A 288358-nucleotide genomic window follows, 5' to 3' on the forward strand; every position below is an offset into this window, starting at 1 on the left:
ATGCAAATAGATAAGAAATGGGTGAAAAAAATCGACACTCAGACATGTAATTATTGTTTTTTTTTTATCAAGCTGTTGCTATCAAATGATGTATGAACAAACATTACTGTGCCCTTTAACAGCTTTCCAAAATGGCTTTTCGAACATGACAGTCTATGGAAAATCTTAAGTGTGGCTTATGAGTATGACTCTTGCAGATTTTCACCCTGTTTTGAAACATTAAGCTATCATTCTTAAAAAATATTCTTTATTCATCATTTATTCATACACAATTCCAGAAACACAGGCAGCGTGTAAGACCTTGCAGCTCAGATATTTGAAGCTTGCAACATAGATAAACCATGCCCTTTAAATACAGTGAATAAAATCAAGCAGATTAGAATCAGTTTCAATACAATTGGACATTAAACAAAAAAAGTTTAGGAATCTTAAAATCCCCACTAGGGAGTTGTGAGGCAATTTAAACATTATTACCTCAGCTTGGTAAACATAGATGTAAATGTGACCCATATCAGTGTTTAGTGAAAATGTACAGTTTTGGTATTCATGTTTTTGTTGAACATGCTTGAATTGTACTCTACATATGAAAGTCTTCTTGACCATGAAGGGAGGTGTATATGTAGAAGTTATTTGTTTGCATTATTAGAAGTGCCCAAATGTTCTTTTCACAATCATATTGCAATATTTGTTTCAGAAAAGGAGTGTGTATTTTTTTCTTAAATGTTGAACTTTTGATGCAAGAAGAACTAAGAGGAAAATGAGGCAAGATTTCGAGGGACCCTGTCATTTCTCATTTTCAATCATCGGGAATATTATTTTGCATGCTATTTTGATACAAAATGCCTTCGTGGGATGAAATTTCGTCGAAATCAGGGAGAGCTTCTCAACAAAAAGGTGAAAAAAAAAAGATTGAAGGGCACTTGTTTGATAGCATCTTGTCTGAGGATATCACAGTTGCCCGCTGGCTACAATTGATTCTCAATATGATGTCTGAGATTGATTGATTACCCAATTTTTTACTCTCCCTTTTTTCTCTCTGTCTGCCTGTCTGTCTATCTGTTTGTTTGTTTTTTTTCTTCTGTTTTTTTTCCTTCTTCCGTTGTCTCTACTTGCCTCTTCTTCCACTCAGCCCTCAGCGAGTGCGTCGCTTCCTGGTGATCGCGATCCATCAACTCATCCTGGTCGAGCCTGACAGCAAGAAATTGGGCTGGGGTGTTGCCAAGTTTGTTGGCCCACTGCAGGTAAGACAGGAAGTGCTAAGGGAATGAGAAAATAATGATGGAACTTTTGGAGTTAGCATTATCGATATGATTACATCCAATTATTGTCATTATCATTATTGATTTATGATAATAATGATGATAATAATAATGATGATAATACTAATGATAATGATACAGATAATGATAATGATTATGATAATAATAACATTGATGGTTAATATTATTATAATTATTATTATTATTATTATCATTATGATTATTATTGATATTGTAATCATTATTATTATCATCATCATCATCATAAACGATTTGTAATCATGATCATGATGTCATTATTTTCATATGCAAGAGCTTCTCTTTGTGTCTTGGAAGCAAAATCATGCTGTTGGTATCAGACTGGTGAAGGTTTTCCATGAGCATGGTCTTAGAGTGGGTGTTCTGTTGTCAGATGAGCAAGAGTGTGCGACTCTCCCACAAGACAGGAGCACAAACAACCCTTTGTACAGTAGGTCTGCTGTAGTGGCCCATCAGTGTCCTGGTCAATGGTCAAGTTTTTTTTGGGGGGGGAGTTGGAAATGAAGTTGTTTGTCCGAGGCAGTGTTTAGAACTGCTGCACTCTTCATGAATATTCACGGTGTGTCAATCCTCGCCCGCGGTGGGTGGCTGTCGGTGACGTGAGCGCCACGTCTCGTATTTGCTCCGCGGTGAACCGATGGCACATGCTCAGAAAAAGTAGGTCGTGTCAGTTTCATGAATATTCATGTGAACATTATCGTGCATGTGTGGGCTAAAGGCATCCCAGATGTGGGAAGAAAGCAAATAAACACCACTGTACGAAACCCTTTAGCTTTCTAGAGATAATAATTCTCCGGTTGTCATATCTGATGTGAAACCACTTTTGTTTTTGTTTTTTCCCTCGACCCTCGGGGGTTTTCCAGAAAACCCCAGGGTTGTCGGCGTCAAGTCGGAAAGTGGCTGCGAATGATAAAGCACGACTCTTGTTGCTTAAAGTGTCAAGTATTTGTATAATGAAATCTACTGGTATGTAAAGATGCTGTAGGGATTATATTTGATCTTCTGCTACAGATGAATATTGTACAAGCAGATGAGAACATTCTTCTTGGAAATATTGCAACTAACTTGTACCACAGTCAAAAAAAAAAAAAAAGATTGAATACTGCCTGGATGGCAGGGAAAAATTTACAGGCAGGAATGTAGCTTTCACCATTTCAGCTTGAAGTGATCATTTGGTTCATCAAATTTCTCATAGACCTAATTTGCAGGTAGGAATGTAGCTTCAGCCATTTTGGCTTAAAGCAATAGTTTGGTTTGTCAAAATTCTAGTAGACTTGTTCGAACAAATGCTTCACCATTCTGTCTGTCCGGTCAGAATAGATTTCTGATGTTTCCATTCAGCTTCCCTTGCTGCTTATGTTAACCAGCTTTAGAGATTGTGAATTTGCCAGTACATTGTCTCTTTGTGAGTGAAAGGGCAAGGAAGGATATGTGCTTACATGTAGTTTGAGAACGCTACAAAGTGCAGTGGCCAGGGTTTGAATTCTAGGCCTGTCTTTTTGAGGCATACAACAGCATTGTCTCGTCGCCACTTATGTGGAGTGAGTTGCTGTGGTTGTACAAGTTGCTGCAATGAATTGCAATGAATGGATATGGAGTGCAGTAGAACAAAATAATTGTGTATTTTGATTCTGTTTGTTTTTGTTTGTTTGTTTGGGTGTTTTTTGTTCTGTTTTGTTTTGTTTTTGTTGCCTGTAAAGACTAACACGTTGGGACTTGTGGCCTCATGAAGATAAATGTTTGCAAAAGAAGAATTCTGTGATTATTTAGCTGGCAGGGCTATATGGAAGGTGCAGATAAAAAGGGAAGTATAATATGTTTAAAATCTTATACTTATAGATAAATTAAACTGAAGACTTTGTTGTGTACAGGACAGTGCACATCAACCAAAGTTTTTTTGAATTTTGTAGCATTACAAGGTATATATGTAATGGCTAGAGAACCAATGTCCATGTGAATGAATATACCATTCTTTCCTTGACTTTCTCTCTCTCTCTCTCTCTCTCTCTCTCTCTCTCCTGCCTGTATAAATCTAACTGGCTTTGAACGTAAAGCAATATGTTTTTATGATTGCGCATATTGTACTTTGCAGATATGTGCATTAATGCATGAGTTTTTGTTCACTTGTTTGCTTCAGTATTCTTTCAGTGCACTCCCCTCTCCCAATTGCACTCCCCTCCCCACCCCCAGTGTTCATGATATAAATTTAGAAGAGACAGCTACTAAAACTTAACTTTTCCTCCTCTTCCTCCCCCCCCCCCCCACACACACACCGTCATAACTGCTGCCACATCCCTGATCGCAATTTCTCAGAATGTGCGTGACTGTCATTTTGAAAAGGTCACCTCCATATCAGCTTTCTTTGTATTTTGTATTGATATTCTTCTTCTTTTTTTATTGAAAAGGGGGCGTGTGGGATGGATGTTGTGGATTATTGTTATCATTATTATTTTAACCTTTTCAATCTCCCAATGGGAGGACTGTTCATCATTTCAAGCTAGTTTGGGCCCATGTGACAGTGGGTGAGCTTTGATGAGCTTTTGCAGTCAAATTGTATGCCCCTCTGATGGAATATGTTCTCTTATGGAATGATTTTACAGCTACACTTTTTCTTTGGTCATAGACACAACTCAAAACATTAGCTGCATATAGTTAATTTTGTTTTTCCTTCTCTTGTTGTCTAACCAGTCCATATGTTTTCTAGAAAATATGTTTTTTTGATGGACGTAAAATGTTGCATTAAATAGCATGAAACCACAATAAAGATGATATCTACTGTTTGTTTTGCCATACTTCTAAGATAAAGTTGCTCTTTAAAGAGCTTCAGTGCAATTACTCTTACTGTTAAATGGGATACTCTGTAGGACTGTATTCATCGCTGGCCATTATTCTACCAATAGAGCAAATTTAAAAGTGACTCAAAGATACTTAGGTCATGATGTCTGGGCTTGAGGTGATAATACACTTTTCTGCTGTTTGTTGCCATCACACTCTACCCCTCTCTCATTTGTTTAATGAACTTACAATGTACCTCCCGTCACTCATGCCCATTACCACCACTACACACATTTCATTTTCTAATTGCAGACAGAAAAAGCTGAAAACCTTACTATCATTCTTCAGTGCCTAGACACAGTGAACTCAATTTTCATATCACACCAGCCTCTATATTCACGCAGGTTTATCAGCAGTGCCAACTTGTTTTGTGTTATGTATAGCAACATCATTTATGTTTTGTATTTATATTGTGCAATCTAGTATCACATCATTGTGGCATAAGAAAATAAGATTTCACCATTAAACTAAAGCATTTTGATAATGTTACATTGTAAATGGCTCTTGCCCAAACAAAGTACAATGGAAAGTCGTGGTTGATTTCTATCGGTTGTTTTAATTCTAGGTTTCTATGACTCTTCTCAAGTGAAAATGGCGCAGCCCAACGATGGGACATTTCGCAATTCATCATCATCACTATTCATGTTTACGTGGTTTTGCACAAAAGGTCAGGGTGGTAATATGTGCGAAACAAGAGAGGAGTTGCGAAGAGTGGTTAACATCATCCATTTCTCGTTGTGACAGTCCGCTCTCGTCTGCAGGGAAGTGAAACAAAAGTTTGCAAGGCCTGAGATAATCATCCGTTTCTGAGAATCCAGGGCACCCCTGGTAGGGAAAGGTCATCGTCTCCTGTTAGTCATGCCTCAGAGAGACGAGCCTTCCTCAATTCAAACGTGCCGCAAATCATTCCCAAATTTCCCATAATTTCAGCTGGAAAAGTGGACGAAATTAGCAGAGTGTGTAATTGTGTTGTCGAGCTGCAGAAGTTACCCATATTGTTTGCATTTTCTTCCCCTCATAATTTCTGCTGGAAGTGATACATTCCACAGAATATTGTACTACTGTTTTTGGTAACTGCGGGAGTAACATGCATTGTGTCAGTACTGGGTACCAGCATCGTGAGGGTTACAGAGTTTAGACTCTGATGCCTTGTGTTGAGAAGAGACAGTTTTGTTCTTTTGGTTTTAATAAAGCGTGTGATCAAAACCTGAGAAATCATACGTAAAATGTCCTACCTGTTACCTTTTTGAAAACTGATTTACCCCTAGTTCCTTATCAAAGCAATAACTATTGTGGAGCTCTTCTTTTGGTACAGGCAATAGCATTTCACCTCTCTTGAAGCCTAGAATCTTGTGGAATGTGAGATAAATAATAATACAGGGAAATGTTGATTGTTGCTTGTTATCAATGACTGAAATCTGAGGCATAAGAAATGAAAGAAGGAGCTGTTCTGTAGGTGAAAAAATTGGGAGCCCTGATGACTGTAAAATCTCCTTTTAAAATAGAAGACCATTTTACCAAAAAAAAAAAAAAAGGAAGAAAGAAAAACACTGCCTGAATCAAAGTGCATTTTAGTCATATTTGCAAGAGCCAGAAGTGCAGAAATGAAATGGTGCCAGCCAGGAAATGTGATAACATTAGTCCATATGCCCAGTCACTGTGACATGAGAATTATTCAGGAACTGTTCCTTTTGGTGTAAAGATGTTCATCATGCTTTTTTCCACTTTGATGTCATTCTACATAGAGAGAGCTTGTAGTCTGTCTTCTACCTTTATTGAATCTACTTGCCACTACTCGGGATACATTCTGAAAGGCATTAACTTGCTAAAGAGTATCGATCATGCATATGACAGTTTTGTTTGATATTTATTATCAGTGAACGCAATATGTGCTGATATCTCTTTGTTCACACTCCTTGTGTAAATGCACTTGCTGTAATCCATCAATTAACCACCCAAGTGAATCATCTCACATCAGGGACATTCACACTGCTAGTGAAAAAAAAAAAATCATGACATTTGAAGAAGTGTAGTTGGAAATCATCAGGCAAATGTACTAGATACACACACACACACACACACACACACACACACACAATACCACCGAAAAATCACAGAAGGGATTATGTCGAAGGGATTTTACTCCTCTTTCGTGACTTTCAGTTTCTTCTGAAACCAATAAACCATGCTTGTGCCATCTCATTATTCTCATTAGTTTCGAGATAATATATCTCTTGTTCTTCAATATGAGCAGTTTTTCCAGTCTCTGTTTCTGTCAAAAAGAAAAGAAAAATACATTTTTGCTTCTAGGGGACACTTCAACAGTGTGGTCTCTGGAAACATCTGTTTGTATGCCTGCTAGTATTAGGTAACAACAATTTTCCTTTTTCTTTTTCGTTTTGGTGATTTGTCTTGTTTTCAAAGGGTGGCAAGATTTAATTTCTCACTCATGCACAGAGGCAATGTGTAGGAAGGAAAGCTTAATTTTAGCTGTCCCCTGGGTGCATTATCATGCTGAAATTCCAAGAATCACACTCGTAACAGCCTTTGGGAGGGACATTTGTAGTTTGTTTTTTTTACCTAATAGAACAAATGTTGTCTGTTACAGGGGATTTTCTCTCTCTTTTACCTACTGGTACATCATGGAGCACTATGTCGAAGCTACATATGTATTAGCTGTGGGCCAGACATCATTTCCTCAATGGCGCGATGAGTTGATAACGGTTTGTTACGACACACTTCAGACCAGACGGATTTGCACAAAATGACTAACGATCTAAATTAACGCAATTCATTATGTAGGGTACTTTCCCTTTTTATGGGTGCTTTGAAAACAGAAGAGACAAGATTTCAGTGATTACAAGATATATAGACGATGATTGAATCGTATACAAAATACAGTATTCATCGCATAATCGGGCATCTGATAATCGGGATCCTCGCTTAAATGATATACGCTTCCCAGAAACATTTCCACCGCACGTTATTTTCACTGGATAATCGGGCGGGGACCTCTGATAAACGGGACAATTTTTCTTCAAGCGATCTTTGATTTTGTTAATATTTTACACAAAAAAATCTACCAAAATACCACAACAATATTTCAAAGATTCCGTATCAGTTGTCGTTTACAACAAACTTACAAAGCAAGCTTCGGATTGGTGTGTTTTGACCTCCGTCCATCCAGTACATGTACATGCATAGCCACGAAAGCGCCGTGTATAAGTATCCATGCCATTGCAAAGCACATGCCTTCGCGAACATTCTTCTCCCCTACATAAGCAAAGCCATGTGCTCGCTTGCAATTCCTACTCGACTCAAATCCAATAAAAAACATGCCTCGCTCATACAGCCCAGGCTGTGTGCGTTGTTTAATCTCAGTCATACACTCTGAGGGCAAAGTCCATTGTTATCGCGCGCCTTCGTATCTTGTTATCTACTGTCTTTGGTTTCAACTTTCAATACAGCTGTACACTGTGATCTGTGTGTACGTCACAATCTTCCTCAGTTGTGACTGGGCAAAAGTTACGTGATTGAAATCATGAGGGCTATGAACAGTTACGTATTCAGTGAAATGGGGGAGAGAGTGGGAGGGAGAGCGTGAAAGATGAGAAGGGTTCAATGTATGTGCGAATACGTAACGTTTTATGAATCTAGACTATGAGCTGACATTGATTACGTGTACACGCGTGTTTGACAGAAGAATCGAACCCAGTTGCGATTACTCTACATCATTGCGAGAATGCAGGGAGAGCTGGAGGGTCGCGCCGAGGGATAGCGTGTTGTGTATTCATGTACATGTACAGTACGTCAGTATGCATGTGTGTGTGTGTGTGTGTGTGTGTGTGCACTACATGTACATGTCGTATGCCGTTAGTGTATGGTGAGTACTCATCGCGAAATCGGGCACCTCGCTTAAAGGGGCCGTGTTTGCTACTCCCAACCTGTCCCGATTATGCGATGAATACTGTACTCTAGAGTGTTCTATACCAGTCTAGCATAGTCTGTTTTGTGAATAAAAGCTTCTAGCGTGTTCTCCACCAGCCTGGAATGTCAAAAATGCAATGTTCTCTACATCATTATGTCATCACAGATTGATTCAGTTGCATGAAAATCAAAACTTGGTTACATACAGTTGTACTTCTAGACAAATCTTTGACAAAGAGTAAGTCGATACAATCTAAATAATTTAATACAATGTCAGTGTATTTTAGGACTTATCTCGTCTCACCATATTGCCGCCTTTGTCACAAGAGTATAATAACACATGGTCAATAATGTTTACTTAATGAGGTCTGCGATTGGATTTTAGAGAAAAAAAATGGAAAAACGAATTTGTGCAGGCTTTTCATATCTTATTTGTTTGCCAAACTAACATAATGTGGAAAGATATGATATCATGTGTTTGCACACAACAGTCAGGGGTATGGCAGATGGTATTGGAAAACCTTGTGATGTGATATTGGTGCCATGTGTGTGTGCTGTGTTATTAATAATGCCTCTGCCAAACCGTATTTGAAGTATTGGAGTTATTGTGTGGTCAGTCAGTCGCTCTGGCGGTCAAGGGGTTGATTGGCTGGTCAGTCAGTTTCTTGTAAAAGCTCAAGTAGAGGGAATGGCCTTTCCCAATTTTCGAGGAATTCACGTGACGTCTTGTTTGTGCAATCGCCTCAAGAGTACAGATATGCCTGGCATGACGGCATATTCATCATTGCCATGGTAGCAGCATTTAACGAGAAACCTTCTGGGGCAAATTACGTTCTATACTTTTTTAGCGGCTCTTACGGAACGTGACACATGTAATGACCTTAGGGATGTTTGTTTGCAAAAAGTGGTTTTTTTCTTCTTCATCTTTTGATGAGTTTTTGCCACAACAGCTATATGTCTGTTTTCAAGTAGATTGATTTTTTTCCCCTACTGCTTTTAGGAATAGATGCGGCAGGGATTTCTATGACATGTAGTGATATTTCTTTTAAGGAGCAAATTACCACTACAAAGGCAATAAGCATTGCTAAGCTCTGCGTTATCTCTGACATCTTTGCTTATGTTATTGCAGGTTAGTGTGAATTGAATTCTTTTTTTTTTAGCAGTTGGCACCATCTTAATGTTGAGCATGAAACATACCGCTGTGTTACAACAGTGAATATTTTGAGGTGTGAAAAGTGGTTGCCAAATTTGATCTGCACTTGAATTAATTTGATTGGACATGTTAACATACATTGTAAGTACAAATATCTTCAGTCTGCACAATTATGAAAATAGAATTTCACTGACCATTATTCCAGTGTGAAAAAATTAAGCTTGCAAAAGTTAAGTTGCCCAGTTTCAATGCATTGGATGCCCCAAAATTTGTTAAGTACTTTTTAAAAAAGGAATTGGTTCTTGACTTTGAATGTGTAAATACTGCTATGATTATTTAACTCTTTATGTGCCATGGTGGAAAACCCCTGTGTGCCAGTTATTCTGAGACACGAAGGTAGTCATGCTTTGAGAAAGAATTCGGTTTTTCCAATTTGTATAACTTCTACAAATTTCTTTTATGGTTGACATAATAGTGAGCAAAGTTAAAGAGGAATGCCTAACTTTGCCTCGATATAAATTGTATGACAAATCTAATTTCAATTTTTCTTTTGAATGACCAGTTGCTACATTACTGTAAAGGCATGACTTTTGCACATAAAACCGTGGCAGAAACTTAGAATGTACACGCAAATCTAGTTCAGAACACCGCTTGATAGTCAATCACCACACAGAATGCAAGCCGTATGTGACAGGAATAAAAGCGCGAGAAACACTTTCATCGTACCGCGGGATTAGCGATTTATGGATCGGTTTAAGCGGCTTTGTGTGTTGAGCAGAATATGCGAAGTTGGCACGCCGTCGACTGAGTCGGATGTTCGAACGTGGCACATAGAGAGTTAATTGAATGTTATAATGTCACACAACTCAATAATCCTTGGTTTTCAGTGTAAGTTTAGCTCTAAGGATGGTTGAAGTAACATCGTAATTTCAGTGCATATGGTATTTACAAATGACCTGTAGGGAGTGGTTTAGAATGTTTCAAAATCAGAGGTTTGCAATTCGTAGTGGGTGTGGTTTAGCCCTTAAATGCTTGTACACACACACACACACACTAAAGTGAATGCCTCCTTACGCATACATGCACAGACGTTGGTTTTAAGGAAGTCTTTACAAGTATTCAATTCGTCATGGTGTAGGGTTGCTTTTTTCCAGTCCAATAGACTGTCTGTACAGAAAATATGAGAAGATGTGGGGGCTTGTTGTTTTGCATTTATCTTTTTCAATTATTGCTTTGTTCACAGAAATCATGCTCTTTGTGTTTTCACATATCGTGATTTGGCAACTTGCCAAACTATACTCTTCCAGGAAATGTTCATTAACATTGCATCCGTATGAAGCGCTAATTTGTACTTTGTTTGTAACGAGAAAAAACAATATTTCCAGCAATCGCCAGCCATGCAAGGAGGAAGTTATCAGTAACTACTTCAAGCATTACTTTCATTTTACAGAGGCCAGGAAATGTGAAACTTGTTTTTTATTATTATTTCCCATTGTTGGTATGTCCTGTAAATTCTTTTCCAAGCAATGATCTGCCATACCCTGAAGTAACCTGAAAGTCATGTGCGTCGTTGCTCTAAATTCAGTGCATTTTAGTGGAATGATAGTACACTAACTCACTGTGATCTCGCTTTGATGAGCACAAAGACAGCATATAGGCTGCATGTGTTTGGTTAGTGATTGTTGTGGCAGATTTCCAACATATGATGCACCGTGCCATGCCTCGGGGTGTCGTCATACCCCAGGTTGCAGCGTTGTGTAGTGCCATCTTGTGTTTGTAAGATGTACAATTACACACTGCCGTCATGGCAGCCAAATTTGTATATAGCAGTCAGCAGTAATGTTCCCAGTGCCAATTCAGCAATGCTGTTATTTTCCTTTTACTATAATTACTGTAATGTGACATTAATATTTTGTGTTATTTTTGTAATCCAGAATGAGATCATTATAATCCACAAACTTGTCCCATGATAACTCATTTTACGTCTTCAGTAGACTGGTGATGCATAGTGCAGTGCAGCTGTCTGTGTGTGACATTGAGATCACTGGTGTAGTGTATGAGAGTGCTGATGCTGATGCTGCTGTACTGCTGAGCTTATTGTTGCAACAACATTTTCTTCCATAAAGCACTAAATGTTACTTTCATCCATTTTTTTTTTTATAACCCAGGAAAAAGCGCTGGGAAAACAGGTAAATGAAATGGCAGCTTTCTACTATTTGGTACCCCAAGGTACCGAATAGTGTGGAGAATCATGTGGAAAACTGTGAGAGGGCCAGTACTCTGTGATTCAAGTTGAATGCTTGTTCTTTTTTTTTTTGGGGGGGGGGGGGTGAGTGGGATGAGTTTTGAAGTTTTTTTGAGAAAAGAAATCCCATTGATTGTGCTTCAGGTTGTCCATCAATCCATCCAGGATTTCCTTCTAATTTTCTAATCTTAGCTTTAATCAAAATGTCATCAAACTTGGTGGTGGGTACAAGAACAAAAAATAATGAATTCAGAATTCTTTTCCTACACTGTACATTGTAACTCAGATATGGGAAAGTTATTTCATAAGCTTTGCATATGACCATGATATCACAGCCCAGTACAGTAATTAGATTTTGGGGAGCATTAGTTGAACTCAGTGGTCAAATGTGACAAGAAATGAAATAGATTTGGATGTGAAATTATACAACTAACAGCGTTGTACAGTGTATGTTACGCTGAAAGAATATGTACAGACCAAATTCTTAAGTTTGGCTGTGAAACTATAATGAATGCTTTATATCTTCGTCTTCTTGGGGTTTACTGCCATTTTGCGCATGGTTGATTTTATATGAAGAAATGCAAATAGGCATTCGCAGACATTGCTAAGTAGAACAAACAAAGCAAAACAGACAGATGTATGCCATTTATATCTCTTGTCTCCAACATCATTTGAAAGACAAAAGCCAAATATCTGAGACCCACACACTAGGAAATTACAGTTCTAACTAATTTGCAACCCGTATGGGAGAGACAAAAGAAAATATGTTTAAAGAGAGCATGCCCAGTTTACAATGACTGGAAAAGAAGTGGTCTGCTTCCACTAATGAAGGCATTTAACCGTAATTACGTTTAATGTGTTTACAATCCCCTGTGGACTCTTTCAATCATGTATGAAGGAACACGTGAAATTTCCTGGTATGGAAATGCATTCTATTATTATCATTTAGAAACATGTGCCCAGCCAAATATTTTCCTTTCTTGGAAAGGTAGTTTGACTGCCATTAGCATGATTAGATAAAAATGGAATCATGCATTGATGTTCATGTCTTTCTGTTTGATAGCAAAATTGCATTTCTCAGAAATTGCTTTCAGTCAAAGCTTCAAGGATAGAAGACAATTTTGCTGCAGTAATTGGAGTCACGGGGAAAGTTGTTGGTTGTTTTGTTTGCTGCTTTAAGTGCAGGAAGAGGGCAATTGATAGCCCCAAGCATTTATGTCTCTTCATAGCTTTTAGAAACTAGTGTGAAAGATCTGCCAAGTTTCTCTTCTGTTTCATGACCGTCCGTCAAAAAGGTCATCGTGTGATATTATCATGAAACAAGGTGTAGATGGAGTCATTATCTTAGCAGCAATGATGATCAAGGAACTAGGATAGTGTATTTGTGAAGTGTAAGCAATAAGATTGCAATCTATAGCAGAATACACAGTCTCCTATGCCAATACATGCACTGTTTGCTCTCTAGGAAGACCAGTCTATGGTCTTTAAATAAACAATTTCCAGACTGGACCAATAATGTATCACACTCAGTGTGTACTTGAATTGTTTTCTTCTTTTTGATTTAAAAAAAAAAAGGATAAAGAGATGAATAAGAAATAGAGAAAGAGGAAGGAAGAAGTGGGAAAGAAAGAGGGAAAAAAAAGAATAGGCACAAAAATTGAAACGCTGATTTGAAAGGCAAAAGTAGTCATGTGAACAAACTACAGTGTACATCTCACTCTGGATTATCATCTTAATAGTCTTGGACAGAAATGCAAGGAGCAGATGTCTGTCTGTTATTTCCCACATACCCTGGCATTCTCAAATGTGTATATGGTTGTTAATAGTATATACACCTGATATATGTCTGTGTGTATGTGTGTTTGTATGTGTGTGTATGTGTATTTGTATTAAATTGTGAATACATCTACTTGAAGACTACAGGCATTTTGAATAGCATTTACAGAAGCATCTAGTGGTGCATTTGCATTCTACTTTTCTTAGATGATCTTTGTTGTACTGTGGGACTTCTGTCTCAGTATGTCTTTATCAAAAGGATTGTCTGTTAAGGTCAGTCAGTGAAGTGTTGATGGCTTGCTTGTAAGGTGAGATGATGTTAGCGCCAGCCTTGCCATAACTTAATGGTGGATTCGATTCGAAGGAATTCCTGGAAAGGATGAGCTCATCAAGCCAAGAAGTGAGTGTGTTGCCATGGTAACTGCATGGGAGACACACTTCCTCCAAGTTCTCTGGTAGCATTAGTGTGTCCTTCAAAGATGTGCATTCAAACCAACCAGAGCAACTGGGAGATCTCAGTGCTGTACATCAACCCTCCCCCACATACCCACACATACACACAAGGAAGATAAGCCTGGGTGTACTGGAATTTTGTGCAATGTCCTTCAAAAACACTTCATTATATTTAACATCCTGTATTTTTTCTTTTTTTCTTTTTTTTTTTGGGGGGGGGAATATAATTAGGCAAGTTACATTTGATCTGTAATGACAACTTGAAATTGCTGTTTTGAGCCTTGTGGCTGACTATTGATGATTTTATTCTGTTAGTAGTAAATCTTTTAGTAGCACCACTGTTTGATTGTATTTAGCAATAGAGGTTGCCCTTGTTATGCCTTGTAACAAATTTTTCTCTCATGTTGTTGAAAAAACTTCCAAAATAAATGACAAGATATTTATTAGAATCCACTTGCTATAAATACATGGTGTCACACTGGTGATTGGTTTGTTCAAAAGGAGTAATTTGCTGATGAAGTATCTCTCAAAATTCACACCTCAGATCTAGTTGCAAAGGCAGGTAAGCATTGGCCAGTACTGTCTGCTGAATTTGAATATGCGTCACATTCAAATGTCCATATCTGACTCTAGGAAGAAATGTTGACATTTATGGCTTGTTTTTAGTATTTCTAGAATGATTACTTACGCATTGTAATTTCCTTGAAAACTGTACTGAGTGAAAGGTCAGCTAAATATATAATATCAACTATTCCATTTGTTATTTTTCCGAAAAATATCAAGCTTGCATGAACAATGAACAGAATATCAGCAATACCAGGAAAACCATGGTTTGGATCATTCAGTGCTGTCAGTTCATCAAACCTTTTATTCGTGTAGAAATCCTGGCGCAGCTGTTGCTTTCATTTCTCAGAATTTCATCCCTCGTTAGCTCGTATGCAAATTTAGGAAATCGGGCTCAAAGCTCTAACCATCTGCTCAACAGGACTTTATTAACCCAATGCATGCAGAACTAGATGCATCATGTATTTAATCCAGGGGAAAATGCTAGAATCATTGTATGTAATGTGGTTGATGTGGATATATATATATTTCTGCTTGTTCCTATTCAGAATCATTATTTTTATGATTATTGCTGTCATTCTTCCAAGGAGCTTATGTTTTTGTTTGTGTTGGTTTGTTTGTCTGTCTCTTTGCAAAATGATTCAAAAAATTGTGAATGAATTCAGATGACACTTACAGAAAAAGTTGATAATGACACAAGAAAGAGATGACTAAATTTTGGTAAGTGATCCAGATACCTGTCTGGGTCCAAGATACTTTTTTTGATATTTTTTGAAGGATTATTATTGGCAAATAGGGCCAACAAACAAGGGAGTTTAAGCTGCGCATATTTGAGGGGTGCATATACACTGTATATGCACATTGAGCATGCGCTTGAGGTGCAGCATGCAGTAAGCTGCTGATAAGATAGACTATGAGACACAACTTTTTACATGCAGAAATGTATCTTTATCGTAAAAGTGATTTTCAGCATGCATGTATGGGTGGATATGAGTTGCTTGGTGGAGGTCTGCTCCCTCCGAGTGCTCTTCAAGTTCCCATTGTTATCTTTATCAATATCCATATCAATATCATTGTCATTATCATCGTGCTCATTATCCCAATTTCTGGTGTTTACATTGATATGATAATTTCCTTTTCAGTGCCAACATTCAAGACGTATTCCTCACCAAAGTCGAGGTTTCCATCACAATGAATGACACACACCCTCAGTAGATGGTTTGAGTGTCAAGATGACAGTGAGACTGATGGTTAATGTCTGACTGTCGTAGTTTAAACTAGCATTAGAAATAAGAATTGGGGCTCCTCAAACTGCAATTTTCAGAAGATTAAGTCTTGTAGTATTTTTCTGTTGTGGCTTGTTGTTTAAAACCACATACAGTTCGACCTCGATTATCCGGCCTCCTTTTATCCGGAAATCTCTATTATCCCGATGCGTTCAAGCAGGGAAGGACTTTTTTTTTCATCCAAAAATTGAAAAAAAAACAGTGACTTTAACATCTTGTCATGGATCTATTTCACGAATTTCATAAGATGATAGGTTTATCAATATCTAATGAGGTAAAACATGTATGATTTTCACATAAAGATGTACTTTATTTTTGTGAAGAAGGGACTACAATTTTGCGCAGGCTAGCATAGATTACACCACTGTTGCGGGGTACGCTACCTGCCTAGCTGCCAGTGCACTGGCACGGCAGCTTGGACGGCAGCTATATACATTAACATTGTGTCTCCCATATCCGGCCAATTCGCTTATCCGGATGAGCGCTGGTCCCGACATGGCCGGATCATCGAGGTCGAACTGTACTTTTAATCATAAGGTTCCTGGTTCAAGTCCCCTGGCTGCAGTGGTTTTGCCCCTAGGCGAGGCACTTTATCCTTGTTGCCTAGTCCTTCTGAGGGGGGTAACGACCTGACAGCATTGGGATTCATGGGTGGCATGATTCATTCGCTGCCTACCGGAATACATTCAAAAACCATGAATATCGCAGGTCAGCGAATATGAATATTGAAGCCTACGCTCATCGGTAACGGTTGACTCCAGCCAAGAATTTTCGGCTGTGTGTGTACCTGCATCTGGACATCAGTAGTGATAAAGCTATGCACAATTCATTACAAGGATTCTCGAATATATCTGAGCCAGACCAGCCTTCCCACACCATGCTGCCGAGTCTCTAAAGCTGTGAGTCTCATTGTTGCTTACTTATAAGCATTTCTTTCCTCTTACACATTATGCAGCAGCCACATAAGTCTGGTCATCATTCAAAACATAGTTCATCCGTTCTTTCCTGTGGTTTTGGTTTTATGTATGCACATGTGACAACTCCTACTGGCACTCTTATCCATGACGTTGCAGTTTGTCTACAATGCTAGAAAATTGTTTCATCTCAAGAATGTCCTATTTCTGTGGGGTTAATGAGGGGATTGAAATTCACATTACAGGACAAGTATACTTTGAAACTGGTGTCAGAAATGCCATTGTCTTACTCTCTATGTGATATACACTTTAGAAATATTGTATACTGATGTTATGGTGGTGAGTTTAGTCACTTACTTTTTCTTTTCTTTTCTTTTTAGCCTTGGTGTGTCATTATTCAGCAATGAAGGGAAGCTTTCATAATGTAGCTGATGATAAAGAATAGAATCGTTGATTTTGTGGTGTATATGTACTTTAGTCGCTGAGAAAGTTCATAGTGGAAGATTTACAGAGTCTGCTTATACATGGATATTGTGACAATGAATTGAGTCCACCGTTATCATTAGCTATACTGTCATTGTATCATCAAAGTCAAGAAAACTAAACAAAGTTTTTACTTGATGTGGAAGCCTACCTTATTGGGAGGAATCTTGCCAGGGATTAGGCTTGCCAGATTGTAGATATGAAATTCTTGGCAAACTAAATAAAGTCAGACTTTTCTGCTCATCACAAGGACGCACCCATGCTGCCTGCATCATCACAGCCTGGCGAGAAAAAGTGCAAGTTTGGGCCATGATGCTTTGGAGAGTGTCTCTTAGGAGCCAAATGTGTGGCAAGCACATCGCTAGCGGAACAGTTCAATGTGGGTTAATGCCCTAAATGGGGTGACCAACCTAGTTTTTAACTGGCTCTTCTGTGAATGTCCCCACCACTGTCTTATCTTGTATGGAAAGCATTGGGTTCTGCCTGAGTAGCTGCCCTGCCCTGCCCTGCCCTGCCCTGATTCTTCCAATCTTTCTTTCTTTCTTTTTCCTAGAAGCCTTTGCAGTCAATTTACAGGACAATCCTATCTGTCACCAGCGGATGAATAACTGTAGGAAGTGCCTTGAGAGGAGGCTAAGTCACATCCCAGCAGACGTGGGGAGCCATTCAGTGCTTTCCCCCCTTATTTATCTCTTTTCCGACATTTGCATCCCGACAAAGAAACAGGAACAGAATTAAGAAGGGGGTTGTTCTCTCTTGAGCATCGTAACAGATTAGCCAGATTAGTCACACTTCTGCTGCAGCTCTGCCCCTTTCCGCCAGCTCTCTGGGTTTCGCAGAAAGAAACCACCACCTCAGAATAAGCGACAGAAAACGTAAGCACTCTTTAAATGCATCTCCTCAGCATGGAAAGGATTGCTCACTGGCTTATTTTAGAGAAACCCGATCCTCAAAATAATTCCCTCCATGAAAACATGGGTGGATGTTACTCCTAATAAGCACCGATCGTCAGAAACCAGGATAGCGTGATCATTCAGGAAAGCAAAAATTGAAATAGACTTTAGAGGCAGAAGGTCACTTAAGTGCATCAGTCACAGAGATACTTGCATTACCTTGTGGCATGCATGACTAATGCTTTTTAGTGATGATTAAAGTGCAGTGTAGTACCTGCATATTATAATAAGCAAAGTCAAATAGTACCCCTGGATTGATGTAATAATCCGAATACTGATAACTGTTTGCTATTTACAATAGATTACTGTGTAGTGATTTGAGTTTGAAAGGCTGCTCAAACTGGATTAAATTTATGATATGGCAACAAATAGCTCAAAAGTGTGTAGCTATTGCAGCATTTGCTGCTTTTGGCCTAGCAGCTTTGTATTGCATCACCGTGGAGACTCCTGGGTAAAAAACCTTTGAAGGCAAAGTCCCAACATCAAATTGTCTTGTCTTACGAAGAGATGGCTTTATATCAAGTAAAGATAAAGCTCATTTGATTGAGGAACAAACAAACAAATAAACAATGAATGATACATTTAATTCATGGACGTAACTGAAGTATATATCATGAGACACATGAACAAATATGTGTCAGGAGAATGAACTCCACAGAAGAAGTTTGAGTAAAAGTTCTGAAGTAAAAGGAACAGGTCAAATTATATTTGTTATCCCTGCCAAGAAGGTTATGTTTTTGCTGGTGTTTGTTTACTTGTTTGTTTGTTTGTTAATGTTATCTGATAATGATTTCACTGAAAAGGTTATTGCAAAATCTTTATGAAACTTTCAGGTCCACTGTGATGAGAGAAACAAATATTTATTGATTTTTTTTATTTATCTTCTTTTTTTTTTTGGTGGTGATCTGGATCATAGTCCAGGTCCAGAATTGTCTAAAGGGCTTTTTACACTTGTAATTTTTTGCTTAGTCCCATACCAACGATGGGGCTAAGGGGGGGGGGGGGGGGGGGGGCCTTAGCCCCACCGTTGGTACGGGACTATCCTTAGCCCACTTTCTGTTTACACTCGTTTTTGCCAAAGTGGGCTAGCCCCACTGATAGTCCAGTACTATCTGGCCCTGCAAAATAGCAGGGTTAGCACCGCAATTGCGGTGCCAAGCAAGTGAGTGTAAACAGAACGAAAAAATAATCCTGGGCTAAGCGAAGGAGACGAAGTCCGACCCCCACTGACCAATCAGAAACGAGGTAACCAAGTGCTGCCGGTGCGTGCGTGTACGTGTACAGTGCACAGCGTAATCATGAATATTCATGTGGTTTGGAAAGTACTGGACTAAGAAATACGAGTGTAAAAAGGTCAATTTTCTCCTTAGCCCCGGACTACAGCTTAGTACGGGACTAATTGGCGAGTGTAAAAAGCTGAAAAAATTGGTACGGGACTAACGATAGTCCTGGGTCATAGAAAGTCTGGGGTTAAGAAACACAAGTGTAAAAAGGGCTTAAAAGGATGCTTGCTCAGTTTTATGGTGTCTAGTGACCCTGTAACCTTGGCGAGACTTGTTCTCTGTGCATGCTTCTAGTTTGAAATCAGACAAATACTGTCGGCAGTTGTGGCCGTGTAATCATGAGAGTTATCATCAAACGTGGTGGGATATCATGTGAGAAAATGTCCAAATACTGTTTTGGTCACGTGACCATTATGCTGTTTGCAGATGACTCTTCATTTGATTTATGCACAGAATGTTACTAATTCTGTAGAAATGGAAACTCTTGTGGGTTACATTTCCACAACCAGGCCAATTTCAGTGCTCTATGTTTTTTTAAATGATTTTGTGGATGCGAGTACTTCTCAAAGAGGTTATATAAACATGAATAGGCACTGGAGTTCTACACGTGTAACTCGCCATAGGCCCTGTACAATTGTTCTGTGATGGAGTGAGTCGCTGGTGTAGGCTTGCCCAGTATGGCAGACAACGTTCCTTTGCCAGCATTCTGGTAGCCAAGGAGAAGCCAAAGCAAGGAGTGTGGACTCGCATAAAAGTTCAAAAGTTCATGTACACCCTGTATAAATTTTCTGTTAGCAAAGTGGGGCACTTCTACGTCTCCTTGTGATCACAGAAATGTTATAAAGCTCGCCCTCTATAGACAGTGAGTATTATAAAACTTCTGTGGCACTTCTGCACTTGTTTTGATATTTCCCAAAGTACTTCACACGTTCTTAGATTCTTGCTAGTTCAGTGAAACACAAAATTCACAAAAACATTCCACATTCACAGCACAAATTTAAGTACTACAATACCCCTTGCACTATGAAATCAAGAATGATACTTTAAGTCTACACATATTCTTCTCAGAAATCCTTGTAATTCAAGCATGCTATTCAAAAGAAAACAGAGTTTAAAGAGAAAGTGACCTTTTTTAGAGGTAAATTTTCTGCCTCGCAGAGCAAAACATGAGTAGTTGATTTTGACACGAGCTAGTCTGCTGGTAAATGTACTTTCATGTCATTTTCAGATTAAATTTCTTGGAAACTGTGAAGGTTTTGTCAACAGTGGCTGCTTCCATTTAATAACTCTAATCATCACCCAACCCATGTTGAGCTGGGGAAGACCAACGCACAGTGTTCAATGAAAATGGTGGTGCATTTCGTGATGAAATTGCTTGTCACTGACTATACATGTTTTTTGCAGCAATGATAATGATACTACTACTACTACTACTACTACTACTACTACTACTAATGATAATAATAATAATTTATAATGAGTACAGCATCTGTAATGTGCCATCGATCTAGTGGCCTATTCTGAGGCGCAGAGGGACATATAAAGAGAATAACATACATTGTATAGTTGTACTTATGAAAGATGAAGAACAAGGAAGAGATAGAAATATATACATATCCGGTAAACAATTCAACAAATGTATTCAACCAAAACAAGATGCGAACATATATCACTTCAGATGCTTTTTAATTGTTTCAGTGGTTTCTGCTGATTGGATCCTCAGTGGAGGAGCATTCCAGAGAGATGGGGCTGCAGAAATAAAAAGCTTTTTTCTCCTCGAGTCAAGATTGTTCTTTTAACTGTTCATTATTTATGATTACATGAGCGGAGACTTCTGCCAGGGACATATTCTGAAACAAGGTTTTGCAAATATTTTGGAGCTGAAGAATGTACTACTTTTCATGTATGAAGCAGAATTTTAAACTCTATCCTTTTGGATACTGGTAACCAGTGAAGATTTTTAAGAACTGGGGTAATGCTGGAGAAGCGAGACGTTCCACTGAGGGCCCAAGCAGCAGAGTTCTGAGCACGCTGTAGTTTGGCCAGTTGCAGTTCCATGTGCCAAATCTATAGGATTTGCCTGATACTAATACTGTGTGCCCATCATTGTGTCCCCCATCTTTGTCGCATTATTAATGAAACATAGCTCCATAACCTATTACTGTGTTTGTGATGATATTCATAGCAGCTGATAACAGTAGTATTTGAAAAAAAAACCTTGTTGCTTCAAGCAATTGAGTTCAACAATTATTACAAACAACCTTGGTAAAATTCTTAAATAGAGTACAATGTTTATGATTGGAGTGATGGAGATAGTACTCCTGCTGCTACTACTACTAAGACGAAGATGACGACAACCGTTACTCCTACAATTTTCCCCCTAGTATTTATTCAACTCAGATTTCATTCAGTGGTATGGAACTCATACTACCATGCCCTACCTACTTCCATACGAGTATTTTTTTCTTTCTCTCACTGGTAATTTACCTGAGAAACTCTATGAGAAAGTTGTATGAAGTGATAGTGGGGGAAGACTTGCAGGGAGGATCAGCAAAATTTCTGAAGATGAGTGAAATTTCAGGTTTATTTGATCGCATACATACTTATCAGTGTAGATGTCACTGAGTTACTAGTGGACATCCTACGTGAATAGACCTATCCCCCTCCCCCCATATTTTTCTGGAGGATTTTTTTTTTTCAGGAAAAGCTTGATAAAGGTCATATTCCAGATAAATCTTGAGCTCAGAAATGAAGAATACTGTATACCCTTTTAGAAAATCTTAAATTGAGTACATATTATTAAGCTCAAGATGATTAGAGGAAAAGGATGCTGACAATATCACAGTAGTGTGATTGAAATGACTCATGTCAGGATCAGATTTCCAGCGGATGCCACTGTGGATGTTGAATTGGCATTCAAACAGTTATAACTGATTTCACATTTGTCCAGAGGAGCTCACATTTTCCCTTGATCTGTTGCCCATTTCACATGGTATAAATCATTAAACAATTGATGCATTTCGCATCAGGATGACCTTCCTTACTTAACCTATTACTCAGGGAACCTGGTATCTACCAGGTTCTTGTGGTGTCATCTCATATTCGGGAACAGGAGCAGTCAAGCCTGAGCTCACTAGATTTTGACTTTCGCTGACCCTATTCTAGAGCCGTCGTAGCGTATATCAAATTGGAGCCTAGTACACGCTCTATTCATATCTCACTTCCGACCGATATTTTGCATTGTTTGATGACACATGCAGTTGACGGTGGAAAGGTGATACTTTCTGCTTGACTGCTTTCACACAGCTAGGTGGATTACCAACCTGTCTGTTCTTTGTTGAGGGACAAAAAGAATCTCGTTTGGGGATGTCGATGGCTCTCGGAGAATTTGCGGGAGGAATGGGTTAAGGTATCTTCCCTTTGCTTTCACACATACCCCGAGTGCTTAATTTGAATGCTGAATTACAAACACGATTGCAATTACGATTCAAATCATTGTTCATTCACATGACCGAGGAAGGCTTCATCCGTTCTGAATGGAATTTCAGAGCGAAGAGGGGAGGTTTGGCTTCCCATCAAACTCTTGAGCCATAAGTAGCATGCAATTTGACTGCAGTGCGGGCATTTGAGGAGCGCGGCCTTTCTGTGGAAGTGGTTGAATGGTCACCATAAGCTCCACCCCAAAAAACATGATTGGAGGTCAGTTACATTCACATGGTGATTTCGCTGCTGAAATCTGGCGAAATTTGATTGGAAAACACCTCCGGACCGTCATTTAAAACACAATTGGAATTAAGATTCAAATTGTCCTCTACGGTTCCAATTTGCATTCACATGGGAAAAAAACTTTATTTGAAACATGATTGTAGTGATGCATCATTATAATCGCATTTCAAATTGAACACTCTTGTTCATGTAAAAGCTAGGTTCTTCTTGTTTTTTAAGGGCATCGAGTTAAAGGGACTGTACAGTACTGGTTGAGGTGGGGATTCATGTTTTGAACATTCCTAAGTGAGATAATGAAAAGCTTCTTATAAAATATGAAAGAGCATGTAATTTTAAGAAGGATTCAACATTTATAGGATAAAAATTGGTTTTCAAATGGCTGAGATATCCAAAAAAGTGCTAATAATAAAAGGCGACATGCCACAACTTTATTTAGATCCCTTTGTTTCACCTTGTTTTTGGATATCTCAGTCATTTCAAAACCGATTTTCATCGAATAAACTTTTGATACCCCTTAGAACTGAATGCTCTTTGACATCTCATAGAGTGGTTTCTGAATATCTCGCAAAATGTTAAAAGCTAAATCCTCACCTCGACCAGAACTGTACACACCCTTTAATTTGGTCATAAGAGAGAGTCTGCCCCCAAACAATTAGAAGAGGTCTTCGGCTTTAGGCCCAGTTGTTCCACGCTAAACCAATGTTGTGTGATAATGTCGTATCCCCTGTCTCCCGAGGTCATAGTAGTCTGTCCCTCAGGTAGGACATGAAATGGACGACCACGTATCAGAGTCACACTTGGCTACTCCGCCTCCCACACCCCCACTCCTCCCCCCAGCAGGATGCTATCCTGATGAATTCTGGCTAATTAAGAAATAATACTGGCCCCATATGGTTTTCCCCGTGACCAGCAACACTGTGTATAGATGATACTACTGTAAAATGAGGAATGTTCGTGCGCATTTCAATTTCGCGAATTTCGCGTTCGCGAGCGGCAACATTCACGAAATAAAAATGCACGCGACAGTTCTTGCCTACACAATATGCATTGGATGCCTGTGGCAAGTCACGAAAATTTCATGCTGCAAGAAAGGCTGTCGGCTTCAATTCGCAAAATTTTCATGCTGCGAATATATCGTGTTTTACAGTATCCCGCTATTAATTTTTCACGCTGGGCAAACATCAGTAACCAGTGCTGGTAAATGGTTTAGCAGATGATGATATTTTATATATATATATAAAAAATTCCTTCTACAATAAAAATTATGTTCAGTCAAATGCACAATTCAGGAAAATTTACCCACTTCAAATAACTGAATTCATGTTTACAGTAGTCACAGAGTGGTATCAACCACACACATAGAGCCATAAAAAATAAAACTTGCTTTAAGCTCATAATTTCACTTGCAAAGGGCTTTGTTATAGACCCCAGAATTACATAAACAAGAGCTGTTACTTGTGAGGGGAATTCTACTCCCTGTTTAAGTTTTCAATGCACTTTTGAAAACTATCAAAGAATAGCACAGATAGTTGTTGCACTTGTTACTTAGCCCTTCTTTAAATGAAAAATGTCATCATCAGTCAAAGGTTGGGAGTTTTTTTTTTATTGCAAGAAGTAACCTTTTGTTGTTTTTGTTTTGTCTTCTGGATGCTTGGAGGTGGTCTGTAAGTTGCGTATGAATGATCTGTAGCAGCGTTGTCCCTTAAATAACTGCCCCTCTCCCAGCATGTCCCATCAATTGACCTACTTAAGTGATGGGCGCACCACTTCTGTGCCTCTCTGCGGGCATTCTAGGCGGACGAGATCTGTTCGGTGATCCCACGCCTTTGCAGGCGGCGGCGCTTTACACGGAGTGACAGCGACTCGCTTGAATCATGCATCACATTCAACAGGAGGCGATTACCCCCAGTGGTTTCTGAGCCGAAATTAATTGAGCGGTGGGGGACTCGGTTTGTTTCGATGGCTCTTTCAAATTAAGCAGCTTTCTTTTGGGCTAAAGGATTTTCTTGTGCACCCCCCCCCCTTTCCCAAATGAAACTTGAATTTCTGTCAAGATGTATCCAGGCCCTCAGAGCTTACGTGTTATCAGTGTAATGGGGACAGGTCTCTCAGGGATGATTTCTTTATGAGTACCGTGCACTACCGCTTCATGCCACTAAAATCCAGGGGCGGCAACAGCTATTAAAAAGAGATGAAGGCAGGATCTTAAAGAGGACCATAAGTGGAAGTACAAACACTGTGAAGCTTAACATTGCAGGATGGAGAAAACATGGATTTTTACATTCTTGTAGTTTTATTGAAGGCTTCCCTCTCCCGTACGCTGTATACCCCTTTTGTAAGTGTCACACAATTTTGCATGGTTGAAGAATGGTGTCTCCCAATATCGAGTACAAAAATTTGATAGTAATACTCCTCAGAGTTTAAAAAAAAGAGGATAAAACTACATGTAGCCCTACATCATTTGAGAATACACTCTCCTTTTGTGCCAAGAATAACAGTTGGAATTTTCAGGAACTGAATAAATTCACTTGAAATGTACAGTTTGGCTTCCCCCTCCATCGTAAGGAAGATTCCATTTTTATTATTCTGAATAAAAGTCTGAATCACCTACCTCTGCAAATACATCGGCATATGAAAGGAATCTTATTTCAACAGCTACAAAAGGGACACACAAACTTTAATCTACTGTCCAGGAGATGTTTTTGCAGGAAGAATTGTACAGCATCTTCTACCACATTGAATTGTGCATCATTTCCACTTCCTGCCCAGCCTCAAGGATGTGGCAAAGATGTGGTAAAAGGATGTAAGTCCCACCAAAGCCATCAATTATCAATAAAAACAGCATGTATACATTTTCTAAGGAACAAGGATGTGTGTTTGTGTGTGTGTGTGTTTTGTGCGTACCCACTTCCACATTTGTAAAAGAGATTTAGGGCAACACACATTGCCTGTTGGTAATGAGCTCTAATCACAGTACCCTTCATAGCTAGTGAGGGACTTTTAATATCACACCTTCCATGTTGCCTGGAAATGTACGTTGTTGCCACCTACAATGTATCTTGTTTCATGGGAATATGTAACACATTACATTCCTTTTATTCTCTTTGAGTAAGTTTGATTGTGTTTAAACGTCTACCGATCACTTTGTACTGTTTAGGCTGTTATTTTCGCAAGGGTTTCATTTTCATGAATTTTGCGAATCACGGTCGGATCGCGAATTTAAAAACTTATACAGTACGATGTCACTGTGTTTATGTGATACAAGTCAACTTGAACGTGATGTGGCATGGGAGAATGAACCTCCGCTACGTAAAGTCTGTTATGTTCATTAGCACATTTACAATCTTAATTTGATGTACAGCTCATAGAAAATGGTTACCTCTAGGTCCTTGTAATAGCCGCAACATCAGCTCAACAGGAAAGCTTTGCAGGCAACAAGGGAGCTGTCATTCATTTGCCTCCCTCGTAGGCCTGATGAGATTGTGATGTCAGCAGCTGAAAAAAATAACAGCTCTATAGGCATCCAGTGAGCATGACTTGAGCTGCGTGGTATTCGTGTTAAATGAGGGTAATCGCCACGTGTATGGGTGCAGAAATATCGAATCCTAGCGGCAGAGGTTTGTTTTATATGATGCTAGACCCGAGAAAAGACAAGAGATATGTGTGAATTGGCTCGCACTGTTGAAATTCACAAAGTTTTGTTTGATACATTCAGATGTCCCAATTCATGTGTAGATGTTTCTTAAAAGTGCAGAGCACATTGCTGAATGGATTTTGGTGTTAGTGTAGTTGCTGTCAGACCCAGATCTCATCAAATGTAGTAAACACATGTGGAGGGACTGTTTAGATTGTCATGCCAGTTGTTACTGTTATTCATACATTTCTACATGAAAGGCCTATCTTCTTAGTTCTTTTACTCATTTATTTGTTACCTGTGGTCAAATACATCACACTGCCATGCGGTGCATATAATGTCATAGCAAAGTCCTTAGTGAGTGAAAGCAATGGCTGAATCACTGTGGAAAGCTGAGATTGGTGGCTTTAATATCATAAATCCTTCTGAAACTTTGCTTTAATCTTTCCAGTACTTATGAGATTACTGGGCTCATTAGATCTCACTGTATTTTGGGGCAAGTTTTCCTTCAAGTCGTACATGTCCATTTATTGCTATCATTTAGCCACTGCGTACATCCATGCAACTTAAATTTTGTCATACCTCAATAAAATTGCTTCAAACTTGTGGCAGTGTGGATAGCATCCGGGTCACCTCTTGTAATATGTTTCATAAAATGAGCTATAGAATCTCTGCAGTCTGATTGGTCAATTATCATGGATTGATTTTTACTGATCCACTCTGAGCCATGCGTCCGGTAAAATCTGAATGCATGGCCATGCGTCCAGTAACATTCAAACGTATGGTTCAAGCCTTGCATAGTGTTGTAGGTGTACCAGATGCATGAAGGGGAAAAAAAGTTGAATTTCATGAATTTATGGGCCCATTTTGTAAAAACAAATGATGCACAGGGCTATTTCGTGGATCGATGAGAATCGGATGCTCTCATTTGACTTTGGAAATAGTCTAAAACCCGTGAGCACAGCGAGGTGGTTTAAACAGTTCCAAAGTTAAACTTGTGCATCCAATTCTCACTGATCCACTCTGTCCTGTGCATCTTTTGTATATTGAGTCCCTTGTTGAGAAGTGCTTTCCTTGCTGAATGGTTTAACCTTTAGCCGGAAGTGCTGGCCTTGGCACTTTGGGTGATAGTATCACAGTGGGAGGTCTATTCTGGCAATCATAGGTGTATCAAGAAATTAACGATGATCAGGCTAATATGCAAACATCCGGCGACTATTGAAAGAAATGATAGTGTGGAAATTTAAGTGGACTTGGCTGTCCACACCCGCTGCTCGGATAGGTGAGGAAAGCTGGCATGTTCGTACTGGTTAAACTCGTTATGACCTAATCAGATGCATACTAATGTGACTAAGAGCGAAACCTGGCATCAGCTGCGTTACGTATTTCAAGGGGTGCGATATCTTGGGCAGATTTCCCCGAAAGGGATGTTTTACGTGCATGGTGGGGGCTCTCGCTCTCTATATTTAGCAGGTCGCGATGCAGAACCGTTGCAAAATTAGGTTGAGGTTTAGCAAGGAGCGCATACAGACTGAGAGTAAATATCTTGTGGTGCTTGCTATGACTTATAGGCTAATCTTGGGATAACCCCATCTTTTCCACTTCCTCACAATCCAAGCATACCCCCCTACTTTCCGCTTTCCCTTTAGTACCCCCCTTACCACCCCTTACCTCCCTTGTACTCCCTTGTACTCCCTTAACCTCCCCTTTTCCTCCCCGAGGAAGATATGATCAATTTGGACATTTTCCAGCTCTTGGATCGGCAAGGCGGCTGACAGGGGGACATCTTGATTCTGGGAACAGCACTGAGGGGATCTCCAGGGTCGAGTTGAGTTTGGTTTCCTGAATTATTCAGTGACTACCCCCCTTTTTGATGTATTCCCTCTTTCTCTTCCCCTTTAGTTCATTGTATTTGGGGCATTCTTGTTGCTTCTTGTGCTGAGAGATCCACAATGTTCGTTATTCTTGCTGTTGTTGTCTTTCTTTCCCAAATACAAAAGAGATTGAGGAGGAGGTGAAGAAAGACGGAGGAAACATTTGCTTGCCTGACAGGAATATCAATATTCCCTAGAAACTAAACTTTGAGTGTAAACTCTTTCAAAGAGATGCTAGAATAGATAATTGTTTTTTTTTTTTGTGTGTGTGTGTGTGTGTCTGGAAAAAAAAAGGGGGAGGGAGGGGACAAGGGGAAGTGGAAAGGGAGGTGTGATGTAGCACAATCACAACCTAGTGAGCATTTCTTGTAAAGTGTTTTCGTCTGATATTTTTCAGACAAACCGTTACAAGCTGCTGAAATCCTTGCATCTGGGATGCATTTCATGAAGCGTTTTGTCAGACATTTCGTCTGACAAACTGTTATAAGCTATCGAAATCCTTGCATCTGATTGGGTGACAGCAAATTTGTCCGACAAAGTTGTCAGACAAAATGCTTCATGAAATGCCCCCCAGATCGGCTGAGAGCAAATATGTCCGACAACTTAGTCGGACAAAATGCTTGATGAAGTGCCCCCCTCAGGACTCTGTCTGCTCACCTGCTGTCACACTCTTTTTGGGAAAACTTTGACTGCAGACGGGAAAAGAAAATGAGACATTATACAACTGTAGCTCCCCGCTTTGCATTCTAGTGTTTTAAACTCATTCTGCTGTTCTGCTTTTCTGGTCCAAGAGGGCAAAATCCCAGATCTCTTCTACTCGATATCTTGGGAACAAGAAGTAAAATAGACAAGATCTTATAGTCATATCTTGCTGTCTCACCTCCGACCGGAGAAGTTGAGATCTCATAACTTGCCTTCTTGCCTTCTTGAGGTTGAGAAGGTGATGAGGAATTACATTGTCTCCTCAGTGGCACTCCTATGCTTTCATAGCTGAGAAAACATGTCTGTGTGGACCTGAGATCGAGATATGGCAGTGCCTGCGCAATCAAACGTGTTGAGTATAATGTTGTGTAAGCAGTGTAATCACATGGTGATTCAGCTCAGATTGCCAATGCAACAATGATCAGGTGATCAGGAAAAAAAAAAAGAAAGAGCTCATGAGCAGAGGGTATGATATCAATTAGCATTGTTGTTGACTGTTTGTTTGTATGTTTTCACATGAGAGTTTACCCACCATGCCTTTCATGCTACAGCATCAACTGGGAATTTGCAGGGACACCTGCGAATTTACCAGTAATACCATTTGAGGGTAAGATTTCTAAAAAGTACCCCAGAATTTTACCCAAGGGTTACCTGCGATCCCTTTCATGCTGCTAAGGGTTACCTGCGATCCCTTTCATGCTGCAGCACCACCTGCAAGTTCCCAGTTTCCCCAGGAAATCTCAGATGAAATTTGCTTGGCATGACAGGGAGTATAAGTGAGAGATAGAGAGGGAGAAAGGAGAGAAAGTAAGAAAGAAAGAATGAGAAGAATGGAGGTAAAAAGATATGGAGAAAGAGAGCTACAACAAAGAAGCAAAAACTGCAGCAAGTGTAATTGTGACATCCAGGAAGATAGTAAGGACAGATGCAACAAATTCTTGAGGACCCACAAGGCTCAGCAGAAGCAATAAATGTTTGCAAAATCAATTGTTGATTGAGACTTAGAGCGTGTTTCTACTGAGCGACGAAAATTCGAGGTGATACCAGCCGATGTGTGGTGATACCGGCCGATGCGTGGTGACACCTCGAATTTTTCCTCAGTAGAAACAGATCGGGTAGTGGCCGATGCTGGCTGATGCGAGGTGCTCCGTCGTCCATCTATTGAGGTGGTCGATGCGTGGTGACGCGAAGGACGATTCTCAGTAGAAACACACCGGGTAGCGAAATTCGTGGTGTATCGGACGTCTAGAATTTCTCCCCGCGCTTTTCAATCGATTTATCACACACACTCCTTCGACACGTGTACAAAATACATGTGTACACACAGCGACCGTGTTCGCATCATGCTTTGTTTGTACCAACTCGCTTGTGTACGTGTTATAGGCCCTATACGTTACGTTACATGTGAATTGTGACATTCATGGTCTATTGTTCGCGTGATTAACAGCCTAACTTATTGCATTACTAAGCCCTCATCACTTACTTTGATTTGCTTTGATTTAACACCGCGTTATTTCGTTTTATATTGTCTTGAATCGCGAGAGTACCACATTAGTATGTCGCAGCCTTGAGAAAATCTCAACAGCCCCCTCGATCGCGCGTGACCCAGTCTGTGACTTAAAAATACCTGACTTCCGGAATCGCCGCATTTGCACGTCACCTTTGCATCACCTGGTATGTTGTCGCTCAGTAGAAACAGCTCGAGTGGTCGTAAAATACAAGGTGCTGCGATGGACAAATTTGTGGCGATGCCAGGGATGTGAGATGCTCTCAGTAGAAACACGCTCTTAAAGTGCTGCTTTCTGTCCACTCAAACATTGAGGCCACAAGTTTAAATCCTACATTAAAGGGACTGTTTTATGGGGAAGCTATGTATTGCAAAAACTCAGAATATATTTGGGAATCCCTGTAATGCTTTGGAAAATACTTACACGACAGGCTCTTTGGAGTGGCCCAATTTGGGAGAAAATATCAAGTGGTCACAGACTTCTTTTGGGCAACCTCTGGGTCTCCATGTAGGATTCGTACCATAATTTGCTCTGGTGCACATATTTGTTGACAGACAATTCTATTTCTGCAGGCCTGCATTTCTTAGAGTACCACAGGCTGGGCAACAAGTGAAGATAGAGTAAATTGAAGAACCATAATATCTGCAGATTGGTTCCCTTGAACTGAGTTTTTTTAACCAGAATTGCCCCAACAATGTCCGCACAATCTTTTTTTTTTTACCCTGTCTGTGATGACGCTCCGTGCCGAGCATTGTCCAGACATTGTCAGGGTAATTTTTGCCAAATTCTACGCTATTCTGCGTATGAGTAATTGCTGCAACAATGCTGGACAACATCTGGACAACCCTTCTTTTGAAGAGCTTGAGGAAGATTTGGCCGATAACATAACACATTGTGCAATTGTCCAGGCACAATGACAACACTGCACACTGAACACAATGCAGGGATCACAATCTCATCTTATTTATGAATGCTGTTGCCTGTGTGAATGTTCACATTTTAAATCACTGTTTGTTCTGGGCATCTAAAGATAATTTCTACTGTGATGACCCTGTGTTCGATACATTTGAATTAATATCATTCTGTTTCTCAAGTTAATTCTGTATCACAGAAAACAGAATGAGCAAAATTAGCCACTGCACATCCGTGTTGAACACTCTGGGCTGTCAGTGCAGTGCGCTTGGAATAACTACATTCTAATTCAACCTCAACATTACTTTGCTCAGAAAAAGGTGCAGCTGGGCTCTGCTCTTTGCCGATCACTTCCCGCACTTGGGTTCAATTGCACATGAATGGCTAGATTGCTATGGAAACCTACCAGGAGAAGGCTTTTTGGCATGTATCTGTTATCTAAAGATGGTACCTCTTGCTCTCTCATACCTTTTAGTGCCCAAGATGAGGACCGTCACCCCATGTTTATTCTCTGGACATTGTCGTGACTATGTCCAGAGAAGGGTCCGTTCAAAAATTGCTGTACTCTCTCTGGATTTCTCTTTGCTGGTGATCTCTATCCCTCTTCACTCTTCCTTTCTTTTCTCTTTTTATTCTACACATATGACACTTCATCCTGAGTCAAGCACAACTGTCTCTGACTCAAACTCATTTCTCTCTAATCTTTCCTCTCCTTTACCACAAGGTGCATGTCATTCTCTCATTGAACCTTACATTCACGTAATCTTCAACCTCTTTTGTCTGTCTTTCCTTTTGCTCATCGATTAAAAATAGCTCATAGTCTCAAAACTCTGTGCAAACAGCGCAAGTGGCTCGTTTATTTATGAAAGTTGACAGCAAGTAAACACAAACTTTGTGTAGTTAATTCCAAGGTTATTTTGCAAGAATTGCAAAAGGAAAGCTTTACATGTTTTTTTTTTCCCCTCACAATTATGATTGATAGCTGTCTTGTATATCGTGAAGAAGTGAAAGGAAGATGATCGCTGTTTTCATTTCAAACAGCCCAACCCAGCGCGGTTGTTTCAGCTGCAGATTTTTCTCATATTTTTTGGTTGATTTCCTCATTGAAGGTGACATTTTACACCAATTTGTACCACAAGTTGGGGGCAACCCATCGCATTATCACGAGTCAAGCTGTACCAGGTATAGATTTGAATAACATGTTTTGTTGCAGAAACAATGTGTGAACTTTATCCAGCTTGAGTGATAGAATATGATGGAGAAAGAGAGAAGCACAGAATTGGTGTTTTGATTCTTGCATCAATAGTGGCATTGTGTCAAAATATGAAGTGATGCTTCACTCTCAACAGTCATTTCATAAATTGCTTTTATGTAAATCAAAAGTACATACATACACACACACACACACACACATTATATATATATATATATATATATATATATATATATATATATAGATAGATAGATAGATAAGGTGACAAAGTAGGGTGGTAATGCATTGCAGTCCAACAGTGCTATTCATTCAGACCAAATTTTCGACGAATACATACGTCTTCCTCAGGGTCGATAATGACAATTGTAACAGGGCTAATTGTCATTGTTGACCCTGAGGAAGACGTATGTATTCGTCAAAAATTTGGTCTGAATAGATAGCACTGTTGGACTGAAATGCATTACCACTCTACTTCGTCATCTTTTCTATACTGGTACCAACACGCGGACTACAAGTATCATCACATATAGAGAGATAGATAGACATAGATACACACACACACAAATGCAACAAGACAACACTGTATCATTGAATTTTCCAATGACTGCTACCCTTATACTGTCACAGTGAACTTGAGTGAATATCCGTGATAATTTCCATTGTAGTGTTCTGCATGGCTTGTGATTGCCAGGAGTGAATCCCACAGGAGAAAGTAACAGGGCTGATGTGGTAACTGAATTTCTCTGTCTCTTAACCTGTTGAGGACAAGTCCTGAGTATACTCGGGCAAGTGTCTATGGGAAATGTGTGTTTCAGCCCGTCAGCAAAATCAGCCCGTCCTTAACAGGTTAAATCTTGAGCATATACTGCTCTGATGCCCTAATATCACTTTGGAAACCAACGTTTCTTTTGAGAGAAATTGTTGTCCCTGATATTCAAATGCACATGTTCGTTTACATGCCTTGATCATGTGACCACCCAGATTGCCATATTTTATTTCGTGAGTTTACGCAAGAACTCACAGTGAGAGCCCGCTCAACGCGCGCGCAGTCATATCGCTTCTTCGCACGTTTTGCACGAGGGGCTAAGTTCCCTCATCGCAGTCTAAATCCAGTTTTATTCGTCCTTTTAACTGTGCATCTTCGCAATATCTTATCATATTGTGGATTGTTATTATTTATAGCTCAGTTAGAGCTGACTTTGCTTCGGAAGTGGATTTTTATTCACGAGATATCGCGGGATGGAAATTCCGCTTTCCGCTCCCCCACAGCATACAGCTAAGCCTGTCGTGGGTGGCACCACTAGTACGAGCGCCCTGCATACAGCTAAGTCTGTCGTGGCGATGGTGACTACAGCCGTGCATCATGAACCCAAGTGTTCGCCGGCTAGTATTAAGGCTCCAACAAAGAAAGAAGGGAATGGGAAAACCCTTAAAAAACCCACCAAACCGGGCCTAAGTAAGAAGGCAGCTCCCCCTAAAGAGAAGACGGACGCGGAGGTGCTTTCCCGCCTTTCTAAACTCGAATCCATGTTTGAAAAGGTCATGGAAATACTGCCGTCTCAGCCTACTCGTATCCAACAACAGCAACTACGTGCCGGCCATGTTGGCACGGCTTGTACCGCAGAAAACCACGGTGGTGTGCCGTTTGGGGGCATGGATGTGTGTGCTACAGACGATAGTACGCAAGCACGCGGTACGCTGCACGACGACCACGGCGGCAGCAGCTACAGTGGGGATGAATGCGATTTCCCTGCGGCGGCAGCGGGTTACGCACCCGCAGAGCTCACGGGGCGGCCAGTACAAGTGCCATCCTTTGCTGCAAAATTTGCGGTCTCCGCCTGTGTGGGCGACCCTATCAATGACGAATTGGCAAATTCTACGAATTATCTCATCTCCCATTGTCTGGAGGAAAAATCTATGGAAGAGTCAGCGGCAAACTACCCAGCACCGAGCAATTGCCCCAACTTACTAGTCCCTAAAGTCAATCCAGTGATTTGGGATAATGTGACACAGACTACGCGCAGCAGAGACGTTAAGCTGCAGAGAGTACAGAAATCTCTTACCCGCGGGCTGTGTGCGTTCCTACAAACTCTTCCTACTGACTTGAACGAGGCGCAACAGGACGCACTCGCTTTACTCTGTAATGCCAATTACGAGATGAATTGCCTGAGAAAGGAGCTGATCAAGCCCGATATGAACGCTGCTTACGCACATCTGTGCAAGCCTACTACGCCCGTGACCGCGTTTCTATTCGGTGATGACTTGGGACAACGTGTAAAAGATCTCAAGGAGGAGAATAGGGCTGCCTTTAGTGTGGTTAAAGGCCAGGCTAAGAGATCTACTCATCAGCCGTACCACCCATACAAGCGCACGGCCAGCGGTGGATTCAGCCGGAAGCAATATCGGAACGCAGGCTGGCTCGCAGCTGGCGATACATCCAGGCCTTTTTTAGGCCAGCAGCAGCGGGGATACAGACATTCAGCCCCGCACACGCAGACTCGCCCACCTCCAGCTCATGCGCACAACCGGGGGCAGAGCTACTCGACAGCAACCCCAGCCAAGCCAAACACTGTGTCACGGAGAAAGTAACTGCACTACCCAAGGAGGTAAGTTGCAGGCCTAGCTCTTGTTGTGGAAATACACAATCTACTCACACTGTACAGTCAGTTTTTGACATTGAACATGTAGATGTTCCATTAGACCTGCCCGTTGGGGGTCGATTGAGGCATTTTAGCAAACAGTGGAATCGTATTACCACTGATCCTTTCATACTTGATGCAATTAGCGGTTACAAACTTGAATTTCAAGAGGCGTATAGCCCACCTCACAGAGGTAAACCGCCTTACCACTACAGAGTGGGTAATGCTGAGGAGAGCAAGATTGACATTGAAATTCGAAAACTGGCCGAGAAAGGCGTAATCGAAGAATGCCAGCATGTGGCTGGAGAATTTGTGTCCAATATCTTTACACGCCCAAAGAAAAATGGGGACATACGCCTAATTTTAGATTTATCGGACCTCAATGACAGTCTGAATGTACAGCATTTCAAAATGGATAACATCCATACGGCTACAACCCTAATTTCCCCTGGTTGTTACCTTGCCTCAATCGACCTTCGAGATGCCTACTACTCTGTCCCTGTTCACCCCTCATATCGCAAGTATTTGAGATTTGTCTGGCATGAGAAATGTTGGCAATTTAAGGTACTCCCCAATGGCCTTAGTACAGCGCCTAGGCTCTTCACAAAGCTTATGAAGCCGGTGTTCGCAAAGCTGCGACAGGCAGGCCACCTGGTTGTGGGGTATTTAGATGACACTCTCATAATCGGTGAAACTGAATCACAAGCACTAGAAGCGGTGCAAGCAACCACAAAACTGCTCTCTGACCTTGGTTTTGTCATTCATTCAGAGAAATCTATCCTAGAGCCTCAGCAACGGCTCCAATTTTTGGGGTTTATCTTGGATTCGGAAAGCATGACTATAACGCTCCCGCATGAGAAATGTCAAAATATCAGGGCAGTATGTGCGGAATTGCTAGGGAAACAAAACCCTACTATCAGGCAGGTGGCGCAGGTCATTGGGAAACTGATTGCTACTTTCCCTGCTATTCAATATGGCCCCCTCTTCTATCGTAACCTAGAAAGAGACAAAATTCTTGCACTAAAATCAAGCAAAGGGCATTTTGATCGACCTATGAATTTGTCTGAAGCTTCTAAACAGGAGTTAATGTGGTGGTTCAATAACATTCACTGCCAGTCGGCACCAATTAGTCGAGATCGGCCAGCTTTAGAGCTACGTACTGACGCCAGTGGGCAAGGATGGGGTGCCACTGATTTAAGCAGTGAAACTGGCGGTAGATGGGATGATCAGGAGATAGTGCATGCTCTAAACAATGAAATCAACTATCTTGAAATCTTAGCTGCAGGGTTTGGTTTGAAGTCATTTTGCGGCCACCTGCATGATACACATGTGCTCATTAGAACTGACAACACAACAGCTGTAGCCTACCTGAACAATATGGGAGGCATTAAATCTCGAGCCTGCGACAGGGCAGCACGAGACATTTGGGTTTGGTGTAAGGAAAGGAATATCTGGATCACAGCAGCCTATTTACCAGGTCGTGACAATACAGAAGCAGACAGGAGATCTCGTCATTTTAATGACAGAACAGAATGGATGCTGAATAAGAAAGTTTTTACTGATATCACTAAGAAATGTGGTACTCCCCAAATTGATCTTTTCGCGTCCAGACTCAATAAGCAGCTGCCTGCGTACGTTACGTGGCTGCCTGACCCAGATGCGGTTTCTGTGGATGCATTCACTCTGAATTGGGGTGATCTGTATTTCTACGCATTCCCTCCTTTCTGCCTCATCCCCAAATGTCTCCAAAAAATAGAAAACGACAAGGCACATGGTCTCTTGATTGTCCCAAACTGGCCTACGCAAGCGTGGTTTCCTCGCATGAGGAGAATGCTTAAAGATGAACCACTCTTAATTCCTAGACACAGGAATTTGATTACGCAACCAGTATCTGGGGAACCGCACCCTTTACACGCTTGCCTTGATCTGTTATGTTGCAGGTTTTGAAGCTGCCGTTCGAGAACTCTGGCATGAGCAGCAGAACGGTGGACATCTTGGCAGCATCTTGGAGGGCATCAACCCAAAGACAATATTGTACATATATAAGGAAATGGAGAAAGTTTTGTACACTTAAGAAGGAAAGTCACCTTCATGCCAAGATTAATTTTGTTTTGGAGTTTTTTACACACATGTTTTATGAAGAGAACTTGAGCTATTCAGCTATTAACTCAGCACGGAGTGCACTTGCTACCTTTCTAGTGTTAGAGGATGAACAATTTACTGTCAGCACTCATCCGCTTCTCTCTCGTTTTATGAGAGGTGTGTTCCAGCTCAGGCCCCCAAGGCCGCGGTATTCGGAAATTTGGGACGTGAATATTGTTTTTAGATATTTGAGAAGTCTAGCTCCCGCTAACTCGCTTAGCTTGAAGCAATTAACGATGAAGCTGTGCATGTTACTGGCCTTGATATCCACCCAGAGGGTACAGACTTTGCATTGCCTGAATCTAGACAGCATGATTCTCAAACAATCTATGGTGTCATTCAAAGTTAATGAACATCTTAAGCAGTCTAGACCTGGGAATTTTGGATTGGACGTACTTTTGAAAGCGTACCCCCCAGACAGACGTTTGTGTGTAGTTACATACATTAAGGCCTACCTTCGGAGAACCAAAGAGATCCGAGGAGAGGAAAGTCATCTCTTCATTAGTTTTCGCAAGCCTTTCAAGAGAGTAACGGCACAGACAATTTCTCGATGGATCAAAGAAATCATGACTGGCGCTGGCATTGACACCACAATGTTCAGTGCACATTCAACCCGAGCAGCATCTAGCTCAGCAGCAAACAGGGCGGATGCACCTATTCCTCTGATCCTCGCAAAAGCAGGCTGGTCAAAAGAACGAACATTCCGTAAATTCTACGACAAACCTCTACAAGAAGAGGGACAGTGCCTGTCACAACTCATTGTGAGGGAATAATGACCTCAGACCAAGGTAATTTGAGCTTACATTTTGCTTGCCATTGTGCATGCTTGAGTTTGTTCAGTTGGAACAAATGTGACTTCTGTGCTACAAAATCTCACTGTGAGTTCTTGCGTAAACTCACGAAATAAAATAGAAAGATTAAACGAGAACTTACCTGTTTGAAGTTTGATCTTTATTTTATGAGGGAGTTGGAGAAAGAATTCACAGTCCCTCCTCTCCCTTCCCATGGCATGAATACTATTACAAAATGTATAGATCAACTTCAAGTAAGTTCTCAATCTTTCCACTCTGACAGAAGTCACATCTTGTTGCTACGAAGTATGACTGCGCGCGCGTTGAGCGGGCTCTCACTGTGAATTCTTTCTCCAACTCCCTCATAAAATAAAGATCAAACTTCAAACAGGTAAGTTCTCGTTTAATCTTTCTATTATCACACATGGTTATGGAAGGCAAGGCGCTGTCCAAACAAATAGAGACTTGGATGAAGGTGTAATGGACGAATGCAGTATTCTGTGGTTATGATTTAATACTTGGTGAACAATTTAATCGTCAAAACAATAATTTTTTGCCAAACCCCACTTACCTTGTAGTGTTTCTTATCACCTGTAATGTAATACAAAAAGTAAAACCAGATGTTAGTTATTTTTCTGATGGCTTCCTAAACTCATGCACAGTCTTTAAATCATCTTTCCAGAGATGGAACCTAGGATTTTGGTCAAACTTGCTTAGGAGTCATCTCCAACAATGGTGTTAGTAAGTTGTTCAGGTGACCGTGTCAATGCGAGTTGGAATGGTGGTATCCCCAACAGCACTGTGATAATGAGCAGTTGTGCCAGATATGGGCTCCTTTATTGGCAAGGCTTCTTCGAAAAAGATGCGAAGACAAGTTTAAAGCGGGGATGTGAACGTTTATAACATCTCATCCAATTTCATTTTGGGTGATGAGGTGGTCGAGTGGCGCATCACGGAAAGGGATGAAAATAGATTTCAGTACATTGTGTCACTTCACAAGGCCTTTCCTCTCGTTCCTGCGCCACTGTCTCGTAAAACGACCATGTATAATCGTTAGACCCGTGTGGGAGATGATAATAGCAGTTACACACTGAATTTGTCTTGACTATACGGTAGATTATGTAGAGTACGTTGTTTATGCCTCTGTGGTTCTCAGGTGAGGATAAGGAAGGAAAAAGACTGTGTATTCTTGTGTTTACAAGTCTCTTTAGACGTGCATGTACAACTGCAGCATGTAGATAGATTTTTGAATCATCAGTGTACTTTTACTATGTGTTTCAATTTATTGATTCATTAGTTTAATCATTGTTGGGGGTGGGGTGGGGTTGGGTTGCTGGGGATGAGGGAGGAAATGGTGGATTCAGGCAAGGATTTAAACAAGCATTACCCCCTCTAGTGGCCAGATATCGACAGTCTGCAAGCCCCTGACTAAGGCCAATGTGTGTCTACTGGGAGAGAACTTGCTGGACAAAGGGAAGAGGGGACTTCAGCTCACTTTATCTTATTACTGGTAGCCAGTAAACAAGAATTAACGGTCTTGACCTAATACTGAGTTTCGTGGGAAAATGAATAAAAGTGCATATTTCAGATGTCAAATGAATTTGTGCCAAATTTTGATTTATAGAGGTCACTGTTTTAGAGCAGATATTTCTCATAGTTTTTAACCATTTCCAATCAAACTTGGCATAGATAATGATTCTTGATGTTTTATCTGCAAGGTATGCATTTCAAGTGTGTCACAGAGCCAAACATAACATATGTGATGGCCAACTGCTTGGAAGCTTTCCAATACGTATCCACACATTCATATTTACTCTGATAACTGGAATAGTGTATTTCTCACCTCATTAACTCCTCCAGGAAAGGGGAAGGGTAGAGGTATTAATCACATGTAGTGGTAATTCAGTTCTAAATTTACCAGGAATGTCTCTTCCTTGTTTTGAAACATAGCCCTGCAATTTGTTCTGCTTCCTTCATGGGCCACACTCAAGCTACAAGACTTTTGAAAGTGTCTGGAAATAACACAGGGACAGCTTCCTTAAATCTAGTGTGGTTTAATAACATGTGCATGCATTGTATTGATTGTATTTTCAAGAAGTTGCCGTTGCTAGGATGCATGGAATTCATGAAAATTGATGTTGAGGGTGATCTTTGCTGTGTGGCTGTGTTGATCATCATCAGAGGGACACACGCACGTACCCCTATTGCCTCTTTTATGGGGTTTCTTCCAAAATGCACCAGGCAGCGCATTTATACCTGCCCATCTAGCATTCTCTCTTCATTTCGTAGTGAGCACTTTGAAACTTTGTTTGACATGAATCCCTTTTCTGCTTTTCTTGCAAATATGTCATCTGACATAGCAGCCTTGTTGTTGTTTTTCTGACATGGTCGCCAACGCTGGCTGATCAAAACTTTCGATCAGCGCAGTGAGAGAGATGCGTATCTGCTTCAGAGAAATGCCGGGTTGAAATAACAAGTGTCACGTGGTATAAGTGCATGAGTGGAATCGAGATCTTCTGATAGTGCTGCACTTTTCTCTTTACCTCCTTTTGTCAATTCCTTGACTCTCCATTGCTGCGGAGAGAGAAACCAACGAGGCAAACACAAATCTACTTTAGAGAAAGATTTCCTGGAATCCTTGCTTGTGAAAGCATCGCACTTTATGACTGCTTGCTTCAAATTGTACTTCGTGCAACATGCGCATTATGATCGGAGTGGTTTTTGCTACAGTAGTTGAGAAAAGCCTCTTTTTTGTCTCATTTTTTGTCTCTTTCTTTTGTATTACTGCCTCTCTGCCCCCCCCCCCCCCAATGAAAATGGTATGGGGGTTGGGTATCTCTTCTGACACTTCATGTTGACAGCACTAAGTATCATAACTTGACAGTTTAGCTAATTCAATATAAAGCTGGTTTAAAGTTACACTCTGTGCATGAGCAGGTACCGGTCAGCAGAGAAAAACAATGAAATGAGACATAGAGTTATAATGAGACATAGAGTTATAATGAGCAATGCCACAGACGGCACCTGAACAGTTTCTTTATGTTGCACTAAAAGGAAGTTCTCTTAACATTAGAGGGAGCTTGTTAACATCAAAGCAAGTTGGATGATGCAAGTGACTGATATCTACAATGTAGCTTTACACTTGTTTTGTTTTGGGGGTCATTTAAACCACTGCCAAATGCAAACTGGTCTATTCTCAAGTTCAGATGCATTTGCTTCCATCATTGTTTTTCAATGGTTTGACCATTGTGATGTGAAATGAGGCTATATCTCGCTGAAGAAGTACTCTTTATTTTTCAAGATTCCAAACTTTGTCATGTCATGTTTTGCTGCCTGACCAGTTAAACAGGAATGGAACCCAAATATATACACATGTGGATAGAGTGATTGCAAGTGTATAGTAGAATGCATCAGTGAAAGTTTGGGGAAAATTGAACAATCCTTTGAATGCATGAATCTATCATCAATTTTTAAGATTTCAGAGCTGCCATTTCTGGATGAGAAGACTCCAACATTTTGAGACAACACGTATGGAAAATTAAATAAGGAAATTATAAAGAAAATGTAACATATTTTCACTTTTCTAGCATAATAAAAGAGCACTCAAACTCACCTCTTTCGGAAAGCAGGGATGATATTACCATTAACATATGTCAGAATACAATGTGTGTAATCTTTATAACCAGCTTCAAATAAACATGACATTCAAGAAATAGAAACATTTCTGGATTTTCTAACTACCTCCACCAAGGGAGGAGGTTATGTTTTCATTATCATTGGTTTGTCCGTGTGCAAAATAACTCAAAAAGTCGTGAATGGATTTGCATGAAACATGCAGGAAAGGTTGAGAATGACACAAGAAACAGATGATTAAATTTTGGTAGTGATCTGGAAATTTTTATGGATTTTATGGAGGATTTTCGATATTTTGGCAAGGTAGGCCCAGGCCAATGAACTTTGGAGTTCAAGCTGGGCATTTTTTAGGTTTTCATACGCGCACTAAAGTGCCTACTCTAGTTTCTGCCAGCGAGGTGCGCCGCGCGCGGCTAAGGGTTGATGACATAACAAGAGGCTTCTGTATCAGGAAATCGGGTGATTTTCAGCATGCATACGTCAGTATGTATGGGTGGAAATCACTGATGTCACTGGAAGAATAAAATCATCAGTGGAAATTAGCTGCTTGGCAGAGGTCTGCACTCTCAGAGTGCTTCTCTAGTTACTCTCTGGTATAGCTAGCCTCTGGAAGTAATTCTCTGGATTTTGCTTTCGCAGATTTACTAATGTATTCAAATTTGTAGATATTCTTCCTCTCAGGACCTCATATCAAGCTATTTCATCCATTTGTATTCGTTCGATGTACACTATGTCAATACTTTGAATCCACTTTGCAGGCATTGGTTGTTTCAATGTACAGCTAGCCATCGAGCAAGCTTTCTAGTTGTCAAGAACAAACTTTTTCAGAGAGATATTTGATGCAATATTTGGTACCCTGGGGACCAAATGAAAATTCGCCATTTTGTTGAATTAATTTTTTTTTTTCAGCGCTGTACCCTGGCTTACCAAAAAATGTGTCAAAATATTTTTAGTATTATTTTAGTATTATTATGCACAAAAATGTTCTCTTATTTGTGATTATGCAACAATTAATGTATGCAACTGATAATTATTTTCTGCTCTGAACCTTTTTCTTTCGCATTTCATCTCTTATTATCGACCATTCGCGCACGCGTAGAAGATTATAAAGATGGCAGCCCCCATGATCAAATTTTGAAGAAATACAGTTGATTTTGGGGTGAATTTTCTGGGCTTTCGGTGATTATTATTTTTTTTCTGAAAATAAAAGTTACGGTAGATGATGTTTACAAAACGGTGTGGTGCTAGAAATTACTTCGAAAAACACCTATGGTGCTAGTTCATTGCGACGACTTTGCCGTATCCGAATTCGGAATCGGCGTATCTGAATTTGGATACGCATGATAAAGAATGGGCATGAGATGGCGCTATACAACGCGGTACTCTGGGTTACAACGGTACCCCGGTGTACGGCGTGCGGAATCATTTATAGAATTTGAATAAATTAGTACCGTGTAAGCAAGCGTGTTGGCTTGAAACTGCTTATTGTCATCAGAGCAGTCACAAGTCAGATGCTCATATTTTTTACATAAGTGTTCTATTCCAAACTCTTGACACTTTCACCTTCAGTGGAACTGATGGTTGATGCAATTTCTGTCCCGTATCATATATTTGATGGTAGTTCCACCTCACCTCGACTCACAAGACAATGAGGTGCAATATTTCATTGCCTACATTACTAAGTAATCTGTAATTAGTGTGTAACGTTCCATATGCAATGAGAAGATGGCCTTGACTTTCTGTGAACAGCAGACACACACACACACATGCACTTTAATACACTCATCCTCTCACTCTACCTACAATGTACTGCTATTCATACCTTCCTAACTTTCCTTTTCACGTTTCCATCTACCAGTTCGTGAGACCATCTGCCTATCTTACTGGTCCATTTTTCATCATTCTTTTATTTGTTGGCTGTCAGCAGAAGGTCACATTTTCCTTTTAATATTGTACCTCTGCATGGAGTGCTTTCAAGGTAGCTCTCCTCATTTACAAATTGCATAAGCCATCTACTTCTTAGAAATATATGTGAAACATACATAATACAGCATAAATTGCTGAAATGGAAGGTGTCAAATCAATCTTTTATATTTTTATGACACCTCCCATCAAACAAAAAGGGGGGAAAGGACCATTAAGCCCTTTTTACACTTGTGTTTCTTAACCCCGTACTTTCTCTGACCCAGGACTATCGTTAGTCCAGTACCAATTTTTTCAGCTTTTTACACTCGCCAGTTAGTCCCGTACTAAACTCTTGTCCGGGGCTAAGGAGAAAATTGACCTTTTTACACTCGTATTTCTTAGTCCGGTACTTTCCAAACCACATGAATATTCATGATTACGCTCTGTACTGTACACGTACACGCACGCACCGGCAGCACTTGATTATCTCGTTTCTGATTGGTCAGTGGGGGTCGGACTTCGTCTCCGTCGCTTAGCCCCAGATTTTTTTTCCGTTCTGTTTACACTCGCTTGCTTGGCACCGCAATTGCGCAGTGCTGACCCTGCTATTTTGCAGGGCCAGATAGTACGGGACTATCGGTGGGCTAGCTAGCCCACTTTGGCAAAAACAAGTGTAAACAGAAAGTGGGCTAAGGAAAGTCCGGTACCAACGGTGCGGCTAAGGCCCCCCCCCCCCCCCCCCCCCCCCCCTTAGCCCCACCGTTGGTATGGGACTAAGCAAAAATGTGCAAGTGTAAAAAGCCCTTTAGATTTTACAGTATTTGATCATACTTCCTACAAACCCTTGTATTTTTACATCATCCTAAGCCTCCAAACCAAGGATGTCTGAGGCATTCTATCTTTAATTTCCCCATTTTATCATTGTTTTGTAATGGGGGTACATATGGATACGAGTCCTGTGATTGGCTGTAAATCCAGTCATGTGATTTGCTGAGACTCGGGTCGTGGTGACGCACATCTTTGTGGCACATCTCTGTGGCGAGCAAGCCTTCATGACTTAGGAGAGGTCATCAGTGTACTAATGACGACTGGAAACTAAAACTCACTGGCAGTTGGCTATAGAGATATAATGCATGACATAGCAGAGTGGACCTTGACTTGATATGGCAGCATTTCAACAGGATACAGATTGTTGTGCGATATGGCTGCATATTGCTTTATTTATGATTTAGGAAAAAGGCTCAGTCAAACACAAGGATGATCATTTCATACATGTATTTTAATCACAGTGCAAAAATTGATTGGAGGCCCCCTCATTTGCTGCAGATCACACATTGCCAAAACAGTCACTTTGCTTAGTTGCATGTGAAATCCCTGAACTGTGCATGCCTAAACATTGACCTGAGCATGACCAAAGGTACCTTGACCCCAGGCCTAGTGTGGCCAGTTGAAATATGGGTCATTAAAAAAAAGCAGAAAACATATGTATATACACTCAACCAAAAAAGTAAGTTCCCCCCTAGCATTTTTTAATATATCTTAAAAAGTATTTTACCGATTTTCATAATTCAAACTGGAATGGATAGGGAATTTTATTACTCTTAGCATGAATGGCATATCATTGCATTGACTTGTACATAAATAATCAAACAATCACTCATGATTCTGAACTTTTAAGCATGGTTTATTGCATATTTCTCTATCTCTTTCTTGTCATGAGCATACAGTGAAGTATTTAATAATTGATATGTCCACCATCCGCTTCAATGACCAGCCGGCATCTCTTCCTCATACTGTTAAATAAAGTTTGTACTTGGCGCTGCTCAATGTTGGCCCATGCTCTCTGCAAGATGTGCTAAATTTCTTGCAGTGAAGTGTCATCTTTCACCTTCTTGCTGGCTTTCCGCTTAATGATATCCCAAAGATTCTCTATTGGATTACAGTCATTGAGCGAAACCGCTAGTCTCCCACCTCCTTAACCAGAACTCCAGCTTCAAGGAAAGCTGTAGCTCTCCCTCTTTCAAAAATTTGCAGACGCGGCGTGATGCAAAATGGCCATAGGCACATTACTGTGATCAACCCAAATTGGAATTAAAAAGCACATGGCTTCGACCAACATTTTCATATTTAAAAGGCCTATTGTTTAAAAAGTATGCATAACATCTGTTTAATAGGGAAGCACATTGTACCTGAAGAAATTCCTGAGAATTACATAACAATTCAAAAAGGTCATTTGCTAACTTGCATAGGAAATGTATACAATGTGCTTCATATAACCTTAAGTGCAACTTTTTCCCCCATGCATTTTGACATAAAATGCATTTTTTTCACACCAATAATGATATCTGGTGGCAATGATATGCCATTCATGTTATGAGTAATAAAATTCCCTATCCATTCCCGTTTGAATTATGAAAATCGGTAAAATACTTTTTGAGATAGATCCAAAAATGCTAGGGGGGAACTTACTTTTTGGGTCGAGTGTATATATATATATGGTTTTTTGTTGTTGTTTTTTTAGATGTATGCCGTTCACTAGCACGCACAGTGCAAAGCAATTTATAACGAGCCTTTCAAAAAGAAAATCAGATACACCAATTTTTGCATCGCATTTAACGAATCTGGGATTGTCTTTTAACTTCTAGAATTCTAATATGCAATGAATTGTGAAACACTGAAAAGTGTGTGGTGGCATATAAATCAAAGTTTCAAGGCAATGAACTCACCATAGTGTTAAGCCTCTTTGCACCCACTCTGAGATAATATGGGCATTCATTCCTAAGAAAAGCAACAATAACAACAAAAAAAACCACTATAATGAGCATTCTGTTTGCCAAAACAAATGGTATTAGAGAATTATTGGGGAAAATCCCTTTTTAGGGCTTTTTACACTTGTATTTCTTAACCCCGGACTTTCTCTGACCCAGGATTATCGTTAGTCCCGTACCAATTTTTCAGCTTTTTACACTGGCCAATTAGTCCCGTACTATCTCTTGTCCGGGGCTAAGGAGAAAACTGACCTTTTTACACTCATATTCTTAGCCCCGGACTTTCCAAACCACATGAATATTCATGATTACGCTGTGTACTGTACACGTACACGCGCGCACCGGCACCACTTGATTACCTCGCTTCTGATTGGTCAGTGAGGGTCGGACTTCGTCTCCGTCGCTTAGCCCAGGATTATTTTTTCGTTCTGTTTACACTCAGTTGCTTGGCACCGCAATTGCGGTGCTAGCACCGCAATTGCGGTGCTAACCCCTGCTATTTTGCAGGGCCAGATAGTACCGTACTATCGGTGGGGCTAGCCCACTTTGGCAAAAACGAGTGTAAACAGAAAGTGGGCTAAGGATAGTCCCGTACCAACGGTGGGGCTAAGGCCCCCCCTTAGCCCCACCGTTGGTCCGGGGCTAAGCAAAAATTTACAAGTGTAAAAAGCCCTTAAGTGTCACAGATGCATGCATGTTATCAACCATCAGTCACCTTTAGATGCTACCATGAGAAGTATCAAAATTTTGTGGTTTTAGTCGTTAAAATCAGATAGTATCTGTCTTTCCTGGCATCTGAGAATAAAACAAGCCTCCCAAACTGTCAATCTAACCAATGCATTGGAATAATGATATCAGGATAATTCAAATTACATCTTGCATCATATTTATTTGATACAAAAAAATAACAAATATAAAAAAACATGACACACAATTTTGATTTTTATATGTTCTTCTTGTTTAAGAATAAACCATGTAGAATGAGAAACAATCCTAAGAATGCCTCTGATAGCAGTACAATGTACATATCCTTGATATCAAATATACTATGGCATACTAGTAGCACAAGAACTTTTGACCCTTCTCAAGTTTTATCACTGTATGCAAGTGAACTTATATCCACCAAATACGCGATTAAGATATAGGCCTACCCAGTCACAGCCACACACCTATTCATAGTACACGGTCACACTGATACACACACACACACACACACACACACACACACACACACATACACACACATACACACACACACATACACACACATGCATGCATTTGATGTATTTAGCATAAATCTAATAGAAATATAATGGCATAAAAGAGACAAGATGTCAAATTTTTCAGGACATGTTAGACTCGCCCAGGAAATCAGAGCTGTCTTTATGTGTATGAGTGTATCCTTGCAATCAGTCTGCCAATCAGATAGCAATTTTGCAATCGACTCTCATCAACTCCTTTGTGGCACAGATATATCTGTATGCCAGGTTGCACCAAGGCCCAGGGAAGAACGGTTATGAAAGCTGCCATTCAATGCGGAATCCTATGTCTGAATGTCTGGCCGGCGGGAAATTCTGGGAAAAATTAATTTGTGACATTTGACGAGGCAATATGTTTGAAATGTCAGGACTGATTGACCTTTACCCACGCGTGTTGAATTGTGTGTGCGTGAATTTGTCGTGAAATATTATGTGGATGTACATTATATGCCTCATTCCCTTTCCGCAGTTCAGTGCTCCGTAACCAGTGCAGGGACAGGATTGAAAACCATCCTTTATTAATAACCCTTTCTAGCCAGCAGCTTGAATTTGGAAAAAATTGTCATTGAGCACAGATGTCAATAGAGATTTTGTTGTTGCTGTTGGTGTTCTTAATCTTTTTCCACAGCAGAGATTCTTAAAGTTCTGCGTCTTACAAGTCTTAAAGCTATATTTTTACACTGCCAGATAACTGGAGAGCTAGAATTATAATATGGAGAAGGCTATGGGTAATATATTAATTTTTTTCATGTGACTTAAAATTACTTTCTACAGAAGTATGATGAGCTGGTTGTGATCCCCACGGCTCTTGATGAAAAGAGGAGGTTGGTTCTTAGTGAGCATCATGTGTTCTTCTGGAGTATCAAGATTGTCTGGGCCATTATTGCTCGTTATTGTTAGACCCGACCAGACAGCTAGAGGTTGATATCCTAGTGGTAGCTCATGGTAGACCTACAAAGCAAGCATTTCTCCTGAGAGTCCCTTACCTGGAGTCCCTGTTGATTTCTACCAGCAACTTGATACATCGCTATAAACACATTCAATATAATATCTATGCATCTATCTATACATATATTTAGATGCAGGTTGTATAAATCTATATTTAATCATATACATACATACATAGATACATACATACACACATACACGCTCATATATCTTCTCTTGTCTGTCTTAAACCCTTTGTACCAGTAAAGGTTTGTGAGTTCATATGGCCATTCAGTTGATAACATATCATGTACAATTGCACTTATGAATAGATTTCTTAAAAGCTATACAGATCATTATATTTGAGTGTAGGCCTGCATGAAAGTCCAACAATGATGTTGCTTTTTGTAAGATACAGAAATGAGTAGGGACATATTTCCTGTTTGCAGACAGGGTTGAAGGTCAATTGTCAGGGTTGGTGGTAATGCTCAATGAACTTCAAATTTGGAATAAAGGTTCATGTACTTATGGCAGAATTGTGAATACATGAGGAAACAAGAGGTATCCCAGTTGACTTAAGGCTGCAGTCTGTTCGCCCCAGTTATGAGGGGAAGTTCATTCCAGTGTATCCACTTTGTATGTTAACTAATGCCAGCAAAGCTATGCTAAGCAACCACATGAAACATAAGTATGTTTTATATACAAATATTTGTGCACCCCTGGACATGTGTTTTCCCAGTCAGCCCTAAGTGATGTTTAGCTGATGTTTGTACAAATATTCTATTCCAGTGTTGTAATGGAGAGCCACCCTTTCTGTCTTAATGTGGTGTGTGTGTGTGTGGGAAGGGGAGAGGGGAGGGGAGTGGAGGAAGAGGGCTAGGAAAACAGCACTCTTGTCTTACAAGGTGCAGCAAATAAAATTGTTCTCCATATGAAGGAACACAATGACACAATGATGGTTGAAAAAGAGTTTGATTTTGAATGCATATGTGCTGTCTTGTGGAGGCATTTTCATGCATTTTAAAGATTTACTTCCAGAGCGATCTCAGTTCAATTTATTTGTTGCATGAGCTAATGTGCAAAAGAAAAGTTGATGCAGTCAGAGATTAGAGACAGACCGAATAGTTTGCCGAGATGGAATGAAGTAAATTGAGGTTGTGAGGTCAAGCATGATCATGGTCTTAGTTCATGTCATAGTGGGGTTTATAACTCACACGCACCTTCATAGCAGATGGAAAATGATTCCTATTAAGTGATTATTGCTGGGATGAAACAGAGCAGCCATCTCTTTTTCTTTCTTTTTTTTTGTTGTCATTTCAGTAATATAGATAGCTGTATTCTATTATTTTTGTCCTATTGTGGGTTTTTGTTGTTGTTTTTTTCCCAGCAGCTGTAACTAAAGTTGCGGTGCTTCATCATTTGAAATCAATAAGAGTTTATGAAATGACGTTATCCTGAAATAAATCATGTTTACATTCGCCCAAACAGATGTATGCTTGATATTGTCTTGGCAATCATTTCAAAGCATTCATTGGTTGATATATTTAGGAGCATAATTCCCCCCCCCCCCCCCCCCCCACCCGGCCTGATACAAGTATAGAATTACACTTTCAGTTGTTTTTCATTGTGAGAATAACCATATCTTGCAGAAAACAATATAAGTCAACCTCAAAGTAAAGCTGTTTATGCTGACCGGTATCATGGTAACAACATGAAATGTTTTTTGTTGTAGCATAGACATGTCTTGATGCTATTCATAGATTTTATGCTTCCTTGTGGGAAGACGTAAATGCTCAGTTGCTGTGAGTGTAGGTGCCAGTATATATTTGTTTATAAATTCAGTAAATAGATAGTAAATAGATAGATATAGATAGATAGATAGATAGAAAGATAGATAGGTAGATAGATAGATAGATAGATAGATAGATAGATAGATAGATAGAGATAGACACAGTAGATACAGTCGTGGATGGATAGATAATAGGGGGGTTGAGAGAGAAGGAGAGATACATAGATAATAGGGGGGTTGAGAGAGAAGGAGAGATACATATTGTAAAGCAAGAAATATTCATGGCATGAAATTTTTGCTTAAATGCCACTGGCATTTAATGCATATAGTGTAAACAAGAACTTTCGCATTCATTTAAATTTTGCGAATCTTGGCTCATGCGAAATTTGCGAAGTTAAAATGCACGTGGACATTTTGGGTTTTACAGTATACTGACTTATTCTGAACTATTGACATCCCACAAGCTGTAATGAACTCTGAATACCTTCAAACATGTCTCACTCTTGTAACGTGGATCTGTGATTCTCCTGCCGCTTTCACATTTGTTTTTTCACACTAAAAATTTGTGCCAGTGTTTCAACAAGACAATGCCTGGCTGTAACTCCTGAACAGTCCTGGAAGAAATGCATTCACACTGCTTTCATTCTTTTCGAACAACTCCGATGCAGTCTCGTGATAGCGCAGTCATACTGAAGAACATTGAGCCGGCACTAAAGCTCATGTTCTGTTTACGCTTATTCATTGCCTCTAGTCGCTTGGGGGCATTGTGTGCAGGAATAGAAATAATTGCCTGCACAATTAAAATATAATATTCTAATCGATTTTTAGCTCACCTGAGCCGAAGGCTCAAGTGAGCTATTGCGATCGCTCTTCGTCCGGCGTCCGTCGTGTGTCGTGCGTAAACTTTTACATTTTCATCTTCTTCTTGAGAACCCCATGACCGATTTTCACCAAACTTGGCAGGTAGCATCCCTAGGGGGGTAGGATCTCAATTTGTTCAAGTGGGCTCTATGCCCCACCTGGGGGGCCCCCAGAGGGGCCCCAAATCCCCCAAAATTAAGGAATCTTCAAAAATCTTCTTCTCTAGAACCAGAAGTGATAGAGCTAAGTTGATACTATGAATTAGTGCAATGATGACTGCAGTTTCAAGTTTGTTCATGGCGGAATCAGGGGTGCCCCCCTTGGGACCCAGGGGAGGGTTCCTAATGGGGCCCAAATTGTACATTTTCATCTTTTTCTTGAAAATGCCATTATGAATTTTCACTAAAGTTGGCAGGTAGCATCCCTAGGGGGAAAGAATCTCATTCCCATCAAATGGGCACCATGCCCCACCTAGGGGGCCTCATGGGGCCTAAATTTGGACTGAAATTGTAAATTTTCACCTTTTTCTTGAAAACCTTATCACTAATTTTCACCAAACTTGACAGGTAGCATCCCTAGGGGGAATAGAATCTCAATTCCATCAAATGGGCACCATGCCCCTGTAAGGAATCTTTACAGATTTTCTCTAGAACTGGAAGTGATTGAGCTAAGTTAATACAATGAGTCAGTATATTGATGACTGTTGTTTCAAGTTTGTTTTTGGGAGAATCAGGGGTCAAATCATGAAATTGTATCCGTTTACGCGAGATAGCTCAAGACTGGATCAAGCAAATTTCACCAAACTTGGTCCAAGGATGAAGTATGATGGGGCAATTAGTTGAGTAGTTTTTTAGTGAAATTGACAAGAGGTCAAAGGTCAAAAGGTCAAGGTCAAATGCTAAAAATGTTGCTATTTCCCCCATATCTATGCAATGCCCAAAGGTATTTTCTTGAAACTTAGTGTAGACATGTACCCATGCGTAAAGATTCTCCAGAGAGTTTCATGTCATATGGTCAAAGGTCGAAAGGTCAAAGGTCAGGTGACTTAGTGTTACAATTTCACTTTTCTTGCAAATGGTTCAATGTACAATGTATCTTCATGGAACTTGGTACACACGCATGCACTGACTGGTAGGGATTATCTAGGGAATTTAGGGGTCATGGGTCAATAGCCAGGGGGCCAAAGGTCAAGGTCAATTCCTCAAAATTCACTATTTATTTTATACTGTAATTACACTTTCTCTTCATACCTTGAAAATTACTCAGTGCATAAATTTTATGTAAGGGTCAGTCAAAAGTCGAGTAAAAATCCTCAATTCCCCAAATACATGTACCTGCACTCTTATACAAATATAGCAAACCACAGTTCAAGGATAGTGAACATTCAAGACATTTCTGACAAACCTGTCATTTCGATATTTTGCCAGCTATGTGAAACTATCACCACACATTGTGAAGACATTGTGCTATACACTTATTGGGAGAATCATGCATTATGGCGGAAGCATACCAGTCGCCATAACGACATTTCTAGTTCTGTCTGCATTTTCTTTCATGATACAAAACGCTGAAAATGAAATGTTTCCAGTTAGGGGTCACTATGGGTGTGGTGCAGTGAGATTGTTGATGATTCCAAACACCAGTTGCTTGAGAAAGACTCCTCGGCGAAATAGGGCGAGATGCAGCCATGAATAAGTTTTCATCAGGTTTTGTCTACAGGTGTATCCACATGTTACATCAATGCTACTGCTCTCTTTGTGTCCCTTCCTCTTCATCATTATGTGCTACAAGATTATCAGACTGTCAGGAAATAAGCCCTTGCCTAATTGAATCATTCTCGCAGAAGCGCCAGTCGCTAATTGTATTACTGACACTTTGCACCCTTACCCAAGTCTTGAATGTGCTATCTCTCTATTGATTGACAGATGAGATGTGTTCATCAATTAATTTGTGTAATAATGGCAGGCACTTCTGATGGGTGATGTTGTAATAATTATATGCACAAATTAGCCATATTCAATGGCTGCAGCGTAAGGAAGGATCCAAGCTTTGTTTGCTTATGGTCATGTGGTTGTAATAACAAGTAGAAAAGCCTTTCGTTCCAATTGGACAGTGTGTCGTAAGATTGATTTCCAACTTCAGTTAAATATTCACTTCTGAATGAGGCTGCCTCCATAGCCCTAGGTATATGTAGCTAAAGTTTGGCTATTAAGTGCCACTACTGCTTCTATTCACATTAAAAAGAAATGTGGCAAGGATGGTAGTAATGATAGTAAAAAGAACGAGAGAGAAAAAAGAAGAGTAGAAGGAAGAGAAGAAGGAGCAAAGAGGACTCAGACTTGTAGTCCCACCGTCCATGTTTGCTCTTCATGACCAAGTCCTTTTCTTCCATCAGTGTCTTCAATTTCCTACTTTTTTTTTTTTTCAGTTCTCCATACTCCTAGTTTCCAGTGATACATGATTGGTTTCACTTATGATTGCAAAACCAGCCATGCAACAATAACACAAAAAGGGGGAAAAGGAGAAAGCTGGTTTCTGGACAATCACCAAGCTTGCATGTAGGAATTTAAATGCAATTTATTGATTTCAGAACACCTTTGTTATAATGCCTCATGAAAATTCATGTCTAAGCAGTTTGTAACTTGAACTGATGTGAAGTAGTGGAAATATGACATTTTCTGTTTTCGAACAAATACCAACTATCTTTATATCTTTAGGTAGTGTATCACGCAGTGATTATGATGCAAAGTCATGCAATACATTATTTTTTCAAGATTAATGGAAAGTATGTGGCCATGGTAACAGCACATCATATCCCCCAATTCTGAAGAAAAAAAAATCTGAGATAATCTATCCAGTTTTGAAGTGATTTAAAAGAAATCTGGCACACAGATGATGTCAGTTTAGCAATGTTGTACTCATCATTTACAATATATACAAAGTTACTGTTGGCACTAAATCACCTTCAGTAATGTTTCTTCAAGTTGTCGCTGGATTCCCATACAGTATGAGGTTATTCCTTGCAGCCGAACAAAAAATTTGCAAATAGCCACGAAAAGCTACAGTGCTGTATCAGTTAAGTCACAGCCATATGCGTGTAGCAGGCTGCTGAGCTGATTGTGCATACTCATGATGTTGGTATATAAACTCACAATTCTGTCAAGTGCAGTACATGGTTTTAGTTGGGGTTTTTTTGTTGGTGTTGGAATGGTTAAATATTGGCAATTTGATGTAGCGATATTTCAGGATGAGAGTGTGCCCTGGGACTGATTGAGCACCTGTCTCCCATCCAAGGGCAGTCCCGTGGGCCTCTCACTCGCTTCGTGGCCCAGATACCAAGATGAGCTCAGTTCCCTGATGAACCTAGGGCAGAGACTGGAATATTCAGTGTCTAGGCAGGTATCAACTGGATGCAGTTTTGGGTGCCATTATCTGTGGGTACTAAAGAATGTGAGCAAATTGTGAAAGGAAAAAAAAAGAAATGAAAGGGAAAGAAGGGAACAGTACAAAATATTAAAAGAAAATAAATCACAAGCAAAAAGGCACAGAGACACAAACAAGAAACAAACAACAAAATAAGAAAAATAACAAAGTTTTTTATGACAGATGAAAGGGTTTTTGTCCATGTATAATCTCTCAGTGCCTACCTCTGTCATTCTTCCATCTTGTTCTGTAGGACCTGGAGGTAACTGGTGATAAAGATGACAGCCGCTCTCTGCAGGTCACCGTCCACAAGCGCTCGACGGCATCACCCCACGCCAAGCCCGTGCCCCTCCTGGCCGCCCGCTTCCAGTTCGATGACCACATCAGGTGCATGGCAGCCAAGCAGCGGCTGACCAAAGGTGAGGATTTGTGATGACGTCCAATGAGAATCCACCTAGTATGACATGTGCTTCTATCAGTCACGTGACCTCCCTGTCATGCACATCCTTGTTAATTTTCATATCACATGCCTTTGATGGCTGGGCTGTATGTTATAAGGCGAGATGTCTGGGTATTTTGTCTGTCCATGTGTATTTCATCCTGTTAATTTTTTTTTCTTGAGTGCCAGATGTTACCTGGAAACTGCCCAATGAAACAATCATAGTATGTTGTTGGTAGTATTATGAAGAACTTGTCTAGGTGAAGAGATTCACTAGGTGAATAGTGTTTTCATGCTTTGAATTCTAATTTATTCCCGAAACTCATAAAAGTATGATATCAATTCAAGAACACAATGATACCAAATGGTAGGGAGGCATGGAAAGCTCAGAGATATATGAAATATGAATTTCAAATATTGTAGCCCACCTTGTCCAAACTTAAGGACTCTTCCACAATCCCCTATCTCCAACAATGCTTATTGAAAGGTTAAAACATTGAATGTTATGACACAAAATGTTGCGTGTTAATTTGTAAAAGACTTAATTTTCATCCTCCCTCCCACCCTTTCTTCCTTCGTGTATCTTTACTCCTCCGCCATCTCCCACCATCCTGGCATGGCCATTGCTGTGGGCAGCCCAGTGGCAAGAGCGGGGCAAGTAGCCCCAGTCCTGCAAGGTAGGAAACATACAACACAATATGATGATAATAATTTTTAAAAAAAGTGATTACAGTGTAGTGGTCATAGTGAAGATGATGATAATAGCAATACATTGCAGTAGCAATAGCATTAGTTGTGAATAATGCAGCCTGTAGAAGCAGCAGCCGTAGAAGCTAAAGCAGTACAAACAATTAAGATGATATTTTAGAAAAATAGATATGTGATGCCATGTTGTGAGTATCCCCACTCCAATTCTCAGCACTCTCGCTTGTTTAATTGAATTTAAGATGATAGTAATTGGATCGTTCGCGGACACGTTCTTGAAGATGCACGTGCACAAAGTCTAAGAAGGCAAATTAGAGTCTGCCATTTGGCGAGAGGATAGTGTTTGCATTATTTCTGGGAAGGCAAATGAGAGTACATTTAGTTTAGAATCGTGTAAGCTTTAGATTTCATAGCCGTCCAAGCATTCCAAGAATTTTTTTTTTTTTCCAATTTGTGTTTGGTCCTAAGCTTTTCATAGAAAGCCAGAGAGAAATCTTATCCATGGAAGCGAAGACGAAAGAAAACACAGAGGAATAAGAGAGAGGGAGTGAGAAGAAATATATGCTTGTTTTTTTTTTTTGTGGTTGATATGAGATAGGAAGAAAAAAAAGCAAAACAAGAGGGAAATAGAGAGAGAGAGAGTAAATGTGAAAGTTTTTGTTTAGATACGCTCTAAGGAGAAAGGATAGGGAAAGAGCAGAAGACATATTTACTCAATAGTATGATTTCAGTGCTATTCCCAGAATAGTGCCATGCCAGATTCCAAGTATGGCAATTATTGCAAACAACCCTGCTGCTCATTTAGGGCGCAGCGTCTGTTAATATATTATACCGGTATAATATGAGAAAGGCGACAGTGAAAGCGATAAATGCATGAGAAGAAAAAAGGGGGGAAAAAACAGTGAGAGAGATTTGCAGAACTGAGAAAGGAAGAGTGAGCATATTTGCTTGGATATATACTAATGAAACAGAAGATTTGTGTAGAGAGTTGGGAGAGAGAAGATGAATTGTATACAGAACTGATGGGGCACAAGGTATGCTTAATTTTGTCTCTGCAAGATTCCAGGTTGCTCAGATCAGGCAATTAGCAAGAGGCTAATACAATACCACCCCCCTCCTTTTCCCCATATCTTAGATATGAGGAATGGAGGTGATCATCAAAGCTTGGGGGGGGGGGGGATAGAAGAGATAAAGTGAAACAGAGACAGACAAATTAGATACAGAAAGATGAGCTACTCAAACAAAGGATATTTTACCTTTGATCCAGCTCTGTCGTCTTTCCTATCTCTACCATAGTATCTCCATCTCAACCTCCCCCTGCATTTCCCTCTCTCCTTTCCCCTCACTCTCCCTCTCTCTCTCTACTTTTATTCTCCTGCCATGTATTCTGTCATCCCCACCACCCCTCCCCCCCCCCCTTGCTGGGGCCTCTGAGAGATGGTTTCCAAGAATCGGCTTCCCCTAAAGCTCCCAGGCCGTAGCCGCTCGTCTGCAATCAGGCAGGTGTGCCGAGGAGACTGACAGTCCACCTCCGCTCAGGCAGGTGATGCTCGTAGCTAGTCTCCTCCCGAAGCCGTCGCTCCACTGTCCTCAATACTCTACCACGCCCCTTTTTTCTCTCTGACTTTACTGATTACTGATTCAGGAGGCATGGGAGGTGTGCATTGCTATTGGCAAGTTAAACACACACTCACACACATACAGACATTTGTATTACCTATCCTGATCTCTCCATGAATGTTCCATTCTAGTGCTACCTCTCACTGTGTCACTTCCTCCCCCCCCCCCCCTTTGTGCCTTTGTATAATCTTTAATGTGACTGAAGAGCAGGTTGATTGAACTTTGGAGTTCAGGCAACATCTTGCTAATTGATGATGCAAAGATGTATGGGAGTTGAATCTTGAGAAAGAAGGGAATGCAGAACCTGAATCCCATCGCCATAAAAAAAGGCTGCAGTTAGCAAACAAGTTGTGCAGACGTGATGCATACCAGATCACGCGGGATGCTGAGGGAAAAAAAAAATCATTAAAAAAAGAGCTCCAGACTTGCTCCTTATTGGTTGAGAAACTTCTGACATCACACCTACAGCTCTTTGCTTGGCCAATCAGTTGATTGCAGTGCTCCCCGCCTCATCACCTGAAGAGAAAGAGAGGGAGAGAGAGACTAGATGCTGCATAGAGCTCTACATTTCTCACTATGTGCTGAGATGGACACATCTTAGTTGCCTGCATGTTTGTCTGTTTGGTTTTTTTTAAACTCTACTGGGTGTACAGACAAGAACAAGTGCAGACGAAACACGTTTAGCAGAGAATAATAAGCAGAGAAACAAAGTGACAATGTTAGTGTGAAAGAAAATATATGCTGTTAATTGTGATTGAGTGAAGATGACTGCAATGAAAACTTAAATCATATGCATCATTTACAAAATATGTGACATTTGTATGCTGGCTCTGTGCGCACTAAATATCGATTTGCTGCACAAATCCAGTTGTGTACATGACTAATTTCTACTGCCTTCTGATGCAGATGTGCTTCATCAAGTGGTTGTAATGTTCACCTCTTGTTGCCAAGGGAAGTAGTGAACTTCATACCAATGTTGGAGATAACATTGCAAAGTTTCATTATTCAGGGACAATATGAATTAGGTATTAAATGATGACACTTTTTCTCCCATGCACACTCACACTCACATACACAAACACAAATATGTAAATATTTCTGCAGACGACTCAGGGATGTTTTTGTTGCTGTAGATATTGGTTTTTTATTGTTTGTTTTTGTTTTTTGCTGGAATCTAGAGGTAATATCCAAGAAATATAAAGGCTGACAGAGCATGTAGTTTTAGTCTGTAGAAAATCACATATAAAAAGTATGGTAGACAAAGAGTCCTAGTGCTGAAATAGAGGGCACCAATAGAGAGTACAAGTCTCACTTGTTGTAGTTTTTACTGTGCAGTAAGCCAAAATCTTAATTTTCAAGGCCTTTGAAGACATCATGAAATAGATTGATTTGTTGGTAGCTACCAGGTGAAGGAATTGATTGGTAGTAGCTGGTTTGAGCAGCATACTGTATGCGAGGATTCAAGCCCCTCTTAGTGTGGGGAATCATATGCGGCCAATAATGTTGAGGATGATGGTGGTGCGTGTTAGCGACAAGCCGACACTCAGGGGGTTGAGGGAGCAATTGCGTCAGCGTAAGTTGAACATGACATTCACACATCGAGTGAGCATGCCTCGGCGTGTTGTACATACCCCCCAAGGTCAGTGTGTGACCTTCGCATGGAAAGGGAACACTTTTTTCCCCCTGCTTTGTTTGATTAATGTCGTAAATGCCTGCAAGATGCCGCCAGCATCCAGAAGTACCTGGAAGAAATGTTTGTTGAGGGTTCTCATTGCCACGGTACTCATTTTTCAGTGAATAAGGAAGAGTATCATTGTTTGTATCTGAAGAAGCATCAGGCATTTTTGTAGGAAAATTGCAGCATTAGTGGCATAAAGACGTGTGACATAGTCTGAAGACGGTAATCTTTTCACATGCACAAATGATTGTGTACTCCCCCACCCCCGTAGACCTAACTGCTAAATTAGCAATCTTCTCACTATGTGTGTGCATGAATGTTCTCCACAAAGGAAGGTCTCTAATGGAAGCCTGTACAGCTTCAGGTAAATTTCAATTGAAGATGACATTTGACGTCTGAAAATTCTGTATCACATTACAGTTTACTCTGCTCAAAGGTATTTAATGGCTTTGAGAATTGAGTATGGCCCTGTGAGTTTATTCATTTTCTCTGAGTGCTTGAGGCATTTTCCAGGTTCCACAACACACAGAAATAAACATTCGTGAGAAAACTAACATTTTGACGGCAGAATCAATGTTGTGTGCAATGTCGATATGAGTCATCATATTAGGCCCCAGGGTGTACTGCCTACTTTGGTTCACATTTGCTGATTTGTGAGTGGGGGCTTCTTATGCCTGGCTGTAGATTTTATGTTTTCTCAGTCTGTTCAGTACTCACCTTGAAAATGCACCCAAAGTTGTAATATTAAAATGCTGAACTGTGTCTGTGCTTGGTCCTGGTAACCTTTGAAGCACTTACCATGCCTTTCTTGGATGTGTGATTCATTTGGAAAATTGCCAGGTAGGACTGTTACAATCCCCATGATAGCTGTAAGACAATGTCAGATGCAGGAAAAATGCAAATTTTTACCCAAGTTTAATGTGTGAAATGCAGTGGGGGGTAGGCAGGGATTTGTCTCAGAATATTTGCTTTATATTCCCCAGGCTGGTTAATATGTCTAGTGCTTTCCCCCTGTGATGATCGAGGCATATCGCATCATTTGAACGTGTGAGCAAGGGCATGTAAAGTGTCATGTTAGCAATGCATTTTAAAAGATTGATTTGCTTGGTCTCGTTATGTAGCTCTCAAGCTAGATGATGTAGGGAAAGTCTTTTGTTATTTGATTGTGCCGCATTATGTAATTTATATATGGATGCCTATACCATCTTTTTGTTATGACACATGTATGCAAATGAAATTGTGTGAAAATGTGGCAGGCTTACCACATGCACATCATTTCAGAACACTGTTTTTCAAAGAGGCCCTTTATTTTGTTTGGCTCTTTTCTTTTAATAGAAGAAGGCCATGCATGTAGTAAACGAGGGGAACAAACTCCAGCCAAATAAAAGTAATCAGTGAATTCACAACTGCAAGCTGATAATTTTTCTTGCTTTTCTGTTTTTTCATTAAATTTGTGTATGTGGTAAAATGTGCATGAGTCAGCCAGCATGCAGAGTTTGCTGTCCTATTATTAATGACAAACAAAGAAAAGCCCCAAGAGTTTCTTCTGTTATTTTTTGTCAGCACATTATGCATTCATCCTCAAGGACTTTCCAGGTAACTCGTGCCCAATGCGGGGAGCTGGAGGAGCTCCTTGAGGGTGTCCGTGCCAATTCAGTCAGAGCCTTTCAGCCGAGCGAGGTCACGTGACTTCTCTCGCTGCTTCTTTGCAGAGAAATGTCGTGGCACACGGCCGCATACATTATTCACACCCACAGAAAGAGGGTGCTACATTTTACCGCAAATGCATTCAATTCTATTTAGGAGCCGTCTCTTCTACAAACACAGAAGTAAAACAAAAACAAAGTGAATCACTAATCTTGCACAGTGTGGTGGTGCTGTACTCCGCTGCACAGGAGAAGCATCCTTTCCTGCTCAGATTCTATTTTTATGCCTCGGCCACATAGTGGTGCTAGACATTGCAGTTTTTAATTAATTCATTTTCTTTTTGTCGTTGTCAAGCAGTATATCTAGCCAGCCATTTCTCAAGATTATTCATCCCTACCTTGAGAGTTCCCTTGACAGAGTATGGCATTGTCCTTAAACTTCTGGCATGTATACGTGATCATAACCTCAGGCATCATGGTGAACTGATTGGGTCAAAGGTCAAAGCTCATGGACCATAAGTCCAAGACCTTGTTCACTCTTTCAGCAATAATTCAGTAAGCTTTCAACTATATCATTACACTTGGTACATATGGAAAATACCATTTTTAAAATAAAGCTATTCACCTGTGTGATTTGGGGATAGAATAGCTGAAGGTCAAAGGTAAGGATGGTTAGATACAATAATATCTATTTGGACAAAAATCTGCTGAACTGAAGTCAAACATGGTAGAATTTATAAACTATGGGAGGGACACTTTACTGCCATGATTTGAGGCTACAGCTGTGAGGTGAGGGTCAAATACTGAGGTCGGCTTCCGAAGCATCATGGTTTCTGTTACAGGTTAGGAATCATTGTGCATTATTTCATTAAACTGCATTCATATAATTATAGCTGTATTGTTTTGTGAGTGACAGGCCATGCTCCTTCTGACATTTTTTACAGTTACTGGCTCATGTATGCCTTTAAAAAAAGAGCATACTGTGGTAGGTTAGGTGCATCTTATGACTAATCTAAGTGCCTTCTGCTATGTGGAGCTACATGTGACAAAATCATGCATTTGACTTTGCTGAGAACTTTGTCAGAGTTTCGGAATCATAGATAAACCAGCAGCTACCATATGCCCTCCATGCCTCGTAACAGTTGATAAGATTGTTGCTCTCATAACACTGCAAACCAGAAAGTAATGGGCTCGTAGAAAGGCCTGGAAAATTGGGAAAATCGTAGATCTCTCTCTAACTTTGGTTTGTTGTGTGGTACTCGTCTTTGACTTGGAAAGGAAAACCACTGAAGCAAGAAAACTTTGCGTGCTTTCTCAGCGATACACCCCACAGTATGCACTCTGCAGACTAAATTACTTTCCCTCGGAGGTATAAGGCATTTCCAGGAAACTGACATACGTCAAGCATGCCAAGCACAATTTGATTTCGCATTCTAATCGAGTACCCGGAGCCCCGAGCTTGTCTGCAACTCGGCTTCGTAATCGCAGAGGGGGAGAGAGAGTGAGAGCCTCGCTAAAAGAAGTATTCCCACCCTGGTGCAGGAAAAATTCTATTAACCCTCGGCTAAACATGAACTTTTTCCCCCTCCACCTTCCCTTCTTTGCTCATTCTTGTTTCAGTGAGGGCATGTTTGTAGCTCCGTGGCGAGGGCAAAGCTGCCTGTAAAAGTACAATGCTTTTTTTTTTTTTCTCTGGCAAGGGATTTCAGAGAAGTCCAGATGGCATTTTTGTCATTAGGTGGAGGAGTATGACAGATCTGTTGTGTTCGTTTTCAGGTTGTAATGTGCACGAGCACTGCACTCTCAAATGTATGTAGAAGTTGGTTCCCCCCCCCCCCCCCCAGTCCCACCTAGTTGTCTGATTGCCCTGACATTAGGACTTCAGGGACACTTTGCAAGTGAATGAAATTGGAGCTGAAGACATGACAAGGGTCCCTTGTAAGATCTGTAGATGTCGGTACACTCTAATACCGAGCGAATGCACTGGTGTGCTCAAATTTTAAAGAGTTTGTGTAATCTCTGCACTTTGCCATACATTTTACCTTTCCGTTTCCCTGTTTACCCCCTCTCTCACCTCCCTTCTTGTTTGTTGTTGATGTTGTTGCTTTTTCTATCCTTTATGTATGTGTGTGTGTGTGTGTGTAAATTTGTGTTCTCATACTTTCTTTTCTCTTTATCGTCTTCTTTCTACCTTCACCAAGTGGTCAGGAACAGCAAGTGTGTGTTATTTGTAGTTGGCACTTCTTTTCATCTCTTACAATATTACTCATGTGCTCTCTAGTGTTTATGTCATATATCAATTCTTGTCTTGTGTTTGTTTTATTCTCCTTTTTCTCTCTGTTTGTCCTTTCTTCTTTTTGTCTCGCTGGTTGCCATGAATGGATAACTCATTTGGCCAAGATTATTCATCTCATCCCAATCAACCTTCAATGTGTGGGCGTCACCTGTAGCTGTCATGTCATTGCCACAAACAGTTTATCCACGGGGGCAAGGGGCAACAAGGGGCTACCAGAGGAAACTTTGATTTCAAATATTCCGTAAGGATTTCCAAGTTACAAGGAGGGATGGCAGGGTGAGGCAGCTGTGGGGCAGATCTTTTGGAGTTTATGGGGCACGTGTAGTTGTTTGTAGGATATTATCCCACCCCCCCCCCCCCCAATTAGGCATTGATGGATTCACACTAATTACATCCCATGTTAGAGTCTTTGTCATGTCTTTATGTATGAGCATGTGTGTCTGTGTGTCTGTGTGTGTGTGTGTGTCTTAGGAGGGGAGGATGGTGGAAAGGGAATAGCATAGTGACTGATATGATATGCAGCAGCTCCTGTTTTTAACATAAAAGGGCTAGTCTACAAGATACAGACATGTCTTTAGACTGCCTTTGTAGGCATGTGAAGAGACCAGCAAGTTTCACCAACCACATGTGTTCATATTATTGAGAGGTGCATGTGAGCTGCAGCAAGCATTTCATTTGCCATATTGAGGAAATAACCATTTTTTTTAAAGTTTGAATGTGCTTTTTTGTTCTATTTTTCTTTATTTTCTATCTTTTTAAAACTTGGTAGACAACATCACATTAACTAAAGAGTCAATACGCCTCATGAATAATTATTTTGCACAATATGGAGGAGTAGGAATTTTTGATGGCAGATATTATTTTGGCATTATGATATATGTTAATATCATTTGATTAAAAATGCATATGATGAGTCAATTCAAAATCCTTAGGTATTTTACATAGTATCTACAACGTTATAAGAACCATTAAAGCCATTTTACTTCAAATTTTACAAGGAATTGGCTACAGTTTATTAAAACTGGAGAGTATTGTAATGTGGAAATGCCTAGTGTAGGTATGGTGCCTTTAATTGTCCAAGATGTTTATGAACTCATCACAAGTTCAAACATATGTGCAAACCATTCCAATCATCAGATAATCTGTTATGCTCTAAAATACGACTAATGCTCCACGCAGATTTGGTCAGAAGGTCATACACATGTATGTATGTGATGCTCTCCAACAACCAACTCACGGTACAAAGAATATCATTCATCCACGAATTGAAGGGGGAAAAAAAGAAATACAGCGCTGATGTAGCTGAACCTAGGGGCCAATTATCGCATGGGCAGTATCATCCTGTTATCCGGGTTGACAAGTTACACCATGGCAACAATGAATGGAGGATCAAATGATGATTGCACTGGTCCCGCTGGGCCAGGGCAAGCCTGATAGAGTCAGTCAGCCATGACGACTAAAAGTAGAAGTCGCAAAGCTGTGATGCTGTATGGATATGATCTGGTTTGCCGCAACCATAATTATACTGTATACCCCATATATTAAGGAAGTCTATTTTTTTATTTATTTTTTTTTTGGGGGGGGGGGTTGAATTGGGACTTTCCGACAATTTCAGGAGTGGTTAGATTAGGGAGTGTGGAGTCACAGTGGAGTACAGCAATAGACTGAGAAATCGGGAATTGCACATCCATTTTATTAGATACAGGCACAATGGTGCTGAGGAGAAAAACCCCACCATTGGATGTATCGACCCTTATTCATTCATTTATACTGACAACATCCAACAAATAAGTAAAGAAGATTAAATCTCAAGCGGGAGAACGGGAGATTTTGCAAAAATGGGTTTTCGGCGGAGATCTCCCGACGAAAACGGGAGAGTTGGAGTCTCTGTATTTAACATACCTAGTGAACTGAAGTCAGTAACAGCACATTTTGAATAGTTTTGTGTTGTTCTGTTTCATTTTGCTTTGTTTGTGTTAACATTGGAGAATTCGTTTCCAAGTGAGAGGGAATGTTGAACACAGTGAAAAGGAAAAGTCACTCAGATGTGGGCCTTGCACAGCATCACATAGTGAAATGGCTAGCATTGTTTGCTAGCCCCATTTTTAGATATTTCAGTGAACATAAATGCACTGTGAAGTGCACTTGTACCCTTGTATTTTATATCAAAAATGTTCTTCTTGAATGTTTGGGGCATAGATATATGAAGAGAATATTGATGTATTGTTTTTGTTTTTGTTTTCTGGAGCATTTTTTATACCCCCGCATACACGAAGTGTATAAGAAGAATATATAGGAATCATTTTTTTTAATCAACAGGATGCCCCTGAGGTGGAACAATATTCCTGCTAAAGTTTGCATTGACCCAGTATTGCTGGCAAGCTCTTGTCATATAGCTGCAAGAGACTTAACTCTGGACTCATTTTGTGTGAAAATTATCCCTCTGGTTTGTCAATTATCTCAAGCTAATGATGAACCACTTGATGGCATTTATGCAGCAACTCAAGTTTCTAAGCTGAAAGAAGTGATATTTGCCTGAGTAATTAGAGCAATTAAATCCTAATGCAATTTTCAGTCACCTGGGCTCCTACAGGAAAAAAAAGAAGAAGAAGATTTCAAGATTTTTTTAAAAATCATTTTTGTTGTTGTTGCGAAGCCTGGAAGCAGTATGATCTATTTTGTGACTTGAGCTACTTGATTGTCACCTGCATATTGAATTACATGAATATCAGGAGTCATGCTAAAAGATCATTTAAACATGATACAGGTAAACAAAATGTGGTGTATTACTTATTTCTGTTACGTTTTTTTATAAATCATCTGTGTTGTATGTGAAATTTCTGTCATACAAAATTGTATTGCACACCAACAAGTACCTACAAATATGTAGCCCTGTGTTGCTTGATGGACCAATGTTCTGCTGAAACCATCCACAGAGCTGTACAAATTACTACATCTCTCCTTGCTGTGAAAAATGAGAAATTTTAGGGTTCATGAAATGTTTGCAAATTTCTTGAGGAGCCAGGATTTGCAATTGAAATAAAATGCAGGCAAAAGTTCTTTGTTGTCACAATGCAATGAATGCCAGTGGACATTCACGAAAGTTTCATGCTGTGAATGTTTCTGGTTTTACAGTACCCAAATGGGCATTCAGACAAAAGTTTCATACTTTTAGCAGGCAAGTGCCCTTACATTTTACCTGCCAACCAGTGAGTTTCAGTTGCCCTGGGCCAGTGGACAAGTCAGTTTTGAGCACCCTGCCTTCCTATTCAACCCCTTTTCTCTCACCCCATCCCTTCTTTTATCACCTTCATTCCCTTAACCATGGTACTACCAGGTAACACACTAACGTAAATGCACACACACACACACACACACACACACACACACACATGCATACTCCTTACTCCCTCTGAGTACCGCCCTCAACAGAATATGATACTCTAAGATCTGAAGGCGTGGTGTGTGCTAAATGGCTTGTTTTGTGTGCTCTCTGCTCAGCAAACATTGCCTGTGGATGCTGCTAACCTGGGTTTTCTGCGAAAATCTGATGCTCGGCAGCTCATGCATGCCCCAGTGAAAAGAAAAAAGCAAAAAGATTATGGATGTGCTGAAGTGGAAAGAAAAAAGGGGTAAAGAATGTATGGTCCTTTTTATTTCATTTTCTCTTTTTTTGTGCATTAAAGTACTGTACATGTGCCATCGCTATAGTCCTTTGTGCTACATTTACAGATTTTTTTAGCAGTTTTATCAGGGGCTCATTGTTAACAATCAATTATACAGTTATCATCCCCACCCCACCCCATTTCTCCCATCAACAAAAGAGGGGGACGAATAGTGGGAATAAAAATACTGAGTTTGGAGCAGTGCAAACAGCGAAAAGGTGGACGAAAAAATAAATCACTTCCTACAGTGTGGCTGGACAGAGCTTTTCTAGGATGGCAGAGAGGGTGAAATATCAAAGTTTGATGATGATGATGATGATTATTGTTATCATAGCTTGTTTGCCATTGGATATCATTGAGTGGGTTGTGCTGATTCTTGCATTGTTTTTGAAATTTCTGAAGCAGCATGAAAATAATCAGTCAAGCTTGTGAAGGCATATTCATTTATGTGCATATACCGGCAAGTATGCATTCTCTACTAACTGATCCCATTAATAAGAACATTCCTATCTTTTAGGAAAGAAGGAGCTCCGTTCAAACTAGTGTTTCAGCTATTGTCAATGTCAGCTACATGTATTAAGTGGTACAAGTATTCATTCAATATCGAGGACCATCACTGAGTGGAACATGCATTGCCATCGGCAGTAACAGACATTAAGAACACAGAGATACTGTCAAAACAGCAGTTTTCAACAGCAGTGAAGAGCAAAGCAATTAACTTCTAACTTCTCTTGCTGCGCTATCAACATCAGCACACCCCCATCCAGGTCCCTGCATCATGCTCGAAGAAGAAGAAGAAGAAGAAGAAGAAGAAGAAGAAGAAGAAGAAGAAGAAGAAGAAGAAGAAGAAGAAGAAGAAGAAGAAGAAGAAGAAGAAGAAGAAGAAGAAGAAGAAGAAGAAGAAGAAGAAGAAGAAGAAGAAGAAGAAGAAGAAGAAGAAGAAGAAGAAGAAGAAGAAGAAGAAGTAGTAGTAGTAGTAGTAATGATGATGATGTACGGGAGATGGGTGAAAATCCATATTTTTGTATTATTTTCTCTTTGTTGTTCTTATTTACTGAATCTAAGGATTGGCAGGTATAAGCCTGGTTATACATAGTAAATTGTTTGGCTCATGAGGTGTTTTGTAGTATACCAGCAAAACACCTACAGAAAAGATGCTAATTTTATATCAGTTCACCTGTTTTAAAATGTAGCATTTCTGTTTTGAATATGGAATGATTTTAGATTTTTTTTTCTCTTATTAAACTCTTCCACAAAGTTCTGATGCTACACTGTACCTTTATGGCTTTAAAGAAGTTTGTTTTTCAGGTCTATTCTCAGAATAAGTGGGGACAAGATTTTTATGACCATACTTTGATGTAGCTTCAGAGAGTCCATATTATTGGTTTATTTGCCCAGTCATTTGAAATCATAATGGATGTGTGCTTTTGTTTAATCCTTTTAAAATCCTTGTGAACTTTGAAACACGAAACTTGGTGCCACTGTAATTACCAATTGTATATATTGTATTTATTATAGTCTTTCCTTTTCTGAATGCATTAGGACATATGCACTATGTGAAATGTACTACAGTATATGAGCATAGTTTATGATTAACTTTATCATTATTATTATTATTATCATCATCATCAGTATTATTGTTATTGTTATATCGTTAGTGTCCTCCCATGGTTTTGGAAGTAACAGATGGTATAAAGAGATATTCATATACATGTAGGTGGAACTACAGTAAGAAAGATTGCAAGATACAGTCTTTCATCTTCCTGTCCTTTGCTTTTAGTTTTAACTCAATGTAAAAACAACAAAATCTATCATCACCTTCATACAGAACTCCATCCCCTTATGAGACCATAACATTTTTTTGAGAGGTTGTAGAGAGTTGTGGGGGACATGGGAAACAGCCCATTTTCAGCCCATTTTCAGCCCATTTTCAGCACATATTTGATAGAATTCTGTGAAAGACAAAACCCCATAAGACAACCAAGCTGGAAGGCAGACAGGATACAATTTTGTGAATCCACAAAATGCCCCTCCCCTCACCCCACCTCGCTTCAGCTAAAATGGTGCATCATTGAGCGTGTTTCTACTGAGAGCACCTCGCATCCCTGGCATCGCCACGAATTTTGTCCAACGCAGCACCTCGTATTTTATGACCACTTGAGCTGTTTCTATTGAGCGATAAAATACGAGGTGATGCAAAGGTGACGTGCAAATGCGGCGATTCCGGAAGTCAGGTATTTTTAAGTCACAGATTTGGGTCACGCGCGCACTGCCTGTTAATACGATCCGAACCCTGCCTGCTTTGCTACAACCGCGTCGGCTATTTTTTGATTAGCCATTTCTCTTCGTCTTCCCATCCAATTATATACCCCGAACTAACATACTGGTATCCTGCCACTGACTGATGAGAAATCTTTGGAGATCGAGGGTCCAGTTGAGATTTTCTCAAGGCTGCGACATACTAATGTGGTACTCTCGCGATTCAAGACAATATAAAATGAAATAACGCGGTGTAAAATCAAGTAAGTGATGAGGACTTAGTAATGCAGTAAGTTAGGTTGTTAATCACGCGAGCAATAGGCGATGAATGCCACAATTCACATGTAACGTAACGTATAGGGCCTATAACACATACACAAGCGAGTTGGTACCAACAAAGCATGATGCGAACACGGTCGCTGTGTGTACACACGTATTTTGTACACATGTGTGCGATGAACCGATTGAAAAGCGCGGGGAGAAATTCTAGACGTCCGATACACCACGAATTTCGCTACCTGGTGTGTTTCTACTAAGAATCGTCCTTCGTGTCACCACGCATCGACCACCTCAATAGATGGACGACAGAGCACCTCGCATCAGCAGGCATCGGCCACTACCAGATCTGTTTCTACTGAGGAAAAATTCGAGGTGTCACCATGCATCGGCCGGTATCGGTATCACCACACATCGGCTGGCATCACCTCGAATTTTCGTCGCTCAGTAGAAACACGCTCACTGTCTTGGGTAGGGTAAAAAAAAATAAATAAATAAAAAAATTGATAAAGAGAGATTCTTGGCTATCACAAGTCTGTATAACTATTCATTTTTTCATGTTGCTTTAAATTTGATATCCTTCCCCTCCCCTCCCTTTCATTGTTATCCATTCCTGGAAACAAGCAGGGAATAGCTCCGGGCATGAGCCTGGATTAGCATGGGGTAATCCCTGTAACCCATTAAAGGCAAAAATAAGTTACATTTCCATATCCTGCTTACATGTCTCAAAGGTCTACAAATCTTTTCTCTAGCTTTTTTTTTCTTCCCTTTCACTGTAAATAAACGTTGCACTCAACACACACAGTGTGCTTTGATCAACTTTGCGTACCCTGGATGTTAATAAGTATCTTTCCTTTTAAAACCCTTCCAAGTTATTGTTGAATATCATTCGATGACATTTAATATCAGAGCGACATACATGTAAGTGTGCACATACATGTAAGGAGGTGAGGTAGTTTTTTTCACATACACCTCTACAATTGCATTATTTCTCCTCTTTTTTTTTGGGGGGGGGGGATGTAGGGTGGATAATTATTTGAAGCATGCAGCGAGGTACTTAGACAAATTTCCTAATTATGTCATTATGCCAAAGGGCACCAGAATCATCATTTTTATCTGATGATGCTGCAGTTGTTGGTGGCTGCATTATCTTCTGGAATTTCATGGTGTGCCCAGAGCCTTCCAGGTGCTGGGCAGACAGATCCATCACATAGGTCTCCATCTGTCACTCCTCCTGTCTCTCACTCGTTCCATCCCTCCTTTCCTCCTTCAAACAGGGCGATGGGAGACTGGTGAAATGAATGTGTACATTGCAGTTGCGTGTAAGCATGCCTAGCGACCCCCCCCCCCCCCCCCCATGGCAATTACTGAAGCCGAAGCCGAGCCCATCTCCCCTAGCTTTCCCAGTTTTTCCAGGAAAATGCAGATCGGGGCTTTTCTCAAATCAATATGAGTAAAAAAGTAGTTCCTTTCCCCTGCCGTGGCAATTGTGTGCCGGCCGGCCGGCGAGGGAAGCAGGATCAGTCACATTTGTCTTCTGTCTTTTTTTTTTCTTTTTTTTTTTGTGCATGTGAGGCAGAAGCAGCATTGATATCAATGTCGACTTAAGTGGGCCCTGTGTGTCTAGCAGGGACGGCCGCAAACTGTTGGAGCTTTATGAGGAGTGAAGTAGAAAGATGAGGCAAATAGAAGACGGGGGAAGGGGAAGCCACGGCATTATTGTGCAGCTGGAGGAGAAAAATGAAATGAGAAAATTTGTATCAGATTGAAATTCTCGGAATTTCCAGGGTACGGACAAGGAAATGCATGTCCTCCCCGTCCAATGTCTTCTCTCGGCTCATCAGTGAGTTTGCCTCGAGATAACTTGTTATGGCCTTAATGTGATTTGAAGGACATGTGTGTGCGTTGGATTGGCCTGTGCGGAATACTTCTTATTAGTAGCCGCTTTTCGTTGTCATTATTTTTGTGTGTGTACACAAAGCAGATGTTGTGAAGCTGAAGGGGGATTCCATTAAATTCCCCTACCCTTTGGATGTAACAACAATGTGAAAAAAAAACCATTAATTTTGATTGTGTTTCGTGGACATCTAGCACCTGATGTCCTTTTTCCAACCTTTTGTGTCTTTGGTCAGCAGTAGTAATTTTGAATTTGAATTGTTCACAGAAATTTATGCTACCACTCAAAACATTTCAACGACAAAAGAGCTACTGTGGAAAATTCATTGTACTACTCTGGGTGTGAAAAATTTAAGCACAGGAAAATTTCCACTCTTACAGTATTGCATTTATGTTTCATCAGATTTTGCATGGAATAAGTCAGGGGAAAGCACACCATAGATTAGTCAATAGTCCAATTGCAATACATAGAGTGTCTAGAAGTACATGGTGGTGATGCTTCTGCAAATTCTCTGGGGGTTTTCCTTATGAACCTGTGGGGAAACCCTAAGGTAGGCCTTTGGACCACACCCTCAATGTGCTGCACCTTCCATGGGAAGTCCTGCTGTGATAACTCATTGGTCCAAAGGCTGGTAGCTGTACCCTCCTTTTAGACGTCAGCATCAATACCACAGAGAACAGGTAGAAGAGTAAGCTTCTCTTGAACAGGCACATAGAGATAAAGAGATAAGGCTATTATCATCTGTGTGTAAGTGTGTGTGCGTGTATGCACTTGTGCATATTATCTTTTGCTTTTGATTTAAAAAATGTGCTTAATTTAGAATTCTTAATGACTTGTGCATGGTTTCAATGGCATGCAAACACCGTGTATCTCATCAAAGTGGACCAGTGGTCAGATAAGAACGGTTGTATTTTTTTTTTCTAATTTATTATATTTTTTTTTTTAAGACGGTGACAAAGTACTATGGAAGGGAGCAGTGTAGTAACATTCACTTTGAATGTGACATTGTGCCCCATCAAAGAGGACATGAAATCGCAAACCATGGAAATTTTCCCCGAACTGCTTGTGCCTCTGAATGGAGAGGACACAAGAGTTCCATATAGATGCACTCTGAGAAGAATGAGAGTGAATTGAATGAAGTTCTCAAGGTCTGGGGCTCAGGGAAAAAGTGTAGTCAACCTGCAATACTTTGGTATATAAAAACTAAAAAATCCCCCCGTCCCTCCCCCCGTTTCCTTTTTGGCACCACCTGCGCCATCGTGATCCATTCAAGCATGTCAAGAACATCCCTGTGACGCAGGAAAGGTTTTGCCCTAATCACCCATTACAAATGAAATCGATCGACGCCACAAAGGTACTACGTCGCCCATCATCACCATGGCAACGAGAAATGATGCGCCAAACTGTGAGGTTAATCCAATTAGATATGTTCAAATGTGACTCTCAAGTTTGTCTTCTCGTCTCTCTGATCTTTTACACAAAGGCAGACATCAGCCACAGCTTAGTTGCCTTGTGCAGATTGCTCATGATTTTGTTTGTTCATTTTTCTTTCTTAAGAGTGTAAGTTTTCCTGAAATTCAACATTTACTGAAAACATCAAAGCGGCTATAATTACCAGAACCTTTACACTTCCATGTGATATTTTTTTCACTTTATACAGAGATTGCGCTTTGAATCATAAAAATCTATCAAAACAAAATATTTTACTGTGCAGCAGTGTTCAAACAAGAATGCTATAAATTGTCCTTGATCATGTAGGCACTGATACTTTTTTAATGTTTTTATGGGCGTGTCTTCTGATAAGTGAATGGAGGTCGTCTTCAACTGTCTCGTCAGTAACAAAGGAGTTGCCCTGTTAGGAATTCTGTGCTCTTCAAAGCAGTGGGACTTAGTAATATTTGGGCAAAATAAGCAGAAGAATCAAATGATGATTTAGCAAAAGTGAGGGAATGTGGCCTAAATATCTGATTATGTCATGTGAGCACCACAAATCATGTCATGTATTGTATATGATATTTGTCATTTGCCTTTATTGTGTCTTATAACTTCAAACTAAATAATGAAGAAAAGTTGTTCATTAATTTGCATGTTTAGAATATTATTGTTGTGGTTTGTCTAATTTCTGTGATAACAAGTAACATTGCATTGTTTGTCCTATTAATCTAGCTTCCAGATGTTTGATATGAAGTTACATTTCTGTATATTTTTGCTATCTGTGATGATATTGTGGAGTTTGTGAAAAAAAGAAAGGATACATTAGTTGTTGTAGTTGTTTGTACTTTTAACAGGAGAGCATGATCATATATATTTTACTTTTGCCAAGGCAGTGGGCATATATATTATATGATTCATCTATGAAGGCAGGCTGGTCACACTTAATTCAGCCTGTTCGCCCACTTGTGTTTATTCCGCAGACATACTTTTTTAGGTCAAGTTTATGAAACCTATAAGCAACTGGGTAAGAAGTAAGTACACCAAGCTGCATCAATGTATTTGTTAATTTTTTTTTTCAATTATTTTCTGCTGCTGCTTTCATTAACCCCCTCCCTTCATTTTCATCCACACATCAAGAATTCTACTTGCAGTCCTTCCACAGGGCAAGATTTCTCCTCTCCAGCATGTAACCAATACCTACTGTCCCTTCCTCCCCTTATTCTATGAGAAATATCCTTGGATATTGAATCCCTTTGATACTTCTGAAAACTCGGAACAATACCAAGAAAAAAAAAAAGATAATGATAAAGCTGGCTTTTTGTGTCATGAAATTTACATAAATGCAAAAATTTCATAATCACTTGGATTAAAGTTGAAACATGAACATCATGTATGAACCATGTGAGAATCAAGTAGCGTTCAAGAACTCATTACCACTAGTGTCAAATGACAAGAGAAAGAAAATTTGCTCATATAAGGCCCGTTCACACACAAGGGAAAGAGTGCGATTTAAAAATCGATTTTCTTATCGCGATCAAAATTTCGAAATTTTTTCGTGTGTGGACAGAAAAATCTCACTAATCACCGCGATCCTCATCGCGATCCAACTCGCACTATTAGTGCGATTTTTCAGAATAATCGCGATTATTTTGCTTGTTTACAAAATCGAGTCTCTTTGAATCGCGTGCGCGAAACTCTATTGGGACTGCGGGGTCAGTCTTCGGTCATGCAAGTTTCACGCATGCGCAATTTGGCCACTGATCGTTCTTTCCTTGCTGCAAAGTGCGATTTTTCCCTGTGTATGAACGGTCGGAAAAAAAAATCGAAATTTGGATTGCGATTGTAATTTCGATTTCCGTTGTGTGTGAACGGGCCTATAGCCCATATCAGGCCCATATACATGTACCCCACATCATTATTGGTACTATCAGCTGACATCATCTTCAGTATTATGCTTTAATATTATGCTCTGGGGGGAGTCCATATGCTGCAAGGTACATATATCTGGGATTTATGGGGATTGCTTGAAACCAACCTTTCAGAAAACAGAAATTCAGACAAATTCACTTGCCTCGCTATCATATTCACAATCTTCCTGCAGTTGTAATGCAACACGTGTGCTGGCATAAGGCTTTGATTGTAGCTTTAATAATCTAATGACAGAAACACTTCCGAAATCAATTGTTAGCCACCATGAAATTAGTTTGTCTGAGGGAATGCTCATCAATATATAATGTAACACCATGAAAAAGGTGGAATTTGGCCATGGAGGGGTTCCAAATGGCATAAGGAGATCAAGTTTTTGGTTAGTAGTGAAGAGATTTTGATAAATTTTTAAAGCCCTCCTGTCATTTGTTTGAGATTTATGCATGTAAAATGCTGCAAGAGGAATGCTAAAGTTGGGCAAATACTGTACCGTGATCAGGTCATAGCCTTGAGTGGCTTCATCCAGCTATGAAAACATGTATGTAGCAAGACACAGATGAATTTAGTCATTGCACATTATCTCCATTGACCACAGCTTGAATGGAGTAAAAAATGTGACATTGAGTTGTTGAGAGGTTTAGAAGATGGCGGCTTGTGAGACCATAAATCCAGCCAACAAGAGGGAGGGGAATGAAATGACATCATTCCCGTTGAATTTTTAAGATACAATGTATCTTTGATTGCATCATGCATGTGTATGTCACAGTCGTTGACTAACCTGAGCCATGTAAAAGCATCTTAACAAGAATGAGCCATTGATTGATATTAAGTGTGATAATACAAAGCAAACATTCTGAGAAGGACCCCATCAACCGTCAATTCCAATGTAGAAATATGTAGTCATATATCCTTTCCCCCCTTTTTTTTTTAATCAGTCAAACAGCTTTTGTCAATTGGGTAAAAATTGCCCATTCATTGTGCAAATCTTATGAAATTCACATTCAGTCATTGATATTGCTGAAATGATGTTAGCTCGCAGACTGCATGAGTATTTCCTCAATAACTCTTAGAAAGTACTCAAATGATTCTGTATCTATGCCAAAACATTCATGGTCTCTTCAAAGCCATACTAAAGAGGACACTTAATTTATGTTTCAGTCTTCCTTGTTTTGGTCATTCATATTTACCGAGTATATCATCATCATCTTTCAAACCTAGTGGAATACATAATGAAATGAAATGCATTACGTTGTATGTCTAATGGTTACTTTGTTCCCATTTAATTTTTTTTTGTGATGCCCTCTAGGGCTCACACGGGTAAATAATTCCCCATAGAGACGTGTGTTAAAATTCAAATTTCAAAAAATTCAGTAAAATAGCTGGGAGAAATGAGGTGTTTTATCTTCACTAACCTGAATAAGTGAGATATTACCTTTCATCCATCAGATTGCCAGGGTGGGTTGTTCTACTTTAATTCTGTCCAGGGGTCCGCAAAGCCAGACTACGAGTTCTTGTCACTCAAAAAATCACCTATCTTCCGTACACGTACCCAATGAAATATAGTCCCCTCAAATTCCATCAGAAAAGCTTTCATCTTCCAACCAAAATGCAGTTTGTAGAGGAATTCATACTCAATATCTACAGCTATTCAGTTTTTTGCCAAACTACATCATTGATTTTTAATTAATTTTTTTCTTCATCTATTTTGGTATCTTTGGTACGAATTTGTGAAGGGGTCTGGGACAGTCCATTTTATTTACAGGTGTGAGCCCTATAGTGGAGGTCATATTTCTTATTTGACTTTTAAACATCATAAATGTGTTTTTTATGATATTTGCCCCTACATCACATGAGAAATTACACTTTCAAGGATTATAAAGCTTCTCAAAGGGACACTTTTAGAAAATCATGCCCTTTAGGGTTTTTTTTAAAAAATAAATCTTGCAGTTTTGATCAGTTCTTCATAAGATGAATACATAGATCCAAGCAGTTATCCTTGATTGTGGGTGTGTCATCATCACCTTATAGCCTACAAAGTACTTGATAAGACTTTGTTTTGTCAAACAGACTAACTTTATGTATTTTGAGCTGTTTCAGTGGTAGCCAAAACAAAGAAATACATTAAAATAACACAGTCATTCAAAGTTGTGTGATACTGATGACTGACTGCTATGTACTAAGATCTAGTGACAAGAACATAATATTAAGAAAAGAAATTGTAGCAAGGCAGAGTTGAGGAGGGGGGGGGGGGGAGTAGAGGAGTGAGGTAGAGAGAGGGGGGTAGGGAGGGGAAGGGGAGGGAGGAAGAGATCTGACATAATACAAGATACACAATACAAGATTAACACAGTCATTCAAAGTTGTGTGATACTGATGACTGCTATTTACTAAGATCTAGTACCAGAAGAACATAGTATTAAGAACAGAAATTGTAGCAAGGAAGAGTGTGGGGGGGGGGGGGGGGGGGGGGAGTAGAGGAGAGAGGTAGAGGGGGGGGGGGGATAAGGAGCAGAAGGGGGAGGGAGGAAGAGATCTGACACAATACAAGATACACAATACAAGAAGTCATTCAAAGTTGTGTGATACTGATGACTGCTATTTACTAAGATCTAGTACCACAAGAACATAATATTAAGAAAAGAAATTGTAGCAAGATAGAGTTGGAGGGGGGGGGGGGGGAGTAGGGAGGAGAAGGGGGAGGGAGGAAGAGAGATCTGACACAATACAAGATCAACATAAACCAGCAGAGCTTATATGGGATGAATACTTCCCATAGACTTGCATGTATTGCGTGCATTCTCTATAGGGCTCACACGGGTAAATAATTCCCCATAGAGATGTGTGTTAAAATTCAAATTTCAAAAAATTCAGTAAAATAGCTGGGAGAAATGAGGTGTTTTATCTTCACTAACCTGAATAAGTGAGATATTACCTTTCATCCATCAGATTGCCAGGGTGGGTTGTTCTGCTTTAATTCTGTCCAGGGGTCCGCAAAGCCAGACTACGAGTTCTTGTCACTCAAAAAATCACCTATTTTCCGTACACGTACCCAATGAAATATAGTCCCCTCAAATTCCATCAGAAAAGCTTTCATCTTCCAACCAAAATGCAGTTTGTAGAGGAATTCATACTCAATATCTACAGCTATTCAGTTTTTTTGCCAAACTACATCATTGATTTTTAATTAATTTTTTTCTTCATCTATTTTGGTATCTTTGGTACGAATTTGTGAAGGGGTCTGGGACAGTCCATTTTATTTACAGGTGTGAGCCCTCTAGATAGAAAAAGGGGACATTTTCAGCAGTGCAGAGTCTGCACTCGCTTGTTAATTTGACTGAGTTTACCCCCTCTATTGTTCAGACACTCACCTGGGGATCAGATGTATGGTCCCACAGACCATGAAGCTACAAACCTAGCTTCATGCACAGACCCACAGGATTTAGTGCAGCCCTTAGCAGTAGGGGATCTCCCTTCTTACCACATGCTTCGTGTGAGGTGAAAAACAAGAACAAATTAATGAGTACTTGATCGTTAGAAAAAAGGCAGGTAATGGAAGGTTTGGTGGGTTACTTTAAGTAAAAATGATGTCTCATATTACAAGTAAGGAATTCAGAATTTTCTGCCTTCTTCTTCAGTAGGATGTACATATGACATTACTTTAACCTTACATTTCCTAGACCACCATCTTCATTGCACTATCCACCCTTATATCTTGGTACCAGCAATGTAATATACTATTATTTCCCCTGATGTTTGCACCAAAAACTGTGTGGTCTACTCTCCCATTTTGCCTTACACCTGAATATGCTTGACACATGTTCCACATTTCAAATAAACCTACCCACTCCAAATCCAAATTTCTTTTTCGTCATTCACAACTTCTAACCCCTGCTGACATACCATGTAACCAAAGTGGAGCGAATAAAATGACATTATTACTGTCAATAGTGTCATGTCAAGTAGCCATTGCTGTAATCTGTGAAGTCATCGCATAACTAGATGTGAGCTTCATATTCAAATGTACTGCGGTATCATAATTCTTTCTCGCTGTATCACTGTCGGGTTTGTGATGGTAAAATGTCCTTTTTACACCTGCCGAATTGGTTCCCTTGCGAGGAGTTGTCCCCCTTCCCCCTCCCTCCCCCCCCCCCCCACAAAGTCCTGGTTTTCAGGTGCCTCTGTGCCCCATACCTAGATTCTCAGTCACTGTAGTGGTAAATTGTGTCTTTTTATCTTATCTTTGACTTAACATGTGCCCACTGTTGGTGAATTCCAGTGTGTGGGCTATATTTGTTGGTGTGTGTGTGTGTGTGTGTTTGCTCCCTTTCCAGAACTCCTTTCATTTGGTGGTGTATTAATCTAATTGATCCCTATTCACCCAAAGCTATTTTTACCTTCAATCACTGGTGTGTAAAGTTATTTTTTACCTTTAACTGGTGTGTGGTTGCCCTGTGGACTGAGTTCAGTCAAACATGACATGTTTTCCAGTGAGTTGGGACAAGTTACCTGCACTGAATTGCCTTGATACCACATGAGCATATGCCCTTCACTACCATGACTTCCTATCATAAAGCTAAGTCTGTTAATCGCATTGTATACACAAGTTGAAACAAACATATAGTGGTCTTTTCTAAGGGTATACCAAGGTATATATGCCATACTCGTGATCATATTGTCGTGCGCATGGCAGAATGTTGTTAATGCACTTCCCTGTGCATGGCAGAATGTTGTTAACACCATTGCGCACTCCCACAGCCTAGCGACAATCTGCCATGCCAGGGAAGTGCGTTAGAGGACAAGTCCACCTTCATATACATGTGGATTGAGTGAATGCAGCAATATTAGCAGAACACATCAGTGAAAGTTTGGGGAGAATCGGACAATCCGTTCAAAAGTTATGAATTTTTAAAGTAGTTGCGTAGTCACTGCTGGATGAGAAGACTACTGTAGTGTATGATGTCATATGCGTACAACCATATAAAGAAAATAAAAAGAGAATTTCACAAAATTTTACTTTTTGAATTAAGTGCACATTTCTTCGACTTGTTACTGACATATGTGAAGGGTAATATTATTCCCCCTGCCTTCTGAAAGAGAGAAGTCAAGTGTTCTTTTGTTATGCGAGAAAAGTGAGAATATGTTGAATTTTCTTTATTCTTTCTTTATATCGTTGTACGCATGTGACATCACAAGCTATAGTAGTCTTCTCATCCAGCCTTGAGTGAGCAGAAACTTCAAAAATTCATAACTTTTGAACGGATTTTCCGATTTTCCTCAAACTCTCAATGATGTGTTCTACTAATATTGCTGCATTCACTCAACCCACGTGTCTATGAAGGTGAACTGGTCCTTTAACGACAATCTGCAATGCGCACGACAATATACTCTATATCAGCAGTGTGTGTCCATGTGTGGTATTTACATCCTACGTTTATGCTTTCTGATTCTGTCAGTCTAATACCCTTGACAATCGTCTTGAATGTATCCTTCTTTGGAAGTGTCCCAGGTTTCCATTGATACTGTAGGCATCAGGTCCTCAGATGACTGTTGATTGGTCTTTGTTCTCTGTGCAATCAATGGACAATTAATTCAAACCCCTGCTGGTGTTAAACCCCGCTCACCTGCATACTCTGTGCTCATTAGACGTTCACTGTATTTCCGTGTTGGTGTATGTCGGTGTTGGGTAGTGTGTGTGTGTTTTCTTTTTTTTTCTGATGCTGATGTGAATTGTGAGCATTTCGTCTTTTTTTATGTATATCTCTGGGTGTTGATTTGGGGTTTTTTGTCTGGGTTTTTTTGTCTGGGGTCGGTGTTGGGTTTTTTGTCTGGGGTTGGTGTTGATTTTTTTGTCTGGGGTTGGTGTTGGGTTTTTTTCTGGTGTTGATGTTGAGTTTTTTTGTAATGTTGGTGTTTTTTTTTTCCTGGTGTTGGTGTTGTGTGGTTTTGTTGTTGTTGTTGCTGGTGTTGATGTTGGTGCATATGCAGCAGCTGCAACATGGAAATTCAGGTAAATGACATGCACTCTCTTGAGCATTGAAGGTAAACATCAACTGAATTATCATGCCATGAGAGATTTATGATACAGCAATGGAGAGTGTCATCTTGCAATAAGCTCCTGTACAAACACTGTGCTTGCATGGAGCAAAACCTGTCATTACCAAGATGTCACCTTCGAGGCTGTTCCAATAGTGCAGTTTGAAGCCTCATTTTTAAAGGGGATGGCTAGTAACTGATCAGTGGGAATCAGTGAGAATACTGGAGGATGATTGTTCCAATCCTTGTGGGATTCATTTAAGAGTACACTATATATCTATTCTTGTGTGAAAATTATTTGCTTCAGAATGGTCTCATATTCAAGTAATGTGCAGTTTAATGTTTCCAGGTAAGCGTCCCTGGTCAGTGACGGGGCATTGATCTGCACATTACTTGAATATGAGACCGTTCTGAAGCAAATAATTTTCACACAACAGCAGATATATAATGTACTCTTAAATAAATCCCACAAGGATTGGAACAATCATCCCTCAGCATTCCCACTGATTCCCACTGATCGGTTACTAGCCATCCCCTTTTAAGGCTGTTTATAATTTCTTTAAAAAGCAATCAGATACAAATCACAAAAGTGACAATTTCTTTTTCATTCAAGTTTGAGATAATGCCCCACTTTACATGGTTAAATGTGTGTACAAAACCATCTCAGCGAGTGGCACAGTTGCCTATCTGAATAGTAAAAACATCCAGTGTTCCTCATTGGTGCAGGATTTCATTTAGTCTGCCCTCTATAGGTGATATACATCTCTCTCTCTCTCTCTCTCTCTGCATTATACTCACTGAGAAGTAAAGGAAGACATCAATTGTCCTTGAGCACATCAGCACTAGGGCCTTTTGAGATGTGCAAATCATTATTTCTCACAGGGGATGAGTCTAACCTGCACATAACTCCTGATGAATATTTCTGTTAACCCTATCGCGACCAATGGCGGGCTCCACGCCGTGTTCTAGCCCAACGGCCAGTTAACTCACCGAAATGCACGCCTGTCTATTATTGTGAATAAAGTTCTGTCTGCTGCTCCCGGGTCCTACTAGGCGTGGACAAGCGAACAAATAGCGTGCTTGCATTACATTTATGACTGCCAGCCTATAAGAAATTCAGACCGGTCTCCAAAGGCTCAATCGAAGGGACTTACCTCTAACTGGTTTCTTCACTCTGTTTCTTATGATGACTCCGTGCTGGCTTCTTTTCCAATGGCGAAATTTACAGCTGTACACTGATGCGAATTAGCAGGATGCAAATCTTTTTTGCCTGTTATGTGTGCACATAAAAGTCCCACTATTAAATAGCCTGATCAGCATAGTGATCCAAACCCCTAAAAGTCTTGCAATCATTTTGGAAATTGTCACGATAATTTGAGAAATAACATGATACTTTGCACGGCGATGTGTTGTGAACACTGGAGCAAAAAACCTTCAGATTTTTTGGCTCGTCATTCAAAACACACATGGTTGAACAGAGCAGGAACACAGGGAAAAGGGGTCACCATTTCTGTAGATTTAGGCAATGCGCAGTTTGGTTGACAAATTTATCGCGATCAGCCATTAGTGCGATATTTCTGTCTGTCTGAACCTGCACAAGAAATTTATGTATCTGAGTGGCGATCGTTATTTTGCTGTTTTGTCTGTGTGAATAGAGCTAATGACTGCATAGGAGGGCCCTTGACAAAGGCTTATCAGATGTATGTTTGAAAATTTGACCGTAAGGAAACATATCTGCAGCCTGATCTATGCACCTGCGTCTTTAATACATGGAAGACATCACGGTGAAAGTTTGCTTTATTTTGTATATATACATATTTTTGAAACGTTGTTATGTATCGCTTCTTGTGTGGCTGCTAACATAATGCTCGTTTTCACTTCTACAAGGCCAGAATTAAATATTATTCAACTCGGTTGTAAAACATGTTCCTAATCACATTTCACATTTTGAGCTGTTCATTGACTCTTTGCGTATTGCAAACTGCAGATAACATTCCGTGCATCTGTGTTGCAAATATTTGGCCTGTCAATCACATAATTACAATGTATGCAGTTTTTTGAAAATGTATTCAAGAGTCTTAAATACATGTACATACATATCATCCAATGAACATTCAATTTTGGGTTCACGGAAAGGTCACACTAACTTTCAAGTTCATTGAATATTATGTCCACATGACTAAACTACAAGTAGAGACCCCCCGCAGCTTGTGGATAAAGCGTAAACCTGAAGAAATCTTGTAGTTCTAATCATTGATTAATCTTTGAGATTGCTATTTGTTGAGAGTGTCTACACTTGGCTAAAATAGGAGCTAATCATCCAAGTAAAAAAAAAAAAAAATGTGCATCATGTGAGGTTAAAGGGCTCGTATAGTTTTGGTTGAGACCTAATTTCAGTTTTTTAACATTTTGGGGTGAGATAATGAGAAACCTCATATGAAATATGAAAGAGCATGTAATTCCAAGAGGAATTCGTTTATTTGATGAAAATAGGTCATGAAATGGCTGAGATACCCAAACAGATCAAAACTAATAAAATGTGGGACCCACATTTTATTACGATCGCTTTGTTTTACTCTGTTTTTGGATGTCTCAGCCATTCCAAAACCGATTTTCATCCAATAAACTTTGAATTCCTTTTAGAATGGCATGCTCTGTACCATTTCATAAGTGGTTTCTTGGTACCGTATCTCACAAAAAGTTAAAAGCCAAATCCTCAGCTCTACCAATACTGTATCATCCCTTTAAAGTCTAAGTTTAAGAGCTAGCAAGACTCATTTGGAAACAACTGGACCACAACAAAATGATAAAGTTTAATATGAGAAACATGACTTCGAGGAAAAATAATTAATGTTTGCCTCCTGTTAAAAGGAATTTGATTAACATAGAAGATGTTCTTAGATGCCTATAAACAAGTTATCTTGCTCATCTGAAAGGGCTCACACACACACATACACACACATGCACTTAATGTGGGAAACAAAACAAAGAAGATGATGAATGTATATTTGCTACGTGACATGGTGCAAAAAGGAAATCAAAGATATTTTACTCAACTCAACCTTGCATAGAAAGTAAGAAGTGAAATCATATCTCATTCAGATTACGTCTATGATAGATTGCATGACAAGGAATCTAGTTTAGGGTCACATGTTTCAGTCCAAGGGTTGAAATACAATCCTGGTAGAAAAATACCAGTGGAATTCTCCAAGGTCATCGAAAGTGCCCAGAGAATGGGCGAGAAGTGGGTGGAGAGAAAAATGATCATCAAGGGCCATCAAAGCGCTTCCGTTTTACTGCTAGGTGATCCCCTGATACTACAAGGGCAATCAATGTTTATTGTTCATGCTGTATTTATTAGAGTGTCCCATGATGGCCATTTATGTTCTTTGTAATCAGTCTTCATTTTTATGTTGTTTTTTTTCCCACTTGTTTTAATTTCAATGATAATCCATGGTAGAATGAGTGCAAGGTCAAAATTGGTTTAAGTCAGAAGAGAAATGTTTGTTGTTATAAAATAAAAAGTTGTTATAAAATTGGCCATTCTCCCTGAAAAAGAATCATGACATTAACATTTCAAAAATGTTGCCATTGCAAGATGATTTTGCTGTGTGTCCATGTGTGTTTGTTCTTTTTGGATTCAAGTTGGCTATTTCTGTTGGTTCCTTGATCTTGTGTTTACTTGTATATATTTGTCAGGGGGTTTCATGGTTCCAAGATAACATATCATGTGATCGGCTTCATGGGTGAAATTCTAAAGAGGCATCCCATGTGACCAACTATGAATGTATTCAGTGGTTGGCTAACCATGGTGCAACATTGCTTATTCATAGCAGACAGTGCAGAACACCTTTGGATGAAAGAACAGGAAACACAAGAATTTCAGTTCATTGAACTTACCTCCTCAGTGACTCCCCCCCTCCCCCCCCCCCCCACACACACACACAAACACACATTACCACCACCCAATGCCACCACCAATAAACTGTGATCGTAATTCTGGTTTTATTCATTGCGTATGGATTGAAATAACCACAAACACATGCAGAATTGAAGAATAGGTAGCGTACTACTTAAAAGCTGTATGGTTTTGTGGCTGATTTCTTCTCTGAAGACATGTAGAATTCAGGAACGTATATCTAAACTAGAGAAAGGAAAGAAGGCTATCAGATATAACAGTGTGAGACATTTTTTTTATTTTTTTTATTTTTCTTTTATTTGTTATTTTTAGTCCTGTATTAACCTGTTGTGGATGGGCTGATTTTACTTCAACATGCATTTCCTGTATATAGACACCTGCCTGAGTATACTTGGGACTAGTCTTTAACGGGTTAAAGAAGCTTTGGAGAGCCAAGATGCACAGTTATGTGTGTTTCTATTCCGTTTTGTCATTCAGTAACTCTTATTTTAGTGAGATCACTTCTGTTCAGAGTAATATTCTATGTTTGGTTACACGTCATACAGCCTGTGAATTAGTCGTGTTGATATGATAATATCCCTCTAAAATGTTTCATGAAGGTAAAGTGGATAGAGGCAGACGTTTGTATGATCTTGAAGTGATATGGCATGGCATGCATATGGAATGTTCAGAGCATTTAATACCTTACCCAGGTTTGTGTGTTAGTTCAAGTTTCCTTGAGCCCCTCCATTCTGAAAGTTAAAACCAGGTCATGTGATGGGCCTACCATGATGTTCCTACTCTGTTTGATATCTATGAAGCAAAAGTCGGATAAAAAGCTCTACAGATTCATAAAGTTTTTGGTATTACTACCCTACCTGATTTTAAGGAAAGGAGGTGAGGACTTATAATTCTGATTACTTATAAACTTTGGGACATTCTAACTTGTTTGACATTGATATATGAATTCAAACTCTGATATCAATTTGAATATTTGAGAGTGAAGGAATATTTTATACTTCGTATTGTTGCTTTGTTTTTCTGTGTATTCATTTGTTTGGTAATTTTACTTTCATTTCCAATTGGTTGTCAGGAAAAAAGAAGCTGCCCAGGAGAATGCAGGCAAGATCCTTTTTATTTCAAGTTAAGATTTAATATTATCCACTCCTCTCATTCAGCATGTATCACTATTAGCCTTTCTGTTTGTTTGTTTGTTTGTTTGTTCATTTTTTTGTTTCCCTTTGTTTTCATAAGTTTTTCATCTGTTTTATGCAATCAACAACATGTCACATGATGAAGTCATTTCATCAGCAAGACGTCATGCAATGAATTCATCGGAGAGTTTCATAATGAATTGAAAGACTTCACTCTGTGGCCTGAAACAGTAAATATCCTTTGTAAAGACTAATTGCACTTTGTGTATGTTGCATTGCATGCACTGCCATCACTCATATAAAAGATGTTGACTTTTCGTCTCTTTTTTTGACGTGCGATGAGTCATATGGAGTATTTTAAGGATGGTTAAGTCTTCAAACACAACTAGCTACTGCAGTCCGAGACAGATGTTATTTCATGTATGTCTTCATTCCAACTTCATATGAAATATCCTACCCAAGGAGCCTACCTTTAGTCTATAATAAATGTTCTGTCTACTGAAGATCTAGAGGTAGTCATATTAAGTATAGCAGAAGAAACCCAGGAAACCCAGGAAAATACCCAGGAATTGTGAATTCGCAAATTATGAAAGTCCTGTGCAAGTATGAAAAGTATGTTGCAGACAAGTCAAATTATTCCAAATTTACACAACTCTTAAAGGATCATACCTTAAATGGATAGCTTAAAGGACAAGTTCACCTTCATAGACATGTGGGTTGAGTGAATGCAGCAATATTAGTAGAACACATCAGTGAGAGTTTGAGCAAAATCGGACAATCTGTTAAAAAGTTATGAATATTTGAAGTTTCTGCTCAGTCACAGCTGGATGAAAAGACTACTATAGCTTGTGATGTCACATGAGTACAACGATATAAAGAAAGAATAAAGAGAATTCAACATATTTCTATTTTTCTCGCATAACAAAAGAACACTCGACTTCTCTCTTTCTGAAGGCAGGGGGAATAATATTACCCTTAACATACGTCAGTAGCAAGTCGAAGAAATGTGCACTTTATTCAAAAAGTAAAGTTTTGTGAAATTCTCTTTTTATGCCTCCGCCACAAAGTGGTGCTGGAGGCATTATGTTTTCGGGTTGTCCGTCCGTCCGTCCGTATGTCCGTACGTATCCGTCCGTATGTCCGTCCGTCCGCATTCATTTACGCGATAACTTGAGTAATATTGACTGGAATTTTACCAAACTTGGTCCAAGTATAAAGTATGATGAGGCAATTACTTGATTAGATTTTGGGTGAAATCGGCCAAAGGTCAAAGGTCAAGGTCAAATCATGAAATTGTATTTGTTTACGCGATAACTCAAGACTGAATCGAGTAACTTTCACAAAACTTTGTCCGAGGATGATGTATGATGGGACAATTACTTGATTAGTTTTTTAGAGAAATCAGACAGAGGTCAAAGGTCAAAGATCAAGGTCAAATCCTAAAATTTATCTGTTTACGTGATACCTCAAAACTGGATGAAGCAGCTGTCACCAAACTTGGTCCAAGGATGATGTATGGTGGGGCAATTAGTTGAGTAGATTTTAGTGACATTGGCAAGAGGTCAAAGGTCAAAAGGTCAAGATCAAATGCTAAAAATGTTGCTATTTTCCCCATATCTATGCAATGCCCGAAGGTATTTTCTTGAAACTTAGTGTAGACGTGTACTACTGCGTAAAGATTCTCCAGAGAGAGTTTCATGTCATAAGGTCAAAGGTCAAAGGTCAAAGGTTAGGTGAAAATGTTACAATTGCACTTTTCTCACAAATGGTTCAATGTATTTTCATGGAACTTGGTGCATACGCATGTACTGACTGGCAGGGATTATCTAGGGAACTTAGGGGTAATGGGTCAATAGTCAGGGGGTCAAAGGTCAAGGTCAACTCCTCAAAATTTTACTATTTCCCTCATATACTAGTATATGCAATGCTTGCATTATTAGTTTTAAAACTTAATATTTGTATGTATTACCTAATGGAGATTTGCTGAGAAATTTCCAGCCAGAAGGTCAAAGGTCAAAGGTTAAGGGTCAAAGGCCAGGTTTAAATGGAAAGAAAAAAATCTATTTTGTACTGTAATTACACTCTTTCTTCATACCTTGAGAATTACTCATTGCATTGAATTAAAGGGTCAGTCAGAAGTCAAGTAAAAATCCTCAATTCCCTAAATATGTGTACCTGCACTCTTAGACATTTATAGCAAACCCAGTTCAAGGATAGTGAACATTCAAGATATTTCTGACAAACCTGTCATTTCAATATTTTGCCAGTTATGTGAAATCTGTCATCACACATTGTGAAGACATTGTACTATATACACCTATTGGGAGAATCATGCATTATGGCGGAGGCATCAGTCGCCATAGCGACATTTCTAGTTATTTTCCTTATATAGTTGTACGCATGTGACATCATACACTGTAGTAGTCTTCTATTTCTTCCAGCAGTGACTGCGCAGGTACTTAAAATATTCGTAACGTTTGAACGGATTGTCCAATTTTCCTCAAACTTTCACTGATGTTTTCTACTAATAATGCTGCATTTTCTCAATCCTTATGTATATGAAGGTGGACTTGTCCTTTAATGATATCCATGATAACCGAATTCTAAGAATAATTGTTATTTTTTGTTTCCATTGATTCGTTTTTAAGATCCCTATAATAAAACTTGATTTAACAGTGTCCATGTCACTTGACAAGATTCAAGATTCTCTTCTTATCCATTTTGAATAAGTCGACATTGATGATGATTTCAGTGAAATAAAATGATAAATGCAGCATGTGAGTCTGAAGAGCTCCCAAGACCAGCCACGACATGAGTGCTTACCTAGAGCCAGATTGAGACTACCCGGGAATATCAAGAAACAGATTAATTCCTCTTCCTGCCCTGTATTTACTCAGGTTACAAGAGGGGAAATTCCATGATATTTCAGGCCAGTCCTGCTGTACAGTATGTGGGTGTCATCTATCGGCTTGTTATTCCCTGTGTCGGATTCTGTCAGATAAATGTCGGCTTCTGATAACTATCTCCCATCACTTTCTATCATAGAAAGGAAAGGACAGCTCTCAGAAATGGTGCCAGCCCTCCCACACCATGGTTCAAAAATTTCAATTGTCAACTATTCTTTGCAATGGACTTTTTGGCACACTGATTCCTTCTTCGTTCATTTTGAAAACTCTTGCCTCTGTGGTTTAAAGGGATGGTACAGTATTGGTTGAGATGAGAATTGGGCTTTAAACTTTTTGCGAGATACCAAGAAAACACTTCTTAAATAGTACAGAGCATACCATTTTAAGAGGAATTCAAAGTTTATTTGATGAAAATCGGGTTTGGAATGACTGAAACAGCCAAAAACAAAGTAAAACAAAGTGATCGTAATGAAGTGTGGGTCCCACACTTATCAGAATCGCTCTGTTTTGGATATCTCAGCCATTTCAAAACCAATTTTCATCAAATAAATGTTGAATTCCTCATGGAATTACATACTCTTTCATATTTCATAAGAGGTTTCTCATTATCTCACAAAAAAAAAAAAAAAAATGTTACAAACCTGAAATTAGGTCTCAACCAAAACTATACAATCCCTTTAATGTTCTAAAAGGCTGCACTCATTTTGTGTTCAAGGCATTGTGGATGTGTGGTCAGGGAAACAAAAATATGGGATGGAAAAATCATATGCATATCAATTCATGTATCTTACAGCATTTTGCATCTCTCAATTTACAGTCATAAGCCTTTTCTCAGTAGGAAATGTCACAACGTGATGAACATTTGTGACATTTCAGATTTCCATTCACATTGCACTAACAAGTCACATGACAGATTTTGCAGTTTTTCTGTGGTGAGCATTCTCATCACAAAATGTCGCAGCAAGCTTCACACAAAAATTGAAAAATCATTCTCCAGTCTCCTCTCTTTTTTATGCTGTTTCAGGTGGCTTTTCAGGCTGCATTTGGCAATTTGATGTCTTGTGGTTCTAATCATCAATTGATCTTTAATTAAGATTGCTACCTTTCGAGTGCATCTACATGGGGCTAAATTAAAAGCTAATCATTGAAGTTTAAAACTTTGAGCTAGTCTTCAAGATTAGAAACATCACGTGAACCTGACTATTGTAACAGTAGGAGTCACCTATGCATGCCACTTTGATCCTCAGCTATGCCATGTACTGACAACCAAACTATCAATGACACCATATAATATCAATACCCCTGCAGGGTTCAACAGGGAAAAGTGGTGAACTCACTTTTATGAGGGTAGCCATTCGTACTGCACGAGAGACCTCACATATGGTACTTTAATTCCTTTTTTTTCCTGTTCATTCTTTTTTATGTAAATCATTAAAAACAAACCTATTGCAGGACCCTGTAATACATATGATGCATATATTGTATGTATGCATCAGGTACCAGTAGGCCTATACTTTCATTATATTCAGGAATTTTGCAAGTCGGGTGCTCTTTGCAAATTTAAAAACACACGAAAATATTGACTGATCACGATGTGAATGTGACATGCTGCATACATTTCTTCATTCAGACTGTACTCCACAATCGCAAATTTAAACACTCGCGAACTTGTCGGAAGTCCTGATTCACAGAAAAATAGACTTGCTAAATATGTAGCATATACAAAATTAGCAGTATCTGGGTCAGTCAAATACTGGTCAGTGATTGGATAAACATGTTCACATGACAGAGGACCATTTGCAATGCTCTCATGCTCTACATGGTAACATTCTGGGGGTATGTTCTCCTCCCACGGTGGAATGTTTTTTTGTTTACAAATGGCAAACGAAGGAAGCAGCGCGCAGTGAAATTAGAGCATGTTAGTCGGGTACACACTGCAGTGTATGAGGCAGGAACCAAAGTTGTGTGTAGTGAACACTCACACATGGATGGCTTTGCATGGGGCCCATTGGTAATGCTGCAAAAATTACTTCCCTGAAAAATTCAATTTGAAGGTATGTACGCCTGTCTGCCAGTGTACTTTGGCCAACTCATGCAGTGTGGCAGATGATGAGTTTTACTGTCGAAAATAGATAAGAATGTTCTTACCTCAGAGTTTGAAAACCAATTCAGGGAGGTACATGTAGTTAAATACACATATCCCTCTCTACCATTTCAAACCCTTCAAATATGGATCATTTTGTGTGTTCCCTTCCATGCCGGTCATCATGTGATTGAAAGTGGAATCAAAATGATTTTGCCCATTGCTTCCAATTTGTATGCCATGCAGAAATGAGAACAGAAAGCTGGTGTAAAGGCTCCTTTCTCAATACCAACAACATGACACTAAATTTGTACACAACTGCATATATTCCACACATATTGGCAAACTTTGAAAATGGACAAGTGGGAAAAACATCAGATAACCATGGTGATTGGGTCACTTCTGTTTCAACATTGCCACCTATCTGTTGCCATGGACATTGTTTTTTTTTCTCTCTCTTTTCAAACATTATTGGTCACCGTGAACAAAACCCTATAAAGCCGCCTGACTTCAATTTCCTGATTTTTGTGTTTTCATATCTTCCAGACTGTGTGCTTACAATAATGTAGACGATGTCCCAGTTCATTTAATTTTCTCTTTACAACCTAACACAAAAATGGTAAAAGCAATGACAGCAGGACAAACAAAAGAGAAAATACGCTTTGAAATTTAGGTCCACTCAATGATTGGTCCAGTTGATGATTATTTATTCCATTTCTTGTTTGAGGGTCATAATTATTTGTAAAACAAGCTACAACACAAACTATTAAATTTCGGCACATCTCAAATTACGATCATTTGTGCCACAAAACAGGACACACTGATCTACATACTGTTGTTTGCAGTTTCCTTCATATGATTAATAGCCTGAATAGTCTTTCAGCTTTTTGATTGATGACATACTTCATGCACACATATGTGGTGTGCTTAAAATAGGCATGTGTTGCGCACAGATATGTAAAACCAAAACTAACATTATTATTATCCAGTCAGTCAGCGTGCTTGGGATGCCACCAAACAAACCCACAACCACGCAAAGACATTTGTTACCACTACATGACAGATGAAGCACAGTAGTCTATGGCATGATTTGTGCTCTAAACTAATATAACAGCTATAGTGTTCATGTTTCAAAGTGTGTTAAATTAATTGTCTCTTGATCCATGCCCAACTGTTGATCGAACTTCTGCCTTTTTTATACCCCCGCCAAACGAAGTTTGAAGGGGGTATATAGGAATCAGCGGACGGGCGGTCGGGCGGTCGGGCGGTCGGGCGGTCGGTCGGGCGGTCGGTCGGGCGGTCGGTCCGTTGCAAATCTTGCGTCGCGAACTACTTCCTCAGTTTTCAACCGATTCCCATAAAACTTGGCACAGATGTGTGCCTTGGGTTGTAGATGTGCAAGACGTATTTTTTGACAGTACCCAAAAGTACGTTGCCATGGTAACGGCATATTATGGGCAAAAATGGGTACAAATCTTGCGTCGCGAACTCCTCCCACAGTTTTTGATCAATTTTTATGAAATTAGGTACAGATGTTCATCTGAATATGTTAATGTGCAAGACACATATTTCCGCAGTGGCAAAAAGTGCGTTGCCATGGTAACGCCATGTTATTGGTAAAATATAGGGCAAAATGCTTCATGGCAAAACTGCTTCATCAGTGTTCTTCCAATTCTCATGGAATTCATATTGAATGTTTGTCTTAGGATATAGGTCAGCATGACACATTTCTTGACAGTGACAAAAAGTTTGTTGCCATGGTAACAGCTCACATATTATGAGCCAAAATGATGGAAAATTTTGTGTTGCAAACTACTTCCTCAGTTTTTGCCCAATTTCCATGAAACTTGGTACAGATGTGTGCCTTTGGTTGTAGATGTGCAAGACGCATTTTTCGACAGTACCCGAAAGTACGTTGCCATGGTAACGGCATATTAATGGCAGAAGATCAAGGAAAGATCTTGCGGATTTAACTACTTCCTCAGTTTTTTGACCAAAGCTTATGAAATGTTGTTTGGTGGGGGTATAACCAGTCGCTGTAGCGACATTTCTAGTTTAAAATGACTTTACTCAGTAAAATGTAGTCAATTATAAGTGTCAACATGAACATAAAGTGCCATTTATACATTTAAAGGGAGTTGTTGTCAGATATTGTGAATTCTTCAGTTGAATTGATCTTGGTTCACTACCCACCAAGGTACATTCGAAAACCACGACCAGCCCAGAATTGCTCTTCAACGAATATGTGCACCACAGTGTATGCTCATTGGTAACGGTCAGCTCTAGTCGAGGGAGATTGTTTGGCTGCGTGTTTACTGTGTATAGAGCTTTACACAACTCATTACGGGGATAGCGAGCCAGTCGCAGTTATACACGATCTAGATGTACGCACAATGCTAAGATTCATCCAAGCAAACTTCGCGCCGGGTTCGGGCAGTCAGAAACTGCACTGAATTATTTGTTGTTCCCCATGAGCTTTGCACAATTATGAACTTCTGTGTCCCAAGTACAAACATGCGAAGAAATATGGGTGCCAACATATTGAGAACTTAAGTCCTTAAAGAGGCAGAATGGGGTAATTTTGTGATATTTATAGCAGTATGCATGGTGATGCATTTGTACCTCTTTCATTCAGCCTAGTTAAAAATTTATGCAAGATAGATATCACTATAGGGCAGATATACATGTATGCTCTGGGTGTATTATCTTTTTTAAAGGTACAATTTACCTTTGGGAGCAGTGATTTAAAAAATGTTCGAGATATCACATTTGATGCATATGTGTAGTTCAGTTATATCACAAAACATCCTACCGTGTAAAAATCTTGCAATAAAACCTAAAATACAAGGAGATATCACTATTATTCTTTATACACCATAACTATAGATGGTTTAGTCTAGAAACATTTTTATTTTAACTATTGTTCACATTTTTTATATTCAACAATGCTTCACATTAATTATATTGATTCAAATTTTTTACATTGGTTGTTGCTATCCCTATCTCACATTGTAGAACTATTTTGAAGCTTGAAAGCTGGGTTTTTGTTTCATCTGCAAATGGTAAATTATGCCTTCAAGCCTGTCTGTCTGATGAAGGATGATACTGCATCTTACCTCTGAAAGCCTAAACTATTTGCAGTTTGGGGGAATTATGGTTTCGAGACAGACTGCCTTTATTTTATGGTTAGAAATCAGACGGCAAAATAACTACTGGTAAAAATGAAACATTCTCTGTATGCTTAAAGAATAGGAGCATTTTCAAAAAAGCCACAAACATGTACACAAACATACACACACACACACAATATATAGGAATATACAGATATACTTATGTATCTATTTATAGGCCTATATTTTCTCAAGTAGTATTAAAGAAGTTGGGTAAGTGTGTTTTGTTCTATTTGCATGTTGTTTATATACAGCTCCTCTATCTGACTTTCTATCTTCTGTCCATGTATACCTCATTTTAACCCCTTTCTATTCTAATATGTTTTTCTCCCTTCCCCATGCAATTTTTCTCAGCTGAAAATAAGCACCCCGAAGGACATTCAAGATGCGTACTTGAGATGGCGTCGTGCCAGGGCACGTGGCATATTTGTCACGTGGGCAACCCATTAACACCTCAGAAAAACGGTCCTTTTTCTGAGAAACGGGCTGCGGCGTCGAAACTCATTACTGAAGCACACACGCTCACGCATACTCATTACCGCAAGCGTGGGGAGCATTGCACATTCAATGTATTATTCTAGAACACTCTGTCTTGGTTTTTATGGTTGTTTTTCTTATGTTATTTTCTTTACAAATCATAAGTGCTTGCTTCTATGTTTTGTTCAGTTGTGCAAGCATTTACTATCCCAGCATATCTAAGTTTCATTTCCCTCTTTTCAAAATGTATTGCATATCAGTTACGTAAAGTTTGTACTGTGATGTGATAGTCTAGTTGCAGGCCATAAGATCTCTGTTTAAATTGTGTCAAAACCACAAACAAAAATCAGTATTTCCTGCACACTTCCAATTAGTCCTAGAAACAATCCTTACAGAAGGGAACACTGAACCTTTCGGAGCTGTGTTGCAAACGAAATGAAGCAAAGAAGCCGAGATGAATTACAGGGAATTTTTAATTATGTGCGTATGTGTGTTGGTGATGGTGGTGGTGTGTGTGTGTGTGAGAGAGAGAGAGGGAGCATCTTGATTACATATCACATGGAAATCTATATACTGTTTAAGTGAACAAATGAATACTGTATATATAGCAAATGTATGGCACTTTCCTGAGGTCTTTATGGACTAAGATACAAAGATTTTTATAATTTCAGAGCCCAAATAAGGGTGGAAAAAAGCATGATATACAATAATATATCCAGATACAAGAAGTGTTTTGGAAACCTCTGTCAGAGTATTAATGCCCCCTTGATACATTTTTTTTTTTTTTGGATTGTATTATGGCATGCTGATTTGATAACTGTATGCTTGCTTTCATTGCTACACAAAATATACTCAAAAGTGACATTTCATCCCATCCAAGTGATGTTGTTGGTTCTATAACAATTAGAATGGAAAATCATCTTATTGTTAATTATAACACCTGTTGTTTGCTATGCGTGAGATAACAGCTACCTGATATCAATTGTGAAACCTGGGAAAGCAAACCACAACACAATTTGTCGTCAGTTTTCTGCGATTCCTACATGGGTACCGGAACAAGTGACCTCTCATTTGTAAACCATAAACTTCTGGTTTCACTTTCACATTTGCATCTTACTTTGCTGGCTGTAATCAACGTTTCCTTTCTTTTTCTATGTCTTTTATCATGTTGGTTCACAAAGCCCCATTCACACAGAGTCCCAATCTTTGTTCATTTACTTCATGGGATAGTCAAGGCTAGTACTTGACACATTGCTCATCTCATACCAAGCACACTACCTTCTAGTGAATGAATGTCTTTGGGAGTGAAAAGAGGGCGTGCACATCGCAGCTATTTCCACTGCTTTTGAATTCTCACTCTCAACTCTAGCAGTGAAGCAGCATTGTGCTGCTCAAATCCTAACCCTTTCAAGTACATCTTGTTCATACTGGCACTTGGTCTTGGCTTCGTCCAGACTTTGGAGACAAGTCAGGCCTCAATCAATCAACATGCACCTCACAAAATATGTAATTTATATATTGAAAAGAGAAACAAACAAAAAATCCCAATTTCAGCACAGGCTCTCTGCACCATCCATACAAAGTACCAATAGGGTTTCACACTCTCAGTACTGATGAAATCCATTTTTCAAAAATATCTCTCTGCACACATTTTGTGCTCCTCAAGCTATTTTTTGTAAATCTGAAAGGTAGCATAACATCATTTCTTTTCAGATGGTATGTTTCTTCAGCCACTTTTGGGCAACTTGGTCAGGAGATGTTTTTAAAGTTGAATTTCTGGGTGTGTGTGTTAGTCTTCGGACTAAGGGATTTAAACGTAACACCAAGGAGGTTCAAGAGAATGGAGTCACAACAGCCTTATTTCCTTTGCTAGATGTTCGATGCCGCCGCTCAAAAATATTTGAAGCATGTGCCAAACAGGACCTGCCATGCAGATAGGAAGACAATTAAAAAGTGTCTCTTTGCATAATCACCAGTCACTTTCCAAGGAAGATATGTTTTTATACCCCCGCCAAACGAAGTTTGAAGGGGGTATAAGGAATCAGCGGACGGTCGGGCGGTCGGTCGGGCGGTCGGTCGGTCGGGCGGTCGGTCCGTTGCAAATCTTGCGTCGCGAACTACTTCCTCAGTTTTCAACCGATTCCCATAAAACTTGGCACAGATGTGTGCCTTGGGTTGTAGATGTGCAAGACGTATTTTTTGACAGTACCCAAAAGTACGTTGCCATGGTAACGGCATATTATGGGCAAAAATGGGTACAAATCTTGCGTCGCGAACTCCTCCCACAGTTTTTGATCAATTTTTATGAAATTAGGTACAGATGTTCATCTGAATATGTTAATGTGCAAGACACATATTTCCGCAGTGGCAAAAAGTGCGTTGCCATGGTAACGGCATGTTATTGGTAAAATATAGGGCAAAATGCTTCATGGCAAAACTACTTCATCAGTGTTCTTCCAATTCTCATGGAATTCATATTGAATGTTTGTCTTAGGATATAGGTCAGCATGACACATTTCTTGACAGTGACAAAAAGTATGTTGCCATGGTAACAGCTCACATATTATGAGCCAAAATGATGGAAAATTTTGTGTTGCAAACTACTTCCTCAGTTTTTGCCCAATTTCCATGAAACTTGGTACAGATGTGTGCCTTTGGTTGTAGATGTGAAAGACGCATTTTTCGACAGTACCCGAAAGTACGTTGCCATGGTAACGGCATATTAATGGCAGAAGATCACAGAAAGATCTTGCGGATTAACTACTTCCTCAGTTTTTTGACCAAAGCTTATGAAATGTTGTTTTGACCAAAGCTTATGAAATGTTGTTTGGCGGGGGTATAACCAGTCGCTGTAGCGACATTTCTAGTTGTGATGACAATTACTTTTCGCTATCCCTTCTTATAAAAGGTAGGTGGTACAGACACAAGGATGCGCAAAGAGAAATAGGGCAAAAATTATGACATAAAAATGAAAATTACTTGACTGGGCAACACTGACCTTATATATCAATCAATAAAGAATTATACTTGAAGATTATTCCATATTTGTTTTATTTGTGGAAATTGAGTGGAAAAGTGATAAAACCAGCTTTCCAGGATGGTACAGTTTTAAACATTTTCACATGATACAGCTCTGATTTACACTTTTGCACAAATTTCTGGACGGGATTGACTCTAGTTTTTACATGCTTTATCATTACGTGAAATTTCATTTCATTCAATCAAGGAGCTTCAAACAAGCTCCTTGATTCAATAAATAAATAAGTAAAATATGGCCAACATTATGTTAACGTTCAAAGTGAATTTTCAGATTGCTCAGCGAGACGGCGGCGTCGTACATCCATCATCAAAGGCACAAATGCACCTGTGAAATTCTTTTGTACATCAATAGAAATCTGACAACTGTTTGAATAATTACAGCCAGTTCGAACTTTAACTCTTAAACCTCCTTGGTAATACTACAGAGTAGATGGTATTTACTTGTTCCATGGTGTGATGATTAACTATGTGCACATAATCTTTTGTGTGGGCATATCAAACTTTATGTGATGAGCCACAGAGTTTGGGACAGCTGTTTCATGAAAAATCAATCACATTTTATTTGTAGTGATCTTTCAGGAAATTTATTCACTGACAGAACACTTTACTCAAGAACATAACTGTTTGTGAGTTTATGAGCCTGTTTAAGCATTACGATTAAGGAAAACAAGTTCTTTAGGTAAGTGTTATAATCTGGCATTGCATTTCCAAAGATGACCACCCAGTGCTCATGTTTGCAGTTGGACGTCCAGCCAGCAAAGTTGCCTGTTTACACCACACCGTATTGGTGTCAGAGCTGGTTATACACTGCGAAGATTGTCATTTTCCTGCAAATCTGAGATGATGTCTGCTCCAGCTTCCAGCTCACTCCTTGAAGGTTCTACTGCATTTCTGCAATCTTCAGCGAAGGGAATTGAAGATATTTGTGTTTATTTTATTGGCATTACACACACTCCCCATCACTTCCCTTTCCTGCTGCATTCTCCATCTTCAAAGTTTTCCTTTCGAATCTGTCACGCTTTCACAGCCATAAAACCAAATTTAGATTTCCCAGAAAACACATCAAAGACTCTCAAGGATGCTGCACCAGCGTTGCCATGGCATTCATCTCACGTGTCAGGATACTGGTAATGACATGGTAATTTTTCTTCTCAATCATTCATCAGCGCAATGAGAGTCTCGGAGCGACGAAGCTGTGTATGTGCCGCAGCTTGTTTGTGAGTCAAGATTTCCCTGAATATCTGTCAAAGGCTCGTTTGGAGACATCACGTTTTCCCCCAATGTTTGATTAAATAGAGGCTCACCTTGAGCTCGACTCACTCTCGGCTTTATTGATGACTCACAGATATTCACAGAAGAAAAATAGTGGAGGGAATTATGTTTGTATGGTTGTCAGACAGAAAGAAAATATAAAGATAAAGTATCCTTAAGATGACTTCTTCACAGAGTGCTGTATTGCAAATTATTTACGGACTAAGAATCACTAAAGAGGGATTTTAGATCATGAAAATGCATTGTTTGTAATCACAAACATATCCTAATCATACATGGAGAACCCTTTAAAGCCATTCAGGGAGCTGGAAAGTAGCGAGTTTGAGTGAGTAGTGAGTCTCCTGTGGAATGCAAACTGCAAAAAACATTGCAAACAACAGCTGTTGCACAAACTGTCTGGCCTTTAAATCAAGTAGTGACCATCTCTTGATGTAAACCTATTTATCTATCTCTCTATATATCTATATCTATATGTATGTATGTTTATTTTTGTTTTTTGTTTCATATCTGAGACTTAAGAAAGGTGTTTTAGAGAAACATGATTATCACATTTTGTTGCTGGGGAAGAAGACCTTGTATCTCAAATTTAGATTTTTGGATTAAATGTCAGATAATCAGTTAAGTGATGTCCTATCCAAATCCAAACACCCAAAATGAAGCCACCACGGCATGCCAAAGGGAATGTGATTTCATTTGTCATTGTGCTTCGGCTGCCATGTTTTTTCGCTCTCCTGAACATTTGACATTTTTTAGATAAGATGTTTTGTCACCCCTTTAGCGATTTGTTTTCAACTTTACAGATGAAGAGTTCAAATGCAAAAACAGATAAACTTCATTTAAGTAAGTTCATCATATAGGCCTATAGAGAAAAATGAAATCTTGTCAATGAAGTACCGCACTCTTTACATAAGAAGAAATATTTCAGAAGATATTATTGAAATTATCATATGTATTGTACCCAGTAATTATTTTCTGTTTTTCAGCTGCTTTAATCTCAGCATCTCAAATTAAATGAAAATTGATATATCTGATTTTTGCATTTTAACTTTTCAAATGTAACACCATTTTCATGAAACATGTTTGTAAACAAACTTACATACAAGGTTTTGTGTAAACCTTCTTATGCTCAGTATCACAGTGATAGTTCTTTACACACCAGGCCCATTTAGTCTTTAGACACCCAAAAAGAATTGTTTTCAAAATATATGTCTTTGAAAGGCTACTTGAAAACCCAAAATTCTTGTTTGTGAACACAAAAAAAGTCACTAGCTATGGTGATCTGCATTGTGTGACAATCAGTCCATGTTGATATTTTTTCAAAAAACCTTTGCTATGATTTGTCTCACACAGTGTGTGTGTGAATGACAGGAGATTGATTGTTTCAATCCCACAAAATAGTGGGTACACAGGATCATGCTGCTGTCATTATTCAGGCAGGTGCACTTGGAGATTTGATAGTGCTACCCTTGCAGCTGAGTGAGTTTTTTGCCATGTGTTAACTATGGTAAATAAGATTTAGTTTTACATCGCGATCCAAAAGTGATAATCCTTGTGTGTGAAGAGCATTCACTGGTAGAATTCTTTCATCTATAGACCAAATATCTGCCTATCAGTTGCACACAACTCTCAGTGTGCACGTGTCTTCAAGTCGTCTTCCACAGTAATCACATTTTCAATATCCATAAAGATCTCTGTTCAACTTGGGCTGAAATGGAGAAAGCATTTCTGAGGAGAGTTCATTGCACTTCAAGTCAAGTTTTGAGTGCTATGCCAGATCTATTCCATCAATGTCTGTCTGGTATTAGCTTGATTATTTTATGGCTTGCATTCATCCCTGTCACCAGTCTTTCTGATTTCACCCTCCAGATATCATCATTTTTTTTTTCTTCCTGTTCTTGTGCATCATTCCCTGTGCAAGAGCCAAAAGCTTTCTGCTTTTCCCTCCAACCCTCTTCCACTAATTCCATATCTGGTCTTTTTTAAAACTTCTCTGACATATCCCTAACCTCTTTGATACATGAGATGATACAATAAAGCTGTCTGCTGTTCATTGTGGGGATTCTTGAATATATCCAAGCCAAGCTAGTCTTCCCACTCCATGGTATCCCCACACTACTGAATCTATAACCTTATACCAAAGTTAAAGGGATGGTATAGTTTTGGTTGAGATGGGGCTTCAGGTTTCCCACTTTTTGTGAGATAATCAGAAACCTCTTATGATGTATATGAAAGAGCACGCAATGCTAAAAGGAATTCAAAGTTCATTTGATGAAAATCAGTTTTGAAATGGCTGAGATATCCAAAAACAGAGCAATATGAAGCGATCCTAATAAAAGGTGAGTCCCACCTTTTATTGGGATTGCTTTGTTATGGATATCTTATCTATTTCAAAGCCAATCTTAATCAAACAAACTTTGAATTCCTTTTAGCATTGTGTGCTCTTTAAAGGACAAGTTCACCTTCATAAACATAAGGATTGAGAAAATGCAACAATGTTAGTAGAACACATCAGTGAAAGTTTGAGGAAAATTGGACAATCGATGCAAAAGTTATGAATTTTTTAAATTTTTGTCTTGGAACCGCTGGATGAGGAGACTACTACAGCTTGTGAGTCATATGCGTACAACAGTATAAAGAAAATGTAAAAGAAAATTCAACATATTTTCACTTTTTTCGCATAATAAAAGAGCACTTGACTTGCCTCTTTCTAAAGGCAGGGGGAATAATATTACCCATAACATTTGTCAGTAACGAGTCAGGGGAATGTATACTTTTTTCAACAGATGGAATTTTGTGAAATTCTCTTTATATTTTCCTTATATTGTTGTACGCATGTGACATCTAAGTTATTCATACACTGCAGTAGTCTTCTCTTCCGGCAGTGACTGCGCAGATACTTAAAATATTCGTAACTTTTGAACGGATAGTCCAATTTTCGTCAAACTTTCACTGTTGTGTTCTACTAATATTGCTGCATTTTCTCAATCTTTATGTATATGAAGGTGAACTTGTCCTTTAATACATCAGAAGAGGTTTCTCATAATCTCACCAAAAAAAAAAAAGTTGGAAACCTGAAGTTCCATCTCAACCAAAACTATATCATCCCTTTAAACCTGACATGCAGAATGATCAAGTAACCCCCTTCTCCTCCATCCAGCAGCTGCTTCTTTCTGCTTCGCCCCAGCCTAGCTACCAGCCCTTTTTCCACTGATTTTTGGGGTCAAGGGTCAAGTGTAGATATGCATAATTCTCACTCCTAGCTGCATGAGGGTGATTGGAGTGCCTCCCCTGGGGACCAGACAATTACATTTCCTCGAAATGCGCCATCATTATGCTCCTGCAGCCTGCCTGAAAATCACTTGACCTAATGCTGAACTTTTAATCTGGCCACCTCCGTGATTATCAGCCAAACTTGGGTCACTATTTCCTTCAACTTCCTTTTTCTATATCTGTACATACTCTTTTCTCCCCCCCCCCCCCATCCCCTCTCTCTCTGCCTATCTCCCTATCTCCCTCTCTCCCCCCTCTTCTCTCTTTCACAATCTCTTTTTCTCTAATTTACACACACGCACACACACACACACACACACACATGATAATCGTAATGTCTGTTTTGCTTTTTCTCTGTCGCCCTCTTATGCCCTGCCCCCCCCCCCCCATCTTTCAACCATTGGCTGGATCGTTTCGTCAATGGAAAAGTTTTTAGGTTGATGAGCGACAGTGGAGTATTTCTGACATGTGTGGAAGTGGAGTCCTGAACATTCCTTGGAAGTGGCTTGTTTGCTGTGTGCTTAAACTTTAAAGGTTCATGGCCTGTCTGCTCTTTAGATGATGTTCAAGAAACACAGCTGTGAAAGAAACAGATTTAAAGGGATTGTATACTATTGGTGAAGATGAGAATTGGGCTTTTAACTTTTTGTGAGATACCAAAAAACCACTTATGAAATAGTACAGAGCATACCATTTTAACCCGTTGAGGACGAGTACCGAGTATACTCGGGCAGGTGTCTATGGGAAATGCGTTTCATAGCAAAATCAAACTGTCCTCATGAAAATCGGTTTTAGAAATGCTGAGACATCGAAAAATAAAGTAAAACAAAGCAGTCCTAATAAAAGGTGGGTCCCGCTTTTCATTAGGAATGCTCTTTTTTGGATATCTCAGCCATTTTAAAACCGATTTTCATCAAATAAACGTTCAATCCCTCTTGGAATTACATGCTCGTTCATATTTCATGAGATGTTTCTCATTATCTCACCAGTTAATATTAGAAAGCTTAGGTTAGGTCTCAACCAAAACTATACGCTCCCTTTAATATGGATTTCTGTTTTTGTTGTTGCATCATCTCTCCCCTTCTTTCTGTCTCTCTTTCTGTTCTGTATTCATGTTACCAAGATCCAGTTACCCCTAACTAAAAGCTTGAAGTCAAATCAAATCAGTGACATTCAACTTCAACTTAATTAGCTGGAGGTTTACTGTATACCTTGTCAGTGATATGTAAGACTTGTCCACCCAGACCTGGGGAAAAAAAAAATCTTTCAAATGTTGATTTTCCAATCCAAATTTCCTAACTCATGCTTTGAATAATTAAATTTGCCACCAGCATTTGGTTGCCCAAATCTCTACCAATCAGCAGAGCTTCAGATATTCATAAAACATTTGGCACCAACAGTCTAAGGGCAAATCCAGTGATTCCATCGGTCAATGTGACTTACTGAATTATTTTGAAGTTGTGTGCAGGTTGAAACTTTTTAAAACTGGCTCTATGGATGATAATCACATTGGCAGATCTCAATAGGCAATTACGCTGATGCTCTTGGGTATACAACTCTCTCTGCTCACAACAGTTGATGCTAACAAGGTGAAAACATTAAAGGCCTTTAAATAAAAGACAATAGTTGACCTGATTAGTATACAAGTGATAGACATCAACAAGGGCATTTAGTAAGAATTAGCCACACAAGGTATCTTTGGAACAGTCTAACATGCCTGTGGTGGTAGCTTTTATGTGGTGTTTGGACTGTTTCAAAGGTACTGAGTGTTGGTAATTATACTGATGCCCAAACAAAATATTGTGCATTATTTGTTTTATAAAACTATGAAACAGATCCTCGTTGTTGAAAGAATTTGAACTATAGGTGTTCTAAATTTTTCAGCAGTCATTTTCATGAGTAACTAAAATGAACTCTCGCTCACTCACCATGGCAATGTGAAAGTGCTAATGACCAATCATTATACTGTACTTGTGACCAGTCATAAGCAAAATTACAGTTGTACGTGTTAGGCAAATCAAATGCCTGGTCTCATGTGAGCCCTCAACCAATCATTTTATTAGGCTTTGTTTCATCATTTTGTAATACTCAATACATTAGGATAGCCCATTGTGGCATTCATTGTCATAGCACTAAAAACATATGAACTAAAGACATATGTATGGCTATCTCGTAGGTGTCTATTAACTGCCAGGCATGGTCTTTGTGCCGATGCACCACTGATAGATATATGTTGCAACTATTTTCATCCAAAAATTCCATTCAACTTCACAAAAATAAAAATATTTGTGCAACCGTTTGTTGGGTTGACGTTCTGTGATGATATATTACTGGCTGCAATCATATAACTTCGATTGGTATATCACTGTCTTGTGTATGCATCCAGTTGAAACCACTGAACATGTATGTGTCATGAAATAACCCGTGTATGAGTCATGTTTATTAAGTTTCTAAAATCTCGGTCCATCATCAGTAGTTCGTGGAAATTTATGAATTTAATTTAAAATAAAACATTTATCCGGTATTCTGATGTAGAAATTTGTTTATTACCAAGTCAGATCACAAGGTAATGTAGTGGTAGCGATCCCACATATTCCCACCCTATCTATAAATTCTGCAAATGCCATCAATTATGTCTTGTTTTTCCCTTCGCAAAAATCATAGTCATGATGTCATGATATCCTAGATACTTAGTTGGTATGTGTTTTTTAGAGAAAAAAATCTGGAAGCCTGGAGACACTGATGAATGCAAGCCATTATAATGGGACAATACCAGACAGATACTGATGGAAAAGGTCTTTAATGTAAAGCAAGTTTGGTGGAAAAAATTGTAAAATACTGAAGTTCTTCACCATCTGCAGACAATGAGTGATAATACGAAAACGTGGCAAAATACCCTTAACGTCATGTCATATCTTATTCTTTACAGAAGATGTACATTAGAACTTCCTATCAAAGTCATTTCTTCTTCTTTTTTTTTGTTGAATTGGCTGTAGACTGTCCTAATTCTAACATGAAAAGATAGTTCAAGGTTTTGATATTTTTGAAACTTTTCTTGTTTTCCAAAGAACATTTGTGATACGTCATCACAGAAGCCATATAATGTCGGGAAAATACCTTTTGGCTTTTGGAAGATATGAAGTCATCAGATGCTATTAAAAGCTTCAAATTGATATATGTATGATTTACCCTACTGCATTGTAAGGTAAATATTTTTGAAGTTATAAAACTGTAAACTTAAAAGGTTATATTGCCAAAGTTAGTTTACATTTGTCTTCCTTTTATGATATCCAACTTTATATGGGTAAAGTGATAATGAACCACATTTGACCTCTTTTTTTTTCATGTAATGTTCAAATGCTGAAGTGATCAAAAAGGCAAGACAGCTTTCCCTCACTCCCAAGTAGAAGGTGTTGAGCTTATTTACAAGTCTTACTGTCAGCAACTTACACAAGAGACAAATGGAGAGACTGCAGTGGTCTTGTACCACCCAGTTTTTGACATACATATTACTTGGTTTGTAGCAGTCGTACCTCACCCCGTGTGCATTGTAGGCTGCGTTTATCATCTATTGGGTGTTTGAAACACGTTTCAATACCCACTATCAAAATACATTTGCAAGGGCATTTCGGATCCCCGTTTCTTGAGTTGTTGCGTCTATTATCTCTGTCGCGAGTCAAGAGGATGGCCGTGTCATTGTGCAGCTCCATTGCGCTGTTTGACCCAAGGAGCAGCGGCCATAACATGCATAATACACGTATGCATACTTGTACCATATACATTTATATCAAACCAAAAATGGGTGGAATTCCGAGAGTTGGTGTGGGTGGTCTGAGCTATAAATGCATTTCAGAACGACTTAGCATTTATCATGTTTACAGAAACTTCCTTCTGGCACAAACACGTTTCTGATCACCCTATTTTGCGGCGTTTCTGAAAGGTGTTTTTAACCCCATTATCAAAACAGCTTTGCTTTTATCATCTGTATAATCTCCCTGAAAATAATTTTGAAACCTTAATTCTATGCCAGAAGTGAGAACATATAAAGGCACCCATAGTTTTTCGTGCAAGGCTGTGGCTGCTACTTTGCGTAAATAGGTGGCTGCTTGTTTCTTGTCCTTTGTGGTCAACTCAATAGGACATTTGATATTTGACTGAATCTTCATCTTTCATTGAAGGGGAAAAAACTGATGAAGCACTGCCAAATTGCACAGAGAGTTTTTGCAGATGTTTTCATTTTTCTGAGATAGAATTTATGTTCATTACATGCAGATTGTTGGGGAATGAATAATATCATGATTGTCATTACAAGGGAAAAGAAGAAGTTGTATTGAGGTGGTTGGTAGTCTAATTACATAATTAACCAGCTTTACAGAAATATATTGTGGGGGCATATTGGTACACTAAAATGATTTTTTTTACAATAATTTTTCCGTGCATGATTGTATTGAATGGGAAATTATGAGCAAAACTCGTGAATATAAAGAAACTAATGTGGGTGAAACATGAATGAAAAAAGGGTAAAAGATTCTAAGTGCCATGTATCTGGTTTTACAGCAACCTGTCTGCAAGATGTGCAGTCATCCTGACAGACTTTGAATACCAATTGTCCTTCAAAAGATGATGTATTGATTACAAATTTAAAACCAGATTACTTTCCTAACACTTGATCATAGAGTTCAGGGCAGCGAATGATTTATTTCCATTGTGTGATAGCAGCATGTAAAAAGTGACCCTGTGTTTTGCTTGAGTTTCTTCTCTCTTCTCTTTTTTTAAAAATGTTTCTTTATTCTTTGCCAGTTTCATGTTGTGAGCTCACTAATTAAAAAATGTCATCAGCTAAATTAAAGCAGGAGACCGTTTGACCTTCAGAGCCATTCAGGGATACTAAAGAGAACAGTTCACACTTTACAAAATAATTTTTTGTTACCTTATTCTGCCATGGATTTATAAGCATGCCTAGAATTACAGTGTCTAAAAATGAAAAAGTGACTGTGTTTGGAGTTACTATGTTATGAATAACCGTTTTTAGAATTCCTGTAATTACAATAATTGTGTTTGAAATTTGAAATCACACATGTTTAGAACTCCTGTGTTTAGAATAACTGTGTTTACAATTACTGTCTGTCATATCACTTCGATTTAAGATTACTTCATACACAATTTCTGAGTATAGAATGACTGTGTTCAGAATGGTAGTTTCTGGAATAATTTTGTCTAGAATTACTATGATTGGAATTGCTGTGTTTAAAATTACTGTCTGTAGGAGTACCTTTTTGCGTAGAATTGCTGTGTTTCCCGATACTACATTTAGAATTCATATATATAGAATTACCGTTTTAGAATAATAGTGCTTTAAATAAAATTATTGTGTTAAGGAGTACGGTGGTTAGAATGATGGTTTCTTCATGTGTTGTTCACACATGCCTTGCAGTGTAAATAATCACAAAAGCTTAAAAATAATATCAAGGTGGATGGATTACAGATTAAAGAGTTGAAAAATGTGTGTGTGTTAACACAGGAGTATATGATTTTTGCATCACAGTGCAAAAGTAGTTTTTAAAAACAGTTTCAGGTGTGTGTGAACAGGACTAGAGGACCTTGTGAGGTCCTTGGTTCTAGTCCACTGGTAACAGGAGTTGTGCCCTTGGCAAGGCACTTTTATCCCAATTACCCACGCTAGTCCTTCACAAGGGATATCCTAAGCTGCGTTTATCAACTTTCCCATGATTGAAAGGTGTTTCAATACCCACTATCAAAATGCATTTGCAAATGCCTTTCGGATCACGTTTCTGAAGTTGTTGTATTCATCAACTTTGTCCTGAGTTGATTTGGAGGTCTTGGCACTGAGCAGCTCCATTGCGCAGTCAAAATCTGGCCTTATCGGTCCACCCATCACCCTCCGGCGCACTAGAGTGACGCAACATGATCTCCTTTCCAGGCCTTCCATAAACACACGCTCGTAAAAATCGGGCTTTGAAGCGATGCGCGGCACCGACAATATGACGTCATATTCAAAATTTTGGCAGTCTATTACATTCAGTGAAAGACGTCCCCCTTCGAAAGCTACAACTTATGGCTCAAGAATTGGGTAGCGTGGTATGTCTATACCTTTCGCTGGTTCAGCAGACTGTGCTGAGGAGATTGCCGTTTGAACCAGCGAAATCGGTACACAAACAACGGAGTTACTGAGCAGTAAGTTTTGTGCGCTAGAGATGTCATCATATTGTTTCTGTATCGATTATGAGAAATCCCGCACATTTCCGCAATTTTTTTATAGTTAGAGAGGTAGGCCTGACCTTGATCTTCAAAATGATATAAGTTACATGAGCGTGTTCGGGCGTGTTTTCAAACAGTTCGAGTGTAAAAGTAGTGCTTCATAGAGACCGAAGCGGTTTTTTTTTTCGTCTGCACCCTAGCGAGCTGGGGCTTTTCAGCGTACTCGTCGGGTTGTTTTAGGGCCGCCGCGTAGGCGTCGGGACAGCATTCGTTGCCGTTTCGGTGAATTTGAGTTACTAGTAAATACATATTGGAATGGAAAGTTGAGTGTTAAAAAGTGTAAATTAGACATATCAGCCTTGATTATAATAATTTTCAGTAGAGAATTAAAGATGATATCTATAAAAGCCTAGATGTATGATGCTGTAAGTATATTTCAGGGGGGAAAACAGAGCTTAGTATACAGTGTTTCGCCTCACTCTCCCTCGATCATTCATCGGTAAATACCGGTAATCGGCTTGACTCTACCCCATGCTAACGTTACAAAAAATTGAATTAAAAAGTAGTAGAGTACACCTCTGGAGCTAGTAGAATCTAACGTTTAACAGTGGTTAGATTCTAGTTTGTGAAATACTAGAGTCTACTAGCTAGGACTAACGTTAGGTATGCTTTTGCTAGGCAGCGTACCTGAGGTGACGCTGCGCTATTAAACAGTGTCCTGAGCCTTGCCCTTGCCTTGGCCTCCAATTTCCAAGCCAAGGCCCAACTAACTTTCTGAGTTTCAGTTTCAATTGCAAATCAAATTTCGTTAAGTTGCTGTGTCAATGTGATTTTGAATTTGCTAAAAGCAATTCCTCCTCAACAAACTCGTCTCCGTCAAAATCACGATCGCCAGAACCACCACCACTGCTTACACCACTGCTTTACAGAATACACTCTAGAGTTCTGTGCTTGGTGGTGTAGGACGTCATTTTATTCCCCGACCACAATGCATTTCGCGTCGTGATTTCCGCCACAAGATTTACGACTTGCAGTGCGCCGAGCGTGAGTAATGGGATTACGGGAGGGGGAAAAAAACGCTGTCGGGGCCACGCATGACTTCAAAGGAAACTCAGAAGAGCACACTCCATCTTCTTCCACCTCCCTGGTTTGACCACAGGAGTGGAGATTTGTAGTTGACAGTGGTTTAATAGTGAGGGCAGGTCCGAGCCATAAACGCGTTTCAAAACGACTTTTTTTATAACCTCTACAGAAATGCATTTCTGGCTCAAACATGTTTGTGATCTAATCCCATGATCAAAACAGCTCTTTGTTTATCATTAACTACCCAGAAATCCCTGAAAGTTGTTTAGACCTCAATTTAGCACCAGAAATGAGTTTATATAAACATACCCATAGTGTCATTCACACAGTGTTCCTAATCTTAAAGATTAGCTGGAAGTTAGCCCCATGTAGACGATAAACATACCCATTAGGCGTGTCTTCATCAGCCTGAAGTTTCAAAATAGTGCGTTATTTTGCGGTTACGAAACTAGCCCGATGTCAAAATAGCATGCTATTTGTGTAGTGAAGACGCAAATAGAGCGCCATTTGATCGGTAAAATTTCCCTAAAAATCTTGGGCTAGTTCGTGAACTTGCATGCTAATTACGAACTGTTCCCTTCATTTTGCTTCCCAGTGAAGACCCTGTCTACTCTAATATCACGGATACGGTGTCCCGTAAACTGTCAATGTTGATACGATTTGCACACTAATGTGCGAACAGAATGGTAGAAAACAGACCTGAAAGCTCATTACATGTATTGTGTACAAGATCAAGATCAACGCGACGAATATAAGTCGATCGAGCTTGTCACTATTCTGATACCTACTGTACCTAAACACATGTCAGTACCACAGTCTGTTGTGTATTGTACGTACAGTGATACGGGAGATTGGCACAGGGAAATCCACTTTCGAACTGACGAGTGATGCAAAGTGCGCATACGTCAAATTTTGGGCTAATTTACCCACTTCCCCACTTCCCACTTTTAGTGTAGCGTTGTGTGTAGATACAATAATCAACGAACTTGAGCTCTCTTTGAACCCCTTTCCCCTTTATAGCTTCCAGGTCAATCTTCATTGCATGTTGTACACCACTGTATCATCACGCATTATCTGGTTTATCGCTAGCACTGCATGAAATTTTTATCTTTTATATTGCCAAATACCTTCAAGCAACACAAATACAAGGCTTTCCTGAACACTTTCTTGCTGTCAGGTGGATATGTTGGCAAGCACCATTGTAAGGTTTACATGAATAATCATTACATCAGGGAATTTAAAAAGCAGCTTGTCTGTTATGCAAATGACTTTTTTATTTGGCTCATTGCATTCACAACTTTTATTTCCAAGAGAACACATTATAGGCCAGTTTACTGGTATATATAAATCTATGGATAGTTTTTCCTCTTAGAACCAAGTAACAAGTATCCCCTCCACCTGCATATTCTGTACTCAGTACATTCCAACACATGGAAGGCACTTTGCAAGTTTGTTGGAGTGTTGATCAGCAAGCCTCAGAAAAGGTTTGTGTTTGTCGGTAAAAGGGAGATCTTTGTTTTTAAAAAGGTGTGCATAAAATTGGAAAGTGTTTGTAAATGGTTTATTCGTGAGTGTTGTGAAACTTTTAGACACATTGTGCCCTTTTTTTCCACAGTCCCTATCTAGCAAGAAATCTGTTAGGGTAGAAGCCAATAGATGATTACTGTAAAACATATTCGCGGCATGAAAGTTTCGCGAATTGGAGTCCACGACCTTTTTCGTGGTATGAAATTTTGCGGATTACCTCTGACATTGAATGCATATAGTGAAGACAAGAACTTTTGTGTGCATTTTCATTTCATGAATCTTGGCGCTCGCAAAATTTGCAAAATTAAAATGCATGCAAACATCCCTCGTTTTAGACCCCGTTTACAGTGCGGGGCCGGGCTCAGCCGCGGCTCGGCTGCGGCTTGGCCACGGCCGAGCCCGGCCTCAATTGCGCGGCCGAGCCCCGCAATTTTGTCCGTTTACACTGCTGGGCTCGGCCGAGCTTTTAATTCAAACCTTTCAATATTTTGTCGAAGTGGTGCTCTGCTTGTAAACAAACGCAATTTGGTATTGTCTGGTTTTCAGACCCTTTGCCAACTGAATACCGTGGCGACGAAGTCACCGTTCGGGCAAAGGCCTTTGTCGAAGGAAAAAATCCTTTGCAGGGCAAGACCACCTTAAGCTATGCTAGTTTTCGACGTTGAGGGGGTTAATATCCTGATTAGCGAAATAGTACAGGCACTGGGTTGGGAAGCCAGACTAAAATTGGCCGCGCATTTGGCCCAGTTTGCGTTTACACTGAGAAAAGGCTCGGCTCGGCCGGCCGAGACCACCTCCAGAGCGAGGTCAAATGCGAGGCCAATTTTGGCCTCGCATTTGGCCTTTTGCGCGTTTACACTGGAGCGGGGCTAGGCCGGGCCGCAACTCGGCCGCGGCCGAGCCTCGCACTGTAAACGGGGTCCTTTAGTACCCCTTTTCCTGTACCCTGTATAGGATGAGGAATGGATGCTATCTTGGCGACTATGGCATTCCCAGGCACAGTCTTTTGTTATCAGTCACATACAAATAGAACATTGCTATATTTCATCATCATTATGTACAGGTGGCTGTCTCTATTTGTCATGTAGGTAGAGAATGAAAATTCCAGGAACTATCACACAAGGTACTGTCACCCACAGTCATGTTGTCCATGACCTAGTTTTTCTGTTTTTTCACAACCCTGGCAAGTGACACAGGAACAGTTTGTGGCTTTCATGGCAATCTTGGCTCCTAATAAAAAGCTAAATGCTCAAATGGGTCGAAGAGCAAACAATAGGGTGTTATTTTTTCCCTTGCAGTAGTCCCAGGTATAATACTATTTGGGGGAGGGGGGAGATGGGTAAACATGAATATGTCTTTTGTACTTTGAACTGTGGAATCATGTGATTTATTCATAGCGGCACCACAATAGCCTGCTCACGTCCGTGTTCACACGAAATTAGACATTTTGCCAGGAAGATACCATTGGACCATGTAAGCCATTGAAAATGGTATGAGTAATTAGTCGCACAATGTGGGAAACACTGGGCTGATTAAATTACCACATGGTGTGAAACAACAAGATAATGAAGAGGGAGATAATGTTTCGTTGAAATGCCATTTATTACATGTGTTTACCATATGACTGCATTAGATTTTTGGATGAATGACTGGTATGTTATCACTGACAGAATAATCTCCATTGTTCTTTGGCCCGTCTTGAATGGGTAAAAAGGAATATCAAGTGTAAAAGAAACACCCTGACTAGTAACTCAGACTGCAGAGAGCAAGATAATTCTTATGGCTCCAATTTCTGTCCATATACAGTATGATGTTAAACTAATGATGGGGTAATGATACTACAGAGAAGGTTATCCTTATGCTTTACTTGAATTCCTAACAGACAATCCACTATTGGCAAGGAGATGTTTGAAATTGAACAGTGAAATACAAATTAATATCTACTAGTACTCTATAGTTAGTTTAAGGTGCGATGGGACAAATACAACTTCTGCTGATTTGAATAGATCTATGAATCATAATTTGTTGAACTGTTTGATCAAAATATGCATTATGGATTTTCATCATTTTCATTTTGTTAATATTTTTTCTGTACCCGCTGATTTCTCATGACTCTCTTGTTTGATACTCAGATATGCCCAAATTACCAAATATCATTCTCTATTTTACTCATCTTTGAGGCAATCCTCTAGTTTCTTGTGCATCAGAATTTGTTTTATCAGGCAGTTGTATATCATAGATTTGGTAATGTGATGAATATTATATTCTGTCATCATGGGTCACCATGATAATTAAGTACAGCTTCAAATGACAGTATTTGTGAACACCCCTACAGAAAATGTAGATATACGCTTGTACCAACCAAAACAACTGAAGTGCATTGCCCTCAAGAGAAACGAAAGGTATACAGTATATCTTCTTCACTTGCTGATGAACTCGTAACACTTATACCACTACATTAACAGTTTCTCTCTTAAAACACTTGAGCTCTATATCTTCATATCGGCGTGTGTGTGTGAGTGTGTGTGTGTGTGTGTGTGTGTGTGTGTGTGTGTGTGCGCGTGCATGTGTGTGCATTCATACGTAGTACATACACACATACATATGATGTCATATGAAATTGAAGGGTGGTCACAGATGCTACACAGAGATCAAGGTGAGTGTTACTGGGCATGGCCTGTGTCAGAGAAGGGAGGAATGGTACAAGTACATGACGTGACACTTGGTAGATTTTCTGGAAAACTGTTTTTATGCCTTCACCCGAAAGGGTGCCAGAGGTGTGGTTTATTTCTCTTTTTAAAGAATGGCCTACCATGCAAGGAGTCATTGAGTTTCTATATCACAGCTGATCGTTTCCGTTTTCATTTCCCGCTTTTTTTTTCTTTCCCTTTCTTCCCCGTCATGAATGCGGTCAATTTCAGTTTCATTTCATCCTTTCATGGATAAAGACAGCCAATCTCTGTTGTCATGTGCCATGAAATTTTATGACAAATCGAAGATGTCAACCACATTATTTGTTCATGCAGCAAAGAAAAGAAAAATAAAACATGATACATGACAGCAGCTACAGAGAAAAAGAAGGCTGAAGAGGATACACAACTGAAAACAGGAATTGGCATTAGAGGACGATAAGTGTAATATCCTTTAAAAATTGTTTTGGGTGCTGGGAAATTCACACAGACAGTGGGAATTTCACCGATCCATATGCTAAAAAGTGAGTGGATCATATTATACCAGGATGTCTCGTGGAAGGGGGGGGGGGGGGAGGAGGCGAAAAGGAATGACATCAGTAAAGTAATTATTTTTTTCTATTATTTTGTTTGTCCTTGTGCGTTTCCTTCAAAAGATAGATATTGTTCAAGTACATTGCTGTGATATCGAGATGTCAATGACAGTTACTCGTTGTATGTGTTCTTGTTACACTGATTTTATGCGGAAATAAATACAATACAGTACAACAAAGCTACGTATCTTCTGGTCTAGTGTAGAAATATGCTCCATCCTGCATTTACACAATGTTTTACCTTTGAGAGTGACGACCAGAGTTCACCTTATTTTTAATGATGTGACTGTGAACTCTACCAGGTACGTTCCCTCAAAAGGGACAGTCCCTCATTTTTCCTGCACCACCCAGTATGGGACGACTATATATTCCATCTATTAAAGCAGGGAGGTGGAAAGAGACCTCCCTGATTAAAGCCACTCTTTGCTGGGAGCAATGATTCAAAAAAGATTGAGCTATCACATTTGATGAATATTTGTAGTTCAGTTGTATCACAAAACATACCATGTAAAGATTTATAATAAAGCCACAAATATAGGGAAATATCTCTAATTTCTTCAATAAACCAAAACTGCAGACAGTTTATTCTAGAAATGATTTTGATAAAACTTTTGTTCACATTTTGCATATACATATCCAACAATACTTGATAACATTGATTGTACTGATTAGCATTCTTTAATTGGTTGTTTCTATCCCTAACTGTCATTTTAGAATATTTTGAAGCACTAAAGCTTTTTTTTTTTCATCTTCAAATGGTAATTAGTGGCTTCAATTTAGCATTACCTTCATGCATTTCATGTGATTCAAATACTTGATTTAAACATTGAATTGGGAAAAATATTACTAGGGTAATAGAAATGTTTTTTCTATAAATTGTATTTGTAGCCCTGTTCCTAATGTAGCTAAAGCTTTTAATCCAATATGCATCAACAAATGAGATGATGCTATAGGCCTACATGTATGTCAAGAAAAAAATCAAGCAGTGAAGAAATCTCCAAACGAATTGGGATGAATTAAAGAGTTGAGATACGGGCACAAGCAAGAAAATTTAAAAAGATTTGTGATTCACTTAGTCTTGTTTATTTTGTTTTCATGTTTGTTTATATTTGTGCATGTGGTATTTCGGTGGCGGAGTGGGGCATGAGTAAAATGTGGAAGATGAATTAAAAGGACCTCACAGCACTAATGATGAAATCTGATCGATGATATCTGTGTCAAAAGCCTCGAAGTGGGTCTGTGGGGGCAGTAATATGATATTTCACTTCTCTGAAGAGGGTGTATCACAGTCTCCATCATGCATGATAATGTGGTTAGTAGATCAATACATTACAGATTGAAGGCATTAAATTTCCAGCTGATGCAAGAAGTTGAGTCCATTATGAAAGCAAGCATTTATATACTACATAAAGAATATATAATTTGTAAAGCCATCTTCGCAGTTTTACAAACTTGTGCTCGATGTAGCTAATGTATGCAATGCAGGGAGAGATTGGATATCAAAATAATGCAATAATGTCAAACAGTCAACACTGTTAAATGGTCTAACGATTCAAAAGGCCTTACTATAGCAGACTACGTAAGAAAAAATACTTTCAAGGCACATCATTTCAGCTGCTTACACAGAGCAAAAACATAGAAGAAAGGGAATATTTTCAATCAAATGTTTTGAAGGAATAGAGCATTAATTTAGTCATCCTTATCAAGTTGCAACAGAGTGTAGGCACAGATATTTACAGACATTTTGCTTGTCATGAAAATAAAACGTTATTAATACATTTTCGACAGTAGGTCTGGATTGATTACCATGCAATGCATCACATATTCCACCAGCACGCTGAACAAAGACCAGCCACAAGCCGGCTTGTCAAATACAGCAAAAGTTCGAACATGGCTTTTTTTCTTATTGGTCACTCGTCCTACGCAAAAAATTTTTTCTTCAGGTCACCCACTGCAGTGCATGATATCACAGTCTGATGAATCTGATTGTGTTGGTCCACTCTCAGGTCAGTGTCAGACATGTCCGACGTGATCCCATGAGGTAAGATCATCCGTTAAAAGCTCAGAGCTCAGTTCGCCATAGGACACAATATCTGGTTGCAAGTTGAGTTCCAGTGCCGAAATTTGTAAGGTGAAAAAAGTAAATGAATAGAAATTGAAGGGTAATGCTGGAAATGGCACAAAAAGTGCCATTAATCTAAATCAAATCACCGCGATCTATTCCTTTCCCTGTGTGTATGTTGTTGTTTCCTCTATGTTTTGTTTTTTCTATCTCCTCTTTTGCTCTTTTTCTGTCTTGTTTATGACAAAATGCCATGAAATGATGAATTCCAAAGGTTTTGTCCCAAAAGCTGTGGGGGGATCGATTTCTGGAGTTCCTGGAAACGGGCAGCTGTGTAGGAGTGTAATCATGCACCCATCCAGTGCAATCATGCACCCATGGAGTGCCTCTTTGAGGCCAAATTCATAAAAACAGGCAGATATCTCTGCTCAGTCTGAGGGCTGAACAGTGAGTAGGAACCCTCATTTTTTCATGCACTTACACACACACACACACACACACACACACACACACACACACACACACACACACACACACTGGATCCTGGCTGAAAATAAAACCTCCCATGAATGCTCCATCCAGAAAGAAAAAAAAAATTAACAGTTGCAGTCAACAAGTAAGAATTGTATTTTCAGGACTTACCTCAAACAGGCCTTGTAGAGTCACTGGTTTACAGGAAAAATGCTTGAACGTGTAGAAGGACATGGCTGCGCAATGTGTGCATTTGATTTTAATCTCTTGTAGGCTGTTATTTTGGTCTAATTTAGTAATCATACAGCCCTTTACTCAAGATATTGACTGTCTATTTCCAAAATTTATAAAAACAGTGATCATATAGGCCTACCCTTTATTACAAGGAGCATGTTGAGTAGTAATGATGCTATATCTTTGTATACAGTATTTGATAATGCCAATTAAAGTTGCATTCTTATTTGATTTGAATCATGCTTTCATGCCTACATTTTGTCATTGCTCCCATTTAACGTTCTGCCAACCTCACATCTACTTTCAAGTGAAAAAAAAAAAAATGTGACAAAGTCACTAATTTCAGCTGTCTTGTTGATGTCATTTTGAAGTGGGATTTTCATGCCATAGCTGTTAGGCCAAGTAAAAAAAGAAACCAGTTTCTCGTCCTCGCGCGCATCGATTTTGGCCGCCGCATCGATTTTTTTACTATTTACTATTTTCAAAATGGCGCTGAAAATACCAAGAAATTCATAATTTTCATCCCAGCCCGCTCCCCGCCCGCATCGATTTTCAGTTGCCGCATCGACTTTTTTGATATTTACTATTTTTTCGGCCGCCGAAAAAAAAAAATCGACAATTCACCTACTATCAATCGTGATGTCTCATTTCTGATTACGCCTTGCGTCCTCTACTTAGTTGTAGTACAGCTGTAGCTTCTGTAGTGCGTAGGTAATAACGCATGCATTTCACACTGCGAGCTCGGCAAGAAGGAATGACCCACAAAGCAGTCGAACTGCACTGTAGTTAGATGGGCGCGCGCGCGGGCCTGGGCGGTGATGTACAGCGCACTCGGTATGTCGTGAACGCGATAGCGGCAACATTTTTTGCGAACAATCGCTGATATTCCACGCATATTTCGCGCATTGTTCGTATTTTTCCCCGTTTCTCATATTTTAAGCGGATGAATTGTACTGTACAAATGCTTGTGAGGATTGTATCGAGTTTGTATACAATTTCATGTCATTGTGACTATGTGCATGTGTGTGCAGTGTCGGAAGGTACGGTGCCAGTGCAGTGGCCGTGCCGGCCGCGTATGCGTGTCTAGCTAGCTGTCAGGGTCCCCATCCCCTGTCTGTCAGCTGTCTGCACGCACGCATGAACACATTCGAATGTGTAGAGGCCCGTACACTCTGCTCTGTAACGTTGCATCTGACGGCGATGTGATTGTTCTATTTTGAAGAGAAAATAAATGCGCTTTTCCAGCAAATGTAGAATTATTAAATGGGTGTATCTACAAAATAAATAACTTTTCCACGGATTCTGGTTTGTCTCGTATTTCTGCGGGATACTTTTCTTTACGATGTAAATTCACGGACACGGCCGCGAGTCGTATCACCTGTAGTGTGATACAATCATTCATCATCCAAATGATGAGTGATTATCAAATGTCTTTTTAGAACATGAAGAAACATCTTTAAATGTTTAATGCCATAATGCCATATCAGTATCATTTTGACATCTATCTGCAATTGTACAAGCCAGTTTCCAATTGAATGTGCTACAATTGTACTGTGAAGAGATGCAGATACATACCAGCTGTGTGGACACAAAAAGTCACAAACACCAGTGATTTTAAAATAAAGCAGTGTTTTGAATATCATGGAATTTATTTCAGTCGTACATTTGTTGATAGAATGTTTTATACCTGTTTTAATTAATAGCACAATACATCAGAATTGCAAGTACACTGGTATCAGAAATGCCATTACAACACTAAATACCAGTATTAAGATGGTCATTTTCCCTTGACATCTGTAGTGGAAAGAAAAAGCAAATGTATTTCTCCATGCATGAAGTTTCATTTCAAGTATGGTACATATATTTATTTGTTTGAAAATGCACAGAGTGCAGGCAAGACATACACTTGGGACCTGGTCTCTCATAACACAGCTACCACAGTGATATTTCATTTCATAAATTGGATATAGAAAATAGTAAAGCCCCTCTCTCGTTACCTTTCTCAGAATTACCGGACGAGAAACACATCACTTTCATTTTGACAATCCTCGAAAAAATAGTAAGATATCAAATAGTAAGGACCTCCCTCATCGCCTTGCTCAAAAAACCCGGACGAGAAACTACTTTCTTTTTTTACTTGGCCTTATATTCCTCCTGGACAGTGGACCTTTTTACAACTTGAAAATAGATAAGGCCATTCTAGTTAAATGAGATATAATCATCTGCTAATGAATGAAGTAATGATAATAAGGATGATAATAAAACTAATGGAATGATAGCAATAGTAATAACAAATATCATGATCATGATACTATTATCATTAATGGTAATGATAAAAAGGCTCATTTCTTGTAAGTAACTGATTTGTATGTCTTGGTATAAAGACAATCTCATATCAGTGTATGTCGATAGAAGCTGTAGCTGGCTGTAAATGGCTGCATCCTCTTTGGTTTTGATTTCCTCCATGTGCTGTATATGCTGAATATTTCGCGAGGTTTTTATTTTCACAAATTTCGCAAGTCAGTTGCCATTCATGAATTTGAAAACATACGAAATATCAAGTCTCGTCTCGACATGAATGTGATGTGTGCGCATACATTTCTCCATTCAGAACTGTATTCCACAATCGTGAATTTAACCACTCACAAACTTGTCCAGAAGTCCCGATTCGCAAAAATATGGACTCAGTAGATATATGGCGTATACAGTAGTTCCCTCCTAATGGTGGTCTTGTTTTGTTTTTATTTCATTGTTTTCATGTCTGAGAATGGGTGATTTCTGAGAATTTCTTACATGTAAACATGGAGATCTCACACCCACCGAGGTGAAAGAAAGAAACAATAAACATAAACATCAAACCAACAGCAAGTGATGAAGAACTGATACATAATGAGAAAAATAATTCTCCGACCCCCCCCCCCTCCCCCCCCCCCCCCAATCCTCTCCTTTTGTGTCTGTCTGAGATTTGCTGAACAAAAGGGTGGGTTCAAATGCTTTGCATAAATTCCAGACAGTCTACATGTGGTATTTGGTGCAACCACTATCCATGTTTTCTCCTTCCCCTCCTCTCTCAATCCCTAATACCACCCCCCCCCCCCACACACACACACCTCCTCTTCTTATTCCTCCTCTTACTCTTCATTCAGGAATACTCTCATCATCAAATACTATTTTGTTATTTATAACATTATTGTTACTATTATTACTGCTATTACTAGTGTTATTAGTGTTAGCATTATCATTATCTTTATTATAGTCATTATCATAATGATGATGATGATGATTATCATCATCATCATCTCCATTCACATCACAAAATGTCTAGGAAATCAACATCATAATTATCAAGTTTCATCCTGGAACCTCAATCTTCTAGTACTGTTATCATTTTCAGCACTAACATTATCATCATCATCATCATCATTATTATTATTATTATTATTATTATTATTATTATTATTATTATTATTATTATTATTGTTATTATTATTATTATTATTATTATTATTATTATTATTATTATTGTTATTATTGTTATTATTATTATTATTATTATTATTATTATCATTATTATTATTGTTATTGTTATTATTATTATTATTATTATTATTATTATTATTATTATTATTATTATTATTATTATTATTATTATCGTCATCATCGTCATCATCGTCATCATCATGATCATCATCACCTGGGATATCCTTTGTCTTCTGGCTTACCATTCACAACCAAACAACTTTCCTGTGAACATCTCACCATAAGAAATGTTGTTAAATGACATAATCTGGCTGCCTTTAGTACTTGTTTCTCACAAATTTTGTTAATTTCATCATCATTTTTTATTCTTTCCCCTCCCTTTCCCCTTTTCTCTGCAGCTCTTATCACTTGTGCTTTGTATGTTTCTGTCTATAACCTCCTGGTGCACTTCTTTTTTTCTGGTTTACAATGTGCTCTCAGTTCATCACGAAAGAGAACACTTGTCTCTCCCATATTCCTTCTGCTTCATGTACAGCTTTCATCACACTCTATTCACTTTCTCTCTCTCCATTTTGCCATCTCTCCCTCCTCCCATACTTTTTCTTTTTCCTCTTTTTCTATCTTTCACCCTCCTCTTTATCTCATTTTTTTCTCTCATTCCTCCGTCTCTTTCTCTTTCTCTTCAAAGAGGAAATACTGTGGGTAATGCAGCGCTGAAAGCACAACCTCTGAACTAAGAGGGATTTGTACAGCCAATTCCAGGAAAGTCGTTGGAGAATCCTGCTGCAGTTGTTGGGGCTCCACAATCATATTGATCGCTCTTGCATAATCTTGTTGGCCTGGGCACATCTCTCATATTGATTCGTTTCTCAGATTGGTGTCGCTGTTGTGGGGGAGGGCCCGCGTGAGTCTTGTGGTATTAATTCTCCCAATGCCGAGGCACGGTCTGACTCGCGTAGTGCCACTGCACGGTACAGCATTGGAAGGGTTAAGCAGGATTGTGTTAGTCGTATAGGTTGCATTGGAACCTGCCCGTCAGTGAAATATGTAAATGAGAATTGTGTCCATGTTGCCACTACTAGCAAATAAACAACTGTACATGCGTTTTGCTCACTTGCGATCACATGATGGAAGCTACTGTGGGAGGTGGTACTGGGATCTATGAAATGCCATTGTACGTCTAGCCCCTTATACAAAATCTGTAGGCTATCAAGTTTTATGCATTGATATAGCGCATTCATACACACAGCATTGTCAACACAGCTGTAAATGCATTCATACTGTTAGTGAGACATCAACACTGGCTACTATTAGGTAAGTATGTTCGTGTGGTAACTTTGAGTGAACATATAAAACAAGACGTAAACATGCACATATTCACCCAGTTTTAGGTGTGAACATGTTCTTTCAGCCTATCACTAGTTGGCTGTTGCCTATTTGTATGCATGATGGTATTACCTGCTGGTACCTACTATTGCTGGAATGTAGTTGAATATTATGAGCAGTGTTAATGAAACGAATGAGGTGTCATGATTGTAACCTGACACTTGGCTTCGTACACAGACAGGACTCTATGCCTCAATATTTATACAAGAATTTAGTTAAAATAAGCAAAACAAACCCTAGCAAAACAAAACAAAACTTTAATACCAACAGGTTTAAGCTCAAACAGAAACAAGACCATATAAAAAGAGGCAGTGGATTTCCCTCTGAGGTCAGATCACTGGTGATACTTTATATGTGATGATGTCATCATTGCATCTCATTTGCATAATGTGGGTGTAACAATGTTACTTTTTCCTGGAATATTGCATGAAATCTATCAATTCCCTAACTTGTCCTATTTCAAACTGGATGAAAGTGAAAATGAAATTCCGTAAGTTTGATTCATCGCTGTTGCCTTTAAATTGGGGCAAAATTTCACAGTGGCTGCAATGGTAAAAGGGATCAAGAGCCCTTTTTACACTTGTGTTTCCTAACCCCGTACTCTCTCTGACCCAGGACTATCGTTAATCCCGTACCAATTTTTTCAGCTTTTTACACTTACCAATAAATCCCGTACTAAGCTCTTGTCCTGGGCTAAAGAGAAAACTGACCTTTTTACACTCGTATTTCTTAGTCCCGTACTTTCTAAACCACATGGATATTCATGATTACATTGTGCACTGTACAAGTACACGCACGCACCGGCAGCACTTGATAACCTCGTTTCTGATTGGTCAGTGGGGGTCGGACTTCATCTCCGTTGCTTAGCCCTGGATTATTTCTTCGTTCTGTTTACACTCGCTTGCTTGGCACCGCAATTGCGGTGCTAACCCTGCTTTTTTGCAGGGCCAGATAGTACGGGATTATCGGTGGGGCTAGCCCACTTTTGCATGAGGGGCATCCTCCTTTGCATGTTACAAATTTGGGTTAGTACAGTTGTACATCTTTGCCACTGAAAATCTCTTTGAAAAAGCAGATTTTGAATGTCATGATAGAAGAGCTGTGCTTGAATAGTGTTCATTTATTGTTGCCATCTTGGATAGCATTCAGCAAATTCCCTTTTCACTCTGAATGCATAAGTGTTGCATTTCTTGGTAATTGATAAAAAATAGGGGTTCTCTGAGCATTGCATGGATATTTAAAGGACAAGTTCACCTTCACATACATGTGGATTGAGTGAATACAGCAATATAAGTAGAACACATCAGTGAGTGTCTATGAAGGTGAACTTGTCCTCTAATGTGGGCGATGGTAAAATATCTAAGCCTTTCTTGGGCTTAAATAGCGTTTCCTCATCGATCTTGAATATAATGTTGAAATGTTTGTGTGTATGGTGTGCATCTATGTACATACGTGCACATCATGCATTGTGCAGACATTATCATTCTCCTTTGATCATTACTTTTATTTTCTTCTGTGGGTATAAGTCAAAAGAATTTTGAAGGTACTCAGTATAATAATATAGAAAGAAGAAAAATGCATGGAACATTGTTGTTTTTATCTTCAACAGGTTATTGAAAAAGAGAGTGGCTTTTATGACAGCTTTTGTAAAGTTTTGTGTGTTTATTTGTTTATATTTGTTTCTGTTTTTTAAGTGGCCTGAAACTGATGGTAGATGCCATCTAGAGATAGGTTTTTCCACAGAAGTTCTGATCATGTGAGTGAATTTTACTCAAATGAGAATGATGATGGAAATTCAAGAGACTGAAGTGTGTGTTTGTGTATGTGTAATGTCATCACTCCTACCAAAGACTGGAGTATGTGTTTGTGTATGTGTATGTGTAAATGTCATCTCTCCTACCAAATACTGTAAAACGAGAAATGTTTGCGTGCATTTTAATTTCGCGAATTTTGCGAGCGCCAAGATTCGCGAAATTAAAATGCACGCGGAAGTTTTTGTCTACACTATATGCATTGAATGGCAGTTCGCGAAAATTTTATGCAGGGCCGTCGGCTCCAATTCGCGAAAAATTCATGCCGCGAATATTTCATGTTTTACAGTACTGGAGTGTGTGTTTGTGTATGTGTAAATGTCATCACTCTAACCAAATACTGGAGTGTGTGTTTGTGTATGGGCAATGTCATCACTCCTACCAAATACTGAAGTGTGTGCTTGCGTGTATATATAATGTCTTCATCACTCCTATCAAAACTGAGAGTTATTGTGATCTGTGCAACGCCAGAGTTTTTGCTCTCATTGAATGACATCTCAAAACCAATTTTTTCTTGGAAGGCAAATGATTGTGTAAAAGTGGAATTCTCGTTTTGTATATCCTCTTGTGATCACCATGACATTTCGACTGTAGGTAGTTGGCACGAAGCGTGACAGACACTTCTTATGGACTCCATAACTCACTCAAAGATTGGCATTGATGCACTTCTCTCAATTTCTTTTGCTTTCATTCGTCTATCAACACTGGGGCTACTTCTATATTCAAAGTGGCAACTGTGTGCAAATTTGAGGAGCTGCTGATGTCACCACTATACAGCTCTCCTAAGTAGTTGGTGTGAATATGTTATAAAATTCAACTTTTGACACTGTATGTGTCACGTTCGCACACCCGACTCAGTCGACGGCATGCCATGTTCGCATATTTTGCTCAAATGCACAAACCCGCCAATACCGATTGATAAGCGCTTTGTATCCAGTGGAAAAGGCGCTCTCAAAATATCAACTATTATTATCATTATTATTATTATAAATCGGCAAATTCCACAGTTCAGTGAAAACTTCACGTCTGATCCCATTCCTTTCAGGTATATCTTGCATTTGTGTGGTGATATGATATCAAGCGGTGTTCCCAATTGGATTTTCGAGTAAAGTCCAAGTTTCTGTCACTGTTTTATGTGTAATAATTATGCCTGGACAATAATGTAGCAACTGATTATTTTAAAGGAAAATAATCATAGATTTGTCATAAAATTGTACATCAAAGCAGTGCTTGGAATTTTCTCTTCAACTGTGGTCATTGCATGTCCAGCAAAACAAAAATCTGTAACAGATTACGTGGAGATTAGGAACAAAATTTTTTTCCCAAAGCATGCTCGCATTGCTATCTCAGAATAATGTGGCACACAGGGGTTTACACCATGGCACATAAAGAGTTCATCGGTAGTCAATAGAAAATTTGTAACACCTCCCTCTAAAGTCTTCATTGCTTAAGATACTGTGTAAGCCATATTTTTACTCGAGTATAATATTTCCAAATTTGCAAGTACTTGAATTTGCAATCAAGTACCACAGCGATTTGGAGTCAATATACAGCACATAATTTATGTGCTACGTGAGGCAATAGTTTCACAAACTTCATGAATGGACTGATATTCGTGAAATAAAACAGCAGAATATAAACCCCAGATATAGTATCATAACTCTAATGATTTGATAGCAAAGGACTCGATTCATGCAGTTTTTTAATGCATTTGTGGCTAATTGAACTGTTTCTTAAAGATGCATGGAAAATGAGAAATTCTGTGTCTTTGTTATTTGATATTCACTTTTATTGAAACCTATACTGTTAAGTTTGTTTGATTTAGCTCTATCCATCAAAGTCTCCTTGAATGTTAAGTGGCCTTTCATGCTTCAGTCTTTAAATAGCAAAAGTGTGAATCGTTTATAGGATGAATGAACTTGTAGAGATAATTATCATGTGTCACATCAGTGGCTTTGCTTCTTCTATTTTTGGCACTGCAATATGACAGAACACTCATCCAGTGTTCTTCCATTTACATTTACTTTAAGTTGTTTGTGGCATATCCTGGTTCTAGGATGACAATGTTTAATGTCTTTTGTGTCTAAGTTTCTGTCAGGTCATTAGTCAAATGTCATCGATTGCTTTTTATATATGAAGTTCTGGGGAATTTGTAGCTACAGAAATTATAATTTTCCTATTAAATTGTCAACCCAGGATTTGACTATGTGTCCTATATATAAATTGAAATAGATGGAACTTTTATTATACTTGTTTAACCCACAAAAAAATACACAGATTTACCTTTTTGATACAGTAACAGTAACCATAATCTCCTTTCAATTTGTTTCAGTTGTATCACGAAACATCCTACCATATAAAAATTTTGCGATATAGCCATAAATATAGATATATATAGATATATAGATATCACTAATTTTTAAAGGGTGGGTCCCACCTTTTATTAGGATTGCTTTCTTTTTGATATATCAGCCATTTCAAAACAATTTTCAGCAAATAAACTTTCAATTCCTCATAGAATTGTATGCTCTTTAACAGTTCATTAGAGGTTTCTCATCATCTCAACAAATTATCATAAAAAAGTTGGAACTCTGAAGACCCATCTCAACAGAAATTGTACCATCCCTTTATTGAAAAATCATTTGGAAGCACTAAAGTTTTTCTTTTTTTAATCTGCAAATAGTAAGCAGTGGCTGTAAGATGTTGCATTATATCCCAAAGAGAATTTGCATACTATTTGCATTCACTAGTAGATCTGCAAGAATTTAAATGCCCAAGTATTTTCACCACATTTTGCAACCCATAGTGCTCATATTGATACATGTACCCCCACCCCTCTACCCCTCCACCAGACAGCAGGTGGTACAGTATCATATCATGTAAGTGTGATGCTAAATGCACAGCTACAGAAACATTTCACCAGAAGGTGCATTTACACTAAAATCATCCCGATTAGTAATACCATAGTAATTTGTTGTCACTGTTCTCGTTGGCAAAATACCATGGTAATAGATGTCACAGTACTTAACTTGGTACTGTTCTCTTTCACAAAATACTGTGGTATATCTGGCTCATGAAAGTACGCCTCTACGAGAGAATCACTGCACATATATATGCATACCTCCTATGGGGAAAGACAGGAAGCGTGTCGGGTCGTGCGAGAAATGCACCACAGTGCAGTGGGTCGTATTTCACGACACGATTCACACTCAAATCTCGCATGCGTATTTCACGAAAAGTTTGAATTACCACCCAAAATACCACAGGATTTTGCAATGTATTTACAGTTGTAACTGTGTATTTACATTCGCATTACGAAATACAGCATGAAATACCACAGCATTTTACCATAAGTGTGAATGGGCCTCTTTTCAATCACTGGTGAAACTGCTTGCTGATTAAGTTCCAGGCAAATACATTTCGCCCTAGGTCCAGATACCTAGCTTGAGAAGATAGGACTTGTGGCAAGCAGAGTTTGCATGCTGTTTTAGAGAGAAAATATCAGTGATACTTTTATGTTCGTCAACATTTCTTCCCGTATGCACTGGTATAGGGATTATGTAATGTGTAGCCCCCTTATGCAATCATTCTGAATTTGCTCTTAAAACGTTAATATATTTGTAAACTGTACAATAATAGTAATGATGACATGTGTCATTATAGACCATTCTGAATCATGGGTTTGCAATATGGTGGACAAAAAAAAAGGAGAACAAAACAACATCAACAAAAAAACAGTTGGCTGAATTTATCTTCTGCAATTGCTAATGAAACTTTTCATGCCATGGTGATGTATAAAAATATATCTGTCCTCTTGTTGATGTTGCCACATGATCATATATCAAAAAATTGTTTCATCAACACAGTATCGGCCATTATTCAAAACCATCGTGGACTTCTGTTTTGCTTCTTGTTCTTTTGGTTCTGTTTTTCCAGACCACCCACGGCCAGTGTATAATCATGGGTGGCTGCTCCTGATAATCCGTGGCATTATATCGGCATAATATAACCTGGGAAACGTAATGATGGCATGATATTCTGCAGCCAGACGATCTTTATTATCGCAAAACCGATCAGCGTGGCATTCCAGACAGCGATGGGGCTGGAAAGAGACAAAATATGAAAGGTGTTTATAGGAAGTGTGTTGTCTTCTGATGGCTATTTATGTCATGTTTCTGTGAAAAAGGAAGGAGAGAGGTGATAAATGCCTTATCTGAAGTTACCCTGGTATTCATATCTTTGGTCTGGCAGCAGTCCAATGCTCTTTCTCACTTTCTCTTTTCCTCTCACTGGATGTCCCTGTGATAGAAACATTAAAGGCATGGTATTGTTTTGGTTGAGATGGGGATTCAGCTTTGAACTTTTGTGAGATAGTTAGAAAAAACTTATGAAATATTAAATCGCATACAATTCTACGCAGAATTTAAAGTTTATTTGATGGAAATCGGTTTCAAAATGGGTGAGATATCCAAAAACAAAGTAAAAAAAAAAAGAGGTCCTAAGAAAGGGTGGGTCCCATCTTTTATTAGGACTGTTCTCTTTTTTATGTATCTCAGCCATTTCAAGAACCAAATTTCGTAAGATAAACCAAATTCTTCTTAGAATTGTATGCTCTTTTGTGTTTTATAACTGGTGTCTAATTATCTCACAAAAAAGTTAGAATCCTGAAGTCATATCTCAACGAAAACTAAACCATCCCTTTAAAGGGATGTATAGTTTTGGTGAGATGGGATTGCGCTTTTAATATTTTGTGAGATAGTTCAAAAAAACACTTGTGAAATATCAAATAGCATACAATTCTAGGAGGAATTTAAAGTTTGTTTTGATGAAAACTGCTTTTGAAATTGCCGAGATATCAAAAACAAAGTAAAACAAAGCAATCCTAATAAAGGGTGAGTCCCACCTATTATTAGGATCACTTTGTTTAGGATATCTCAGTCAATTTTCATCAAATAAGCGGAATTCCTCTTGGAAGCATTTGTTTTAATTCTGACTAATGGCTGAATGATGGCTCTTGAAGCAATTTTGTGTACTTGAAGTGCACTAAGTATCACTTTCTTTCTTTCTTTTCCAAGTAATCTCTTTTCATCTCCCCTCTCTGTTTCTTTTTCCATCTATCTGTCTATCTATCTATTTGTCTATCTATCTGTTTATCTATCTATCTTTCTATCTATCTATCTTTTTTTTCACCATCCCTGTATAACTCTCTGTCTTCATACATCCATCAATGTCTAAAGACAACCATGTGAAAAACAAATCTACTAGAACTTCATTTATAATGCGAAAGGATATTTGGAACCTGATTTATGGTGCGTTTATGCTTCCATTTTGGGGGCCAAAATCAGGCTTTTGAAACGTGATTAATGCAAAATGCCGTTGCATTCATGCTCATTTCGATAGAAACGCTGATTCAAAACGCCGATCCAAAGAAGAAGAAGAAGAAGATGATGAAGAAGAAGAAGAAGCAGAAGAAGAAAAAGAAGAAAAAGAAAACACATTTGTACAATGAGGGTGGTAGCCCTCTCTTTGAGCACAAATTGGTTACAGCCGTATATGTGACTAACCTTGCCATAGAGAGGAAACTATGTGCCATATTTGTGGTCATCATCTTTGAATGCACCACAGAAGTATAGGTCATGATTTCTACTCTTGCCCTTGGTTTTGGTCAGTCATCATCGATAGATGCTAATCTGAGGAATGAACGAGTCTGAATTGCCAACACTAATACATGACCTTGGGGTTATCAGTGTTTAAGTATTCTATGTCTATCTTCTGGTAGCACACATGAAATGCTGTTTTAACTTCATCGATGTGGTTCGCCATGTAATTAAGAGTATCAAGGTCCATGCTTGAAATAGCAGGTAATGCATTTTTAGCAGCCTTCCCTGTTAACTAGAAAGAAAAAAAAAATAGAGCGTCAACTTAATTTGTCCTTCAGCTGTTGAATGGCACAGGCAGCGGATTCCAGGAACATGGATTTTCTACCAGGGTCCTGTCATTATGGCGTTTAAATTAGCCGAGGGTGTGCAATACATATTGCTGGGTTTTCTCTGTAAGTTCCACCCTCGTTTTGGGGAAAACGCCTGGCTGAAATATCACAAAATTTTGATTTCCATGAATATACAAATATAAAAAAAGAAACTGATGCACACAGCATGTGTGAAAGTAAGGTTTAACCAAGGACATTATGTCAGGTTAAAAAAGAAATACAAAGTAGTGACATTAAGAAAAAAAAAATGTTATGATGTACTGAGGGTATTTGGTCCACTCATCTTATTTGTATAGGTCACCCAGACCATTTTCATAGTTTTTTTCAGTGCATATATGGATCATTAGAATTCAACACCCTTCTTATTAAAAAAAGAAATGTAATTATGATGACAATTTCACTGTCGTATATGTTATGTTTTACTCTATCAAAATCAACTTGAATATAGAACATAGTATGACTAAATATTAGATGAGGATCTAGTGGCTAGGCCTAACTATACACAGCCCTGTCGTTGTACAGAAGTTGCGACACTGAGGCCTAAGCCACACAAAGGCAGGCCTAGCCTTTTGTCAGGGAACTACACAAGTTGTAGAAACCCAATGGTGTCAGCCACTTGACTTTTTTCAGACGTGGTTCTGCCTCATCTTGCTCAGCCCACGTTCATTAGTGATTTACAAAACATATAAGATATATGAATCATTCATGTGTAGTGTGGTAATCTACTGGATATGCATTGATTGACCAGTCCAAAGTTACAGATGGTCACTGAACTCACCATCATTTTACGAGGTACATACATTGTAGGTACCTGTTTTTATTCATTGGAGGAATCTTTTTAGATAATCTTTTAGATAATCTTGTAGATAATATCTAGATTATCTTTTTTCATTGTGATATAGCAGATAATGGTATCTGCTATATCATGAGATGAAATGATAGCTTTGAGTAACAGAACCTGATATTTCATTGATTACAAATGTCATTGTATATAGTACCCCAATGTACAAAATAGATGCATTCATTTGCCTGTTTTCATTCATAACTGGCTAATCAGTGTCAGAGAGCTAAAACTCATTGATTTTATTGAGGATGTTTCAGATACGTTTGTCTGGTTTGTAAACTTTTAGTTTGATGTGAGGTTTTTGATACACAACTTGAATGATGCCTTTATCTGCAGTATAGAGAAGGGGAAGAGAGTACTGTAAAACATGATACATTCGCGGCACGAAATTTTCGCAAATTGGAGCCGACGGCCTTTTTCGCAGCAAGAAATTTTCGCGAATTGCTTCTTGCGTTCAGTGCATATAGTGTAGATAAGAAATTTCGCGTGCATTTTAATTTCGCGAATCTTGCCGCTCGCGAAATTCGCGAAATTAAAATGCCCGCGAACATTTCTCGTTTTACAGTATGTGAGTAACTCTAGCTGTGTACAATTTAACTCGGCAGAGGAGTCAACTTTGTCCCGGGTTTTTCTGAGTAGCCAGCCTGATAAGTGGAATATGCACTTAATTACTTGAATGGCTCTTGCTGTCTGTTTTAAGAAACCATGGGATGTCATACATCGCTTGTCTTTATTTACAAGTCCCTATCTATCTATTTCTCTTGCTCCCTCTCTCTCTCTCCTGCTTCCCCCTACTTTATCTCCCTCTCCTATCGTTTTGAATGCACACCTTCTTGATTGGTGTTACAAACAGAGGCAGAGTGGACTTTAAATCCACTCGCTCCCTTTGATTGTGGAATCGCAGCTTACCTGGCTCTATTGTTTGTTCTTGAGTAAATAGAATTGCTCCTTTCAAGGAAATGGAAGGAGTGGGTTGTTTAGATTATCTTCTCTTCCTGCCTTTGTCAGTTCTGGTTAACGGATAAAAAAAAAAGAAGTTGGCAATCGCTCGCTTCTACTACCTGGGAATCGACATGTGTAGAGAAAATTGGATTACGAGTGTTTCAGGAGAAGACAAATGTCCTGAATTACCAGTTGCTCCTTCTACGCCTAACATCATGAATTTGTAGGGCATTGAGAGAATTTATACCAATGGAAACTTTGAGGACCAGAGCGAGAAATTTTACTAGTACTGCAACTGCTATGACCAAAGACATCCGTGGGCACAGCGGAACAGAAATCCTCCATTTATATTTGTCATAGTTTGTCATCTGAATGAATTCTTTAAAGACAAACACACATAGACCACTGCTACATTTGAATTTTGAGGGTCAAAATAGGTATGCTTACTTTCTTTATGAAATATTTGATTCCTAGTACTAGTAGTAGAGACGTCTGATGTGGCATCACTGACCCAGCTGTGGAGGGAAATCATGCAAATCACCTGTTTGTTCCCATGCAAAAAGTCACACAGGTTATGATTGTATAGGCAGTGGTCAAATTGATAGTTAGCTTCTAACCAGTGAACATATCCCTGTATGCTATGTGAAAGCGATCCATAGGAGTCACACGTACCAGCCCTGGATCAATGTGTCTCTGTAAGGTCTCACAGAAGACATCACATGCCGTATGAACGGCCAGTGACTGGAATGATAAACATACTGTGGGTTTGAGAGACAATCTTTGGGTTAACCAGAAAATCTTCAGCATGGCACAAATAAAAATTCCTGCAAGCATTTCAAGAAGCGCCCTCTATCAAAAGCAGACCAATGGGACAAATTTAAAAATCCAAAGTAGTTCTTTAGGGCTGTAGAGACAAATAGCTGTCTGTAAACTGTTGTGCATATATGAACCAGATGTCAGTTTGATCAAGGAGGTACTAGGCAAGTACCTCCTTGGTTTGATTGTGATGGTGGATTGTGGGATGGGTGGGAGGTGGGTGTAAAGGGAATGGGCTCATTATAGGTCGATATTACCAGGTAGGTGCCAAACTTATCAAAACAATTTAATCATGGACAATTATAAGCACTACTCTTTGACTCCTGTGCTGCCTCTATAGTATAAAGATGTTATTGGTACTTGAAACTGCATGAGTAGGCCTACTCATTTTAGGAGGCTAAAAGTTTTAAGAAAAACCCTTGTCCCTTTCCCCCTCCTCATACCCCTCTTCAAAACCTCCTTCCACCACCCCACCCCGCTGTCCAAATTGATCTCACAATGTACCTCCCTATTACCAGTATGCCTATTTGTTAAGAATCTCTCCCTCTGACCCACAAATGTTCACCTTTGCAGCAGTTCACTTCATTTGCTATATATGCACATATCAGAATCAGTGCATTTTGAGATGGATGTATGCATGCTTTAATTCCTCTTTCTAAGGGTTGTCTGTCCTTGGCTTGACAACCTACAAGCAGTTCCCAGAAAAATGGCATTACATTTGGCGGAGATTACATCTGAAATGCCCCCAGCAGGTACACTGGGGTACACTCCAGTCACGTACAGAGCCCAGCCTGGTAAATCTAGGCCGGTTGAACCAAAAACAGTCTGTGCTTTTGTGTTTGCCTCGGTTCTTCAGGCAAAAGAAATGTGATTTTTATTCATAGCTCTTTCACCGGTATGCAGTCAATCTACCTTCTCAATTGGGAATGAAATGATTTTCAATCATTAAATCTCATATTAACACTAAACTGTGCCGTTGATTATCCGTGTGCCTTGATGTGTTGAAATGGTGGCATAAAGATTTCCAACTGTGATTGCACATGAAATATGGCCAGGTTTTCACTGGCAAGCGTTTTTTTTTTTCTTCCTATCATTCAATTACATTACTTCTCTATTCATATTTCCTCAATCCCCCCCCCCCCACTCCTCTCTCTCTCCTATAGATCTATATAGGCCTAATCACTCTCAGAGTTTTGGCACCATTTTGAAATCCTAGCCTAATTTGAAACAGTTTTTATCGGTCAACTTGTTTTAAAGTATTGTTATAGAGCTATTCTCTTATGTACAATTACCATGACATTATGAGAGTGTTCTGGTGAAGCAGTCTAAACAAGAAGTGAAGGTCAAAGGAGACTCCTGTGACTCATCCAACTAGCCAGCCTAGCTGCGCACTATTCAGATGAATGCAACAAGAAATATAAGTACATTTGTACCGTAAAAGTGGTTTCTTTCATATACAGATACTTTCGCGCTTTCCATCGGTCTCGACTTTTTCGTGTGTGTTTAAATTCGCGGTCGGCAAAAACTGTTTTATTTTGTACATGAAAACCCAAACTGTAATCCAATTATTCTTTTATTTGTTAAATAGAAATTAAAATTAAATGCAGTCTTACCTGAAATCCCATCTCTCGATTACTTTATTATAAATTATAACATGTTTGTACCCACATAGCGCGGTATCGTTGTGTGTGTGTTGACCATCAGTACACTCATTGCGTGGAATCTTCGTATGTGCATGTGCGCAATAGCGTTGTAACAAGCGGTGAGTTCAAAACATTTTCTTGCGTGGTTAATTTCGTGCGACTTTTTAAAACATTTTCGCGTGATGTTAAATTCGAGGTTCGACCTCAAAGCGCGAAAAGCGCGAAAATAAAACCACCACGAAAGAAACCACTTTTTACATTAGACTAGTAGTTGTCTCGGAATGTTCATCACAGAAGTGCATCCATGACTTTGGGGGAGGGGGAATGATGAATATGATTTAGTTTTAAGTAAAGCATAGATCACAGAACTTGCATGAAGCATCATACTGAAATTAACATGAGACTTGACTGCAAGCTAGAGGGGAGTATTCTTAAACCAGTTGAGGACGGGCTGATTTTTGCTCTTTTTGCATTTCTCATAGACACCTACCCACAAGTATATTCGGGGCTAGTCTTCAGCAGGTTAATGCTGTCAGCAGAGATTTCAGACTGGCTACAGAAGGAAACACTGAGCATAGGATTTACCACCAAGAAGAGAGAGTGATACCAAGTAGTCTTATTGAACTAGACCACAGCTGTCCTTGGAGGTATATACTCTTTAGAAAGCTGCTGCAATCATCCAAGAGCCAATTTGGATGTTGATATCTGTAGGCTTTTTTCTTCTTCAAAATTCTGAAAGAAGGAAAAGGGCCCTCACTGGAGGCTCATGTATGATAAGGAATGAACCAAAATGTGATATGACAGTTTGATTTTAAGTACGTAGTTGTGTCTTATGCACCCTTTTTTTAAACAATGTCGTTTGTGATTTTAGCTATCAAATATCAACTCAACTTTGCATTTGATCAGAATGAAATGCAAAATTGCATTTGATATTTGCATATGAAATCAAATGCAAATCCTTTCAGCAACCCACTTGTGTTTAACTAAGCACAAAGTTTGGGAACTTGCCTGTTTTTTCAGTTGCGGTTACATCAAATACATGCATAGTTTCCAGCAACAGGTCCCTGGCTGGACAGGCATTCAGTGAATTTGCCCCTGTTCTTGTGTCCAGACCATTCTTGAAAAACAAACTTCCTTTTTCCATTCCCTCCCCTCCCTTACCCATCCCCATGGAGGGGGAAAAAAGTGGCAATCCTTCGCCATGCTGTCTGACATCCTAACGAGCCAAATTTTCCCTCTCGCCCAAAGCCAGACTTTAAAACCTAGGTGTAAATTAGATCGGTCCGGTTAATCAAGGAGAGACGACAGTGGTAAAATTGGTGATTATAGCATTAAGAAGGGAGAGGGGGGAGAAAATAAGGGGAAAAGGGAAACATTGTAATGTGGTAAGGAATGCCAGGGATTAATCTGACAATGTCAATCAAGAAAAACTAGGTTGAGGTACAAATTTTGATACTTGTATGAGTAATGTCTGCTCCTTGATAATGCTTTTAATCTGTATTAAATGAGGCTTAATCGCTGTATTTTTGAAGATAAGAATGCATTCCTTCAGACCTTCTATGTTTTCAATTTGCAGCTTTTTCTTCTTTATCTCTTGTAGAGTCTTTTAATAGTAGTCTTTGGAATAAAAATGGTGTATGGTTTTACTAATATTGTTTGGGGAACCAAAAACAGGATTCTTTCAGAATTTTCAGGCCGAAAAAATTTGTTAAGATATGAAGGAAGAGAGACGGTGGGCAGGATAATGTTTCACCTTATATCATGGAAGTAACGGGTGAAAGGAATGTGTGCATTTCATTAAGAATTACAATTTTGTGTCGTTCTCATTATATCATTATCCTACTGTGACTCCACAAACTGTTTTAGTCTTACCCAACCATGATAGCACCAAAGCATAAAGATTCATAACTTTTAAATGGATTGTCCAATTTTTCTTTAACTACTCTGATATGCTCTAATTTGATAGATTGCTACTTTTCTGTATCTTAATCAACAATGGTCCCAAGCTTTAAGATGGGAATCTAAACCAAAATGCTCTTCTTCCATTCTGATCTACTTTGCAGAACAAGGCAGCCCTCTTTTGAATAGGATCTGTCTAGTATTTGTCTGACCAAAGAGTCCCAATTCTTGGACAAGGGTCATTTCTCTCCCCTAGGGTTATTTTTTTCCTAACTCTGTGTGTAACCAGAGAGAAGAACAAAATATCTTTGAGTACAGATGGGTGTTTTTTAAGTGTGCAGACATTGTTATTTTTTTTTTTATTGGCATAAGGTCACAAAGAGGACAAGCCTGGTATGACCTGCTCAGTACTGTGTTTACCATGAGAATGAATGAATTTTTGATCAAGGTGAGCTCCCACTGACAATAAATTAAAGAAAACTGATAAAAAATAACCTCCCCAAAAAAGAGTACGCCTAATTGGCTGGGGGGCTTATTTTTGTCTGAACCTCCCCACTGATTTGACCATCAGCCAGCGCTTGCCCCAATTAGCCCGCCAATTTACACTGTTGGCCATTATCATCCGTAGTGCACCTACTTCGGTATATAGATTTTTTTTCTTCTATTCTTTTTTTTAGATGCCCCATATATCATTAATAATTGGTATCATATTGGATGGTGCCTGACCCCATGTGCATAACCACATGCACGCACGCACACACACACACGCACACACACACACACACACATATGCTCGCTCTTGTGGAAGAGATTAGTCTCTGCTCAAGCTAAAGAATATTTCAGGTGTCTGCAAGCTGCAGCTGCACCATCATCATTCAGCGTTTGGTTTGTTCAGGCATATTCCATTTGTCTTCTTTATTTAGCCATTCATTGCATGTAAAGAATGCAATGAATTCCAATTTTCCTCTTTGTCTATCAACATGTAACCAATGTAGATTCAACTTTCTTCCCCCCTCCCCCAATACATGTCCACGTTCACACTGGCACATAGTTCTTTATAAAAACGTGTCTGCGGTCTGCACAATTCCTTCAGGCATTTTGTCCAATCCTTATTTTGTGTGTTTGTTTCCCCTTCAGGGCCAAGTCAGGAGGAGGTCCACCAGCAGCAGGCCCCGCCCAGCACGCCCCATCCCGATTCCACCAGGCCCCACCCACTTCCAGGGACCTCCAGCAGGGTGCAAGGTCAAAAGGTCATCCAGACAGCTACCATGGAGGTGAGGATGGGGTCAATATGATTTCCTCTTTTGGAAAGAAAAAAAAAGTGAAACATAAAACCATCTTTGTGGCTTTTTAATGACATCATAAGTGTTGATTACAATGTACCAACATCCAACAGTTGTTTAACGCAACTTCTGCAGCCTTAATTTGCTATCCTCCTTGTTTTTCACAATATTCCTGTCTCGGCAAAATCATTGGCATATCATTATTGAAGAGCACTTGTCAAACTACTTCCCAACACTGCCAGACAATGTTTTAAAAGCAGAATAATAATGCTTCTCAATGTTTTCCTTTTTGTGCTATTGTGTCTTGTGTCAGTCTTAGCTATGCCAGTCATTTGTCCGCAATGAATTTCATTTGTTCATTGTTGCATAGTTAACAAAATTGCAACAGATGCACTGTTGCGTATATCAACAGCTCATGCAGTGAATGACCATATCCAATTATACAACCAGTACTCGGAGTGAAAAAAATTTCAGATTAATGACATTCCATATTTTGTTTCTTCTTAGCTGATGCAGAAAAACTTGGGTTTCAGACTGATAAACTATCAATGATTACAATGTTACACTGTGCATGCTTGGCTAGGCTAGTCTTTTTTATGAGGTGTGCTGTGTAATTGTGAATAATGAGTAAAACCTTTTTGTTGTTCTGCATTTTGACAGACAAGAGAAGCACACCTCGGGCAATCCTCTCCCAATCACGGCGCGACTCCTCACCAAGCGCCGCCAGGCACCGAGAGTCACCAGTAGAGCAGGCCCAAGAGGCTCTCTCCCCCTCTGCCTTCACGTCAGACCGACCTGAACACGTCACCAAATACACCTCCGGTTCGGCAGAATCGGAGCCACCACGCATGCTTCCCCCTACATTGGCACCATCAAAGGCACCACCGGTGTCGTTAATCAAGGACGAGAGACCCGCACACAAGGGTGGTTCTCCCAAGATCCTCCCACCAGCGTCGACAGAGAGAGTGCGCAGCCTGAGCCTCACCAATCAGAGTGCAAACTTTGAGCCAGGAGCCCCGATGCAGGCATTATCCACCAGCTCCATTCCGTTCTCCTACGAGGCCAAGACACCACCTCGGGTGGATGTCAACCCCGCCTCGGCCTCTCCGCAGGCCATCGGCTTGGAGAAGTCATTGGAGAGCGCCACCGAGCGCCTGCGTAAGCTGAGCAGCTCCTGGGGGGACGACGCTGTCCAGGAGAGGGACGGGATAGAGATGAGGACAATGCAGCATGGAGAGGCATCCGGCAGTTACCATGGTGATGGGGATGATGCGGATGTAGGGGATGCTGGCAGTAGTGTGGATGGGAGCCCTCGAAGAATGAGATACGGGAGTGATGTACAGGATGTCTAAAGAGGCTTGCTTGGTGGTCTGACAGTTAGTATGGCATGAATGGATGGTGTTGATGTTTGCAAGGATGTTTGCAATGAAGATGACAGTGATGATGATGATGATGATGACAACATAAAATTATGCATTGTTCATGCTCATAACAGTAATGATATCAGTGATGGTGGATATTGTTAATGACAGACATCTAATGTTCGAACTTTAGGACAATCACAGTGCTGGCACTATAAATGGAGTATATGATGTTTTTATCTCAGAAATGTCAAAATGTTGTTTTCCATCAGACGAAATTCGAAATATCACTAACACAGTGTTCTTGCCAGTATTATGTAATGTGTCAAGAGAAAAGATCTCGTTCATTAATTGTGGACTCTGTTTTTGACTGAAGCCAAAACCTGTTTTAGTACTCAGGTAAACTTGGAAATTAGTTTCCATATGATTGGGTTTTTCTTCTTTGTTTTTCTGTTTTTGTCTAATGCCACACAAGAAACTGTCATAGGTGTAATGATAATTTAAAATGTTGTCTGATAGTATGTGAAACGCCACAGAGAAATGTTTGCGTGGCACGCAGACTGTTAAAGTCACATATAAGTAATCCAGTCTCATGAGGTGAGTTTTCCTAACATTTTGGCTCCACATGGCTGCAGGAGAGAAAAAGGCATTTGTTCAATCCCTTTCCACCTATTTGCACAAACAGCAAGGTGGATGCCTGTTGCCCAGTCATGCTCAGAAATCCTCCAAAGCAGAAAAATAAAAGCTCCCCCCTCCCCAAACAAGGGGACCCTGGATAGCCTGTGTGGCAACTACGAACCTTCTCCCTCATTTAGCCCATCTATGGGTCAGCACACACACACACACGCTCATTTTCCACCCCTGCGATTTGTCACAAGTTCAACCTCAGCGTTGGCGCCAAATCAGGCGCAGCTGAATTTCGCAGAAAAAAGGAGCAGGGGAGTTCACCGCCAGGTTAAGGCGGGATCAGAGGGCGAGGTGTCGATGTGCGACACCGGCAAGGGAGGGAGCAGGCAGGCTCTGCAGGTGGGTAGGCAAAGAGACATGGGGCGTTAGAGTGTTGAGGTAGGGAGGGGAGGGGGAGCCTTTGGGGTTTCTCATCAGGGAATTTACCTGTCATCTGGCCCAAATTTGGCCACTCAACAGGACCAGCCTTGCATAAAAATTATTTCAGCTTCACCTCATAGTTATTAAACAGTGAGAAAAAAAAAAAGAAAGAAGAGGAAGGAGGGATCGAGGGAAGGAAGAAAAGACAGCAAAAAAGGAAGAAGATAAAGACAGTATAAAACCAAGCTGATATTTGACTGCATGGTATATGTAGTATTATGTTTTGTGCAGGTGTTATATATTTCAGCAAGTGCATTGGCAATGTTTGCTTCATTATTATACCTGTGTTCCTAAACATCTTATTTTTTTGTTTTTTTTTTAATGTTGTCCTCACAAATGGTCTGCTTCTCCAGACCACAGTATCTTTCCATTCAAGACAAACCAAAGCACGGAGAATTTCCCTTCAAATTAATTGTTTATCCCCATAACTAGGGAGGGGGTAGGGGAGATAAGGCGACAGAAACTGTTTCAAAAATTGTGGGACATGAAGCTTGAGTGAGGGTTTTTTTACGGTTGATATGGTAATACCTGCAGTGTAGCTGAGGTGGCACGATAATGCAGTTTGGAATGTAATTGCGCTATTTTCCTTGACTCAATTCATGGAGAACAAATTCTCTAAAGGTTGGGAAACCTTTTTTTTTTTTCTTTTTAACCAAAAACTGTGAATTTGGTGTGTTGTTGTGTTTTTCTGAACATCAGCAAGTTGAACGAGACTGTTATTGGCAGTATTTATTTTCAGTGAATGACATTGTTATGGTTGACAATGTAAAAGTGTGTGTGCATTGCATGTTGTTTGTACTTTTTCAGGCGTGCTGTTGAAATGTAGAGTGATGCAGACAGTCTGCTGCATGGCCCCCAACAATTCCCTTCTTTTTTTTCACGCAGAGGATTGCATTAAATTCCTCTCAGCTCTGTGGTAGTGTGTGTGTGTGTGTGTGTGTGTGTGTCTGCAAATAGCATGGCATTTGATTGAATGTGCAGGTAGGTTGGTTTTTTTTTTTGCTTTTTCTTTTTGAAGAGTAGCAGCAAAAAAAAAGAAGAAACTTTGTGTAATTCTATAAAGATATTCCAAATGTAGATTCTTAAAATGGTTTTGTTATGCAGCCATGTAAAAGAAAATGTACCTTTGCAAAGTATTAATGGCCTCACAGAAATGTCAATACTCAAATCAGTAATTTCTCTGCAGAGAATATTCCACAAATGAGGAAATGTGTCACAATCAAGAATTAATTCAAACAAGCTGTCCCATCACACCCATGAATAAACTACTCAGTAATGTAACCTCAGAGAACTAGGCATGGAAAGAACGTAACTGAAAATGTTTTAAGTGCTGTGCAAATTTTTGATGACAATTTGAAAAAAAGAAGAAGAAGCGAGAACAAGCTTTTCTTTGCCACAAAACAGCAGAAAAAGATCCTCTCTCTCTCTAAGCCGTGAAAATGGACTTAATTTGGGGTGGGTGGTATATGAACTTCCTGAGGAAACGAGACAAAGAGATTTGTGGGCAAAGGACAATAAACACGTCTACCTGCAAAGCATGGGGGTGAATCAGTCAGTTTATAATACTCCTTTCCTGAGCCAGTGATGGTTAAACATGTTTGCCATATTCATAAACCACAAAGTATGGAGCCTGTGCCACCACATGGATTAAGTTTTTCCATTCTTTTTTTTTCTCAGTGGCTTGCATATACCTCAACCCACCAACACTGCTAAGCTTCCTCCCCTCCCCCCCCCCCCCCATTTCTTTTTTTTTTTTTTTTTTTTTAGATTTTTAATGTTTAAATGTGCATATGTGTGTGTGTGTGTCAATTTCTCTTTATTTTGTCTTTTTCTTGTGGGAAAGGAGTTATTCTTTGTTGTTGCTGAGTGCTATAACTCGGTCGATAAGTTGGTTTTTGATTTATGGGTTCTTCTTGGTGATGGCCACCTGTTTAGCGGGAAAACATGTGGATGCCATGGTCTGTGACAGCTGGTTTAGATTCATCCACCATTGTGAATGAGTGTTCAGGTGAGAATCCATTGAATTGGGGGTTATTTGTTCGATTTCAAACATGGTCAAAAGAGAAATCCAGGATGTTCCCACAACTTTTTTTTTATAAGCTTCTTTGAAAGGGCCTGCAATAGAAAAGAAAAATAAAGTGTTTTTTTTTTTAATTAGTACAATATGCTTTCAATAACTATCCAATACTGTATGTGACCTGATATAATGGCCAGTAAACTGTACAATTGTAACCGCTTTGAGACACACACACACACGAACGCACACAGATTGCTCGGAACATGAATGTTCCGCTCTATGAGTAACACATGTTTGCCAGACATGCTGCAGAGAGAAGGGGGAAGGGAGACCTGAGGTGTGGTGGGGAGAGGAGGGTGTGGGACTGAGGCAAAAGGGACATGACCACACGATGTTTAGGAGGTTGCCACACCCTTAACTCTGGGACCATATGACCCTCATGACACTGCCATCACTTTGCCCATCACTGAGGCGGTAATTATCACATGTTCTGAGATTTCTATCCATGTTCTCATGGTAAACACTGGCTGCTCATTTCCATTTTAAAGCCTACTTTGGCTGTGCCGAGTGATTATACTGAGAAGATGTATTTGTGCTCACATTCAGCAATGTGAACATCAGTAATGCCTCCAGACACATTGAGCTTGTTGATTTAACCCATCATCATTGAGACACTCTAATTTCCCATAGATTTGGTCCATAATACAACCATTTCTGGTAAGCAAGGAGTCAACTACTGTATACGCCTAATATTTTGCAAGGTTTTTATTTTCACAAATTTTGCGAGTCGGGTGCTATTTGTGAAATTAAAGACACGCAAAAAAATTGACTCTGATCTCAACATGAATGTGACGTATTGGTTATGCACATTTGTCCGTTAAGTTCAGTACTCCATGATCGCGAATTTAACCACTCGCGAAATTGCCGCAAAGTCACGATTTGCGAAAATTTTGACTCACTTATGGTGCATACAGTATCAAAAGTTTGCTACTTAATGTTAATGCGCATTTGTCGTGCTGGCTAGCAAGACTTTAAATTAGTGCAGTAATGAACAGGTTTTGCAGTCAGAAAGTCAAATTTTCCCCCATGGGCAGTGCCCGGTGGCTCACTATAGATTGTTATGCCAAATTTGTGTTAAGTCCCAGAAATCTATTTGCAGGTCAGTATAATGTTAAATTTGAGGTAGAAAGTATATATTGTGTAATGTTTCGTAGATTTTACGAGGAGTGTCTCTACGAAAGTGTACAGGTTCTTTTCAGACGCCATCCTGCAGATGGCAGCTGATCAGGCCAAGATAGAGGGGCTGGTTTAATACAGCCATCATCATAAGCAGCATGCTTCATGATTCATATGGTTCATGATGAACAGATAGCATTGATACTTCAAGCCAATCAGCCAGTAGCTGTGTGTATGTAAGGAAAGTACAGATATTTAGGGCGTGTTCATCTTCCCTCGACTCCCCCCCCCCTTTTTTTTTCTTCCCTCCCTTGCCCTGGTATTTGGAGGTCCACCCAAACAAGGAATAACATCCCCCCAGAAAACTTCTCTTTTCCCTCCTAACATGTTTGGTACACATCTCTGCAATAATGCTCACTTGTGGTCGTATAGTGATATGCTGTAAACAATGTTAATGTTTATTCCAGAAAAAACATGTTTATTACCTTTTATTTGAATGATAGAATGTTGACTACCCTGGATTCTTCAAGACATATTTTTAGAGTTCAACAGAAACAGGTTGTGATGGTCTCAATGAGGCATTTTTTTTTCAAACTTGTCCCAATTGTAAAGTGATATGAAATTATGATCTTCTGAAATATGATATTAGCAGATGTTGTTCCATTGACCTCATTATCTTTATTTCTACCCCGTTTTGATCAATAGCAATCTCACTGCTCAAATAATTTCCAGCAGTGGAATTTGCTTGCATTGTTCATGCATTGGTGTGACTATAGATTCACAGAGTTTATTTGGTGTGATCACCTTTAGATGTTCATGCACTGAGATGGCATTCCTATCCCCTTGAATACTGTAAAACGAGGGATGTTCGCGTGCATTTTAATTTCGCGAATTTCGCGAGTGCCAAGATTCGCGAAATCAAAATGCATGCGAAATTTCTTGTCTACACTATATGCATTGAACGCCAGTGGCAATTTGCGAAAATTTCATGCCGCCAAAAAGGCCATCGGCTCCAATTCGCGAAAATTTCATGCCGCGAATATATCATGTTTTACAGTATACTGTATTTGATGTATGTGTGTGTGTTTGTGTGTGTGTGTGCCTGTGTTCATTTGCTAATGCCCAAGGAGGATGGGGTGGGGGTGGGCAGGGGGAGATAAATCCATACTCAATGAGAACACAGCTAATTCTGTATGTCCTCAGTTGCTGTGTAGAAGCACATGAATAAGGTCATGATTACTGAAGGAAAATGATAAAGATTCAGGATAGGTCCATGTTGTAGAGCCACAAGAGAATTAATTGTTCAAGAGCAGCATGTGTATGGTCTGTTGTCTCTTGCCCCAGCCTCTTGATGCTTTACTGTGTGCTGGGGAAAATATGATTAAAAAGGATTAAATATGATTTTTTTTTTAAAACTATAACAAAATATAACACACCAGTCAGGGCACAGGTTCATGCTGAAGGGCCTGGACAGTATTGCGTGCATTGTGTATATGTGCATTTATGTGTGAGTGTGTATGGGGGGGGGGGGGGGGGGGGGGTGTTACGTGTGTATGTCTGTGTGTGTGTGTGTGTGTGTGTGTGTGTGTGAAGGTACATGTGCTCTTGCATGATTGTATATTGCAGTTTATCAATTTCTGTGCTACATACTGCCAGGTTTATATTGTGAAAAAAGAAAAACAAATTATTAACCCATTCCATACGGGAACCTGGTGGCCTGTGCATTAAGTTTATGGGGATTTCAGAATTAAGTATGGAACGGGTTAAGCAAGAGTTCACTTCCAGTGGAAGCCCATATGTCCTCAGAATAAGTTGATATGTAAGTCATTGTAATACTCAAGTCTTCTGATTTAGTGATAGAATGTATATACCAGGAAGGGCTTGGAGTTTTCATCATCTTTACATCCTAGTCAAATGAAATGAGATAGAATGTTCTGAAAAGTGATGTGTATCATCTAGTGATTGTCTCTTCTTACATTCAAACAGTGTTCTGCCTTCTAGAGTGACACAGGCCCATAGGGTTGACCAAGAAGTGAAGGGGGAGGGGGAATCAGACAGGGCTCGCATTGAGAAACTTGATTGGAAGTGGGGCCAGGAGGGGTAAAACCCATGCAAATTGATGGTGCATGAAAGGATTTTGTTTTCCTGTTAACACAGTATTTAAAAAAGAAAGAAATGAGGGGGGCGAATTGGCCCTCACTTTACAGGGATTCATTCTGGAAGGTGGAGCACCAGTGTGAACACACTTTGAGATGCACTAGTTTGGTGTTGCCCTGTGACATTCCAAGTGTGTGTGTGTGTTTGTTTGTGTGTGTGTGCACAAGTGTGTGTGAATGGAGTGGAGGCACTGATAACACAGCAGTCACACAGCATTTGAAGTTTTGCATCTCCGTTTACTAGTATTTTATATTCTAGTATACTTCTCTTATATTTCTGAACATTTACATATCAGTTATGTATGTATCAATGTAGAGTAAGCATTCAATAGGCTATGTACATAACAGTCTGTAATGATTTATTTTTGGTGAACTTTGCCAAAGCACCTGTGTTTACTATAACTGCTGATGTATAAAGAGAGAAATTAATCATCATGCTCAGTTGCTTTTTGTTTTTAATGTGCAAACAATAACCAAATTGGAAATACAATTCGTATAGAACTCTTATATGTGATGCCTATACAGAGATACCCATTTCGTTAACATGTGGTATTAGCAGAGTCTATTTTTGATGTCGAAGTTTTGCTGATGTATTCGTGTTTTTTTTTTTGTAAAGTGACAGCAAAGATATGCAGATTAAGATAGCATATTTATTTTAAAGGAAAATAAAACTACTCGTACATAAAGCACTTATTTATAATACACATTTGATGTAATTTTGCAAAATACTCAGAAGTAAAATTTGGCCATTATGTGATTAGAAATGAAATGATGCAATACCTTGTTTATTGATGTATCAGCAGAGATTTAGATTTTATTTTTTCTTTCACTGAGCAGAAATGAAGTCAATAATGTTATTATGCACACAAGTGTTGCATATAAGTGACATAAGTTCTGAAGTACATTTGTATGTAGATATGAAGACAAATCACAGGACATTTCATTCGCTTTGTGTCTGCTTGTAGTTGCTCTTTTCTGTGGGTTTTTTTTTTCAGTTGGCATTACTTATTGCATCAGTGCATTACGTTAATGTTAAAGTTTTGTTGAGAATTGCTATGGTCAGTAATGGAGAATCAACTCACTACAAGTATGGTATCATTACAGCAATCTGTGACACATGAAACCATGTGCCCATTCCTTTATCAGAATGGAGTTAAGTGGATATGGCATGAGGAGTCTTTTCTAGTGTGAAAGTTTGTCATGTTTGGGGGGTTTACGGCTGTTTTCATTATAGGACCCTCAAATATGCAAATGTTGCAAAATGTTGATATATTCATCTCCAGCAAGGAAAAGGAATGTTTTGAAATTGACAAATTGTAAAGAGAAAAACAAACTGTCTGCACTTTGTGGAGCAAGTATGAAGAGAAAATGTTATTAGTGTTGGTGTGCTTCTTTGACTATTGTTTCCCCCCTTTTCACTTAAACAAGTCTCCAGATACTGTTGATGAAAATGAAGAATTGTTTTCTTCGTGCTCTTTATAGTTTGATTCAGTCATTTTTGTTCCCCCCCCCCTTTTTTTTTTGTCTGTAGTCAGACTCTGTGTGCCACATGCCAAAGACCAAAGATTCCAAATGGATATATTGACATTTTGCTTATCCTTTGAACCATGACACTTACTGTATGCCCTCTTTTAGAAGTGTAGTAAATGGTCATGAGAAATGGGAGATGATGTGCCTAAGGCAAGTAGCAGACCTGTTTGGCGGCTCAATAAAGGAAACAAAAATATGTTTTTCTCATCCCTACCTGGATATCAATGAATCCATTTGATGTGTAATGTGATGTGATTAATGAGATTTTGTATACTCCCAATAAATCCACTTCAGGGAAAGGGAATAAAGAGGAAAATGTCAGAGAAAATGTTCTGGAGATTGAGAGAGCGAATGATATTATTATCAAACATTTATTTGGATGGCAGATGGAGCAGGAAAAAAAAGAAATCACTGGTAATAAATTCACTCAGAGGGAAATTGGTTCAAATTTGTTAAGAATGAATATTTCATTGCGTTGTGTTATTGTCATGGACAAGCAGAATTCTGACAGTAATATTTGCAGAATTTGGAGGACCATATCATTATATGTGAGACAAGACCATTAGTAGGATAAAATGGAACTGGCATAATTATTTGTTGTGGGTTTTTCTTTTTCTTTTTCTTTTCTTTTTCCAAAAGATGAGGATGACAAAGGTTTGCAGGATATATGGTTTTGAGATGACGAAAGGTAGAAAAGCTGTGCTTATTTTCAGGGAGGGGAATGATCATTATGAAATAAATGAAGTCAACCCTACCAGACAACATGTCTGGTGTTCTATCAGTGCAAAGACAGAAAGAGAAGATTTGCACGAATGATTGCAAGTATTTTTTTTTATGACAAAAGACTAAGTTGCATTCATCCTTAAATGCCGAGATTGTGGAAGTGATATGTTTTAATTTCTTTTTAGCTTCGATCTACTTCTCTTAATGCTGATGTGCATTGAAGCCATGGTAACTGCAGTCATAAAATATCATATGTGTTTGTTATTCCTCATTCATCCGTGTAGGTTCTCCTTTACTTTGGAATTCATATCTTGTCTTCTTGCAATACCATGTGAACAGATATGTCGGAATTAGTATATTTCCCCTTCTAAAATGACCCAATAAAGTCAAATGATTTTGTGACTACACTGATATGTTATGTGTGACACTTTTTTTTTGATACTTAGTCGAGGTGAGTGGTGTGATAATATTAGTTATTAACTTGAATGTTTCGCTGCAATAACTGTTCTTAATCATATTAGTAACAGGGAAACATGCAAGTTAGTCTCAGTCTATGGAAAGGTGCATTTCAAAGTTGTGTATTATATCAAAATTAGTGGAAATGTTATGAAATATGTGGCACATATTTAGTCCCTTTGGCCACACAAGTGATTTGGAGGATATAAACACAAGTCATCACACATTTGCATTTCATATAGTTCTTATGATTAATAGAGTAAAGTCACATGGACAAAATGGTGGACATTTCATTCAAGTGTCAAATAAAATAAATTAAATTTGTTATGGATTTTTAAAGTTCCACATGTTTTCCATGAACAGTGATGTTTGGTTGCAAAGCAAGCATAATATTTGCAACCCGTTTAAGTCACATAATATCCATTTAATTTACATGATATTATGTGACTGAGAATAGACGATGTCATAACCTCTCAACCCTGATCCACTGGTTTGTTCACAAAATATATCACAGAGAGCATGTTTTAGGGCGATGATTCCCCACCTGCAGTCACTTATGCACACACACACACACACACGCACACACACATACAAATGCCTTTGTCAGATTATCATAACACAACAGTAATTTGATGTGCAGGATATATTTTGTTCCCATTTTCTTTTTATTTCATTTTAAAAAGGAATGTATCAAAGAGTTGTGAGTAGGGCAATGGAGGATAAGATTGTGAGATGAAGTCATTATTGCCTCATTTGATTTACACTAGGTCTACAATGCTATGAGAGTAAAACATTTTAAGTCCCATGTCTTTGTTCTTGTCAGTTCAAATTTCATGAAACCTCCACCAATCTCTTTCATGATTTTACTCTTGATGAGACCAACGTAAACTTCGGCTTGAATTTGCACCGTTTATACGGGGCGAGGCGAAAAGGAAGCTCAAGTCATACGCAACAACCTTCAAATTACTTGAGTAGTACTAATGGGCAGTCCGACTCTCTTCCTTAGATAATAATAGTTAATTCAGACTGATTCTTAAAGGACAAGTTCACCTTCACAAACATAAGGATTGAGAGAATGAAGCAATATTAGTAGAACATATCATTGAAAGTTTGAGGAAAATCAGACAATCCGTTCAAAAGTTATGAATTTTTGAAGTTTTTGTGCAGTACCCGCTGGATGAGAAGACTACTGCAGTGTATGAATAACTTAGATGTCACATGCGTACAACAATATAAGGAAAATATAAAGAGAATTTCACAAAATTCCATCTTTTGAAAAAAGTACACATTCCCCTGACTCCTTACCGACAAATGTTACGGGTAATATTATTCCCCCTGCCTTTAGAAAGAGGCAAGTCAAGTGCTCTTTTATTATGCGAAAAAAGTGAAAATATGTTGAGTTTTCTTTTACATTTTCTTTATACTGTTGTACGCATATGACTCACAAGCTGTAGAAGTCTCCTCATCCAGCGGTTCCAACACAAAAATTTAAAAAATTCATAACTTTTGCATCGATTGTCCAATTTTCCTCAAACTTTCACTGATGTGTTCTACTAATATTGTTGCATTTTCTCAAGCCTTATGTTTATGAAGGTGAACTTGTCCTTTAACTTCGAGGATAAGCTCGTAGTTAAGTATGAGGCGCCAAGTGTCGCATGGTGTCTTTCGTCACGAAATGACAATTTCGTCAACAGAATGACAATTTCGTCGACGAAATTGTCATTTCGTGACGAAAGAAACCATGCAACACTTTGCGCCCCATACGTACCTACGAGCTTATCCTCGACGTTACCTTATCCTCAAGTTAAGGATCATCGTCTGGCCGTAACTATCGAGTTTCTGGAATTGCGACAAGATTGGCTATTCCCTCGCGATTCTGAATGAGTGTGATTGACAGAATCGTGCGTGAACAGACCGTCATAATATGATTTGACCGCCATAGCCTGAATGGGTCATCAAAGAGGATGAACCGCCAAGACGTAAAGGATTGTCATAACGCGAATAGACTATCATAATAAGCGGGTGGGTCGTCAAAACGTGAACGTCATAACGCAAATTGGCGGTCATATCGCGGATGGGCCATCAAAACTTGAATCGTTGTAACGCGAATGCATGGCCGATCGTCATAATGCGGATGAGCCGTCAAAAAAGAAACCCTGTAGGCTGTAGTCATATTCACTTGCCTGCTATATGCTTAGCTCAATAGTCGTGCATAGCCGACACCGTCGTGTGAGTCTTCATAATGATGGTGGATCTTGTATTGCTCTACTTTTGTAGCAAGTAGCCATTTTCACATTTACTTGCTTGTTATATCCTTAGCTCAATAGTTGTGCACAGCGTTCACGGCTACACGAATCTTCACAATATAAGGCTGCGTTCACATAGAAGTATACGATTCGGGTATTCGGGCTCGTTTTTCGAGGGCACGCGAATAGCTTGAATCGAACGATAGGATTTCCTCACACCGGTTCACATAGGAGGGCACTATTTGAAAGTACGAATAGCTGCGAAAAGTATAGCAAAGTGGGAATCGAGCTTGTTCGATTTTCTTGCAGCGTATACCGTCTCTCGTTTATGGAATAATGACAATTTTGGTCTGGATTTGCCCTTTAGCAAAAATAAGCATGTAGACTGACATTCTGATGCAGTTTAGAAATTGTTAATAAGATTTGCTGGGATGCAGGAGGAAGAAATCCTCACTGCATGGGATGGTGAGTTGACGGTGCGGGTGATGGTGTATTCGGTGCCCGAATACCGAATACCGAATATCGAATCGAATACCGAATACTTCTATGTGAACGCAGCCTTACGGTTCTGTAATGTCTTGAGATTTCATGCATGCTTTGTTCACAAAAGTTGCTCTTAACAACCACAAAGGCAGCTTGCCAGAGGCTTGCCCGACCTCGCAACAACTAGGTGAATTCCTGCATATGGAACTTAATAGGAGGGAGCAGGTGAATGAGATTCTTCGTTACAAGGCTGTAGGAAAAGAAACATCCATAAACTGTAATGAATTACAGAAACGGTCTATTGAAGTTGGCTAGCTTGACAACCTTTGTATTTACTGCATGCTGTCATTGTTATTCAACTGATGCATGTACTGCACCAGTAACTGCACTCATTATTCACGTGATGCATCTGTGAGACAGTTTAAGATCAAGTACACTGGTACTAGTACTCTCATTCAGCAGTATGCTCATTTAGTAGCTCGATTTTGTATTCTTCTGATAACGGGTGACATCAGCCCAAACCCTGGCCATGTCTCTCGAGGTTCGTTACCTTGAAATGATTCTTTGACTACTAATATCACCTATGATATTCAAACTCTTCATGTCCTCAATGTGTGTAATCGCTATACCTCTGAAACATGGCGTGCGGAAAACCGCTTGGTTGGGGTGGGCTGGTATCTGTCGGTATCAGATCGTGTCGAAGACGGGGGTACTCATCGTGGTATGAGGGAAGGGCGTGGTCGCCTTAGGGAATACCTCACATTTGCTTCTGTTAACGCCCTTTCGCTGCGAAATAGATTTACAACTTTTCAGGATTTTGTTGTTGATCGCAATTTGAATTTTGTATGCATATCTGAGACATGGCTGTCGTCCAACGACGATGCGGTTGTGGCTGACCCTTTTCCCACTTCATTTGTCTTTAAACATTACCCTAGAGTTTCCGAGCGGGATGGTGGACAGGTGAAGCCTTTCTTTTTAGAGACTTTCTCAATGCTATCAAGTCATCCAAAATGGGTAACAGCTTTGAACGTTTGTCCGCAACTATCTCCAATGAATCCAGCTCTATGGACATCGCAGTTATCTACAAGCCGCCTGGTGGGCAGACTTTCGTTTTCAAGAGGAATTCTCAGACTTTGTATAGGTAGTCGAATGTACAGAACCCCACGTACCTTTTGTACTTACTGGCGATTTGAACATTCATCTGGACAACACAACCCCACCGAACACTGAAGTTCAACGACATTCTCAGCTGCCATGCCATTTTCCAGCTTGTCACATCTGACTCTCATAACACGGGTCACATCCTCGATGCCGTTATAAATGTGCGTAACACTGCTGATCAAACTCTGTGCTCCACATCCCAGGTCATTCCAGGCATCTCAGATCACTCGGCCATCATCTCGAAGCTCAGCTTTGCCAGGCCTCGTCACATCAAGTCGGCATACTAAGTATGTCTGTCGTAACATCAAGGACATTGACAGGAAGACTTTTGCTCTAAATGTTGCAGAATGTAACATCACTGACTCCTGTAACTGGAATTGTCAAAAGTATCGACTTAGCTGTTCATTGCTACTCTTCTAACCTGAGAAGCTTCTAGACATCCATGCTCCTCCTAAGTTAGGAAAAGTTCGGAATCATACTGACTGTCCTTGGTACAATGCTGAGATCCGTACTCAGAAGAGTATACGCTGAAAGCTCGAAAGGAAATGGCGGTGGGATGGCAGCCTTCAGATCGACAGAGATGTCTTCCGTCCCCGGCGAGATCTTCTCAATTCCCTGATGAAAAGAGCCAAGCGGTCATACTCAGTGGGACTTGTTAAAGACTGCAAAGATGACTGAAAAATGCTCTTCTCTGTGGCTAGCCGACTTCTAAACTGTCGTCAATTATCACCTCTTCCTACCCACACTGACAGCAGATGGCTCCTATATTTTGTTCACCTTTTTTCGGGAGAAAGTCAGAGCCACCTGTATACCCTATCTCTTGACGAAACACCACCTCACTTCTTCTTCCTTTGATACTCTCCAACGTACTACACCTGACGCGATTTTGTCACTCTTATATACAAAAAATCCCTAGTAAGGCATGTCAGCGTACTTTTACTCCTTTGTTGAAGAAACCATCTCTTGACCAATTCTCTCCAAAACTATCGACCAGTTTCAAATCAACTGTTTTCGTTCAAACTAAATTGCAAAGGGTTGTGTTTTTAGTTTGTTTGTTTTTTTTTTGTCTCTTTTGACGCTGGATCTAACCTCCCCATTCGACACGATCAATAAACCATCCTCTTGAACATACAGTTTGTACTCGGTTCATTTGGTGTGGAGGGCGAGACGATTAATGGTTCCAGTCATACATCTCCAACCATTCTCACACAGTTGGAGTGCCTCTCTCTGGCAGGTAAAAGCGAATTTCTGATTTTGGTTCCAGGGCTCAGACTTATCGCAATCTTCGTGTGATTTTTGAATTGCAAATGACTATGTCTAATCAAATTTCTAATATCTGTAGATTAGTTACGTATCAATTACGCATTATTAGCTTCATTCGGAAATATCTGTCCACGTCTGCCACCGAGAAATGAGTTCACGCGTTAATTAATCTCCTCCCGTTTTGACTCCGGAAACGCTCTCTTGTACAATTCACCCCAGAATGTTAAGGCCGTTTCACACTGTTCCGGGCAAGCTACGCGGGCTTGTGGCGAGGAGGTAGTTTCCAGCACGTAGAAGATTTTCAGCGGGCGAACAAGAATGGTTGCAATTTTCATTCATGCCTTGTCATACCGTATCTGGGGAAGTTTTGCGGCTTGACTTGCGGGGAAACAAATTTACTCCCCGGAGCTCTCCGCAGTTGGTCCGCACCTGACAGTATCTAGCGCGTATCTCGCTTGTAGTTGCCCGGAGATGCTCGCGCAGGTCCGATTTAACCGCAGCCAAGTTTTGAGCATGACCAAAACTTTTTCCGGGTGAGTCGCGGGAATGCCCGGAGAGGTCCACGCAGAACGCCAGTAGGAGGCCCGTAGCGGCAGCACATCCCAGGTAACTCCCACGCAGGTACACTTCGCAGTCCCGTATGCAACCAAGATAATGAAATTCTGTGGGATTTCAGCCATTCCATCAGAGGAATTCCTTCACTGAGTTGTCAGTCCCCACGCGACTGGTACAAAGGTCACACAGTATACTCGCAAGTATAATTTAAGTAGAACGCGTCCAGCAAGTAGGACACATGCGCTGACTCGCTCAAATCCTTTTCCGCCCTCAGGAATGTCCGGTATGCTAGAAAATCCCTACACGTAACAAGCCCGTGTAGCTTGCCCGGAAAGGTGTGACAGGGCCTAAACACGGTTGCGGGTAGAAAAATATGCGTGCGCACCTCCGGGCGACTACGGTTGAGATACGTGCTAGGTACTGCCATGTGCGGATCATCTACGGGGACCTCCGGGTAGTCAAAATTGTTCTTTGCAAGTCGCACGCAAGGCTTGCCCGGATAGCTGTGACACGGCCTTTATCGTTCAAGCGGCAGAAACTTCAGGATGCAGCAGCTCGCCTCGTCACACCGTCCACCAAACGCACCCACATAACAGTCGCTTCATTGGCTCCCTCGTAATTATCGCATTGTTTTCAAATGTTTTGCTTGCCTTTCATTTTGTTCATGTGGTTCTGCCCCAGGTTACAATACCTCTCTAGTTACACCCCCACAAGACTTTTGTGATCACATGCTTCTGTTCACTTGTCCCTAAAGTCACTAGATCATGGGGAGAAGGAGCTTTTACTTACGCCTGTCCCAAATTTCGGAATAGCCTTCCTGACGACATTAAAGCGATTATGACACGTGACTACATCAAAAACATGTAAAATTGTTGTAACGTAGGTTGGCCGTCAAAAAAGTGAAAGGATCGTCATAACGCGGAAGGGCGATCATAACGCGAATAAGCCGTCAAAACGTGAAAGGATTGTCATAAAGCGAATGGGTCGTCATAAAGCGAATGGGTCGTCAAAACATGAGAGGATCGTCATAACTCGAATTGGCGATTATAACGCGGATGGGCCATGAAAACGTGAACGGTTCGTCATAACGCGAATTAGCCATTAAAACCTTGAAGGATCGTCATAACCCGAATTGATGATCACTACGATATGACTGTGCCGTCCAAACGCGAACGGATCGTCGTAACGGAAATCCTAACGCGGACAGGATGGGCGTCAAAGCATGAGAGGATCGTCATAATGCGAATTGGCGATCGTAACGCGAATGGGCCGTGAAAACATGACCGGGTAGTCATGACGCGAGTTGGCTATCAAAACCTAACAGCATCGTCATAACCCGAATAGACGATCACAACATGGATGTATCGTCCAAATGTGAACGGATCGTTATGACACGAATGGGCGATCATAATGCGGATGGACCGTTAAATAAACGTGAAAGGTTCGTCATAACGCGAAGGGTTATCCTAACGCGGATGGGTGGTCAAAACGTGAAACGATCGTCATAACGCGAAAGGGCGATTAAAATGTGGATGGGCTGTCAAAACGTGAAGGGACCGTCATGATACGATGTGGGCGATCGTATGGAACGCGAATTAGTCGTCGAAACGTGAATGGCCGTCAAGACGTGGTCTGACCTTCAAAACGTAAACGAGCAGCATGCAGAAAAATTGGGGACATGTTTTGTGACATCTCTCGCGTCGTGTAAGCATGAACATAATGCATCTTTCAAACTTTGAACTTTTTTTTTAAGCATCTATCTACGGGGAAATCCCCTAGAAAGGAATTAAGGGGATAGAAAATGTGAAATTTGATCAGGGACCAAATTCACATTACCTTTTTTCAAGGAATTATGCAAGCCTAAGTAATTTATGTTGCCCTGAAGTTAGCGGTCAAAAACTTGTATTCCTGGATTACCAAGGTAACGCCGACTATTTTTGGTTTGCAATTCGTGAGAACCGGTTTGATGGATGTGTCCCAGTAGACACTTACCAGTTGTCAATTAGAGAGAGAGAGAATGAGTATGTAGAGAGGGGGGGGGGGGGGGGAGGAGAGAGGTTAAAGTATATTCGGTAGTAAAACAAAACGGCTAACATGGTTGCAGCAGCTAGAAGAATTGATTTAATGTTATTATGGAGTGTGCAGTTTCATTGTCGTGGGAGTTTCCTTCCGAGAAAGGCGTTGCTGCTCGGGGTGTAAACTGACGAGTCGGAAAGAAATATGAACATCGAATTGCTCCGGTTTATTGACCAAGCTTCGAGGGCAGGGGAGATCGAGGGGAACGCAGCCGGGCCGATCGCAGATAGAGGCACGACCAGGTAAGTTAAGTGGAACGAGGACGCGGGTGTCACCATCGGCAAGGGCTTTACTGACATGATGATGAATGAAATGAAAACAAAAGCAAAACGAAACAAAAACAAAAACAGAGTGGGCTCTCTGGAACAAAAAGAAACGAATTTAATGAAAGTAACGGAGTAATAAATCTGTAAACCAATTCGAAATTGTGTCTTGTGAATTTTGTGGGTTTAGATATGAGGGGAAAATATCAGGATGCTAATAAAGGCATATGTTTCTGTCAAAATGACTGTGCAGTGGATGAGAGTGTAATTTACAGCATATTGCATTCATTAGCATCCTCAATTAATGAAGTTTGGTTCTATTTCCTTGGCGGAATGTTTTCTTGTTATGGCGTGTTTAAAAGTTGAGAAAGCACAGACATTTGTAATACTTTACTTCTTCATAGCACTGTGTTGAAGAACCGTCTTGCGCTTCTGCAGGTTCTGTCCGAATCCACGAACCACTGTTTTCTCTCCATGTAACAATCGTCATGTTCCTAACATCATCTTTAGGTATTCATGTCAATCAGGTTCTGCTTCTCTAGAAAATAGACCAGTTAGAACAAGTGTACTTCATTTTTGGAGGCAGCGTAAAGATACTCGAGTCAATGAATTATTCATCAAAAGCCGGAAAAAAAGATATTCAAAGATGATTTTTTTTTTTCTGCCTGCAGACAGAGAGATAGTTTCTTACAATACATGACACGTCATGTTTTAAACTAGAAGGTAATATATTACCATGTTAACTAGATTTAATAGAAATTATATAATATGTATACAGACATAATAGTTTTCGGTTGAATGAAGTTAGATGTAGACTGTGCGCGCTTTTGCAGAGCAAATAATACATAGGTATGAGAACATGCTGTATAGGAACAGGGAGGTGTTAGAAAAGGAGAGACAACTCTTCGTAAGTCATGCAAACACGTACTTTAGTTCAAAGCCTTACAATGGGATGTAATTCCACTATACGCTTGAAGTCATGCGCTGCACCGCTCTAGTTGCAAGGCGAAGTTCGGATTTCACCTTTCGTTGAATTACAAGCTTTATTTCCCCCGTAAAATTTTAAATGAAATACTCGAATTGATTAAGAGAGTAGTTTAGGAAAGAATTCAATATTATAAACATGTATTTTTAGCTTCTTCGTAATGCGCAAATTGAAATGAAATGAAAATTAGGCCATCTTAAAAACCTAATATTTTTCTATAATGCGCACATTTCCGCATGTTAGTTTTTATCTTTTAATCTGGGATATTTTGATCTTTCAAATAAAGTACTCCGCTAAAGCGTGCACCAGCGTGCTTTAAACTATTTGCTGTTAAAATTGTCGGTTTTACACTGCATTTTGATTCGCTGCTCCAATTCAAGGTACACAAATTCATTGTTGCCATCGCATTAAAAGAGAGAGAGAGAGCGAAATGCAGAAGGGTCAAGTATTTCTAAATGTGAGAGCGCTAGTCCCGATTATTGATGCTCTCATTTGTCAAAGCACCTGATTTCCACCTGTAGTTAAGCGCATAACTTCTCGGCGGTGCCGCGCATGACTTCAAAGGAGAGCAGGAGTTGTCTCTCCTTTTCTAACACCTCCCTGATAGGACTAACTAATAGATCTACCCACGCGACCGAGTGGAGACAGTCGTTATGATGTTTAATGTCGACCTGACCATGTAAATGCAAGAACACAAAGCAATTAGAGTAATGAACACGGGAGAGTATGATCAACCCTCTCTGAACTATTCCAAGGTTATTCTGATATTTTCACGGACAATTCTGACGCCCATTTTTCCAATCCATTTGAAGAAAAAAAAAGACCGAGTATGTCCTCATTTGATAAACGAAAATATATATATATATATATATATATATATTTAAACAATATGGAAAAAATAAACGATAGGGGTGTTGAATGTTGCGAATGAGGGGCATGATTTTGTAAGGTCCAAAAACCGTGTTCAAGGTGTGAGATAATCAGCAAAGTAATATCCGGCTATTTTATTGTGAGTCTTTTCGGGTCGGTGCCTTTTCAAATTATTCTAATCGACTCCATCAGACACGGGAGTATTCCTTCCCATTTTATTTCAGGATCCTATTTTATGATGCGTAATTATGACTCTTGGCCGGATCATACCTGATGTAATTACATTAATTACCACTTTTCAAGCCATAATATACCATTCCTTCACGATTGACGGCACTCTGGTTGCATGGCTGATTTGTTGTTCCTGGCGCGTGAACACAACGGCATTGCGTACCGTGGCGTGGCCCTCGGTAATCGTATATCGCTTCAAGATTGCCGTTCTGAAGAAATAAGTTTGGGCGTTTTTTTGTAGCTCTGTGGTTGATTGTTGTTGTTTGTTTGTTTGTTTGTTTTTAGGGGTTGTTGTTTTGTTTTAGTTTTTTGTTTATTTAATGTTTTGTTTTGTTGTTGGTGGTATTTTTTTGGGTATAACACACCTTAACGAATTGCACAGTCCGTCAAGTCCATTGTTCATGTAAGAGGAGAGTGAACCCGCTCCGTACGAGTGCAAACATAGCTGTTACGTAGCTCCAAGTTGCTACATAGTATCCTCACCACCTGCCAGTATGAGTGGAATCGATATCACTCGTGCATTTTGAAAGGGAATTTTCACAGTTTATTTGTAAAGGGACACTTTCCCTTGAATTGTCAATGACCGCTCGTAAAACAAAGTTGGTGTTTTAATGTTTTGTTTTGTTTTGTTTTGTTTTGTTTGTTGGTGGGTTGTATTTTAAGGGAGTGCTCTTTTCCCCTGTACCCTATTCAACAGCAACAACAAAATCCTTACGTGTTTGGAAATATTAGATGGACACCAAATCTTATGATGATAGTAAGTCCAATGAGCTTGACCTTCAGAAATCACATTCCTTTAAAAAAACACACACACACACAAAACAAAACAAAAATGTTTCGCTGAGAAAGAGGCAGTGCGGGGAGTCCAACCCAAGTTTCCGTTTGTCGATTGTTTCGAAGATACCATGCACCATGGTTTAGACAGGTAGCGACAATAATTGGTCGTCAAGAAAGCACAGTCAATTAGTGATCCGACATCTTTGTTTTTTTACCTTTGCGACTCAGATAGATTCACGCGATAGTTCAGACCCGCATTGAACCAAATTCATTGCATGGAATAAAGGGAAGAAGTAGTGGGTAATAAGTCGAGGCGACTTAACTGCATGAATCATATTGAGTGAAATTCGTGACTGTGATTGATGTGCATGGACGGCGTTGTGATCACTACAATTAAACAGTGTTTACAAAATTTTGCTACGCGTCAAATTTTACCGGTGCAGATGATAAAATCTTTGATATGACAGTGACTACGTCTTCATCACTGTCATTCATCTCGGTCATGACTGAAGAGAGTTATGGTGTTACATATAAGAAATATTACTACATGTACTACTACTAATGTTAGTAATTATGATGGTGGGGTGATGATAGTAACAATGATGATGATGATGATGATGATAACAATAATAACAATAATGATAATAATAATAATAAGAAGAAGAAGAAGAAGAAGAAGAATTATAATAACAAAAATGCAGATAATAGTGTTGGGGATGATAATAAAATCTGTCCTTGAAACATGATATTTTCTTTTTTGGTCAACTCCTGTAAAATGATGTGAAAATAATGTGGTCGTGTCTACTCGGCGTGCTGTTTGACGAAAGGTCTGCAGCTTGTCAACCGATCGGCAACAGTATGCTGTTGTCTCTTCGTGTCATTCAGAATCTCACTCTCTCTCCTTTCTCTTTTCTATTCATGCATGTGTATTTAGCTTTTATCCATTCATTACATCTTCTTTGTATTTTCTTTGCTTTCTTTTATCTAACGATTTCTTTGTTGTTGTTGTTGTTGTTGTTGTTGTTGTTGGAACACGAGGTCACAAGCTTTGCTTTTGCGGTTCCTTCATATTTCACATGTTATAGAGAATTTGATTATGCTGACACACTTTCTTTTTTTGTTAAGTACATGTTCAGATGTGAAGTGAAATATGAAAATAAACGTGCTGGAACTGTTCATTGTGTCCCGAGTGTAAGACCAGTGCAGTTTCAGTAATTCAATTCAAATTCAATTCAGTTTATTCATATATTTGAATTGTTTAAATTGTATGGTTATAACATAGATTGAATTTATCATCATTCAAATGTTACTCTATTCAAATGACATATTTGTGTGTTTTCCGTTTTTTATTTGTTGAATATTGTCTAATTTTTAGTCAGATTATTTTTTTTTTTGTATATCATGTATTGTTGTGTACATGATATTTGTATCTTAGCTCTACACATTCTCTGTATCGTATGTGTATCCCTATGGAAACCAGCTTTGCTGATTAGGCTGTTCATCCAACGATAAGGATGTTAGTTCTATTCATTTGGTCGCACTCTGATTCAGATATCTCGTGCTTCGGGAGGCTTATAGACCTAAAGAGGAAGCCAAAAATAAAAGCTTCAAAAGAAAGAGAAATATATTCCCTGCAGAACGTTCCAAAAATGACAAAAATCGGACAATAAATAAGGAAAATATGATATCATCAATTTGTTGATTTGAATATTCATGACGACTGGTCATGAAGTGTTTTCCGAAAAATGTTGAAATTTCAGAATTTCATTAACGTCCTTATTTCTTATCCGATTTTGATCATTTTTGCATTGTTCTGCACGGAATATTTTTTTCTCTTTCTTATGAAATTGATAAAATTTGGAGTTGATTTCTTCTTTAAGGCTCTATTTTATAGATCACTTCCAGCAACAAGCACACTGCTTAGAGTTCAGTCAAAATAAAGAGCGTCATTGCAAACTATCCAATTTTCTTTTTCCTTTTTTTTTTAAATTCTTTTTATAACCGGGAAACTGGAAGAACCTTTCTGTTTTCCTGCCTGCTATAAACATACCTTCTACATTCTTGAGTTTAGGCCTACGTTGAAAATCTAATTGAGGGAAAATAGTGCGCAGACAAAGGAGAGGTATGTAAGGCCACTATATCAGCAATTCATATAATTTGTATACATTGATGTAACCACGACACCACTGAAATGCAATAAATGTAGTAAATTTGGTGTAATATCATTGTGAGCGATTTCCCGGAAGCCTTTGCTATTTTGGGCTTGATCAAGAAGGCGCCTCGTACCATTACAGAATCATATTAACTTGTCCATGCGCTGAATTTTTACTTTTTCAATTTACTACAAATAATAAGAATGGTCCGCGGCAGATGCCTGATGATGAGAAAACAACCGCTCGCACCAAAAGATCGAAGGAGCTAGGGTTGTTTAGAATGTGTCCACTGTGAGATGGTTGGTGCTGACCGCACGGCCGACGATGTTGCTCGTCTTTCGGCGGATTCCCCGAAACAATTCTCTCGAAAGACGTACGTGTGTGACGCCATGATAAAAAACACCATAGGCGATATCATTAAAGGCAAGCGAGCTGGCGTTCTGGAGTCCCCACCCGATAAAGTGAAACTTTAGCGTCTACTACGTCATATGCGGCGACCGCAAGAGTGACGCCAACTTGTGAGAAAAACAAAACCCGAATTTGATCGCTTCTTGCATGCTTCCTCGAAAGGCACCCACAAGTACTGTGCATGCCCATGCCAACTCCACATCTTCTTACCTCTACCCTGCTACCATTATGACGTCAGTTCTTCCCCCCCCCCCCTCTCTCTCTCTCTCTCTCTCTCTCCTTCCTTTTCTATTCTCCATGACCCTATCTGTGTCTCTATGGCACCAATCTATCTCTCCCAAGGAATTGACGTTGTTCAGCTCACAAGATTTGACTTATCAATTTGTTACCAAGAAGAAAACAACAGAAACAAACTTTGTACATATTTAATATGATATCTCTATATTTTAGGTGCCTGTATGTATCTTACGTATCATCCTTAAAACCAGGGAGGTGGTCTCTTCCACCTCCCAGGTTAAACTGTATGATTGTATGTATTGAGACAGACCGATTTTTCGTTAAATTCACCAAACATTATGTTACTCAGTAAACAGCGATGGTTTGTCATCAAGATCCTTCTGCCTTCCTTTCTTTCTCCTCCTCCTCCTCCTCCTCCTCCTCCCTTTCCCATCCTATTACTTCTCCTTTCCCTCCTAATCCTCCTACTTTCTTTTCAATCCGCATCCTCTTCGTCCTATTCTACCTCTTTCACTTCTTCCTCCTCCTCCTCTTCCACATTCTCCATCGTCCACTCATTTTCTTTTTCTCAGGATGCTTTTAGTTCTGCCTTATTTTCAATCTTTTCCTTACGTTATCTCTCCCACGCGTCATTTTAGTAAAGAAGGAAGTGAAATTCCTTGCTGACAAAAAATGCTCGGAGTCTGTAATTAGATTCAATTTTGAAAACGTGCAAATCTCTCGGGAATTAGTCCGTTTTTCGTTGAAAGAGAAAAAGATAAACGTGGAGCAATCGGTATGAAGAAAATTAAGAGCGACTGGTGGGAAAAATATCAAATCCTTTGGGCTTCCACATTATGGAAATGAATCGTTTCCGAAAGGTGAGAATATCTTTCCTTGGTTAGAACGTAGAAAGAGAGAGAGAGAGAGAGAGAGGGGGTGGGGGGGGGGGGGAGGGATGGAGAGAAAGTGATTACGAAATGCGCTGGACCTGAGAGACGACATGGCAATATGCCTACGAGCCTCGTCAGGTATTCCCTTACACGGCTGGCTGGTTGGAATGAGATTAGGAGCGAAAATATATCCGGCTTCAAGCCCATCTGACGAAAATACGCGTAGGAATTCCTGGAAACAAGATGTCAGGGGACGATGCATAGCCGACCTTCTTCTTCTTGTCCTTTTCCCTCCCCCCCCCCCCCTCCTTCTTTTTTCGTCATCTCGACAGAGAGGAGTGAGTGGGACATTGGTCACCAGGACAGTCTCCGGGGTAAAAAGGTGTGAACTACCCTCCCCCCCCCCCAATCTCCATCTATGCACACACGCACACACACAAACATACACACACACACAAACATACACACACACATACACACACACACACACACACACACACACACAAACACATACAAGCCGCCTTTTCCTGGGCCCCTTCCCACAGCAGACTATATGTACATGTATTGTGGCTGATGATGAGTTACTAGTACTTTGAGGCGGCTTGACAGCTTAGTTGGTCACTGCCTCACTCAAGCCCTGTTTACACTTGTGTTTCTTAACCCCGTACTTTCTCTGACCCAGGACTATCGTTAGTCCCGTACCAATTTTTTTTTTCAGCTTTTTACACTCGCCAATAAATCCCGTACTAAGCTCTTGTCCTGGGCTAAGGAGGAAAATGACCTTTTTACACTCATATTTCTTAGCCCCGTACTTTCCAAACCACATGAATATTCATGATTACGCTGTGCTACAAGTACACGCACGCACCGGCAGCACTTGATTACCTCGTTTCTGATTGGTCAGTGGGGGGTCGGACTTCGTCTCCGTCGCTTAGCCCCGGATTATTTTTTCGTTCTGTTTACACTCGGAATTGCGGTGCTAACCCTGCTATTTTGCAGGGCCAGATAGTACGGGGTTATCGATGGGGCTAGCCCACTTTCGCAAAAACAAGTGTAAACAGAAAGTGGGCTAAGGAAAGTCCGGTACCAACGGTGGGGCTAAGCCCCCCCCCCCCCTTAGCCCCACCGTTGGTACGGGACTAAGCAAAAATTTGCAAGTGTAAAAAGCCCTTCAGACACCGGAGCTACAACACAGTAGCTCCGTGCTCAGAGCCTACTGAAAATGCTGCACGAACTGGTGCGTCGTCTTCACACCGGTTTTTCCATTCCAGTTGAGCCTTCAAAGCAGAGCTCTATCCGTAGAGAAATGGCTCATCTTGTTTGTTTCGGTTTCGGGTGTAAATTGTAATCTCAAAAATTAACGATGTGGGACAGAGGTAAGCAATCTGAGCAAAAAGAATAACATATATTTATCTTTTTAATCCATTTTCACATATGTATCTATTCTGCATGGGAATTAGGCAGGATAATAATGCTGATAACATGAATAAGTGAACATTATGTGTTTTTGTTCCTTCTGTGCAACAGAATAAAGGATAAGAGCAAAGGTTTTGATAACGGACCACACCCACCACGAGACTGGCTTTGAACTTGAAGTGGTTTAGGACGATTCCCAAAGGTGGCGTAACATCTGTCTGACAGCATTCATCTACTCCAGAACTGTTTTGTGTTGTTGGTGATTTTGTTTTGTAGTTGTTGGGTGTTGTTGTTGTTTTTTTTTCATTTTTACGTTACATCATGTGGGTACCTTTATGTATTTTATTTCTATACGCTGGTCACATTTGGTCGAGATTTTGAGCTTGTCTTATGTAGTTTTGCTTACTTAATGCTCATTTGTGTGACGAGTGGAAAGTAACTCAGAAAAGCTTCTCTCAGGAGCTTCTCCTGGTAAAATCTTTCAAATTTATCTCAGTGCAGGTCTTACAGAGTGACAAAAGAAGGACTTCGGGGGGGGGGGGGGTCTTCAATAAAAAAGGCATTAATTTCAAGCCTTGGTATAGAGACTTTTTACAGTCATACTCATCCATGATTTCGCCGAATAGTGTATTGATGGTGTGATAAGCTCTGAAAGATATTGAACACCAGCAGAGTAAAATCTGACTATGACGTACGTGTCTGGGAATGAAACTTGTCATTTTGTTACGTGTCTTTAGAGCCAATTTCAAAGTTACTGTATAGGCCTATAGTACTGATGGTATACATCTCTTCTGATAGGGTAAGATCAAATTTATGTCGCCTTGTCCACTTGAATCTATCACCACATGTGAAGTACTACATAACCAGACTAATTTCACCAAGAAAATCATTCACTGGAATATCAACGCATAGAAATCATAATTGCTATTGCTTCAGCGATCTTTCCAGGACTAATGATAAAACAACATCCACTTTTATAGGCATAGTGGCTTTTGTCTGTTAATGCGAATTAATTGCAGCAATTTTCTTTTGTTTGAATGTGTTTTGAGCATAAGAGCAATGAACTTTTGCGGTTCTTCGTGTAAATGCAATGGAAAAGTGCTGCAAAAGCACTAAGTAGCAAAATTCAGAGGGAATTGAAGTTGCACGACATGCAAAACTTGAACGCGCCGTTTGCAAGCACTCTCAGTGCACGTCTCGTATTGCTATTAGGGCGAAGAGGGAGGTGGTCGGCGAAGTTATCCTATCCGCAAAAAGACTGTCGTAAAACTTCGTACGTGCGTAGCAGATTGTATAGATCAAACCGGGTCACAGTATGATACTGCGATTTGAAGGTGTAGTATACTACTGATTTCTCGGAATTTTCCAGGAGACCGTATGGGGGATTTTCCTGGTTGCTTTACAGTAGAACTGACCGATTTGACATGTTGATGTTACACGGTAACTGGCAAGCGATTCTACATTGGTATATGAGTGATGTATATATGACGAACCACTATACAATGTCAAAACAGGCATCATTTTATCTCCGATCTACCTTAGACTCCCATTCTTTTCCTCCTCAAGACAGTCTAACAACGTTTCCAGTTTGAAAAATCTATGGTGCAGGGTTTTTTATTCAACCAGAGTTTGTGATTGTACGTTGAAATTGAGCTCGGAAACACTCCTGCTGAAAACGTATGGATAATTGTGATGCGCTTAAAAAAAAAAAGTTAAACTATGACAGACATGGTTTGCCACACCAATATCTCGCCAAAGATAAAGGTGTTATTAGCAGGAAGCTTTCATTATTTTTGTTCACTAATAATTATCTTCACTGTGACAGCTAAATTTTCGAAATGTTGAATCTTTTCTTCATTCATTTGGACATCGCTGTACAGCTCGGCCATTAAGTTCGATATTTTTATTTTATATGAAACAGAGCCACCGCAATGGTCAACGGTGTCTTTTACCCTTTCATGGGATGATCATTATGTTTCATGTTCTAAACTAATGATGATTATAATGTTGATTACAACGATTAAAAAATAGTGATAATGTAGACATTTATAACGTGCAACATTATCCAGTCATGGGTGCTTAACGCGCTTACAAAAATAAACAATCTGACACTATATTACATGGGTTCCTATAACCGTATCCGGGCAATTACCCCCAGAGGGCAATTACCCCCCGGCTAAATACTGGTTAGTGGTAAGCTTAGAGTAAAGATTAGGGTTAGGGTTAGGGTTAGGGTTAGGAGTTTGAGTTAGGGATAGGATTAGGTTCAGGATTAGGATTAGGATTAGGGCCAGGGGAAGGGTGCGGGGTAATTGCCCAGGGGGTAATTGCCCTAGACCCCCTATAACGGCTGCAACAAATTTGGGACAATATATATTTAATAGAGACACATTCACATATCAATGACCTCAGTAATCAAAATCTTAAAAAGAAAGCGTGAATCAGAAACGAATTTGAGAGTCTTTGGCAAAAAGAGTTATTTTTATGTATCACTGAGTTGAAAACGATAATTTTATCGTAATTGTCACGATACGTCAAAAATTGGATGTGTTTACGGCGAAATTTGTCGCTCATTTTCAAGCGTAATGAATCTTCATTGACATGACGAGGAGTCGTAAAAATAGGGCACGGCACGCATGGTGATGAGTCTACATAGTATGACGTATGAATATGAGACGTTTTTAGTATCTGAATGGCCATGTGTATCGTAACGATGGTTTTGGCATCGTTACGGTCATGCAGCTACTCATGTTGCGATGTACGACGTTATATTGTATTCGTGTCTGAATGCTCTCATAATCCATACGTCGTAAAATACGTTGTAAAATAGACTGAAGACTAGCGGCGTTCTGACAACCTTGGTCGAGTCGACTAGCTGAATTGCTGAATTGCGAGCCGTTATTCTCCCTGATTCTGGATGAGAGATAGAGAAAAAAAAGTTTCTGTAATTAGGATTTCGCTCTTCACTCCTCCATCTACTGGTACAATGTGTTCATCAACAATCATTAACTTCGTGACGAGAAACTCATTCACATACGCACACACCAGTGAAGCGCGCCATTCGATACGCAAAAAAAAAAGAGGAAAAAAGTGCGGTATACGGTTAAAGTTCGTTATATTTCCAATGTTCGTTATTCCGAAGATTTGTCAGTCAGAAAAATGAATGAGATTTGTTATTCCGAGGGTTCGTTAGTCAGCAAATGAAATAAGGTTCGTTATTCTGAAGGTTCGCTGCTAGTCCAAAAATGAAATAAGGTTCATCATTCGAAAAATGAAGAAAGGTTCGTTTTATCCGAAGACGAAACACGGTTCGTTCGGTACTACCTTTTCTTTTTTGTCTCTGCTAAGGAAAGAAAGGATGCAGTGAATTATCTTTGTTATTCACATTTTGTTCATTATAATTATCAGTGCAAAAGAGATTTTCCCGTACCTTGAACGTGTACCCATTTTATTTTTTGTTCTCTTTTTGTATACGTGACGATGTCCAGATAATAAATAGAATGGCGGACCAATTTTCAGTTGCAATGATTTCACCTTTCCATGGGTACACCAACATTGCAATGCGCAGAGGTACAGTACTTTGTCCATGTTCCTTCGATGTTATCACTGCTTGCAGGATGCAAATAAACCAACTTTTTGAAGTCAAATTCGTCAAACAATGACCCCATAGTATTCAACGAGAGGAATCTAGCCTGGATGTGCAACTGGTATACCCATAATTTTTTTTTCGGAATAATGATCACGAGGGTTCATGTTATAGTTAACATGTTATAGCAACTGTGTTGTTGAATATTTTGCCAAAGAGATTAGGTCCACACTATAGTGATATATTGTACATGTTGTTGTTGCCGTTGATGTTTTCATTTTACCTCTTCAGCCGGGACGACGAGACTGCGTTCCAAAAGTCTGGCTATCAGTGGCATTAGCTCGCTATGTTGATAATATGATATACTTTGGAATTAAAACAAGAGGAATGTGTAGCTTTGTTACATACATGGGTATAATTATAATTCTCTCTGTAATAAGCGTTGCCAATCGCTGTGTGTTCGTCAAGTGGTATCTTAATGAAATCACACCTGACACACCTTCTTACGTGTTTGTGAGGTTTAAAAGCATGTACGGTTTCGTCATGACAAGAGTCAAACATGACTACATCATTTCCAGATTGTGTTTTTCAACCAGTCACGCTTCTCTCAGAAGTACGCTCGTACTTCAAGTTGTCCCTCAAGAAATTCAAAGCGTGCAACTCCTCTCGGGTGACGATCCAGCTTGTAGTTCGAGAAAGCTTCCGATATATCAGATCCGGCGACGTTTAGCTGCGTATATGGTCTTATATGCTGCCAGCAAATCAGTTTACAAGGAAAACCGATTGGTTTTAATACGTGAATCAAGACAACTTTGCTGGCTTTCTGCAGCTTGTGTGGTGTGAAGATCTGATATATATCCCATCAATGGAAACAGGGTCTCGATCATATCTTTCTCCGGAAACCCTCGCAAGATGAATTTGGATCAACCACAGAAAGAAAATACGACGTGATGATCGTCTCGATTTTATTTTCTTGAATTCTTTGAATCCAACGCCGGACATCCGTCGAAAATAAGAATTATGTTGCAATAACTTTAAACAATCAGGATGTGATTATAAGATTTTGATGCAGTGGCATCTTGAAGAACTGATTCGTCAGTAGACCACAGGTAGGACATTTTTTGGAAACCCAGCATGCCACTGGTAGAGTGTGGATCTAGATTAGATCTCTGTTTGTTTGTTTTTTGTATGTTGGTTTTGGTGGGTTTCTTCTTTTCAAACTGGAGGAATGAAAACAGTGATAAGTAAGATTCACTTCTGTCCGCTAAGCGCAATATAGTGTGTTTTTCATGTTTTAAACATGTTTCTGTCATTCATTACCTGTCTATATATCACTATATGACTCTTTTTTTTTCTTGGAAAGAGACAGCTGTATGCTAGGGTTGTCGTTCAACCTTATAATGAAAATATAGTGTTGATATTTTTTCCTCTGCTGCTCTCCAGTTTAGCTTGGCTTTCATCTTGATAAGGTCAGTAAGGAAGAAAAATGATATGGTTAAGAGCAAGCAACCAAGGAACGGAATCTAATTCCATACAGTTTCAAGTTGGGTTTTGAAAGTACGCTAAAAGTATAGACGAACAGAAAAGAATAAGATTCGTTCAAAGCGCAAATAGGAAAGAATTTTGTGGAATTCTAACATTTTACATTTCACCGAATGTTGGTCTCAATGATGCCGTCACTTCATAACTTTCTCATTGCTTTGTATTGAAAATATTGTGATAATTGTATTTTAGGTTCGTGATTTATCTACTGAAACTTCTTTCCCCCTAAAGTCATGTTGCTAAGTGATCGCATAATACCGTATAGACTGTAATTTGAAGCGAGGATGAAGCTTGTTCATCTTGATGTCACTCCCCCCCCCCCCCCCCCCCCCCCAAAAAAAAAAAAAAAGTAGTGCAAGATTGACAGTATGTACATCAGGTCGATTGGAAATGTCATTACCTTCTTCAATTGGCGTACTAGTATGTGATTTCTCTCATTAAGACGCCATGTAACACTGTTTCAATGACACATGTGAAACTTTAAAACTCTCTTTAAAGTCAATGTCCAATTAGAGGCAACCATTGCAAATTCTGTTCCTCTAATTCTACTCTGTTTGGCATGACGTGTAATTTCGTTTTTGTTCTTTTGTTTACTAAAGGAGTGGACAATGAGGATATAGGGCGTGAATATAAACTCATCCTCGTACATTGTTCATGTTACTGGTATAGTTTCATGTGTCATGTGGAGAAAAAAAGAATGAAGTAAAGGAACAACAACAAACTGGGCCATTGCGGGTAAAAAAAAGAAGAAATAGAGGGACTGTTATAAGATATGAAATTCAATAACTGTATATTGGATGGCAAAACCTGTTCCGGATAATTTCAAATAAGGCCATGTAAACTCTGTTATTAAAAGATTTAGTAGACAGTAAAACATGCAGACTTTGGCATTTACACTACAGTCACATGTAAGTTGGATTCCGCAACTCATCGTGTAGTTTGATGAAGGCAGTCAAAAATTTGGCAAAACTAAATGATAGCTAACATTCTGAAATGGAAAGCGCAAAAGCGATTATATCCTTGTCTCATTTATGTCCTATCCGTAATATGAGAAAGTGTTTCTTTTTCGTCATATTTGTTTGGGTTTTTTTTTCAGTTTGAAAGCAAGTCTATCGAGAAATTTACAGTCTATTATGAACTCAACGAATTACACATTGTTGATCCTTCGAAAGACTCCATTGGGCCAAAAAGATGTGATTTGATAAGGGCTTAATAATGATACCGTCAGTTATACGCAGGCCAAATTGAATATTACAGGAGAAGATATTGCCGGAAAATATAACATATAGGCATGCCTTCTCTGTATCCCTAGTCCCCGCGTGCACGTGATTACGAAACTGATTTGTCGACTCGGTTGTTGTTGTTTTTTTTTTTTTTTTTATAAGGAAGCCAATTCTTGATTTCAAATTGCACGGCCCTTCATAGTCGCGTCTACACTTCTTACGCTGTGGTGATATTATGAGACTAAAAGTTTGAAGGCGACAGAAAAGGCCGATTTACCGATATTTACCCGAGAAAGATTAAAATAAGTGAAGCTGTTCAAGGCTTCTGACAGTTAAACATGAAAATGCTCACCTTTTGATGAAGCTTAAATCCTGTCACCACTGGCAAATTTACAGACAAAGAAGAAAGAGAAAGAGACATGCACCGAATTAGACTGGAACAAGGTTATGTAGATACGAACACACCCACACAAACATAATCACACTAACATGACTAACGCTTTACATCATTTAAGCATCAGTCAACAAACAAACCTCATTTTTCCTTCAGTAAGCAATATCAGACGCCAACTCCAAATGCTCCGATCTATCTCATACAGAGTTACATCTCATGTTTCAATATACCTTTGTGGAGAAAGGACTAAAAAAAAAGCCAAAGTAAGAATGATGAAAAGATGACGATATTTCCCACGTGCTGCCATGGTAACAGAAATTTGAGTAGCGTCTCGCGTGCCTATAACCATCATAATTGGAAAATCAATTATTGTGCAGCTTTCTCCTGTTAGCAAAACGTGTGCACGTCATGAGTGCATACTATGGTGTCATTTATTGCGGTCAGTAGACAAGGGTGGACAGAAAGTCAGTATATACATGCATGCCTACATACATAAATACATACATCTTCTTGGTTGTCTCTCGAAGTCCGAGGAAGACTAGGTGTTGCGCCCTCGTTGATGTGTTCGCATGTGACTGCGTAGTCCAAAACTGGAGGCACACATGCGGTTACAGGTGGGACATGGAATGCCAGACGGTGGGACACAGGTAGATGCAGCTTGATGCCGTCTCTCCCGAGCAGCAGCAAGGCGTTGGCGGCGGTTAACTTCAAAGGCAGTTACGGCCTTCTTTGTTAAGGCTCGCCATCGATATCTGTCTACAGCAGCTGTCTCAAGTTCACGGGGTTGTAAATGCGCCCATTTGAGGTTGGCCTTGAGATTGTCTTTATATCGTTTCTTGGGACGGCCTTGATTGCGATTACCTTGCGACAGCTCGCTATAGAGGAGCTGACGAGGGATTCTTGACTCTTCCATGCGGATGACATGTCCGGACCATCGAAGTTGAGCTTGGAGGATTTTGGCTTCAATGCTTGATGTCCTGGCTCTGTCCAAGACCTCTTGGTTTGTGATGCGATCTTGCCATCGAATATGCATAATGGACCGCAGGGAGCGCATGTGGAACTGTTCCAGTTTTTTGGTATGTCTTCGGTACAGGGTCCACGTTTCACAGCCGAAGAGCAGAGATGGCAGGACAACTGCATTGTACACCTTGAGTTTGGTTGAAGGCGAACGTTTTTGTGTTGTAGGACTTTCGTGCGTAGTCTTCCAAGTGCCAAGCTGACCATCTGTATTCTTGCTGCTATTTCCTTGTCAAGAGTACAGTCACTGGAGAGCGTACTGCCCAGGTACTTGAAGCTTTTGACATTCTTAAGCTCTGTGCCATTAACAGTGATGCTTGGCTGGCAGGGTGCACTGTTCGGTGCTGGCTGGAGGAGGACTTCTGTCTTTCTGAGACTGATTGTAAGGCCAAACATCTTCGACGCTTTAGAGAACTTGTTGACGATCAACTGTAGGTGATTCTCTCCATGTGCCATCAGAGCACAATCATCTGCGAACAGAGCTTCAAGAATGAGCCTTTCCAGTACCTTTGTCTTTGCTGCAAGGCGTCGCAGATCAAACAGCGACCCATCTAATCTGTACCTGATATAGATGCCGAGGTCAAGGTCTCTGACAGCGTGGAACAGGACTTGTGCGAAGAAGAGGTTGAACAACACGGGGGCGAGCACACAACCTTGTTTTACACCATTGGAGATGGAAAATTTTTCGGATGGTTCACCGTTTGACAGAACCTGACCAGTCATATTTTCATGGAACAATCTGACGAGTTTAGTGAACTTTGCTGGACAGCCCAGTTTTCTAAGAATTGTCCAGAGTGCTTCCCTGTTGACACTGTCGAATGCCTTTGTTAGATCTATGAAGACAGCATAGAGGTTCATGTTCTGCTCGATGCACTTTTCCTGGACCTGTCTCATAACAAACACCATGTCGACTATACTGCGATTGCGTCGAAAACCACACTGAGTCTCAGGGAGGTTTTTCTCTGCGACTGTGGAGATCAGCCTATTCAGAATGACACGAGCAAGAATTTTTCCAGCAATGGACAAGAGGGATATGCCTCTGTAGTTTCCACAGTCTGCTCTTGAGCCTTTGTTTTTGAATAAGGCAACTATAGTGGCATCACGGAAATCAGCAGGCATATTTTCTTCAATCCAGATACTGGTAAGAACATCGTAGAATGCCTCAAAGGCCTGGTCGCTGAGTGCCTTGTACACCTCTGCAGGAATACCATTCTGGCCAGATGCTTTTCCTGGGTTCATCTGTTTGATGGCTTTCTTGACTTCGGCTATAGATGGGGGAACATCAAGTTCCTCTTTCACTGTTTGCTGTGGGACCTGATCGAGTGCGGCTTGTTCAACTGCAGACGAGTGATTCAGGAGTTGACTGAAGTGTTTCTTCCATCTCTCATTTATGCCAGCCCTGTCCCTGATCAAGGTGGTTCCTTCTGCTGACAGCAATGGACAGGAGCCTGATTTTACAGGGCCAAAAACTGCTTTGATGGAGCTGAAGAACTCTTTCGATTGGTTCGAGTCAGCAAAACTCTGGATCTCCTCAGCTTTTTTCTCCCACCATTGATCTTGCATTTTGCGCAATTTTTGTTGGGCCTTTTTCTGTAACGACTTGAATCTGTTCCTCTTAGAGATAGAGTCATTGTCGTTCTGCCATTCCATGTTCTTTTCGGCAAGCAGCTCATCAATGGCAGGATTGTTCTCATCAAACCATTCCTTGTGGTGTCGCTTCTTGAGGCCAAGCTCTAGCTTGGCAGCATCTGTCAGCACTTCTTTCAACTGGTTCCACTTTTGCTTTGGGTCTCCAGTCAATGGTCCGGTGGAAGACAGCTTTTCATTGAGCCTAGATTGGAACTTCTGCAGAACGAAAGGATGCTTGAGTCTGGCTGTGTTGAAGGCAGTACGAACAAGCTTTGGTCGTCTATGGTGATGGGGAGCGATGTGCAAGTACATGGTGGTGCGGACAAGCCTGTGATCTGTCCAGCATTCAGCTCCTCGCATGACCCTGGTAACATAGACGTCCCGGAGATCTCTCTGTCGAACAATGATATAGTCCATCAGGTGCCATTGTTTTGATCTGGGATGCATCCACGTAGTCTTGTACTTGTTTGCCAGTCTGAACACTGTGTTTGTAATGACGAGGCCAAACTCAGTACACTCACTCAACAGCAGAAGGCCGTTGTTGTTCATCTTGCCAACACCATGTCTACCAAGAACCCTGTCCCATCGACCATGGTCGCTGCCTACTCGAGCGTTGAAGTCTCCTAGAAGGATGATTTTGTCAGTGGCTGGAATCGTCATAAGTATGGAACTGAGGTCGGCATAAAACTCTTCGATTGCTTCCTCTGAACTTGTTAGCGTTGGAGCATATGCACTAATGATTGTTGCATGTCGCTTATGACTGAGGGGCAGGCGTAATGTCATAAGCCGTTCACTGATGCCAGTGGGTAGGTCTGAAATTTGTCCCATCAGACTGGTCTTTATAGCTAGGCCAACTCCATGGATCCTGTCTTCCTTTTGGGCCTTGCCTTTCCAGAAAAAGGTGTATCCAGTGGTAGGCTCTGTGAGTGAGCCTTCCTCTGCAATCCGAGTTTCACTGAGGGCAGCAATATCAATGTTGTAGCGTGACAACTCTTTGGCAACTAGGGCTGTTCTCCGTTGCGACCTTGTTGTATCATCTCTGTCCATGAGGGTACGGACATTCCATGCTCCCAAAAGCAGTTTTGTTTTTCTTTCTGTTTGTTTCCTTATTTGATTTCGACCGCTGAGTTGGATGATCTTGTCAGCCGCGGTAGACTGACCAGATGCAGTAGGGCAGGCAATGTTTGGGCCACCTTTTCTAGGCCCCTCCCTGACTAGGGTGAGCAGTGCTATCCTAAAGAGGGCTGCTCAGTCGCCCTGGATGCTGCCGAACTTCTCTGCTGCCCTGGGTACATAGAAGAGCGACCACTTGTCCAGAACCGCCTACGTGTGGGATTGCGACTACAACTGCCAGTGGTCACCTCCACCTGTTGCTTCACCGCTCCTCCATCGCCGCAGGACTTTTACAGAAGTTGGGTTACGCGGAGGTAGAGGGCACAACGTAACCTGTGCGTGAATGGGTTTTAAGTGGGAGAACTGTTGCACTGGAGCAAACCCACTCTCTCGGCCTCAGAAGTCAGGTTCCAGTGGCACGCATATACCGTTACGTCTGGGGGCTTCGTTGGCTGCAGTGGATGGCCAGGTCTTCTTTCGTGCTCTAACATGCCCTTCGCACTCCACAGTGCTTTTGCTGAGTCGCCTTCACAGCCGTTGAAACACGAGATTTCTTCCGCCTGGTCCGCCGAAACAGGCTTGGTTAATTGGTTCAGGTGAGCAAAGTCCCTAGGTGGATGGCCTGCCAAGGCTAACGAGTTCCACCTGCCCGGGTTTTGAAGTCAGAGGTTTCCTTCTCCTGAGGTAGATTTTCGACCAAGGTGTTCAGGGTTGAGGGTTCCACCAGCCCAGAGTGGCATGTTTTTTATCGGGGTTGTCTCCCCTAGATCCGCCATGTTCAGCCGTGGTAGGGGCGCCTCGTACAGGCACATGGTCGGTCTTCACCATGAGGGAAGCTGGGGGACTAGGTCCGATGTATTGCGCTACTCATGGTGCTGGATATGGGGAGACCAGTCTAGGACGCCCAGGGGACATAGGGGGCCACCTAGTAAAGGTACTACTCCTCCAGTGATCCTTACCCCCAATACCCCAATACTCCAGTGATCCTTACCCCCAATACATACATACATACGTACATACATACAAGCATACATGCAGTGTACAGTATTTACATACTAGTACACGCATACTTATACATACATCGTTTCATCCCCGTAATGCTCAGAGTGCTAGATATTATACGTATAGATTATGTGGCGAATTTATGAACTTAAACTTCTATCATCCTATGAACAATAAAAAGTAAACTTATGGAGACGAAGTAAGTAGTAGACATGGATCTATTGAGCTTGGTATTCATGGAATAAGACCTGTATTCAGTGCTTTCTCACAGGACTTGACTGACACATCCTCTCTGATAGAGGGAAGATTATTTTTAACACTTTCGAGCTTGAGGAGAGAGTCATGCCACTATTGGTTTGGAGCACTCATTTGGAGCATTCATTTTTAGCGATATTACAGTAAGGAATTTATTTTAGTGCAATTCGACGCGTAACAAATGCAATTAAGTTTTATACTCTTACGATCCGGCGAAATTAGGCATTTGAGGCCTTGTGATTTAGCAACGTTCATTTTTTGATAAATGAAACGTACTGGGGCTTGGCAACAGCACTTTAAAATAGATTTCTTAACTTAACCTTTTTCAAAGAAAAATTTTCGGACAGCTATTCAAACGACAGCGATAAGGGAAGAAAAAGCATGCTTCCTAAAGTTATGTGTCATGTCTTCTTGAAATCACACTTACCCGTTACACATGTATATTAATATGCCTGGTTTCAACAGACAAACAAGCAAACAAACTGTATCCTTTCCACATAAAACCACAGTTCCCACGAGGAAAAAACTAAAAAGTACTCATTCTCGAACTCTGACACATGAGATTCCATCATATGGGGATGATTGATTTCTCAAGAAATCCTCAATGAAATTATGTTTGCTCGTCGGTTTTTGTTGTGTTTGTTTACAGCCGCACTGTGTGCACTTCACACTATATGGCGGCATAACCCACATCAATTACCAACCTAGAGTAGGAAAGTCCGTTGAAGCATGTAGATATGACGCCAAAATTGTCACTATAAAGGGTAGTCGGGTTGTTCACAACTATGTATTCTGCGTCAACTCAAAGTGCTTTTCTTTCATCAAGTTTTACTAAAGAAAATACACAATTCATATTTTTCTATTCTGTATTCATTGTTCGGTTTCGCCACATTATATAAATTCATTAGAAACTGAACCGTCCGAAACCGCCAGTCCGCTGTGTTATAGTTTTATGCTTTACTTGTTTTCATATAGAATACATCATTATGTAATTTGAAAGAGGTCAAAGGTCAAGAAAAGTCAGAGTTATTTCTGTGACACGAGTTTCTTGGTAAAGTCTTAATAGGCTTTCAAATAAACATAGCTTACAGTAGACAAAAATAAATACATAGTGATCTATTTTGCATAATTTAGAATGTTGCCGAAATGAGAGTAAGATTGCTCTACCTTCCAGGGAAAAATAAGCCATCATGAACGGAATCTTCAGTTGCTAAAGGGTTAAGTGAATGGTGGGATGACGATGTGGCCAGAGCTACCAAGTCTCACGCATTCTGCGTGAGACTCAAGCATTTAGGGTCTGTCTTATGATCTCACGCATGGCACCCATTTTTCTCACGCATCTGGTGAAGTCTGCAATTTGGGCCAAAAATAAGGAGCATAGCTCAAAGGATTAGAGTGATAGTTGCAGTTGAAGGTATATTTCCCTTTCGCCTTTCAAAATTAGTAAAAAACAGTCACTTAAGTATGCACCAGATCGCATCATTAAGAGCTAATAATTTAAAAAAGCTCCCTACCATGGAAGGGGGACACCCTCCTCGTTCGCGTGCGCATGCGCGCGAGCGCCGAGACGCCGAGTCATAAAAATCTCGCTCATAAAAGTTTTTTAAACTTGGCATCTCTGTGTGGCTTAGAATGTCCATTCTCTATGCTTTTCCTGGTGCGCTGCTTTTGTAGTTTGCTGGTGCGCGGTCCCTTGCGCTCGCACCATAGATCTCGTTGGCATTGTGTCCTTGCCCCCCCCCCCCCCCCCCAAAAAAAAAAAAAAATACAATCGGATTTTCGCATTGATAACTTTCAATATGATTGAACTGTCTGAATGTTATTTCAGGGTCTTATATAACATCTTACCTTTATTTTGCAGATAACCTCATTCAATTTGGTTAAGTGGTCACAGAGAATTGTGTATCATTGTAAAGCATGTCATGGGGCTGTTTCTTTCAAGTTTTAGCACTTGGATGCTGTTGGAACTGCATATTAATATGTGAACACAATGGACAGAACTTTGAGGGAAGGGATCACTGACATGCTGTATGTACACTGATCCTCATTTCTATTTGACTGACAACTGAAGCATATCGGATGGGGCTTTTCTTTAAGATGCAGGTAATAAGATATAGTTTCAAATCCTGAAATTGACTAACTGTTTTAAAGTTATCATTGCAGAGGGCCCCGTTTTATTCTATTTATTTATTCATTATTTTTATTATTTTTTATTTTTTAAAATTTATTTATTCACTTTTTTTTGAGGGGGGTGGGGGACATACTGTACTGGTACTGTAAATGTACACAGCTGCTTTGATGCGACTTAGGACGCCCTCATTCGGTGCTCGCAGGCACTGGCTCTGCTCATGGTACAACATGGAGGTGAGACGACCTCCCTAGATACAATAAGCGCTCAAACTCACAGTAAAGTAGGCACAGTCTGCAAAAATATCAGACACCCTCGAGCTCTCAAGTGATTTTTTAGAGGATATTTCGCGCGAAATTTAATCAGCGATTTATCCGTTATTACAGGACCAGTGACGAATTACGGGGTAAAGTGAAATGGCAATTAGAGATAAACCGTCGATATAGGCCTATATTCTCTTGGGAGATGGATTTGAACAACTTACCTAGTCTTCACGGTCTTGTTCTATTATAAGCATTTCTATTGCAACCCAAATTTCGGCGGAAGACAGTATGAGCGGCGTAAGACTAAAGTGTGTATATCGCTATCATAGTGCGTCGAACTCTCACTCTCCAAATAGCAGTGAAAGACTGACATAAGTTTTTGCCGGCAAATTTGTCTCTAAGCCATGTCTTGAAATAAACGCAATATTTCTCCCTAACAATGCAGTGCTTTAACCTAGGTTTGGTGCAAAACATGAATAGAAAGGTGTGTTGCGTTGTTATTATAGTTTATTGTAGATTGATATCTAAAGTGATAAAATACTACAAAATTACTAATGTTCGCCAACGAAGAGACGAATTCCAAGCATAATACGAGGCCCCATACAAGAGAAGAAGTAGACCTCTTGAGCAGCTCGCCATATGCTCGCAGCGCGCCCAGTTGCGGTAATTTTGTTTCGTTTTGCTTGGTTTATTTATTGTCGGACATTGTTTTTATCAAATCTCAGGATTCATTGGGATTCATAGACACGACATACTAGTGCCTGAGAAGCCATGCCTCGTTATGAAAAGCACGCTGGCAAACACACAGGCTACAAACGCGAGCGTAACTACAAGTTACGACCGCGCGTAATTTGCGGTCAAAAACAAAACACCGAACAGTTTCGGCAGCAGTGACCTGCAAGTAATAGAACTCGTCTACGGTCGCTCGACTTACACCGATCTAAATCAGGTCAAGGCCCATTGTTGAGGTCATCCCTTACCTCACCCCCCCCCCCCCCCAACTCCTACTCCTCTTGCTCCTCCTTCTCCTCCTCCTATCCCTCTCCCTCTGATCGCGGCTCGTTTCACAACAGACGAGCCATGTGACCCTTGTTTTTCCATCTTTCTTTTTTTTTTCCTGCTACAACGGGCTTTGTTATCGAGCTATTTGCCTGGGTAGAAGTAAATCGATGCTAGTTCCCGCGCTGCATTTTCTCGGAAAAACCCGAGCACGTTCCGCTCATAAACGACCGATCGTTTCCCAATTGCCTCCAGCTCATTTCATATTTTCTCCCTCTCACTCTCCTCCCCTTTTCTCTCTAGTCTCCTCTCGCCCTCAATGTCTCTCCCTCTCTTCCTTTTCCTCCTCTCTTTTCTCTCTCTATTTATATTTTTGCCCCCTTAGTGTTTACAGTATGACCTTATTATCATCTCTCCTTGTCGGATTGATGTAGTTAAGCTACTTAAAGGCCGAGAAAGCATGGGCAAACAACATTACAAGTCCCATATAGTATAGGTTTAATCTCCTATGGCCTCTATATCAGTAACCTATAACTTTCGCGTTATTGAAAATATAGGTTTTCCGCCCACTTTCATAAAATTGTCGTCCGTTTTAGTTATATGTGCATTCACATTCGTATACCGAAGCGGTGAGTGACTTTTGGTGGAACGATTTCAGGTGTAATGCCTTCAAGTTCATTTTTAGGCATCCATATCACTGGTTACAATTTCAAATTCAAATATAAGCATTCAATTTTGTGTTTGGGCATGAATTTCCAAATCTGCACATTCAGATTAGTGCGATAGAATGGAAACGCACACTCTATACGATACTCACAACAGAGCATTCAATTTCGTAATACACATGTACGTATATAATAAACACGAGTGATTTGGTCCAGTTCATCATTGAATGTGACTGATACTTTTTATCTCAAATTTCATCATCATCATCATTATCAACACTGTTTATGAACAGCCATTTTTTCCTATGCTCAACATTAAATGTGACCTTCAATATAAAGCACACTCTTTATCATGATCATCACATTTGTTACATCTTTGATTAACATCTTTATTTTCATCATGATCATCATATTGTGATTATAATCCTTGTTTTCGATACGATAATCATATTGTTTTAGTGATCTTCATTTATCTTCATCGTCATGTGTGATGCAAATGGAGACGTTTTTAACTTTCATTTCAAAATACAGTACAAAAAAAAATGCACTTTTTGATGGAGATCGTTCAGGTTTAATTTGAATGCTCCTTTTATGAACTTGTTTGCCCATGTTATACGAAGTTGAATATTCAGAATGGGATGACGATAGGTTGAGACGAAGTTAAGGAACCATTTCCGAAAATGAATGCTCATTAAATGAATTTTAATGTGAAATTGCGAACTCGGTTACCGCATGAATTAATTTGAACGACGAAAAACGATTGTGAGCGACGATCTTTTGATGTTTGAGCGTATTTGATGCTTTAGCATCCTACCATGACAAAATTCAATGAACAAAGCAATTTACGCGAACACTAAAAACGTACAGATGAAGACGCTTTTTTTTTCATTTTCTCATAAAAAAGAAACACGCATGTAATTTACATCCAGTATATATATTTTTTCTTACTTCTTCTTCTTCTTCTTCTTCTGCTTCTCTCTCCCTCCCCACTGTCCCTCTCCTTCCCCCTTTCTCCCGTTCTAATTCCTTTTTCGGGCACACACATATACACGCACAAACAAACACACACATTATATATAGGTACATACACACACACGAACCTGATCTATATTTGTATCTGTCTCTCTCTCTCTCTCTATCTCCCTCTACCCCTGTCTCTCTGTCTTATCACAGTTCCCTCTAGGTATGGCACGTCCCCGAGAGAGTTACCAAGTAAATGACGTCATTGCCAGTGCGCCCGACGGTAGTAGATTGGTGGCCGACACATTCCACAGTCCCCCCCCCCCCCCCCCCCCCCCCAGTCCTGGCGGCAGCTATACCATTGAGCAACTCGCCATCACAGAATTACCTTCCTACGTCACTCCTGCCCTGCACTGATGCACGGGTGACTTGTAATTCTATTTACACGCATTCTCCAACTCTGATTTCCAATCCGGGCTTATATTGTTAACTTCATTCCAATGTCATGCCCAATATCACACACACATACACACACACACACATATGAATATATGTATATTATATAGGCCTCTATATGTAACTCTGGATCCAGCTTTAGGTAGACTGTGTAGATAAGGAATGTCAGCAGTAACGCATGCGATTGAATGGGATTTGATATAAATATAGTTCAAACTGTCTCCTTAAAGCTGCAATATACAGTATATATATATATATATATATATATACACGTAAATATATATATATTTATATATATATATATGTATATACGTATAAAATATATGTAAATACACATAATATAAGTGTTTGTGAGTGTCTGTGTGTGTCTGTGTGTGTGAGTGTGTGTGTATTTGTCGGTGCGTAATATAAACAAAGAACAGTAGCTGTCTTTAACATGGGCAACGACCAAACTTACTGATGTCTATCAGGTATATTAAATATCACTTGTCTCACTTGTCTCACTCAAGTTTTCCTGTCTTATTCATTATCTGAGAATTTCCTAGCAAGCAGGTCATGTTATTCATTATAATCGCATGTATGCACGTACTTGCATGTAAACACACACACACACACACACATATATATATATATATATATATACATGCACAATCGTGACTCCGAGTATATGTTACAGAAATATCACGAAAGAATGGAAAGAGCAGAAAAGAACAGATCCAGCGCATTAGTAGAGATGGCGGCGAACATAACGATTGTATTGGACTACCTCCCTCCAGAGGAGGAGAGGAGAGCGGAATGCCGTGATCATCCATTCAATGATGAATACCGCGAACACAACGATAAGCAGAAAGACCCCTGGAACGTAGTCCGGTGTAGATGTAAACATTTCGTGAACACAAGACACCGCAAAATACCGGTACAGACCGTCGTTTTCTTGGAAGTCATTACTATGGCGTATTCGGGATTTCCAAAAGCTCGGGGATTTTGGGGTGTATTTGTGTATATACGCGCGCACGCGCTCGCACGTGTGTGTGTATATAAATGTGGGTTGCATTATGTCCTTTATCATTTTCATCTATATCTATTTCATTCTATCGGATTGTGATATAAATGTTAACATCTTATTCCCCCAGGACTAGAAACATCTGTATGATCGTATGCTTGTTGTTGATGTTGTTATTGTTGTTGTTGTTATAGAATATTTTTCAGCTTAGTCCCTCGCACATACAAAAATATTTCTCCAACGATTTTCTTTCTGTCTTTCTGCAAACGCGTCCACATTTTTGTACATTGTAAGCTACTTAACAATTTTCTTTCCTTTCATAGAGAACCTACAATATGTGAGTTCACTAATTTAATTAGACAGGAGTGCTATCTCATGTAGATGTGGATACCTCCTCGTGTCGATATGTGACCTTAAATCATACAAACCGCATTTTTGTTGCTAGGTGTTTCATCTTTTTGTCGTTCTAACCTTTTCCGTTACATATTTCATCATTCATGTTTCATTAGGGAAAAAAAATGAAAATCGGTTCTGTTATAATTTTGGACCTGTGTTGTATACATATACTTGTTTGTTTGCTGCTGTTGGTAGGGTTTTGTTTTGTTTTGTTTTTGTTTTTTGTTTGTTTGTTTGTTTGTTTTTTGAGTCTTTTTGACAGAAGTTGCAAAAGTCTCTTTATTGCTGAATTCCCGATTGGTTCAAAATTGACAACACATGACAAAAGTTATTGTTACTGTATTTTGCAATAGTTTTTGTGCCGATTTGTTAAGTCAATCATGTCCATTTAAAACTTCTCTAATTATAAAATAGCAGTGACATTAAGAGTTGCCAGTTTGATGAGGGCGAGACGACAATATTCTGTATTGAGATTCTCCCAGGACAACGCGATTTACAACAACAATAACAATACAACAAAGAACCGCTTATAGGATATAGTTATGTTGGTGTCGGCAATGGATTATACAGACACGCTATTTAAGTGTCTTCGTGAAAAGTAAATGAATAATAATAATAAAAAAAAAAAACTTAACGATGACAAATGACCACTATCGTGATGGCAGTACATTTGTAAGGTAGTCTAAAGGTCGGAGACACATTGACATGGAAGATTGCACCAAAGGAAAGCTAACCCCACTATATTATTATGCATGCAGACGTTTAAACGCTGATCCTCGATTCCATGCATACATATTTCCGTGAATGCCGTCTGAACATAAAGACTATTCTGGCACGAGAGGAGGCCGCACGCTTTCTACCTCCCAGTTGACGTCTACTGGCAGAATCTTCATACATATCAAATCGCAAATAACATACACGGGACTACGCTCAGAGGCACGGCGCAGAGATTCATTAGTAAGTCAAGATTAATTTGGCGTTCAGGTCGGTCGAGAGTTAGCTTAAATGCACTCACACGTGAATAAAATATCATATCTGGCCAGGAGCACCCATTAGTCCCTTCAATGACCTTGTTTCAGGATTTTCGCCGAGCGGGACAGTGTGAGATACTTTCCTCCTCCACCCCCCCCCCCCCCCCCAATCCAGTCTTAGGGCATTGCTCGAATTCGTACACAATACTTGAGTGGGAAGTGAAATGCGGTCAAGTATATCGCGCGGAATTCTGGGTAATAAGTCGATTAGGCATTATTTTCACGTATCGAGATTCACTTTAGGTAGCGTTCATCATTTCTTGGTACGAACTGCTTCTTGCCAACTCGTTGCTTCTCAAAGCATAAACACAATGACAAAACGTATAACACACGCAAATTTCGAAGAACAGAATGAGACTCAGAGAACGGGGGGAGGGGGAGAAAATAAATTAAAACGGATTTCAAAAGATTGCTTTCGAGTATCTAGAAGCCAAGAGCGCTATGTAAAGTGGTAGGTCTTTATTTATACGTGCATGGTTCCTACACAATATGATTAAGATGCTACAGCTGGGATTGTGAGTATAACATTGTGTCAATATCTCATTCAAAGGTTGAGACTAGCAGTTTCTTTTTCTCTTCTTTACAAGCACATCGTCAAAGGGGTTCTTTAACTCACCAAGACTGTCATCTAAGATGATATTATTCTGTTTCATTTGCAAAAGAAGCACACTTCATTTTCATCGTATCTATTCGAGTATTTAATAGTCATACCAAGATCGAATCGCGTTTTGTATGCTTGTCTATTACCACACAAAAGAACTGTAAATGTGTACATTGTCCTCGGTTATCATTTCCATTACATAGAAGAGTTTATCTCTATTTAAGCAATAAAACAGAAACGGGAATGCGCTACTGTGGGCGTCTATTTATCTTTATAATACGTTGTTGAGAGTAATTAATAGCACTTCAGACTCGGACTTGTTTGGAGCCATGCGGTTATGGATGCCTATACGCTGAATAACACCGCAATGGCTTCGAAGTGGTTCAATCAAGGGAAAACCCCGGCCAGACATGCCTAGGGACACGTGCTCTACAGGGAAGGCCTTTGAACATCCACGGTCTGCAACTTTTTATCTTTTTTATCTCTCAATTGTGTTCTGGCGTGTGTATGAGTCACATTGTGTACTATAATCTATATACTGATGTGTTCTCCATTCTGAGTAGTTTCCTCTATATGGTCGAATTTTTCCACGGCTACTTCCATGGTTGTGCGGAAGTCACGCCAACATAATGTAAAAGGAATTCATGCAGCCAGTCAAACTCGACTACAGAAATATGGTTCACTTCTCTGCCATTCTGTCATTTTTGAAAGTAGAAACCATGAATCGAACTTTGGTCGACGTAACTTTTGATTTCACTCTAAATTGTATAGTGAATTACGTGGTGTAAAACTATGGCCTTCTAGTTTGAATATAATAGAGAGAAAAAACGACTAAGAAGACGGAAGTCCAGATTATGCAAGTGTATCTGTGGCGCCATAACCAGATAACTTTACAACGGAAGCTAGAGGTTGGCCAATGAGGCGATTTAAGCTGGGTGCTTTAAACACTTGAAGGAAATTACGTAGTCATGGCACGATTTTATTTTTCCTTTGTGAAAGGTTACAAAAGTTATACATGTTCTATACCCTTGTTTCATTACGAAGATTGAATCACAGGAGAGTAGTAAGTGCTGAATAGCATGTTTTGTGTTGCAATATAATAACTGTTGCACATAGGGCACACTGCACGCACAAAAAGGACTGCATTTAGGCATATCATTTGGATGTTTACAAGCCGCAAGCGTGAGATTTTTGGAACTCGATTGCCGCGAAACTGCTCCTTTGGTTTTTCAACCATACACGTCTCTCCACTTCCGCACTCACAAGTTGGTGACTCCTAGCCAATCAGCGAAGAGTTCTTTAAGTCTTGTACCTCAGTGTCACGACGCACCACATGCCATCAGATGCGTACGAAGCTTCCGTGTCACGTGCAAGATATGCCATATTGGATTACTTTCACGTGCGTTTTTGCTACCTTGACCAAGTTACCCGATTTCCGTGTATCTATTTCAAATGACATAATATACTCGCAAAAACGTCTACATCTACGTCACACTCTCCTCCATCAAATACTTAGGTCATCACCTCGTAGTATCCATTGATAAGGCAGGTTTAATCATGCACAACTTGTTATGAGCAATAATCACCTTGACAATTTGTCTTTGAGAATAAATACGGATGTGTGTTCATAAAACCCAACAGTCATAGACCTTCAAGACGGAAATCAATTTACATAACTTACAATGATCGACTTTGGTAAGTAGTCTTATTTCTCTAGGCGGTCTTCAGATTATTATTATTTTTTTAATGTGATAATCATGACATGATTTCTGCGTCGTTACTATGAGATGGGGAGTACAGTGTACTGAACATTACATCAAAGCTCCTTGTAAATTACTAGTATACGATGCGGGCAAAAATGAGTCACGTATGTATTGTTCACTGTTTTTCTTTGTTTATGTTCTTATTGTTTGAATTTGTGAGGACATTTTTTTTTTTTTGTAAGGGGAAATAAGAGGGGTTTTGCTTTTGACGAATGCTGGAACGTGGCAAATCGGTCTTTCAAAGTGATAGCGTTAGTATACTACATTGTACTTCCAAAGACTTCAAGCTTTCAAAACAGCGACGCACTCTGCTATGCCAGTGGTATAGAAACATCGACACGTTCCGCTCTGCCAGTTGTACATTTAGAAACATCAACGCCCTCTGCTACGCAAGTTTCTAGTATGGGAACATCGACGTCATTTGGTATATTCTCGAATATTCTCCATCGTTTCTCTTCACGGCCGTTGTTTGGTAAAGGAAAGAAGAAATGAAATACCGAATAAAAACAAGCGAACAATATGAAGTAAACTTAATATAATTTCTCTCTCTATCTCTCTCTCTCTCTCTCTCTCTGATCTTCTTTCATAGTCCCTGAATTATATAGACACGAAGCTACCTATCTGTATAGGCTATAGTGTATATTTCTCCACATCCCAATTTCTTTCAACGTTTCGTCTTGTCATAAAGCGATCCCTTGTTTGTAACACTCCAGCACATTACCATGGCACCGTTTTGTTTGGAGATATGAATAGTGTGTGTCGAATGTATTGGGGAAACCAAGTGAGTAGACACAAGTTTTTAGTTGAATTATCATTCTTTGGCTAGATGTTAAAGATTTTTTTCCATTACTTTATTTTTCTTGTAATTGTAGCACTTTAAGACAAATCATGCAAAGGACTGTCATCTATCGAAAAGATTTCACGATCTTTGTCGTCTAGGCAGTGGCGTATCTAGGGGAAACGGCGCCCGGGGCAAGCGCGAAAATTGCGCCCCTAATTTCTGAAAAAGTGTTCAACCCCAACCCCATCCCGGTAGCTTTTTTTTTAAAGACGGCACAGATTGGGGCATGGCGCGTGTTAAACCTATGGGAAAAACGTTGGGTTAGGGTTTTTGGTTATGGTTATGGTTAGGGTTAGGGTTAGGGTTGGGGTTAGGGTTAGGGTTAGGGTTAGGGTTAGGGTTAGGGTTAGGGTTTGATGGTTAGGGTTAGGATTAGGATTAGGGTTAGGTTTAGGGATAGGGTCCCCGATAAATTTTTAGTTTCCCCAATCTGTGCCGTCTAAAAAAAACACGCATCCCGGTAGGGACTTTAAACAAAGTCTACATGATATGCTTTTTTTCAAGCACTTAAAAGGGGACTTTTGAGGGTGATTTAAATGTAGCGAATTTTGATAAATTTTGGCGAGCGAGCGCAGCGAGCGAGCCGAAAATTTTTGTATTTCAGCTTACAAAACATGGAATTCTTGCCATTTTTTGCTTATCAAATCTTACAATTCTAATCAAGATATAGTGACGGCCTTATAGATAACGATTTATACCAACAAACTGAGGACTTTAAAAAAATACTCTAAATTAGTGCGCACGAGTGAGCCGAAATTTGTATATTTCTGCGTCATCATCACGTTTTGTTCTTATCTCTCTTTTTTTTATATATATATATATATATATATATATATATATATATATATATATTTTGGCGAGCGAGCGCAGCGAGCGAGCCGAAAATTTTTGTATTTCAGCTTGAAAAACATGGAATTCTTGTCATTTTTTGCTTATTAAATCTTACAATTCTAATCAAGATATAGTGACGGCCTTATAGATAACAATAATTTATACCAACAAACTGAGGACTTTAAAAAAATACTCTAAATTAGTGCGCCCGAGTGAGCCGAAATTTGTATATTTCTGCGTCATCATCACGTTTTGTTCTTATCTCTCTTTTTTTTATAATAATGTATATAAATTTTGGCGAGCGAGCGCAGCGAGCGAGCCGAAAATTTTTGTATTTCAGCTTACAAAACATGGAATTTTTGTCATTTTTTGCTTATTAAATCTTACAATTCTAATCAAGATATAGTGACGACCTCATAGATAACGATTTATACCAACAAACTGAAGCCGAAATTTGTATATTTCCGCGTCATCATTACGTTTTGTTCTTATCTTTTTTGATTTTTTTTGCGCCCCCCCCCCGTATGTTCGAAACCGTTGGCGTCCTCTTTTGATCCAATCGGCGATCGCCTTCAGAACGAAAGAAATTGCAGCCGCTGCTCAGTGAAACATTTTGCCTGCTAAATATTAAATGACATGTGTGAACACAATAGACATTGTCATTTTGTCCGCGTCGTCACGTTTTGTTCTTATTTTCTTCTTCCTTTTTTTGATAAATTTTGGCGAGTGAGCGCAGCGAGCGAGCCGAAAATTTTTATATTTCAGCTTACTAAACATGGAACTCTTGTCATTTTTTGCTTATTAAATCTTACAATTCTAATCAAGATATAGTGACGGCCTTATAAATAACGATTTATACCACCAAACTGAGGACTTGAAAAAATACTCTAAATTACTACGAGTGAGCCGAAATTTGTATATTTCCGCGTCATCATTGCGTTTTGTTCTTATCTTGTTTGATTTGGGGTTTTTTTTTGCGCCCCCCCCCCCCCGTATGTTCGAAACCGTTGGCGCCTTTTGATCCAATTGGCGACCGCTTCAGAACGAAAGAAATTGCATTTGCTGCTCAGTGAAACATTTTGCCTGCTAAATATTAAATGACATGTGTGAACACAATAGACATTGTCATTTTGTCCGCGTCATCATCAAGTTTTGCTCTTACCTTCTTTTTTATACATATTTGGCGCGCGAGCGCAGCGAGCGCGCCGAAAATTTTTGTATTTCAGCTTACGGAACATGGAATTCTTGTGTAAACACAATAAACATTGTCATTTTGTCCGCGTCATCATCATGTTTTGTTTTTATCTTGTTTGATTTGGTTTTCTGCCCCCCCCCCCCATCATTCTCCCCCCCCCCCTTCCGGGCGAGTTTTTTTTTTTCTTCTTCTTCTTCTTCTTCTTCTTTTTTCTTTTCTTCTTCTTCTTCTTCGTTTTTTTTTCTTCTTTTCTTCGCTTTTTTTTTCGTTTTTTGCGCCCCCAAGGAGTGGCGCCCGGGGCACGTGCCCCCCTTGCCCCCCCCTAGATACGCCACTGCGTCTAGGAAATATAAAGAAAGTATAATAGCTGTGTGAAATATGGATATTAATGACAACATGTCATAATGTACTCTCTAAAAAAAATCGAGTGAAAATTTTCACTCTAAAAAGAGTGAATACAAAAAAGAGTGAATTTCGAGTGAAATTGGAGTGAATTTTGAGTGAAAATGCTCATTTTCACTAATTTTGGAGTGACGTCAGGGATCACTCCAAAATCTTCGAGTGATCACTGACGTCACTCCAAAATGAGTGAAAATGAGCATTTTCACTCAAAATTCACTCCAATTTAACTCGAAATTCACTCTTTTTTGTATTCACTCTTTTCAGAGTGAAAATTTTCACTCGATTTTTTTTAGAGAGTATGAGAGGGATTTGTAATCGTTTGATATACATATCAATACGTCATATAACCACATAATTCAGATTAATTCTTAGACACTAAGGCAGTGGCTTATACCACACCCGATGTAGGTGATATTTTACATCACTCATTGGACTCGAGCCAAAGTGACGGACAAATTATGTTCGAAACTTAAGTACCTTTTTTTTTATGAGAATCGACGCTCTCGAATTCACAGTTGGAAGGCTTGGTTCAGCGATGTTTTTCGAAGAATAGTGAAATCTAAACATTCCGCGATAATAATGTGCACATCTTCGCTCGAGGTGTTCCCTTCGGAGAATATAACAGTATCCGAACAGTCCAGCTCTTACTTTGAATTCGTCTGAAGTCGTGCCATAGAAGTTCCCTGTCCTACCGTGTATGTAACTTCCTTGAAATGTCTTCTTGTCGCTTCCATGGCCCACTTGAATTTGAAGAAACTCTTTACATTAAATCTGTCTCGCGGGTCTCATTACAAAGAAAAACACAAACAAAATGAAACGAAGAAAAATTACTCTCTGGAGACAATGTGGTGAGGGAAAATTGTCTTCCTTTCTCTACTCGGTGAGTGAGGTATTGAAAGAGGATTTCCAAGTAAATTGGGTGTGGAAGAATTGAGTCTCACTCATGTCACTTGATGTCATTCTTTATCTTGTCATATACACAAACACAAACAGACACAAACACACTCATCCTCCCCCCCCCCCCCAAAAAAAAGAAGAAGAAGAAGAAGAAGAAGAGTTATAGAAGAGTGGAAGGTGGACGAGCATTCAAGCTAAAACCCGACTCCTTTGGGAATAAAACAATACAGGACTGGTAAGATCATTATTCACAACACATTTTGTTATCCTAACTGACATGAATTCCATAATGGTGTTATGATTGTGACTTTCGAGTGTGTCACTGCCCTCTGCGTCTACACGCCTTGTCAAATAAAAAAAAAACAGCAAACAAATCAAAATTCACACTCAGCTGTTTGAGTGTACTTAAAAAAAAGAATAAAATGAAACACATGCAAAACATAGAAGTCGGACGTGCAATGATCAGTAACAAGTAGTAGAATTTCAGCATTTTACATGCTTTAAAACACTTTACAAGAACACAGGAAAATGGGTCGCAAGCCATAAGTGCATAATATCGACGAGGTGCATGGTGATACTATTCGACCTCCGATTCTCCTGTTGGTTAATTAGGAAAAAAAATCGTCACACTTGACACTAAAAACCTACAATATATTCTTCTAATAAGTCATTATTTGATATGATGGATGCAGTATTCTTTAATTCATTTTAAATAGTCCTCTCTTTTCCAATAATACAATGGTTTTGAACGAATCGTTTTAGATGCGTTATGCACTTGGCCATTTTTCTCTTCCGTTTTCAAAATGTATGTACATATCTTTTAATTGCTTTGATTTGTTGTCATAATTATATTTGAAAAAAATTGTAATATCAAAAACCAGTTTTGATTTGAATTTCATTGAACTGAATCGAATAAAAACTTAAAAGCGGAAATTTAGTAAAGTTATGCGTATAGGTAAATGAGGGGTTGTTGTGACGTGACATCACCACCTAGCCCAAGATGTACATTATGCGATTGTGATTAGTACTTCTGTCTCGTAAAACATATTCAGACCTTTAGAATTCTCTCTCTTTACTACCTTATTCAAACTAAGAATACTAATTGATGTTTCTCTCTCTCTCTCTCTTGCCTGATTCTGATGCATTTTCCAAAGTGAACCCCAAAATATACAGGGGCCTTTCTCTTTGGTAGTTGGGGTTTGACAGATATGAAGAAAATTTGTTTTCTTAAAACGATAATTTACACACGTTCTTCGTGAATGAATATATCACACGTGCATTAAATAATGCAGTGTGCTCAAGTCCATTATCCCCTCTCACCAACGCAAACACACTCAAACAAACACACACACACACACATACATACACACACATACACACACAAAGAAAATGTTAAAAGCAAGAACGACCATTATTCTAAACAAACCCACTCACGTGCCAAAATCTATATCATCTCCAGCCTGATGATCATTTCGTTGTGCGAGGCACCTGCTTCTTCGAAACCGCCGCTGTCAATGATGATGGGGACGCCATGGGATGGAGGACGATTAGGACTTCCATGAAAACGATTAGGACTTCGATCGCATAGATTGTAGCTGATTAATCCTTCGCGCGTGCCTTAATCAGCCCCCTGTCCACCGGTGATTTCAGATTACCGCGGAGTTTCGGAAAGAGTAGCAAGTCGTCGCATGCTCACGCCATAAGGTGAAATAAATCACACAGTCAGTGTGCTATACGGGCCATGCATCTAGTTTGCTAATTACATTATATATCCAAATGTGTAGCTATCAAATCATTCACAGAGGATGGATCACAGAGAGTGAGCGATTATAGTTGGTTGTCACTGCTTATTTTATTGATTCCATGATGGTCAGAGTACTTCTGTGTCAATAGGTTGGTTTCATTGGATGAGATAAAATATACCTTGCCTTGAGAGTTTCTAGTTAGAACTATGGGCAGAGTGATAACTCCAAAATGATAGTATTTGCTGAAGGGCGCAACCCCAAAATGAATACATTGTAGTATTGAAGGCACCAGGGCCCATTATCTTGTACCAGAAACTCGTGTTTTGTTTTGTTTTTTAATCAAACATTTATACAGATTTAGGGAAAAACGAGGCGAAAAGTCGTGTCATGGTGCGATGTTTTGGAGGGATCCTACAGTGGTTATGCGAAGCAGGGCGCAAATGTCTAAATACTTTGTGACATTGCACAAAACGACCATTATGAAGCAGTGCGCTATGTTAGACTTGCTTGGTATTGTCACAGTTTCTGTGTGACGTCATTTCACAAGATAGTATGCAATTTTGAATAGTTCGTCATATAAAAGTGATGTCATTTTCCAAATAGTATACCATGGAGCGTCAAGCAGGGCACATTCTGAAATAGTTGGAAATACATATGAATCACGTGAAGCTCTCTCAACCAATCACTAGAGGATAAAGTTTTATTTAAGATGTATACCGGTATATAAAAATATATCTTGGTGTTTGCTACGACTATTGTATAGTGTCAGAGAATAATGTGGGATCCTTCACCGGTCAAATTATCACAATATAACGGTCATGAGTTGCAACACGCCGTCATGTTTAATGCACACAGCAGGATGCCTTCAAAACGTGTTCCGATTCCAGCAATCGCACCCTTTTAAGATGTTGATAAAATGAATAACTATTATAAAGATTGACGATTCAATATCAGCGCGCACAATTATTTTCATCTCTGTAGTCGTTGCATTATATTCGTTTCAATATTGTTGCAGTGATTGATCATCAACCTTTCTCTCTATTTTTAGTTACAGCATACATAATATATAAATGGCCTTGCCTTCCCTTAAACTTTGTAATGAGACTTGAATAAATCTAACGACCATCTAATCATTCATAGTAACATATGGATTAGATTTAATCACTTACTTCAAACACATTTTGATTGTCTGAGCAAATATCTATCACCTGGTTTTTTTCCTTGTCACCGATATTAATTCAAAAAAAGAAGAAGAAGAAGAAAGAAAGAAAGAAAGAAACTATGGCGTGATGGGCAATGATTCACGGAGTATTTCGCATACAAAGAGTTACATCTTTTCTTTGGGGAAAACGATTTGCCAAGAGTCTTTATCTGGAAGCAACGGCTCAAATTTTCTTAGAAATGAAGTGAAAAGCTAGATTATACTTTCACCGCAAATCTCCCCGTAACTTTGACGTAGTCGGCCTGTTTCGTGACGTGTCAAATGTTCAACGTGCTAATGGATGACAGGAGTCTCAGAATTTAATGATACGCAATACCCAAGCACCATTAAAGATAGCATCTCCATTTTCGTTGATCCCTCTTATCAAGTCATAATAATTGATACTTCAGTCATTCTCAGGTTTCAGTACTGTAACATTTTCTTTTCACTCATACATTATCTAACTTGAAATGGGTTTCTCTGTAATATGTACAATCCTGATGTGATATGGACAGAGAAGGAATTTCAGTGGTTTTTCGCCTGCTCTCTTCCTTATTACGTAATCTGTTTCGATTTTTGATGATTCGATTTGATGATTCGATGATTCGATTCGATCATTTTTGATGATTCGATTCGAATGATTCGATTTTTTTTTCAGTCGAAAGTCATCTAATGGAGATCTGAAACTTGTTCATACAATAGAATTTGAAACAATTCAAAGATGTCACTTTCTTAAAGAAACCGAGGATAAGAATAATTCCAAACAGAGAAATGTCCTTTGCAGGATGATATTGCTCTCGTTATAATTATGTTAAAAAGATTTTGAAACCATGCTTTGCCGATTCTAACAAATTATGTTTAATCTTAGGTTCTTTTATTATGCATTAAAACAATCGACTGTGGAATGTTTCATGGATGCCCTCAAGCCTTTCTTTGTATCAATGGATTTCCTTTCTATTCACTGAGTTTGATTACCATGCGTTAAAAATTAGTCAAATTTATCATCAAATCGGCCATGTAATAATATAACCAATTTGGCAGTCAGAAAAAAAAGTCAGTTTTACGTGTTTACTATAATCATACATATCCTGGCCATGTCATTTTAGGGAGGCCTTCGCGAAAAATGTTAAAAGTGAACAAGACTGGGAATTCTAAGTTATGGGATGGAAGGAGCTATTATTTCTTAAGCTAAAGTTAAGTAGAGTATCTCTCCCCAAGAAAGTGGCTATATTTGAAGGCTTGCCCTGTACACTCAAAAGTCTTTCATTTCTTAGAATGTTGGACATCAGGAGCACGCTTTGCCAGTCTCTCCGAAAATGAACGATTGAATAATCCGTGAGGCATTTTAAGTCCCTTAAAGATGATGAGCAGGATTACCAATTCCACTAGTCTGCTGTAAACCGCGTAAGCACCTTCACAAAGCAAGATCGGAATTTTAAGCGGTGTGTTCCTGTTAACATTTAAACGTGGTCTACCAGTTTCGACGAGTTGGTTTGGAGGGTCGAAACTACAACGATTATCAGCCAGTTTCCACTAATTCTTCTTGATTGCAAAGTAACGCTAGTGATTTAGACAAGAAGAACAAGAAATGATTACATTGGTATCGTGTCTTTTTGCGGAGGCGGTGGAGATGTGAGCGGCAAATCAGACACCAGACCGTTAAAGAAGTGTTTCTCTGTCAGTGCTTATGTGATCGATTTTACGAGATCGAACGTGCATACGTGCGTTCAGAGGTGAAATCGATACCCAGGACAAAATATTTGGTGGAACTAATAGGACGCCCTCCCGTATAGTACTGTGTACACTCAGTCTTGAGGATATTGGATAGATTTGGAAGGGCCATAATGACAAATTATGATATTCAACAAGAAGACGGCAGAGACCGCACTATTTTTACGGAAATACAGGTATATTACATTAAAAAAAGATATGTGTAGACCGAGATCTGTGCATGCTGACTGTGTAAAAAGAAGAAGACAAAAAAGTGAAGAAAAGCGAATGAAATCGCCTAAAAACTACATGTATTTGCTTAGTATATATGGAGGCGACACCGAACATCCATTTGGACACAACTTCTCCCCAACAACAGAGCAGTTTTGGAACTCATGATATCATATCTTTTATAGCTGACTCTTCCATGATAGTGGCGGAAGGAGAAATTGCAGACTGGACGAAAAGCAACGCCTGTCCAATCTCTCCAAGAAAAAAATGACCTCACAACTCGAAATTTGCATAACTATTGGTAGCCCCCCCCCCATATTATACAATCTCGTAAGACGTTCGCACACTTTTAGCTCACCTGAGCTATTCTTTAAAAGAAAAAATAATGACTCTCCGAGAAAACAGTGTACTCACAAGATTAAAAGTTTAGGAAACGAACCGTCTCGAAGATATAACGATTGCAAACATTCATTTCCCATCAAACACGTATTTTGAAATTTGTATGAGACAAGGACAAAACCAACTACATCAATTTCACTCGCATTTTAATTCTTTCAACTTCATGACCACAAAAACAAAGGGCAAAGGTTATCAGAAAATACAATGAAACGGTCATTCCAGTGATTTGTTACGAGAAAAGAGATCGTAATACAATCCGACCAGACTGGCCTAGCGGTAACCACAGAAGGCCGCCGAACCGATCTTACTACATTACGGCAGTCGAATTCGAGTCCTTGGTTTGACTTGCTATCTGGAGCGCGTCGGGTCAACTAGTGGTTTCGGAGACCAGGTTTCTTCGAACCAGCTCGGGAAATTCAGCCACATAAATTTTCCCTCAGTTTCTCATAACGTTAAGATATTTTTCTCACTCGTGTTGTGGTGCAAGGGATTAAGGTCAATGACCGGCCTAAATCCTCGAGCTGAAAGAAAAAAAAAAGAAGAGAAAATGCAAAAACCTCTCCCTAAACCAGAATAACAACTATCACATCAAAATCAGGAACTGACGAGGAGATTGATCTTGGTCGACGCATCCTATGTTTGCGCACCACCTTATGATTCTAGAACACCAAAAAAAGGGTTGCACTGTATCTTCTTTCTCATATGATGTTTCGCATTTTAAGTGCCTTACATTCCAGGGTGTTACGTCGTTTGTGTTTCTGCAAGAATGACATTTTCTAGTCAAACTAGTCGAATGCCTGTGTAAAGCAGCCGAAGCTGACTAGACTGACTTCGAGTCATGCATTTTTATTTGTGTTCACTTCATCGTATATCTTGTATTACACAGATATAATGACAATGAAAAGTACGATGGAGATGATGATAAAGATGGTGAGGATAATTACAAAGATAGTAAAATGAATCGACTATAGAAATGTATAATGATATTGGCAGCAATGCAGGTAGCAGCAAAATCTGTTGGCACACACGTTTCATGACTGCATATTACAGTTTGTCGCCAAATGTGTTGCCATTCTGTGTGACAATTTAAGAGGATATAAATATTCCTACGTGAAAAAGAAAAATCTGATTCACATTTCGGGGTGCGAAATCATTGTGTATGAAGACCTTGCTTCCAAAAGGCCCTCAATCCACTGAAAAATGATGAATACAGCGCCTTTTGGAGACAAGCTCTTCATACATATATATATTTTTTCTTTCTTGCGGTTTATTTTCTTAAGAGATCACGTTGCGAATTCGTTACACTTACGATAAAGATTTTAAAAAAGTGTAAATGTGTTATTGTCATCATGTGGTTAGGTATTATTCACTGTTGATTGGAATCGCTCCAACACCAAACTGATAAATGGATATCTAATTACTCGCATCTTCGTGATATTGTTATTTCCGGAATGAATTATTCCTTCGAAATAGTGCATTAAACAACAAGACAAATTTAAAAAATGCACAACATGAGCTACACTTTCGATTTTGCATACACGAACAGGAAACAAAATCGGTGTCTAAGCTGTGCCGCAGAGTCGGGAAACAAATCGGGGATTTCACAGTCAAGTTTTGATTTCTTGGGAACATCAAGCCTTTCGTTTCTAGCAAAATGTGGATGTGGTAGAATGATACCCGAGATAGAGCAAAGCAGGAAACCAACATCAAGGATCAATGTCTTCCGATATTATAGGGCCTATATACATAGCAATGAGTCGATTTGCGTGCAAGGGAGAACGAAGTATAACATTATTCGTAAGAACTTACGAAATGTTGTATTAGGAATTTGTTTTGTGCATGCATCCTCCTCAGGTTATTTCGTGTATGCATTCATCTTGAGGAAGGTGGTTATAGGGCCAATGAAACAAGAACAACGTTAAATCTTTGTCTGCTTTTCTTGCGGTAAAATATATATATTGTGTATAGTGCTCAGTTTATTCCAACAAAACTCTAGGACGTCATTGGTTTTAATTATACGACACGCTGAGCAGAATTTTATCCTCAAGCTGTATGTAATTTGTTGTGTTCTGCGCACCCATGTGTACGTGACACTAAAACCATGAAATGTAATATTCGTATTGGATTTAAACGATATCTAACACACACAAAAAAGTAGAATGTTCAATCTTTGACGAGTTTGTGGGTGAGTGAATTATCATAGAGCAGGGCGAGTTAGGTTTTAGAGGACTACAGTATGTTATCTCATATTTCATTAAATTCTATTGTATTCAGTAGATTTACTCACTTTCGTGAGTTTCGGTAGCTGAATAATCTCAGACGGTAGTATGACATAAAAATCATTTAGTGGGACTTTTGCAGTCAGCTGGCGTTCTGTGTAGTTGCGTTTGATTCAAAGGTCTTGCGCTTGATTTTGAGTTGTTGCAATCGAGAGTAATTTTATTCATGCAACAAACCCCGTATATGTTTTTTTCGGAACCCCCCCCCCTCCCCACACACACACACACACGCACATACACGTACCCACTCATAGATTACTGGTATTATTCATGATTCACATTTGGAAGTGTATTGCAAAGGGTTAAGATTTAGATTATAAATGCTAGTAGTGACAGCGAAATGTAACGAAGGTCATGAACATACCCTAAAAGCCATGCACACGGAGAGAGGGACGTTCAAAAAAGAAAAATACAGATAAAAGGTCATCAATGTGTGCCCCTACGTTTCTTTGGCAGTCCGACAGAGTCATAGGTCAGTATCTCACAGTGGACAAGTGCAGCAACATAGAGGACTGGAGGTCAGAACTTTTCTGAGTTTATCTGAGGTCAGCCTGGCCACACAATACTCATGGCTACCGGTCTCGTGTTTGCGTTGTTTGACCATGGTCAAGCCACCAATACTTGAGCGGATGTGATTTGGAATAATAATGATGCATTTAGGCCTTCAACCTGCGTATTCCAACATGGTGTAGATCGTAAATTCATAGAACCTTCCAAATCAATCTTAAATATTTAGTCAATAGAGCGCATAGTCTAAGGGGAGATCAGTGGGCCAGACGTATAGGTATTCAGTGAAGTGTATCATGCCATGTTGTCTATTGTCTACTAGCCTTGTAACCCGGAGATCGTTTGAGTCATTTCATAATACTTGGTATAATGCCCACTATAGCGCTCCATCCATTCTATTTACTCTACTTTAGCAGAAGGGAGTTAGTAACAAATCATATAATTGTGTCAAAAATAGACAATAAAATCGAATTGAATCGAATAATTGTTTTATCTTATTGGACACATCATCTTCTATCTTAGGCAAAGTCTTGAGCCTTACTCAATCATCATAACATCATGGTCATGACATTGGATAGATATCAATCAAGGTTTCATTTTCCTCACGACATGGACATGACACCTTCTGTCACTCACTTCCTTTCGCCACAGTAGAGCAGGTTGTTATGTATTGGTAGTGACCTCGTATCATTTTATTCTCGTCGCCCGTGTTGTTAAAATAAACTGAACAAAGGCACTGAACCCAAGGCAGACAGTCGATATTGCAGCATGGCGTATATGACCCGTGGAGGACACTTCTTTCCGTCTTTTTGTTTTGACCTGCTTGACCTTTGGCAAGGAATGTGATATTGGTGTTTACATAACTACAGAAGTGAATGAACTTTTCACCTCGCTGTGGAGTATCCGGCTTTCAGGATAACCACTCATAGCTTCGCAACCAACCCCCTCTTTCCTTATAATCACTTTATACCACTAGGTTTTCCCAATACAAGCTCTACTAAATTTCCTTTGCGTTTTTTTCCTATATGGACCTATCGCATGCACGACAAACGAGAGTATAACTTTACAAGGATGTTACTTGACGCACCTCAAAGAAAGACATTTACACATGAGCATTAGTAAGATTCCCTATAATGAGCAAAATTAATGACAATAAGAGAATGTTGTGACGTCAGTCCCTCATCAAACATGGCGTACCGGCTGCAGGTGCATTAGGAGCCATGAATGTGTTTTTGTTTGTTTGTTCGTTTGTTTGTTTGTTTGTTAGTTTGTTTTTTGTTTGTTTTTTGGTCCGACTGGCATCCCCCTTGCATTGTACCCATGTAATATCTCGTTTATCTTGAAGGATTCCACTTTTTCAGTTTAGGAGAGTGCGTACAAAATGATGAGATGTCCCTCAGGTGACTTTCCGTAATCGAGCATCGACGTCACAATCAATCATTAAAAAAAAAAATGTATGAATTTGAATAAATAATATTGTTAAGTAATACACATACCATCAAATTGTCTTTCCTGTTTCAGCCTTAAAAAAGCGAACTACATAGTGTCTATACTAACTTAACCGTAGCCTTCAATCAAGTAGCCTTCACTCAGTAATCGATACGGTATCCGATTCTCGGAAATGTAGGCCTACATATTATATGGTGACCTGCGATCGAAAGGTATTGCAGAGTCATTGCAGCGCATTCAACCAACAAACCGACTAGAGCAAGGCTAGCGTATCGAATTTCGTTTGCCTCTTCGCCTTTGCTTTTTGATGCATGTGAAAAGACAAGTCATCAGGTGAGAAATGCGACGGATTAGTTGTAATCAATAATTCCCAAACGGTCTGCTGAACTCTCTTTTCATCAAACAGGATATATCTAAGTGTTACGAGGCCTATGCATGTACAGAGGGGTCCATGATATGCCTTGTTGCACTTTGTAATGTACGGGGCCTACTCCTCAGCCACTTCGGTTATTCCTTTGGCGCCAGTAAACTTTTCAATCTATGGAATTCAAATATTCAAAATATTTTGTTTGATCAATGCAGCGGAAAGCATTAGACTAGAGGCCGAGACCAATTGATGTTTTGTGGAAGGAGAGGTGGATGAAGAAGAAGAAAATGAAGTATTTGCAAGTATGAATACATAATAACTATGTATGTATACATGAATGTGTGTTCGTGTGTGTGTGTGTGTGTGTGTGTGTGTGTGTGTGTGTGTGTGTGTGTGTGTGTGTGTGTGTGTGTGTGTGTGTGTGTGTGTTCAGTGAGATATATACATACAGAGTCAGAGAGACAATGCGTTGTAATACACATCAGAGTGGTGGTTAGCTGCCTCTTCCGTTTTCTCTTCATGTGTGAGTATTGACAAGATCCAATGTGCAGCAATACTCATACAATCAAAGTAGAATATTATGTAGTAGATAACGAGTTATTGGGATCTCTATGGACGAAGCAATACGACGGATAAATCTAACTTCACAAAAAAAAACCAACTAAGATAGCATGACATTGTGTGGAAGGATATATACACAGGCCACGCCATAGCAATGTGCTTTGGTTTTGAGTGCAGGAGTTTATCGATGCTTCTGTGGATGGTCTATGAACATAATGGTCCGATATTACACCCAATAACGATAGCTCAAGAGTCAATCAAAGCCTACAGATAACCTTGGGGTGATTTTTGTTTTTTGATACACATCTTGCGTTTTGACATTACGATCTTGGGTTACATTCCACTGTTGAGCGATGTATTAGTCTATAATATGTGTTTTGCGTATCCACGACACTATGCCCACTTCAAACCAGTGTACTACAAAGTATAGGCAGTAACTTTTATTGACACTATACTTTCGGATACTATATCAGAAGCTGAAGCCTCGTTGTTTAGAACGATACAGTAAAATTCACACAGCTATTATCATCGCCTTCAGTTCCACCTGTGTGTAAAAGATGATAATAACCTATAGTATGAAAGAATTTATTGAATACAAAGTAGATCAGGCATATCTGACCCTGCATAGTGTCCTGAAACTTTGTTCGGGCAAAGTGGAAAACTTTGTACTTCGTTCTTCTATATTGCCTCTGGTTGACATATTATTTGTTTTCCAATGCAGAACTCGATGATCACATGATCCTCATAAATCTCTTCCTAAAATAGCTCCACAAAACCCTGAGACAGCTAGAGATTCTGAGAAATTATTGTCACATGATGGACTATGATTACAGATAAGAGATATAAAACATTGAGGGTATAGTCACGTAAGCGCGTGCATATTCACGTGGTTATTGTATTTTGTTTTGGATTTCGAATATTTTGCTGTGCTGATGATATCTCTGTAACTAATTTAGCCAAACGATTTCATTCCTAGAACACTACTGTGATATTCAAACACGGTGTCTGCGCATATTTTGTCTGATCTTTTGATAATAGCGTTTTTCCTCAATATGCATCAGATATTTATTCTTAAACAAACTTACACAACATGCCATTGAGGAACACCATCAAATATACACAAAAATAAACATATAAATATAAGAACTAATCTTTGGCTCAGAATGTACTTATGAAATCTTTTCAAACATGTGTCTGATTAAAAGAGTCTTTTCATAATGGGCCTCTTGTAATTTCCAACCGTTTGTTATCATATATGTATATATATATATATATATATATATATATATATATACACGTGTACTGTGAAGGGTAGCTTTATTTCCTTATATAATTATTACGCTATATCAATGTATTTCGACAGAACGTATGAAGAAATTAGTATTCCCACGCGGGCAAGGTTTCTGCAGGTTCATATTCTTATACCTACTATGATTATCATCATATACTTTGAGAGAGGCAGACAAGAAATGAAATCATAGATTGAACAACACACTCCAGTCATTAAATCGCGGTGAGTTGGGCAGTTTGATTTATAGCATAATACAATATAGATTTACCTGAATGGACATCAGGGATACAAATGATGACAGGGATCCGAATCAAGCATAAAATATGATTTTGTTCGATTCATATACAGGATTAAAGTGACCCTTACCTGCTTACTTTCCTCATTGATCTAATTCTTTTCTGTTCCCGGGAAACATTAGCGCGCTTTAGATCTACGACGCGAACGTTTGAAGACGATGCTATTCGGCTAATATTTGCGATATGCACATGAATGGGCGAGACAGCTGTATCCATTGTGTAACCCAGGAAGATGCGTCGTCTTAGCGGTTTTTTTTTTCGCGTCATAGATCTGAAGCTCGCTAATATCATGATTCATTTTATAAATCGTTCTATATGACTCTGCGTAACAAATCTATCCTGATCACAATCACTCTGTTATATGAACCATCATCATCTCTCATCACTTATATTGTTGTCCCATCTTTGTTTTTTCGTTATTTCCATTATTTTCAATGTCTCATTTTTTCAGATACAATGACAGCAAATCAATGAAATACAAAATATATAAACGTATATGAAAATAAGTGTTCAAAACAATCACATGAAAACTTAGGTTTTGTCCTAGCGACAGATATGGAACCGAGTGGGACCTATGGATTCTGAAAGCGAATTACAGGATTGGCTTACACACAGGTTTCAATAGAACGACGATGACCGACGCGCGGTCATTTAAGCAGAAAATCTATTAATAAAAGTACATTAATTATTAAATTACCTGTTCTATTTCAGTTCGTCCATCGCTAAACATCAATAGATGGAAGCATGCACATGCCTTGTACGTATAAAACTCGCATGAATCTCTACCCTTGCCTTGAATTGCAATGTTGCATGAGGTTTTACGATGGTTATGAAAAACGCCCAAAATGTTAGATGTAAAATGTCAGAGAAAAACATTTGTCCAGATCAAAAGATTGGGAAAAATATCAGTGGTAAATTACCAGGTATCAATATACCATTTTGATTGTTACCTACATGCCTTGGGCCTATTTCCTGAGAAGATTTATTTTACTTATGACGCCTTTATATCTGTCACAGTTATCTCTAATAATATACTACCTTTTCTTCTGTTTACCTCGGTTACCTGTACCTCTGACATAGATTACTTGACACCGCTTGAACAATCTTATGCCATATATACTGCAACATGCTGTTCAAGGGCGTTTGAAGTTCTAGTACCTCACTTGTTCAAAGGTCAATGCAACTATCCCCGTGGATCGTTTGGATCGTTGCACTGCTGGAATTTAAATCATCTCATTATCGCAAGGCATGCCTGGATACTCACTTTTGCTTCCTTCGTTTGTTTGTTCTTGGCAGTTGTGTGCAACATTAACTCCAACACATGCAGACACGCAAACATTGAAATGATCTCTCCTTACACGAATACGCATGCATGTGTATATGCACACACACACACACACACACACACACACACACACACACACACGCATACATACATGTGCAATATCATTGTGTAAACATAGGCAGACGTAAAACATTGCAGATGAGGTAGGGTGCTCTCCTACCTGTTCTCTCTCCCCCCCCCCCCCCCCGCGCCTCGACTCCATTCTCATACTTCACTGACTACCCCTCCCCCCCCCCCTCCTTCTCCTTCTCACCTTCTTTACCCCCCCCCCCCCTTTTTTTTTTTTCTCGATAACTTCCCACTGTGTTTAGTTTTTACCCTGGAGTCGTTCGTGGAAAGCCGAGGTCCCCCTACATCAGTTCGGTTCCTCAATCACCTTCACATCGACTCGGTCAGTCGAGGGGCAATTCATTGACAACTTCCCGAAGCCAAATTGGCAGTCGGCTGCTGATCTAATAATAAATGGCCATACCCAGTGCTTCACAGAGAGGAAATCATATAGTTTTTACTCAAGCTCCGTCTACTTTAAACTTGTCATCCCTATTCAAGGTCAGGCCACTTTTCCATTGGTTACTCTATCTGAATCTCTTTCTTTTCCCGACGAAATCAAAGCCTGTCCTGTAGTGCAGATTCACGATCAGGATCATAGAGACGATGGAATCGGTTGTGGCACAAAAGTTAGGAAAGCATTTTCTGCAAACGACTATGAATGGAAGACAGGCTATGATACTTTAGTTGAAACCTTGACAAAAATGAAGACAATCGCCTCCAGTTCAACCTATCACCACAAAACATTGTAAGCTATCAATTTGACGCGTGTGTTTATCTCACTATTGGGCTTATAGCAACTGCACGTTTCAACGTAATCGCAGTGACCGCTAGATAATCTTCCACTCAGAAAAATCAGGCTATTGACTCTATCTTCGTAACCTTTGGAATCTGCCTTCATTGAGAACTGTAACGGGGAATTGATAAGGTAATTCGATGGATTTATATCTTCCCCGAAGATACCATTAGATTGATGATATGGTCAAGGATATATTTACTGGGAGGGAGAGGCGATCGTGCGGACGTATTAACGTAGCAAAGTGATCTGCATGTGGATGGGCAAGCGTATAGAGCAATAAAAGAGAGAGAGAGAGACAATTATGTCACTTAATGTATGTCCTATATTCTTTCCTATAGTACACAATCAAGTTGTTATTTCATTACTATGAAATTTGAAAAAGAAAGTTCAACTAGCGAAGAATTGCAAAAGAAATAGCATGTATCTAGAAATTAAAAGGGGAACCTGTCCAAATATGAGCTAGTCTGATAAGAAAGAGTAATATAACGAGTTCAACGGTAAAATTTTGATCGAACTCAGGTGAAAAATAAGGAAGTTATGACAATTTGAAGTTTCGCTAATTTTTGAGGAAACAGTTCTTGAACGGTCAATTAGTATGCAAATGGCAAACGAGCATGTCATACCCTCACAACTTGCCATATAGTTTGTAAATAAAATTTTGAAATATCCAGTTTTTCATTAAAACGCAATCATGCCCGAGGCTCAAATCCTGATATATCTAACTTATCACTAATCTGAAGTTATTCAACCACTACTAACGTCATGTTTCAGACTTCGATGACAGAAACATTGAATTTTCGTCATTTTTTGTACACGATCATCCGTGGAAAATTGTGAGGTTATGACATGGTCAGCTCACTCATTTGCTTATTCATATCCACTGTACAAGATCCGTTTTGCAGAAATTAGCAAAACTTAAAAAAAAAATCATTACTTCCTTATTTTTCATTGGATTTCAGTCAAATTTTAATAGTTGATCTCGCAAGATTTTACTCTTTTTTTTATCAGACTAACTTATTGTTGGACTGAGTTTACCCTTTAAATGAATTAGATACAAACAAAATCTCATATATTGGTGGTCACTCTTCCAGTGGAATTTGTTGAAAATGTTGAAGTGACAGTGCTGTATAGACATACCAGGAGAAGAGTTGAAAAGTGACCAAAAGGTGACATGATTAACAAAACAAAACAAGATAATTTCTAATCAAAGTAATATAATTATTCAATTCATATTCTTTATTTTCTTAAATACTACTCAATCATTTTGGCTAGGGAACGCTGACATACTTGATGTGATGTTGGCTGAGAGCCATTTTCTTATACTTGTCATATATCTTCTTCTGCACGCATGTAGTATATATCAAAAGTTTAAAAATTTAGATTTTTGTGTGTTTTCTGAATTAGATCTTGATCACAATTGTCTTGTCAAGTTACATCATCTAAACAGGAACACCAGCAACTTGCGCATGACTGCCCAACTACACTCTACAGCTAAACCCTTTGAACTAGTCGGTGTCAGTCTCCTGTCGTCTTGCAACGCACCACACATTCCACTCTCCCCTCACACTTTCTCCTTGTCAGGTACAAGTTGGTGTTTAATGCGCCAGACAATCGTTCATCAAGTTCATCTAGCCAGCGTAATGTTCGCACCTCTGGCAAGGCATGTTTCGTTTTTAGCTATTATGGGTATGACTTGTCATGGAATAAACAATGCCGCTCAAAGAGTTTGCGTTGTCCGCCATCCACACGATTATCTCCAAACGGAAGTTCTGACCCTTTACCTCTGAGGGCAGTTCTTTACACCTTATTCAGGAGGCGACTATAACTGCCCTGTTAAATAATCGCTGGACTGATTTGTCATCGTCCTAACGCAAGGCTACACCATATAATCGTCTATCTGTTCACTGTACAGCTCATAACATGAACCCTTTTCTTTCGTGTATAGGCTTCATTTATCGTTCATACAGGAAATTTACAAAGCGGTTCTATTTACCTCAATTGACACATAGCCTCTTTGACGTAATCGAGTCCCTTTCGAGATCACCAGCCATTGACATTGTGTACAGACATGTCGGCGATGGTGAAAACGGCTTTAATCAGACCCAGAAAATGATGATCATATAGTCATCAATAATTCCTTTATCCATTGAGGAAAAAAGGAATCCAGTCGACTTATGATGTCCTGCAATAATGATGATGATAATAGTAAAGTAATCCGGTAAGGATTATTAAATCAAGAGAAATCTCGATGGCCTTGTTTTTTTTTTTCTAACTTCGAAAATTCTTATCACTTCTCAGAATCATCCGCAATTCAACTATTGAACTCATGCGATATTATAAGCGCCCTGTATGCAACTAATGAATCTTGTGATTGATCATAAATCCCTATAAATACTGAATGACTCGCTACTGAAGCAACAATTGCCTCCCTCCCAAACACAAGTATGGGTATAATGTGATAAAGCCTGACAAGGGGCGGGAAGGGGATAATTGTGATGTACATAATGTATATATATTATAAATATATATATTTTTTGTCTTGTGTATTCTTCTATTTTTCTTTCAACACTGCAAAAAGTCCGGTGTTAAATAGTGAACACCGAGCTGGTGTTAAATTTTCGGTGCTCAATTATGGTGTTAAATTAACACCTCCGGGTGTCATTTCCAAATTTTAAACTGTTTTTTGAAGAGTTTCTTAGTAACTGCACTTCTTGTTGATTTTTGATTTAAACAAGACGATCAAGAATTTTACATTAAAATACTAGATTTTTGAAAAAATGTGAAAATAAATTTACACCAAAGTAACACCAGCTGGTGTGGTCTCTTATTGAAGCTGGACGGGCGTTAAACCATTGATATTAACACCAACAAATATCAAATCAACACCATGTGGTGTCATTTTTTAATTAACACCAGTACAGTGTCAAAATAACACCAGGTACAGTGTCAAATTAACACCACGAAGTGTCAGGTGAACACTTTTCAACACCATCACAGTGCATTTTTAACACCTGTGGGTGTGGTCCTTTATTGAAGTTTGATCGGTGTTAGATTTAACACCCGTGGTGTTAAATCTAACACCGATGTTTTTACAGTGAATGACCATGAAGTAGGCTTAAATATCTGTATACAGAGTTTTTGAGGGGTGCACCACCCAAAAGTTAAAGCACATTACAGTCATTTTACAAGATCCTAGAAAATGACTTTGATAGAGTAAAATCACAGAGTACAATTCGTTTTTTCAAACTGGTTGGACGTGGAATAAAAAAAAATAAAAATTTGAACGTTTCATATATATATTTTCAAAGTGATACTGAGATTGCAATTACGATCTGCTAAGTGAATGATGCCCTCACAACCCTCCTTTCTGGTGAGTGCACCGAATATTTATTTTAAAAAATCATATTTTGATAGATAATTTCCCTACTACAACCTTCCCTCCGAAAAGTTATCATTAGATCTGAGACGCGAACGCTAAAGACGACGCTATTGGGCAAGCCGTGTTCTGCACAAACGGACCCGGGAGGCTGCTTCGTCTTATTGATAGCGTTAGCGTCGCAGATCTAACCCTTCACTATTGCTAGGTTGTTTTGCAACGCAGCAAAAGTAATGCGAAAGATTAACGTTTTTCTTCTTGAGTTTCGTGAAGATTTAATTACAGGCTGATGGAAGACTTGATTGGCATGTCATGAGGGTATGACCTCTTCCAGCAGAAAGCCAACTGAAATGTTGTGATGCGTGGACTTGAGCGCTTAATTGCATAATGGCCATCGAATTGAAATGACGCTAGAATAAATTGCGGACATTACTACGCAGCCTAGCAATATATTACTAATATTAATGTGATCCTGGGAGTAAGATCACAATGCCCCCCCCCCTATTTTTTGATTTACTTTATACTTTACTTGCTGTACACAATAAGAGGTTTCCTCAATGATGAAGCTACAGTACCTGCTTCATCATCTGTACCTCCCCATTACATAATACCCCCCCCCCCCCTCTTTGGAGAATGGAGGAGTCCAAAGAGTTTGGGTGAGGGGAAACAGTGGCAGGAAGTCGTAGCAGCTTGTATGTCATTCTATACATGCACGCTGATACCACAACCATCAACCTGTTTCTTCTCATCCTTTTACCATCCTAGCACCCCGTACCCCTACAGGGGTGTTACATTTTCTGGAGGCACTGCCCGGATGGTGTATAAGCCAGTGATGTCTGCAACACTCCTGCGGCATTACTAGTTAATGCATCACCCACCCTAAGCGGACTGGAGACCAGCCTGGTAATATCTGCCAAAGAGAGTGATTTCAGCTGCACAGAAGTCATCACCAGGGTTTGAGTGACGATGACTGAACAGATGGAAGAGCTAATGACCGACGTGCTCGGAAGGTTACAGGCGAGCACTGAGGGGGAGCTCCTCGAGGTAGCTGAGATGCTTCACCTGAAGGAGGCGGATGTTGCTGGGGCTAAGTTGAAAGGACGCGCTGGGCTCCGACGACTACTGCACCGGTACCTGGTCAGTGAGGAAGTCGAAGATCAGGACGACGGAGGTGAGGCGGTATGGCTGAAGGTGAATGAGGCTCTTGGAAAGGGTGCAGATGAGGAGGGCGCTGATGAAAAGCCGTGTCAGACGAGTGGATCGGATCAACAAGTGAGGGAAGAGGTAATGGAGACGCAGACAGCAACAACTGCCAAACCATTACAGGCCCCAGGATCCCAACCAGCTCAACCTGCAACCCTCTCGCTTCCTCTTCAGGTGGGAAACCTATCTCTTCGCCGTGAATTTAAGATCTTCGGCCAGATAGGTGAACCACAACAGAAGGACCGCCTATCTTTTTCAAGCCTGATCCGACAGATAGATAGTGGTTTGAGGAAAGGATGCCCGGAAGAGGAAGTGGTGGAACAAGTGATAAGAGCAATTGTTCCCGGATTACGTCTCCGCAGTTATCTCGAGGGGAGAGCTGGCCTAGACCTTCCAACTCTGCGAAGGATTCTCCGGGCTCATTACAGGGAGAAGGATGCCACCTCACTCTTCCAAGAGCTCTCCACAACAGCGCAAGACAGGAAAGAGACGGAGCATGACTTCGTCCTCAGGGCCATGGACTTGAGACAGAAGATTCTGTTTGCCTGTAAAGAGACTGGATCCAGCGTGACGTATGAGGAGCATCAGGTACAACAGATGTTTCTTCATGCCATCACGACGGGGTTACACAGTGATGTGATTCGCCAAGAACTCAAGCCATTCCTAAATATAGACGGGTCAGATGAGACACTTCTCGAAGCACTGACAGTTGCTGTTGGCAATGAGGCAGAGAGGAGACAGAAGTTGGCTTTCAAACCAAGCAAAATCCCGTCTGTCAGCGAAGTTTCTGCGCAACAAATAACAACAGAAAACACCAAAAACAAGCAGCCGAAAAGAACTGAGCAGCCACAGTCAGGGTTACCCAACTGGGAGGAGATGCAAGCTGCCATACGATCGATCATTCAGGAGGAGATGCAGACACAGCAACCCCGCCCACCTCCTCCACGTCAGCGTCGTTCACGCGGCTGTACCAGTTGCCAAGAGGCCGGCCGAGGAGACAACTGTACCCACTGTTTCCGGTGCGGGAGCAGTGAGCACTTTGCCCGAGGATGTCGCAGCCAGGGAAACGGCAGTGGGATGCCCAGACGGGACATGGAGCGCCCAAACCAGTCTCGTCCCGACAACCAGTAGAAACATCCCATCGTCCAGGGAATAGACTCAGAGTGGCCAGACTAGTGGGTGAGAGGTGTAACATCAGCTGCTTTATTGGAGAGAAGAGGGCTGAGGCGCTATGGGATACGGGAGCCCAGGTTTCTGTCCTCTCCAAGGAATGGCTGAGGAAGCATCATCCAAGGAAGGAGATTCGACCAATTTCGGATTTGTTTCCTGATGGCTCTCTACACCTTTCCGCTGCCAACAGTACCACCATACCATTCCTGGGATATGTTGAGTTCTGCGTTTGCCTGGACCAGCCAACAAAGACTGAGATTATGGTACCATTCCTTGTAACAAATGCCATGGATAACCAGATTATATTGGGGTACAATGTCATTGCAGAAGCTGTCTTGGTTCCCAACAACTCAAGTTCAGAGATAGGGGCAGTCATGTCCTCTATACTTCCAAGTCAGCCTCAGCCAACAATCAACGCCATTGTCGACCTCATAACGACACCATACACAATGCCCAACACGTCAGTACGATCAGGGAAGACCACACGACGTATCCCTCCTGGAAGCTCAATCTTCACCTGCAAGATACACACCGGAGACTTACGCGGTCATACAGCATAGCTCGAACCTGCCCTTGACACTTCACTACATGAATCCCTGGAGATGAACCCAGCGATTGTGGAGATCGGAAAAGGAAAGTTCAGCAAGGTGAAAGTAGTGGTGACGAACTCTTCCAAAGGAGATATAGTGGTAGCAAAACAGTCTGTGATTGCTACATTAGAACCAATCTCTGGCATCGAATCAATCCCAGTTGCCAAACAGGCTAGTGTTGGTGAAATCAAAACAACCCTTGAAGATGACTGGCTCTCAAATTTCTGCCTTGACCATCTGACCCCTCCCCAGAAGCTTATGGTCCTCGAGATGCTGCGAAAAGAGAAGGAAGCATTCTCAATGGGGGAAGAAGACATTGGAAATATCAGTGACCTTCACATGAAGATAAACCTCACCGATCAAGTCCCAGTGCAGAAGACATACATGTCTATCCCTCGTCCACTACTTCGTGAAGTCAAGGACTATATCCAGGGTCTATTGAAGAAGAATTGGATAAGGAAATCTTCCTCCCCGTACTCTTCTCCAGTGGTTTGTGTGAGGAAACGAGATGGATCACTGCGCCTCTGCATTGACTATAGAGCCCTCAATGCCAAGACCATCCCAGACAGACAGCCTATCCCTCGCATACAGGATGTCCTCGACAGCCTTGGTGGAAACCAGTGGTTTTCCACCCTCGACCAAGGGAAAGCTTACCACCAGGGATTTGTTGCAGAGGAATGCCGGCATATGACAGCTTTCGTCACTCCCTGGGGATTGTACGAATGGAATAGGATTCCATTTGGCCTTACCAATGCCCCTGCTGTATTCCAAAGATGCATGGAGAGTTGCCTGGAGGAGTTGAGTGGTGACATCTGTCACGTCTACCTTGACGACGTGTTGGTCTACAGTTCAACTTTCGAGGACCACGTCAGGCATCTACGGCAAGTCCTTCAGAGGTTGAAAGCAAAAGGAATTAAACTGAAGCCATCCAAGTGTCGTTTCTTTGAGAGGGAAGTGAAGTACTTGGGTAGAATCGTGTCTTCTGAAGGCCATCGCTCAGACCCAGTAGACGTTCAGGCTGTGGAAGCTCTTCGAGAAAAGACGCCCAAGACAGTAGGTGAGCTGAGGCGAGTACTTGGACTCGTGGGCTACTACAGGCGGTATATTCCGAACTTCTCGAAGACAGCTCGACCACTGTACAATCTCCTCTCCATCACCCCTGAGACCAAAGGAGGGAAGCCGAAAGGAAAAGGCAAGAAGAATGACCACGTACTCCCTTCTAATCACCCCATCGAGTGGACAGACCACCACCATGAGATCCTGAGCTCCTTAATTGGCAGCCTACTGCAAGCACCAGTAATGGCATTTCCAGATTTTGAGAAGCCGTTCATATTGCACACTGATGCATCCAACCAGGGACTTGGGGCTGTGCTGTACCAGAAGCAGGGAGAGAAGCTCAGGGTGATCGCCTATGCCTCGCGGACATTAACACCAGCAGAGAAACGGTACCACCTCCATTCTGGGAAGCTAGAATTCCTCGCACTGAAGTGGGCCGTATGTGATCGGTTTCGGGACTACCTGTATTACTCACCACCCTTCACAGTGTACACCGACAACAATCCGCTCACATATGTCCTGACTTCTGCCAAACTCAACGCTACAGGTCTACGCTGGGTGGGAGAACTAGCAGACTTCTCCTTCACGATCAAGTATCGACCTGGAAGAATCAACGTGGACGCAGACTCCCTTTCCCGTGAGCCCCTGGGCTGCTCCACAATGCATGATTTCACTGAATGCATCTCTCCAACAACACTCAGTGCTGTCTGTGCAGGTATCCAAGTTGGTCACAAGGAAGGTGCTCCATGGGTCATGGCAGTGAATGCTGTACATGGTAATGATCCTTGTGTAGAAGATGGTCCACTGGAGAAGCTCAGCATGATGGAGATAAAATCCGCACAGGAGCGAGACCCAGGAATATCAGCAGCTCTGAAACTGTATCGCGAAGGGAAACCACCAAGCATCCGAGAGAGGCAGCAGTTGCCGAGACAGACACGCCAAATTCTGAGGGAATGGAAGAAGCTGGAAATTGATGAGTACGGTATTCTCCGTCGTAGAACTGCGTCATGCCTTCAGCTCGTCCTCCCCGCAGAATATCGTGCCCTGGTCTATAGGGAACTGCACATCAACATGGGCCATCTTGGACCAGAGAAAGTACTTCATTTGGCCAGAGAACGTTTCTACTGGCCGAACATGGAAGACGATGTCACGCAGTTCATCACGCAGAGATGCGAATGCCTTAGACAAAAGAAGCCAGCAAGGATTACTAAAGCGCCTCTCGTCAACATCGAAACAACCCATCCATTCGAGTTAGTCTCTATTGACTTTGTTCACTTGGAGAAGAGCAAAGGTGGCTACGAATATATTCTAGTGATCGTAGACCACTTCACTCGCTTTGCTCAGGCGTACCCCACAAGGAACAAGAGCGGGAAAACAGCTGCAGACATCATCTTCAACCATTATTGTCTGAAGTATGGTTTCCCAAAACGTCTGCACCACGACCAAGGGAGGGAGTTCGAAAACAACCTCTTCCAAAGACTGCAAGAACTCTCCGGTATTGGCCATTCTAGGACGACCCCATATCACCCTCAAGGTAACGGTCAAGTTGAACGGTTTAACCGCACCTTACTAGGAATGCTGCGCTCACTACCAGAAGGAGAAAAGGCAAACTGGAAGGCATCCGTCGACAAAGTGGTTCATGCATATAACTGTATGCGGAATGAAACAACAGGTTTCTCCCCTTTCTTCTTGTTGTTTGGCCGTCATCCGAGACTACCGATTGACCTTGCCTTTGGTTTTGAGCATGAGAAGGAGGGACAGACTGAGAGCAAGGAGGCCTTCGTCACACGCTGGCGTAGACAGATGGAGCAGGCCTACGACATTGCAGCCAGAAATGCTGGACAGGCAGCCGGACGGAGAAAGCTCCACTATGATGAAAGGGCCAAATCTAACGTGCTCTCGCCTGGTGACAGGGTACTTGTGCGAAATGTGCTACCACCAGAAAGAAACGCTGGCGTGCCTACAAGACTCCTACAAATGGCAATCAAACAATGCCATTTCATCCATGGCCATTTACATTTCTGCCCCCTCATAATCAATGGTATAGTTCCCCTGGGCCACAGTAGCTAATTAGCACAATTTTTGTGAGAGATTGGCTGGAGAATTTAGACCAGCGAAGAAAAACAGCGTTTGAAGTATAATCCATGAATTGTTGTCGGCCACGTTGGCGGATATATCGTCTACTGGTATATAAATGTATTGAGTATGTGTCGATAGGGAAAAGTCACAGCGCTGTGAAACTGAAAATTGGTGTATATAGGACGAGTTTAAACACTCGATTTTAGTAGGATATGAAATCATGACACTGTGTTTCTGGTAGAGTCAAGCCAGTATAATGATTTAGGATCCAAGTTACACCAGTTTAAGAGATGAGACAGTACTCATGAAGATTAATTCATTCTTTCCTGGCATCGCAGATGTAAAATTGTTTTATGAATTAAGGCCTGACAGGTCATGAATTTCAGTTTTAATGAATTGAGCTCACCATTAATGCTGGTCTTCATAAGGATATTGAACAGTTTGAATTTGAATTAGATGAATTATGCTGATATGCCCAGTATGATGATAGTGTTTACAATTCATGCAAAGTAACAACATGACTTAGTCGTGTTATATTTGAAGTGTCTACAGGTATGATGTGAATTTTAGATAAGTTAAATGTCGAGGACGACATTTCTTGTGGAGGGAAGAGTGTGATCCTGGGAGTAAGATCACAATGCCCCCCCCCCCTATTTTTTGATTTACTTTATACTTTACTTGCTGTACACAATAAGAGGTTTCCTCAATGATGAAGCTACAGTACCTGCTTCATCATCTGTACCTCCCCATTACATAATACCCCCCCCCCCCTCTTTGGAGAATGGAGGAGTCCAAACAGTTTGGGTGAGGGGAAACAGTGGCAGGAAGTCGTAGCAGCTTGTATGTCATTCTATACATGCACGCTGATACCACAACCATCAACCTGTTTCTTCTCATCCTTTTACCATCCTAGCACCCCGTACCCCTACAGGGGTGTTACATTAATATGAGTTTCGTTATCACTCCCTGTGACTTGATTCGTCGACGAGACAGTTCATTTCAACGTGCAGGTTGAAATTAACTGTCTCGTCATTGTGATCGCCGAGATATTTATAGAAAAAAATTCTAACATTTTAAGGTTTGATATGTTTGTATGATTTTTTTTTCATACCACGATTACACGTCAATATACAGGTGTGACACGACCTACTTTGTGCATTGTGGGAGGTATTTCTCGACTCCCATCATGGTACAAGTGAGGTGGTCTCTTATACAATGTACTGTAACCATCGTCACTCTCGTATTCTTCCAGCAAGTCTTGATGGTATGGCCGAAAGAACTGTACGAAATCAGATGAAGAAGTTCTCATTTCATAACATTTTTGCATCATCTGACAGCGCATGCGATCAAAGCAAAGTTTAATTTTTTTCCAGAGATTGTAGCAAAAACCAACAGCTCCGAAGAAAATGGTGTACCTGCGATCACGAAATCAATTCCTGCAAGCCATTTTCTCCTTTTCCCAGCTTCCAAAACTTGAAGGCTGGCACGAAACCTGACTTGCACCCAACGGTAAATCAGACGTCGAAGATTTTGAAGACGACGTCTTTCTCGTGATTCTTGGAAAATTTACAACAATAATTGTGTTAGGCTGGGTTTACCTCACTTTTGTAATAAAAAGATGCACATTTGTCACGAAGATGTACAGTGCAATGGCACTGCTGTTGAAAATTGAATGATGGCGCGGGAATAACTTACTCAATTGCCGAAATGTAATGCTAAGCTAAAAAAAATAAAATAAAATAAAAGAGCATGTGATTTCTTACTGGTAGGAGTGTGATAAAATAGGAAAACGAGTGGAATCCGATTTACACGGACTAGGTGGGTGGCAATGAGAGCAAATTTTTGTGATGCTCTCTTTGTTGATGCCGAGGGCTTTATCAAAACTCGGCTCGAAGGAAATTCGAGTGAGTTTCAGGAGAAGTTCATACACCACGGAGGAAACAGGGGGTTTCAGTGACAAGTCGAACCCATTCTGTACTTGCTATATATTTATGTACCTGAATCTGGCATACACACTGACACAAGAGACAACTGTGTGCTGCAGGGTGGAGGAGAAAGTTGGCGTCAGTCCATGGAATGGGGTCAACCCGTGACCTGCATTCTTGATCTTGGTATAGTTTTTGTTTGTTTTGTTTTCTGTTTTTTTTTTTCCTTGTCAGAAATCTTGTGCGAGAGTCACGTACACCAGCTGTTTGACAATGTGTCAAAATGTTGTGCTGAGATTTCTCGGGAACAAAACATGAGCTGGGTGCTCTTTTTGCCAACACAAGAATGCGAGCTTCAAAATGCATGAGCATTCGTTTTATCGAATTTCCGTCAAATGCGAGAACAATCGAGGCAAATTGAACAAAATCGAATAAATACTATATTTCCTGTTGAAGATGACAACACAATCAGTGCTGTGTGATATCGAGGACGACATTGACTCGCATCGTTTTTAGGTCTTGGTCAGGCTACCATATGTGTTATTATGCAAATTTGAAATACTCATGACTTAGATTTGGTCACCACACACTGATTCTTATTCGTACGCAATCTTTCTCGTTTGTTAAGTGTTTCATGATTCATGCCGATAAGAAAGTTCGTTTTCTCTCATCAGAAATGGAAATAAAGTAATTTGAATAAAACCACATTGTGTAATTTTCCAGAGTTAACATTTTGAATAAAATAAATTGTTTATTCAACAAGTCAACTACCAACAATGTTACTCTTCGTCAAACACGTGAAACTACGGAGTCAGGAAATTGTGTACAGGGTTTAAGCAAAGAAGGAAGAAAGCGGGAAAAAAAATAGAGGAAGTTTTACAAGCAAATGCTTTTGTTTTGCAATGAAGAAAAAAACACATTCTATTTCCCCGTAAATTGTGTCTGACATTGAAAACCATACACCGCCTACGCGTAAATCACTGGTGCCCTCAAATATTTCCTAGCTCTGTCTTTCAACTTGAAACAAACAGGTCATAATCTTCTTCCTTACCATCAGCAATGAGGTGATATCATGATGACTACACAATCGAAGCTAATATAGTTCTATTGCAACAAGAACAACAACAGAGCATTCATCAGTACGCTACTGTGATCGAAAGGCAGAAGCCCTATGACAGATATTTCAGTATCACTTCGATTGTATCAGGAGCTGCCTTCAAAATAAACTTTCCGTTGAAACTGCGTATCACAACTATCAGCTGTGCATTACGGTAGTCACGTGGTACTCAAATCACGCTCATGGTCTAGTTAAGTCTTCTGCCCCCATTATATATAGCTACTCTCAGCCAAACAAACCTCCGGTTATAATGAAAAGCTCAAGAAGGAAAGGTAGGCATCTAAATATTTAGTTGTATGTTGGGATCGAATCAATCATCGGAGTCTACCAGTCCTTACTATGACACTTTCCTGGATCTCTATAAACCCATCGTGTCTAAGAAATTGACTTTTGAAGTTTATTGTTCAGTCTCTTGATTATATCTATTTTTATCATTCATTACTATCATGATTTACAAGGTGAAATAAAACAAAACTTTTGTTTACTTTTTTTTAAACTTTTGAGGACTATTTTTGTCGTACTGCTTTGCCTTTATACTTCGTTTGCAGGATTAGCAAAACCTTCTAAATCGCTAGATTTGTAATTGATTCTTAGATTGGCAACAAATCAAACAGAAGATGAAAGTTAATGTTTTCATCTCAAGGAGACCTTTTTTTTCAGAGTTAATGAATTAAACCTGATCAATCTGATCTTTCTCCAAGAGAGAATATGCAATAAAATTGAGAATTACAGATGATACTTCATGCAGCAAAAATACGCCAATAACAGACTTTCGAGTCTCCATATTTCACACGGAGCAGACGAAACAAATAGGAGCAAGAGAAGACAGTATAAAAGAAAAAAGGGAGGGGTGCACATCTTTAATAAGTGTGGAGAAACAGAAGCAGCTTTGTATATTTTAATGGGCACTTGAATACAAAAGACACTTTTTCTCTGTATTAATATACCACTTGCGATTGCCTTTATGGATAACATTTGCCACGTGGTTTTTGCTTGTCTCTTCCTTTATACTTCACTTGCTATAGTAAGCGTTGATATTTGTGTTTTATCGCAGAATGAAACATTGTCTTTAGGACAACAGCGCTTGCATGCGCTGAAGAGAATTTGAACAGATTGAATGATTAAGGCAGCAGCATGTCTTAGCGTGTAAGTAACATCTTTCTTATCTATAAGGGACGTTCGATGATTTGAACGGATGTGAGTATTTGGGCGATAACCTCATAAACGCGAATACACAGAAAGATCATGCGATATATCGCTCTGTACAAAAATCACGTCTTGTTACGAACAATTGATAGTCTCGACTGGGAGTTATACTCTTAATACATGCACCATTGTACATGCATGCATGTGTGTGACGTCATAATGATAATTTGTTGATGCGCCAAAGCTACACCAATGAGAAGCCAGACTGGCATCAGGGTGTGGCCAAGACGCATTTACATGTATACCAGTAAGAATCTCCAAGTCCTAAAAAAGCAATGTCATATCCAGGTGACTCAACTACTATAGTGTCACACATTTTTAGAAAATGGTATGTAGCAACCACAAATGAGTTAAGATGATGACGTCTTGGCCTTGTAAGTCTACCACCTGATCTGCACACAAAACAATCTCTGCTAAATCCTCCATTTGCAACATGAAATAAAGAAGATTTTTTTTTAATCCTTGGCATCACAATTATTGTTCATTTATTTCGTGAAAATAACTTAGCAATAATCACTTCTTTGAACGCACAAAGGGTTGACTGTACTAAATAATCCATCAAAAATAGCCCGATGATATTAATTCATGTTTCTGTATCAAACCCTATATTATGACATTTTGGGATGGAAAGCATCGCTCCTTTAGCAATTTCTTGCACAAGTGGTTTGTACAAAATAGTGTCAGTCTCCAGTGAAGACATGTGAAACTTTTCAAGATTCCGTGTCTCTGTTATTCCATGTCCTATTTGATGAAACATCTACCATTTATTTCGTCAGATGTTGCTCTATATGTTGAAGTCAACTCGAACATGACATGGAATTGCAGTTTCAACATTCCCCATAATACCAGTAGTACATTAATTATTGTAAGCAGCTCAGAATTGTAACTTATTGTGACAGAAATGGAGTTAAAGTCGCATACCAAGGTTTAAGACAGGAACGTAGATCAGGGTGGTTTTAAATCATTTTATACTGCTTGAATTTATTTGACGATAAGTTCTCCCTAAGATGGGGAAAAGCAGAGAAAATCAGAAAATCAGAAAATGTGACGTATAAACCTTATTTCGTATCTCCCTTCATCAGTGTTGATGTCTGACTTGTTTTGAAACTTCTAACATTCTGTTTGGGGCGATTATACTCAAGTCAATAATGTCACCTCGAAGATGCTGTGAAACTGCAAGAGTTGTTAATCATTCATATCATTTTCGTCCAGAGCAAAACTATGAGTACTATTAATGAGACAAATAAAAATGCTTTATCATGCAAATGCGATTGCTTTGTATTGCGGTACATGGTTTTAAATGAGTGTGTTCTGTACGACAATTGTTTTGTCTTGTCCTTTATTTTGTTTGGCAGATCTTTCTGTATAATGAACACAATTGTCATAATTCTACCTTATCTTTATGTTTATTCTAAACATTTCTGCAACTCTCTCATCAATGCGATACGTATGTTCATCCACATAAAACAATTCAATATTCAATATCTGGAAGAGGCTGAAATGAATTGTGTCGGCATGGTCCAGCACATAAGATTTTCTCGTGTCACGTTTCCATGAACATAATAGCAACTAAAAATTTTCCTGATGAACTTTGACCCAAAATGGCAATAGTAGGGACAATCATCATCATATCAGATTGCCATCTGCAAATAGGGTGACGATAGACTATAGAGATGTAAATGAGTGTTCTTGCACTAGGAACCACGCAACTTGTGAGAAGACCAAACTGAACCCTGTTTATACTTCCGAGTGTCACTTGATGATTTCTAGTTGAACCTATGTCATTGCATGGACACGTCAAATGCGGATCGTCGGGAGTGGGCGCGAGGAAAAAAAAAATGAATTGTCATTCCTACCAGCACACCCTTGTTTCGTGGATATAACAATTGGCTAGACGGGTAGACTCTGAAAAGGAAAGAAAGAAGCACAACAACAGTGGTAGTGGTATACATGGGAAGCTCTTCAATTCTGTGTAAGCCGGTTGCCCTCTCATACACAAAATGTTGGTTTAGGGAGAATTTTGTGGTCTTTCCATCTATATTGGTTTGAGTAACCCCATTATTTCCTTCAGAGATACCAGTAAATACCAGTAAATACATGTATACCATAAACTAATCGCTATAACCACTACATTAAATGAGTAAGTTTCATTGTCCATTTCTAACTAAAAGTCTTGATAAAAAGTGCAATGCCGCTTCATATTCAAGTTGACGTTATGCAACAACGACCCAAAAAAAAAAGTATTCACATTCTACTTTTATGAAAATCAAACATAAAATGTGAAAGCTGCATGACTATTGTATAGATTTTTCAAGTTTCACGTGTTAACAAGGAAATTGTTCTAAACTGCACACGCAAATTAGCAGTGATAATCACATTGGTTTATTCTCAAAGATATGAGGTAGTGTTGCACGTCTGGCCCACATAAAGTCATCAACGCGAGATTATCGTAACAAAACAATCATTTCGATGAGAAAAATCAAAGCTTTTCTTATGATATTCTTTTAATAAAAGGAGATTTAGTGAATGTAGTGAGGTCTGTGTTAAGGTCAATGAGAGATTTGTTGGGAATGAAACCGGGAATTCACGTTATTTACGCGTTCATATACTTACTCGCCACTGATGCTTGCTTAATGGAAATTATTATTAGTGCAGTACTAGTTTCATGAAAACACAATAATAAAACTTATGCATCTCTTTAAAATTCCATGACTTTTTATTGTAGGTTTAATATTGATGAAACCTCTACTATCCTTTCCGTTAATTTCTTTTACTTTACCATTTTGTAAACATCGAACATTAATTGCACTTTTAAGTCGTCGCTTTGCATGCAGCGGTTATACCATGAAGTTGTGGATGTACCAAGATTGTATTTGATGCACGACCAACATTGACCAAGATAGAATTTTCAAAAAGAGTAGAATGTACGTACAATGACAATTCATCTCGAAGAGAGATTGTTAGATGCGCATTAAACACAAGAGCTCCTTATATCTACATGGTGGACCCTGAAATGAAAGTACCACTCCACTTCACGAAGGCTACATACAAGTCGTAAGTGATGAATATATAGCGCTAAACCAATCAGACAAAATTATGAAAGTGAAGTGCTAAAATCGGGTATAAAGCAGATAGCTTTGGTCATTTGCAAATTTTGACGTGAAATACATTACATATAGGACTTTGTTCGTTAGCCCGGTTTAGTGAATGATTGATCTATTGAAAGAAAAAAAAATCCTTAATCTTATGTCCTCGATAAGAGGATATTTGTATTATGGTGTTTACTATTTTGTTGTTATGATTAACTTGATACATTTTATTTTTTGAAGTACTTTTAATGTGATTATAACGCGGGGTATGTGCAACATAACAAGCCTATCTGGCTTTCTCTACGCGCATACCATTTTACGATCAACCAAACACACAATGATAATGTGTTTCTGTTCTTTATGTACCTGTGATATCTGTTTTCCCCATGTGTTTCTTATTCTTTTGTCTTTATCATAATCTTGCCTTGTTTTGTTTGACGTTTCCACTGTTTTTAGACTCACTTTTTGTACAATTTGTTCAGATTCACATGTATCTTTTATATTTATATATTGAATCGGAAATGAAGATTGAATTGAAATTGAAATGGCCTCGGGCATGCTGGGGAGGCATGGGTTAACCTGTCCGCTGATGAGGAAGAATTATATTTTCGCTGGCACTGAATGTGTGTGTGTGTATGTAAGTTTAAAAGATTTGGATCTCCTATATCTCGTGACATGAAGGGACATCATTTTGAACTATAAAAATATCTTTGTTGTGCTCAGAGACAGTCTGACTGTCATGAAACTTTGCAAATGACCTTTCCTTGGACAACATATTACAATAATGTACCTACTAATAACGTTGATGAGTATGCCTGTATTTTTTTTTATTTCTCAATACAATGAGAATACAAAAGTGCTATTACAGAAACAAATTAATATTGTAAATCTCGCCAAAGTCGACCACGCGAAAGTCGACGAATTGATTTAGTCGAACGAATACTCAACCCGGAAATGATGATAAAATGTGTTGACTTTATTTTGTAAGTCGAAGGATTTTCTACGGTCCCTTTGGATTCCAGATTGACTTGTAATTGCATGCTGACAATAGAGGCAAACACACATCACACACGAAGGCAGTGGTCATTTCTTCGTCCTCATCTTATTTAAAGGGATAGATTGGTAGAGGTGAGAATTCGGCTTGTGACTTTTTTGGAGAAACTTAGAAACCACAGGTATGAAATGTTGCAAAACATACAATTCTAAGAGATATTCAAAGCTTATTTGATGAAAATCGGTTTTGAAATGGCTGGCATACTAGTATATAAAAACAAAGTAAAAGAAAGCGATCTTGAATAAAGGTGGGTCCCATCTTTTATTATTATCACTTGTTTTGGATATCTCAGCCATTTTAAAACAAATTTTCTCCAGATAAACGTGGAATTCCTCTTGGAATTACATTATGCTTTTTCATATTTCATAAAAGTTTTCTCATTATCTCACAAAAAAAATAGTTAGAAACCTGAAACCAGGGCTCCGTCTTATAAAGCCTTCAAATCAATCACAAGTCCCCAAATCAATCGCAACTTGCATTGCAGCTCACAAGAAACTTGTGATTGATTTCTATCACAAGTCTTTATAAGACAGGCCCCAGGTCTCGACTAAAACTATGCCATCCCTTTAACCCCTCCATGAATGCATATCCATTCGTGCAAATAATCCCGTGCTCCGTGATGTATGACTGAAGTTCGGGTAGTACTGTATGTATACAACAGTGATATTGCAGCAGTTAATGTGACAGCGTTGTCGTGTACATCGTGTACATGAAGGACAGGCGCCCGCTGATCTGCACTCTTCACCACTGACCTAGGTCAGTGCTCTTCACTCGTCCGAGCTTTTCGCCGCAGACTGTAACTAGCCTCCTGTCGCACGTGATGCTAAAAGGTCACGGCGAATAGCAAAACCTACTCGTATCGTGGGCGCTGTTTGGATTCAAGTAGGAACGGCTACAACTTCCTGATCGATTTCGTTTTAGGCGGAATATCCGTTTATGATTTAGTCAGCGCAGATGACATATGCGTTTGCGAAAGAACGTGACCAACTTTTTCGCATAAAGACAGTTCCACGAAACGACTGGTGATCCAACACTGCAAGGAAGGCTGTGGTGAAAAGGACAACAATGCATTTTCGGGCAGGACGAAACACAATTCTCAGTAGTGCAACCTCACATTCCACAGTAACCCATCCATTGTTGCCGCCACGCTCCAGTATTTAGTCCAAATTTAGTTCTCGAGTATATTAGGCCTATTGTTTTATCAACTGGCCACCAAATTGTTTTCGTTATGAATACAAAGGCCAATTTCGCCTACAATATTCAACTTTAAAGTCAGAGGGGGCGGGAGAGGGAAGGAGAGACTACAAAAACAAAGCAAGATAAAACAGATAACTGAGAAAATCTGCCGACGATCTAAACAGTGGTTCAGAACGACATTGGTTGATCTTTTCCTCTAGTATTATATGTACATGTATAGCATCAACTGAGCATGTCTCACTAATGTCTCACTGTATAACTGAAGACTGTCTTTTCCAGCAACTTTCTGAATGATGTGTGACACATTGTGGGAGTCAAGCGCCATTGAATGTTTCTACAGAATGGCGCTCTTTTAAAATGCTGTTTCATCATCATCATGCCAAATACAATGTACATTATCATAGAACCTACATCCTAATACTAATAGATTTTCTAGAAAGCTTTCTGATATAAGGCCAAACACAGATGATTACTGTGGGACAGTGAGAGGATTCTTTGAATCTGAAGTCGATACAGTATTCCCTCCTGGTTTGCAAAAACCAATACATGCATTAAAAAGAAAAAAAAAAGAGAACGATACAAAGAACTTTCGAACAAATAAAGAAGTAGGAGTGGGTATCATTGTAATGGAATTGCCAAGGACGTAATCGTAGAGAGTTTTGACCACAGGCAGGCAAGGCAGTCATTTCGACTACAGTGCTGTATTCGGTCTTTGATTATCTCATGCAGTGGCGTGACTAATTGCCGAGTACGAGGTTTTAATAGCCTACGTTCCAGGCTGTTCAATTTATTCATCATTTCCATGTCTCTTACATAAGATTCTTTCGTGACAACTAATACAACAAAAAAAAAAATACTGAGTTAACACACGGAGCTACAACACAGCTCCATGGTCAACACAGGTAGTCAGGTGCCATATTGCCATTCGACCCATAAGGACTCAACCTACTGAAGAGCGACATAATAATATGAAACAAAGTGGCAGTATGTATAGTCCTTTGGAGGTTGAAGTGTTCGTCCTTTTTCTATTAATTGTCTGTGCGTTTTGAGTTTTGTTTTTTGTTTAACTTGATCATGATGAAGCAGGATCCACTACCCTTGGCAGTAGTAAGAATTGACCGATCGCTGATGTACAATGTAGGCCTAAGTGCAGCACAATTTAAGTGATTCAAAGTGTGTTACTTCATTCTTTCCCTGAAGAAAAATACATGTTTGTACAGTGTGTATTACGTTTACGTGTACAGACCTGTAGGCCTACTTGTACACTCAGGACCCTCTTCAATACACACACACACACACACACACACACACACACACACACACAAAACCGCTGTTCATTGTAAAGAGTCAGTTGTAATATGTTGTGTTGTATTGATTCATTTCTACGTTCATCTTGCATTGTCGATCCTCTTTGCCCTTATACAAGCACACACACACACACACACACACACACACTGCATTTCTTTGTCTTTCACACACATACTTCTTTTTTTTTCGTAAGATTGTAAAGATGAATGACTCTAATGACGCTTTGATTCGGTGATAAATAATAATTTATTCAATTGTTTTCTAGTATAAAATATTGCATACATTATTTTCTCATCTGTGGAATAGGATTTATCTTCTTCTTTTTTTTTCTCTCTTCTCTTTTTACTTTCACTTCCTCTGTCTATAAAGGAAGTTTTTTTTTTCTTTCTTTTCCGAGACAACTTATTCTCTTTAGCAATTACTTGTGGTACACAGAGTAAGACAGAACAAAATCTACCCCGAACACGACAATACAATTGAATTCTACACAGCGTGCGAGGGTGCAGCATAATTCTGAACGTTTGAGTTAAAAAGCATCAACGGGACCCCGTACGTAAATAAGTTGAAATAGCCATAACAATATCGTACAAAAATATCCGTGACAGTCAGGGCGTTGACTCTGTGAAAGTAAAAGAGACCACTCACATGAGATTTCACCAAGACAAAATCGAGGTATAAGTTTCAAAGGAGTGTACGTTTTGTTGTCTACAATGAAAACCATATCATGATCTCCTCTTCAATGACAAACAATGGTATACACACGTCATTAGAATTTAACTTCAATACAGACACCTGTGTGATTTCACACGAATAACTTTTTCTTCTTAAACTCTGAAAATAGTTCTCACACACTCATGGTCAGCCAATGAATAGCTAATTATTCAAGAATGGGGGAAAATCATCTTTCAAACATTGAAACACACGAACCTGGTTACATGGTGTACACGCACAAATGCGTGAGCGATTTTTTCCCCCCGAAAAGTTGATAACTCTTTTTCCTTTGCATTATACCCCCTCCCCCTAATACTTTCCTCCCACCAAAAAAAAAAAAAAAAAAAAAATAATAATGATAATAATAATTAATCTGGAGCCCTCGCTCGAAACGTGCTTCTCGTACTACAGAGACTACAGGGGTCACGTGTAGGCGATCGATCTGATTTTCGGGGAAAGACGAGTTTCCCCCTCCAGCCTGCTATAACGGAAGACGTGACATCCATGTTGTAAAGGCTTTACCTGTTGCGCAGGCTCCATTTACTCATGAAAACACAATTACCACAGATTCACCCTGCAAAACACCTGCAGACTTTCTTTAGTCTCTCTGTAAACGACTAATAAACATCTCTCGGATCTCAGGGTATAGCGGGTATACAATAATTATCAGGCACAAACTCCGAAGAATATGGCTTTTAAATATCGAGAGGGTGTTAACATATGAAAGTTTGGCATCGAGTCTCAAGTAACCCATTTTTATAAAAGTAATATTAAAAGAGGCTGTCTCGGTGACTACTACGCCCTGGAGGTATCGTCACTCTTTTAATAGAACGGACACAAACAAGCTTATTGTTTATATTGCACTTATAACACAAAACATAACTTTTCCACGGCGAACATCATCAGACAATTATTTCAAAAAATCGAGGCACACATAAGCATCTACATTGTAAGCACATTTTCCAAAGCATTAAATTTCGTAACTAAAAACAATCATTATAACACTTTCATGTGGAACAACGCACAGGTAGGCTTTCTAGTTGAAGCCTTATAGTCGAAGTGACAGGCACTGACAAATACGTTAACTTTCCTTTGTGCAATCTCGAAAAATGTCGGACTGTATATAGCTACAAACGGTGGGCCGTTGCAGCTTTTTAGATGATTACATGTAACTTTAGCAAAGAAAACGCATGTTTACTGTCCAATGAGTTTGGCATCAATAGCTACCTTGTCTAAACTGAAGTGGGCCAACAAAGGGCCATAAATTGGGCATTACTGTTGGAGCAGGGAGATGACACTATCCCTGGTGAGAGTGAAGATAATGTACGGGGGGGGGGGGGAGAGAAATTTTTGACATACATGTACACTACAGGTATTGATAGTGATAAGATTGGGAAAAACGTGCGATGAACAAGGGTCAATGAAATACTGAGTTATTGAGAACCTCGAATACGAAGTCATCAGTATTCGATATATTTAACCTAGGAATTTCACGGCGCTATGGGAAAGCACCGAGTGGATCGACGAAAAGCATTCGCGACTCCCATTTTCTCCGTGGTTTTACCCTACAGTATATCAACCCATGATATACTGCTACAGCATTCAGCGTTACTTGACTCATACACAAAGGAGCCACGAGCTTGATGGGGCGAGGGGAAAAAAAACCCTAAACGCCGAGTTATTGACGTCTGTCTTGCTGCAGAAAGAAGCGAATTTCTAAGAAGAGGCAAGATTACACTGCTAGTATGGTACCGCTCCACTGAAGCCGGACATTGTACGCGGCTTGCGTATGAAACACACCGAATATAGCTGGAGTGCTATTCAACGAATCCACGCTATTACACAAGCCTGCAAATACAATGGCGTGGACTCCGGACCCAGACCCTTGCTTGCCCGAGCTTTCGTGTGGAAGAAGCCCGAACGAAAAGGGAGGAATACCACAGAAAAAGCTGTATATAGCATACCCTTCCTTCCACGAGCACCCAAGCTAATTATTTTTGCAACCCTTCTCATTCACAAAATGATACACGTTCCAATACGACTTAACAATTCAGCGCTTCTTACCTACACATAACACGCATGCGCACGGCAAAGGACGCAGACAAACCCAATCCTTTGGAAACGGATATGGCGATGTGTGGTTCCTTGAAAGCCATTGACTGATCACTTAGTGACTCATCTAATTTCAGTGCTCTCAATCATATCGTACGGTGCTTTCGTTTGCTACAGAGTGGAACTACTTCAGTTTGTTTGTTTGTTTTTTGTTATGTATTGTAACTTTTATCGCCATGTCACTCCCAAATAATGACTGCATGCATTAAATCCATCATATTATTTTTTGAAGCATTGACGGTAACGTTGTGACACGCTACAGGCTGAGGCAACATCAACTGAGACAATATTCAACTCGGTCTATGTGCTCTAAACTATGCCACAACACAACTGAATTGAGCAAATTTGCAAGAAATTGAAAAGCTGGTGCACAGCCAAAGTTAAATCACTGAGAAAACACAAACTTGGCGCCATTTTCCTAATTAGTTAAAGTAGGTTATGCTAACGAAATGTGATCCTACCCGGTTGTGCAAATATCGTGTTTACTGCTTAAAATAAATGTTTTATCTCGGTCAGAACTACATCAGCAGTGCATTGCGTTTGCTAAGGGAATTTGGATTATTTCTTGTACACTGTACTTTCGGAGCTCGATAAGTTCACTGATTGGGGACTCTGGCCAAGACTAAGGCCAATGCTGCTACGTATGTAACCTTGGCACACGTCACTTACACTTTGAGTCAACCCTGTGATCTACTTAGCAGTCTGTGCATAGGAGAGTGAGAGAGAGAGAGAAACAGAAAAAAAAAATCGATAGATTGTCGAATCGATCTCTCGATTGGTATCACAAAAGGTTGCTCAAAAAATACAATTGGGATGAAACACGAGTTCTCTCCACAACCTGACATACATTTGTAGGCTGACATTCCAAGTCATGGGAACAAGATAATGTTTTTGTTTAACCTTTGCATGAAGACATCAATTGGCGGATTGCTCTCTTTCTGTTCTTTAGCTGAATCTACATTTACATTGTATTTGTCACTTCGTAGAACCCCCAATGTATCCCAATACAATGACGGGTACAGGCGAGACATTAACCATGCCACTAATGTCAATGTGCTTTTAATCTATAAACTGATTTTACGCCATTTTCCACGACTCTAAATTATAGAAGTGACAAATTTCCACCTGTGTTCGTCCACCAAAACCTCGTCAGACATCAGCCTTTCGAGAGACACTATAGATAACTTCACCAACATTTTCATACAATACTTTTAACAGTGTACTTCGTTGAAAGATAATACTGTATGTGGCGGAAAGTACACAAGAGCAACGCTCATTGCATATTGTGCAGATCTTGTTAATGTGTTGTTAACCATAGGCTATCTATCCACCAACGAGCACGGAAATGAAATCGCATGCAGCAATGGCACAAATTTAATCACCAATGTGCTTTTGATACTATTACGTATTTGTGAACGGCATTATTGTATCGTCACATTCACACACCCGGTGAATCAATTACTTGTATGTGGGGCAAAATCGTTCAACACTTGAGTTTGGCACATGTCACTTTTTTAACAGATGATCTACTATAATCAGTAACTGTTCTGAGCTCAAAAGTGAAATCAGCAACAGAAACAGATGAATAAAGAAAAAAACAATAGAGGCCTATATCATTGTGCTGGGCTTTGAGATGTCTTTTAAAATCACTAAAGACTCATCAACGTGCAAACTAAAATTACACTTTGGAAATGAACTAACCACTTTGACTTTGGTAGCAGCGAATTTACACTTTTCATTGCAGAAATATCTGCACATTAAAATCAGCATGAAAACAATAAAAACCATAATTATAGGAACAGTCACTAAAATGCAGAGACGACCCCCAATAGCGTCTTTTGTTGTGGTTACGAGACGACGGGACGATAAGTTGCGGGTGAACTTCCCCTGAACTCCTCTCCTCCACAAAGAACGTGGAGGAAGCCCGGATTGAGAAGGCCGGATGCGTCACAATGGGTAGCCCTCTTCTCCTGGTGACCTTTTTAATTTCACGTCTTCCATTGACCAGGCAGAGAACAGGGTCTGCCGTACATATTACACAGCAAACGCTGGCTTTGTGGCGAGGTACTGTAGGTTGGGTTTAATCTAGGAAAGAATGGCGATATACTGGCGACGAAGCGGAGGGAAGTGGGCTACAACACGTAGGGGTAAAACCGCAAAGACGTCGACGGCAAGAGGTGGTTTTCCACGAAACAACGCCACTGGGTGTGGAATGGTGAACAAATGACGCTCCTCAATAACGGACAAAAGCTTTTTCTTCGCACAAGCGAAACTGCGATGCTGACAAAGGGCAAGCAAAAGTTGGGGAAACAAAATGAAATCCGTCAAGAGTTTAATTTACCCGTCGAATTTTCAGTAATATATCACAAAGTTCCTGAAAAACGTCGCTTGGCGCAGCAGCATGCCGGATAATGGTGACGATGATAATTAAATGTCGGGAAAGTTCTTGTGGAGTTAAGTTGGGGAGAGCTGTAAAAAGAACTCGTAGATTTACAATGATGAAGACGTGACTGGATTCAGAGCCATCTATTTCAGTATTCTCCCATCTGATATAGTGCTGGCACCCTCACATTTATTGAGCAGATCATCGTTGACGAAAACTAAATGCAGCATATTCTTTTTCCACGCTCCCGTCATGCGAACGTTGTAGACTTCATCGGTGTCCACTCCGGGCTCAAAGTTTCGTACTTTCAATAAATTGCAAATTGATATTGAGATAGCGATTGCAAAGACGCTGCACTTATAACTGTGATTGTTCATAATATATTTTTACACTTAGACCATTTTCGGGTAGTAATTACTGGACGAATAACATAAACCAGCCTCGTGAATGCAACAGGGACGCAGCTAGAATCGCTAAACTTTACCGACAGTTACAAAACGTTGCATCGACAACATCACACGTTTACAAATGGACTTTGCCGTAGACAAGATATTTTTCTTTTCAAAAATATAGGCTCTGCATATCATGTTCAGCTCTGAAGTTCCACTGAATTGTGTTAAAGGTGAGACAGTCATCATAGACAATATGGATAGTCCCTCAGGTATTTCTTGAGAGGGCGAGGAATGCCCAGATCGTTCACGAACCGTGGCTCCACCGCTTTGTTGATGGCACATCTGCATAAATGCTGTAAGCTGGGCACTGTTGCTGGAAGAGGCTTGACAATTTTGGCTTCAGTGTCCTTTCGCCCTGACGGTTCCAGCCACACCAGCTGTCCACTTCTCGTCTTAGACTTTATCGTGCCGTTACCATTTGAGTCCAATGAGCTCTTTTCTTTGCTAACCCTCATGTAGTACTGTAGTAACTTGATAACACAGTCAAAGCTGGGCACGGATCTCCTTAACGATTCCTCAGAGTCAAGAGTAAATTGTCCATCCTCGTACTCAATCCGTACGCTAGTGGTGCCGCGAGGAGTTTTGACACTTAACGTGAACAGGTACCGCTCATCTGAGCTGTCCCTTACGAGAAATGTACCGTTGTCGCAATTCCTGAGCTTGTTTTTGGCCTCCCTGTAAGTCATGGCCCCGTGGTACCAACCAGACATCTGGAGCGCGCTGAAGGTGTTTATCAATCGCTCCAGATCGTCCTGAGTATTACGCGGTCTGGCTGGCGGCAGCTGATCCTGGGCCGGCACGGGCGGGCCCCGTCGCGCTGTCCGACCGATCTGGTGGGTCATGGTCTGTGGCGGCATGTGGCTACCACGAGTTTATAGCGAGAAAACAACAGTTTCTTGTACCTGAGCTTGAAAACGCGAAGAGCTATCCACGATGCCGTCCAATTTAGCAGCTCATAATACTGTCGCTCGCTCAAACAATATTCTGAAATGATACTGTAAATATTATGTCACCACATCGATAATACCTCAGTATTCCACAGAAGTTTCCAATACTCGGGATCTTCGGGAGAAGATTTTCACCAGTTATGTTCATGAAGCAGCCTCAGCTCGGATGGCGACACCGCAGTTTTTAACGTGTACGTAGCCAGACTCTGAGCTACACTGCGCAGCAATCACCGATTGGCGAGTGAAGAAAAAGCCAAGATGTCAGACGTTCGAGTGATTCCTGGAATTAGATTAGCAGGCCCCACTGCTGTCCCTGGAGAGGTACGGAGAGAGAGGGAGAGAGAAACAGCACAACAGTCGTATGTATGTATGCAGTGCAACGGTTACGCGTTCACGGCGTAGATATGTTCGACCACTATAGCTAGCATGCGATGTACGTTCTTGCCATTGGCATTGGGCACCCACAGCGAGGGATGTGATCAGGCCGGCGAATAGCATAGAAGGCATTAGCTATGTGTGACAGCGATACAGGTGCCTCGCTGATTATATACAGAATAGAAATTCGTCACAGGGTTCATGCGCGGTTCGGTTTCCACGAACTATCTCCGCTTTATGCTTCAAACAACACTTCCTCTTTATCCCCTCCTATTCCAGTCGGGTGGACGCACGAGCTGTTGTGTAACGTGAAAGCTTGCTCTGGGTTACTAGCCCGGTAGGTTTTCCGCGCCGATAAGCGACTGGTCTGTATCACACACGCTTTTCGATATAGGTGAGTGATTTGTGTTTATGCCTGCTCCATAACACATAGCCAAGTAGGTAATGAATATTCAGCAAGCTCTTTCCCATATATGCTCGTAGGCTATGCGCAACAAGCGCATTCACAACTCCCGAATCTGTATCGCTGGGTCACCAGAACCGCCGAATACGGAATATAGACTCCGCCCAGAAATTCCTCGTTCAATGATTCTGCCGTAGCATAGTCGACTGTTGTTTAGGGGGTATCAAGTCTGTAGTCCTCTGAGGATTTGTTTTATTTTGTACCAAACATACAGTTACATGTTAATTATACGTTAATTCTAAATTGTTAACTCGCGAACTGTTTGAATTGCATCAAGATATTTAAACTTTGATCAAACTAATGATGATGATGGTACCGCAATTGTTTTAATTTACAATAATCATCAATTGAAATCCTTCCACAAGATGGTACGCGCCATATCGATTTTCACTGGCGATTTCTTACTAATAGTTAGCATAATTATGGGAATCATGAATACTGTAGGCAGCGTTTGGATTGGTCTGCAGTATTCGCACTTCCCCGGTTGTCTTTTCAGTGCTTTTAAAACCGTAGAGCACCTGAGAAAAAGCGGAGTCAGAAGGAAAAAAAAATCACGGTATTACGAACCGTTTATCGAGAAAAGTGGTGAGTTGTCGTGCTATTGCTCAGAATTCTATTTTGACTAACCATATTACCAAACTGCTATCGGTTCGACGATTGTAGTGAGGAAATGAGAAATGGAAGCATACTTGTCATGAAAACATATGTATAATATTAGTTTGATCACCTCTCTCTTTCGTAGCGATTGTTCACCGCATGTTCATGTCCTTTTACCTTGGAAAACTGATCTACCATCCCGGGTACCAGTCAGGCGGCACATCGTTAAAGAATAACTATAAACTGAAAAAGAAACTGTTCCATTTCTGAAAAAGAATCGTGCATTAATGATTTTAATCATTAGAAAGTTAGGCCAGAATAGATGTTTTATGGTAAAAGAACCACCCCCTCGCCGAAATGAGGAGAAGCGACAGCAATATTTCGCGTTGGTTGTATAAAGAGTGTATTAGCTGTCTTAGGAAGATGATGTAATTCATTAAAGGGGAATTCACTTCAAATATATCATGGATTCAGTTAATGCAGAAATATTAGTAGAACACATCGGTGATTTTATTCTTTTAGGGTAACGTTGGACAACCCCTTCAAAGGTTATGATATTTCAAAGTTTTACTGAATAGGAAGGCTACAAAAAAGTTTGGGAGATTTCCACATAATGTATTATTTTAATTGTCGTATCATGGTGAAAGAACGCTTGATTTACATTCAAGAAGGCAGGTTGAGTGATATCCATAATGTATAGGCCTACTGGTGTCAGTAACAGTCGAGGAAATGATACTTATACACTTTTATTGGGTATATACATGTAATTATAAACAACAAAAAAAAAAGAAGAAGATACAATCGGATTCTTGCATTGATAACTTCCAATATGATTAACTTGTCTAAATGCTACTCCAGGGTCTTAAAATGTAACATCTAAGCTATATTTTGCAGAAAATCCCATTCAGTTTGGTTATGTGGTCACAGAGAAATATGGATCTTTGTAAAATCATGTCATGGGTCTGATTCTTCCAAGTTCAGCACTTGAATGCTCTTGGAATTGATATAATGTGTGAACGCAATGGACAGAACTTGGAGGGAAGGGATTCCTGACATGCTCTACAAAACTCCTCATTTCTGTTTGACCACTGAAGCAAATGGGATGTTTTTTTTTTCTGTATGATGTGGGTAATAAGTTATAGTTTCATACCCTGAAATTGTATTTGGATTGATTCACTATTTCTAAAGTTATCATTGCGGAGGGTTGCGTTGTATTATCGTTATTTTTTTTTGGGGGGGGGGGAGGGGGAGAGGGGGTAGGGGGGGGGACATACCGTTATTCTCGTTTATTTTCTCCAAACCGTTCCGCGACGGTGACACCACAGAGTCCCATAACCCTCATTTGATATTGTAATAAGAGATGTAATAGCTGTATTTGGATTTAGCCCACACAAAGCACTTAATTTATTGGTTGTCCGAATTTCCCAATTCTTCACTAATATTTTCTACTAACATTTTTGCGTTCACTTGATTTACGTAAAATATTGTGTTTGCTGGAATCTCCCCAGTTGACTTTCGTCTGATGAAATAAAAAAGAAAAAAGAAGAAGACAAATTATACGCAAAGCGATAACGCTTGAGCATTTATTTTACAGTCTACATGGCGTACAGACCTTTCGTCAAAAAAAGTCTCTCCTCTTGTCTCCGCAAATGTGGTTATATCCTCCAGATCCTGAACGCAGACTGAATGCCTTGATCGCACCTTTCTTTTTTCTTTTTTTTCTTTTTTTTTTTTTTGGGGGGGGGGGCTGTCATCGACTCCCCTTTTTTTCTCTTTGTTTGTCTTTAGTCTTGTGTTTTAAAATGGTTAGAGTGATTTCATTTAACATCTCGCATACTGATGCCATTCAGCCTGCGTGGTGTTGTCTGCCGGACTATCATAAATCTGAAGGAGAAAGCCCCTTTTTGCAAAGAAAAAAAAATCAGAAAGAAATTGAAAACTACCAAAGTGTGATAATTATTGATATGTTTTATATCTATGTAATTCTCTCAAAATACGAATGGTTTGAAAATACTATTAATATCATGAATACCTAGACTTTTAGGCGGCTATTTATGAAATACAAAGCATCATAATTATCATCATTAGATGAAAGAAACCAAGTTCAGACAAAATAAAACCATTTTAATTTTTTTATTTCCTGATGAATGACAACAGGAAGGAATCCTCAAAAGAAAGTGCGAGATAAACACAGGGGGCGGATGTAGGAATTCCGTAAAAGGGAGAGGGAGGGGCGCAAAAAAAATATATATATATATATATTTCTGGTGCCATTTCCAGGTTTCATCGGCTGACAAGAAAAAAAAAATACCAAAAAAGAGCAATTTATCATTTCTTTGAAAAAAAAAAGTTGAAGGGGGGCTACGCGCCTTTTTTTCATTTTTCTTTTTATTTCTTTTGTTATGACAAAAGATAAGGGGCGCCCCGGTGCTCCAGTGCATTTTTCTTACTTTTGCAAAGCAGATGTCACTTTACCTTGTGATATATGGAGCCCATTTCATAAAACTTGTCATCAGTGACAATTGCCACATTTCTATGACAAATTTACTTTCAGCCAATCAGAATCAAGGATTTCAGTAGCTTGTCACATCAATGACAACTTGTCACTGATGACAAGTTTTATGAAACGGGCCCCAGGTGTCTGTTTTAGGGGCTCTTGACATTATTTTCGCTCTTAATGAATTGTAAGAAAATTCTTCAAATCCTTTCTTTAGTTGCCTTTAATCACATCACGTGCCTATCCAGTATAGACCAGTTAGACCGTGATTTGTAACTTTTGACAATATACGTGGATGACTGTTAGTATTGGAAACGGTTCTGAAATTTTAGAATAGACGTTGAGTGTCTCAATCACTCTATTGTTTTTACATGAGAAATAAAAGTGTATCAATCAAAGATTATCATGTTTAACAGATAAAACTTAAATGTAGATATCAGTTTCTCCAATGATATTCTTTCTGGATTTTCATACACACATATAATTTATGAAACAATAACATACATGTATATATTTAAGATTCACCAAATCCATGCTTGATTATGTGACATCACATTTTTACCTTTTATTTACTTGTACTCTTTAATTGTTTATTCATGTAAGTTTTAAAAATGTACTATTGCCTCTCGATTTTGAATCCTTTTTAAAAGAGTAATCATCTTGATGCAAGTTTCTTATGCCTACAAATTGAGCATGGAGACGAAAGCAATGGCAAGTTGCTCTCCCCCTCCTAGAGGGTCACCCTTCCTCCCCACCCCACCCTCTCCCCCAGTCTGTTTATCTCAATTCTTAAAAACGTCTCATCCAGGGCCATACCTCGTCTTGAAAACGCGTCTTGCTATTGTTGCTCTGAGACGCCCATTGTCAGAAACCGGGCACTCAATGACTATACTGCCATTTTCTCACTCCTTTTTCTCTTCTTTTCTCCTTTTTTCCTTCTTCTGTGTTTGAAGTGGTTACATCGCGCATTCCAGCTGCTTACCGAGAATTAATGAATGGGACTACGCCATGCCCAACGGAAATAGGCCCCTCGTAGATTTCTGCTTCTCATTTTTTTTCTCTTTTTTTAAATTTCCCCTGCACTTCCCTGGCGCGCTTGTAAGCGCAATCTATTTAGGGAAAGTAAGTCAATGAATTATATCGATTTACATTAATTGAGAGGTAACAGCAGGAACGGGTCGATAACAATCTTTATCTCGGGAAACGCCCACTGAATATCACAAGAATCTAGCCGAACAATGTATACACTCCCCACTTACAGATAGTATATTATCACATTTAAGATATAGGATAATAACGGAATGTACAGCTACACTTCATACACCTACGTATGTTCTCTTAAAGCAGTGAAAAGGAGGAAATATATTTTATACACGTGACATTATGTAGATATTTTGAAAACACGGAAATTGCTTGAGAACACTTAGGCTGCTTAAACATAACCAGATCTGACCATTTTACATTTCTGATAAAATCGATGAATACTGGCCAGTTTTGGCACTGAGTATAGGCCTATAAAAAAACATCACTGCATTCTGACGGATTATAGAAAATTGGAGATTGTGTGTGTCACAGTCAAATGAAATAATAAATGTATTTGCTGAATGTTGTGTTATGCTGTTTGCGTAATGAAACTTCTCGTGTTAGGAATAAACAAACAAATCGAAAGATGGCAGACTCGGTAAAAGTGTATGCATCTTTGTATATTGGTACCTGACAGCACCTCCTAAAATAGGTGCCCCTATACAGTATATAGCACTGCTCTCATTTCGTGTCGCTGAGCATGGTGTGCACTTGCTCGATCGTAATGTAGTTCGGATAATCTCAACTCTAGAAGAAAGATAAATCATTACGTTATCGAAATGTATCATGACTAGGTACACTGTATATATTATAGCCCCTTGGATGCATGGCAGCCAAGAGAAGTGTTAAGGAGACCTCTTTACCTCCCGACATTGACATCCTCTCTTCCAAGACAAAAAAAGCCCACAAACAAACAAACAAACAAACACAGCTCGAGAACACGACACAGTAATACACTGAGTTTGAATGTTATTCCCCAGAAAAACCATAATAGGAATTAGTCTATATTTTGTGTCCAACACAAATGCGATAGTGGTAGCCCTACGTACATGCCTCTGAGGATGTTTTGAGTTTGGCCTGTATAAGAAGGTTATCGTTTTTCTCGATACATCTTTGACTTGTATAAGACATATAAGAGAAGGGCGTTATGTCTTTATTATGTCTTTCCTTCCTACCATTCCATTTCTACCAATAAATCGAGGTCACAATTCGAGATTCCAAGTAATCATAATCTTCCACTTCGAAAAATTGAAGTAGTAACCGAAGACGCAGCATGATCTTTATAGTGGAACGCGAAATCCTCACTGTAAGAGCAATCAAACATAAATAATTCAGAAAAAAAACCTTGATAAAATAACAATCTTTTTGCTCTTTTTTTCTTCCAGAAATCCCGTTTTCCCGTCCACCCATTTCTTTAAGTTTTGTTCCGCGAAGACCTCTTGAGCCGCGAAGTGGCGCGCCACACGCTGGAGAGATTTTCCATCAGCTTCGAGGAAACACGGGTCTCCCCGTGCCAAGCCAAGTACTCGGTATTTCATCGTCGGCTGACTGCATGCCAGGCCAGTTTAGGCCGGGCTCGAAATGGCCAACTGGTTTATCACCGTGGATTTCCGATGCTGCGAGACTTTTCTGGAAAGTGTCATGAAAACTTGAGCTCCCATCAAAGTGGCTGACAGACGCCTGGATGTGTCAGCTGGAACGCCGAGTGTGTGTGTGTGTGTATATATATATATATATATATATATATATATATATATATATATATATGTATATATATATATATATATATATATATATATATAACATGTATATATATATATATATATAACATGTATATATAAATATATATATATATACATTGTATATAGACTGCGAGAAGGGGTCTCGACCATTTACAGCACCACGATTGCTCTTCTCGCACTGCATATATATATATATATAAAGTACATATATTACGTGCATATAGTATATAATTTATGTCTACATATTTTCCTGCTTGGCAAATCTCTGTCTGGTGAACAACAGTGGAAAGGGATGTCGAAACAACACATCGTGTGACGAGAAGATAATATATTGTTCACGCCCTGTGAAAAATACGGCGTCTGCAGTCAATCAACTTTACATACAGCATATAGCTATCCTTGTCGGTTAAAATTGTATCACATAACATCCCACCATATAAAATGTTTGCAATAAAGCCTAAACTATAAGGAGATATCACTATTTTTCTCATTAGATCATAACTGTTAAATAGACGGTTTAGTCTGGAAACATTTTTATTTTAACTATTGTTCACATTTTGTATATTTAGCAATACTTAACATCGATTATACTGGTTCAAATTTTTACATTGGTTGTTTCTATTCCTAACTCACATATTAGAACAATTTTGAAGCACTAATGTTGTGTTTTTGTTTCATCTGCAAATGGTAAATTATACATTTGAACCTTTAAACGCATCCAACAAACTTTTATGTCCCTTTCGCGTAAAACAGATCGCAGACGATCCCTTGGTCTGGAGGAAGAGACGTGTTGTCTTATGGTTTAAGGAGAAAATTTCCGTTTCTTATGACAGTGATAATTGATGTGGCTCTGAAAAGAAGATGGTAGTGGGCTTACAGAAATGAGTCGCTGATTAAAACTCTAATGAATCTGCATCAGTTGGCTAGCTCTCGATGCCAGGATGACGGGTTCCCTCCCTATAAAGTCCTGTAAAAACAAAGTGAAAAATTAAACCACCCACAGTACCAGGATTAGAAAAGAAACTTGACCTTTTACGACCAGTTTCCGCCTGTCGTCCCCCTTCCTCTTCCCCCTCTTACACTATCATTATACCTTCACCTTAGTCCCAGCATTCCCCTTTCATCCTTCCTATGTTTTTGTTATGCTGCACCCTGAGCCACTGAAAAGTCAGATGTCTATTGACAATTTCAAACCGAAACTTCGAACTCATTTTGTACAAAGTTGCAAAATGTTTTCTGTTTAGTGAGTTTGAATTTATTCACACAGTTAATGAATAAATGTTGATAACTTTTAACTGATATGTTTACTGAAAGTAATCAGTTTAGGCCTATTCTTTAACATTGTATTTTTTATTGTCATTTTCATTGATATATATTCTGTATTATGTTATATTTTCATTTGTAAAGCAAATTGAAATTCTTTTAGTCTGAAATGCGCTGTATAAAAGTTTGCTATCATTATAGTTATCATTATTATAATTGCTATTATCATTATCATCATCATTACTACTACTACTGCTGCTGCTATACTACTACTACTAATGACAATAATATTTACTATTGCCGCCATCGTCATTATTATACTTTATTCACATCCTGGCGGATGACTGGAGTTGGTGGGGTTTGGGATGATGGGACTGATGGGAGGGGGCTGACTAACCAGTCAGTCCCTCGCGTCTGGGCCAGTTTGACACCTACCTTCCCTGGCACTGTTCAACCACAACAGCCCGGTGACTGTCTGTGAGACATTACAAGGACAAAGTTCACACCCCTCAGCTCTTCCTCTCTCATCCTATACTTTTTATCTCTATACATCTCTTTCTGTTTCTTGGGCATTGTGTATTATATCGTGTATTTTGGACTTTTCTTCAGGTTAAATCGACATAATTTTTCGAGTATCCCATTCTTTCATTCATTCATTCATTCATTCATTCGTTCCATTGGTTTTATTCAATCGTTTTTCATTATGTAGTTAGTTCACTCGTTAGCCATTGATTTCTTTGTCCGGACCACTTGGTGTTTCTTGTCAAGCCAAAGCGCGCTGTGTACGTTGTCTACCAACTTCCAGGAAGGTGAAAGGTCTCTTTCCACCTCCCTGGTTGTACTACGGAGCAACTGTATCTCCATGGTTGTACCATGGAGCTACCGTGGCTTATGGTGGTACCATGGAGCATAGTTGCACCATGGAACTACTTTGGCTTATGGTGGTACCATGGAGCATAGTTGCACCATGGAACTACTGTGGCTTATGGTGGTACCATGGAGCATAGTTGCACCATGGAACTACTGTGGCTTATGGTGGTACCATGGACCATAATTGCACCATGGAACTACTGTGGCTTATGGTGGTACCATGGAGCATAGTTGCACCATGGAGCTACTGTGGCTTATGGTGGTACCATGGAGCATAATTGCACCATGGAACTACTGTGGCTTATGGTGGTACCATGGAGCATAGTTGCACCATGGAACTACTGTGGCTTGGTGGTACCACGGACCATAGTTGCACCATGGAACTACTGTGGCTTATGGTGATACCACGGTGCATAGTTGCACCATGGGGCTACTACTGGCTTCATGGTTGTACCAATTAGGAGGTACCTCCTTGGTTCACCTCGCAGGGTCTGTGTTCGGGATGTCCTTCTTTTAATTGCTGCAGCTGCATATGTGCCTGGTTCTCCCTTTCACCTCCATATTCCAAAGGTGGTCTCAGCAGGGAGGTGACCTCCCTGGTCTCAGGTACTGAAAGCATGTTTCTGATTTTGTTTTTATCAAGGGTTCTTCATTTTTATTTGTCGACGGTTTTATCCTGAAAGACCACCGGTACTAAGATCTTTTTTTTTTTCACGAGGTTCCTTGCTCTGAAAAAAATAACTCAATTATCGTCCGGCTTTGAGAATTGGACGAGCAAAAACAACTTTACATTCTTTCGATCTACGTCTTGTCCTAGCATTACTGCAACAATTATTGTGACTGCAAAATCAATGTTCAAATCGTTTAGTCTTATGTTTTCCCCAAGTCTATATCCCTGTCTATTACTGTTGCTATGTTATATCACATACAAGGGGGTATTTTATGACTCATACTCGTCCAGTACGCTATACGAGTATAAGAGGAACATCTGCCTATTGTCCTTGCATTGCTGGAACTTTAAAGGCTAATCCGTGGCATTCTTAATTTGGAAACTTTTTTTCCGTTGTTTTGTTAGGTCCCACTCCCCCATTTCTATTCATGTCTAATTCCTGCGTGCGTGCAATGATTTCTTTTCTTCACTGTCTCAGGACGGACACTCATCGTAGATTTCAGTAACAAACGTCGGAGTAAACCGTGGTTTTATCCTCCATAGTGACTAACTCTGTTGACCTCTATCTGGAAATTCTAATTCGACCGGAGCATGCAGACAGCTCTAGACCGAAAGCGGGTATGATGAGTCCTCCGTGGCGCCAATCTAGGGTCCTGTGGTTACATAATCCGAGCTACGGTTTGGGCGGCTGCCCGGACTACGCCGAAATAGTCAACTTTCACACCAGCTCCTCAATAGCCTCGTAGAGGTGCATTAGAATGCAATGAAATTGCCGTGGTGGCGGCAACCTTAATAAACTTATTAGCAAATTGTCCCACACTATATAACAGATTTAGGATGAATCAGACCACGCAGCTCCATAGTAGACAGTATATGAATGTTGAACTGCTGCCGGGATTTTGTCACACAATTGTCATGCATTTCGTGCCTAAGGATCGCTGATTAGCTAATAAAGAGGACGAAACAGGAGGAAGAAAGGGTTTTTTTTTTGGGGGGGGGGGTGGGGGTGGGGAGAGGGGGGAGGTGAGATTGAAGCAACAACTAATGATGTATTAAAATAAGTGTGTGTTCTTTACTCACCTGTTCACTATCAATGTATGCATATTGTATGTTTATGCCCTGATAATGACTTTGCAATCACGAGCAATTAGTGTTTTCACACCGCCTTGTGTTTCCCATACAACGAATGACGTCCCTGGGACTGATCGTCCGGGGGTGTTGTTGCATCACGAGGTGTTTAAACTCATTATTGCATGCATACATATACTTTGTGACTGCCCACTCACGATGATCCTATAGGCCGCGGGACGGTTAACAGTTAATTTCAAGAAGATTGTAAGTAAAGAGAGGAACGCAGGGAAACAATGCAAAGAAAATAACAGGATTGTGATCTTCTGTACCTCGCCTGGAATATTTCATTCATAATTTTCATAGCAGCATTCATATATTTTCTCTTTTCGAATGTTTCAGACTCAATTATAGCATTTATGCGATATTTTGATCCTTGCCTCATCCATTGCATTGTGTATACACCTTCCCTGGGCTATCAGCATTTTCGTTGAAGTTGATGGGTGAATTAAGTTCAAGTTCTAGTTTAATTGTCTATTAATAACATCAGCAAACTGCAATCAAAGCAATATTGCCAATCATAGCGAACCCCTATATATGGGCATACACGAGTTCAAGGAACTTGTTTACTGTGCACTGTCATTCGGCGTTCAAAGTTGATGTAATAGAGTAGAATAAAACAAAAAGAGAATGACTGACGCTTCGTTAAAGTCAAACGCAAGTAAAGAAACATAATCATAACTATATTTTAAGGTGACAAAGTGACATCGAAACATTGATATGAAATGCAACCACTAATCCTCGATATGCAAGTAGATGACGCATCACATTCCGAGAATCCCATTTATAGGGTTGTCACAAAAATGTTAAGAAAATTACGTATTTTCATGTCCCGTAATAATGTTATAGTCCAATGGCCTGTTTAAACTTCTACCGTTTTGCCTGCGTATATTATTACTCTATAAACTAACTGAGATAATGATATGTCGTGATTGTTTTACACGTTGTGGATGGGGTTCAAGAATACCGTCTAACTTTGCTGAATGAACTGCGTGCAATTATATTTGAAAGGATAACGGATAGAAAAGCAAGTTGACAAAACATTGGTAATTTTAGCAGTCACAATCTGAATATCATTGAAGAAATATCACCACTATGATGCACTGTTCAGGAATGATTACTCTAACATCACTGTCTGTAGGGAAAACTGAGTTTGGTGTGTTCCATCATTCCCAAAAAGTTACGCTTTTGGAACGTTCAGCGATCATTTTCAACCAGCCTCTTTCGTTTTTCACTGGTCCATTTTTACACAGTCATTATTATAGACGCTGGTAGCATGGACTGCCATGCAACTCAGATGATTATTCAAACTAGAAACATCGTCAAACAATGGCATTTTTATGACTTTGTTATTCCAGCAAACAGCCTAAAAAAAATCGATCAAAATACTTTTAAAAAAAATTTAAAGTACACAAAAAGTGTACGCGGGAACCAAAGAATGGGATAAACAAGATGATCCATCTCCTGATTTAAGAATGACATAACCTTCACAGAGTGTGAAATCATGTGACAAAGAATGAAAAAAAAAAATTTCAGTTTGCAACGAACGTTGCACCACGTGTCACGAGGTGTAGTCCAATCTTATTGGTTAATCACTGGCCTGGCGTCTCCAAATAGGAACGATTTTCTCTCACCACTGAGAGTAATAAAAAGCGAGCTATCTTGGCACATGTCCACTGAAGAGCTCTAACCTTCACCCATTTAAACTTGACTTTTATATATTTTTTTCTCTCTTTCTGTCCAACTCTCTCTTTTTGATTTGAAGTCCATTTCCGTTGGATCGAGAAACGTGTAAACCGCAGCAGAACGTGATAACTCGCAAACCTCAACTTTTACGAGTGATGATTATTTGTTCGGGCGGGTTTCTTTTTCAGTTTTTTTTTTTCATTTGTCTGCACCAGAAAAAAAAAAAAAAAAAACCCGTTTAACCTTCCCGTTTCAACCACACTGTGCACTTCGCTGGATATGGAGCAGTCATAGGGTTGCCAAACTGGCCTTGTTGGCGGCAAATTTCTGGGAATCTTCTCTGTGCTCCCCATTCAGCCCATAGCCTTTTCGGTGCTCAGTCTTGAGCGAAGAGCTCTCGGGAGCCCGAGCCGAACGCGTCGCGTAGCGCAAAGTGTTGGCACTCGCTGATGGCTTGACTATGGGTTAATACTTAATACATTACAATGTTTATGTATATTTACAAAAGACAAGGACCGGGCTAAAGCTTGACCATAACAGAGGGCCTCTGTCGCAGCACCTGTCTTGGACAGAGCTGCTCACGATACAAGGGTGACAATAAGGAGAAATATTATTTAAGGAATGATGATTTCATGCGGAGAAAAGAAGCAGGTTCAAAAGAGAGACTGCACCCATATGAGTCCGTCTCAAATCAGTTCAAGAAAACAGTGACACTGGGCACTGTGGGGCCACGGAACGGGGAGGGGGCTGTAGCCCCCCGCACGAATACACACTTTTTTGCGCTGAAATAAGAAGAACACAAAAAGAAGAAATCACAAGAAAACCCATGAATTCCAAAGGGTTCCTCCCCGATATTTTCCCATTCGAAAGGGTGGGGAGGAGTGGGGTTGGGGTACGGGGGGGGGGGGGGGGGGTAGAAGCATGGACTTTTGACCCACCCAACCACGAACATCCCCCTCCCACACACATTATACACGCTAAAACATTCTGCGTGACAGATAATTAACGATCAATGTTGTTTGCTGGTTCTATTTTGCATCTTTTGGTTGGATGCTCTTTTCTTTTTCTTGTAAAAGATCAACAGCTACAAAGGGAAATCCCCACTATGCTCAAGTTGAATGAATTTTAATGTTGGGAAGCACTGGCCCTTGACCAAACCAACAACGACCCCCCCCCCCTTCCACCTATTGTGATTGTCAAAATCTCTCTTTATTAGGTGATACGCTTTTAGCGTATCACCTATTGTGTTTGTCAAAATCTTCCTTTCTTTCTTTTTATTCTTCTTTCTTTCTGGCACATTTTGTGTCGTGAATATCTCAACATTGACATGACGGAATAACATGACATTTTCAGTCAACATGTCTCATGTCAATATCTAGCCACAATAAGGTTTTCATGACAGTAACGTATCTATGACGTCATCTAGGCGCCATTTTGTGATTTTCGGACATGTTACATGATCGATCATAACTTCATAACTAAAGGACATTTCTGTATCATATTCGGTGGACATAAAGTTCAGGTCACGCTCTATCTTACTTTTTAATGCTAATTACCTAGGACATCATTACGCGCGCGTAAGCGCGCGTCAAAGTTTTTAAATGCTTAAAACGACTTCCCAATGGGAAATCTCGAAGTTTCAGACAATTTTAAGCGTTCCGCGCGTTCGCGTCCGTCCGCGCATTTCCGCGCGCAGTGCGCGTAAGCAACATGAAAATGCACATTTCTTGACAGATTTGGATTCCTGATACATTAAGTAACAATATCCATTGATTTCCGATCAATTTCGAATTATAACAAAGGAATGCGCTGGCGTCAAAGTTGAAATTTCTTGTGCGCGTCTATGTGGAAATATAGCGAAAAACATGTCTTTGTTTATTTCGCCATAGCTCTTTAAAACGTCAGGTGACCCTATGTTTTTATTGCATATTACAAAAGCATATGAATTGAAAATAACGTTTCAAGTATCAATATTTCCCTAAATACATTATGACGTCATCATATCATCATCTGAAATCAAAAAAGTGGAATTAATTTTTTTGAGGTACTGTTTCTGACATTCATTTGCTCGTATCTCTGTTGTTTAAGCTCAATATTATCCCAAATTCAGATATGTTGTACTTTGAACAATTGCCTTTCAAGTCCAAGTCATGGTTTTGAAATTTGATGACGTCATCATACCTTAAATTGTGATTAAAGGTAAAGATGCAAAATCGGACAAGTTTACGTGTAATGTCTATGGGAGGTGATTTTTTTTTAAACCATGCATTGACTTGACAACGTTTAAGCACATTTATCTCAGCTGATTTTGCTTCATTTCCTCTGAAACTTAAGTATGTTGTAGCTGAGACAATAAGCTTCAGTAATCATGCATTTTATTTTTTGAAATCTCATCATCAGGTTGACAATTTTGCAGTTTAAAACTGAAAATGAGAATGGAATGTGGACAAAACGATTCCCGATTCAGCTTTCACATACATAAATTTACGTTCCTCATATTTTCTCGCCGAGACGTATGGCCGAGTGGTTAAAGGCGACGTCTCAGAGACGTGAAGTTGCGGGTTCGAACCCCACAAGATCACGAAACAAAATACTTAGCTATTTTACTTTTTTCTTCAATTTTGTATCACATATTCGTCCATGTAGAAATCACGTTCGTATATAAACGCACCTATACACACACACAGACACACAGACACACACCATATCCCTCTTTTTTGTGTTGGAGACCACATTGCTTCGACTGCAGCAAAATTTTGCAGGTTGACTTTGTCAAACCGATCATAGTATGTAATGACGACGACTGAGGTGTTGTACTTTGAACAATTGTCTTTCAAGACCATGTCATTGTTTTGTACTTTGATGACGTCATCACATTGAAAATTGTGATTAAAGGACAAGTTCACCTTCATAAACATAAGGATTGAGAAAATGCAACAATATTAGTAGAACACATCAGTGAAAGTTTGAGGAAAATTGGACAATCGATGCAAAAGTTATGAATTTTTCAAATTTTTGTGTTGGAACCGCTGGATGAGGAGACTATTACAGCTTGTGAGTCATATGCGTACAACAGTATAAAGAAAATGTAAAAGAAAATTCAACATATTTTAACTTTTTTCGCATAATAAAAGAGCACTTGACTTGCCTCTTTCTAAAGGCAGGGGAAATAATATTACCCATAACATTTGTCGGTAACGAGTCAGGGGAATGTGTACTTTTTTCAAAAGATGGAATTTTGTGAAATTCTCTTTATATTTTCCTTATATTGTTGTACGCATGTGACATCTAAGTTATTCATACACTGCAGTAGTCTTCTCATCCAGCGGGAACTGCACAAAAACTTCAAAAATTCATAACTTTTGAACGGATTGTCTGATTTTCCTCAAACTTTCAATGATGTGTTTTACTAATATTGCTACATTCTCTCAATCCCTATGTTCATGAAGGTGAACTTGTCCTTTAAAGGCAAGGTATCAAAACCAGCCGATTATAGGCTTTATGTCTACGGCGCGTATTTTTCCCAAGTTGCCAGAAATGGCATAGCGACATCAGTCGTTACAAGGCCGCATTTCTGTCTAGCAATGCAATACATGTTCACGCGGCCACGATTGTTGAGTGTGCATTGACTTTTCCCCCTGTAATATCTATACATTTCTTTTTTCCCTTACCATTTCCGGGGATGTCCCGTGGCCGAGTGGTTAGAGAAACGGTTTTGCATGCACGCTCAATATAACTTCAAGGTGCCTATATCACATTCTTTTCTTTGTCGATCACAGATGACCGACACCTGATGACCCCAAGCGTATCACCTAACTCGTCAGCGTGACGAGTTTCATATCTCGTTTCTTTTTATTCTTCTTTCTTTCTGGACAATTTTGTGTCATCAATATCTCAAGAATGACATTACGGAATAACATGACATTTTCAGGGAACATGTCTCATGACAATATCTAGCCACAATAAGGTTTTCATGACAGTAACATATCTATGACGTCGTCTAGGCGCCATTTTGTGATTTTTGGACCATGTTACATGATCGATCATAACTTCATAACTAAAGGTCATTTCTGTATCATTTTTTGTGGACATAAAGTTCAGGTCACGTTCTATCTTACTTCTTTTGATGCTAATTACCTAGGACATCATTAAGTGCGCGTAAGCGCGCGTCAAAATTTTAAAAGGCTCAAAACAACTTTCCAATGGGAAATCTCGAAGTTTCAGACAATTTTATGCGTTTCAAACAATTTTGCGCGTGCGCGTCCGTCCGCGCATTTTCGCGCGCACAGCGCGTCAGCAACATGAAAATACACTTTTTTTGACAGATTTGGATTCCTGATACTTTGAGCAACAATATCCATTGATTTCTAATCGATTCCTACAAATAACAAAGCAATGCACTTGCGTCAAAGTTCAAATTTCGCGTGCGCGTCTATGTGCAAATATAGTGAAAAAACATGTCTTTGTTTATTTCGCCATAGCTCTTTAAAACGTCAGGTGACCCTATGTTTTTATTGCATATTACAAAAGCATATAAATTGGACATGACGTTTCAAGTATCATTATTTCCATAATTACATTATGACGTCATCATATCGTCATCTGAAATCAAAAAAGTGGAATTAATTTTTTTGAGGTACTGTTTCTGACATTCATTTGCTCGTATCTCTGTTGTTTAAGCTCAATATTATCCCAAATTCAGATATGTTGTACTTTGAACATTTGCCTTTCAAGTCCATGTCATGGTTTTGAAATTTGATGACGTCATCATGCTTTAAATTGTGTTTAAAGGTAAAGACGCAAAATCGGACAAGTTTACGTGTTATGTCTATGGGAGGTGATTTTTTTAGAAACCATGCATTGACTTGACAACGTTTAAGCACCTTTATCTCAGCTGATTTTGCTTCATTTCCTCTGAAACTTATTTATGTTGTAGCTGTGACAATAAGCTGCAGTAATCATGCATTTTATTCTTTGAAATCTCCTCATGAGGTTGACAATTTTGCAATTTAAAACTGAAAATGAGAATGGAATGCGGACCAAACGATTCCTGATTCATCTTTCACGTACATAAGCTTACGTTCCTCTAATTTTCTCGTCGAGACGTATGGCCGAGTGGTTAGAGGCGTCGTCTTAGAAACGTGAGGTTGCACACGTACGGGTTCGATCCTCACAAGAGCACGAAAGAAAATAATATATTTTTTTTACTTTTTTTCTTCAATAGAGTACTACACCTTCGTCCATGTAGAAATCACGTTTGCATGTAAACACACCTATACGCACACACTCACACAGTATACCTTTGTTTTGCGTTGGAGACTGCATTACTTCGACTGCTGCAAAATTATAGTTTTGCAGGTTGGGCTTTTCAAACTGATATAGTATACTGTCACAACATGAAATTTGTTCATATTAATTCAGTAACACAATGTAGTCGTGGTTACTTTGTGCTGATTTATACATGTAACAAGCTATACATTGTAAAAAAGGTATTCAGTCTTCTGTATTGATGATTATTTGTCAATTAGTGGTTTTTGTGGAGTTTCAGATAGTGATAAAAAGTATGGATGATAAGTGCAGCGATAATTCCTATAGTTAGTTCAAAGCTGTGTTACAGATGTTTGATACATACATTTAGCATTGTGTGTGTGTATATACGTGTGTATACAGGTTGGCCATATGACACATGCTAGACAATTACTCTTAATTGATTAGCAAACGTGATCAGCTATGGAACTGAATATGGTACTAATGTATGATGTTAATGATTCTGATTAAACTGTGACGAGTTTAAAGGGATAGCGTAACTGTGTGTAAAAATAAGGCAATTATAAGGATATTTTAGGGCAATTTGATAACCATGCCTATAATAATTTCATACAGGTACTAATGCCTGCCTCATATTCAAATGATAGATCGTCATGTCAATAGCAAACTGACAACGTACGATGAATGTGTTATATATTGAACAACTGTCTTTCAAGTCCATAACGTTCCCCATATTTTCCCGTCGAGACGTGTCGCCGAGTGGTTAAAGGCGACGTCTCAGAGACGTGAGGTTGCGGGTTCGAACCCCACAAGATCACGAAACAAAATAATTAGCTACTTTACTGTTTTTTTTTCTTCAATTTTGTATTACATATTCGTCCATGTAGAAATCACGTTCGTATATAAACGCACCTATACACACACACAGACACACACACACGCCATATCCCTCTTTTTTGTGTGTTGGAGACCACATTGCTTCGACTGCAGCAACATTTTGCAGGTTGACTTTGTCAAACCGATCATAGTATGTAATGACGACGACTGAGGTGTTGTACTTTGAACAATTTTCTTTCAAGACCATGTCATTGTTTTGTAATTTGATGACGTCATTACACTGAAAATTGTGATTAAAGGCAAGGTATCAAAACCAGCCGATTATAGGTTTTATGTCTGCGGGACGTATTTTTCCCAAGTTGCCAGAAATGGCATAGCGACCTCAGTCGTTACAAGGCCGCTTTTCCGTCTAGCAATGCAATAGATGTTCACACGGCCACGTTAGTTGAGTGGGCATTGACTTTCCCCCCGTTATATCTATACATTGTTGTTGTTTTTTTGTCTTACCATTTCCGTGGATGACCCGTGGTCGAGTGGTTACAGATACGGTTTCGCATGCACGCTCAATATAACTTCAAGGTGCCTATATCACATTCTTTTCTTTGTCGATCACAGATGACTGTCATCTCATGACCACAAGCGTATCACCTAACTCGTCCTCAATGTGACGAGTTTTCATGTCTCGTCTAATTTAAAACGTTCCTGTGACAATCAAATAAAAGATCAATGTCATTTGCTGGCTTTGTTTCGTTTTGTTTGGTTAAGTTCTTTCCTTTTTCTTCTTGGAAAGGATCAACGTCTAAAGGGAAATCCCGGGCATGTTCAAGTTGAATGAATTTAGATAAACAGATAAGCGAATATTTCAATCAGACGAAAAAAAAAAAGCAAAATCTCAAGGAATATCAGGCTTTCAGGTTAACTTGGGCAATGATATCGTGGACTTGCTACACACTCAATAGGTCTTATTTGTACATCAAAACGGGTTTAAAGGGCTAGTATAGTATAGATGAGAATTGAGCTTTTAATTTTTTCAGGATGCCAAGAAACCATTTATGAAATAATACAAAGCATGGCATTCTAAGAGGAATCCCAAGTTTATTTGATGAAAATCGGTTTTGGAATGGCTGAGACATCCAAAAACAAAGTAAAACAAAGCAATCGTAATAAAAGGTTAGTCCCGCCTTTTATCTATTTTTTACTTATTTATTTGTTTATTTATTGATTTATTTATTCATTTATCTAATTTATTCACTGATGTAGTTATTAATTTCGTTATATCATCCTGCAGGGTTGGCCTAAAGCACTTTTATCAGAAGGTAATTCAGTATGGTGGATATTAATCGTGAAATGTCACTATAATCAGCTTATCTTAATGTTAGACACAGACATATACGTAGGTCTGTAGGTGGAGGTGTTTAATTAGTTTATCAATGATATCCACACTATTCAAACAGCCATTTTCGTGCATAGATATTACGTTTAACCAGCTCCGTTCAGTATTCAATTAACTTCTTCATCCCTGACTCTAATGTTCATTCCTACCCAACTCGTCGTTTGTCTGACTATCATTTAGCAAACCCAAGAATTGTCCTGGCACAAAAATCATCTGGACCTGACGTCTGGAACTCCTTACTCGACAACCTTAAAGGAAACCAAAACCCAAAGAGAGATGTGGATTGAGTGCAAGCAGCAACTTTAGTAGAACACATCAGTGAAAGTTTGAGGAAAATCGGACAATCGATGCAAAAGTTATGAATTTTTGGTGTTGGAACCGCTGGATGAGGAGACCACTAGAGATTATGACGTCATGTGTTGTCAACAATATCAAGAAAATATAAAGGGAATTTCACAAAAATTCGCTTTTCTAGCATAATGAAAGAGCACTTGACTAACTGCTTTCAGGAAGCAGGGGGAATAGTTGCTACCCTTAACATATGTCAGTATCAAGTTGATGGAATGTGTAATTTTCATGAAAAATGATTTTTTTTCCCTCAAACTTTCACTGATGTGTACTTCTGATGTTGCTGCTTTCACTAAGCCCACATTTCTTTTTGGGTTTTGTTTTCCTTTAAACGATGTAAATCTATTTACAAATTAGAGATACATACATGTATATGATAAATCAATACGATAGATTATTCATGTGTAACGACAAGAGTGCATGTGCCACTATATCCGATTGCTTCTCTTCTATATAAGATTATACTCTCATCTTTCAAGAAAGGGCTTCAAACTTTGCCTATGAAACATGCATAATTATACAACATATATTCTCCTCAAACACACACACATAGGCCTTACCAGGGAGGTCCCCTCCCTGGCCTTACACGCACACACACACAGACGTACGCTCGCACACAACACTTCGCTCTCTTTACTAACTTTCTACACCTCCCCATACTGCATTTTTGTTTCCCCACTCAGCATCTGCTCGGTGTGTGCTGACTGGATTATCTTTGCTTGTATTATGTTATATGTATTTTTAGGCCAGAATCCTCGTCAAGCATCTGCTTATGATAATGGTTTCCTGCATTTCTATCACATGTAGATTTGCTTCATTTATCTTTTGAACAGCATGTACGTGAAACCTAATATTCCTATTTAAATCGTGAATGATACCTGGTCATATTTATTTTGTACTATGCAGTGCTGTACATTATGTCAAACATTGACCTGTTTTCATTTGTTTTCACTGTTCAAATTCTACTCAACAACTTTGTTCAATTGGCTTTTGGTTATATTCTTGTATGTAAAAGGAATGCAGCAACAAAAATCAAATAAAATCAAAACAAATCATACCAAGCTTGTTGAGCGTCGTCAGTGAATGTTGAAGAAGTTTCCAAATAAAATCATCATTTTAATATGTGTCATAAATCTCTCCTTTATGTTTTATAGGTCAGTAGGGCTTTTGGGAACTTACGGAGAAATGAATGCACGAAGAGGTGGATCTTTTGTCTTCCAAAGGCACACCTTCACACATACATACAAACATTCATACACGCTCACAAACACACGCACACACACACACACACACACACACACACACACACACGCACACGCACACACTGCACCTGATTCCTGGTTTGAAACTCATTGTGTGAAAACTGACGTTGAAGTAGAACTCAGGTAAGCCTATGATATCGGTGGTGAGAACATATAGTAGACCTTATATAGTGTATGAGCATGACATATTATTATCGCTCATGAAGAGAGAGAAAGAGAGAGAGAGAGAGCAATAGAGGCGCAATTTATAATCAATGGTTGGATTTGTGCTGACACAAAATGACGCATAGCTTGTGAGACTTTCTAGATGTGACAAATTCATTGTGGTTTCCATCCACTTCTAACAAGAGACAAGTGAGCGAGTCATCTACAATCTCACCTTCCCCTAAAGACTCATAGAAAAAAAAAGTATATACGTTTACATTAATAAATCCAAATATTTTGAATTCCTTTTCAAAATCATGTTTCACTTCCATCTTCCGATCGCGCAGTCTTTTCTTTTTCTTATTTATTATACACTTCCAGCATGTGCATTAGAATGATTATAAGCAATTTATCGCGAAATAACCTGCCAACAAAGTCCCCGGTCATTATATAGGAAGAAACGGCATTGCGATAATACGATCTCGGTTTCATTTTTTTTTCTATTTCTGCATTTTTCCATGGAAATCATACATGAAATGGCGATACAATCTATAAACATACAAACATGTAAAATAGACCAAGACAATAAGTTGGAGACATTTTCCCGGGTGATGTACTGGTTGAACCACGCTTAACCTTAGAAGACGTTCTACACTCATCACACTGTACATATTACCACTTATAGATATAAAATCTATATACACACATATCACTCCGAGTAACCTTTACAACCTTTATCAATGCCATGTAAATGAGCATAGGTGACAAACAAATACTTTGTTCTCACACTTTTTGTCTGCGAAAAACTAACTTTAAAATCACACCTGGTCACGCACACACACACGTACACACATACACACAGGTCAGTGCAAGTGTTTCTGCATGGATAGCTTGATAGATGAGCATTTTGATTTTGATCTTATTCAATATGATCTGCTAGTGATTAATTCATATATACTAACTGCAACAAACAAGATACTCTGTGAATTGGTGTGATACTGTGAAAGACATTTATGAGAACAATGATATGGCTATCATGCAGTACGTGTTGATATCTTTGAAAAGAAAACACCAAAATATTAATTTCATTCTTGTTATCCCTATTATGGCATTCATCCCTGAAAAAATAACAACAACAACACAGAACAAAAACCAAACAATCGATTCGGCGAAAATGTAGCCCATTATGGAGACATAAGTCGGAAACGAAAGAATTTGTGATGGTTTCAGAGAACGAGTGTGTATTTTTCATTCATTTCCTGCATGCCTTTTTCGAAATCACTCGTGGACGTCGGTGAATGGACGATGATAGTGCTGGCGTATTGACTGCCACTCGACTGTGACAAAAAGCATCCGTATCATTCGCTTCCCCGAACAGTTGATGCGTGCACTTCATTGAAAAAAAAATGTTTTCACTGTACAAAATGTATTAATTCATCGCCCGCTCATTCATTCATTATGTATATTATACTTCATCGTTTTCATGGTATCATAATATATTCTATTTCTTTAATTCCATCTATTTGTCGCTTCATTTGTTTGTGCTTTAATATTGATGCTCTTACCTCATCGCGACAGCAGTCTTCCTGCCATGATTCAAGCTCAATAGAACGTAAATTATAATCAACTTCCATATTATGCAATAATAGAAAATGTTCATTAATTCATGAATTAATCAATTCATCCACCCACCATTCATTCATGGACATTAATACTTTCATCCATTCATGTATAACTTCACAAGTAAGGATGACGCAACTGATGGTTACATAATAATTCATAATCCCACTCTTGTACTCTCTCCCTCTCTCTCTCTCTCTCTCTCTTGGATGATATTTCAAGTGTTTTGCCTTATAGAGAATACTTCCGGAAGATTTTTCAAACTTTTGCATTTGAAAATCTATGAATTGGTTACACTGGGTAGGCCTATACAGAGTTTCAAAATGTATTGTGACTGGGATAAGAATAAGAATGCTTTCAAAATTCACTACAAATCAGGTTATCTCTATTATGTATCATTATCATTAATGTAATTTGATTTGATTTGATTTGATTTGATTTGATTTATTGGTTTCTGTATCACCATTGTACATGCACATTCATGTACAATCATAAATATAAGTTGTTCACAGAGTATTTTCTTCTTCATTGCCTTTGCACAATGTGCAGCAAAACGTACAACAAACATACAATGAATCATACAGTGGGACTATACAGCATAAGCGTGGCTTGATTTGCGTGCAGCCCCCGTACATACATAATATTATGATATACATCGGAAGGAGAATAGGAGGGAGGGATGACTTGCATAGAGATAGGATAGTTGGAAGGAAAAAGGGAAAGGAGAGGTCTGTCTGCTTTCACTAAAGGTTTATACAAAGTAAGTTCACCTGTATCAATGATGTGCACTTAGAGATGTTTTTTTCTCACTACCAGAGTGAGTTCTTATCCTTATTTTGTTTGTTTGTTTGTTTGTTTGTTTGCTTTTATTTCTGCATTCAATAAGATGCAATTTGAATGCAAACTTCAAAAAGTACAAAGACAAAGAATAACAAGTGCAGTGAAATAAATCGATAACAGTACATAAATAGATACACATAGGTGATTGCATTGAGCAATGTAGATACACAGAAATATAAAATAAGATATACAGTATTTTTCAGTAAACAACAGAGATCATTGAATGCAGGAGACCACCATCATAAGCGATTAAGCTTGAAATGGATGGAGGCCTCATAAAATGACTATCCAACGACATAACTCTCTTGGAGGAAGGTGATCAGGTGAGTGCAGTGCAGTTGCAGGTGAGAGTGCAAGATGCAGTTGAAGGAAGAAAATAGAGATTGACAATAAGATGACAATCTATACTATAAATATTTGTTAGCTCAATTGGTTTGGAGAATATAATTGTATCAAATATCGTTTTAGTGAAGCTTTCAAAGAATAAATACTTGAGCAAGACTTTATATTATCCGGGAGATTATTCCAAATGTCCGGACCCGAATGTCTTATAGATTTATGTGTCACTAATAATTTGGGATTCAAAAGGTGGAAATTTCTACATATACGAGTAGGGTACGAATGAACAGAAGTATTGAACCTAAACATGTTATCAAACGATGATGGAAGTTGATCATGTATATATTTAAACATAATTACTGCTACTTGAATAATATTCAAATAAAAAACCTTCAATGTTTTAAGCTCATGAAATAAAGAATCAGTATGAGCCAGAAAATGCGATCCTGTACAAATACGTATAACTTTCTTTTGTAATATGAATATAGAATTTATTTTGGTAGAGCCGCAAGTACCCCATACAACATTGCAATAACTTATATATGGGAGAATTAAGGAATAATATAATAGAAATAAAGTTGAACGAGGAAGAAAGAACTTCAGCTTGGAAATTATCCCTATATTTCTAGAAATACACGTTGTAACATAATGTAAATGCTCATTCCAAGTCAAACTTTCATCTATATATACTCCTAGAAATTTAGAATTCGTTTTCTTTTCTAATGGGATATCATCAATATTACTATGTATCAACGTATCTTCATTATGAGAATGAAGTTTAAAATGAATGAAATGAGTCTTTTTTATATTCAAAGAAAGTTTATTAGACTTAAACCAATTTGATACTTTACTAATTTCAATATTAACTAAAATATCATTTAAAATCTTAAGATCTTTATGAGAATGAAATATATTCGTATCATCAGCAAATAGAACAAAAGAAAGAAGAGAGGATGTATTTATGATATCATTAACATAAAGAAGGAATAATAGTGAGCCCAGAATTGAGCCTTGAGGAACACCACATTTAATTAAAAGGGGGTCAGATTCACAACCATTAAAAGTAACATATTGTCTTCTATCAGTTAGATAATCTTTAAGCTATAAAAGTGCTTGTCCTCGAATACCATAATGACTAAGTTTGGTGAGTAAAATAGAATGATCAAGAGTATCGAATGCCTTACTCAAATCACAAAATATACCTGCAACATGGTCTTTGTTTGCAAAAGCACTCGTAATTTTATCATAAATTTGTATTAATGCTAAATCAGTTGAATGATTTTTTCTGAAACCATATTGATTGGGAATAAGTAAATCATACTTATTAATGAATTTAAGAAGTCTATTATAAACAATTTTTTCTAAAATTTTGGATATACTAGGCAACAAAGAAATAGGACGATAATTACTAATTTCATGAGGATCATCGTTTTTATGAACAGGATTAACTTTCGCTATTTTCAGCAGATCAGGAAAAATACCTTGTGATAAAGAAAGATTAAATATATGACTTAACGGTTCTGCGAGTGGATAAACTATTTCTTTAAATAACATCATACTTATTTTATCAAAACCACATGATTTAGGGCTATTTAAAGATTTAGTGATACTAATGATTTCACTGGGACTTGTTGGATTAAAATAAATAGACCCTTGATTTTGGTCAAAAAGATAATTTGTAAAATGAGCAGAAGTATTGCTAATTTTAGTAGCAAGTTCCGGACCGATGTTAACGAAAAATGAGTTAAAATGAATTAGCATACATATTGGGATCATTTATTTTAATGCCGTTTAATGTGATATCATCCGTTGGCGGAGAATCAGGCTTTTTACCTAGGACCTCTTTAATGATTTTCCATGTTGCATTAATATTCGAAGAAACCTTTTTCGTTCTATCAGAAAAATATAATCTGCGGGATAAACGAATCAATTTTGTCAATTTATTTCGATAAACTTTATACATATTCAAATTAAATTTAGTTGGGTTACGAATATGTAACTTATACAAAAAATTACGAGTGTTTATGGATTTCAAAATACCTTTTATAATCCAAGGATTTCTTGGTTTACTTCGGTTACTTTTTATTCTACATAAAGGAATATTATTTTCATAATAATACAACAATTTATCATTAAAACATTTATATGCCAAATTAACATTGTTAATACTATAAATATCTGTCCATTCCTCTAAAAATAAATTCTGTTTCAATAATTCCACATTACGTTTTGACTCTTTATAATACCATATTTTATCACGTAATTCATTACGACCCAATTTACATTCACAAATTGAAAATATTGGTAAATGATCAGAAACTTCAGAACATAATATACCCCCGTAATTGTATTATTATACACATTCGAAAATATATTATCAATCTGAGTTGATGAGTGTGGATTTATCCTGGTGGGTTTATTGATAATCGACATAAAACCATATGAATACATTAAATGCATAAAATTAAGGGAATTATTGTTATCGGATGTGGGGGGAAAGTTAATGTTGAAATCACCAAAAATAAAAACATGTTTACTTTCATTACCTATCTTATGGAGATATAAATCCAATTCATCACAAAATAATTCACAATTCAGATCAGGGGGTCGATAAATTAAACCTATAATAACATTTTTAGAAATTGGGTTATCAATTTCAATAAGTAACGTTTCTGCATATCTTAACGTGACTTAACGTGACTTTTGTTATTTGAGCAGACAACCCAATACTCTAAAAAAAGATATACGGAACGTGGATGATGACATATAAGAATGCATGATTGGGTGCTCATGGAAGCAAAGCAAAGGAATAAAGCACGCATGCATAAATTCTACACGGTGAAGTTGTTAATCAAGTGGTATTGCAATGGATTACGAGTACACTGCTACATTTTTAGAATATGTGAGCCTGCTATGTCATCATCCATGTTCAGTGTATATTTTTTTTCAGAGTATTGGGTTGTCTGCTCAAGTAACACAAGAATAATAACTCATATCGATAATGAGAAAACAATATTCGTAAGTGCGCATCAATGATAAAGATACATAATAGAGATAAGTTTAGACAATGTGTAACGATATCAACAGCAGTAATGGTTACAAAATTAATAGGCTTTCGTAGTTCTGCATGCTTCTGAAAAAAAAAATAATTAAGATAATGGCATTTGATATTAAGATCTCATGCTATGGCACCGTCACAGATCGGAACTCTTGCCAGAGCCATTGTGTTTTACGTCATTAAGGGGATTTCCAGTGCAGTTGAAAATTAATCTATTAAGGAGAGAAAATTTCTAAGCAAAACAGTGAAAATTAGATTTAAATCGGATAAAAAACAAGGAAGTTATGATTTTGCAGTTTCGCTTGTTTTTCAAACAGTTCTTGAACAGTCAATATGAATATGCAAAATATTCAAGTGATGTCATATCCTCTCACCACTATTATTTGTACATAAAATTTTGAAATATCCATTTTTTTATTCAAATGCAATTACGTCCCATCAGTCTCAAATCCGGATGTCATGGATGTAATATCTAGGTGATCATTATTCTGAAGTTATTCAACCAGAAAAAAGATCATGTTTTACGGTAAACAGAAACATTGAATTCTCTCTCTCTCTCTCTCTCTCTTACAATATATGATATATGAAATTTTTTGAGGTGTGACATCATCAGCTCACTCATTTGCATATTCATATCAACTGTGCGAAAACTGTTCTGCAGAAATTAGCAAAACTTCACAATTTCATAACTTCCCTCATTTTTATCCGATTTTGATTAAGTTTTTACTGTTGTACTCGTAAGATATCACTCTAATTGTCAAGCAGCAGTGCAACAAGTCTATCATTGTGTGAAATCTAAATGCCAGACAACACAGCCATGACAACAGGGAAAGTGAATGCGAACAGGAAGGAAGTATTTTGACGCAGATCATCTCTGGATATTTCCTAAAATCCAGGTGTGGACGGTTAGACTGATCGGTCCGGCGAGTCAGCACCCAGTTTGGCGGACAAACATGCATTAATCTATAACATTATCGATTATTACGTCACTGACTGTTCGCGACTTCTCACGTCACTCTTCCTGCTGGTCTCTGAGGCCAGTCGTTTTCTCTTTTCTTCTTCTTGGGGGGGGGGGGGGGGGGCATGAGGCTCTGTACTTTGTATGCTACTATATAGCATATATTATATGTAAACATTTGCACGAATACGAACTATGTCTTGAAGATAAATAGGAGGATTTATGACTAATGATAAAATAGGAAAGAAAATGATTAAGTTTTGTCTGGTTCTGTGCATAATACTCGGCAAACTATCTTGGGGTAAAGCGCTGGATGACTAAATCTTACAATGTATACTAAAGTGTGTGATAGAGAGAAAAAGAGGAGTGAAGGACGCATGTGCCTGCGTCCACGGCTGCTGTACGTTATTCCGAAGGTTCGCTATTCCGAAGGTTCGTTATTCCGAAGGGTCGTTAATCCGAAACACGCAAATTCCCTATACCTAGAGGTTCGTTAACCCGAAAATGAAAAAGGGCTCGATAATCCGAAAATTTGTGGCGTTAATCCGAAGGTTCGTTATTCCAAAGATTGGTTAATCCCAAAATGAAATTCGGAACAATGAACCTTCGGAATAACGAATCTTAGGAATAAAGAGCCTTCGGAATAGCGAACCTTCGGAATAACGAGCTGTAACCGTGTCCACATACTAAATTCAATGCAGGGTTTCGAATCTATTTTTTTTTTTTCACCAGAAAGAGGACACTTTGTCTTGATCGAAATGTCGAAGGTCCTCTTTACCTTCGGGAGCGGTAATTTGAAAATTGTTAAAGATATCATATTTGACGCATATGTGTAGGTCAGTTGTATCATAAAGCATCCTACCGTATGAAATTTTTGCAACAAAGCCTAAATTATCAGCAGATATAACTATTTTTCTCATTAAACCATAACTGCAGACGGTTTAGTCTGCTATGGAAACATTTTTTTATATAAATTTTGTTCACAATTTGCATATTTAACTTATACTTAACATCGATTATACTGGTTCAAATTTTTACATTGGCTGTTTCTATCCCTAACTCACATTTTATAATTATTTTGAAGCACTAATGCTGGGTTTTTGTTTCATCTGCAAATGGTAAATTATGCCTTTAATGCAAACCAAAACCAAAAACAAACACAAAAACAATCAAACAAAAAGTATACATGCAGTCAAAAGGAAATTGAAGAAATACCTTGACAAACCTCCCGATTCCTTCTTTAATGTCGACTTTTGCCATCCTGATGTCTTTGATATCAACTCTTTGAAAGCTTTAATTCGTAAATGGCAAAAGAGAATCTTCAATCCATTTTATTTTGCATTGCCTAAGCAAAGCACGCTTTATCGAAAATGTGTATGTGTATATAGTACCATGTAATATATCTACTACTATAATACTCGAAGTTGTTGTTGTTGTCGCGGCCTTATGTATTTCCTGTTTTATTTCGGCGTTGCTGGTTTGTCTATCACCTCCCGAGCCGTCGGCTCCAGGCAGCTGCGACCGGTGCCGTCGGCCGCAGGAGAGTATCCTACATCGAATGGCGCGGGTTTCGTCCACAGAACTCTATACACATAGAAGAATCATACCCATTCACAACCCGCTGAGCTCGGTGTCGCCACCGCGCACCCCGGATGCGACGCCTCAGTGCACACGCCGCCATGTTGCTTAGCGGTACCTCCGCAGCTCCTCGCGAGTACGGTACGGTCAACTCACTGATCGGACAGTATGACAGCCGCTATAGCCCTTGATATTTACTTGAACTTGTAAACTGTCAAACTGGTACTTCTCAATCCAGCGTTGACCACAGATTCATGTACTCATTTATGTTATTTATTTCACACTCTTCCCTGAAAGTTGTCTGTATTGAAACAGGTGTTTTTTCCCCTTTCGGATAGATCTATTTGACTTCGGAGACGTGATCTGCTTTGGTATAAAATAATCTAAGACGCGCGCCTGTCCTTGTCTGTGTCCTGCCATTTTTCTGATACCCCTCTCACCCCTATGTCTTGCATTTTTCCCCTCCAATGATATTGTAAGAAGATGTGTGTTCGTGCTTTTGATTTTTCTCCCATTAAACAGGTCAAATTAAATTTCCAGTCAGTCCAGTTGTAAAAATCAGTGATTTGTGGATATGATCATGTAATACATCTTCCCCATCTGACACTCGTTCAACATATGAGAAATTTGGAAGACAACATCACCTTAATTATCTATATTCCTGCTGTTATCATTATCATTAGTAGTGTGTAGTACAATGTAGTTACCACTATTGCACATATTGGTATAGGAAGCAATATGCCTATAGGCATGTATACACTGTATATCTGTATACATGAATAAAACAGAAATCGAGTTCATGCTAATCACCAACAATTTATTTCACCACACCAATTTTTGAGCGATTTGCAACAACACTTGAGAAAGAGCGAATCGCTCAAATATTTGTGTGCTGTAAATAAATTGTTGGTGATCAACATGAAATTGGTTTCTGTTTTACTTTCGATATCATGATATTGCTGCACCAACATGTAGACTACCTGGTACTCAATCAATATATATATATATATATATATATATATATATATATATATAATTATCTATGTATATATATATATATATATATATATATACATAATATATATATATATATATATATATGTATTCACACACTCACACACACACATTACAAGCATGAACTCCTTTCAAGATTGTCTTCCACAAAAAACAGAAAGTTAAGTTGGACAGAGTTAATTTTCCTGATTTTTTACAATTTATTTGACATTCATCAAGGTCAAAGTTGATTGCTGAGAATCAACCACAGTAAAGTGATATACCATTTGCTTGAAGTACACGTACCATTATCATACCTAATACGGCGGCTATAATCACAGGCAGTACATGCGTCAGGAACATATTATGCAAATGATAGGCAAGACCACCAGTGTCGCAAATTTGTGACAACTATTGTAATCACAAAATCAAATGCATATACATCTATAATGGACATGCAATAGGGAAACAACATAAAATTCATGAATAATGAACACTGTCTGGCAAGATTATCTAAGGCAATACATCAATATAGTGCACAATTTCACTTGCCCTTGATAGCTTCAAGCGTGATTCAAAAAGAAAATCCTAATGAGTGTAAAAACACACTATGGTATAGTATGAAAACATATTGTGTTGATCCGCATGCACTATGGCAATGTAAATCTACGAATTATGAACACTGAAAAGAACACCAAAGGCATTCCTGGCAACAGTATTAAAGGCAATACATTTGTAAATGTAAGATTTCACTCGTACTTAGCTCAGCATGATTCAAGATTAAATCCTTAGTAATGAGTTTAACAAACACTATCCCATACACTGTGTAGTATGAAAACATAATTTGGTAGCAACATGTAAGCAAAACAAGTATCACAGATATACAACAAATGTTGTATATCACGAAAGCAAATGCCTGTATAATCAACTATCATGCAATATAGCAACAACATAAAATCCATAAAGAATGAACACTGTCGGGCAAGAATATCAAATGCATTCTTGGCATAACAATATCAACTAAAGGCAATACATGAACATCTGTATAATGCAAGATTTCACACGCACCCATTTGCTTCAAACGAAATTCAAGGTGAAATCTAAAGAGTGTGAAAACATACTACACTGCATCTCAAAGTATGTACATGTAGGCAAAACAAGTGTCACAAATAAGACAACTACATGTATTGTATATCATGAAAGCAAATGCATGTACAATCACTTAGCATACAATATGGCAGCAAAATAAAACCATGAATAATGGACACTGGCAAGAATATTAAAAAAATACCAAAGGCAATACTGTATAATCCAAGATTTCACTTGCACTTGTTCGCTTCAAGCACAATTCAAAATGAAATCCTTATGAGTGTGAAAACATACTATATGGTATAGTACGAAATGTTAACGTGGCAACAATATGTAGGCAAGACAAGTCTCGCAAATACATGTATGACAAATATTGCATATTGCGAAAGCAATGTCCTGGGGTTACTTTAATACTAGAGTACACAGTCAGTCTAGACAATCTAGTATCTAAACGACCATAGTGTTGTCACTGACACTGACACTGGCCCACCACTGGTACTGTGACTCTAACTACCTAGACAAGAATAAATCTACGTGTAACTGTAAAGTTTACACCTAAGCTCAAATTTACATAAATTTACATTTTTTTCATGTACAAAGCTGTTTGCCCCAACTCACAACGTACAGAGTGTAATATAGCCCCAGGCCTAAATTAGGCCTAGATCTAATTGATCTTTTTTATTTTGCATAGTAGTTGGTGGTAAACAGATATGTCGACGGCAAACACAAAATCCAGTGTCTGGGACTACCTTTGCTACTGCGCTCACAAGAAAGCCAACATACGACCGATCCGCCTAATTGTAACGTTACTTGGGGAATTACTACTTCTTATTCTCATCATGGCTTGGTGTCAAACTTACCTGTTTCCAAATCCTTTTTTCAAGTGATTTGTGCAGTTTACAGCCGCACAATATGGCATTTTAATGCCTCGCTCAAGGTCTCGGAACGTCAGAAAAACACGGTACAACATGCAGTCACTGTATGTGGATAGCGTCTGCTGGGATTTGCACGCAAAAAAGTTCCGCTAAGCAAAATGGCGGACGTCACGTGACAATGAGTCGAGCGACGGCGACAAAACGGGTGGCGAGTGATTCTTCTATGTGTAAGAGTTCTGTGGTTTCGTCCCCTCTCCGCCTCCGTGTCGACGTCGAGGACGAAAAAGAAAAATTAATTAGCCACATGCATAATGCATTTTTGTGCGTGACGAAAGAGCCGGCCGAGCGTTTCAATATTCACGGAACCTGCGCTGGCCTCCTACTTTCTCGATCTTCCATCTTTTAGCTTGCAGAGACACTGGGGGATACTAAAGATGATGGTGCAGCGAAATCTCTGACATCTTCCGGCGGACGCGCACGCACACACACAATGTACCTCGCAGAACTCTACACACTCTACACTGTGTGTATAGTTCTGTGATGTACCTTTGCCTCCGCCTGTTACGTGTACTGAATGTATTGACGATGGTTACACGAATCTGTGTGTGCGTGATATGGACTACATGGGCATTTACGTACAGTTCGCCATTATTGGCGTCCCCAAATGAAAACAACGAACGTTGTTATGTAATTGTATTTTGCACAACTGCAGAATACTATATGCAGCTCAGGTACGTCATTTAGTTTGCTCGCCGTTTGCTCTCAAGTCCGATGTCATTGTACGCAGACTGTTTAGGACGCGGCTAAATCTATTTGCCGATCGTACCCTTCCATATCAGATTACACGCGCAGCTGTGTCCATTCGTTTACTGCAGAGCTGCTGTAATCATACATATTCATAAGATGAGCGGACGTAGAGGAAAACCTCGCTTTGCCGACCGCCTATTTTTAAAATTGGAAGTGGAAATAGAATGTGTGGTTCTATGGTCTATCAAACCAAGTTTTGGTGACAAAAAAAAAGAGGGAGCAAATGAAGACGAATGCAGTGATGTATATATTCTTCTTTCTTCCATAACATGGGAAAAATATTAAAGAAAAAAAATACGAGGTCGTGAGACCCTACTCCCACGGGTGCCTATTAAACCTGATGACTATGATCTCCCCCTCCCCAAATAATAACAATGATAATAATAATAATAATAATAATATTAATATTAATAATAATAATAATAATAATAATATTAATAAGGATAATGATAATAATAATATAATAATAACTATAATAGGAGCAATAATTGTAGGCCTAATATTGATTATGATAATGTACAGTCTGAAGCAGATGTAGTTCTATATGATATATCAAGCCAAGTTTTGGTGATTAAAAACAAAAAGGAGGGAGCAAAATTATGAAGACGAAAATATCTTATTTTTCTCTCATAACGTGGGGAAAAGAAACATGAAAAAAAAAAAAAACCACAAAACAAACCGAGGCCTTGAGACCAGCCGTGGATTCCCGCGGGTGCCCGCGTGGATGCAAGAGCAGGGGGTAATCAAAGTCATAGTGTTAATATCTTCCCGTTTCGACGGGAACAACCTGTGGGCAGAACTTTCGGGGAATCTCATTTGCGTTTTTTGGTAATTGTCCCTGAATGTTTTTATTTTTTGCCCTGCGGAGGTGGAAATGTGTGTGTGCGTGAGGGGTGAGGGGCAACAAGACAACTGTTGGACTTCAACGGGTGCAAATAACCCCTCGAAACTCAAGTTCTATAATAAAAGCAAGTAGTGGCGGGAATGATCCCTACCAATGGACCGGATCGCCGGGCATATACTACAAAAATGTATTATAACATTTCTGGGAAAGGTGGTCATTTAGAAGACAGCACATTAACGAAAGAATGAGAAGACTTTTCTTTTTATTTCTTCAATAAAAATGTGCAAAATCGTATTATGAGAAAAAAAAAATAAAACCCCTCAGACCCGTGGATTTCCACGGGTGCTTCTAGTATATATATATATATTATTAAGATTATGCCTATGTATATATATGTATGTATGTATGTATATATATATATATATATATATGCCTATGTATATATATGTATGTATATATATATATATATATATATATATATATATATATATGTATATGCACACGCACACACACAAACAATGTATAAAATATGTTCTGGTATTTTATATATTGTTTGTGTGTGTGCTTGTGCATGAGGTCAGGAGGGTTTCCGTGTTTCAAAGAGCCTACCACCCCCAAAAAGTCCACATACTATGATGTACTCAAATGCTAGCATCCCTGTCATGGTCCCATAGTATTAGATGAATGAACCGCAACACAACAAAGGATGCTAAATGTGCTATCACTATAAAAAGAGCATCCAAAATCATCTGTTTCCATGGAGATGGTTCCCTTGGTGACTTTTGGCGTAATGGATGAAATGACACGCAAATTACTAAGCGGTGGTTTCAATTCCAAGAAACGTTTATTCATCCCAAAGGACTTTTGACTATTTCTCGATCACTCCGTAGGGACAGTAATCATCTCAGGACAAAAACAAAACAAAACATGAAACACATTTCTGATTAACGGTAATGATGTTGCCTTCCTCGAACAAGATATTACCAATAATGGAAAGACAGCCTGATCCGCATTATTTCCTATGTTGATATGTTGTTGCTGGTAATATACCCGTATAATACATTTAATTGGAACAGATGCTCTTTTAACCGGAGAACCCCCTTCCAGCACCTCACCCCACAAAGCTCCAGACAGCTCATTCAGTACTCCTTGGACATCATTATAGAAAACGGGGGAAGAACGAAATGAATTACCTTCCTGTTACGATAACTCATTTCAATATGCGAGAAACCCGATGCATCCATTACCAGTCCTGTTCATTAAGACATGGTGATAAACGTGAGTCCCTCTTTTCCATTCACGCTATTATTTCCAACAATATTATTAGTTCCATTATATATGCATATCTTTTGTTGTTGTAATAGATTGCCCGTTTCGTTTTCTTTCAATCTGTATCGACAACAAACATGTGTTACTTGAAGTAAAATTTCATTTGAATTGAATTTGAATTGAAAATAGACTTAGATCTTTGAATGAGGTAGTTATTGATTATCGGTCTACATTTTCTTCCGAGTTCTGTATGTTATCAAACTTGTAGTCCTACGGTCTGTTTGACTTTAGCAGGATTGTCTCACTGTAACCATGGAGCTACCATGCTGTAACATATTCGTTGCGACTGCTCTACCACTGCTCTACCAAAGGAGCCTGTTGAAAATGCTACTATTACTATGGAATACGACAAATCTGAAAACAAATAGATAGTCTACGTACCGAGAAATCATCGAATTTAAGAGTTTTCAACATCTGCACACTCATGTTTTGACCCCCCCCCAAAAAAAAAAAAACCAAACAAACAAACAAATAAACCAAACAGAAAAAACAGAAAAAAGAAGAAGTACAGAAAGACAAAATAGATTATTCATTAAATCAAACTTACGGCATTGTACATTAATCTAGTATAATGTGCACTATGGATTAACTCCAAAAACTGACTCACGAGGGGCGGAGTATCATTGCAATAATTATCCACATACTGTGAGCTGTTTGAGTCGCCCACACATTGTGGTATGTATCGGACATGGTGACATCGCCGTTCCATGTCATGATGACATAAGCAGTCCAGTAAAGTACAGACACGTCAATCTATTCGGCTTCGATAGATCAGGTTCTACCAGCCCCCCTTCTTTCTTTATATCAATATTTGCGATGTAAATGTGTGCATATTACAGTATTTCAGTCAATGCAAGCACAATGCAAGTGATTTTTCCTTTATTCTGCTATCGAACTCTCCCACTACTTTGCCATTAGTCTTCCACTGATGCCATAATCAGGCCTAAGTACTGTCTATGAATATATGTATGTTTAAATGAGTATATTATACACACGTGTATAATTATGTATATAATGTATCTTTGTAGCTGCGTATGAATTTAAAGGGCCCAAGAAAAAAAGACACTTCTGTGTGATTTTTTTTTTCTATCTCCCTCTTTCTCACGTACACGTCTTTTGTCAAGCTGACCTCATGTCTGCGAGAGGCGAGGTATTCGTCAGGACTAGGAAAATATTTGGTCCGGTTGTCATGGAAACTGTGACGCAGGAGCACCACTTTCTCGGAAAATGTCCTCAGTGGAATTTGACAGGGTTGAGAATGTGGTAGTTATCGTGTAGTAACGCTCCTCGGATTTTTCCTCGCTCTCCCACCGTCTCTCTCGTTCTCTCCCATCTCCTTCTAACCCCCCCCCCCTTCATTCATGTACAAGTAATTTTCATCGTTGAAGGTTGGTGTTGTGGGTAGATTTTAATTGCACAAGAGACGAGGAACGTCGTGTCTTGTACTATCAGATGGCTTTCTTTTAAATTTGAAAACACATGGAATGCAATTATACCGAAGAATATATATATAGTTTATTTCGTTATAATAGAATATAAAATATTTTCTATTATATATAATTTTAATTTCGTTATAGAATAGAATATAAATAGTGGATTTTTGACTTTAGTATGCTAGAAGATATAGCTCGATACCTTGAATAATAGTTCTTATCATTATCAATGAAGGAAGTTAAGGTCATCACAAATTATTACCCAAACTAAACTGAAATGTAAAACATCCAGAAGGCGGCTATATTTTCTACTTGTCATGCTTGTTTTAGTGCTTGTTTGCGCGTTGAACACGAATTGAAAATTCTGAAATTTTCTGTGTATTCGTGATGAAGGCGCCCTGCTATGCTAACTCCATTTTGCATAAAATATGTTATTCTCTATTTGTTAAAGGCATAATTTGCCTTTTGCAGATGTAACCAAAACCCAGCTTTAGTGCTTCAAAATAGTTCTAAAATGTGAGTCACGGATAGAAACAACCAATGTAAAAATTTGCATCAGTGTAATCAATGTTAGGTATAGTCAAATATGCAAAATGTGAACAATGGTTAAAATACAAATGTTTCTAGACTAAACCGTCTACAGTTATGGTTTATTGAGAAAAATAGTGATATCTCCGTATATTTCAGGCTTTATTGCAAAATCTTTGTATTGTAGGATGTTTTGTGATACACCTGACCTAGTATACACACATGCATCAAATGTGATATCTCGAAAAAATTTTAAATCACTGCTCCCAATGGTAAATTGTACCTTTAATATGTTTACATTCTTGAAAGATCATTTATTCTTTCTACTGGGGTGTTAAACTGACCATGCTGGAAAAAGTGGTAGTTTGGTGGGTTTTTAAAGTATAGATCTACTGTTTTCATTCAAGAACACACGCGCGCACACACAAACACACACGCACACACTCAAGAGCTTCGAATAATGTATTTTCACGCGTTCTCTCGTCCACGCTACCTTCATTTTACCTTATCACGGGAATATATATATATATATATATATATATATATATATATATATAATATCTTTAATTTTGGGGGTATTTTGCGAGGAATGTATGAAGACTGTATAGTTCACGATTGGTGGTATGATAGTTCCGATCGAAGATTAATTTTGTTACAATACTATGCTTCATCGGGGCTTTGTAGTTTTTGAGATAATCCAGTGTTGTCTGTGGTTTGATATTCGATGTTGTTTTCTTTCAAGCGTTTCTTCTTTTCATTTGTTTTGTTTTGTTGTTGTTGGGTTTTTTTTGTCTGTGCGAATTGTGAATAGCCGGATATCAATACAATAATTTATTATGCACTTTACGTTCAAGTACGTGGATTGTGAGAGATAGAGTACAATCAAACAGAACATTCAAGGGTCTACAACTCAGATTGTCATTAATTGCCTTTCAAAACCCATCAAATTGGTTCAAGATTTCGGCAATTTTTCAATAATGACTTCATGAACTTAATATGGTAGGCCTATAAGTTGCTTTATTACAGACAATAAGGGCGTTGCATGGTCTATGCATATTTACACCCATAATCATTGGTACAAATGTATAGAGTAAATTGAGTATTTTTCACTGGAAGTCTTGTGGTTCAACAACAAAGACTGGTCTATATACGATAGATGTAGTTGTTTGTGTGTAATGTGTTTGCTATGCTTCATACATCTCACTTCAAGGCGGATTTTAGAGAGACTTTTACTGTCCTGATTGCCTCCTTCTATATACCTCGTCTTGATGAATTCAATTTGAACATGGAAAGTCTCTTGTTAGACGAAGGTTGCGTGGAATGAAAGGTTAACAACGATAACCACTTTTGTAGGTTATCACAACTGCGTATGTCTAGTTTGGCGGATGGACATATCCTTGCAGTTGCTACATAACATTCCAAAAGACTAACATCCGGGTTCCATGTCGACACAGAAGTCGGTCGAGACGACGCATACACACGTATTTCCGAACACGAAAAGTACGCTTTCTTGGACGTGGGTTCACGAGTAGTTCTCTCTTATCTATCTGTGGCATGCTGAGGCCGCACTTATATTGTCTTGATTATAGGCCCATCATGGAGCGTCAAGCTCCATGATAAAACACTCATGTATCTCTTTGACATCTGCGTAATAGACTTAAAATATGCTATGAAATTGCAAAATGAAAGGATACCAATATCAGTGCTAGACCAACTGTGATTTCGGACCTTTTGGTAACAAGACTTATATATATATATATATATATATATATATATATATATATATATATATATATATATAAGGTCTACCCATTGGCTACTAAGTAATTTATTCTTGATAATGAATTTGAATTTACAACTTTACAACAGTTTGCTTTTGCTGGAAAGTACAAACGAGCCTCAAAACTAGTCATTTCATCTTTCCTCTCATTTCATCTCATGCAACGATGTCAGAAATTCTTTCTCTTGTAAACATGTTCTTTTTTTTTTCTTAGAGTGATCTTTGTTTGTATTTTGATGATATCACAGAACAATATACCCCACATTTGAAGACATAAGAGAATCACTCCCTCACCCCCCGCGCGCGCATTGCCTCCCCACTCACACCAGCCTTTGGAAACATGGGAAAGTATATGGAGAACATGGATTCTCTAATATTGTGCATGTGTTTAGAACAGGAGGCCATCAATGTATCGTGGTGAATGAAGGGCTAAAGTATACACCATATACTTATATGACGTCAGCTTTTGTGCGCACATGCTTAACTACGTGACGCGTTTGGAGACGTGAGCATGATACTGAATTGATATCTCACAAATAGGTAAACAGAGGATTAAATCCATGAATGCATTCATGATAGACTTATTAATGCCTACCATCACATAGCATCATTCCCCTCTTCAAAGTCCAAAATAGATAACAACATCGTAAAAGCCAAAAGATGATCTAGTTCGTCTGAATCACTGCGATATCGTATCATTTCTTTCCAAACACTGCAAAACCTCTGTTCATCATCTTCTCTCGCCCTCACCATGCTCACTCCACCCCCCTTTCTTTCTTTTCTCATAGTCCCTCAATATTCGAGTAAACACATGATTTATGAATTTCACCACCGCCCTGAGAACATTTGCAAGAAAACTCGACTTATTTGCGCTCTGCTGCGGTTTGTCTGAAAATTCATAAACCACACACGCCGTAACCGCCCCGGCCATTTGCTGCCCTTCTGTTCGTAGAAAACGGACATTTCCTTCTGGCGGCGGCTGCTATACTCTCAACGTTTTATCAAAAGCCATCTTCAGCTAAAGTGGGGTAATTACCGCACGTCTAAGAACCTTACCACCTTGATGTCTCAATCCTTTTTTTTTTAATCTTCTTCTGCAACATACATAAATGATCCAGACAAAAACTATTAACTCTCATCTAGTTTGCCGAAATGCTGTTCCAACCACGATAAGAGTTGTTTTGTTTCCTTTTTCTCCAACTCAAAGTTGCGGGAGTATTAATGGCACTTGGTTTTGATACCACTATACGTGTATCAACGAAAGTGCAGGGGACTAGATGTTCTTCAGAAAGAGGTTAAACAGGGGACAGCCTCCCCAAAGAGTTTATAATGTGTAAAACCATCGTTTCATTATTAAACCAACAAAGAAGCAAGAAAAAGATGATCACACATGAGTCTGCGTGTAACGCAGCAGTTCTTTGTGCAGACTTTATGCAATGCTGTATAAAAGATGCGAATATAATAATTACTGTCACCGCCTATAAACGCGGAATCTGCGTCCAAACCACGCGCACCAGCATTCAACATCCAGCCAGACAATGATCGTTTTGTCGAATCGTTGCCATGGTATGGAATGGCAGAATGACACATCAATACCAATAGAAGGCATAGGTAGACTGGTAAAAGTTAAAATAATCTTTGTTTACCTTTGAAGAAAATAGAAGAAACTTGCAAACCTGGCAGTAGTATCCTTTTCGTATTTCAGTGAAATTCAGTAAATATCTCTAATGTAGACAAAACAGTGATTGAGAAGAGAGATGGTCTCATCATTCATAACGCAACCCTAATATTACATGTACATATTTGTAATTCCGAAGATTCGTTAGCACGCACCTTCTTTTCATTTTCGGACTTTCGAACCTTACTGTTTCAGATTAACAAACTTTCTGAATAATGGACCTCATTTCATTTTTTTTTTAAGATTAACGGACCTTCGGAACAACGAATATTACCAGGCGCAACGACGTATATGTTCCCCTGAAATCAGATTTCATTCCGACTTCTGTCCATGTGAATATGTCTTTACATCACTAATGTTTTTCTGTTTTTGTTTTTGTTTTTGTTTTTTTAGAAGTATATAATATGACGGTTTTATATGTTTTTTTCTACATTAAAACTCCGGTCGTTGGAAAAAAAAAAGTATGTCTTTTATGCTGTCATTGGCATCACAGTCAGCTAACACAATATACCTTTACAATGGTCTGTACGTTATCATTGTGAACAAGGTGCATCCCGCTCACAATGACATGACAAGCATTATACAATGCCATTGTACCCCTTTTTGGTTGACTTGGTCTCAATCCTTGAACATTCCCGACAGACGTGACAGAGCAAAGACCATTGCAGTATTGAAAGGGTCGGAGGTGTGATTCTACGAGACCCGCCCGTATTTTTTGATGGTTTCCATGGTGACAAAGCGTTTGGTATTGGATGATTTCACTGTACACCACCATGTGGTATTCTTTCTTGAGTGTGAGTGTGATCCTGAAAAGGGCCTACTCAATATCGACGTTAATCGGCAAGCATACATGTATTTTTGCAATTCTTCTTGAGGATGATGATGATGATGATGATGATGATGATGATGATGATGATGATGATGATGATAAACAGCATTTGTATAACGCCATAATTATATCTGTTGTAGAAACATTCAAAGGCGCAGATTCCTCCAAGAGAGTTAGCAATTGAATGCCTGGTGAAAAAAATGTGAGTCTTGAGTGAGGCTTTGAAGTGATCCAGATTGTCAATCTCACGGAGAAAAGATGGGAGGGAGTTCCAAAGGCGAGGAGCGATAGAGGAAAATGCCCAGTCTCCGTATCACATGAGATGAGATCCCATGGGGACTGTACAATCATAGCCTACTTATCGAATCGTTGAGGTTGAGTAGCTCATTTCCAATCCAACTTTAACAAAAAAAAATTATTTCACATACAATTACAAAAAAACAACAAATTGTGATGCAAAATGAACATACATTATTTTGAAAGCAAAAGATAGTATATGAGCAAGTGCACATAACCTATATTAAGCCATTTTAGCAAAATCATCGTGTTCATGTAAAAGAGAGGCCCACGTATACCAAGACAAGCTTGTAGAGATGTAGGCCACTCAATTAGTTTTATAGGACCACACTCACATCCAAACAAGAATACACGATGCTACAGTAGCCTACTGTCAACCAAACCGGGTGTTGTTCGTTATTCCGAAGGTTCGCTATTCCGAAGGTTCGTTATTCCGAAAGTTCGTTAATCCGAAACACGCAAATTCCCTATACCTGGAGGTTCGTTAATCCGAAAATGAAAAAGGGTTCGTTAATCCGAACATTTGTGGCGTTATTCCGAAGGTTCGTTATTCCGGAGATTCGTTAATCCGAAAATGAAATTCGGAATAACGAACCTTCGGAATAACGAATCTTCGGACTAAAGAGCCTTCGGAATAGCGAACCTTCTGAATAACGAGCTGTTAACCGTAAAACCATGCATTTACCATTTTGATGGATCTATCTGGCTGTTGTCAGTTTGTGCCGTGGTCAAGACAAGATGCATAACATAGGGAAAAGAAGTGCTTACATTAGCTGCCTTTACTGTAGAAGACATCACGAAAGGCAAGAAAGATACAAGAGGGACGAAGCTTGTGATGAGGGCAGAAAAAAATGCGAAGAATGTCTTTGATACATTATTGTGTGATTCACAATCATTGCGTATATTGAAACATATCTACAAATTGGGATATATACACGCATTGCATTCTTGAATCCGTGATGTGCAGATTTAATCACATCATCAGAAGTCAACATGGAGTTGAATTTCAGGGGGCCTTTAATCCCCCTTGTAAAATGATATTGACCTATAGGGACTGTTGTGGCACAGACTGTGACATAGACTGTATCGTAATATTAATCATAATGTTCAGCACTGTTAAGTTATCGTTTTATTAGCGTTATTACTTATTATTTTCTATTCCCGACTTTCCCAGTTTCCCACACTCTTTGTGGTTGTAAGCTTTTTACCCCCCCCCCCTTACTTCCCCCTTTCCCTCAGAGGTACCCACATGATACAAGCATAGTCTTTTGAGTGGGTACCTCCACTTTTTTACCGCAGAGTGTATAGAGTGTATATATATCTTTTTTGTACTGATCATGTAGACATGAACATGTTAATCCTGTCTGGCTATGTATATTTTTAACGACTCGCATGTCAAATTTATTATATTCTTTCTTGTACATTCTGTTGAAAAAAAAAGTGAAAATAAAGTTTGAATTTGAATTTGAATTTGAATTATTGTGTGTGTGTGTGTGTGTGTGTGTGTGTGTTTGTGTTTGCATGTGTATGTTCTGTAATTAAAAATTGTTTGATTGTTCTGTAGTTAAATCATTTGAAGGAAATCAAATTTAGGAGAAAAAAATAGAAAAAAATAAGTGCCTGTGTGTGTGCGTGTGGTTCATGTTACCTTAGATCAACCTGATCTGATTTTCCTGTCTAATTTTCTGATGGACAATACGTGTCCATCAATCATCATCAGGACAATACGTGTCCTTCTCCATATTGAAGAGTGCATTCGTTATCGATTACACAGTAACACTCAATATATTCTTCCTGAGGGAATAACTTATATGAATCATCAATATAGACAATCCTTCATCACTTAATCATTGCCGGAATAGAGGTAGACGATACAGAAGAATGATCAAAATTAGGCAATCCTGTAATAAAACAACTGAAAATAAAGAAGAAGAAGACGGAGGAAGACATGACGAATTCAAAGTGCGAAAAAATATTCCAAGCAAAACCACTAGTGTTATCGTCGCTTCTCAAAATATCGTCTGGTCTCGACCAACGTCATGCTTTTATCATTGGCCAATGGTTTGGGCGAGCCGCATATATTCGAGATGAGTCATACTCCCTCCAATTCTTTTGTTTTTGTGTGTGTGTGTTTTTTTGGCGGGCAAAACTTCCCACAAATCACACCTTTGTTGTCCCGTCGGTGTCGCGCTATACGTTGGTAGTCTGCGGTGCAGACCAATGCCTTTCCTTTGCAGTTTCTTGTAGACGACACTGGTATCCACAGTGAACGAAGTTCATGGGTAGCACACGAGTCTTTACGACTTGAACTTGAACTTGAACTTTCTTTGTATTTCTTTTCCCAATACAAATATCGTACATAACAACTATAAGGTGAAGTAGGCCTACATAATAATTATAAAAACATGCTTGTAAATAAGGTCCCTCAAAAAAAAAAAAAGAATTACGAACAAATAGTTCTAACCGCAACTCTCTAGTAATGAACACACACACACACACATACACAAGAGAGAAGCAAGAAAGGACATAGTGTTGAATTGGAGAGTATGATCGTATGTCATGAAATATAATGAAATGAAGAGAAAAAGAAGATCCTTTACGATGCAGTCATGCATTAATCTCTTATGATATGTTTCTCATCAAAATATTATACAACTATTACATCCAACTGTAGATCTAGTGAATCCAAGTGTTTCATTTTCTCTGTTGTTGATTCATTATAAGATATTGTGCAGCGTGTTTATTTTTAAACAATAATTAGTCTCCTTGTATCGACAAAATTTCAGTTCAGCGTACTTATCATCTCTCCAATCTTCATACATACAACGCGTACATACACACAAACAATACGCACATACATAGGCCTGTAGCTTTATTCACACATGTTTATATAGTGTAGTCTATACATCATTGTGCATTTGCTAGAATAAAATTACTATTTCTAACCTTTTTTTATTGTAATATACCTACAACCTGAAGGCAAGAGTGAATCTGCATTCATTGCTTTACGTAAAACGGCATTTCAGTTGCTTGCATTACCAATCAAGAGAGTAACCCCCCCCCCCCCCAAAAAAAAAAAGGAGAAAAAAAGTGCTGTATAATATCATGTCCCGGCATTTGCACCTCTTTTTCTACGTAGAAGACAAGTCCATAAGATGACCTGTAAGTTTGTTTTGAGAAAATGTGAACTGAGGCACTTAGTATCTTGTCTAAAGAAGCTCTTATCCATCCAGTGGGGCTCGGACATTTTTTTTTTTCAGTGTGATTGCCCGCTGGAATGTTTTACCTGCGAGGAATATATTGTTATTGCATTTTTAATGGTATTGTTTGGCTATCAATTTGCCAGAAGGTTACACAAACTGTGTCCATTCCCGCTATTCGAATGAATATATATTAGGACCACCTGCCCCAAACCAAAAAGTCTAACTGGCCCGAGAAGTAGAGAGAGGTCATTCGGGCAAGTAACTGTGCGTCCAGCGTCCCGCTAAACGGTAGATTTGGTGGGTTTAAACCAAAGGAACTCTGATTGTCTGTGTGAGATTAAAGGGAGGAACTGGAACAATTCGTTTCGTTTCGTTGTTTGTGAAGGGATGTCCTGCAAATAGTCAGCAGAGGTAGAGAAACCACAAGCATCCTTGCATGGCGAATGTTTGCATCCATTTTGTTGCAGCGTTTCCCGCAGTCTTCCAGCATACTCACACAAGTCGTGCTGAAACTGAATTGCGTGATTTCAGCCGAGATCACGAACTATTGACCGTTTGACCCACGTAAGGACATGTCTGTAAAATCCGCCCCCGGCCGCTCCTCTTTATTTGCGTTTCACTCTCCCCCTCCATCCCCCCCCCCCCCCCCCCGATTGCATCTCTCTACATACTGCAGTATCCATTCATTGTTTGCATAATCATGTATACTTACCTACCTCCATGCCTAACTACCTGTACCTATAATTATACCGGTTACCGTTCGTTTAATATGCCGACGGTTCGTTATTCCGAAGACCAGTTATTCCGAAGATATGGTAGTTAAAAAAAAACAGAAATGATATGAAGTTCGTTTTAATCCGAATCTTGTTTCATTTTCTGACTAACGAACCTTCGGCATAACGAACATTAGGAAAATTGCCACAAAATTCATGTTCGGATTAACGAACCCAGTTTCAATTTCGGACAAACAAACATCTATACTAGCAGCTACTAGCTACGGTATAGGCCAACGGAATTTGTGCGTTTCATAATAACGAACCTTCTGAATAACTACCCTTATTTCATTTTTGGGTCAAGGAACCTTCGGAAAAACAAATCTTACTTCAGAATAACGAATGTCACATGCGCACAAGGCTAGCATGCTATAAATCCAAGTACATGTATACCTGTCTTTTGTATCCACGTACTCTTCTACCAGGTACCTTATACGCATAGTCATTATTTCCCACGTGGAAATTATTCGGCAACCGGAGAGCAACGCCCACTTCTTCCAGTGCGGTTGGGGAGGGGGGGGGGGGGGGGGGGGAAGGCAAAAGTATTAGGAGAGTGGATATAAATCTTATCGTTTGTTTGTGTGTTTGTTTGTTAGAGCTCGGCTATCATCCGTCACAAAGTGAAGGGTCTATCGAAACGTAAAATAAGTACTAGTATATGAAACTTTATGTTGAGAGAGTGAGAGAGAGTTGCGTATGACTTGAGGTAGATGACAATAATGTATACCAATATACCTATGTACATACAATTACAAAGGGCCTATGAACCCCTTTTTTTGGGGGGGATGCGTGCTGGGGTCACCAGGGTCAATGATACCCCTCCCTTCGAGGAAAGAATCTCCGGACGGAATCCCATTAGGAAGTTATGGCTTTTGTTTATGACATTTGTGAATTTTTATCCGATATATTTTTAAGCAGCCCAAGATGGGGGTGCATGGGGGTTGTTGTAGCCCCAAGCCCTCCCCTGGCCTCTGATAGGCCTACATAAACTTACACAGAGAGGATCACATAGTCACAATAATTTCTCACATTATTTAATCAAACCTATGCATCATCCCAGACGAAGGACCAAGAAAAGGAGCGATGTTTTCTTTTTGCGCTAAAAACAAGAGCACCCCCAACCTGAACTGAACATTTTGAACTTAATTCATGTCACGCCCAAGTGACTGAGAGTACTATTTGGAGGTTTAATTGGGGCGCCACATTGAATGGGTATGGCTCCCGACAATCAATGGGCGTATCTTCCTTAGTGCTTGGTCGATTACGCGTTAAACTTTTACCAAAATTGTCGATTTCGCATCACTGCCATCATCAAAAGTTCCTATTATCTTGGTACTTAATTTTCCATTTAGGAGACCCGTATAGTCCTATAGAGACGCCGCCAACACAGCGGATGCGTGCGTGCAAATGGCGACACCGACGTTTATTCAGTGACTGCGCTGATTTCGGAGAACGCGCACCCAGAAATAGAACGGACGACTCTTGTTTATTCAGTGACTATTTGTCCATCGAGGACTTGCCATTGCACGAACAGCAAATGCGAGCACACCTTGAGCGTGTTACGGGCTCGTTGGCGCCAATGATCGTGTGTTTGTTGCTACTCCTTTTGAAAGCCCCAGCGTAGCCATGGTGACGGATCTTATTCATAAGTATTCTTGGAAAGCAGCTGTTAGAATTTGATCAGAATGTTACGCAGGAAAGGTCAACCAGGAATCATATGGGCTTGATAGAACAGCCAGAAGTAAAGTATTAATCATAATGTAAAACAAATTTGACATTGAAATTAAAAGGAAATTGTTCATATTCTGTACTCCTAAAACCCGGAAACATTTCTGAGTGTGCTGGGACCACTTTATGTGACACTGTTACATTTCTCTCTGTGGTTTTTTTTCTTTCAAAGAAAGGAAAATATAAAACATTAACTCCCGATCTGACCTCAATTAATGCCAATTTCAATTTAATTCAATTATTCTTCATTTTTCCATCAATAAAAGGAATAATACAAAGTGATATATTTATCAATTCAACTGTCAAACAATTTGGAAGTCAGAAAGTTTACACTCATATATTGTGATAGATTTAATTCAATTTAATTCAATTCAGTTAACTGAATTGAATTGAATATAATTACAATTCTGTAGAAGGACCTCTGTCCCATTTCATAAAAGATGTTAGGATAGTAACTCATAGCTATTCTATACTTCGCAATAGCCAATCAGAAAGCTGAATTCTTATCATTACCATGTCACTTCCCATTCCTGCAAGAGTTGTTGTTACAGCAACTTTTTGTTTGTTTGTTTGTTTTAAATGAGATGGGACCCTGGTGTGCTACATTTTTGCGTTCAGCGACCGATATCTACATCATTATGGCCTGAATTGGGTGGGGTGGGGGGAACTTCATGCTGTCCAATTTCTGGAACAACTTTGCGCCACAATCTGTACACAATGACTTAAAAAACAAACAAACAAGAAATACACTTTCATGACATCTGCGTTGTCAGCTAATATTAGATATTACTTGTTCAGTCTACCATCACACGTGATACAATTTCAAAGTTTCTTGCGTAGGAAGAGCACAAAACGGCAGGATAACAAAAGATGCATGCCGTGTCATAGAATTCAGAGTGTTTCAGTGTTTGTTTGATTGTTATTGTTGGGTTTTTATTGTCCAGAATGCAGGGACATGAGAATCAACAGATGATAGGTGGTGGAGATAAAGCACCTTTGTATCTTGAATATTGAAATATAATTACAATGTAGTTATCTATATGTTTGCACGTGTGCATACGGATATTATATTCAATGTTTATACACACATGGATACACACACGTACACAAATACATATACATATATATATATATACACACACACACACACACACACACACACACATATATATATATATATATATATATATATATATATATATATATATATAATGTATGACATGTGATGTGTATGTGTCGATCATACGCGAAGAAAAGATATATAAGGAGACATCAAGAGTCACATATCACTCAAGCAAATATGAAACGACGTTTTATCATTAAAACAAAGTATTATACAGGGGCGAATATCGATTTCTCTGTTGTTATGTTATGACTATCAATCAAACCTTTACAGTACTTTGCTTTTTATCCTTATTGGATAGTCTCTATTCTTTTCATTGATGTTTTATATCAGGTTGATCTGAAATTAATTCAAAAATCAGTTCTGTCCCAAAATCTCCATTTTTCTCCACAATGGCCCCATGCCATTATTTCACAACTTCCTTTATTTCTTATCCGATTTTGATCAATACATTTTTTTTTTCTGTCGTGCTTACAAAATTGTACTCTTTCTTATCGGCTAACTTCAAATTGGCCCGGAATTTTCTTTCAAGACTGAGAAGGTAACAAGAAAAAGGAGGTGTAGAGAAGAATTCGAGAAAAGAAAATCAGTCTACCAGGACCAACCTTTTGCCTTCATAAATGGTGATTACACTACGTTTATCGCGTTATCATATCAATTGGGTTCATCCACCTTCAATATAAATTGATTCCAACTGAAAACTAATCGCACTGGCAATGTTGTCCGTCGTTGACGTCAACCGTTGCCATATGACACAATCACCCTCTCCCTCTCCCTCTCTCTCTCTCTCTCTCTCTCCTTCTCTCTCTCTCTCTCTCTCTCTCTCTCTCTCTCTCTCTCTCTTGTCTACCAGTACTGTATCTCCCTACTTATGATAATAATGAAATGAATACGGCACTTTGAATTGAAATGCGTCCTCGACCTAATGACCTATTCTGAGGTGCAGAGAGAATTACATAATATATGTGATAATACAATTAATGGTACATGAAGATAGTGTAGAAAGGACAGGGGAGACAGATACACACACACACACACACACACACACATATATATATATATATATATATATATATATATTACAAACATATACAACAACGTTTTTAACCAATGTTTAACAAATTGTCGATCTGGTGACCTATTCTGAGGTACAGAGGGAATTGCATACATCTGAATGGTATATGATAATGTAGATAAAGTAGAAAGGAAAGGGAGAGGTTAAAATACATATAGACAAATACAACAAAAATGTTAAACCAAACTAATATTTAACCAAAATAAGATGCGCACATGATATTCAGATACTTTTTAAATATTTGTATGAATTCTGCTGATCGTATTCCCATAAAGAACATTCCAGAGAGACGGGGCTACAGAAATAAAAGCCTCCCACCCCTTCTCTCCCTCTCTGTGTATTTACCAATCTCATGGCTACCCAATGGATTCTAAATAATCTGTATAAGGCATGTTTCACCTTCCTCAGTTCTGTGGGCGGATGACTAATAGATATACACGCTATACCAGTACAGTCATGGTACAAGGGTTAATCTTCAAGGATTCCGCGTGTGTGTGTGTGTGTGTGTGTGTGTGTGTGTGTGTGTGTGTGTTTCATTATGTATTTTATCTTCGTGTTAAGCTCGGCAATGTTAAGTAATTTCTCAGCTCTAAAGTGACATTTTCAAGCATGAGTAATTCAAGTTTGATTGTCAAACTTAATACTCAAACTGGTAAAGTTGACTAGGGCTTTTGTACAGTCGTGTATGTGTAAATATAAACGCATATCTTTTCAAAGATGAAGTCATATATACAATATTATCGTAATAATTAATGTATGTTTTTGTATTGTGACGTTGTAGTTTGATTTTGTGTCAATCAGTTAAATCTGTGTGTACATGTGTAATATAATGATGTTCTAATTAATGATTATCGCCTTGAGTTGTTTTTTTATTGCATAATTAATAAACTGCCCCTCATAAACATTGATTATTCAGTGTTTGAGTAGAAACGACGAGTAAGAAATCATTCGCATATACATAATTATGGCCTATAGATACATAGGCCTGGTATAAGGTGGGATTCGTAATCACGACCTCTTGATTGCGCTGTAGCCTTGCGCTATATCCACTAAAAGATTGCAGAACTAGCCGGTATTACGTTTGTCATGGCCAAGCTTAGCATCAATTTCAGCTGAATTCTTCCCTGGTCAGGTTGCGTAAACACACTCCACAAATTGATAGGAAAAAAAAAAAATATTTAAAACGACACCTTTCGATCTGAACAAAAATCTGATACAGTAGATTTATTATAGTGTCTTAGCTGTCTCTTCTCCCCGCTTCATTGGTCATCGCAGCACACAGATCACGAGCGTCTTCTATAAGAATGCTTTTACTTTGCTTACCTCCGCGTTTCAACTATATTACAGAGACTGTCTATTTTTTTTTTATAAAATGGACACACGTTTTAAAAACGCACTTTTCAAAAGCAATAAAGAGACGATATTCCACGCGAAAGAAGCTGGATGATGTCATAATATAATATGACATCATAATCAAATGACAAAGACTGCAGTTTCCAAAGTCTCGTATAAATTGTTTGTTTGTTTGTTTGTTTGTTGTTGTTGCTGTTGTTGTTGTTTTTGATGGTGTAGTTTGTTTGTTTGTTTGCTTGCTTCATTTTCCGGGCGTATAAATGGGTACCTGGCAACGCTAGGGTAATAATAACGGCAGGGCACTCTGGTAGAACAGTGGCAACACAGAAGAGGCTACTCTGGATAAAGAAGACCTATTATTTATTATACTACATATTTTTCTTTGAAGATTAACTTTCCTAATAATAACCTATTATGACATCTTCAATTATGCCATTGTTGTTGAATAATGGGAGGGAGACAGGGTCGTGTCTTTTGTGTGCCCTATAGTTCCCCTCTCTCTCTAATAGTTTCTCTTTCTCTTTTGATATATACTTGGACTATATCTGGAGAACGTAAGCGAAAGGAGGTTCATCGATCTATGGAAATACCGGCACAGCGTCTAGCTGTCGTGTTGAAGACGGGGGAAACCCCCGGTACGTTATGACGTCACACTCTATGGTACAATATGATTCGCCGTCCGCTTTCACAGCACGACATGGCGTGTATGTTATTTCGATGGCGTTGAATTGGAGTGTCCCTCACCCCCCCCCCCCTTTCTGAATGTTTGTCTGTTTATGTGTGTGTGTGTGTGGGGGGGGGGGGGGGGTGGGTGGGTGTGCCTGTGTGTGTGTGCCTAGGTGCGTATATATGCATAATGTTATATGATCCATTTCTGGTTGTTTGTAATACAAGATACTGTATGACTTCGAAAACATTCTGATGGATTGAGCGGGTGATTTTTAGGCACATACACCACGAAACAATGAAAAGGCTTATGAGATAACTGTCTCGTCTTAGACAGGCAGACAATAAATCACTCCAGAAATCTTGAATACGTCTGCCAAATTACATAGTATATTCCTTCATCAATCTATACAAGTCATTATAAAAAATATATATATATATAATATATATATATATATATATATATATATATATATATATTGTATATATATATATATATGTATGTATATATATATATATATATATATATATATATATATATATATATATATATATATATATATATATTATAACGCACAAGGAGTGTCCGACCTATAGAGCTGCATGGATGCATGCATAAATACTGTACGTGTACGTGTAAGTAACGACAGTGTCAGTTGTAACAATAAATATAGGCGAGATATTTACCTGCGGGTAAGCGCAAATGTGTCAGGTATCTAAACATAAGACTAAACCTGAATCGCTTTCCTCTGTGTCCTCTTATATCATTCTTGTATAGTGTCTGTTATAGTTTAAGATACTTACTACTGTATGTGTATATACGCAGGTATGTATGTCTATTTATCGAAATTATATTTTCAGCCTCATGTCTCATACACATTAAAGGGTTTTACATACTTGAACAACAAAAAATCACAACTTGACTATATAAACTAATTTTGATGTTGATAAAACCATGGACATGAAATTAGTGAAGTCAAACTAAACTAGATTTTGGCCGCTAGACTCCCCACGCACTTGTAATTTTCGTGGTAAAACTGTATAATGAGAGTGATTTACAAAAATAGTGATAAATAATAAGCATATCCTCTTTGCATTTGAGTTAAGAATATCAATAGCTCTTAAAAGTGATTTCCAATTTCCCGGAATGTTCTCCTTTGTCTTGCACTGAGTTCAAGGCACGGTCGTTGATCGGATTCTTTACAAACTTTACTCTATGAAATATTGTCGCAGCTGTACGGCTAATTTTCACCAGATGTTCATATTCTTATAGCTCATATGCTATTCTTTTTGCATGTCAAGTGTTTGATTTTAGAGTTTGTGTGTTAAAAGGATCAGTCTTACCCCCGGCCGTATAAAACCATTGTTCGTGAGAAGGTTCGACTAGCTAGCCATAAGAAAGGATGCATTCCATTGTTGTTATTGTTTAAACCTATTATGTCACACTCAGTTTTCCTTGAGGCTTTATCTATTGTGTATATAGCACGAGTACTAAATTACGCCTTCATTTTGTTTTGTTTTATTTTGTTTTGTTTTGTTTCAGTTTTTGTTTTTTGTTTGTTTGTTTGTTTGTCTTTTGTTTTTGTTTTTTTGCTGGTTGATAAGTTAGTTGTTGTTATTGTTTTTAAGACCCTGACTGGGGTTTCCCCTTTAATGAGATCATGATTGTTTGACCTGTCTTTGACCTTTTTTGTTGTCTGTACTCTCTTCTCCCCCTCTTGTGGGCATGCACATCTGCGGTTCGAACAGCCGCTGGGGTGGAAGATTGAACGTAATCCCCCTGAACAGCTGAAAATAGTGAGGTGAGTCTGACGATAGGTATGGGTGGCACAAGAGTTGGGATTGGAGAAAGAGTGGGCGGAGAATCAAGGAGGGGGCAACAGGGGCGGTAAGGGGATAGGAGGCGGGTATAGAGGAGGGGAAGATTCGTCATTGCTAATGACAAGAAAAGAAAGAACAAGATAGACAGAATACAAGCTGTGCCAGAGAAAGAAAAAGAAATTTGACTGTGAGGTAGCTGTTGTTGTTGTTGTTTTTTATACAGCTGCACTCAATGTAATCATACCAAATCATTTAAAAAAAAAAACTTTCCACGATTTTTCCAGCAAACCATTCTCAAAACAGTCAGTGAAAGAGAAGTATAGACACTTACCTTACGAGATAAAAGCCATCTATTTTTCAGAAAATAACATAGGAAAGATTATTGCTGACTACAAAACAGAATTCATAAAAACGACATAGAATTAAGGAATACAGAGGAGAACGGGATGTGAGGTTTGCAATTTCCAAATGGCGACGATTAAAATCTACATCATATATATTTTCACAAATTTATCGATCGTATGTCAACGCTAAGATAATACCACTCTCCCGCGTGGTAATAGGTTGCTTGGTTACGCCAAAATAACAGGAAGACAAACAGCTCTATCACGATGACACAAGAGCACGCTCTTTCTCTTCTTTTTTTCTTCTCAATTTCTCTGAAAAGCCCGAGGACCAATGCCAAGGATAGATCTCAATTTCTAATCACCCCCACAGACACTTCGTTGAAGCATCTATCTGTCCATGGAGCTAGCTCCATGTGTTGTAACTCCATGATCTGTCCGTCTATCTACCACCGCCTCATTGATATCTTGAACTTCTTCTTTCCAGGCGAAGAGAACATCCGTATCGACTACGTAACTTTATTAAAAAAAACACTTTCAAAAGGTTATGAATCAAACTGTTATCTGAAAATAGTAAAAAAAAAGGATTCGTTTAACAAAAAAAAAAATTGGATTCATTTATAGATGAGTGTATATCCATGTATGTAGGCCCTATAGCCACGTATATAGGTCTACTGTATGTGTGTGTGTGTGTGTTTGTGGGGGACGTGTATATTGTGTGTGATATACCAGTCATATTAATATTGCACAGACAGACATATTAGATTGGGTTTCTTTCTTTCTTCTTCTTCTTCTTCTTCTTCTTCTTCTCCTCCTCCTCCTCCTCCTTCTCCTTCTTTTTGTTTACTTTTCTGTCTGTTGTCAGAGGGGAGGTTGCCAAAATATCAGTCTTGGTTTAATAACTTCATCATGCACATGTGATATTGGAGATGATAACAAACACGACGGTGGGGGTGCTGTGGCATAGTGGATAAGACTCGCGACTCCGGATCGAAGGACCCGAGTTCGAATCGAACCGTCTGATATACAGAGTACGTGGAAGGTGATCAACACAGCTTTAAAATCCAGCACTAAGGCGAATTCCCCAAATCGTATTCTGAAAGAGGGTCGCCTGATAGACAATCCATAGGAGATGACAGATGCATTCAATGACTTCTTCGTTAACCTTGGGCCAGATCTTGCCAAGAAAATACCTCGCTCCGGGACACCTTTTCATTCGTTTCTAAGGGATAGGAATGCACACACTTTGTTTTTTGTTCCCATTGTTGAGGAAGAAATTAAAGAAATTGTTCGCAAACTAAATAACAAGAAAAGTACAGGTGATGACGGAATTTCAGTTTTTCTGTTAAAAAACGTAATAACTGAAATAATTACTCCCCTTACTTATATTTTTAATCAATCTTTGTCGACTGGAAAGGTCCCTGAAAAGATGAAAATTGCTAGAGTCGTTCCCATATTCAAAAAGGGTGCTGAAGAATCGGTTAGCAATTATCGTCCAATATCTCTTTTAACTTCAATTTCAAAAATCTTAGAAAAGCTTGTTCACAAACGAACTCTTAGATTCCTTATCAACTGCAATATTCTTTCGAATTTTCAGTTTGGTTTCAGAAAACAGCATAGCACAACCCACGCTTTGTTAGCTTTCATTGATAAAGTAGCACATGCTTTAGACGACGCTTCCCATACTATAGGTGTTTTTCTCGACTTCTCGAAAGCGTTTGATACGATAGACCATGATATTTTGCTTTATAAGTTAAGCCATTACGGCATTCGTTGGACAGCTCAAGATTGGTTTAAAGACTACCTTACTAATAGAAAGCAATATGTTTATGTAAATGGATATGAGTCTTTTTTGAAAACAACTTCTTGTGGTGTCCCTCAGGGTTCCCTATTATTATTTATCCTGTACATAAACGACCTCCAAAATTCCTCCCAGATTCTTTCTTTCATATGCTTTGCCGATGACACAAATTTATTTCTTTCACATCGTAACTCAAACACGCTTATACATATGTTAAACAATGAACTGAAACTTGTTCAGTCCTGGATCCACGCAAATGAGTTGTCACTAAATATTGATAAGACGCATTATATGCTTTTCAGAAATTCTCTGAACTCTGTTTCTGATTATGTTAAGATCAATGGTATCAATTTAAACCAGGTAGACAGTATCAAGTTTCTGGGACTTAACATTGATAGTGATCTATCCTGGAAAACCCATATTAACTATTTAAGTAAAATTTTGTCCAGAAACATTGGAATTTTAAACAAGCTGAAATATAATTTCCCCATACATATATTACAAATTGTATATTCAACAATGATTTCCCCTTACCTCAACTATGGAATTCTAGCATGGGGTAATTCGTCCAAATTTTTGCTTGATTCGCTATTCCTTCTTCAAAAACGCGCCATCAGAATTATCAATAACGCCGGATATTTATCTCATACAAATGAATTTTTTCACAAGAATAAAATTCTGAAATTGATCGATTTGTTTGATTACAATCTAGGTATGTTCATGTATAAATACTCCACGAATGATCTTCCTGATGTCTTTCTTCACATGTTCAAAAGAAACTACTCAGTTCACACATTATCCCACCCGCCAACGGGACGCTTATCACCTTCCACGTACTCGCACAATTTTCGCGATGAAAACAATTATGTATGCGGGACCGAAATACTGGAATGACCTCCCCCCTGAACTCAAAGGTTGTTTATCACTATCATCCTTCAAATGCAAATTAAGACAGTATTTATTGAATAATTACGCTACATCAGCTCATTGAAATTCTGTTTTGTGCTGTCCAGGACTATCCCGTTATACTGTACTGCCCTACTTTGGCAAAAGGAAGCAAGT

The 288358-nt window shown here is 39.2% G+C and overlaps 5 protein-coding genes across 5 annotated transcripts; 4 read left to right on the plus strand and 1 right to left on the minus strand.

The window, feature by feature from the left end:
* Positions 1-1129: 1129 nt before the first annotated feature.
* On the plus strand, positions 1130-55413 carry LOC139725151 (protein CLEC16A homolog; the record flags this gene model as incomplete). The annotated part of the gene is made up of 2 exons (XM_071636241.1): positions 1130-1241; positions 55130-55413. Coding segments are annotated over 2 exons (292 nt in total), but the record flags the coding sequence as incomplete, so codon positions are not given.
* Positions 33848-37443, plus strand: LOC139725141 (uncharacterized). Its single transcript, XM_071636228.1, has 2 exons — positions 33848-35345; positions 37319-37443. The coding sequence occupies exon 1, from the start codon at positions 33979-33981 to the stop codon at positions 35326-35328; it is 1350 nt and encodes a 449-aa protein (XP_071492329.1). The 5' UTR covers positions 33848-33978; the 3' UTR covers positions 35329-35345; positions 37319-37443.
* On the plus strand, positions 36676-38697 carry LOC139725142 (uncharacterized). The gene has a single exon (XM_071636229.1). It carries the CDS (start codon positions 37310-37312, stop codon positions 38291-38293), a length of 984 nt encoding a protein of 327 aa, XP_071492330.1. The 5' UTR covers positions 36676-37309; the 3' UTR covers positions 38294-38697.
* Positions 55414-55439: 26 nt separating the features above from the next.
* LOC139725128 (uncharacterized) lies at positions 55440-140435 on the plus strand. Its single transcript, XM_071636214.1, has 4 exons — positions 55440-55447; positions 55855-55992; positions 136846-136982; positions 137652-140435. The coding sequence occupies exons 1-4, from the start codon at positions 55440-55442 to the stop codon at positions 138341-138343; spliced, it is 975 nt and encodes a 324-aa protein (XP_071492315.1). The 3' UTR covers positions 138344-140435.
* Positions 140436-224540: 84105 nt separating this feature from the next.
* On the minus strand, positions 224541-231615 carry LOC139725144 (suppressor of cytokine signaling 2-like). Its single transcript, XM_071636230.1, has one exon. The coding sequence runs from the start codon at positions 230816-230818 to the stop codon at positions 230144-230146; it is 675 nt and encodes a 224-aa protein (XP_071492331.1). The 5' UTR covers positions 230819-231615; the 3' UTR covers positions 224541-230143.
* Positions 231616-288358: the final 56743 nt, after the last annotated feature.

Source organism: Diadema antillarum, unplaced genomic scaffold, assembly GCF_040938485.1.
Source record: "Diadema antillarum isolate AM-2024a unplaced genomic scaffold, OU_Dant_1.0 seq00000016_RagTag, whole genome shotgun sequence".
Lineage (NCBI taxonomy): Eukaryota > Metazoa > Echinodermata > Echinoidea > Diadematoida > Diadematidae > Diadema > Diadema antillarum.

What these genes read in the sequence shown, in the direction of transcription:
- LOC139725141 (XM_071636228.1), top strand. Translation starts at nt 33,979, where the DNA reads ATGGAAATTCCGCTTTCCGCTCCCCCACAGCATACAGCTAAGCCTGTC.
- LOC139725142 (XM_071636229.1), top strand. Translation starts at nt 37,310, where the DNA reads ATGTTGCAGGTTTTGAAGCTGCCGTTCGAGAACTCTGGCATGAGCAGC.
- LOC139725128 (XM_071636214.1), top strand. An exon ending in AGTAGCCCCAGTCCTGCAAG is followed by an intron (nt 55,993 to 136,845) that starts GTAGGAAACATA and finishes TTTCCCCTTCAG; the next exon opens with GGCCAAGTCAGGAGGAGGTC. An exon ending in TCCAGACAGCTACCATGGAG is followed by an intron (nt 136,983 to 137,651) that starts GTGAGGATGGGG and finishes GCATTTTGACAG; the next exon opens with ACAAGAGAAGCACACCTCGG.
- LOC139725144 (XM_071636230.1), bottom strand. Translation starts at nt 230,818, where the DNA reads ATGCCGCCACAGACCATGACCCACCAGATCGGTCGGACAGCGCGACGG.